General features: G+C 37.4%; 13 protein-coding genes and 2 long non-coding RNA genes across 25 annotated transcripts in view; 9 read left to right on the top strand and 6 right to left on the bottom strand.

Moving 5' to 3' along the window:
- Window positions 1–32,242: 32,242 nt before the first annotated feature.
- On the top strand, window positions 32,243–46,159 carry cdc5l (CDC5 cell division cycle 5-like (S. pombe)). The gene is made up of 16 exons (XM_083543515.1): window positions 32,243–32,473; window positions 33,921–34,024; window positions 34,518–34,679; window positions 34,767–34,894; window positions 34,996–35,095; window positions 36,625–36,843; window positions 37,140–37,284; window positions 37,372–37,560; window positions 37,668–37,816; window positions 37,909–38,071; window positions 38,161–38,325; window positions 42,179–42,259; window positions 42,482–42,724; window positions 42,846–43,043; window positions 45,341–45,553; window positions 45,655–46,159. Exons 1-16 carry the CDS (start codon window positions 32,429–32,431, stop codon window positions 45,760–45,762), a joined length of 2,412 nt encoding a protein of 803 aa, XP_083399641.1. The 5' UTR covers window positions 32,243–32,428; the 3' UTR covers window positions 45,763–46,159.
- On the top strand, window positions 38,631–41,431 carry LOC310727256. Its single transcript, XR_014533983.1, has 2 exons — window positions 38,631–41,212; window positions 41,277–41,431. It is a non-coding gene; the product is annotated as an uncharacterized lncRNA (long non-coding RNA).
- A 19,779-nt stretch (window positions 46,160–65,938) lies between the features above and the next one.
- supt3h (SPT3 homolog, SAGA and STAGA complex component) lies at window positions 65,939–152,273 on the bottom strand. 2 transcript variants are annotated; one of them, XM_083545513.1, is made up of 12 exons: window positions 151,677–152,273; window positions 145,779–145,882; window positions 107,455–107,539; window positions 93,881–93,967; window positions 93,529–93,622; window positions 89,771–89,907; window positions 85,549–85,624; window positions 83,681–83,793; window positions 83,023–83,133; window positions 81,519–81,674; window positions 78,601–78,711; window positions 65,939–66,412 (listed from the first exon to the last, which is right to left on the bottom strand). In XM_083545513.1, exons 2-12 carry the CDS (start codon window positions 145,880–145,882, stop codon window positions 66,371–66,373), a joined length of 1,116 nt encoding a protein of 371 aa, XP_083401639.1. In that variant the 5' UTR covers window positions 151,677–152,273; the 3' UTR covers window positions 65,939–66,370. The 2 variants fall into 2 exon arrangements, with proteins under 2 accessions (XP_083401639.1, XP_083401638.1); XM_083545512.1 differs by lacking the exon at window positions 151,677–152,273 and adding an exon at window positions 149,636–149,842.
- On the top strand, window positions 133,635–173,567 carry runx2a (RUNX family transcription factor 2a). The gene is made up of 8 exons (XM_083545510.1): window positions 133,635–133,823; window positions 134,055–134,183; window positions 152,268–152,536; window positions 153,609–153,765; window positions 156,900–157,004; window positions 165,832–166,008; window positions 166,523–166,684; window positions 170,062–173,567. The coding sequence occupies exons 2-8, from the start codon at window positions 134,126–134,128 to the stop codon at window positions 170,547–170,549; spliced, it is 1,416 nt and encodes a 471-aa protein (XP_083401636.1). The 5' UTR covers window positions 133,635–133,823; window positions 134,055–134,125; the 3' UTR covers window positions 170,550–173,567.
- A 10,026-nt stretch (window positions 173,568–183,593) lies between these two features.
- LOC310728288 lies at window positions 183,594–186,495 on the top strand. Its single transcript, XR_014534228.1, has 2 exons — window positions 183,594–185,372; window positions 185,444–186,495. It is a non-coding gene; the product is annotated as an uncharacterized lncRNA (long non-coding RNA).
- LOC310728283 (chloride intracellular channel protein 5-like) lies at window positions 184,289–195,644 on the bottom strand. 3 transcript variants are annotated; one of them, XM_083545523.1, is made up of 9 exons: window positions 195,394–195,644; window positions 193,785–194,666; window positions 192,855–193,025; window positions 192,535–192,755; window positions 188,041–188,150; window positions 187,824–187,949; window positions 187,620–187,726; window positions 187,325–187,506; window positions 184,289–187,228 (listed from the first exon to the last, which is right to left on the bottom strand). In XM_083545523.1, exons 2-9 carry the CDS (start codon window positions 194,629–194,631, stop codon window positions 187,064–187,066), a joined length of 1,929 nt encoding a protein of 642 aa, XP_083401649.1. In that variant the 5' UTR covers window positions 194,632–194,666; window positions 195,394–195,644; the 3' UTR covers window positions 184,289–187,063. The 3 variants fall into 3 exon arrangements, with proteins under 3 accessions (XP_083401649.1, XP_083401647.1, XP_083401648.1); XM_083545521.1 differs by lacking the exons at window positions 192,535–192,755; window positions 192,855–193,025; window positions 193,785–194,666; window positions 195,394–195,644 and adding an exon at window positions 190,139–190,434; XM_083545522.1 differs by lacking the exons at window positions 192,535–192,755; window positions 192,855–193,025; window positions 193,785–194,666; window positions 195,394–195,644 and adding an exon at window positions 189,696–189,979.
- An 11,688-nt stretch (window positions 195,645–207,332) lies between these two features.
- Window positions 207,333–217,527, top strand: fam167aa (family with sequence similarity 167 member Aa). Of its 2 annotated transcripts, none has more exons than XM_083545526.1 (3): window positions 207,333–207,571; window positions 210,091–210,493; window positions 210,726–217,527. In XM_083545526.1, exons 2-3 carry the CDS (start codon window positions 210,125–210,127, stop codon window positions 210,987–210,989), a joined length of 633 nt encoding a protein of 210 aa, XP_083401652.1. In that variant the 5' UTR covers window positions 207,333–207,571; window positions 210,091–210,124; the 3' UTR covers window positions 210,990–217,527. The 2 variants fall into 2 exon arrangements, with proteins under 2 accessions (XP_083401652.1, XP_083401653.1); XM_083545527.1 differs by lacking the exon at window positions 207,333–207,571 and adding an exon at window positions 207,657–207,821.
- A 4,490-nt stretch (window positions 217,528–222,017) lies between these two features.
- Window positions 222,018–232,197, bottom strand: xkr6a (XK, Kell blood group complex subunit-related family, member 6a). Its single transcript, XM_083545505.1, has 3 exons — window positions 231,632–232,197; window positions 223,393–223,589; window positions 222,018–223,261 (listed from the first exon to the last, which is right to left on the bottom strand). Exons 1-3 carry the CDS (start codon window positions 232,192–232,194, stop codon window positions 222,294–222,296), a joined length of 1,728 nt encoding a protein of 575 aa, XP_083401631.1. The 5' UTR covers window positions 232,195–232,197; the 3' UTR covers window positions 222,018–222,293.
- A 2,565-nt stretch (window positions 232,198–234,762) lies between these two features.
- Window positions 234,763–241,047, bottom strand: cUnh8orf74 (chromosome Un C8orf74 homolog). Of its 2 annotated transcripts, none has more exons than XM_083545520.1 (4): window positions 240,847–241,047; window positions 240,079–240,268; window positions 239,417–239,589; window positions 234,763–238,451 (listed from the first exon to the last, which is right to left on the bottom strand). In XM_083545520.1, exons 1-4 carry the CDS (start codon window positions 240,889–240,891, stop codon window positions 238,299–238,301), a joined length of 561 nt encoding a protein of 186 aa, XP_083401646.1. In that variant the 5' UTR covers window positions 240,892–241,047; the 3' UTR covers window positions 234,763–238,298. The 2 variants fall into 2 exon arrangements, with proteins under 2 accessions (XP_083401646.1, XP_083401645.1); XM_083545519.1 differs by having other exon boundaries at window positions 239,417–239,814; window positions 240,847–241,044.
- On the top strand, window positions 240,264–253,869 carry rp1l1a (rp1 like 1a). 4 transcript variants are annotated; one of them, XM_083545486.1, is made up of 5 exons: window positions 240,264–240,435; window positions 245,950–246,592; window positions 246,956–247,133; window positions 247,439–252,564; window positions 252,776–253,161. In XM_083545486.1, exons 1-5 carry the CDS (start codon window positions 240,419–240,421, stop codon window positions 252,914–252,916), a joined length of 6,105 nt encoding a protein of 2,034 aa, XP_083401612.1. In that variant the 5' UTR covers window positions 240,264–240,418; the 3' UTR covers window positions 252,917–253,161. The 4 variants fall into 4 exon arrangements, with proteins under 4 accessions (XP_083401612.1, XP_083401609.1, XP_083401611.1 ...); XM_083545485.1 differs by adding an exon at window positions 242,275–242,559 and having other exon boundaries at window positions 240,290–240,435; window positions 247,439–253,869; XM_083545483.1 differs by having other exon boundaries at window positions 247,439–253,869.
- Window positions 253,870–254,692: 823 nt separating this feature from the next.
- LOC310728275 (tyrosine-protein kinase Src42A) lies at window positions 254,693–258,139 on the bottom strand. The gene is made up of 9 exons (XM_083545509.1): window positions 257,717–258,139; window positions 257,154–257,275; window positions 256,834–257,000; window positions 256,584–256,743; window positions 256,320–256,472; window positions 256,157–256,212; window positions 255,599–255,746; window positions 255,377–255,505; window positions 254,693–255,284 (listed from the first exon to the last, which is right to left on the bottom strand). Exons 1-9 carry the CDS (start codon window positions 258,007–258,009, stop codon window positions 255,064–255,066), a joined length of 1,449 nt encoding a protein of 482 aa, XP_083401635.1. The 5' UTR covers window positions 258,010–258,139; the 3' UTR covers window positions 254,693–255,063.
- Window positions 258,140–258,281: 142 nt separating this feature from the next.
- Window positions 258,282–266,006, bottom strand: gckr (glucokinase (hexokinase 4) regulator). Its single transcript, XM_083545504.1, is given in 20 exon segments — window positions 258,282–258,636; window positions 258,840–258,974; window positions 259,274–259,423; window positions 260,004–260,084; window positions 260,175–260,272; window positions 260,360–260,456; window positions 260,742–260,818; window positions 260,924–261,021; window positions 261,321–261,419; window positions 261,519–261,637; window positions 263,455–263,560; window positions 263,667–263,761; window positions 263,866–263,919; window positions 264,124–264,190; window positions 264,292–264,365; window positions 264,480–264,503; window positions 264,507–264,548; window positions 265,238–265,306; window positions 265,401–265,556; window positions 265,864–266,006. Coding segments are annotated over 20 exon segments (1,776 nt in total). The 5' UTR covers window positions 265,879–266,006; the 3' UTR covers window positions 258,282–258,516.
- Window positions 266,007–268,323: 2,317 nt separating this feature from the next.
- On the top strand, window positions 268,324–274,686 carry fndc4b (fibronectin type III domain containing 4b). The gene is made up of 7 exons (XM_083544027.1): window positions 268,324–268,680; window positions 268,805–269,090; window positions 272,109–272,224; window positions 272,414–272,618; window positions 272,844–272,933; window positions 273,224–273,360; window positions 273,566–274,686. The coding sequence occupies exons 2-7, from the start codon at window positions 269,018–269,020 to the stop codon at window positions 273,599–273,601; spliced, it is 657 nt and encodes a 218-aa protein (XP_083400153.1). The 5' UTR covers window positions 268,324–268,680; window positions 268,805–269,017; the 3' UTR covers window positions 273,602–274,686.
- A 1,527-nt stretch (window positions 274,687–276,213) lies between these two features.
- Window positions 276,214–281,179, top strand: znf513b (zinc finger protein 513b). 2 transcript variants are annotated; one of them, XM_083545508.1, is made up of 5 exons: window positions 276,214–276,755; window positions 276,957–277,152; window positions 277,704–277,826; window positions 277,949–278,659; window positions 278,998–281,179. In XM_083545508.1, the coding sequence occupies exons 2-5, from the start codon at window positions 277,113–277,115 to the stop codon at window positions 279,759–279,761; spliced, it is 1,638 nt and encodes a 545-aa protein (XP_083401634.1). In that variant the 5' UTR covers window positions 276,214–276,755; window positions 276,957–277,112; the 3' UTR covers window positions 279,762–281,179. The 2 variants fall into 2 exon arrangements, with proteins under 2 accessions (XP_083401634.1, XP_083401633.1); XM_083545507.1 differs by having other exon boundaries at window positions 276,214–277,152.
- Window positions 281,180–287,827: 6,648 nt separating this feature from the next.
- Window positions 287,828–288,358, top strand: part of plaat1l (phospholipase A and acyltransferase 1-like) — a 3,001-nt gene continuing 2,470 nt past the window's right edge. Inside the window, exon 1 of one of the 2 annotated variants that reach the window (XM_083545533.1) lies at window positions 287,828–288,158. In XM_083545533.1, coding sequence (XP_083401659.1) covers window positions 288,150–288,158 — 9 coding nt within the window. In that variant the 5' untranslated portion in view covers window positions 287,828–288,149. The remainder of the gene's footprint in view (window positions 288,159–288,358) is intronic. The other variant, XM_083545534.1, reaches the window with a different exon arrangement.

Genomic DNA, 288,358 nt, shown 5'->3' with positions numbered 1-288,358 from the left:
ATTTTCAGTAAAATACTGATGATGCAGTTGTTAGTTGTTAGACCGCAACACTGTTGAATTTTGGAGGATTCTATTATTTCAGGTTTCTTGCTAATATGCTATAAAAAGTCAATTTCAAAAGATTCTGGAAATTACTGTTTGTTGCTGCTATAACATAACAAAAACTAATTTTAGGCAGATGTTTTGCAGATGTTCCTCCTAAATTAAATAGAACAATGAATAGTTTAAAAAAGTATGTTTTTTTTTTTTTTTTAAGATGGATAACATTGGCAAATTGCTGTGGTGCGAGAATGATAAAATGCTTTAGGATGTGCTTTTTTCTTGAAAACAACTCGACTTGTGGGTGGTAATTGTCGTCTCATCACCAACTATTTTCCTATAACACTACCAGTCATGCTTAATTCCTCACATAACCATTAAGAACAGATTACAGCATGTTATTGGTGAAATAAAACCAGAGGTATTTTAAACCTGGTTGTATTTCTATTTAATGGGCATTATTAACAGGTTTCATGCAAACCTCATTGGTATTATTCAAAAGAAAGATTTTATTTTTGACCTAATTAAAACCCAAACAAAATATCTTAAAACAACTTTTCTCCTCAAGCCATGTAGCTTAATTATAGGTTTTTCAAGCAGTTATGGAAAAATTGTTTCATCATCGACCTTAAGTAGACACATTCCTGACAAAGTTAGCCATGTCTGTCTATATTGAAGAATAACATTGCTGATCATAATTATTTCATTTCAAACAAATGGAATGGCACAAGGTCGGTTCAATAGCGATCAGGGAATACATTGATGGGAATTATGCTGTGCTGGCTGGCCCTCAAAAAGCACTTTGTTATTTGTGAAACATACCTCTGGGTCACTCCCTGCTGAGAGTGCTAGCCTGACACATTGCTTTCTATTAAAAGAAGAAAAGGGGCGAGGTGTGTGTTGGCACTTAATGAATCTCACTGATCAATAACAGCAACTCTGCTTCCATGTCATATTACTCAGTGCTGCTTGAAAGCACTGTAGCGCACTGAAAAGATATTCCACTTTCACAGATCCCTTCTTAGCCTTCATGTTCTGTTCGATACTTTGCGACTGATGTCCCATCTCTGTAGTAGGTGTTTTTTATTAGAACCAATGTGTGTTTTTGTAAAACATGAGCAATATTTGTCATATGTTAAAGGTGTAAGGAGTTTGTGTATACAGTGTTGTGTGTAAATTGGAAAAGAGAGAATGGGACATGGGGTCAAATTAGCTTTTTTGTTTAAAAATTAAATTTGACCTGAATATATTTAATATTACCTGATCAGATCCCAGGTATGAATATAATAATAATAATAATAATAATAATAATAGTAGTAGTAGTAGTAGTAGTAGTAGTAGTAATAATGATAATGATAATAATATTAATAAAGTGAGTGTACAATGTGAATGAAGGTTAGAGTAGTGTAGTCAGAGTGTACAGTGATTATAAGGAATTGTACTTAGATTGTACAGAGTTACTGAAGGGTAGAGTAGTGCACTCAGTGTGATTCAGTGTGATTATAAGGTAATGTTTCAGGATGTTCAGAGTGATTATACTGTAGAGAGAGCATACAGTATATATATATATATATATATATATATATATATATATATATATATATATATATATATATATATATATATATATATATATATGGACAATAATTTTAGCCAGTCAAATGTGTCCCAGTGGCCTGAGCTAAGAGGAGGTCACTGGAGCAGGAAGTGAAGAATGGAGTACATAATGTTTGCAAGCATGATGGGGCAGCACACCGTGAAGACAGAATGTGTGTGCAGGGCCCACTTGGAATAAAGACCCACTGAGGCTGGAGCTGCTAAACTCACAGTTGGAAGGCCAACAAGAGACAGCATGCCAAGGTGCTAATCAAACCAGGCTGACGTGATGCTCTAGCTCAAAGCCTGCAGAGCTTTGACAGTCTGAGCTGCTACAAAAAGTCTTGCTTTGTTGCTGATTCATCTATCTCCACTCATCCAGCATTTTATAAAAGAAAAGGGGAGGATAAAAGGCAGGGACAACAGATAGTGGTCCTGCAAAACACCTTAATCTGCTCCCTTTCCCCCTGAGTGGCAGTGACAGCTCAGTTTATATACTGTGAAAATATAATGTATGACTGCAGTTCCTAATTAAATAAACATTGTGACAAATTCTCACCACATTATTTAGTGAAAGATAGTATAATAGTATATAAAATAGTATAAACAGAATGAATATACAAGATAGTCAGTACTGATTTGTCCTATAAAGCCAACGACTGTTATAAAGCTACTCTTGGGCCCTAGGGCAAGACACTTACTTACTTACTTACTTAAGCTATAAAACTTACAATTTAATTATATTCTGTCTCACTTGTAAATCTGCTTGGATAAAAACACGCTAACAAATGAACAGATGTAAACAACAGCAATACAAAATTCAACAGAAACCTTATTTGTTGAGGTTAATTAGAGGAGCAAACAATCTAATAGTGAAATTTTTAAGCCTTCAGCTTCCTTTTGTTATCGCAGACTAAAAACTGGCAGGACAATGCTGGCAGCACAGCCGTGGGTAACAGAATGCTTGCAATCTGTGTCCTTTCAGGTGGAAGGGTCAGGTTTGAAGGGCAGTGCAAGTACAATCTCTGCCAGAATCTCTGCCAGCTACAATGTCTGTTATGAGTTTAAATTCAGAATAATAATTTTCTTCACTCTTGTGAACTTCTACTGCATATATGTCAGACAGGAAAGGCTGACGAGACAGAAAATAAAAGTCTTTACTGTTGAATTCCCAATTTATATAAACCTGTACTAATTTTCTCCTTTTGAGTATTTTGTCAGGTAGATGGGTATAACAAACTTAAGAGGAACTGGACTGATTTAACAGTGACACATTTGCTTTGCAAATTCTACAGGCATGTCTCAGTCTGTAAGATCCCCATACCATGTTGTCTGCCTCTATTAACTGCAGCTCATGATTGGATGACAGTGGTTCTGTGTCAACATATATCACTTGTCAAAAGAGAGATAAAACATACATGTCTAGTCAAAAAGAGAAAAGCCTCTGGAGGAAGCCTTATATTGTGACCCGCAGAATTAAAAATCTTGTGAAACATTTGCATATGTGTTTTTTTGCAGTCCATCTATACACTGAAACAAAAATACAGTATAATGACATCTGCAGAAGAGGCTAGATTGTTTACTAGAAATTTTGAATATAGATTAAATTGTCTGTCATGGGCTTGAGCTGAATTCCAGTGCTCAGGCAGTCACAACTAAAAGGTGTAAATGCAATCTCTATATCAGAGGACCAATTTCACTGATGAAACTCTAAACGTGCTCAGAGAGGAATCAGTGGAATGCCCAAATGGAGTTCATCTATTCAGTAGATGAAGAGTGCTTGATTTGTTTAATCCGTGGCTTTCCAAGTTTAACAGAAGATGTACTTACACCACATTGCGCCACGCACACAGTCCTAATTAAGAAACATGTTGGCACACTCGAAGGGTTTGATTGAGTTTTGCTGCTTTGTCGGGGCACGCACAGCCTGCATCTCAGCTGTCCAATAGTTAGATCAAAAACAAAACAACCAAATTGTCTGAAAGACAAAAAAAATCAATTATTCCTTTCTATAAATGGTTTTCAAAGGAAGACTGTCTTTGCTGTGAAGTAAACAGTCGAATGAGGGAGATGTGATTATTAGAGCAGTGTTCAGTAAAATAATTGATAACTGGAAAGTCATTACTGTCAGTAAAGTGCTCTTTGTGTTACCTAAGGAACAATATTCGAGGGCACATGAGAACCATTTTCTTACCCATAATGACTTATTCACCTTCTGATAGAGACCATTATTAGGCTGTACAGTATCTTTACTCCTCTTGTTCAAAATCTGATTTCAGGAAAGCAGCCTGACTGTTAGTGGTCTAAAATCATGTCTTCTCAGCTGGAAATGTCAACAGATATGTTAATTTGGGGAATTGGAGACATGTCTGAAAGACATGTCTGTGAGTAATACATTACTGCTGTGAAAACAGGGCTAGCTGGAATAATTGAGTTAGTAGGATTACACTCTCACCCTCTTTCAGGGAAAAAAATACATACAAATAAGTCACAATATTTATTTAATTTTTTGTTCATTTCTTTTTTTTTCTTTTTTTTTTCTTTTTTTTACTGTTAACAAATTATGTGGATAAGATTAGTTTTTTGTTTTTTTGCTTTTGTGGAACCAGGACCAACAACAGCATCAATTGTGATGAAGTGATACTTATACACAGTATGAAGTAGGCTGGGGTTGATTCTGTTGAGCCAAGATTGTAGATTTATTCAGCCTTTAGATGATAGCTATGTCAAGGGATTGCACTTGGTGACATGGATTTATGTCCATAGGGACACTTGTTCCCTAAAGAATTAATCATTTGGAGGACAAACTAGAAGTAAAAGAAAAACATTCTATCACTTCAGTACAAATTATATAAAGTGATAATGGAACTAACTGTAACTTTTATGCCTCTGAAAAAAAAAAAAGAAATTAGCCCTCAGCATTAACAGTGTAAAGAAATAACCAATAAATCTCTTAGTACTTGTTGTCATTTTACTGTATTGGACTTTCAAAGACTTTATCAAAGCATGTCAGCTGGACCATTTGCAGACTATTTTAATTAAATGATTAATTCATTAATTCATTCATTCATTTAGTTTGTCAGTCAGTCAGTCAGTCAGTCAGTCAGTCAGTCAGTCTATTTGAAACATACAATTAAATTATGTGCACTAACTGCTGTAATATTAAAGGCCACACTTAGATTTAAAAAGTAGCATTGCCCTTCTGATAGTTTTTCATTTTTCATAAAAGTAAAAACAGGAGGGGAAAGGTGGTGTTAATCTTAATATCTCTACTCACATTGCGCTGTAGGTCATTTAGCATGCACCAGAGAATTGTATATTATCATCTTGGCCTAGAATAGTCATAATGCAGGAGAGAAATCTGAGCTCATCTGCTGTTAATCAAAGCCGTGAGCTGAGGCAAGTGATCCCTGGACAGAGAAGAGCAAGTGCTGGCCATCAGCACCTCCAGCCAAACATAGCCATCCTGGGTGCTCTTTGTACATGTCAGATTGTCTATTTTTATCGTGGTATTCCCTGCTGTATACTTGAGTCTACACTACTTGTCACAAGCTACCCCATGTTTTGCTCTCCGGTTTCCAATTATCAGTGTTAAACTGACTCCTGGCATCTGGAGCCAATGAGAGCAGGGACATTCTGTGGCATGAGTGTTGAGCTTGTAGACCATGGTCATAGTGTATGCCACGCATTTAGAGTATGTCACACTCTGAGTGTCAGGCAGTATGCAATTACCCTAAAATCCATCTGCTGCAATTTAGAGTTAGATATTTCAAACATTAGGAAGGAGTATAACTTTGAAGAAAGTATGTTTTGCATATTTTATGGCTTATTAAAGCAGCATGGTGTTTTTACATTTATTTATGTATTAAACACACTTGGATAAGCCCAGCGGTTGAACAGTTTCACAGGAGACATCGTAGGTTTTTGTAACTTGTTATTACTTGGTAATTTTTTTTACATAAAAAAAAAGATCATTTAGGACATGCTGTCTGTTTGCTGTTGGTGCTACTTTGTCACATTTGGCATCTGCTACTGTAGAGGTCTGAATGTCTGAAGGTCTGAAAACATGCCCTAATCTGTTCAGGAGCCGTTTGGCTGAAGGATGGAACAATCATTTCCTGTTCAGGCTTAAAGGGGATTGTATTAGCAGAAGAAGAAAGAAGAACACGGCACAAAGTGGAATAGGGTTTATGTCCAATGGAGGGTGCTTGATCCGGTCTACAGGTCACAGCTATTCCATTAAATCTGTCCTCAGTCCAAAGGTCACAAAGTCACACTTCTACCCATGAAATACTGAATTGGAAGCCAACAACATAAAACCACCATGTACTTGCTAATATTTTAAATGTAAATGATTAAGTGAAAGCATTTGAGATCATAATTAAGTTACTAGGTTAAATGTGCAAAAATACAGATATTTGTTTCTTTGGGGACTTTCTAAAGAATACTGAAAATATCTGCCACATTATATTTCTTGAAAAAGATGTTTGTGCCCTTTTTCATTTATGCAGGAGGAATTAACAGATTCTACAGATATCTGATACTGAACTAACAGTGGTGTATTTTTCTTTTTATGAAAATGACTTGACTGCATATAACTGATGAGCATTTGTTTTTTGTACATTCTTTTTGCAGCTGTTTAATTTTTTAGGTTGCATCACAAGTGTGAATTTAGCATTCTCCACCAAGAACACAGCGGATAATGTGGGCCCTAAATCATTATAAATAGTTCTAAATCAAGTGGGAATGGGCTACACTCACAAATTACACACTGGTAGTGTTATATTATGATAGAGAGAGACCTTATATTACACAGGGACAGGGGAATACAGGGAAATTTCTGTGTTTTTTATTTTTTAAGCTTCAGCTCAGAGAGTAACCCCTTTTAAACAATTATTTAAAGGCTAGAGATCAAATGACACTATCAAAACCTTCCTTTTTGCAAAGTTCTTAAGCCCTAAAGGCAAACAGCAGGTCCTGGTGAGTCAAGTTTTATCTGATTCGATGCTTGATCCTGTTTGATTTAAAGAGCTTAAGCACATCTGACTTTCTACTGAAGAGTCTGAATTTTAATCTCTGCACAGGTCTCTTTCTGCTAAGCTTTTTAACATCTCCTACTTAAGCTTTTCAGCAGATTCACTCATCAGGTCTATTCATTTAGCATACACACATATACACACACACACACACACACACACACACACACACACACACACACATAAACACACACACATACACACATACACACACCTCTTTAAACTTGCAGATATACACACATTGACAGAAAGATCATAGAACTACAGACACGCCACCTTGTGGTAGGGTACAATCCAAATATTTCTGAGGCTGTGGAGTGTCAAAAACACTGGTATATATAACAAACACAAATTCTGATTTTACCTTTGGATTAGTGTTTTAACCACACTGATTAAGTCTTTCTACTAGTAATATAAATACAAACTAACAGATTTACTCTTTCACTTTCATGTTTACTGAAGATAGAATCATCTTTACCTGAAAACTGGAAGGTCACCATGCAGTTACTTCTTACAAAAGTGTCAATGTTTGGCCAGTTGCTTTGCACTCAGGGTTAGACAGAGGACACTTTCATAGTGGTTAATGGGCAGTGCTGGGCTCGGTGAAACAGAACCAAGACTTCATTTACAGATCCCTTAGGTAGCGCAGCACTGAGGCCGGAGTACAGGGTAGGGCAAAAGGGAGGGAGAGAGGGCAGACGGTCAGCAATAGCCTCTCTGTGGACTTGGAAAAAACTCGGCCCCAGAATACATTGTGAGAAGCAAACTGACGAGTCAGTTAAAGTTGCTTTAGGCATGAGCAATCATCAGTGCTCATGCCTAAAGCAACTCATCAGTGTAGCTCACTACTTCATTAATATCCACTCTCCTTTGTTCGCCACTTCCAGACCAGTGAATACGAGCTGTACAACTGGCTTACAGCCTCTGTGGAGCAGTGCAAATTATGAGTATGCGTCTCTGGTGATTAGGTTGTATTTTATTTATATGTTTAATATTTGTCAATAATATGTCATGTTATTAGACAAATATTGATTCTGAAATGCTCCAGATGATGTAGGTGGCACAGTTGCAGTTGTAGTGTAGAGGTTTGGAGCTTGCTTTAGTAAAATGATGTTCACCCTCCATATCTGAAATGCCTCTCTCTCTCTCTCTCTCTCTCTCTCTCTCTCTCTCTCTCTCTCTCTCTCTCTCTCTCTCTCTCTGTAATGCCACGCATTGTTATATTGCGTTTTTGTATTGTATTGATGGTTTCTATAATTCATTTAGTAAATTTTATATATGTATAGTCTAATAATTGTCTCTTTAATTGATTAATTTATATCTTCCATAATATTAAAAAATATTTAAATCTGTTTTTATCATGAAGAAAAATTTATTTTAATTATATTTCCAATCAAAATACAGACAAATGTTGAAGCAAGTGGAACAGTCAGCATCTCCAGAAGCACTATGTTCACATTTACAGAATTTAGCAGACATTTCAGCAACATAAGTCGAGAGCAACATACAGAAGTGCTCTTCTGTATTTTCAGTTTCAAGAATTTCTTTTAAAATGAATATCCTGATAATTCCACATATCAATGAAGAGAATAAATAAAAGATGAAGTAATGAAGACATTTGTACTTATTATTTAGTTAAAAATGTATTGCATTCATTTGATTTATTCTATTATAAAATATAATTTAATACATTATTTAACCAAGCAGGCCTTTGATTTAAAATTATTTTAAACATGTACACTGTTCAAATGTCAATAATAGTAATAAACTGCATTAATAAAAATGGCAAGCAATTTTATGTTTTGCATTTCTTCCCCCTAACTGTACTGAAATTGGAGCAAACTGTGACTTAAAAACCGAGGTATGTACTGAACCATGAATTTTGTGTACCGTTATTTATTATTTTATTCTTGTTACCTCTTATTTTATTCTTGTTAAAAACATGCCAGTACATGCCTTAGTTATGCTAAATTGCACCTAAGGTGTGAATGTTGAGCCATGAGCCTAATGTTCCATAAATAAACTCTGGAGCCATGTGACCAAAACTGGGATTAATTGGCTACTAAATATGAGTGAATTAATATTTATGCAGTAATTTTGAAATGCTGGCACATAGGCAACGTTTTGGTAGGGTTCAAAATAAAAAAAAATCCTAATTACTACTTTTTAAGCTACTTAAAAATATTTTAAAAAATTAATTAAAAATTATATATATACAGTGAGGAAAATAAGTATTTGAACACCCTGCTATTTTGCAAGTTCTCCCACTTAGAAATCATGGAGGGGTCTGAAATTGTCATTGTAGGTGCATGTCCACTGTGAGAGACATAATCTAAAAAAAAAAATCCAGAAATCACAATATTCATTCATTCATTTTCTCCCGCTTATCCGTAATTCGGGTCGCGGGGGCAGCAGTCTAAGCAGGCCCCCGCCTTCGACTGCTGCCCAATCCTCACAGCACCGTCCCTTACGGTCCCTCCTGCAGGTGGTGAGCCCACGGGAAGGCGGCCCCACGTCACTCCGACGTCACGGACCTTGATATTTCCCTCGTAAGGGACCAGAAATCACAATATATGATTTTTAAACTATTTATTTGTATGATACAGCTGCAAAAAAGTATTTGAACACCTGTCTATCAGCTAAAATTCTGACCCTCAAAGACCTGTTAGTCTGCCTTTAAAATGTCCACCTCCACTACATTTATTATCCTAAATTAGATGCACCTGTTTGAGGTCGTTAGCTGCATAAAGACACCTGTCCACCCCATACAATCAGTAAGAATCCAACTACTAACATGGCCAAGACCAAAGAGCTGTCCAAAAATACTAGAGACAAAATTGTACACCTTTACAAGGCTGGAAAGGGCTACGGGGAAATTGCCAAGCAGCTTGGTGAAAAAAGGTCCACTGTTGGAGCAATCATTAGAAAATGGAAGAAGCTAAACATGACTGTCAATCTCCCTCGGACTGGGGCTCCATGCAAGATCTCACCTCGTGGGGTCTCAATGATCCTAAGGAAGGTGAGAAATCAGCCCAGAACTACACGGAAGGAGCTGGTCAATGACCTAAAAAAAAATGGGACCACCGTTTCCAAGGTTACTGTTGGTAATACACTAAGACGTCATGGTTTGAAATCATGCATGGCAAGGAAGGTTCCCCTGCTTAAACCAGCACATGTCCAGGCACGTCTTAAGTTTGCCAATGATTATTTGGATGATCCAGAGGAGTCATAGGAGAAAGTCATGTGGTCAGATAAGACCAAAATAGTCTTAATTCTCATAATACTCATATTCATAATTCCACTAAACGTGTTTGGAGGAAGAAGAATGATGAGTACCATCCCAAGAACACCATCCCTACTGTGAAGCATGGGGGTGGTAGCATCATGCTTTGGGGGTGTTTTTCTGCACATGGGACAGGGCGACTGCACTGTATTAAGGAGAGGATGACCGGGGCCATGTATTGCGAGATTTTGGGGAACAACCTCCTTCCCTCAGTTAGAGCATTGGAGATGGGTCGAGGCTGGGTCTTCCAACATGACAATGACCCGAAGCACCCAGCCAGGATAACCAAGGAGTGGCTCTGTAAGAAGCATATCAAGGTTCTGGCGTGGCCTAGCCAGTTTTCAGACCTAAACCCAATAGAGAATCTTTGGAGGGAGCTCAAACTCCGTGTTTCTCAGCGACAGGCCAGAAACCTGACTGATTTAGAGAAGATCTGTGTGGAGGAGTGGGCCAAAATCCCTCCTGCAGTGTGTGCAAACCTGGTGAAAAACTACAGGAAACGTTTGACCGCTTACAGCCTCTGAGAAGCAATGCAAATTATGAGTATGCATCTCTGGTGTGTAGGTTGTATTTTATTTAAATGTTTATTGTTTTTGTCATGTTATTAGACAAATATTGATTCTGAACTGCTCCAGATGATGTAGGTGGCACAGTTGCAGTTGTAGTGTAGAGGTTTTGAGCTTGATTGAGAAAAATGGTGTTCACCCTCCATATCTGAAATGTCTCTCTCTCTCTCTCTCTCTCTCTCTCTCTCTCTCTCTCTCTCTCTCTCTCTCTCTCTCTCTCTCTCTCTGTAATGCCACGCATTGTTATATTGCGTTTTTGTATTGTATTGATGGTTTCTATAATTGCGACGTGATAGTGGTGATATTAAGAGGTGGATTCTGTAATTCTGATTCTGATTCTGATTAATTAAATCCCCACTGAAGGCCCAGGTACCAAATGCACAACTAGCCAGTGAGCCAGTGATATATATATAATATAATATATGTATATGATATATATATATATATATATATATATATATATATATATATATAATTATGCAGAAACATATATAGAAAACAACTAAATAAACCCAATATAATTGCCAAACATAAAAAAAAAATACCTTCTCTAACACCTACCACTTCTGGCATGTCTCTAACAGTGATATGTAGTGAAAATTCTGATCTCACAGACCTGCATCACAACCCTTTCTAAATAAGCCTCCAGTGTCCTTGGGCAAACTTTACACCTGCTCTTGGAGTTGTGGTCAATGTGCTATGGCCTCCTGCACACAGAAGATAATCTGCTCCAGGGGTAAAGCCACGACAATCTGTATACACAGGTACACGAATTGGCAGACAAACACACTGCACACAGGGAACAGGCATACAGCAAAGCTGCATTGCAGGGCTGATATATGCAATGCTCCACATGTTAATCAAGCAAAGTGCAAAACCTAATCATTACACTGTCAATACAGCCTTTATATTTAAATCATTATAATCATTAAAACTGAGACCCTGTGTAAAATGTAAATAAAACAAGAATGGTATCATTTGCAAATCTCATAAACCCATATTTTATTCACAATAAACGTATAGATTATAATGATAGAAATATAACAAAGCAACATAACAATAAAAACATACCATATGTTTAAACTGATAAAATGAGGAAAAACTGGACAATGTTTAAACTGACAAAAATAAATTTTGAATTTGATGGCTGCAGTATGTCTCAAATTTGGGACAGTACCGTGTTTACCACTGTGCAGCATCCCCTCTTCTTTTAACAACAGTCCATACCAGGGAACTGAGGAGATTAATTGCTGGAGTTTTAGGAAAGGAATGTTTTGCGTTTCATGTCTGATGCAGGATTTTGTCCAGCTGTTGACCAGTCCTGGGTCTTTTTTGTCAAATTTTCCATTTCATGATGTGGCAAATGTCTTCAAATGGACTCTTCTACTACAAACTCATGCTGTTGGAGTATGTGCATTAGAATTGTCTTACAGATATATGCCATCTGAATCTAAGAATTTGTTGCTGTAAAACCTGTATATACATTTCAGCATTGATGGTGACTTTCCAGATGTGCAAGCTGCCCAGGAGTGTCAGTATGGTGTGGCTGGGATTTGAACTCACAACCTACCTTTGGATCCAAAGTCCAATGTCTTAACCACTAAGCTATCACCTCCCCTTGTAAAAACTTTAAATCACTGCATTCTGTTCTTATTTATATTTTACACTGCAACCCAAAGTTTGTTGGATTTGCAGTTGTAATAATGCTTTGGTAATTATTTCATGAGAAATCATGCATAATGTCATTAACAATTAGACAGTAATACCATGTGGTGTACTGTACAACCTTTATAACCAATAATGAATAATAATTAAGCAATGTATATTATTGTATATAATGTTATATTTAGCATAATGTTCCCATGCATTAATAGTATTTCACACCAAGTACCAAGGTTTAAAAATAAAATCTAAGAGATTAATATGAGCTTAATGGTGTTAGCAAGTTTAAGATTTTTTAATGATTGTATGTTTGACAATAATCCATTTGCTACACATAAAACACAGTAATGAATACAAATTAAAAGGGGGCATTGCTGATGTTTTACATCAACCTTCTAAGCAATCTTATCCTTTGAAAATTTCCTAAAAATCACAGTAAATTACCTCTTGGGCAATGCTGGTGCTTGTGTGGACCCCACTCTGAGATGATTTTCTCAGTAATTATCGTATAAACAAAATGAATCCCCTGAAGGGAGGACTGGGGAGGATTTGAGGTTCACAGATCTGGATAAAGCTAGCAGGGGAGATTGTTTATTTCGGCACCTTAATACTCTCTAACGTGCCCAGCAGAGGCGTGGTGTAAATTAAACACATCACAGCGGCCTGTTACACGGAACAGGGACAAATAGTCTTTTATTAAAGCCTAAAAGCAGGCAATTATCATATTCAGACCGATTTTAACTCTAATTTCTCATATTACCTGACAGACATATTCTTTATTTTGCTATATTGACTGACTGTGAAAAATGTGAAAAAAATGACTTATTATTCTATTGTATGTGACAGTTTATCACTTGCTATATCAGTCCAGTCATGCAAGCCAGCACTTTTCGAACAGGCAAAATCCATTAAGAAGTCATTAGCAAAAGATCCACTTGTTAAAGTTCCTGTCAAAAGAACAGGGGCATGATCAACCTGAGAACTTGACATGCTTTCCACAAAAGAAAGATTGACAATTGCACACTGCTTATTTGGTGCAATGCAATTAGACACCATCCTCTGGGACACAGGAAAGTCAGGAAAGAGATTTTGAGTTACAGAAGAGCAAAGAGTTTAGTATGGTCAACACAAATTGAAGTTAAGCAACTGAAAGTGGAAACCAAGAACTCTGCTGGAAACCAAGAACTCTGCTGACTGAAATAAAAAAAATAAAAAATCCTGCTCTAATGCAAGTCTTAGATTTCCAATCATCGCTCCAGGATCTCATTAAACATCTGCCACACCATTACACTGGCTATTTTTGTCTTTGGCACCTTACCTTTGTCCAGTTTAATATAGGCTACTGGGGTTCAATGTTCTGCCTTCAAACTAATTTCTATTCCCAATCATCTCCAGTGTCCATGCCAATCAACAGTGAGTGACTGCTTTACTGGAATATGCACAATGACAGCTGAGAGCACAGCTGGGAAGAAATGAAAGCTGGAGTTTTATAGATCCTGATGTCTATGCTAAGTAGATCCAGGGCTCCTTTTTAGCATAAAACACAAAACAAGTATTACATTTAAAAAATAAGATGCTATTGGGTTAGTATGACAACAAGAGCGAGACAAAGGACCATCTGAGGTCTAATGTTAAATGATAGGGATTTAAGCTCACCTTTGAAAGGCTTTCTACGCTGCTCAGCAGGAGTCCTGTATGTCTAGTGTGATAAGTTCATACAGAGGACAGAGCCACACATGAGTCAGCAACCAAGCTACAAACATGGTCCACAGTGCATTATTCATTTTGGAATAAACCCTAATAAATTTTTATGAGCACTTTTCTGAATCCATCCATTCTATTTTGATCAGGCAAAAAAATAATAAAAGCCACACTGATTTGATTGTATCCATTTGACTGTGCCTGCTTATTATGCCACAGTGAAAATCCTAATAAAAACAAATAGCATTATGTTCATTATGACTAATCAAACGAATCCTAAAATCCAAACATTACAGTTAATTCGTATTTGTAATTTGTGGTAAAAGCATTCCTCAAATGTCTTTCATTGCTGATTTTCTTTCATTATTTTGTGTAGAAACCAAAGCTCATAGTCCGTTCAGTACCACATGATTTTTTGGCTGTTGTAATTCAATCACAAGCCACAGCCTTTTGCACTGCTGCACAGCTGTCTCGAAACAGAGTCTCGAAACAATCAATGTGTCCTTCCTATATCCCGGGGTGATACGGGATATTTGAAAGGTTTTTATTCGATTATTCTATTAAAGACATTAAGCTACAAATCCATAATGTTTCGAATAAGCTCTATACATTTATTTTTGTCATAAAATAGAATGTACAGCAGACAAGGACAAAGAATAATCAGCTCTCAGTCAGTGCCAAAGCTGCAATCAAGGTAATCAGAGTACCATTATATGAATAGCTTTAAAGACAAGTGTTCAGTTAATTTGAAGGACACATGCTGCAAATATTTCCAGCTTTTTATATAGTTTAATGGGCTATAGGGAAGGTGTTAGAAATAATGAAAAAAAAATGTGAAATGTGTAGATTTGCAGTAATTGACAGGAAGCATGTTTGAAGATTTCAGGAAGTTCTGGTTGGTTTTGTTTGAGCATTTAATAAGAGAATGTGACACACTGGCTGAAAGGATTCAGCTTCTATTCTAACGGCCAAGCAGAGGCAAGTAGTTCATAGTCCTGATATTTGCTGCAGAGTAATAGAATCTGATGTGTGAAACATCATTCGGCACAATGCATTTGGCCTTTATAATAATTGTTTATATAACTGCGAATGTAAAATGGTATCAGGAAAGCTTTATTTGATAGAAGTAACCCACTAGCCTGATACAGGCTTAAAGGACTAGTGGTGAGAACATGATGATTATGATGATAACAATAATAAAAAAGGAGGAGTAAGAATAAGAGGTTGATGATGATGATGATGATGATGATGATGATGATGATGATGATGATGATGACTATTTAATTAATTAAATAGTGATGATGATGATGATGACTATTTAATTAATTAAATATTTTTTTAAAAACAAATAAATAATACATTAAGTGTCAAAGCCACTACTTGTAAAACAGTAATTCATCTTATGTTCTAGGAGCACAACTAATTTGACATGGATCTGACATGACATTTCAACAGGAGGATTATTTTCATCCTAATAAGAGACCACTGGACAGGAAAGCAATATCAGCCACTTGCTACATGTCTGCCCTGTCAAGCTGAAACCAAAAGCTCTGTCATGTGGTAACAAGGCAACATGATCAATAGAGTGGTGAGAGAAAATGTATGTATTAAATTATCCTTATACACAGTACTGCTGAATGCTTGATTCTGACTGGTCAGACAGTGATTACCTTTCTGTAATAGTACAGCATATAGTAGTTCTGTGAACAAAATATATATTTGTGCCCTTATTATAATATATATTGTATCATATAATTTCTTCTCTTAATCAGGGACTACAGTGGATATACCAGATTCAAAGCTGAAAAAAACTTTATTCAATTGTTGATAAGGTGTATTCTGTGAGAAGAAGGAGTCTACAGAGTTGAAGCTGTAACATGTAATTTTATAAAAAGAAAATCTTCAGAATGACAATTTCAAGAGGAGAAAAGAAAAAAGATAGACTTGTGAGCTGAGCTGCTTGTGAGCTTCTGTTATTGGAACATAATAAACTTTGAGGTGGTACCAGCCATATGCTGTGTGATTATTTTCCTTTAACAGCACGCCCCCAAGTGTTCCAGAAATGTAAGATTTTGTTACACATGACAAGTTTAAAATGCAACCATAGACACGCTGTGAGTTCTACTAAAGAAAGCTGGCAGGAAGTTGGACATTTTTCAGCAATTTTTCTACTTTGTGGAAAGATCCTCTTGTTTCCTCACTATTATCTGTTGCAATCTGATCAGGTTGCCTGGAGGATTAAAGAATAAACAGTTTTCCCAAATGCTGTCAGCACAAGGCACCAGTCTATGTTTAACATTGCAAGCATGTAACCCAGCAGCCAGCTGTTCCAATCCCCCATAAGTCATGTCTGGAGGAAAGCAGGCAGCAGAGGCTTGTCAAACTCTAATCCTAGTAAATGCAGGATGGATTCAGGGTGACTGGCAGGTGTTGCACGTGGCTGATGAGTGTCTGTGTGTCGAAGGCAGTATCTCAGAGGAGGGACTGTCACTGTTATTGGTAGAGCATGGCACGTCTTCATGAAGCCTGGGGATTCTCCGCAATATCTGTACAGGATGCACACATGGACCTGCCGATCGGACTTTCTCCACTCTCAACAGAGACCCATGACTAAGCCAGGTTGGAAACAAGAACCTGGGCTGTGAATAAAATCTCCAGTGTTAGAGATTAAACCAACAAAGCTTTGAAATTAAACTTTGTTTAAATCCAAACTTCAACTGAAAATGAATTCTGTGTTTAAAAGACTCTTGAAGGCTCAATTTAAGAAGTGCTGGATTATAATTTCAGAAACAGCGAAGCAAGAGAGCATTTTTTTGACATAAATGATTACAGAAGGTATATGGCTATTGAAATGCAATGTATGGAAAATAGATATAACCTGTGAAAAATAGAACTGCATACAAATTACAGTCCATTGCTATATAAAGGTAAAAGAATCGCCTTTGTTTGTTTTGTTATGTGAAAGACTTTCATGTTCTTTTCATGCACTCCTTTTACGCATTTAAATTTCATAAATTCTTCTGACAGCACACATCAGTTTAGAAAATGCACAATGGAATAACAAAATCTTTCACACCTAAGAGTCTGGTATTAAAAATGGATCCCCAAATGGATTTTGTGCATAATCAGATGCTGATGGGCAAATACTGAATTCTATGATTTAAATGTTATTTCTTAGCAGTTTTCTTCTACTATCCATCATGGATATTTTGGAATCTGTATACACTACTTGAAAGAAAATATGGAAAATAATATTTGTTACATGGTTGTAGACTGAAATGCAAAGAGCAGTTGATTTAGTTTTAAACAGCAGTCACTTAAAATAAAATCAAGGCAACAAGCATTCTTAGATTCCTAGCAATTACTGCTTTATTGATTAGAAATATAATTGTCATTGGGAGGTTATTGGAGGTCAATGGGAGGTTATTACATTGTAATATTGTAGCAGATTAAGTGAAATCATCAAATATTGAATCATTGTCTTGAAGAATCTAAATTGTATTATATCATGTGGAAACCTGAGGTTTACATGCCAAGTCCGTAGATCAGTCATGACCACAAGTAAACATTTTGATAAAGAATATCATAGATGTTTTTGCTAATTTGTTGCTTTACATTTCAAATTTGAAAAAAGCAGCAAATAAAAATCTATTTATATTATATGTTTTATAACTAAAGTTTAATATGAATTAACTGCAATATAGAACAAATTGTAGCTTGGAAAATGTATCTGATTTTTTTTTCACAGTTTTAGTCTTATTTTATCGTACTAGGTGTTGGACAAACACTTTTGCGCTTTACTTAAAAATGTTTTCCAAAAGTAATGTTTTTGGCAGTAAATGAACATTTAAGAAGGAGACGTTCGCCTAAGCAGAGAAGAAAATGTGACAATATTATTGCCACAATGGTGATAGAACATATCAGACTTTTCTAAATTGATGCACAATGGGGGGGGAACACACTTGCAAATCTGTATTATTTGTGTGCAAATTAACATACAAATGGCTGACTGATTACTTTGTGGCATTTTAATTAGCCTTTCATTTTGTTTTTAGTCCTCATTATCATGATTGCGATTGTCTTGAAGAGGACAAACCCCATGGGCCCTTACAAGGGAGGAAGTGAAAGTATTTGAGCTTCTACACTGTTGTACCACAGCTTTGAAGGAAAGGTTGCTTGGATAGATTTTTCCACCGCTTAACTGTCACTATAGTGTTCATGGACTTGCTTCAAAACCGTTCCTGCCAAGGCAGAATCTCAGATCTTAATAAATCAATCAGCCTGGTAGGAGGCCTACACAGGAGAGAAAGAGTTACCATGACTACCTGGGTTGAATGTGACAATCTGTTACCTCTCTCTCTTTTTCTCTCTCTATTTGTAAACTGCAGTTTAATGGTTAATGATAAGTTTTTTAACTCAAATATAAAAAAATGACAAAAAATGCACTTCAGAAGAATAATAGATGGAGCTTTGAAGTTCAGAAAGCCCTGCAACTACATGTTAGATAACAGACGATTTAACATTTTAACTATTACTAAATGGAGAACATTTCAGATTTCAGGTACAAGAAATCTGACTTTATATGTATTTTGTTAAAATATTTTTGACTTTTGTAAAAAATTGCTTCCTTTTACTAGTGTAAGAAACTAGTTTTAATCCATTACAATGTTTGCTATCCAAACTGAAACCCGTTAATTTCTGAAACCCGTCTACATTCTTTACTTTAATAACTAATAAAAAAATATGTATTAACCTGATTGTATTTGTACATGAGTTAATAATTTATGCTTTATATTTAAGTCCAAGGTCAAGTTTAAGCTATTTCTATAGCGCTTTTCACAATGGACATTGTCTCAAAGCAGCTTTACAGAATATAATAGTTAAAGTGAATGATATGTATTCATCCCTGATGAGCAATTTTGGACAAATGGATCCCTATGTGTATTTATCTGTGATGAGCAATTATGTGTATTTATCCCTTTTCAAAAGCAAACATATTCTCTAACTTAGATACCTCATTTATACATGCTGTATGTCAAATAAAAAAATGGGAAAAATACACACATACAGATTGGTTTACTCAGTGAATCATTCATTTAAAGCTTAAAGCTTATAGATTATAGCTGCTAAATTGAGCAGCTAGATACAGACCATCCCACAGGTGGGGTTTAATACTTTGTTTAGCATCCTTCACTTACACTATTAAATCAGCTTCTATTCCCAAAACATGTCCACCTTACTCTCTACAGCCGTATGATAGAACATCTGCTGCTTCTTCTGTATGTTGTCACCTCTGACTCTTTTTGTACAGTTCCTTAGAATTGCCCAGTCCTGTTTACTACCCAGATGGATAGCTAGCTGTCCAGATGTTCACCCAAAAGTAGCTATTTTATCATCAAATCATACTGCATGGATGGTATGGAGGTCTGGTGGATGTCGCTACGGTAAATAACACTGGTAACACATTTTGTTTATGCTAAATAGATCAGACCTTACAGATGTCGAATCAACTGTAAAGTAAATCCCTCAGGACACATTAATTTAATTAGCATTCATTCTATTTATCTATATATATTCAAATTCAATTTTATTTTTATATTTTGTTTGGTTATACAATAGTTAGTTGTGATCCACTAAAAAAAACATTGGAAATATCACAGAAGTTTGAATGGTTTTCACTTTAAGTACCATTACAAAGAAATGTATGTTTTTATTATGTAGTGTGTTTGTGTACATCATTAAATTGTTATCATCAAAAATAAAAAATAAAACATTTAATCTGGGTGCTTAATTATAATCTAATAATACTTAGATACAGACATGCCTTTCATCCCTGGGATCGACTAGACATAACACGCCATCAGTAGAAGCCAAAAAAACTACCAGAAGAGACCCACAAGAACCATTACAATTTCCATTAAAAACAATAGCATTCCCATTATAACCATTAGAATTATTAAAAATGTTAGAATTATCTTATGTTATTGTTTTTTTTTTTCGAGCAGTGAAGTAACATTTCAGGTTTTGCATGGCAACATGCAAATCCATATCCAGCTGTGATTGCTTTAGGAAGTTTTTTCATCAGCAGAATAAATTGGCCATGTTTTGTTATTTACTCGCCAGTGTACTCTTAGTTAAGGTCCCATGCCCGGATAAATGGGGAGAGTTGCGTTAGAAAGGGCATCCAGCGTAATGGATGTGCCAAATCACACATGTGAGATGGAGGAGAAGAAAATATTCTGGAGTGGATGTTAGATGAAGTGGTAGAAGGTGTACCTAGGAATGACAAATTGGTGATTGGGGCAGATTTCAATGGGCATGTAGGTGAAAGGAACAGAGGTGATGAGGAGGTGATGGGTAGGTATTGCTTTAAGGAGAGGAATGTGGAAGGGCAGATGGTGTTAGAATTTGCTAAAAGGATGGAAATGGCAGTGGTGATACTTATTTTAAGAAGAAAGCGGATCATAGGGTGTTATATAAGAGTGGAGGAAAGTGCACACAGGTGGACTATGTTCTATGTAGATGCAACCTGAAGGAGATTGGAGACTGTAAGGTGTTGGCATGGGGACAGTGTAGCTCGACAGCATCGGATGGTGGTCTGTAGGCTGTGCAGTAGGAATGACAGGCTGGTTGGACTGCATCAAGGATCTTTCCTGTTTGCAGTGGTGATGGACAGATTGATAGACGAGGACAGACAGGAGTCTCTGTGGACAATAGTGTTTGAAGATGATATTGTGATATGTGCTGAAAGTAGGGAGCAGGTGGAGAAGAGCCTGAGAGGTACATGCTGCAAAAAAGTTGAATAAAAGTCAGTAGGAGTAAGACAGAGTACATGTGTGTGAATGAGAGGGAGGGCAGTGGAGTGGTGCGGTTGCAGGGAGAAGAGGTGGGGAAGGTGGAGAAGTTCAGATACCTGGGGTCAACAGTGCAAAGTAATGGAGAGTGTGTTAGAGAAGTGAAGAAAAGAGTGCAGGCAGGGTGGAGTGGGTGGAGAAGAGTAGCAGGAGTGATTTGTGATAGAAAGGTATCTGCAAGAGTGAAAGGGAAAGTTTATAGGACTGTGGTGAAACCTGCGACGTTGTATGGATTAGAGATAGTAGTGTTGAGTAAAAGACAGGAGGTGGAGCTGGAGGTAGCAGAGCAGAAGATGTTGAGGTTTTCGTTGGGAGTGATGAGGATGGACAGGATTAGAAATGAGGTTATTAGATGGACAGTGCATGTAGAACGTTTTGGAGACAAGGTGAGGAAGGCAAGATTGAAATATTTTGGACATGTGCAGAGGAGGGACATGGGGTATATCGGTAGGAGAATGCTGAGGCCACCAGGAAGAAGAAAAAGGCAAAGGAGGTGTTTTATGGATGTGGTGAGGGAAGACATGCAGGTAGTTGGGTTGAAAGCAGCAGATGTAGAGGACAGGGGGGTATGGAGACAGATGATTTGCTGTGGTGACCCCTAATGGGAGGAGCCGAAAGAAAAAGAAGAAGAAGAAGACTCTATAATTATTGCTTGTGTATAGACTCGTTCTATGCTTACAATTCTAACAATCATGCTGTAATAAGGAATATCAACTGTGCAATAGCACCCCGAACAATGACACAACACATTTGGTTAAGTTTTCATTACTTACTGACCAAATCATCTGTGCTTGTAAATCAAGAAAGATTGACCATAAATATTAAACAAGAATATATTCATAAAAAGCTTGTGTACATGTAACACAGAAAATTGCATTCATTTCTGTAATACGAAAATGTAGCAATATGTTGAAACAGTTTCGGGTTCTGGGGTCCTTCTCTGTTCACCTGTGAAAGAGTTGGGCTTCTCAGTCTGAGATCTACTTTGATCAATGTGGTGCCTCCAGTCAATTGACCTCTGCCGAACAGACAAGACCAGCACAAGCTGAGAAACTATTGATCCCACCCACAGTCAGCAGCACCACACCACCACATGCCTATTAGATTTCTATTGTTACATGCTGCGTTGAGGGTTTTTTCATCTTCCACTTTTATAATCAACACCCAGACTTCAAACTATTGACCTAGTCTGCAAAGATCTCCAATAGGAAAGAAAGTAAAGTGTGACAAAGCTAACTGTGGGTTTTGATTATGTGTGTCTTGATCCTTCATAATGTAGCATTCATTCACACATGTCCTCCTGAACTAGCCAATCAGTGCCTGTGACTAGGACTAGGAGCTGAATTCAAATAACATAATACTGAAGTTAAAGTAAATCGTTCCCACAGTTGCCTCCTCATCTTCCCGACCTCTCTCAGTGCTCTCACTTTTAAGTGTTAACTGAGAACTAACTATGGTTATATTTACCTCAGGGTTTCAGAAATAGAGTGATTTGAACACAGGTAGGGAGTTTCAGGGAAAACTGCCATCGTTGGCTTTATCACAGCTTTAGATTTAAGAATTATTAAATAGCAAGGACAGTAGTTCATGTTTAATACTAATGAAATTCCTTTTTTACGATATTTCCAACTATACTATATAAATTATCTATTTAAACTAGTAGGCTGTAAGGGAGCTAATAGACATAATAAATTGCCAGAAACTAACAAGGACTGCACTTCCTAGAACACACCATCTCCTTAAAAAGTGTCTCCCTCAGACTACAATCCAACACACTGTTTTTTTTTTGTTTTTTTTTTATATATCTTATTTACCCATGTACTAAAAAAACACTGTGGATAGTACCACTTACTGTCCACAAACAGGCTTGTCCTAATGTCTCGATCAGTGGAAAGTTTTTAACAATGTAGACTTCAGAGTAGGTTCCTTTTATGTTTTCCTCCTAATAGCATTTAATATATTAAGCAGGGGTATCTGGCTTGCTCATTACGGATTAACTTTTAAGTTATATTTATTAAATGTATATTCTTGATGTGTTTATTTTTGTAAAGCTGGTTGGTGACAATTTCAAGCTGAACAGCGCTATACAAAGAAAGTAAATTAATTGCCATTCTGTATTTTTGTAATTATGTATTATTGCCTGACTTTATGCCTGTTCCTTTTCACAAGTTTACCTGATTATTTTTGTTTGTTAGCCAGATATAAAACAAATTCCTTTTTGCATCTATCTCCAGGTTCGTCACCTGACAATAATACATCTAGGTTTTGCGTATTGAATTTTCCCTGTTTTGCTTATTTTCTTGAGGCCACAACATAAAACCAAGCCATTAGGAAGGCACAAGCCAGTGCACGCTTAGTGCCGGTCCCAAGCCCGGATAAATGGGGAGGGTTGCGTTAGGAAGGGCATTCAGCGCAAAGCATGTGCCAAATCAAATATGCGGGTCACGAATAAGAATTTCACAGGGTTAGGGTTAGGTTTCACAGGTGGACTTTGTTCTATGTAGGAGATGCAACCTGAAGAGATTGGAGACTGTAAGGTGTTGGCGGGGGAAATTGTAGCTGGACAGCATCGGATTGTGGTCTGTAGGCTGTTTTGGAGGCGAAGAAGAAGAGAAGGAGAGTGAGGACTGAAAGAAGAATAAGATGGTGGAAACTGAAGGAGAAAGACTGTAGTGTAAGGTTAAGGGAAGAGGTCAGACAGGGGCTTGGTGGTGGTAAAGAGGTGCTGGATAATTGGGAAACTACTGCAGGAGTGATGAGGGATTCAGCTAGAAAAGTACTTGGTGTGACATCTAGAAATAGAAAGGAGGACAAAGAGACGTGTTGGTGGAATGAGGAAGTGCAGGAGAGCATTAGGAGAAAGAGGTTGGCAAAACAGAAGTGGGATCGACAGAGTGATGAGATAAGTAGGCAGGAGTACAAGGTGATGCGGCAGCAGGTAAAGAGGGATGTGGTGAAAGACAAGGAAAAGGCATATGAGGAGCTGTATGAGAAGTTGGACACTAAGGAAAGAGAAAAGGATTTGTACCGATTGGCCAGGCAGAGGGACCGAGCTGGGAAGGATGTGCTGCAAGTTAGAGCAATAAAGGATGGAGATGGAAATGTGACTAGTGAGGAGAGTGTGTTGAGAAGGTGGAGGAAGTATTTTGAGCAGCTGATGAGTGAGGAAAATGAGAGAGAGAGAAGGTTGGATGATGTGGAGTTGGTAAAGCAGTAAATGGATAGGATTAGTAAGGAGGAAGTGAGAGCAGCGATTAAAAGGATGAAGAGTGGAAATTCGGTTGGACCAAATGACATACCGGTAGAAGCATGGAGATGTTTAGGAGAGATAAGCATTAAGCATAAGGGGGATGTGCAGACCTGCAGTAACTACAGGGGTATTAAGTTGATCAGTCACACCATGAAGTTATGGGAAAGAGTAGTGGAAGCCAGGCTGAGAGAAGAGGTGACCATCTGTGAGCAGCAGTATGGTTTTATGCCGAGGAAGAGCACCACAGATGCTTTATTTGCTTTGAGGATGTTGATGGAGAAGTATAGAAAAGGACAGAAGGAATTTCATTGTGTATTTGTGGATTTAGAGAAAGTGTACGAAAAAGTGCCAAAAGAAGAGTTGTGGTATTGTATGAGGTAGTCAGGTGTGTCAGAGAAGTATGTGAGGGTGGTGCAGGACATGTATGAGGGCAGTGTGACAGCAGTGAAGTGTGCAGTAGGAACGACAAATTGCTTCCACTAAGTTTAACATAACCAGTATGTGATTGATGTGAAAACCCAAAGGTATTTTTTAAAATAGAGTAATATGAAAATGAACAGAGTAAGAATTTTTTGTATTATCAACAAATAGTAAACATATTTATTATAACCAACAAGTATTCAAAGTACAAGGCTAGCAGTTTTATTTGGTTTGTTATTGCCTTGCAAATATATTGCTGTAAGCAAATGTTGGACTTCACTGAGTTCTTGTAACAGATATGAAGCAGAATCACAGATATTTTTTTATTGTAATCTCATCTCCATAGAGGAAAGCCAAAAATCTATCAAGACCTTTAACCAGAATGATCCATAAAGAATTTAACACACTGTATGCTATCGGAGATAATAATATTTTCATCTTTTCTTTTATGGGAATTTTTGCAGTTACAAAACACCTCCAGATTTCTCTATTTTGGATTCTAATAATTCAGATGTATTTGTTTGGCAGTTTTATTATGGTTTATGCTACATATTTATTCTCATAAATAATCATGCTTCTCTTTGAAGCCAGCATAGTTTCTTGGTTTTAATAAATGAGTTTTGTTCCAGCCAAGGAAACAATTACCAGTCACTAAGCTGATTATGTCTTAAAACTCTTATTTCCATTATTCATCTTGCATTAGGTACTGTTGCTCCCCAAACTCTCTCTAACTTATTAGTAGTGTGTTGAGTGGCATATATTTGACCTTTTTTTTTTTTTTTTTACTATACCTGTATCGAAGCACAATCAAAAATCTGTTAGAAATGGTATATCAGCATTTCAAACACATTCTGTCTATAATATGCAACCACCCAAAAGATCCATGTAGTGCCAAAAAATATATTGTTTTAATTTCAATGAGCCAATGAGACATGAGACAATGTCTCTAATTTTGCAGCAGAACATCAGGCTTTCTGTCTCAGACAATTACTCCTGTTAAAGACCAGAAAATATGGAAATGTCCTAGTATAAACTTTCATGATGCCTTTGAATAGCTATCCAATGATTATGTATCATCTTGTTTCATGTTCGCATTAGTGTAAAACGCATGCAATGTGATGCTTTTTGCTGAAAAGAAGCTAAAAACCAATGACAGTGAAAGCCATAAAGATCTGTAATTAAATATTTCACGGTATCAAACACTATCTCATCTGAGGTATAAATCAGGAAGAAAGATGTCTCAGAATGATTCCTTCTTGTATATTTGCTGCACTGTGGTGTGTCTGTGAACCCTGAGATAAGGTGTTCTATATCCTGTGCCAGATGATGCCTCACCTTAGCTCCTGTTCTCTCATCAGCCTGCTGTGCTGGTAACGTGCACACGGCACAATGTCCTTTATAAAGCTGCTCTGAGCCAACCACCCTGCACACAAAATCTCTTAGGCAAGATTTTTATAAGCAAAAATATTATGTAACGAAATTAAAGTTGCTATCTGTGTCCCTGTTCACATTTAAGTTTCTTCATGTAAACCTTTCTTGAAAACCTTTATTATAATGTGACTGATGAAGCTAGAGAACTGTAAAATTAGTTTCTTTCCAGAAATGAAACAGGTGTTAATAATTAAGAAACAATAACCAACATATATAAACCTCATATTGTATCAAATTTAATCTGACTGTTTTTTGAGTTGTTTTAAGAGAGTTCAAAGCTGGAGCACAGCACCATAGTTTCTATTTATTTATTTTTTAATAATAGAGAATTTATAAAAAGAAATGCATGCAAAGAATGTTCTTTTGTTATCCATTTATTTACTTATAAAAAAAAATTATTTGAAGACACAGTAGCGAAATGCACAGTGACTTGTGCACAGTGGTCTGTGTAACTAATAAGCAAGTTCTAAAAATAAAGCATATTTATGATGTGATTTTCAGGCCAGTTTATCCAGAGAAATGGAACATTTTATTGTAGGTCTAAATGAGGCAGACTTAAGGTCAGGTTACTGAAGAAACCAGTGGCATTTGTATTTGTATCTGTTTGTTGCAAATAACAAATTTATAAGTTGGGTACATCCCTATGTCATGCAAAGAAAGCAATCACGGCTCAGAGGGTTGAGCAGCCCAAAGACTGCTTAGCACAGTGGCACCAAACAGCACAAAAAACAAAGAGCAGAGCTTTTCCTGCTATTGATGAAAGCAAAACACACATCACTGACTCAGTCCACAGCTAGTGAATGTATAGACATGTAGGAAGATCAAAGATGGGGGAAAGCTACTGCTCAAGCTTGTGTTTGGAGCATCACCACAACAGTGGACAAAATTGAAAAGAAAAAAAAAAACAACTGTAGATCTGTTTGTGTTTGTATCCAAACACATATCTGTTATATCAAAATTATGTATTTGCATTAGCAAAATGTCCAATACATTGTATTCTTTATGGTTAATCAATTGTATTTTATTTTATTTTATTTTATTTTATTTTATTTATTTTGGAGGGGCTTTTTCTACAATATTATATTAATAGTCAACTCAGGCATTCTTGGCATCGTAAGCATTTTATACAGTAATTAAAATATTCCACTCAAGCATTTGGACAGCGTCTATTTAATTATGTTTTTTTGTTTAAAGAACTTGCCAACATTATTGGCACTCTTTAGAGACAGCTAAATGGTTGCCCTTGAATGTTTTCCCAACTCATTCTTCAAAAACTCTTATTTGCTAAATATCATTTTAAAAACAAATTTGTCTGGAAACTTTAAGAACTATGATAATGTAGTTTTAGCATTTTTTTATGATTTCTGGGAATGGTTTGTAACCATAATGTTCTGGGTTCTTCCTCTTCTACTATTTCTCAAGCTCCTCTTCCACCTCCACTCTGCCATGTCACAAATGATCACTTACCATTTGACTAATTTTTATCATTCATTTATCTTCAGTATTTACTTTATTTAGGTAAGGCTTCAGTGATCAAGAGGTGGGAGTACACCCTGAATCAGATGCCAATCAGCAGAGGCACTGGGGGTTATTGTATGTAGTGTATTTATTCTTGCATTTACCCCTCCTTGTTAAATGGCAAGTGTTCAGTTGCACCCCTGCCAATCAATCACAGGTCATTATATGCACACTTATTCATATTTCCAACATTGATTCATTTGAAACAATTAAGAGAAAACCCAGGAAAAGAATGGAGGAAAGAGGAAACCCATGTAGACCAGGAGAACATGCAAACATCTGTGCTCAGGCTTGAACTGTGAATCTTGTGTACAGATGTGAGGTCTGAACCACTTTGTTTCTCTAGATTTAATCAATATTGCACGAGGGTGATTATAATGAGTATCAGAACAACTGTAATTTAACAGTAAGCAGAAGTTCACACCATAAAAACACAACTGTGTCTAAATGCAGTTACAAAACAGTTTTATAAACAAGAAATAGATATTGTGTAAGTGCCATTTGGATACTTCAGGGGTTAAATGTTCTGTCTGTATTTGCTAAACCCTAAAGAGGTTACACTTTATAGCTGTCAGCTAGCTGGCTAGCCACCTCGCAATGATTCATACATTCCTATTAAAGATTCTACCAGTGAAAATGTTGCCCATTCAAGTCACGTAAAATTGGCTTTATTGTTATTTCAACCATATACATGTAGAAACAAAACAACATTCCCTCAGAACCAAGGTGCTACATTAAACAACATCATTTAACAAAGGTTACACAGAACTACACAGAACTCTAAGCTAACAACATTCATTGTTTTTTATATTTTAAAGACAGAAGAGGGACTTTATATTTGTTCACTGAAAATATCACAGGCACCACTGTTATAATAACTGTTTTGAACTAGGAAGTGGATATTTATGTGGCGAACACAGACAAGCAGAATGACATAAGGTATCAGGATATGTATATGGGAAATATAAGTACTCTTGCTGCTTGTCCAATCTGATTACTAGATAAGAAATACCTGTTGTATATATGTATTTATTTTGCACTGTAGTCTTTACTAACAGATTACATGAATTCTTGGGTTCTGTTTTGTGCATTTTGAGCCTACTTGATTTTCTCTAGAGATAACTCAAACCAAGGTCAGAGCAAAGGTAGACATAAACTAGCATATATATCTCTTTAATTGCTGGCACACACCATCACCATCATGACACTACAGCCAAATTCCATTCCATTAAAGAAGGTTTATTTTTATAAAGCAAAACTGCAGACCTTTAGGGCACAATCTGTGCTTCATGGCCAACAAAGTAAGTCACATCAGTCGCTCTATCACGAGGCTCAGAAGAGTGGGTGGCTTTGTTTCTGACTCCAATTCATTATTAATAACTCATGCTGTGCTTGAGCAAACAGTGACTCCCATAAAAGAAATCCCCAAATGGTGTATCTATATTTTATTAACTCTAAGCAATGGTAGATCGAGAATTCTTTGAAAAGGGAATACATCAAAACACAAATATATTTTTATTAACCATTAAACTAGATCACATAGATTCTTCACCCCAGATTCTGCAAATCAGATCGAGTTTATAGTCAGGGATTAGTTAGATTTGTTCATGCAGTGACTTGCATTGCCGGGGTGAAATGTGATTACGTTTACTTCAGTTTATTTTGCATGCAATTATTCTAATAGAAACCACTAGATGGCGATGTTAATTTCAGGCACCTTGTAGACTTACATAGAAAAAGAGTCGTTATGTTGCCAGATTGCGCTAAATCTTATCTTGTGGCTGGATGTGAAAGGATAAGATTTATTTTTTATTTTTATTTTTTTACACAATGTGCAATAAAAATAACAAAATTAAAAGAAAATCACAAATAGAATCATAAAGTCATACTGTAAAACCAACAGATAATAATCATTAAATACCTTCAAATTAGACATTTTGCATGTTTGCTACTCTGTAAAGTCACTTTATTCTTGTGATTTTGAGAAGGTGTGGCAGTACAGAGAGTTAATAGACTTGCATAAGGGTCTATAAGTAGCAGCTTGTTGATACCAGGCCTTGAACCCCCAATCTTCCAATGAGCAACCCAGAGCCGTTACCACTTCCCCCTTTTTTGATGGTGGACCCTTTACATAAAACATGTAGTTCTATATAATAAACAGATTAAAAACTTATTTTAGAATATGAAGGGAAAATCTAATGGTTTATTTATTTTTGTCTGAATGGAGGTAAAAGCTGCACAATCAACAACTGTTTAAAGATTCTCTAAGCCAGAAAACAATAACAGATAATAATAATAATAATAATAATAATAATAATAATAATAATAATAATAATAATAAAAATAATAATAATAATAATAATAATAATAATAATAATGTCAGAATTATGTGATGGTGGTGCAGGACATGTATGAGGACAGAGTGACAGCAGTGAAGTGTGCAGTAGGAAAGACAGACTGGTTCAATGTGGAGGTTGGACTGAATCAAGGATCGGCTCTGAGCCCTTTCCTGTTTGCAGTGGTGATGGACAGATTGACAGACGAGGACAAACAGGAGTCTCCGTGGACTATAATGTTTCCGGATTATATTGTGATTTGTGGTGAGAGTAGTGAGCAGGTTGAGAAGAGCCTGGAGAGGTGGAGTTACAAGCTGGAGAGAAGGGGAATGAAAGTCAGTAGGAGTAAGACAGAGTACATGTGTGTGAAAGAGAGGGAGGGCAGTGGAGTGGTGCGTTGCAGTGAGAAGAGGTTGTAAAAGTGGATGAGTTTAGGTACCTGGGGTCAACAGTGCAAAGTAATGGAGAGTGTGTTAGAGAAGTGAAGAAAAGGGTGCAGGCAGGGTGGAGTGGGTGGAGAAGAGTGGCAGCAGTGATTTGTGATAGAAGAGTATCTGCAAGAGTGAAAGGGAAAGCAGAGCTGAAAATGTTGAGATTTTCGCTGGGAGTGACGAGGATGGACAGGATTAGAAATGAGTTTATTAGAGGGACAGTGCATGTAGGACGTTTTTGGGACAAGGTGAGAGAGGCGCGATTGAAATGGTTTGTACATGTGCAGAGGAGGGACATGGAATATATAGGTAGGAGAATGCTGAGGATGGAGCCGCCAGGAAGGAGGTAAAGAGGAAGGCCAAGGAGGATGTTTATGGATATGGTAAGGGAAGAATTGCAGGTACAGTAAAACCCTGTTGTACGAACAACTAATAGTACGAGCAAACCAATATACAAACGACCTCGTTTGCAGTATTTTACACTATTATAATTTCAGAGGCACGAGCAAACCCACACTGCCGGTTCCCCGCTTTCGGCCAAGGGTAGCAGCAGTCGCTTAGTTGATGACGTATTGCTCGGTCACGCTCGTTGTTCAGTGCAGCAAAAACGTCATTTCTTTTAGTTTTATATTTTTATTTCACTAGAAATCTTGAAAAATGTCTCCCAAGAAAATCAGTGATGGTGCTGGAAAAAAGAAAGAAAATAGGATTACCATTGAAACCAAGAAGGTTACTAGCATGTTGTGCATCTCACACTCGCAATCAACCACTATGGGTACATACAGTAATTTCCGTTGTATTTATTTGTTAAAATAGGCTACAAATACTTTTTAAGTGCAGAAATACGAGATTAAATGAGGTCTCGGGACGGATTAAATCGCTTTTACATTTATTCTTATGGGGAAAGTTAGTTCGAACGAACGAGCAAATGGACCTTTTTTCCAACGGGTTTTTATTGTAGTTGGTTTGAAAGAGGCAGATGTAGAGAACAGGGGGAATGGAGACGGATGGTCCGCTGTGGCGACCCCTAATGGGAGCAGCCGAAAGAAGAAGAAGAAGAAGAAGAAGAAGAAGAAGAAGAAGAAAAGAGGAATGGTGGATGCGCAACATAATCTTGTTCTATGTATTAAACAGATTAAAAAGCACCTTTATGAATATGAGTCTGTGGATTTATATATTTGTATCTAAATCATTTTACAGGTACAAACTGCAGAATCAACAACTCAACTGTCTCACAGACATTTTATAACATTAAATGTGTTTATGAATAATGACATGATTTACATATTGTATTTATAAATTAAATTGTAATTGGATTTGTATTGTATTGATTATTTTATTTTTTTTATCTGTAATTATTGACTGAATCATGAATGAATCTAGGGCTGGTCATAGTGAAACACTAAAAGATAAACATTCTACTGATCTAAAAATCAGTATGATCTAAAAATCTGAAATCAGAAGGTTTATACATAATATAATAACTTATATATAATAAACATAATAAAAAATGTAATTACAATTAAAATAGCAAATTAAATATAACATATTTAAGAATATGAAGGTAAGAAAATGAGAACTCACTTGTCTTAAAGATGTAACTATAATGTTCTCCAAAATTATGAAATTTTGAATTTTGTAACATGTATTTTGAAACATGAATAACTGTACTTCTACTTAAGTAAAGGATGTTTTGCCACCTTTGCTATCAGTATATGTCATATACATACACTTAATGTATATATATATATGTGTGTGTGTGTGTGTGTGTGTGTGTGTGTGTGTGTGTGTTTATATATTTATTTATATATATATATATATATATATATATATATATATATATATATATATATATGTGTGTGTGTGTATGTGTGTGTGTGTGTGTGTGTGTGTGTGTGTGTGTGTGTGTGTGTGTGTGTGTTTATATATAGTTATACGTTTTATACTTTAGATGTTTATTTCTTTTATTTATATATATTCTATTTTCATTTTTAAATCTCACTACCTAATGTTTAAATGTTTTTTATTGCTGTATTAATCCTAGTAGGTATCCAGGTTATGAAGTCAGTTACTGGGCTGCAGTATGTCTGTTCTTTATTTTTCGCGTCGGCGATTATCTGTCGTTATCTGGCAACCTTCAGCAGGACGCCATTGGCTCTCGAGCTTCGCGCTGTGAACTGTGACTTGTTCGCGTAATTTCTGCTCACATGCGAACCGGAATATTATACTATACAGACTTTTCAGCTTTCCTCGTTTGTTGAAACGTGTATTTTCAATCGACGCGTGTGAGGACTAAACCGACAAAATGCCGCGAATTATGATTAAAGGTGGCGTTTGGCGCAACACTGAGGTAATAAACACGTAGCTGGCTAGTTAGCATAGCTGAACATGGTTACTAACTAGCCATGCTAACTCTGGATAATGTGAGGTCCTAAACATGAGCATGCGGCATGTTTATACGTGCATTAAATAATCTACTTGGAGCTTTAGTTATTTATTTTACATTATTCTAAATACGCATATAGGGAATTTAAAAGTCACACATTAAAGCTAGTGAAGTGTTAGCTTTATAGCTAGCATACTGAGCTAGCTAATCAACCACAATGTGGAACTATTCGAGATCTTTCCAGCGTTATTGTGGCTTCATTGATTCGTTTTGTGCAGTGCAACTATTATATATATAAACATATAGCTAAACTATTTGTATTCGATTTAGTGTTTTACTTTTCAGCTTCTGAACCGATTATCCTGGTAAAGATGCTTATGCAAAATGCACCCAAGATCAATCCAAGTGTTTGAGCTAGTCAGGATTATAATTAATTACTAGTTTTAGCAGGCAGTGCAGATCAATAAAACGAAAACTTAAGTCCATCTGGCTGAGCACTGTGTCCTCCAGACTCTTAGACTAGACTAGACAAATGTTTTTGGACACTTGAGCATTAGATTACACTTCATTACATATCTAGTCCCCAGGTCCTCTTCTTAATAACCTGCACTCTTTTGGGAAGATGCTTCACTAAAGTGTGGAGATTTGTCCTCATTCAGTCTCAAGTGTGTTATAAAATTAATCTACTAATGTAAGTTGAGGAGGCCTGGGGTGCAGTCAGCGTTACAACCGATCCCAAACATGTTAAATACGGTTGAGGTCAGAGCTCTATAGAAGGCACCTAAAGATCTTCCACTCCAACTCATGTAAATCATAACATCATTTGTGCAAAAAGGCATCATCATGCAGGAACTGGTTTTGGTCTCCTAGTTTAAGTGAAGGGAAAAGGTCCCCTGGTGGTCTAGTGGTTAAGATGCAGCGCTCCCACCGCTGCGACCCGGGTTCGATTCCCGGTCAGGGAACCATCCCCAGCCACTCTTAGTGCCGGTCCCAAGCCCGGATAAATTGGGGAGGGTTGCGTTAGGAAGGGCATCCAGCGTAAAAAAAACATGTGCCAAATCAAACGTGCGGAGGATCCGCTGTGGCGACCCCTAACGGGAGAAGCCGAAAAGAAACTTAGTTTAAGTGAAGGGAAAACTTAATTCTAGCACATCCAAATACATTTTATATGACTGTCTCCTACTGTGGAGGAAGCACATATGGCTAGGGAATTTGTTCTAATGCTTTTTTCCATATTGTGTAAATACACACGCATGTCTGTGTCTGAAACGTGGTTTTTGCTATAAGTAATATATAGAGTTATGCAAAGTGCATCCCCTCAAAGTGTATTTATTAAGACAGTTAACACTTTTGTTATGTAGTTAGTGATGCAAACATGTCAAACCATCTATTTTTTGCATTGTATCTACAGGATGAGATCCTTAAAGCAGCTGTAATGAAATATGGCAAAAATCAGTGGTCTCGTATCGCCTCTCTGCTGCACAGGAAGTCTGCTAAGCAGTGTAAAGCTAGATGGTGAGTCTGGCTTTTTATAAAAATAAAAGTAAATGTTAACGAAATTTTTTTTCTTAGCCGTACTTTGCTTTGTGTTGATTTTCATGCATGCATCTCTTGGTTGTTTACGGTACTACTCCCAGGTTAACAAAGATTTTTTGATCAGGAAACGTTTTTTAATGCTGAGAAAAATAATCACTGGACTAGTTGCAGATTTCTTTTCATGATTAAACTCTTCATATATTATCATGAATACAGTAAAACTGACTGTTCCCCTATTTTTCCTATCAAAACACATTTCTGGTTATCTAGACATCAAATGCATGCACACATTGTATGTATACTTGTTTTAGAGTTTTTGGGGTTTGGATTATTACAATACAAAAAATCTTATTTTGTGATTTCTACTGTGACATACTAAACTATTCCACTGGCATGGCTTTAATAGGTTATTATGAATGTACTTGCTTGTGATGCCCAAGATAATGACTTTACTTTGGTTAAACCCAACTAGGTACGAATGGCTAGATCCCAGCATTAAGAAAACAGAATGGTCACGTGAGGAGGAGGAAAAGCTCCTTCATTTAGCCAAGTTGATGCCCACCCAGTGGAGAACAATAGCTCCCATTATTGGCCGAACTGCAGCACAGTGCCTGGAGCATTATGAGTATCTTCTGTAAGTGCACTTGCTGATTGTGCTTGAGTATTATTAGTAAGTTTGACTAAATAGTTCTGTAACAGCACTGTTCATTTCTGACCCCAGAGACAAGGCTGCCCAAAGAGACAATGAAGAGGACACCAACGATGACCCTCGCAAGCTCAAGCCAGGAGAGATTGATCCAAATCCTGAAACCAAGCCGGCCAGGCCAGACCCTGTCGACATGGATGAAGGTGTTCACACTGACTTCTTAGAGCATTCTTTCTTTGGCTCACCTTGTGTACAGTACCATTTACAAAATTTGCAGTGAGTTAATCAAGTATTTCTTCTGTAGATGAGTTGGAGATGCTGTCAGAGGCCAGGGCTCGTTTAGCAAACACACAAGGTAAAAAGGCCAAGCGGAAAGCCAGGGAAAAGCAGCTAGAGGAGGCAAGGTGAGTTGACTAATGGTAGGGGGGGGGTATGTGTGTGTATGTGTATATATGTTTGTGTGTGTGTGTGTGTGTGTGTGTATGTATGTATGTATGTATGTATATATATATATATATATATATATATCTAAAAAAAAATATACATATATACATATATACATATATATATATATATATATAACAAGTAAGTATAAATAAGATGTGATGCAGAAAAGTGCTTAAATTAACCATTTAACAACACAACACAAGCCTCTCGAATCATTGAACTTGTTACCGGGTTTTGGTATCCGGGCCTACCCTAAACTACAGCTGCTTAAAGGATTCCTAACAATAAGTTATGTTTTTATTTTGACATTAGTATGTCACAAAAGTGAGTACACCACTCACATTTCAGCAAACATTTAATTATATGTTCTCAGGGGAAATTAATATAGAAATGAGAGTTGGATATTTTTTTAGAGTAGTCAATGTGCAGCTTGTATAGTAGTACAGCTTTACTGTCCTCTAAAAATAACTCAACATACAGCCATTATTGTCAAAATAGCTGCTAACACAAGTGAGTACACCCTAAGTGAACATGTCAAAACTGTGTCCAGTCCAGTGTGTCAATATTTTGTGTGAGCACCATTGTTATCTTGCACTGCCTTAACACTCCTGGGCATAGAATTCACCAGAGCTACACAGGTTGTTTCTGGGATCCTCTTCCACTCCTCCATAATGAAATCGGAGCTGCTGGATGTTAGACACCTGGTGCTTCTCCACCTTCCACACAGGTCTGGAGACTTGTCCACTCAAACACCTTCAGCTTCCTCAGCTAGGCAGTTGTCATCTTGTATTTGGGGGATGTTGTTATGTTGAGACACTGCCCTTTGGCCCACCTTCTAAAGCAGGGCATGTACACAGTACATGTTGGAATCCATGCTTCCCTCAATGAATCAAAACTCCCCAGTACCAGCAGCACTCTTGCAGACAAATCTGCCAGTTTCTTTGCCATGAGGTGCCTTGTTGAACACTGCGTTAAGTATGAGAGAATTGTACTGAAAGCACCAAATTATAACTGCTCTAATACAAGATACACAAATTTGTGTAAAGTCCTGTCAAGCAGACAAAAATATTAACATGATGAATAGGACACGTGGCTCTGCATGGTTACACAAGTAGGTTGACAACAGTACAGCTGTTATCACTTAGGTTGTACTCACTTTGTTGCCATCTATTTTGACAATTTTATATATGTATTTATGTGTATATATGTATGTATATGTGTATGTATATTACACACACACACGTGTGTGTATGTAATATTATATGCAATATATGCGTTACAAGGGAACATTGAAAAGCTGTAATAGTGCAGTTCACAGAAGTGTACTGAACTGTAATGCATTGAATTAATATATCTTTCACATTTAGTTAGTGGATTTTATCCAGACTTAAAGTATAGCTGAGCAGCTATACTGTTAGTCTGGATAAAAGTATAGCTGAGCAGCTTCTGGTAGTTTGTCGAGCACCAATCAGTTTCCCACCCTCAGGCGCCTGGCAGCTCTGCAGAAGCGCAGAGAGTTGCGTGCTGCAGGCATAGACATTCAGAAGAAGCGGAAGAAAAAGCGTGGTGTAGACTACAACGCAGAGATTCCCTTTGAAAAAAAGCCTGCTCCAGGATTTTACGATACGTCTATGGAGCAGTACGACCCACTTGAGCCCAACTTCAAAAGACTACGCCAGCAGCATCTTGATGGAGAGCTGAGAAAGTAAGTGACTGAGATTCACACTTTCATTTGTACAGATCATACACGAATGGAAGGTCTTTGTAGGGCTGCACAACATGATGGTTTATATCAATATAATTGTCACAACATTAAGATATTGCTGTCATTGTGTTTTTTGTTTTAGACATTAGACATCTTAAATGGCAAATTGCCCAGTTTTTTCACTGATGCTCCTAATAAGAAACTGTTTTAGAACATGTATATCGAATGCAAATATAAAAATTATATTAATTTGTTTTGCAACGCTTTAACCAAATTGTTTTTACTGAATGCCATAGTGATAAAGAGGAGCGTGAGCGCAAAAAGGACAAGCAGAAGATCAAGAAGAAGAAAGAGTCTGATCTCCCCTCTGCTATTTTGCAAACCAGTGGGGTGTCTGAGTTCACTAAAAAAAGAAGCAAGCTTGTATTGCCTGCACCACAGGTTAACAGTTATATATTTTACTGTGGAGGATAATGTTTTGTACATATGTGTTTACACAGATTTCTATAACTATGTTCTTTTGGGCAGATATCAGACACTGAGCTGGAGGAGGTGGTGAAGCTCGGACAGGCTAGTGAAATTGCTCGCCAAACAGCAGAGGAGTCTGGAATCACAAACTCTGCTTCCAGTGCTCTGCTTTCCGAGTACAATGTCACCAATAACAGCATGGCCCTGCGCACACCACAGACTCCGGCAGCACAGGACAAGATTATACAGGTATCTAACAATGTTTGTCAAACAAAAAATAATTCTATGTTAAAACATATTAAATAATCAATTATTGCCCACTAACTGATTTTATTTGTTGTGTTTGTACACACTAGGAAGCCCAGAATTTGATGGCGCTTACTAACGTGGACACTCCTCTTAAGGGGGGTCTAAACACACCTTTGCATGAGAGTGACTTCACTGGGGTCACTCCACAGAGGCAGGTGGTCCAGACCCCCAACACTATGCTTTCAACACCTTTCAGGTACTTGCCATAGTGAATAATTAATAAGCTAAGATAATCGACCCAGTGCAATTTTTTAGAACATGATCTTGAAAAATTAATTATTTTGGCAGAACTCCTAGTCATGGCACAGAGGGTTTGACCCCTCACAGTGGCATGACCCCAAAGCCTACAATAGGAGTGACACCAGGTCGTACGCCCCTGCGGGACAAACTCAACATCAATGCTGAGGATGGTGTGGTGGATTACACAGATCCAGCTTATGCCAAACATGTGGTAAAAAAAACAAGCCAGCCACCTGAGAAGAATCCTGTTTTTCTGGAGTATCTTCAATATATAGTGTTAACGTGATATGTATTTTCCAGCAACGGGAGTCTCGTGAGCAGCTGAAGATGGGCCTATTGTCCCTTCCACTGCCCAAGAATGACTTTGAGATTGTGCTGCCTGAGAATGCTGAGAGGGAGATGGAAGAGCCAGAGGTGGACGACAGCTTTGTGGAGGATGCATCTGATATTGAACTCTGTAAACAGGTCAGGCATTTCACTTCCTCTGCTACAAATCATGTTTTATATATAATTTTTATTACAATTAAAATTATTATTTTTTATCTTTGTTTTTATAAAACTAAAATAAACACATTTATAAGACTATATAAATTATGTACTCTGCAAATGGCATGGAATATTATTGCAATGGTTAATCTTTTATAATATAGACCTTGAATGAATTAGTTTAGACACTGTGGCAGAACATTTTATGAAAAGGTTTAGGTCAACTTTATTATCCCCGAGGGGCAATTTGTTTCACAGCCAGCAGAATCCGTACAATCCCAAAAGGTAAAGAATATCTACGTGAAGAAGGTAACAACATAAAAAGATTCTGCAAAGGATGGCTGGAATCTCTTAACATTTAACTCGGCCTTCCTCAGAGTCCTTGCTTTATACAAACTGTTTAAATCAATCAGGTTGGTGCCGACAAGCTTATCACACACTTTAACAATACCCTGAAGTCTATTTCTATTTTTCAGATTAAGCGATCCATACCAACACACAAATGTAAAAGTAATAACTGACTCAATAAAACAAGAATAAAACATTTTCTTAAAAGTGCTATCCACATTAAAACCACAGAGTTTCCGTAAAAAACTACATACGCTGGTGGGCTTTTTTACAAACAGCATCCACATGGGCCCCAAAAGTCAAATTTTCATCTATTATAGTACCAAGATATTTAAAATGATGTACAATCTCAGCAGCATGATCATTATTAGCCACAGGAGAGATGGCTGTACGATTCTTCCTAAAATCTACAATCATCTCCTTAGTTTTTAATACATTAATGTCCAAAAAGGACAGTTTACACCAATCTATAAAATCTACCAATACAGAACCGTGAACAGAATCATCATTATTAAGGAGGGAAACGATCACTGAATCATCAGCAAACTTAATGATATGACGCCTCTCAAGTTGCGTACGACACTCATTAGTATAAGGCACAAATAAAAGAGGTGAAAGAACACACCAGTAGAGGAAAAAAAGTACATCAGACAAAACACTGTTCACCTTCACACGCTGAGACCTATTGGTTAAGAAATCCATCAGCCAACTTATTAATCCGAAATCAATATTATGAACACTCTTTAACCTTTCTGCTAGGATATGAGGTTGGATACAATTAAAGGCTGATGAAAAATCTATAAAAACCAAACGTACAAAAGTTTTTGCGCCCTCAAGGTGTGCCAAAATCATGTTTAATAGAGCACATATCGCATCATCAACACCCCTGCCTGACCTATAGGCAAACTGAAGCGGATCCAGATTTGCCTGTACCATGTTCAAAAGCGCGTCCTTCACAATCCTCTCAAATGTTTTCATTATCAGAGAAGTAAGTGCTACTGGCCTGTACTCATTTAAAGATTTTGGTGCATTATTCTTAGGAACAGGTACGATAATAGACTCTTTCCAAAGACAGGGAACCTTATGGAGACTCAATGACATTTTAAAAATAAAACAAAAAATATCTGCAAGTTGTTCCGCACAATTCCTAAGAATACGGCCCCTAATACCATCCGGGCCAGGACTTTTCCTCTCTCTTACACCTCGAAAAAGTTGTAAAACCATATCCTTGTCGACATTAACCCTATTCTGTTCCGGAGCAGCATTAATAAACACCAATTCCTGACTAAAATCATGACTATTAAAACGATTATAAAAGACATTCAGATCATTAGAAAAATCAAGCTTCCCATCAAGAGAAATATTAAGTTTTTTGGAGTTCATCCCCATCATGGATTTCACCCCCTCCCATGCAGAACGTGAATTTTCGGTTTTTAGCATATCCTCCACTTTGACCTTATCATTAAGCCTTGCCATTTTAAGTTCTTTTTTTAACTTGTTTTTTTAATACCTTATACTGAGTCACATCACCTTGATTAAAACAAATATTTCCCTGAATAATTGTATTTTTTACCGATTTAGTGACCCATGGTTTATTATTCTGGTAAATAGCTATTTCTTTCCTGGGAATAACAAGATCTTCACAAAACGTAATATAAGCTGACACCGTCTCTGTAAATTCAGCTAAATCTGCACAAGCATCAGTAAACACATCCCAATCTGTGCAGCTAAAACAGTCCTGGATACAATTTATAGATTCAGCTGACCACACCGAAACTAAACGACGTTCCGGCTTAGTTTTCTTCAGGACTGATTTGTATAGTGGAACCAAGTGCACAACATTATGATCAGATGAACCCAAGGGAGCTCTACAAAGCGATTTGTATGCTCTCTTAACAGATCCGTAACAATGATCCAAACATTTCATATAGCGTGTAAAACAGGTTACATACTGATAAAAACCACACAGGGACTTCTCCATATTACAATGTTTAAAATCACCCATAATAAAATTAGGTGCGTCCGGCGAGATCCCTTGAAGCCTTTGCACAGTTTTAAAAATAATTCGGGTTGCAGAGTCAGCGTTAGCTCTCGGGTGAATGTACACGAGCGTGATAAATATCTGGGGGAACTCCCTTGGTAAGTAATAGGGTCAGAGGGAAACAGATAAGAGTTCAATGTCGGGAGTGCATAGTGTCTCCCTAACGACCACTGTATTACACCAACTTTTATTAACATAAAGGCATAATCCTCCACCAAGTGATTTACCCGTCACAGTTGGATCTCTGTCCAAATGATAGGGTTCCCCAAATCCATCGATTTCCAAGTCCGAATAAGAGTCATGTTCCTTGAGCCATGTTTCCGTGAAAGCAAGAAGACATGCTTCTCTGAACTCCTTCAGGAATTTTACATTTGCCCGAAGCTCATCCAGTTTATTTCGGAGTGACTGAACGTTAGCCAGCATAACTGTAGGGAGAGAAATACGACGATGGCCTTGTCTCTTCAATCTCTGACGCATGCCACCGCGACTCCCCCTCTTCCTTACCCCTTTCGGCTTGGATACACACTCTCGATTTGCCGAGGTAAAATCCGACTGAACAACCTCTGCTGGAAACGCTGCCAGGGGATCCACACTTCCCTCTCCAGAGTTACGTAGTAGGAGAAGAAACTCGCGGCTGTACTGCAGAGATACACGGGGCTCGCAGAAAACACTCAAAAAGTGCGGAAAAAAAAGAAACAACTTGTCATATTAAAATAAGTCATTGTTTCCAAACAATATAAAAAAATAAAAAAATAAAAAAAAAACAGCCGCAAACAAACAACAGTAAACCACACTGCACTGCACGCTTCCCAACTGCTGCTGCGTGTCGCCATGCACAGCGCCACCATGAAAGGTTTTCATGAGTGTAAATAAATAAAAATAATAAATGTAAAAATTTTCAGCTCCACAAATTGCAGATATTCTCCAGCACATTTATTTTTTTTAAATACATTTAACAAACAAATAATTAAATACTGCTGGTGCAAATAGATGTTCAAGGCCACAGAATGAAAAACTCATATAGAAAGGTCAAAGTGCTATCATTTGCTATTAAACTGAAACAGATGACTGTAGTTAGGCTTAGTTTTAAAAAAAGAAAAAAAAAAAGAGGAGAAAAAAATGTAAGGAATTGGCACTGGCAGCTCTCTGGTTTCAAGATGACCAGGTTTAACATAAAACACATTAAGTAATATTAGCTTTTAAACAGTTTGTATAAATTGTTTTAATACAGACTAATTTATAATAAAATGTAAATATATAAATGTCTATATATTTTTGTAAACAAATTTGGTTTTGTTTGTCTACTCCAATTTTTTTATGTAGTTAACTATCAAATTGCATGCATGGGGTTTACTCCTGCACTAGAGTATATATATTCTGAGTTCATGTCAGGCTGTATAGTTGTCTGTTAATGGTTGCTGTTATTACATGGTTTTATTGCAGGCAGTCAGAGATGCTGAGCGTGAGAAAGAGCTGAGGCAGAGACACATAGCAGTGCAGAGGAATTTACCCAGGCCCTCCGAGGTGAGCTCTGTCTTCTATGATCGATAAATAAATAAAAAAAGCCTGGTAGAAATCCTCATTGTGCTTCAAGGGTTTGACTAGTCTACAATTGTATTTTTTTTTGTTTTTGTTTAAACACACTTGTGCTCACTTATCTTAATGTACCCTGATGAGACACTATGCTATAGCTGGGTGTTCAACAATGAGTGTAATTGTGCTTTTTTATTTTTACCTTTTCATCAGGTAAATGAGACCATTTTGAGGCCTCAGAATGTTGAGCCACCTCTCACAGATCTGCAGCTGGCAGAGGAGCTCATAAAGAAAGAGATGATCACTATGGTCCACTATGACAGTCTTCACCACCCATACACAGACGTTCTCTCTAAGAAAGGTAAAGGAGCGGGCTCAGGTTCTACCAACGCTGAGCATGTTGCCTACCTGGAGAAAACAGCCTACGAAAAAGTGTCTGAGGAGGACCTCCTAAAGGTCAGCTTTGAATATGTTTAAAAAAAAGTTTTATTTTTGCAGAAATTGAATAGCAATTCTTTCTTGTGGCCTATTAATGATTTAAAAGATGACGATTGACGAAACGCAGTATGAATTTCAGGGTAAAGAGCTACTGCGGCAAGAGATGGAAGTGGTGAAGCATGGCATGGGTCATGGTGATCTTTCCATTGAGGCCTATAACCAAGTTTGGGAGGAGTGTTACAGTCAGGTGTTGTACCTACCTGGACAGAGCCGATACACCAGAGCCAATCTGGCCAGCAAAAAGGACAGGATTGATTCCCTGGAAAAGAAACTGGAGGTATTTGAATGCAAAATCAAACTCTTTATTTGCAGTTCCTGCACATTACAGCAGATGGCACTGGCTTCATATTATTGTCTTTATCATCTGTATTTAGTTGTCGCTGTTCAGAATTAAAATGACAAGATACTATTTTTCTTTCATTCTGTTTGCTGAGAAATAATATTTTGATAATAATTCTTAAGGTAATTTCTTCAGTTAGTCTCTGTATCAGTATATTGGAGACAGTATATTGTTAGTGCATTTAAAAGGCGCTTAGTTCTTAGTTATTTCCCATTGCCGCATCACTCGAGAGAAACAGAACGGTCCTCCAATCAGTGTTCATAATATTAAAGCTAAAAATATGAATAGATAAAAATAAATATTTTGTTTCTGTCCCAACACTGATTTTAACACAGATTAAAAGGCTGGCATAGGTGCAACGTTTCAGTTAATCAAGGCAACCACTGTCTCACAAAGGGTGCATTTGTTTCATATTTCTTGGCTAAAACATGGGTGGAAACTTGGAGCCTATTCACACAGCAGCACACTCAACAGGAGTGGGGGAGGGAGTCGAGGCCCAAGTGCCGCTGCGCTGCTTTCATTCAGAGAATGAACAGGATTTATGTTAACAGCAGCTGCATTCCACATTTATTAACAGGCTTCAGAAGTGGCTTGGAGTAGCAGGGTTTTAGAGGGGTTCAGGGTGATATCTGTGGGTAGGGTTCATAAACGGCAACACACTCACCTTACCCAATGGCTAAACCACACAGAGTAAGCAAACCCTGGTCCCTGTGTAGACTGGATGTTAACACTGGCCCTGGGTGATCAGATCCTAAGTGACAATTGAGTGTTTAGCCTTTTACACCTGGTGTTTGCCCCTATGTGTCTCGCATGCATATTCAGTGGTCAGTAGCAGACCTGTTAAATATAAAAGCAACCTGATGTCACTTTAAAACCTGACAAGCTAAATTGCCTGATATCATGTCATCTCACTATGCAGATACCTTTAATGTTTTTTTTACTATTCAAAGAAATGACAAGTGAGGAAGGTTAATTTAAAGGTGAGTTGCACTGCCTGTATAAATTCAGTCATTATGTAGCAGGGATGTGGATGTTGCTGTCTGTTTAAAAATTCACATAGTTACAGCTCTAACTTGACCACAGTGCTAAAAGCTCAAATATGCTGTCAAGCTCAAATAACAGTTTAGGTGTATTGTAGTTGTAGATTTTGTATTTCAGAAACATAGCCAGAAGACAGGACTCTTATGCTCATGGCTGAAGATTTATTTGCTTGCTTTCTTACCATTTTAGTGGTTGTTTAAAATCAGATGTAATGTTTAAAACTGTCATACAGTACATCATAAAGCAGTAATAAAACACCCCATGTTTATAAATAGCTATTTTGCCAAGGGGTTTATATTGGTTCATATTAGAGAGAATCATGTAGCAACAGTGCAGTGCTTAAAATCAGTCATATACAGGCCAGAAGCTTCATGGAATTTTCACATTAACCACTATAATGTGATTTAAATTGTGGCATGACTGTTTATCCTAGATGGGCTGCTTTGCGTATTTCTATTATTGCTCTTCTGCTGCGATTTTCACGAACAATGGCCTTCGGAGTTTCTGCGGAATTGTGCAGTAAATTGTAAACTTTGGAAAGAAAAGGCTTGTTGAGAGGTCAGCAAAGAACACACTGGTTCAAGCTGTCAGAAAGGCAACACTAACTTAGATAACCACACTATAATTATGGAGAGCAAAAAAAAAATTCTCAGAATACACAATGTTAGACCTTGAAGTGGATGAGCTACAACAGTAGATTATCATTAAGGTCCTAACTTCTGTCATCCAAAAACAGAAAGCTGAGGCAGCATTTGGCACAGGCTCATCAAACCTGTACATTTAAAGACGGAAATAGCATAGCCGGGTCTGATGTGTTTTAATTTTTGCTGATGCACACATGGTAAGGTCAGAATTTTGAACCAACAGCAAGCATCCGTAGACTCCACTTTCAACAGTCCAGGCTGCATTCCTTCGTGCCCACAAGTTACTCCTAATAATGAATCATGTCTCAAAGCAAAAATGGCCTCAGACTGGTTTCACTGGTCTTCTCATTAGTTGATCAATATAGATAGTATAAATGATTTAAAATTGGGTATATTACGGATACTTTGCCTAAACTGTAAATAAAAAATGTCAGGTAACTTCACATCAGATCGATATGTTAAAGGATTTACAAAAACTATTAATCAAGTTGAATAACTGATTTGAAAATTAACTAAAGCATTGTTTTGTCATTAATTTATGTGATCCAGGTCAACAGGGGGCACATGACAACCGAGGCAAAAAGGGCAGCCAAGATGGAGAAGAAGATGAAGATTCTTTTGGGGGGATACCAGTCTCGGGCCATGGGTCTAATAAAGCAGCTGAGTGACTTGTGGGATCAGGTAGAGCAAGCCCACATGGAGCTGCACACCTTCCAGGAACTAAAGAAGCAGGAGGACTTGGCCATTCCACGCAGAAAGGAGGTGACTGATATCTGGCTGAAGTAGAGCTTTGTACTCATAACTCCCTAGACCTAAATTAAATACAAGCATACTGACAGTCTGCTTGCATATTTTTTTTTTAGGCTTTGAGAGAAGATGTGCAAAGGCAACAGGACAGAGAGAAGGAGCTCCAGCAGAGGTTCGGTGATCTTCTTCTTGAGAAGGAAACTTTGCTTTCAGAGAAGGTGTAAATGTGATACATGACTTTAAAACTCCACCATGGCTCTGTCTGCACTGTAATCTATAAAGAAACTACAGTTAAAGCTTTGGAGTGGTTTATTTGTTCAGCAGCATTTATGTACCCATGTTAATGTTTGCTATTGTATCCTCATTTTCAGCAGTCATTTGGTCCATAGTTCTCATGCATTTGCTATTTAGCTGGTGCTTAAGATTTTAAGGACCATTAATTCAATTTTTTTAATGGTGAAAATTTGATTCATTTTGTAAATAATTTAACAAATGTTTAGCGGGATTTTCAGAATCCAGCAAAAGGAGGTCTTTCTCCTTTTTTATCGCTCTCATTGTTCAGGGAATCACATAGGCTTTGAAAGTACTGGTTATTCACGCAATAAATAATTAGCCTTAAAATCCCTGTGTGCCATTTTTTCCAAGTTTGTTCTCCGGAAGAGCTGAACTACATTACTGAATACACAAGTCCATGCCAGTATGTGTACAACCACATCTTATCAGGGATGTCTGTTTTCTCCTCTTCAGGGGTTTCTTACCTGCCCCAACTTACTGCATTAAGAGGAATCTGCTTGACAGAATACTTTGTGTGACACAATCAGATTTGCTTTGCTGTGTGATACTTAATGTAAACGTCTGCTATATTGCTGCATTTTTCCAACCTTTACTTTCCTTCACGTCGCACTTAATCATCTCCAAATCTAATAAGAACACAGCACATAATAAAGTGTAATCGTAATCAGTTTTCCACAGGTTCGAGGTTGGAGTGTGAGTTTGCAAAATTGTATACAAGACTAATAGAAATGATTTTTCTCCTTAAGGTGTAATGTTCTGCAGCATTTGGTTTGATCATTAAGAGAAATGTCTCCCAAAGTGTGTTCTCAGTGCTTAAAAAAAACAAACCTGAACATTCCCCCATTATAATTAAAATGCTACAGAAAAAGCATTTTTCATTCACAAAACAGCTTTTGTTTCATTTTGGTCTACCTTACTCATGACACATGTGCTTTGCATTTGACATTTTTCTGCTGCAATAATTGTATTTTACTGTGCTGTGCAGATCTTGCTACACTCACAGGGTTTTAAAGCTGGGATAATGGAGTTTGGCGCAATGATAACAATTGTTTTAGAACATTATTAGAAATTACCAATTATTTTTGGTAATGTCAGTCCTTGTACAGCACAAAAGAAAAAGAAATGACCGCTCTTGCTTTAGAGCTTGTTGGGAAGTACGGATGTGGTTTCAAAGGCTGTCAATGCTCTTCAGTGTTCCCTTTGCCAGTCTGCTGCAAGTTTATTCATGGACCTTCAATTATTTGGCTGATGTGATGAATCAAATATGACAGGGTGAGTGGCATCACTTGTCTTTGCACACGAGAAAAGGAAGTGATTATTTGTAAATCCATTAATGCATGACTGACTGAGTGCATGAGGCTTGGACATGAGCCAAAGACGGGGCTCAGTGCTACAATGAGCCATTTGTCAGTGTTCTTTGACTCAGAAGTGATTTACCAGAAATTTGATCAAATGGTGACACTTGACTTTCTAATTTCAGATGAATAGCTGTGATCGAGCGAGCACTGTTACCTAGTAGTCATTTTCAAGTTGATTGTGTCGCGTAGGTTGTGTAAAAAAATCTCTTTTGCCAGATACAACTCATCAGTGGAAGGGGAGTGTTACATAGTTGTGATTAACACCAGGTGTTCTAGCTGTCACACAACACTATCCACTTTCACCAGCGTGCTATATCATCTACCAAATTGTATTGTTGGATCAAGGTGTAGTATAATGATGTTTTGCAACACAGAAGCCTAAGACACGGATAGTGCTGTGCATAAGTTTTTTTTAAACGTAACCTGAGCCTATATTAGATGCAATGCAGATCTGGTTCTAGGCGACTAGCTCTTGCTTTACATAGCAAATATGAATCTCTCATACGCACACAAGAACTTGCTATTTTAATTCTCGCATGAGAGAGATGAAATGATTGTAGATACAGCAACTGCATCTGGAGTCTGTTACTGTTCGCTTTTGCACTGAGGTTTGTCAGGATTCATTTGTGGTTAAAAAACACAGTTATATTGTAAGCTTAGAAAAAATAAATGACAGGCAGGACCAGAGAATTTGATGTGCAAAAACATTTCCAAAAATGAGGAAAACTATCGAACTAACAAACAAATAGAAAAACCAAAGCGACATATACCGTTTTGGTGTTGTTTCTTTTTGCTAAATATAAGTCTGTCAATAGAAAACCTTTCTAGTAATGTTTGGAGCAAGCAAGCATTTTACTGTGCCATTGGGTCTTTTGACATCAGTTGCTCCACCCTTTTAGGCTCCATCACTTTCCTCAGGTTTTCCACTTAACAGTAATTCCTACTTCAGTGCTCCCTCTTCTTTCGGCTTCTCCCATTAGGGGAGATCATCCTTCTCCATACCCCCCTGTCCTCTACATCTGCCTCTTTCACCCCAACCACCTGCATGTCTTCCCTCACCACATCCATAAACCTCCTCCTTGGCCTTCCTCTTTTCCTCCTTCCTGACCGTTTCATCCTCAGCATTCTCCTACCGATATAACCCATGTCCCTCCTCCGCACATGTCCAAACCATCTCTTTCGAGCCTTCCTCACCTTGTCACCAAAACGTCCTACATGCACTGTCCCTCTAATAAACTCATTTCTAATCCTGTCCATCCTCGTCACTCCCAAAGAAAACCTCAACATCTTCAGCTCTGCCACCTCCAGCTCCACCTCCTGTCTTTTACTCAATGCCACTGTCTCTGAACCATACAACATCTCAGGTCTCTCCACAGTCCTTTAAACTTTCCCTTTAACTCTTACAGATACTCTTCTATCACAAATCACTCCTGCTATTATTCTCCACCCACTCCACCCTGCCTGAACTCTTTTCTTCACCTCTCTAACACACTCTTCATTACTTTGCACTGTTGACCCCAGGTACCTGAACTCCTCCACCTTCACCACCTCTTTTCCCTGCAACCGCACCACTCCACTGCCCTCCCTCTCATTCACACACACGTACTCTGTCTTTCTCCTACTGACTTTAGTTTGCTAATCTTATAGTGAACCTATGCATGTGGGTGGGCCACTGCTTTAGGAAGGGAAAGGAGTGAATGTAAAAAGTGTGTGCAGACATTTCCTATGAGTTCAGTCATTCAGAAGAAAGGGACATCATTTCATTTTTCAAGTTCCAATGTCTCACCTCACAAGTAGGGTTTCCAGATGTCTGATAGGTGCTGCTTTATTCTATAGCCAGACAGCAGGCTGTGGGGTCATGCTGTCTTTCAGTGTTTGACTTTTATGAATTCTGAAATTCACCACATTGAGAGTTGCCATCTCACAGACCCAGGGTCCTCTACCTCATCCAGTTTCCTCCCACTTCCCAAAAACAAGTAGGTAGAATTGCCTCTTGCTATGAATGAGTGTGTGAATTTGTGTATGTGTCTTGTGATGTAAGAAGACTGATTGTGGTACTGCTTATTGTATTGCAGGTTTCAACACTCTATAGCAAGAAAACAATCCAATGGCAGGATGTTACGCATTATGAAAAAAAATTTTTAATTACAACAGCGTCTCCTCCAGCAATTCTATTTTCCCTCTCCCACTCTCACAGTGTAAACAGGATGCAGACTTTCAGGACACAAGCACAAACATGTGATGGGGGAAAAAGTGGCAAAGTACACCCACTGCGACGTGCTAATGAAAACGTCCTGCAGCCAAGTAAACAGCCATAAAACACATTCTAAATCTATCCAAACAGGAAAGCGCCGAAATTCACAATTGTAGACTCTCTCTGCTGCTGTCTTTATGCCGACGCTTTACCTTTTCCCCCAGAGAAGGCCCTGGACTGTACATTCGAAACCAAGTACGTTGTCAGTCTGAGAACGAGGATCGAGCTGGAATAGAAGAGAGAGAAAACACATCAAAGAACATGAAGAGTCATCGAAAAAGAAGAACAAAGCATTCAGTGAAGGGATAATAAGCAGATTATGCGTCCAATTGTCAGCGCAACAACACGCTATGTGTTATTCAGGCTGACACTGAATTAGACGTGTTTCCTTTTCGTGTTCGAGAAGAAATAACAAGAGAAGAATAGACAGAAAAAAAAACCAGCATTTATTTTTTTGTTTGAAAAACTCCTGTTGTCTAGCCAAGTCTGGCTCCAAGCATCGGCCATGCTCTCCCTGGTGGAACTGACTATAAAGCAAAGGTCAGCATTGTTCTCTCGAATCAAATCGGAACTTTTTCCAAGTATAATAATAATCTATACCTCTATGGTCTGTGGTTCAATTGTAAATCGGAGCTGTCTTCAGAAGCTAAATTTAAACAGATTTGATCCAGTGACAGTGAAAAGCCATCAGTTCTGTTTTGACTTTCACATCAAGGGCTTCTGCTGCCTTTCTTCTGGCCAACAGCGTCGATTGTGTTCTTTACAGCTCCACTCTTGACCTGTTTACATGAGTGTGACGGACTCGACGGCGATTATAATGCGCAAGGGCAAAGGGAGGTCTCCAGTGTGTTAGCCTGTTATTATAGTCAGAATTGGAAACCCCCGAGGGAGAGGGGATTTGGTTACAAATCAAACACGAGTCCCGCTTTATATGCAGCTAAACAGCACTGGTTGGAAATCTTTTGTCAAATTCAGGCCCGTCTGTTGGAATTGAATCTGAGCATTGGTAATTACAAACGGAGTCATGGTGAATTATGCAAGATGTTTTTAATGATTTCAGTATTCCGTTCACCCAGCATGACCTCGCTGTGACTGAGCCGTGCAGAAATTTTTTTTTACCCTCTTTCGAAAACAGAGAGATGCTTTTAATGTTACAGTATTAAAATACATGATAAGTGGAAAAACATCTTTTCTTTGAGAGAGTTCAGTGAAAGGTGCTGGGCTGAGGAGCTTCAAAAACAAAATCTTTTTGCTTGTTCGATTTCATGAGATTTTTCATTATTTTTTTTTTTTAATCTTCCTGATTTTTGTCTTTTTTTGGCTACAGCTACCTGGGGGGCAATGCCTTTGGGAATCAGTGATTTAAATTATGTCATGGACAGGTTAAGCTTTTAAAAGGGACAATTTGTTCTCACGAGCTGTTCAGACAGCATGGCCCATGTTTGCTTTGGATTCCTATGAATAACCTTGGATACGGAAACAAGATTAAAAACGCAGGGTTGTAATTTACAGGGAAAGGAGTTAGATTTAAAGGCCTTCTAGCTGCTCCAGGGCCAACTTCCAAATTTATCTCAGCTAAACACGAGCAGAGCTTTTTTTTTTTATATGTTGCCATTTGATTCCAAAAAAAGAGATTTGCCTATCAGATCAAAAGTGACAGCGATGTCAGACATGTGATTTCATTTAGGCTTTATGGGGAAGGTTAAACAGTTGTGTAATTTGGTGTTTTAGAAATGCACATGCAGGGTTGCCAGGTGCTTAAAACTCTATAGTGTTTGGTAAATGAAAACCTTTGCATTATGTCAGTTAGAAAATAGAATATATTAGAGATTTTTGCCCATCTAAGAAAATAAGAACCAAACATAAACTAAATTTGACGGATGAGACAATTTCATCTGTGGAAACTTAATATTTTTAGGAATGTCTGCTTTTCTTGATGTAAAATGAAAAATGTTTTTATTCAATTAATTTCAAGTGTATGATTGTTGGTTCGATACGTTTGTTCTGTTCAGTGTCTCGTAAAACATCATCTGAAACAATCAAACTGAAACACTTTTTTATTGTGTATAACATTTCACCACATTACATGTAGATGTGACAAATCAAACAATCTTGAACCTTTGAGAGAGAAATAGCATCCTGCAATAATAAAAGTAAGTATTGAAAAAAGAACTTGTTTGTGATCTAAAATTACAGTTCATTATTCATAATTCTAAGAAGTGTAATGTAATATTACACAAACTCCACACATCAACTGTACTCTTTCCAGACTTACAAATCCACATTGGTGACATCATGCAGGGTTTAGACACAGGGTTTTTATACCACTTTCTCATGCAACAAAAAGCTACCTGTAGTACAGGTAGGAACTTGCCCCCCATTTGTGAATAACAGCGTTTCCCACACTGTGAAATAAACAGTGTTTTCAAGGTATTTTGTTAGTACCTTGCTGTGAATAGCAGGCTGAAATGTGAAGTCCCCTGCAGGGTTTTGCCCTGTTTGTGAGTCAGAGATGGAGTACTGCTAGGTGTTGTGCACCCCAGGGGAGCACGGCCTCCTTTGCTCTGTGGTCTCTGTGGTGTGTGGAGCAGCTCCAGCTCTACTGCTCTTACCTTTCAGCAGCTGGCCTCACACAAGCATCAGCAAACAGAAACATGTCAGACTAGAGAAAACACCGGCACAGAGCTTAAACAGGCTTAAAGTCAGCATTACCTTTACTGATTGAATCATTACATTTGATAGTATATCATGATATAACAAGGAAAATTCTCAAGCCCAATTTTTTATAAACCTCTGTACACTAATTAAACATGACATATTTTAAAGGGTTACAATTTAGCCCTGGACCCAACATGTACAACCATATTTCAATGTAAAATGTTTCAAAGTTCTTTAATGCAAAGTGTATTTTTCAGCATTTCTCCAGAAGGTGGTGATATTGTGCCAATCAGGACATTTCTGTGAGAAGTGAAATCATTTCTGCAGGATCCACTGCCAAGGTGTGAAGTGGATCACATTACACTCAGTTCATTCATAGAGCAAATGAATGAGAAATATCAACGACCCAAAATATCAGCCTGCCTATAAATTGTAATTTGAAACTACAATCTAAAAACAGGAAATCATAAATAGCAACCAAAGTGGTAGTTGGAATATCATAAAGCCATAGAAGTTGCGCATCTCTTTCAAGCAATCTTTGGTGTTATAGTCAAGGTCAGGAAAAAAAAAAACCTCATTTAATTAATCACATTTTTTTAAAAGATTGTAAACAAAACTAACATTTGGTCTTTAGGTTAACAAAAATGTTTTTGTAATGTATAAATAATTTGATATGTATGTATTATATTTATGTTTTAATAAAGAAAAAAAAGAAAAAAAGCTAATAAAGTTCAAGCATTGACATGGTAAACCAAAATAAATGGTTGGTGGTGCTTTACATGCACACAAGTAATAATCAGCCCTGTGAAACTAGGGCACTGAAAGAAGGAAAAAACTTCATTTCTGGAAAAGTGGTTTAAAAACTAGCTTTAAAGGAAGTGTTAGCCTCAACATTTCAGCCATTGCCTGGTGGGTTTCAGTGCTGAGGAGCTGTGTGGTCTCTCCCCTCCCCTCAGTGATGGAGGGCAACACTTAGCACAAGGCTTACTGGAGGCCTCTGTGGTGAGGACTCGGGTTTGATGGTGGTCAGAGCTGCAGAGACGCCCTGCTGATTGCTGCAGCTCTAAAGCCCACTCGCTTTGTCTCTCTGGGGCCTTATGACATGCCAAATGGTCCATAAATAAAACTAATTTATATGACTGGGTCTGTGTATTATCTTTGTCTAAGGCACCGATACCGTGAACACTTATTTTTTTTTACATCAAGTGTTAATTTTGTGGCCCTCCTGTTTTGGGAGGGCAAATGTAATCAATTTGCTTCATTAACCCAAATGAGCAAATGTTTATAATAATGTACTGTACAGCTCAAATAATTTGCTAATTTTTTCTTTGTAACATCTGAACAGTGATGAACAATGAGAAAAAGTATTCTTGCTTCGTTATCACACCAGGACGTTTTTCTTTTCTTTACAGATCAAACTATATTTAAACTATTTTTTAATCAGTGTTTTAATGTTCCATATTCCTGTACATAATAATAAGGTCCCCTGGTGGTCTAGAGGTTAAGATGCAGCGCTCTCACCGCTGCGACCCGGGTTCGATCCCCGGTCAGGGAACCATCCCCAGCCACTCTCAGTGCCGGTCCCAAGCCCGGATAAATTGGGGAGGGTTGCGTTAGGAAGGGCATCCAGCTTAAAAAACGTGCCAAATCAAACGTGCGGAGGATCCGCTGTGGCGACCCCTAACGGGAGAAGCCGAAAGAAAGTATATAGTATTCCTGTACATAATAAGGAGAGAGTTTTCTATTGTTACAGACACACAGTAAGCAAACCCTTACTCCATGCAAACTCTTACGAGAACTGTGCAGTTACAGTTGTGGTCTTGCAAAAGATTGTCACTTAACTTTGAGGGATTTTATTTCATGTTTTTTTTTTTTTTTTTTAATGTAGTGGAGTAAAAAGTGAATTTTCTGCATTAAAATGTAGCGACTAACTAGCTAACTAATGAGCCTAGAGTCTCGCTAGTTATTTGGTTAGACAGTAATTCTATTAAATATTATATTAATATAGAATATTAATTCTATTTGTATCTTTGAAAAAACATATAAAGAAATATCACTAATACTGTAGGCAATGTTTACATTTAAATTCAGGATTCAATTCTAATTGTCAAAATCTAGCTAGTTAGTTTGAGGAGATTCTTGCTAGCTCTTTGGTTAGGTAGTATCTGGAGTATGTGCACTGGCAAAAGAAACTTAATTTGATTTTATTTTGGTTTTGTCTGTCATTATATTATTCTGTTGAATTCATTTTAACTCTGAAGCCAGAGCCAAGTGTGAAGGATAAAACTGGTGAAAGCAGGCCATCAATCTAGAAAATTAAATGCTGATTGGTACAAAATTAACACCCATCACTGACTTTGATTCTTAAAATGGCCAGTGGTGAGTGGCGTTGAAAGCAGTGATTCTGACAGAAACACAAACAGCAGTTAGAAGCTACTGCAAATTTGGGTTATGAAGTTGCCTTCTGGAGCTTTTGGCATTCCACAGTGGGCTGTAAACCATCAGCATAGTGAGATTTCAGCTTGTCTCCTTCTGCGCCATCGTCTGGCAGATTCAACTCCTTTCAACACGTAAATCACCTTCATCACACAGCCACCATATGAATATGTAAAAGTAATGTGTGCACCCTAATGGATCTTCAATGTGTTCACACTGTAGCGCAGGTCAGGAATTTTTAAATGACATGCCCTCTTTTTTCATGCAAAAAGTGTCTTGATGTATTATGTACCTGAAATGAATGCAATTCATTCACAGTCCTATAAGACTACAAAATGTATAAAACATCTCACTACTCAAATGTAAAAAGGTTGAAAACATATTTATTCTGATGTGAAATATGCTGGCTTGACATGGCTTGAACTCTCACAGAGAGTATTTAAGAAAACAGCCTCTTAAAATACACGATACATCGCAGGTTCTGGTGAACTCATCATCACTGTGTAGACTTTCCTTACCTGCTATTTATAATTATAAAGTAGATGTAGGGCAATTTTATAAAATATAATCATTCTATCCGAAATTAAATGGGAAATAATCCTATTTAAAACATTCTCTATCATTTGTCATTTAGAGAATCAGATTTTCTAACTCTAGCCATTTAATCTAATCTAGTCATCTTATAAAATTAGATACTTCATCAGATTTATGATTTGAATGCATGCAATAGCAGCTGAGTGCAAAAGTTTGGTGGGTATTTACATAGAAAAGGAATTGTAAAAAACATATGTATGTAGGTTAGTTATTCAATAAGGCAACGGTCCAGAATACCAGGCAGAACTAACAAACAGTTACCAAAAAACAAAAATGTATATTTTCCCCAAAACTCAGTCAAAAGAACTGGCAGTTATTTCAGATGTGTCACAAAGAATGGGAGAAAATATTATAAATGAATTCTGAGGATAAACTACTTGAAAAAGTACTTCAAGTACTTGGATAAAGTACTTGAAGATTAGGGTTATTAAAAAGCATTTATATTGCATTTAGAAGGAGAAAACATTCCTCTAAACTTATTCACTAGATAAGTTTTATTCCACGATTTTTAAAGCTGGTAATGAAGAAAGATCTGTAAAACAAACCAAATGCCTTGTTGGAATGTATGTTGTTAACGGTATACAGCTATTTGCACTCATCTCGTGTTGCTATACATTATACAATATCAATTATAATTATTCCCATCTTTGAGTTCTGTAATAATAGTAATAATAATAATAATACCAATAATAATAATAGTTTTAAAACCAATAATAAAAGTGACAATTTTTCACCAGTCACCTTAAAATTGTGACTTCAAGGATTGTGGTTTTCTCGGTCATGGCCACAGCAATGTGTGAAGGCGTCTCCTCTGGCTTTGGATCAATCTGACTCATAGCTGAAAACTCGGCCCTCTAATCTTAAGCCCACTGAGGGGTCGGAACCCAACCGTGCATTGCAAACCAGCTCACATGGCAGCCTGTCATTACAGCAAACCATAAATACGTTACAAATGAAAGGAACGCTCTATCTATGAACAATCTCAAGAAAGGGTACTTCAAGGGGACTTTCCAAAACAAGAAAAAAAATATATATATATTTTTTTTGGTAAATATCAGGGTGAGACAATATACACTTATGGACCGTGGGATTTCTGAGCTTCAGCTTTCTTTATAAGGAACAGACTCGGTTCATGCCACGACTCACACAGGGTTCTGATCAGGAGGATTTTTTTAAAACTGAAGCATGACTGATCCCAACAGCGTGACTTTATCTAATCATTCAGTGCTGCTTGTGAATAACACTTTCACTTCTTAATCAAGAACAGTATAAAACACTGTATGGGTGTGTCTGGATAAACCGAACAGAGCCTTATTTAGGCTGAACATTAGTGTTTTTATAGTAATTATTGTGAACCAGTAAACACAACTTACCAATACAAATATTTCCTTTAAAAATTAATATGCTGTGCTTTCTGAGCCGTTTCATGTAAACATGTCATTATCTGTTGATCTTGTTGATCTGAGGTGTAACTTAAACTTCTCTATCAAATTCTCAGCCTAACTAATGATGGAAAGAACACTGATTGAAAGACTGCTTGCTCTAAGACCACCTGTTAAAAGAACGAGTGCTGCTGAGATTTTTATTTTAGCTAGTGGCCTGTTTCTTGTCAAGCATCAAGACACCCAGGTGCTCACTGGTGTATTTGTGCTCAGGTCCTTGGAAGGCAGCTACAGCTCTGTTTGGCAAACTTCTTCGAAGAGGTGTCAAATATCGAGAACCAGTTTCAAATGCCAAGCTAAGCAAAAATTTCTTTTTTTCCCCTCTTCTTTCTAAAGAAAAGGTATGCTGTTCCTTTCTGGCTGTTATTTTCGTATAATTAGTCAGGCTGTGCGTGAAAAAATATATTCTCTGCCCCATATGCTGCGGTGGTGCTGGCTAGCCGGAGGGCCCATTCATTAGAGTGAAGAATGTGGAAGCTGCAGTATCATTACGGGGTGTCCGTATTTTACTCTTTTTGCAATTAGCCATGTCCTCATGTTTGACATGTCAAAAAGTCTTTGTTTCAGTTAAACAAACATTCTGTCCAGCTGAAAAAGACAAATGTGGACAAATCATGAATTCCTGCAAGTAAAATTATGTGCTGTGTGCTTCTCCAAAAGCAGCAAAGAATGGACTGGGGAAGTGTACGAATGTTTTTATTGCAGTTGGTTAGAGGAAAACTCCAGCGGTTCATCTAAAATCCAGTACTGAATAAAATTTAGTGCTGAATAATGAAGATAAAACTGGATTGGATTGAACATATTTTAACATATGTTTTGATCCAGTCCACTAAAGTGCTTCCAAATTACATCAGTGGATAGGATCTGAAAATATATTTAAATACTGCTTATGTATAAACGATGACACCAGGAAGCTACTCAGTAAGTTATGTTGAAAACAGAATGTTAGTGAGAGGATTTAAGTATTGCATCATCATCAGAGCTCTAATACTGGTATTGGACTGACAGTTAAAAAAATGAGGCAAAAAGTTCAAATCCACATAGGATAGATTTTCTGAAAAGATAATTCAGCAATGCATTAAAGCCATGCAGTATTTCTTACCCATTAGATCTGCTCTTAAAGAGAATTATCAACATTTCATTTTGAAAGTATAGATAGTGATGTATTGTGTAAACTCACTGACCTCCAAATCATTCATTCCAGGAACAAATTAAATCTTCACGTTGGCTCAGGTTTTGACCAACTTCAGTGTAGAATAATAATAATATAAATTCAATGAATAAAGCAGAATGTTGAGGGTTTAAGCTCCACCACCACAAAGCTGCCACTGTTGGGTTTTTGAGCAAGGCCCTTAACCCTCTTTGTTCCAGGAGTGCTGTATCATGGCTGATTTCTTAAAAAGCTGGGATATGAAAAGAAAGAATTTCACTGTGTTGATATGTGACAAATTAAATATTCTTCAAAATTTCTGGAAGATGGCATAAAAGGTCTATATCAAACTCTAAAGATGCATTTATAGAACACTTTGAGGAACCCAAGAAATATCCTGAGAACATAATTAAAGACAAGTTTATAACATTGCATATGTGAACATATACCAATTGTTCTCAAAGGTAGTGAGGAAATGCTTTTGTTTAACTTTCTTTTTTTTCTTTTCTTACAACTGCTTCCTTATGAAAATCTATAAAAAATCTTTATGGGTCCTTATTGAGAACTATCCTGGAAAAGAAAGCGACAGCCCAGAGCCTAATACAATAACATAAAAAAAGACCCAAAGAGACCCATGAAAAAAGACCCATGAATAGACCCAGAGGGTCAGTTTCCCGATACTAAGGTTATCCTCAAACTGAGCTTTTTAAAAGAATTTGTACCTGATCATGTAGAAATTCTGCTACACCGCTTGAGAAGGTGCAGTTATGAACCACTTAGAGAATCCTTAGTCCTGCATGTGTTCTGTGTGAGGAACACTATAATTGTGTCTGTCTTCAAGTTACATCAGTCATGCAGCTTTCCTGTGCACAGAATATTTTTTTTTCAGTCTCTTGGTTTATTAAATACTCAGACATTGTAATTATTATAATACTCAGACATATACACTCATTTTCAACTCAAGACAATCATCTAACTTTCACAGACAGGCCCTGGTTGGATAGTGTTCTGTGTTTATATCTTGCTCTGTCAGGCCTGCTCCAGAAATCTTATCCTTCTGTATCAGAGCTTCATGAAAGACTGCTTTATTCCATCACTTCTGTCTAAACCATCTCATGATAAGTCACATTGCTTCAAAACAGAGTGAACACATTTAGATGGCAGCACTCATCTGTGATCCATTCAGAGTGCCGGACATGTTTATTAGGCTGGTTATTTAAGCCTTAGTTGCACACAGCTCCGTCTTTACTGAAGAATCCTCTGGAGGATCCTTCCCTACACTTTCCTCCTCTATGTATGCATTGTCTTTCCTCGGCTGCACCGCTCTGACAGTGCTTGCTTATCTTATGGGAAGTCATTCACAATTCAAAGAATGCAGTGTGCACTGAAGTGTCATGAACATTTTCTGGGCATTTGGTGTCAAATGGCAGATAAAATCTGATTTTAATGTATTGATACAGTTAATGTTAGATAGTCTGACTTGAAAGAATCCTGTTGAAAGAATATCTCTTAACGTATGCACATATATAATATATACACTACAGAGGAATGTTCAAAATAAATCCAGTTGTCATAATGATGAGGAAAAGACCATGGAAAGACCAAGCAGTTCTGGCTTTTTAAAGGATTTCTTTTTAGGCTGAAAACTGAAGAAGATGGCTACACATTTAGAGCTTTGTCTCAGAGCGTTTATTTGAAAACATTGCCCCAAAGTTTCAGGAGATTGCTATATTCTTGTCTGACTCACGCATGGGAAAGTTCAGCCACGTTGGGAAAAGCTGATTGGGTATAAGTGCTTGAACAGAGGCAAACATCAGCTTCAGTCACTGGGCCAGTAGGAAAAACCACCCCTTTTATACTAGTCACACATTTTATTGGCTCATAATTAATGCCTTTGCAGCCTTTTCCCAAGTGGCCTTTGACCCCCCCTTCGAGACTCCATATTAGTCAGTGCCTTAGCCCCTGATTTATGAGCCAGTTGCAGGAATCTGCTTTGTGTTTTAGACTTCACAGTGAGAGATCTTACAGTATGAAAAAGTCATTCAGAGTCAGCATGACATGCACACCTCACTCACATTATCTCAAGATCAAATAAGTCCATCTGAAATAAGAGGGTCGTTTCATCTCCTCCAAATTACCTAAACTACACTCGACACAACGTTCCAATTTAAGAATGATTTCCATTCGAGATGTGGTACCTATAAAACATATAAAACTGATACACAACCCTCAAAACAATAAGTTACAGATGCTGTCAAACCCAAGGCGCAGCCCAAGAACAATATCTGGCATGCTTTAGCATTTATAGATGTGAGAGAAGCCACTATGTGTAACTGTACATGCAGCAAGTGGTACTGTCACAGGAAGGACATGGTTGGACTTCTGTGGAACCTTGTAAAGCCTGAAACAGGATGTCCACTGTTCCTTTCTCCAGCGCTTTACTGATGGAGCACATCCAAAACTGGAATTACAACACTTCTCAAAACTTAAACTTATTAAGTGTGTAAAGACATACTTGAAAAAAATATATATTTGAAGAAGTTTTTTATAGTCACATTGTGTTTTGTATGTTTGTCTTATCAAAAATGTCATTAGAGGCATTCCTTTAAAGTTTCAAAACACAGGGAGGTGTTGGTGCAGGTTAATGAATTTTCCAACTACAATCTGATTTATTGCAGCCAACAACAAACTTTTTTTTAAAAGGTTGGTTTCACTAATAAATTTTATTCAAATGATATATTTCCCCATTTCTTTTGATATTTTTTCTGTGCTCTAATCAGAGCCTTGCTGCTATATTTAAATTAGCCATCCTATATATCCTTTTTTCTGCTTTGACTGTGTCTGAAAGCTAAATAGAGACGTTCTGCATTCCACAAAAAGAACAAGTAGATGAGTACAAAACAAAAATAAATTATACTTTTTTCTGCATGATATCATTATTTATCATTTCCTTCAATCTCTTACAGGCAATAAATCCATTTCCGCACTCGCCTTTGTTTCTATTGATGTGGCCATCTGTATTTTTAAATCCTAATGCCTTAGAACGGACATCTCTGGAAAATTTCTACAAAACATTCAACATTGTTGATTATGGGCCAAATGAAATCTCAGGCCAAGCAGATAAAATTTATGGCATACCTGGAAAGCAAGCATTAAATACTTAAATTTTGCTTTAATTGAGAATCAGAGTTTGCTCAATCCAGCGGAAAACTGGCTTACATACTGGATCAGGTCTCAGTGATGATAGTTTGAAAATCTTTCCAAAACATCAAAATGCAATCAACTGATCAGTAACTTGAGAATAGTTTTGTCGCCACTGATTATCGTAGTGTAATCAAACCCAGAACAGTGAAAAGCCGGACTGTACAGACCTACCGCTGTGAGCACATGCACATCCTGCAAACATCCAAAAGCATGATAATGCAACATCTTTTCCTGGACAGAAGTCCTAAATAGAAATGTAAACTCTTTTCTCGCACTTCATCTTTAATATTATACATAATGCACTTCAAACAGGGGAAAAAAAAAAAGAGTTGAATGGCAGCCATCAGCTCCTGCAGTTTTCTGTTCATGGTTCTAACACACATGGGCCAGAGAAAAAGAAAAGAAGCAAAATTAAAATAAAATAAAAATACTACCTGGTATGCGTTTGTTGGCAGCGAAAGAAGAGCAAAAATGTGGACTGGCAGGAGGTCTTGAGGAACTGGAATGGTAACAACATGCTCCGGCAATGACATGATACATCTTGACAACTAGAAGAACACTTAAGAAAAATCATTTTTCTATTATAATAATGTTTGGGAGATTTTTCCAGGCTACTGTAAAAATGTACTAGACAAGAACTATTCTAAATCTTCAGACAAATGAAAATCATAAGAATAGCAACAAATTTGAAGAAGATATTAAAGCGAGATGAAATGTGAGCATTAGTGTTTTTGCATAAATTGCAACTGCACTTGTGAGAATGTGGCTGTAATAGGATTAATGTAAAACGTCTCAGATCTACCTGAGGTTGCGGCAGGTTTTACAGGCCTTCGCCTGCTCTCTGTTACAGCTGTTTATTTTCACAGCTCTGCCGTGGCACTCTCAACTGTGTCACGTTGCCTCACGTCTGTCAGCCCCCATTAGAGTTCAGCTCTGGTCCCGGCGGCCCCTGAAAACCGATCGCACTCCACTTTTGCAGCCTACACCAGTGTGAACACAGGGGGAACTCTCTGCACACAAAGATCTTCTCACACTGAAGGCTTTATTTTTTTGTCTGCTACACAACAACAACCAAAAAAATAGATGGAGTGAAACACTAAGGGCTTGACACTGAGGGCTGGGATACATATATTTTTAAAAAAAAATGAAGCATTTGGATTACATGACAGGAAAAGCCAGAAAAACTTCAGAGTTTCCAAAAAAACGTTTTTTTGAAAAAAAAAAATGGGTGCTATGTGAAAAGAATCTGGCAGGAAAAATAAGAATAATAATAAGGAATAAATTATAACCAGGCATGTTGTTATAGGAAAATAATCAACAACAGAGTTGCATGATGTGATCTTCCATCAACCAGAACCTGATTAATAATTATGAAGCAATTTGGTCCTCAAATACCACAGAGCTTTCCCAAAATTAGCATTTTATTTAGTCTATTAATGAATAGCACATCATGTTTTTACAGGTTATAGTAAGATTTCAATGTTAGAGAACATCATGATGCAAACTAGCTCTGGTCATCACTTATGTTATATCTCAGCATTGGTTCTTTATTCCTTTCTTGATGCTAAAAAGCAAAAAGATAAGATAAGAGGAGAATAGATATACCTTTATGCGTCTCACAGTGGGGAAATGTATGTGTTACAGCAGCAAAGAAAAGAAATTTGCAAATATATAAAAATTAGAGACATAATACAAGTATATACATTACAGTGCATAAATAGCAAAGAAAAAGAGACCACCAATAAAGCTTTGAAACATATTGCACATAGGTAATATTGCACGGTTTAGATTAGTGTTATTGCACAGTTATTGAACGAAACTTTGTTACTGTTATTATTGCACGGTTAAAAACACAATAACAGTGGGTATTATGGTGACTGGTTCCCTTGGAGCAGCTCTGTTTGTAAAAGACACTCCAGTGGTGGAAATGTGGTCACTTGAGACTCATTCAATGAATGTTAAATAAAAGTCTCCTCACAAAACTGTTATCATCATATCATTAGATCTTTTAAAACAACTTTTTTGTTTTGTTTATTATAATGCGATTGTGATGTCAAGCATCCACCACACAAGTTTTATGAATGAGCTGTTACGATCAAGCAAATAAAAAATTACCTTGAATTTGCTTTGCAGCCGCCATTACTGTCAGAACTGCTGCTACAGAAGATGCATCAACACTTTCAGACCAACCAAAACCTGATTGTTGAACAGCAAAACGATCAAAAGCACTAATAATAATAATAATAATAATAATAATAATAATAATAATAATAATAATAATATATTTTTCAGTGCACACTATATTAAACATTGTCAAGTGCATTATGGAACTCACATTTCTAAATGTTTCACATTTTTGGATTTAAAAAAATGATTGCTTTACTTAAGGCTGATAAATGGTTGAAGGGTGCAATAACCTACTGTAAGCATGGAAGGCAGTGATGTTAAGCAGGTGCTTACGATTTCATATTGTAAAAACAAATGATACCTCATGCTGCCATGTTTTACGTCTTATTGATTTAAGTGATGTATTGATTTTAGTCAGTAATACAGCTTTAAACGCACGAGTAACCAAGATGGATTTTGCTAAACCAAAACGTGTGATGTATATGCAGGCACGAGAAAGAAAATCCTACAGGGAAAATGTGCCAGTATGTTTTTAATTTGTTTCTACTTAATCTACCAGCCTTCATTGTTTTTATTTTTTAATGGAAACCTAAATGAAACAATTGCCACAGCTAAGATTTTTCATACAAAATCTCACTTTAATGTCAATGACAAAGTTTTGCCAGTCAGTTGCCAAGCTAAAGAGTGGGCTTGTTAAGAAGAAAAAAAAGGCTTCTGATTAATGCAAATGTAATATTTCACCACACAATATTCTGAAATGCCCACATAAATGAATGAACTGGGTGTTAATCACACGAATATGAAACATGAAGAAAATAATTCATCAAAAAAAAAAAGAAAAATGAAAAAGAATCCCGTAAAAGCAAACAGACTGAGTGCTCATCACTTGAAAATAATCCTATGTGAAATATATGTGAAATCAAACATAAAACCACATGAAAATAAATAAATCACGTGAAAATTGTGAAAATAAAAAACATGAAAAAAGAGCCTCTAATCACAGTATAAAAAACATAGCAAAAATCACATGTATATATATATATATATATATATATATATATATATATATATATATATATATATATATATATATATATATATAAAACACAGCAAACAAGAAGAAAAAGAAAAGAAAAGAAAAAGAAAAAAAAAGTCCCCTGCATGAAAAAACTTGTGAAACATAACATGTAAGAAACTTAATGTTTAAAGTTCATGTGCTTGTTCTGTAAGGGACATAAGTCCCATGGTGAGCTGGAAGGAAGATCAGGGCAGAGCATTACTTTCACAGATAACTGAGCAGATTCTCTTTCCTGCCAGCGGTAGTGTGCTATAACTCATGGCCGCGATGACCTGTTAAGGCCTGTGTGCTGGCTATGAAAGCACATAGACTGTGACACAGCAGGATTGTCTTGAGATGGGCTCAAAAACCATGTGTTGAGCGTGACAGAGATCAAGCCAAACCTCACGTGCACTGAGCCACAAGAACCATAGCAGGACAGGTCACCGTGTCTGTCTGTCTGCCATACAAACAGGTTTAGTTTTTCATGCCAAGATTGTAGAAACATTAAGTATGTAAAAAGAAAAAAAAAGATAATTGCAACTCTGAAATAAAAAGGTGAGCTTAAGCACTCGTAAAACTTACTTAAGTTCCCTTGAGGGAAAGCAGGATTCTGCCTAGTCATGCGTGATCAACGTTGTAGAAGCAGATAAACTGAAATATCAGAGAATACAGAAGAGCCCTTTACAGCACACAGACAGAAAGACGAGGACAGGCATGGCACATATCTCAGGTTTGGGGCTATAGACTCATATTTATTGGACAATCCAGTTCAGTGCTCTGTAGCAGCAGAAGTTCATCCTTATGCTATGAACAGTTCAAGGATTTGTCACTTCTCTACAGGGTGCGCTGAGCATGACAGCTCCAATCCCCCAGAGGGCATCGTAATCAAACCTTAGAACACAGCTTGAGATTGAATTCCGCTTCCACATCCGCAACAGGCACACACACACACACACACACACACTCCGAACTTTGCTGTAAGACAGTGAGCGTGCACAATGACTTCATCAGGAAGAAAAAAAAAAAAAAATAAATAAATTGTAAGACACAAAAGATGTTTGTTTGCAAATAAACAATAATTAAATAAAAGTTTACAATATATATTCATAGCAAATTAATTAATTACATATTAGAATAACTTGGACTCTAATTAAATAGTATTAAATTTTTTAAAAATTTTATATCAAAAACATATCCATCCATTTTTGGGATTTTATTTCCCAATTCACACATTTCAAGCTTTCATATATATATATATATATTTTTTTGTCATTTCTTTCTGTCTTTCTGTAAAATTATTTAAATACACCTGAATTTTTCCAGCAATACGTGGTTATTTCCTAAACCCTTAGCACACAGTTGGAAGCACACAATTGTACAGGATGTCCTTGGATGCGGTAGCATTCAAATTACCCTTCACTTGAACTAGAAGTCGCAAACCGGTTGCATGAAATGAGATGAAGTGGAAGATTTTGAGTTACCTGCTATAGAGCTCTGACCTCAACCCTACTGAACACCTTTGGGAAGAGTTGAAATGGGCTGCACCCAGGCCTCCTCACCCTACATCAGTATCTGACTTTACAAAGGGCCTTGTGGGCGAATGAGCACAAATCTTAAAAAAACACACCCTGGTTGAGTCCAGTGTGGGTCCAGAGGAGTGGATGTTATTATAACAGGAAATATGGAATGATTGGTTATGAAAAAAGCACCAACAAATCTTATGGTCAGGTGTCTATAAACTTTTGTCTATGTAGTGTATAAATTGTTGCTTTTGCATCGTTGGACTGAGATCTGCACATTAACACACACTTTAAACACCGACAGAAAAGGCAGGCATCATTTATTTTATTGAAATTGACCGGGTTATAAATGATATTACTTCAAGATAAAAGACGAACACAACCTAAGTAGAAAAACAAGATCATGATGCAAACTTAATTAATGTCTTATAAAATACAAAATAAATGACTTCAAGTGTAAAGAAAATCATAAAATAATTAGGCATACATGGGAGAATATGTGAATAATGAAGGGAGTGAGGAATATGGTGGATGTAAACAGGAACCAGTTAAACGCTCTGCTGTGAGTTTTCCAACGAAAAAGAGCACCTCTAGGGTGTAGTGTTATAGAGTAGAATATATAGTGCCGCTCTCAGCCCTAAGCTTCAGCAGTGGGTGGACAGAAGAGGTGAGAAGCTCTGCAACACACATGGCACTCGTCTCTTCTGCATCCCTCCATTACACCATCGCTCCCCTTCAGCAGGCCAGGAAAGTCATGCCGCTCGGGCAGTAGGCACTCTGGCAGAGAGAGAGAGAGCGAGAGAGAGAGAGAGAGAGAGATCTGTTATGAATTAGCACTCGAGCTCCACAGAGGCAAGAGGCAGGCTCTTGTTTTCCGGTTTTGTAGACAACACTGGCTAGAACGAAAGGCTTTTCCCTTCTTTTATGTTTAATCAGAGTATTTCTGGTTGTGTGGGTTATAAGACACCATTCACGTCTCCTGGCAATTGAGTTAAGAAAAGTGTGGTTAACAAGTGGTTCATGAATCTGTTTAGGGAAATTCACAGACTTTGATAAATTAGACTCCAAATTTCAGTGAAGTGGAAGTGCTTTACAACATGTGCAGCTCTAATAGATGCAAACACAAAAAAAGCTGTTCAATATGACAATGCACTTCATTGAATACCTAAAACAGAACTACTGAATGAAAAAATTAAATCCCCCCAAAAAAAAAAAAAAAAAAAAAAAAAAGGATTATACAGCAAACCAGACCATAATATTAGACTAAACTCAATGCATTTCAATGCGTGGAATTTTGCTGTGATCATATGATAAAAAAACAAAACAAAACAAAACAAATAATTTATTTCAAAATAAATAAATATATAAATAAAGTTAAAAATAATCAAAAAAAAATTTCAAAATTACAAAATCACAAATAATTCCAATTTCAATAGCTATAATGAAGCAAAAGAAACAGAAAACCAAACTTTAATGAGAAACAAATAAAAAAAATAATAAAAAGTTGCTTTTTATTTATGTGGCATGTTTGTCTTTATTTCAATTCACTGCCAGTTTGGTCTTTAAGAACATCTCCTAATACAAAATGCAGGCTGAAACAACATGAACTGGCTGGTACACTGGAAAAGTAGTCTGGGAAAAAAAAATCAAGTGACGATGCTTAATACAGAGTTTGAGGAAGAGTGTAGATATAATAGTGAATATCTTCCACTTTTAAAAGACAGATTTCTGTACCGCAGTCCTCGATGGTTGCTTGTTGATTTGCTTGGGACTTCTGTTTAATAGTGCTCTTATCTGTGAGCAAAATTACAGGATTAGCACTTTGCAACTCCAACCAGCAAAAATGAAGCTTGCATCTGAGCCTAGTGCTCATACAGAAATGTCACAAGTACACAGCCATCAGGGCTGATAAAACACAGCACAAACACCTTTCACGAAATTACTTGGAATCCTGTTTAGGGATCAATAAATGCAGCTGGTGCATGGTGTTCTATTTACTGAGTAACAAATATAACAAAAATAATAATTGTATTGTGCTTGAGTGAATAATTGTGTCAACGCTGACTCAAGAAGTGTTATTTTGTTTAGTGTTTTTTACTCGTGGCTCTCTGTTCGAGGTCTGGGAACTCCCAAGGTTTGTTGAAGCAGAGCCAAGAGTTGTGATTTTAATGCATTTTGTCACAAATCACAACTCTATTATTGGAGATATTCTATTGATTGAGTTTATATTATGTCTGTTTAACTGGTCAATAGAAAAAGTTTAATACAAACCTCTTGCTAATTACAATTTTAATACAATGTGTTCTGTGAGTGGAAATGGAACAAAAAAAAAAAAAAAACTCTGACAGTCCACATAGTATACAGTGGGGTCCAAAAGTCTGACGGCAGACTGAAAATCTGGGATTTTGTTCCCATCTTCCCTCAACTGTTCTGTAAACTCAGATTTCCCTCATCTCTAATCTCTTCTATTGTAGTGTGTGTTCAGATGCTACGATAGTTTTCATGAGTGAAACATTTTGTGCAAAACTTAAGGAGTTCAACAGGGGACATCCCAAATACTAAGAAACAATGAAATTATTACTGAAGTAGATATTTCAATGATTCTACGCCATTTATAAAAATGTTTATTTTGCAGACAATATTATACTAAATTAGCAACAAGTGCTTTTTAATGAAAGACTTACGGTGCCCTTTAATGCAACACTAAAATGCATGTTTAACTTAACTGTGCTTCTGAGAGCAACAGAAATATCAATTTATAATGTCTTCTTTTTTTTTTTTATAACAAGTAATTGAATTATATTTCAAGGACGAGTTCCTTCCTGCATGGAATTTATTTTAAATCCGACTGTCTCACATAATACTCCTCCTTGCCATCTGTACTTCCAATCCTCCCTCAACTAATTATTTATACTGTGCAAAAAAACATGGAAATGGTTGCAAGGCTCCACTTTCCTCACAGTGTGCAAAAACTCACTGCTCTACAAAGAAAGTAAAAACTAAAAGTAATTTTCCCAAGAGTAAAAGAGGGAAATACAGCAGGAAAAAAAGGGAAGAGGTAGAATCAGACCAGTCACTCTGCTATGCTCTGCTCACTTTTCTTTGGTTTGTAATATACATACAGTCAAAAATAAAATAAAATAAACAGCTATCTTTCATGTTCTACTCTTTCTCTAAATTGCATTAATAGCACCATCAAAAGTATAGATGTTACACATAGTTTATCAAAATGAGGTCTCGCTTGATGATAAATACTACTTTCATACTTTAAAGTCGCTCTGCAAACTGTGTTTGGCAAAGCCTCCGCCTGGTCATTCATAAATCTAAATTTTGCAGTTAAATAGTGCTAAGTAAGGTCTTCTCTCTCCCCCTTATGGAAACACTCCGTGGAGGTCCTCATATCCAGGCCAGCCAACCCCCCCCCCCACACACACACACACACACACACACACGTTCCACTCATCCAGGCTCCTGGCCTTGGCAGTGGGTGGCAGGCCGCTGCCGCCGTCCACAGCTATGCCGGGGCAAATCGTGTTGACAGTGTCCAAGAAAAACCAGTGGGGTGGGAGGTGGGAGGAAAAAGCTATGTGCAAGAAGGGGCAGTGGGAGACCGCATGTGTGCAGAGAGCGGCCATAGAGCAGGCACTCTGATGAAATACCGCCTGCTGACAGAACAAGAAGGAAGAGACATTGTGTTGAACGGGAGCCATGCATTTCAGTAGCTCAGAAACTGCCCTCGGCTCATTTTATTGTCCATGCACATTATGAGCTCTGCTGAAATCACTAGCTTACAGATCAGAAATCTGGGAATGAATGGAGGTGCGAGGTCTGGAAGACGTTACTCGGAACGCACACTGTACCTTGTGCTTGTTGAGAGAATGGCCACCACATGCATGTCTGCAACATGTGGTGCATTAGTTTCGATTTGTATGTTCCAAATGAATACGTTTGTTTGAGAACACGCATGAAGAAAAATTTACACATGCTAAACTAAATATAGAAATGTTCAGAGAATTTCATTACATAATGATTTTCTACAGGGATAAACATGTTCATGTCCTCTATATCCAAACCCTTAAAACTTCTCAGACATATTCTGATGTCTTTATATGAACACTTTTATATATTAGTTAGCTCAAACTTTGCATCCCAGCTCGAATGCAATAGATAATTCAGCGTGTTTAGTGTCCAAATAAAGTCACCAGAGTCTGAAAATCCAATTATGTCTGCAAATAACAGTAATAAAGCCATGAGTCAAATGGCCGGTTTAATTCAGAGGCGCCTTCCACAGTCCTGCCCAATTGGATCTTACTAACTCGCAAGTCTTGGGAACAAGACAATGTTCATCTAGATAAAGTTTGGTGTGAAATAAAATGAACCATTTTCTATAGAAAATTACTGCCTTTTTCATTCTGTATCCTTTCCCCTTCACTTATTTATTTAGAATGTTTTTTAGTTTTTTTTTTTTTACCACAGAGAGAATTTTATTGATATTTGGCCTGTTGATTGCTTAAACATCGATACAATGTAGATGTAATATAAAACACTATATGTAATATAAAACAATGTACATGTAATATAAAACAATAAAGGTATAATTTATAATGTATGATTCAAAATAAAAAAATACAAATTAATACATTTTTATCTAATTTTAAATATCATGTACAAACATGTGTTCTCTTCAGCTTTATCTGCACTTGTCAATTTGCACAATTGCTACTATTTGCGCTTCTGGTAGATGCTAAAGTGCATTTCGTTGCCGTGTACTAATATTCATTCATTCATTCATTCATTCATTGTCAGTTATTCATTCATTCATTCATTCATTCATTCATTCATTCATTCATTCATTCATCCATTCATTCAGTCATTCATTCAATCATCCATCCATCCATTCTAGCTTTTACTATTTTAAACCCTAATAACAGGTAGTTCTTGTGTTTATTGCCCTCTTATTATAAATTGCGTGTTGTATTCCTTAACTGTATTTCTTGTCACTTTAAAAAAAAGTCTGCCAAATGAATAAATGTAAATCTCCATCAGCTGCTTACTGTCAGTTTGCTTGTTTTAAAAAAAAACAATAATAAGTTCTTAGAAAAGCTTATAGAGACCTGCACGGCTCTACCCTAATGTTCATGCTGTAGTATGCTACTATGCCTGGTTTAGGACTTATTATAAAATTTATTGACAGACTGATAAAAAAAACAATGCTCAGTATGTTCAACGGCTCCAGAGCAAGAGATTCTCAGTAAAGAAATCGTAAAAAAAAAAAAGAAAAGAAAAAAGAATGAATCAGCAGTCAGAGGAAGGTTCTTAGTTAAATAGTCATTGTATTCCTGTACATAACAGAAAACAGAAGTTGATGAAAGGAGGTACAGATCAGAACTGAAGTCACAGCTTTCTTGATGTGTGGGAATAAAAAAAGAAAAAAAAAAAAAGAGTGGAGTTAAAAGAGCGTTTCTTTCTGCTGCTCTCTGGGGCTTGTTTGCATGTGGAATGAGACTGTTTGCACACTTCTCTTCCAGTCCACACTATTGCACCAGTGCCAGGACCGAGAAAGAAAAATGGAGATGGATGACCTTGGTAAGCGGGACTTTATCTTTGATCAGATGTGCCGTGTCCTCTCGCTGGCTCCTGAGACCGGGCCAGTCATCTGAATGTGAGAGACAAGCGGCCTCTTAGGCACGGAGAGATGACGCTCGAATTATCAGCCTCAAACCGGCGGCAAAATCACACATGCAAGACATTAGTGTGAATATCACTCTGTCGTCCTCCTCTCTTGATGCACAATAAAACTGAGGCCCATCACATGCTGTTTATCTCGTGTCATAAACAATTTGCCATGTATAGTCTTTGTTGAGACTGCCTGTGTGCGCCGAGTGTGCCGTGCTCCAAATCATCGCCGTTTCACTGTACCCACGAAGAGACAACCCAAAGTCTGAGGACAAAAATCCCTTGTTTGCGGGAATAAACAAAGCAAAGCCCCAACGTGTTCCAGAAAAGGAAACAGTACACATATTTCAAGTCGAGTGCCAGCTATAGTTTAGCTTTTGTCTTTGTATTTATGTGAAGCGTGGAGGCCGGGACACAGGTCAGAAACAAGTCTCAAGCCTTTAGCACAAAACAAGACTATAAATTCTTGCTCTGGACACGGGACAAAAAAAAAGATTGAAAGCCTGGAAAAGTACAACTAAGAACCTGGAAGCCAAAATAAAGATAAGATAGGGTTAAATAGCATGAACGCGCATGTCTCTTTGCAATAATGAGCCGCCACAGGAAACGGCACTCCTGCTCCTGCATATTCATGAGTGGCATAGCACAGATGTGGGGATGTGTGTGTGTTTGAAATCTTTGTGTGTGAGAGACTGTATATGTACTGGCGCCTTGCAATTACCAAAAGGACTATGGGAAGGGCAAAACATAAGAGAGTAACAGAGACAGAGAGAGAGAGCGGTCGAGAGACACTGAGATTCTATACAAGTATGTGAACAGGACTACACGACTCTCTGACTGCCACATCTGTCTGAACAGAACAATGAGTTTCAGACTCTTCTCTTTTTAGACGTCTTCAGCTAGAAAAGAGGATATAATGGAGAAAATGTGGATAAGAGGGCATAGGTTCAAGTGTGACTGAGTTCAGCTGCTTTGGATCATCTTCTCTGTATCATTGTCTTCAATCTTCAATCTGGGCCAATTTACTGAGCTGTACTGGTATACCCAAATATGACAGGCAGAAAGTTTTCACACCCACAGAACAGGCAGTAAAAGCACTCTGTGGTTTTCAAAGGGCTGTCAAATAAAAAGCAGGGTTTCTCCCTGGTCAATTCCAAATCATGCGTGATCTGGAAAAGATGTCAAATTCTATCCGGGGCATCCCAATCATGCCGTGGCTGCTAAAAGAATATAGATGAAATACAGTCATAAACTGCATACATACGAGGGGGCAATTTATTTACTACGCCGATTATTTTTGAAGGTGCATAGGTCGTTGTAAATTGTCATCTTATTGTGCACACTCAGCCAAACATTATAAGTGTAAACTCTACGAGCCTGACCTGGAAACGAAAATGTAAACACAGGATGATTTACAGTAAAGAAGCACTGCTGAGATTTCTGGGCAAAGGATTAGAGCGGTTATAGTGCAGCGGAGCCTTGTGTTTTGGGGAGGTAAAACCCAGCCAGTGCATCTCCAGAAGCCCAGGCTTAATGGCTCGTACTGTACACCACCTCACTGTGAAGTGGGATTCTGGGGTCAGCATGTGGGAAAAGAAAAGTAAAAAAAAACAGTGTAAATCAGATGCATCTCGGAAAAGAAACGTTCTTCTAGCAGAGCCTGGAATATGAGACCGTATTCAGAAATAATAGAAGGCAAAAAAATAATAAAAAATAGTTTCATAAATGCAAGAAAAAAAAAACAACAGAAAAGGCTATTTGGAAACAAATGCTTGGCGACATGCTTTGTATGGTATAGGATTTTCATATCAACATTTCAACAAATATAAAAGGAGGGTCTGCCAACACGGGTTTGGGTTTAAAATGAAAAACAGAATATACAAAGCGCTTTCCAATGTCCGTAAACCATCCACTGTTTGAGGCGCCTCTTCTTCTCTATATTCAATAAACTTAGTTAAACAATAAATATTATTTTTTTACCCCATAGGCTCCAGAGTTGTGTTCCGGCCCAGGGAGGTTTGGATATCATTTGGATAATATACAGCCTTCTGGACAGCTACCGAATGTCTTTCCCCCCTTCCAGTTGACTTATTATGTACGGTACGATTCTGCCAGTCTTAGCTGTTCACTTGACATCCAAACGGGCAATTTCATGCTTTAATGACAAGGTATTCAAACCACAGGGAAGAATGGCTCCACTTGTAAATGTGCAATTGTTAGCAGAAGGTTTTGAATGGCCTCTGAGACACCTAGAACAGGAAGCAACGTCTAGTGCCAGCTCTAAGGATGGAACGGGAAATTCAGAGACATAAAACTGGTTCAATGGGGCATTTAGTGGAGCGTTTGTGAGGCACTGAGAAGGGCACGGCCCTATTGAAGCCCTTGGTTCTGTGCATGCCAGCAGCACAGCACGAGATGTCTGTCCTCACAGTGAGATACGGAGACGATGGGGCAATAAACAAGAGCTGAGACGCATCACTTCGACGTCTGCTGTCTTTGGCACAAATCTCTCCGTACAGTGAGACTCGAGCAAACCACAAGTAAGGTACAGAATCCTGCAGCCACGGCAACTTCTAAATAACTTCTAACAAAGGTTAAACGTCTGTGTGAAGGCTGACAATGAAGACTTTTCTGTGCAGAGTCATGCCCTTGGCCATGTGTGAAAATGTATCTGTTGTAATAACATAATCTGCTTCAGTTTTGCTTTTTACTCTTTTTTTTTCCCTTTCAATAGTCTTGAGGTATTTGTTGCTGTTACAGTTGGAGCTGGTTTGAGGTTACAGGGCAAAAACAATCAAACAAAAACCCCTAAACAACTGCTTTCCAACAGTAACTTACTTTACTAAAATAAAGTTTATTACTGAACAGGTGTGATATAATTTGGCATTGAATATTAACCAAGTATAGAGCTTTAAACCAACTTTGGTTTCTTGGGAAGAATGGAAAGCTATTAAGAAAGCTCAAGAGATGCAAAATTACCACAGAATAATAAACAAACCTGGGTGATGAAAGCAAACGCTCAAACAAAGTATGATGTTTCCATTTCTACTGATTGGGGAAGCTGGCTGCTCTGTGTATGCATGCGTACACTAGGGGGAGAATCGAATGAGCTTTGAATTTTCCTTTTATATTAGAGCCTTAATTCAATTTCAAAGTTAATTATCTCTGAATGAGTGCTGTAATAAGAGGCAGATAAAATCTTTAAATCATATTGACACACAAATACAGCTTATTATTGTTTCGTTTTTAGCTCTATGGAATCTAAAACTATTACCAGATTTTTAATGAGCCCCATAATAAAGCGATAGTTTAAAATCACACACGCTTTTAGAGTTAACACTTAAATTCACCTGGTTAGCCTACAATTCCTAATGATGAACAAAATCAAGAGTTTCAGCACAGACTCCCAAACAAGAACTTCATTTTATCTTCAAAATTTAAACACTAGACATGTGGTAAAAGGCCAGAGTGAAATTTACTTATTGGGACAATTAATCATGGTCTTAAACTGGCTCCAGTTGCAATAAAACCAAACCAATTACAAGACAACTCAGCCTCCACTCCAAGCCCAAGACACACACACACACACACACACACACACACACACACACACACACACACACACACACACACACACACACACACACACACACACACACACACACACACACACACACACACACACACACACACACACACACCCCTAATTATTTCTGTGCCATTGCTGGTGACGGACTATGCGCAACTCATCAAAGGCAAAAACCCCAATGCCACTATAAGAACATCTGGAAACCTTCACTCATCATCATAGGTTGGAAAACCTGTTTTATATATTAAACAATATAGGGGGATACTAATGCGCTTTATAGTTTCCTTTTTTTTTCTTTTTTTTTAAACATGCAACCTCAGATTTATAGTAAAGCAATCACTGAAACACTGACTACAGCTTCCTTAATTTGATCAAGCCTGAAACTTTAATATTTAACAGATCATTTATATCCAAGAAAGGTCAGCAGACTTCATACTCCATCATACTTAAGTAAATCCTGGGACTTGAACTTCCTGGGGGAAGAAAAATAAAAATAAATAAATAAATGATTAAATAAATATATAAATAAATATAAGCGAGTGACATCATGAGTTAAGAGAAACTTCATTGCTGCTGTCAACAAGAAATGACCCAGTATGCATGCTTCCCTTCTGGTGAACACAATGAAGACAAACAGCTGCTTTACTGGAAATAAGAAGTTCATTCAGATGAACTGTGATTCAGCACAATTCAGGAGTATCTGTAAAAAATATTATTACAAAGCAATTTTACTAAAATCTAAATGTAGATTTAGATCCCCAATGAGGAAGCCAGGGGTAAGAGTGGCACAGAATGTTTAAAAAAATAAAAAAAAGAAAAAGAAAAAAAGATTAAAATGAAAAGAAAGTGTATGTCCAGCCTGGTTCATTGTAACCACAAATAATTTTTTATAAAGTAAATGGACCTGATCTAAAGACTACAAATAAAAGGACAACACATGGTGAATCTAAACTCATGGATTAGCTACCGTATTTTTCGGACTATAATACTTTTTTCCCATGTTTTGATCCCCGCGGCTTAAACAACGAAGCGGCTAATTTATGGATTTTTCCTGGGTTTTTCCCGGTTTCACAAACTTCAAGCCAAAAAACTGAGCCCCATAACATTAGACCAATTAAATTTTCGAACGGAAACACCTGTGTTCTGAGCTGCAGGGCATCGGGAGAAAAACTTCCACCGGTGGCGCACGACGATGACGAAAAATAAACTCCCCAGAGAAATACAGTGATACGAGTTGAATTCGTTCCGTAGACGAGCTCGTATCTTAATTTGCTCGCACATCAAATCAGTTTTCTATATTGAAAATACTTAAAATGGCATTAATCCGTTCCAACCCTCAAAAAAAGACACCCTGTTTTTATGTTTTATGTTATTAAATTGGAAAATACATTTCTAAATAACAAATCTTGTATAAAAACATAATAGAAAGAGTATGTAAAGATATAATAAGGTTTTATTCAGTGTATTTTCCCTGGAGATGAGATGACTTGAGCTAATGAAAACGCCAGTGGTGTGTGTGTGTGTGGAGGGGGGGTAGAGGCGATAAGCAGAGGCGGAGGGAAAACTCGTTTTTTACTATCACTCCTGTACACTACGTATCCCTAAACTTAAAAAAAAAATATTTTGTTTGCTTATCTGAATTTTCGTCACAATCTTCGCTTTCTGGCTTTGCTTCACATCTAGCAGCGGCGTCTCGAGCTCGTACCTCAATTTTTTGCTCGGGTAACAAAGCAGAAAAATCGTACCTCGGAAAACTCGTACATTAATGCACTCGTAGGTCAAGGTACCACTGTAGTTGTGAAAGGAATGAGGAAGACAGTAAACAATGACTTTCTTGGTCGGTTACTGTTTAGATACAAGCCGTTGTAGCGCGTTGAGTCTGGGTGAAGAGAGAGCTCACTAACTCCAGTTGCAACAGAAATCATATAAGCACAGACAGGTTTCCAAAACTCATGCTTTTTTTTTTTGCAACAGTGTTATGGGTTAGTCAAAGAAACTTAGAAATGAGCATCAGAAAATAAAAAGGACATAATCCTCGGTCTCCACACACGCAGTAATACCGGAAGAATGCAGTGCCAATCTTTTCACAAAATACCGCTATGCTCCTATTAGAAGCGCAACATATTTCACCCGTTACACCCTGTGTAACGTGTCTTTCGTTAAAGCCTGTGTAAAGTACATTAGTGTAGACACCTGCGGCTTATAGACAGGTGAGGCTTATTTATGTTAAAAATAAAAATATTTGTCAAATTCAGTGGGTGCGCTTTATAGTCCGGAAATTACAGTATATAACGAAAATTGGTAGTGGAGGAAACGTTTCTGTCTATGTAAATGCATTCGGTTATCATGTTTATTCTGACATGAACACTTCAGCACATCTCCTGCAATTAAAATTCAGCTGTAGACTTTTATGGGATTTAAATTAAATGCTTTTAAAAACTGCATTAATTACCCAGTATAAACACCGTCTGAGTATTTTGAAAGCAAAAGTCAACTGGCAGAACATTCTAATTATTCTTATTATTAAAAGTATGATTATAGTTATAGTGTCTCTCCAACACACTTTTATTTATACTGATAGTACTATTGACCCGTTGTCTTGTCCATGTCTAGCATCACAGTGTGTATATATATAGATAGAGAAATCAAATACCGTAAGACTTCTAAATATCGTAAATGTACAATGTAATGTAATTCTATAGGACAAATACACATCATCCAGATGAGCATATTCACTAAAGCTAGAGTAGTTTAAAGCAAATCTTTAGGGTATTCAACATGGAGCCATTCATAACAGCAGAATGTGAGTCAGAAGTATCGAAGATTCAAACAGAAGCAGAGCGTCAGGATAAATAAAGCAGGAGAGGAGGGCGAGAGAAACCGCACTGGCAGAAGGGTGATACATAACGAGCATGTCAGTACCCGAAAATGATAGGAAACACAAATTCTACCAAGGATGTACTGTACAGACTTGTGTCCTAATAAGGAGTTTGGATGCTTGGATACTGCAACCAACCAGATTTAGTTTAAATGTGCTTACTATATTCCCTTATTTACTGGAAAAATACATTGGTGTATTTACCAGCCACTCATTACATTTAATCCCAAAGGAGCTCAGATTAAAAATAATAATAATCCAAAAGAAATATGAGCACTACAGTGTTTGGATTATCCCTGCATGCGTCTCTGAGGGCGGCTGGATTTAACTGGCAATGATTTTGTAATCTCAGGTCATTGCTAAACAGCTCATTACCTGTGAATTACACGCTGACCACAATAGTACACACTCCACACTGGCTGTGAGAACTCTCCCAACACCCCAGGAACCATTTCACACGGGCAAACTAGCACTTACGACACCCACACTCCTGCGCACTGTGCAAAATTATAACTCTCCAACAGTGAGCTTTAGAGCGATGTACACAAGCGAACAGAATGAGAAGGCATTTCTTTTTTAACTTTTAAGAAAGGTCATAGTAGGAAAGCAAAATGAAATAACTTGCATATCCGAAATGTATAGAAATGACACTTATTTAATTCAGCAAAATATTATGTGCCTTTTTTTTTTCTCTTTACAAGGAAAATAACACTGACCACAAATTGCGCTCAACAATTCCAATACTTTAGAGTTTGACCACTTTAAAATGGGGCTGTGCTGCGATTATAAATATAACTCTTTTACGGCTCTGTTATTACGTACTGAGAAGGGGGAGAGTGGGCCAATCTTGTGGCTGTAGCGCCTGATGGCCTCTCTGATGTGGCCGGGCTGGATGGCACTGCTCTGAGCCTCCGCGCCACACGCTGCTGCGCTCTGCAACGAAGAGGGAGAAAAAACACATACACACACACACACACACACACACACACACACACTGTATTATTACTAAATCAAAAACACAGTGGGAGACAGGCCGTTTAACACACAAACACAGCCAGAGGAGGCCGTCCAGACACGACACACACACGGAGTACATTTTTGAAGATGGTCTGGATCAGAATTAGATAACAAGCATAGCGCTCGCTCAAGCCTTCACCTCCTCAGCCGTGTAACTGCTATGCGTCAGCTAGTGCTTTATGCACTTACAGCAGAGACGCTTATTTGATATATAGAGAGCTGACAGTAAATGTTAGTTAACTATCTGCTGTAGGAAAGGACCAATAATTGTGCTCAATGCTCTGAATGTGTTTGACTTAAAGCAGAAAGAAACTCAATATATCTTACAAAAGAGAGAAAGAGAGAGAGAGAGAGAGAAAGAATGGGAAAGAGAAAGGAAAAACAGCTTCCCTGTTTTCATTCTTGCAATAAATCAGCTGTGGTTTAAAAAAAAAAAAAAAAAAAAAAAAAAAAAAAAAAAAAAAAAAAAAGACATGGCAGGACATATGAGAAAGTGTAATGCACATTTCCCTGCCAGCGTTTCCACTCTACATGCACACTTTGGGATGCTGATGACTGCATCGTGATGGCCGCTGAAATTTCCTCGTTATTTTACCATACAGTATATCTTTCCTATCCCATCCCTGGATAGCTTAAGCTCATCATTATTTTTTATTTCCAAGTTCCTGGTTTATATGTAGAATCCACAAATGCTAAATATTTATTCATGCATCAATGGCAGGAGCAAGAGTTGCTGGTAGTTACAGGCGAATGGAAAAAGTACCTTCTCTATACATTTACATATGATTCATAACAATTTCACTTTTTGAAATTAAAGCCTGACAATTACATGTACTTACTTGGAAACATGTACACCACTGCTAATTACAGCACCTCACTTGTTTCGCTGTGTCTATGCTAGAACTAAATGTACTGCATAATTTGGTGGGCACAAAACTAGATTATATTATGTATGCTATTATTATTAGGCATTGAGATGTGCAAATCTTACTTCAGTACTGTACTATAACCTCTAAATATGTTTAAGCTTTAAAACTGATTTAATGTTTTATTTACCATAGCTCAGATTTATAATTTTATCATTTATTATTGCACTTCATCATGCACTTCCTATTTAATGAAAGGTCATAATTCATCAAATTAACCAGTGAATTGAAGCCAGAACAAATGTCTTAAGTTTTATTTTTAGGTCAAATCTTACTCAATATTTCTTCCATAAATAGTCATGCCCCAATTTATTTATTCCTCTGTATTTAATTCCTTTTTTAATTCAAAGCAATTATTCAACAGTCAAATATGTTTCCAATATCTAACAATCACATACAAATTTCCCTGTTTCTTGCTGGCTACATTTTTATACTGTGGAACGTCTGTGAAACAAGAGAAAAAAAATTATACCCTCTCTTTTTGTCTATTTCTGTAAAATTATTAATAAGAAAAAAAGGAATAGAACTAATTTAATTCATATTTAAATAATATAAAAAAAAAACCTGTTATATTAAGCGAAAGCCTCAAACTTAAGACTTCCTGTTTCAGGAAAAGTAAAAGCTTTACTACAGACAGTTATGAAGCACTGCCAGTGGATACTCCATTCATAAATTCTAAATAAATGCTTTCTCATAAAAAAAAAAAAAAATTATAAATAAAAAACCTCCACCATATTTAATTACAGTTCTTGTGTATAATTTCAAATAACGATCATTAATAATCATATGCTTAATGTACCAATATCTGCATTAAAACATATTCTAGATTAAAATGAAAATGTCAACTTTAGTATATGATTATAAAATATATATACACTATATGAACAAAAGTTTGTGATCAACTGACCATAAGGGTAGAATGTGCTTTATGAACATCCTATTGCGCATTAAGTCGCTACAGTACAGTTTGCTCCACTCTTTTTTTTTTTTTTTTAGAGTGGGGTTTTGGAGATTTGTGCTCATGACACACACACACACACACACACACACACACACACACACACACACACACACACACACACACACACACACACACACACTAAACTTTTAAAGACGGTCTGGATCAGAATTAGATAATTAGATAATAGCAACATTTCTAATTATAAGCAACATGTGCTACATTTTCATAAGTCAAAATCATCTAAAATGCTCAATATAAACCTGAGAAATATTTCCAAGTGTTTTTGTGCTCCTCCAACATTTCAGACATCACTGTAATCAGCAGTATCTAGCTGTCTGCTACAGTGCAGTAGAATAAACATAGCTTAGTTAAACATAACTTATTTTTTCTTGCAGAAAAATAAGATCCAGATTTTCTTCCTTGATCAATAGTCTTTCAAGTGGGTGGCTGTTTTTCTTTTTTTTTTTTTCCCCTCCAATTCCCCCCCCCCCCGAGATCCATATTTCCCAATAAACGAGAATAATACAAGATAAATAAACCTCTGCAGCCAAATAAACATGTCTATATGCAGACATCTACAAATGATCCGTATTAATGCTTTTCACTCACACACCAAAAAACCAAAACAAAACGAATGCTTTTTTGTCCCTCTCTTTTTCCCATAAAATCATCTTATTGTCCTTTTCGTGTGTAGACTACACAAAATGATAGCGTATGACATTGATAATGAAAGAATGCTTTACTACGAATGGGTAACAGTGACCCTAAAGAAATAAAGTGAGAACTAAAGTGGGAAACAATCTGACAAAACACACCCATGAACCCATGACCCTTACTCTCTTCCTCTTGCGCTGTTTGCTCTTGCTGCTGGAGTCCTGACAGATTGAGCCGTCACCCTGGTTCACGGAGTGAAGTTTGGCCTGATGACCGGAGCTTGGGGTGGAAGGAGGTGTGTTCTCTGGTGAGTCCATCTCTCTTTTGGCAGATGCAGTCTAAAGATAAAACAGCAGAACATCTCACTATGATATTCATTTATACAGGCACTGCCGAGGTAGCATGATGCCATTAACGCCCCAAAACTGATTATATTTCCACAACAGCATGCACACAAAACAAGTTATTGTTGCCACATTAAACAGTTGTTTATTAACCAGTATCAGCCCCCTCCCCCACACTTACTTTTGAAGTAAATAAGACAAAAAAATGCAGCTTAAAAACACAAAGACTTTAGCTTTAGTACTGACACTGGAGACTCCTTCCAGAAATGCACAATAACAATTATATTGCCATTACACTGACAAGATTTATAGTGGAGCTTCCCATCTTGTACACAAAATCAATCTACTTCTTGAATTCAAGCTTATAATGAGATGTTTAAAAAGCTATACTTGAATACCTTCACCCATTATTTATTGGTAAATCTCGTGTTATACAAATGTGGTGATCTTGCTGGTCTTCTCTACTGAGACGACCACAGCTATTGTGCAATTTGGCTTTACTGTGACATTCCTCCACATGGGACACTCAAGGTTTAGGAGGTAAAAAACAACAACAATGGAATCTATAGTAGAATACAACTTGTGTTTCCAGACCAAAAGTGGCCTTGGCTGAGTCCGAATATTAGAAAGAGAGAGCGAGAGAGAACGAGAGAGCGAGAGCGAGAGAAAGAGAGAGAGCGAGAGAGAGAGAGAGAGAGAGAGAGAGAGAGAGAGCGAGAGAGAGAGAGAGAGAGAGAGAGAGAGAGAGAGAGAGAGAGAGAGAGAGAGAGAAAGAGAGAGAGAGACAGAGAGAAAGTGAGTAGAGGTTTTGTGGTTGCAGCGACAAAAAAGCCCCTCCACGGACAAGATCCCACAGTACAAAACCACCTAGCAAAAACTTGGCAGAAACAGCTGGCTGAAGGTCAAGCCCTACTTATAGGACTAGTAATAGTTTCTATTAAGCTAATACAGAATTATTAACTAGCACTACATCTAAATGCATGTAAAGTGCTTTGTTACAGCATTTATTATTAAAACTGGAATTAAAATACAGTTTATGAACTTTCCATTTTCCATTTCCAACAGAACAATCTGCAACCCTTTCACACTCTGAATCTGAGCTTTGTCTTAATTCGAAAGATTGGATCCAATATAAACGTTTAGAGACATTAACAGGACTGGGTCTGTATACACTTGCATACAATAATGACCTTCTAAGTAGTATCATTATTGCATACAGCAGCTCAGGCAAGTTTCTCTCATATTCTTCAGGTCCTCCGGGTGAATGAAGCTGATATCATGTTTACACACAATATCCAGAAAACAACTAGTGTCTAAAACAACTGAATGGTGTGTGGCTCACCTCAGCCCCGTAGCTGTGGTACTGCAGAAAAGTGGCTGATATGGCATGGATGAATGGGTCGCCTGTTTTGGGGGTCATGTCTTGTTTAACCAAAAGGGCAAGATCAACAATCTAGGAGAAATGACAACAATATCATTACGAGTAATGAGGGGAAAAAAACTATTCAGTACAGCACAAGAAATCTTCATACACTGAAAAACATTAGAGGAAATTGGAATATTCTGGGAATGGGAAATGTGGCACTAAAAGGTATACGTTTTTTTCTTTTGTATGTGAATTTTTTTTTTGTTTGTTTTACTGAAGTGAATTTGGATGCCACTACAAAATATTTAATTAATTATAATTACTATTACATATCCTTTTTTTCCCCATTAGAATTGTACCAATGCCACGATTGATCAAAACCATCCACATACTGCTTATCTAAAGCCTCAGGCCTCTGAAATATCAGTACTTGCAAGGCCAATATGACTGTAGCGACTGACAAACAATACGTTATGCAGCCGTAGCTGAGTGGCCTGTGAGTGTATTGTGAATATGCTATAAATGCTTTAAAAATAATAAGCAAAAAAGCCAATTCTAGACACTCTGATTATTTATTTACATTCTTCAGTCTCTTTCTGAATGCACATGGAGAGAAACTGAGTTAGCGGTTTACCTGGGCAACTGTTTCATAGGCAAGATACGACAGGATCTCCATGGAGACCCCATTTGGCTTCAGGTCTAGGCTGCTGCAGTCCAACCATTCACGAAATTTGGAGAGCTTCTTAGCTTAAGCAGAGTCAAAGAAACAAGGCATACATGATTAACAGCATTAAACATGATACTGTATTTTACTGTACTCTATTCAAGCACCAGAGACATACTTAGGTATGAGAAATTTTTTTTTTTATGAACATTGAAAGAGTATATGGATTTAATAATTTATCCAAAGGTATTAAAAAAAAATATAGAAAATTAAAAATTAAAGCTGGTCCTTCTGCAAGAAGAAATATCATCATTAATCATCATCATATAACAACAAAAAAAAGAAAAAAAATAGAGATGCAAATGCAAAATGTTTATTTCTGCGTCTGTGAAAACTAAAACACTGGCTGCTATAAATGAATTTGTCTTATTCACTTTGGCTTGGGGTACACAGTTATCTTCCTGACTGACACAGGAAGATAAAACATACAAGACATTTTTTTTTTTTTTTTAAAGGTCATATGCTTTTCAGGGTTTATGTCTACCCAGCATTTAAGGAGAATGTGCACTAGGGCTATTCTGATTGTGGTTTATGACTCCCGGTGCTCGTGTTTGTTCTTTCACACTTGTCTCGAGGCGAGAACTGCAGGGTTGCACACACCAATGCCAATGGAGAGAGCGGAGTTACTGGTGAAGTCTGAAGCCAGTCAACATGTTATTAGTGCTGGAATGTGGCCTTCACAAACCAGTGGTGGTGTGTTCACATCCCGCAGTCATGCTCTTAAACCTCGGAGCTCTCCAGACACACAGCTCTACACTGACTGCACCCAAATTCTATAGAATTAACACCTTTAAACAATCCTTTTTGTAGCTTAGGGGCATGCTTTATGTCCAGAAGAAACAGGGACACCTGAGATTAAAATGAAAAGAGTTATAGTTTTATAGTATGTAAGTTTTCTTGATAGGCTTTCAGATTATTTGCTGTTACCTTTTTTTTGTTTTCAACATTTTAAGAAGCAAATTTGATAAGAAAATGACAAAGATATGCCTGGTTTTCATTTCTTTATAGTTCAGACATACTTATAAGTGAGAACCTTATTAGAAGATTACACACAGTAAGATGGTATAATCTCCATAAAAAGGTTACAATTCCTCTGTTTACCACATTTGGTGTTTAACATGTAGAACCCAGTAGATCATTATGGCCAAAAAAATGGTACAACAGAAAAGCATCCACCCTGTTGGCCGGAGATTCCAACAATTCCAGACAATGCCACAGCCATCTGTGGCCAGGAGTCAAAGGAGCACATTTGGCCCTGTTGCCTGCGTAGGAGGAATTTTTTTACTTGTGCTCACCTGCCAATCACCTGATACTACCCAATTATGAGTACATGTGTGAGCACATGTATAAGGAAGACGGCAGATAGTAGTTTTTCTTAGTGTTGTGTTGAAGCGGTTTGAAAAACGGTACGACTGGTATGATGGTTGAGTGGTGTCATGTGCCTTAAAGGAATTTTACTAGGATTCACGCTCCCTGGTTGGGAACTGTATGATGGAGGGAGCTAGCTGGTGGATGTATTGCCAGTGGACCAAACTGGGGAAAATCAAGAATTCAGCTGCTTATACTATGCTTATGTGTGGTTTTGTTCCAGTTGTTGTAGTTTTGTTCCAGTTCATTCTCATTATGACATTGTAACACACATTTCTTAACATTAGTTTCATTATTATAAACTACTGATGATTTTAGTCTTCTCGTTCGAGATCACTGCCGGTCAGCCATTTAATCTTATTGTCTAAATGTATTTTATAGTATGCATTTATTATACAAGGAATACTTACAAAAACTAAGCTGTCGGCTTTCGCAAAACTCAGCATACTGTGCCGAGTCCATATTCCTCGTCTGTTTTTCAAGTCTCTGCAGATGAAAGAAATAAGATTATTTTTTTCCCCTTCAGGACAAATTCCGTTATCTCGCAGATTGGCTGACCTTTCACAGAGCAGCTCCCATATCTCTGGTAAATGTGAGAGTGACTTGCGGCTAATTACATAATGTCATGTTGTAAAACCAAAACGCACTACTGTGCACCTGGAGGCATCAAAGAGCGTGCACGTGAGTAGACTGCCGAGAACTCATGCGAAGGGAATCTCCAATCCCAGTCGGAGTCACGGTGAAAATCGTACTGAGGGTGAAAACAGTCGAAATTACAGAGTCTATGAAAAAGTTCAGCTCATCTTAGCATCATCAATCATTCAGTAGGTGTATTCAGTAGTGCGCTGAATGGAAGACCGCTTTATATGACACATAAGACTCACACACAAAAACACACATACAGAGCACTTGTTGTATAGTTAAGGCATGTAATACTACAGGAGGCAAGGGTTATTTACAAATAATACCATGGTACAAGGAGTTACATTCTTCATGTACGTCATTATGGCTTAACTGCCTGACACAATGGTGTACAATGTGGTCAACGGCACAATAGATTAATTTAGGGTGTAAGTGTTAAACCTTTAAGTGCTTATCTGTTCCTCCTGTAATAATCTCTTCCATCACCCTGCAAGGCATCTTGAAAAACCAGGTGGCAGGCTGCGTTTTTTTATTTTTAAGGCTTAAGGTTTAGTTTTTAGGCATTGATTTAAGTTTTATATCAATCTCCTAATACAAAATATCCAGCATTAGTGGGAGCCACGTGGCATAGTGAAATATCACGACAACAGATCTACTGTCTTTACAGACTTTAAGAGAGCACTGAGCTATAACTAACACGCCTAATAGCAAGCAAATAGGCCTCGCTTTGAATTTACGGCTCAACCTGTTAAATTGCAGGTCAGCACCTATAATTAGACATTTCCTTACCCTGGACCAACTTCATACATTTACGGAGCAGTCCAGCAGCATGTGTGGTGTTTAAAAAAAAAAAAAAAAAAAAAAAAAAAAAAATGGGGCAAACTCTGACTTTCAGGGTTTCGCAGGGTGTGCATTAAAAAAAAAAAAAAAAAAAAAAAAAAAAAAAAGGCTTATAGTTTATGACTCTCCCATTAAACCTGTGTCCACAGGTTCAACTTTTCCACAATTCAAGAGAGCGCTGGCTTTGTAGACCAGTCAGAGCAACTCACTGCATCTCCTCATCCAGCCGACGGACAGTCTGACATCCAGCTCGAACTCGGGGCTCGGCGCCCAAATCGAAACTGCAGAGATCACTTTCAGCCCACCCAAACCAACCGGAGCCTTTTTATTTAGTTAGCTGGCAGTCGTTAGAAATTCCATCTTCGAAAATACATATTAATGACGGCAAGTGCTGGAACTGCGATTTCTATTAGTGTCGCTAACAGGCGAGCGGAGGTCTCGTTTGCAGTGCAGAAGGGGGAATTTGCAGCAGCCTCGGCGTCTGTGTTCGGCTCCAAACTGAGCCGGGAGCGATAGACGTTGGAGCCGCTGAACTTAAATAACTCTTGTCGAGCACTCAGCCAGAGACAGGAAAATGTTATGACTGTGGCTCATTGACGGAAAAGCGTGGCAGGGGGATTTTGCATTTGAATACTATGTTTAGCCGCTGATTAAATCAAAACTTCAAAACTCACCTGGTGATAGCCAGAATATGCCCACAACTGAAGCTGAGCTGTGCGATTCGACATTGACAAATATTTGATTTGGCTCCTGTGGGCTTTCATGCTATGCCAGCGTGGTCTGGATAAAGAGAATCGCCAATTTGTACTAGAGATAGGAGTAATAGAGACTTCCATAGGTCATAACTCAAAGTGCAATTTTGGATAGCTCGCTAGTCACTAAAATATCAAATCCTCATTTTTATGTCTGGGACAACCTGGGGTGCTCTGGAGTAGAACAGAATTTCAGGCAATATTTTCATACTGCACAATCACTAGCAAAAGCCTGTATGGATACTTAAGAATTACTCAGGCACCGCGTCAGTGTTGAGAGGCTCTGGATGCTGCTGGGGGGCTGCTTTGAATCACTCTTACCAAAACACTCTTAGACTGAAGGGAATTCGAATAAGACACCTGATGCTACTTAGAGCTTGGAGAAGACCACAGAATAATATCCTAAAGCACCACAATTATCCTTTTCAGCAGGAGAAAGAAAGAGTCAACTGCACAAATCCATTACAAGTTCACATTACTGTCATAAAATAATTGTTTTTAATTTCTCAAAAGCTTAGGTAAGTTTGAAAAAAGCATACACACATTCTGATTAATCCTGAAACTTTCACTGACCCAAGTGCCATCATTAAAAAAACGTTTTCTGTAAAACGAAATAGCACAAAAAAAAGATTTTATGAAATCACACATCGAGGACAAAGAAAAAAAGGTTATAATATAACGAAGAAAGTTCAAACCCCATTGTGAAATATGAAAAATACATTTCCCTGGAGTCCCAGAATAGAATATCTCTGAAGATTGCTGTCATCATAGCATCAATGCCAAAACAATGTAGATCCCACACATGACAAAGAGATTTTTAAGCATTCCCATCTGAACGTAGCCAAGAAAATAACAGATTGTCAAAAGATCTTAGAGAGTCCATGAAAAGACTAATGGTCTGCCTAAAGAAATCCTATCCACATACCATTGACACAAACACACGCACAAAAAAAAATGAAAAGGCCATCGCAGTAGGATCAAGACTATAAGTGAGCAACCAAATTATAACCCTGTCTGACCTGATGCATGGCAGTTGTTACTGCCAGTACCGAGGCCTGGGCATTCACCAAACGCTTGGACTATAAGCTGCGGGTTTGGAAATAACGTAAAATAGCGCCCATGGTATTGACACAAGTGTTATAATATATTTACATCACCCAGAATCCTTTGGAGAGTCAATGGAGGATATAGCAGGATGCTTTAAAAAGGGGCCATTTACTGTAAATAGTAACTATATTGAAGAAATCTTGGTGAGTAGTGGAGAAATACGCCGAGCCAACCGAAGAAACTGAAAAAACTTCGAGACATTGTATTACTAGACACAGTCAAATTAAATTCCAATTGTCTGTTCCTTTTCAAGGAAATGCACATTATGTGTTCTTGACAGTGCCTAAGGAGCAGAGGGTGCACCAAGATGAAGCAGCTCGGTGCACTCAGGGTAAGCCATAAAACTGCTCCATGGGGCTTCATGAGCAGTGCAAAGTGGGAGGCCCAGAAGGATACAGTTGCTTATACCCAAAAAAGATCGTCCTGATAGCTAAAACACACCCATTAAAACACTAAGAACAAAGTTTTTGGGGAAAACCACAGGCTTTCTGGGCCACGGCCAGAACGACTCGGGCTTGGTTTTAATTGAAACAGGGTATATAAAGTCTCATTGCGATACCTCTCCCCCTTTTTTCGGAACACGTCCATGGTTCCTGCTTCAGTCAGTTAATTACGTTTCTCAGTCATGGCCCTTTATTTCAATTGGCAGTGTGAGGACAAACGGATGTTATAGAACGCTCCCTTACTTTTCCTCTAGAATAGTGCTGAGACAAGTGAGAGCGGTGGATTGGAAAAGGTTGAGGGGTTTGGCATACATGTCTCTGTGTCCAGCATTGCATCTCGTTACCATTTGTTCATACGGCCTGAAAAACGCCAACACTGTCTTTCTAACGACACTGGACACACACACGGCTAAACTTTCTCACCTCCTTCCTGAGTTCTGCTCATTTGCATGTCAGGCTCTGTGCAATGGAAAGTAGATGGATATAGCATTGCTGTGGAAAAAGTCTGCTAAAATGTTCAGTCTACGAGTGGACAAGAACAAAAAAAACCAGAAGGACCTTATGACAGGCCTTTGAGGTCTGGCTGCTTGTCTTCAGTGGAACCTGAACACTTTAACTACTCTTTCATTGCAGACAGACTATCGAGTGTTTCTGTGGTCAGAGGGCACATAGTACATGTATAAACACCTTGTTGAAGTGAGATCCGATTCCCAAATGAGAAGCCCTATGTATAATCATACAGGTACCCTACACAACTCACTTTCTCTTGACCACAAAAAGACTCTCTCTCTCTTGCTGTCTCAGCTCTGCATATATCAGGGGCTATCAGCGCTCTCCATCCCACTCACCTCCATCCGCTCCTGCTTGACTTCATCCAACTCCTCGTCCTCTAACAGTGTCAGGAACTCCCCTGTCTGGTCAATGGAGCCCAGGAAGTCCAGCACCAGCTTCTGCCTCTTGTTGGCACTACTGCTGGAGAATTTGTCTAAATGTGGACACACATAGAAACACACACACACACACACACACACACACACACACACACACACACACACACACACACACACACACACACACACACACACACACACGTATACAGATTTAATGACTCTCTGGTGTCCACATCTGCAGGCCAGCTGGCCTTGTTTACACCTGAGCTGTAACAAGACGAGCCCAAGGCGCTGCCCACTCAGCTGTCATCTCTTCTAACTCTGTATTAAAACACTGGTATTAAATGTGCACCATGAGAAACAGGCTTTTCCAATTTAAAGAGCCACTATCTATGCTGTTTCTACATCACTCTTTCACTGCCCTAATTGCTATTAGCCGTATTAGCTGTTTAATCCGTCCTGAAGAAAACCATGATGTGTAGTTATGAGGAAATTATTAGCAAATGAGAACGAGGAGGTCGAATAGCATTGGATAACAAGAGTGTAAAAAATAACCCCCGACTCCACTTTCACTAAACAATTTGATTTAAACAAACAAAACTATGGTTATTTTTAAAAGAAAATCTACGTTAAACATTATAACATTTCATTTCAAAGATTGCTCACTTCCTGGCTTAAGTTCAACAGGCATAATTAGCTCCCGAGTCCCAAAGGCTTAATACAGCCAACCAAGACAAACTGCTTTTCACTCGGTAAAATATAGAGACCCGATGCTAATTAAATCCCTGCAGCATTGCGCTGGGAAAATGACGTTAATTAAATGAGGGGAAACACAGTGATCAAATGCAACTTTGTGAAGTAATGTCTGCTTGACATGACATAAATAGCCTCAGAAAATGTTTAATCAGTGCGACAGGAATCATGACACCTTAATAACAGCACTTTTTATGGGGCTCGAATTTCTGGGTGCTGCCATGGATAGAGCCTCGAACAGAACCATAATTGTGGTCTCCTTATGTAAACAGACAATTCAATCTAAATGTTTTATATATACACACACACACACACACACACACACACACACATATATATGTAAGTGTATATATATATATATATATATATATATTATATATATATATATATATATATATATATATATATATATATATATATATGTGTATTTAGTAAACTTGCTTTCAAACATTGCAAATATGCTGATGAAGGTATTTAGAACTTTTTTTGGTTGGCTTTAATGTTCCCTAAGTGTATTCTAAATTTGCCATCTGATGCAGTGGTGTGTTTACAGGAATAAAAAAGCTTGGAAAAGCTTGGTTTGGGTGAACAGTAAACAAAAGTAATCTGCAGTGATGAAACGGAGCATTCAAATCGACCAAAATAAACAGGAGAGAAAAAACAAATGCCATCTTTGATCCACCAACAATGACCCACAAAATTCGGCACTGAAGAAAAATGTGGACTGGACTATTTAACAAACTACTGAAATTTACTCAAGCTTACATGATTTACTTTGCAAGTTGAGATGCATTACTGTAAAAAATCCCTTTCTTTCTTCGCTTTCTTGATGGCATGTCTGAATTGTCTACATTAATCTTTCTTTTTTCGCCATTTTAAGGAAAAGGATCTTGAATTCCACCTAACACCCTAAAAACACGTGAAATGTTTAATATTGAAATATTCACAATGTGATTATTAATTGTGGTGTTAATTTCTAGGTTGAATTATGGTTATTCCTAAAATATAAAATAATTTCAAATATAAATGTGACGGCAGGCCTTATAACTGTGGCAACAATTGGGTCTGAGATTCAGGCTGCCTGACCGGAGGGTGTGGCTTCACACCCTGAATCACATGAATTCTGCGCTTTAAAAGTTGAATGGTAAAAACTGGAGAAATAGAGAAACAACCTGAGTTTGGTTAGTATCTAGGATGTTGGGTTGATGACAATCATAGCCGCATCGGCGCTTACTTACAATGCACATTTTCGTTTACTGCATCTGTGTTTTTTTTGTTATTTTTTGTTCGACTGATACCATTAGCAATACATTCATTCTGCACACTGACTGACATTTGAACTTTTTTCTACAGAACATCACATTTTTGTGTTCAATAAACAGTATTATTATTCTAGAACATTTCTAGCATGTTATGTCTTCATTATTTAGCCGTAATAATGATCAGGGTTCAACTAATAATTGCTCACCATTTCCATGTTTAACATGATATTACTGAGAGGTCCTTTGCACATGCATTGAAGACAATAGATGCTGGATCTGTAGTTCTGTAATGCTATGAAGCTATACATGATTGTTGCTTTTAGCTGTGAGCGAGACTCGAGTTTGTCTAGTTAGCGAGTTACAAAATAAATTCCTTCTTGTGGTCAGCAAGAGTAATGTAAGACCAACCTGTCTATGGAAAAAAAAAAAAAAGATTGCAACAAAGCCAAAATCAAAGGTGGACTTTCATTTGAACAAATCTAAGCGTTTGCCAAAGTTTTCACGAGTGACCCTGACTACGAGTAATATTTTAATAGCGCTGTAATCACAACCTGCTGCTCTTAGAACATCTCCGGCATTGTATGATATGCTCCGTATGTGAGAGCAAAAGGCGGGAGACAAGCAGTAGCAGTGATGGGTCACAGCAAGCACACTGGTTAGACTGTGGCCATGGTTCAGACTGTAACGCTCCACGCAGTGGTTTTCATAGCCTAAAGTGCTCGGGAAATTACTGCAGGGGTCAGGATAGAGACAGTGTGGTCTGAATCAGCCTGGTTGCTTCTGCTGTGTCCCCGAATATGCCACCACACACGCGCACCACATGCACCGCAGCAGAGAGAGCAGGAACAGTCGCGCGCTTCCCTCAGGCCTCACAGCGAGGAATCGGGGCAACAGGGACTCCGGATGGTAGCAGAGCCTCTACACTCGACCGTTGCTTTTATGGAAAACAAAGTCAGAAAAAAAAACATATTTCCAAAATCCAGCTTTTCCTGACAGGACGAGGTTCATTTGGGGAAACGTCAACCTTTTTGGAGCCAATTTGAGCACAACACAAACGCTTGGGGAGCAAAAACATTAAACAGAGCAGCCCATCAGACTTTCTCGTGGAAAAAAAAGGGGGAGAAAAAAAAAAAAAAAGGTCTGAATTTACGCGCACAGACATGCAGACTCCTTCTCAATCGACTGCGTGGAGAGCTCACTCTGAACGCCACATTTAACATTATTCCATCTCTCAAGTTACAGGCCAGATGAGGAGCAAAAGTCCTAATGATACTCATCATGACATGAAACGGCGCTGCAGCGTCTTTGCCGGATGATTTTTCCCCTCTCTACGTTTTTTTTTACGTTTCACTGTGATATTGATGGAGAACTAGCAGAAGGAGAGGTGGAACGCTATGCAAAAAGACGAGGCATGCCAAAGCTTCCGCCTGCATTCTGGTAATGACTCTTGCTGATTGACTGTGGCATACAAAATTACCTTGGCTGACTCCAATCATTATGTATCCCTTCATCATTTTAAGCGCTTACTGAATGGTGAAATTCAGTTGGTGCAGGGGTTGGGTGGATTAGAGAGTTGAAGGGGGGGCCTGATTATTTAAAAAAAATTCTTCTTCTAGTCAGAATGTCATAAACATACCCTGGAGCTAAACTGTAAGTGGCCTGTATTTTGCTCTGGTAAACATGATTTATGAATTTGTGTACCTGAGTCCAGCGGCTCCTCGTCGTCAAGGGTTTTCATCAGTTTGGATTTGTAATCTCGAAACTGCATGTACTTAAGGAGTCTTCGCAGTTTTTTCTAAAAGAAAGGGGAACATGAAGAAAAAGCAATGAAGCAGAGAGAGAGAGAGAAAGAGAGTAGATTATAGTTACTTTCCCAATACAAGGGTGGAGGCCTGATTGTTCGAGTTCCAATGATTCCAATCATACCGCATACTGGAGTAATCAGCTATCATTTACTGTGATGGCCGACATTAGCATGAGCCATTGGGTGTATTTGTTTTAGCAGTGTGCTCTTGGATTCTGTGTCTGTCTTTTTTTTTTTTTTTTTTTTTACCTTGTCTTTCCTCATGAGGAAGATGAGATCCTCTGGCGATATGACCCTGGCTCCTCGCAGGAGAGCCACCTCAGCTGCCTGGTGGAGCTGCATAGAGATGAAGAGAAGAACCCATTAAGGAAAAAAAGCAAAAAAAACAAAACAAAACTTCAGCACAGAACAAAAAGCTTCAGTCAGCAGACAACAAGATCACGCTTTAAGATGTTTTTGTTCGACATTCTGCCAGTCAACGCAAGTCGGATGAATGAGTAACAGCATCTGCTGTTTAAAATCCTTGAGGGACTTGATAAGAAAACCACATATTTTTGAGAGCAGCACTTTCATAGTCACATAGGGTCTCCATAAACTTCAGACGATTTTGGCAGACGTAGCGTTTGTTTTGCTTTCTCAGCACTCAAATATGACAGCACAGCTGTCCTTGCCTTCAGGATAAACACGAAAAAAAGGAGTAATAGTTGGAAAATAAGTGTTAGTCAGCCACCTAGTCAATGCCACCTTCCAGGTGCCCACCCTGGGAACTGCAAAATAATAATAATAAGAATAAGATAAAAAAAGAGAAAAATAAGGGGGCGGGGGAAGAATTATTTTAATAACAAGCAAACTAACCTAAAATTAATCCTAATTATACAGTAACTACTATTAATATAAAACAGGCTACACTGGGAAAACTGGGCACATTATATTTACAATGCTGGTATTGTGAGCAATTTCTTATGGAATGGTTTAAAAAAATTATTAATAATTAAAAATCTCAAAACAAATTCCATGAATATCCCAGTGGCAATCAAAAAGAAACAAGTCACTGCACATGATTCACCCTCACAATGTGAGAGTTATGCTAATTAATATGTGTCAAGACCTACTGCATACACATATAATCGCCCTATTCATCTTCCTTACTAGGTTATGGCTAAAAGAAGTACACAGGGATGTTATATTCATATGGAAACAATCTTTAACAGCATGAGGAAAGGCGAAAGAGAGAGCAAGAGAGAGAGAAAAAGAGAGCACGAGCGAGCGAGAGAGAGCAAAGAGAGAGAGACTGAATGAAGCTGAGACACAGCCATTTCATATTATTGCCAAAATGAGCAGAAACACCTCATCCATCACTGTCACCTCCGCCTGAAAATGATAGCTGTCTACACAAAATCAGTAAATCAAATGAACTCTTTGGAAATAAGGAACTTTATGGAAAAACTATGGTATCGACTTACCGATATATTTAACCCTAAACTTAGAGGAAAACTGCCCATAATGGGTAAAGTTAAACCGGTCATTTAAATCCATTTAAAACCAGCAGGGTTTTGTAAGAGCTCATTAGTGCAGGTAATGATCTGCAATACGCTTAGGATTTAAGAGACAAAAATACAAACGCATATAAATAGGGAAAGAAAAGCAATGTGAATATTTTCTGATGAAAGGTGGGAGGTGTCTGAACAATAGTCAATGTTTGTTTGTTTTTTTGTATGAGACATCTGACATTTTGGAAAAAAATATGCTGCATGTCAATACAAATTCAAATGTTCTGAATTAAAAAAATGTGAGAATAAGCCTGTTTTTGTATAAATTGTTAATTATTTAAGTAATAACCAACCTATAAAATCAAACTGTAAATCAGAACAAACATGAAAGCCAAAAACACATTCTCATATGAGAATAAAAAAATAAATATTTAACCTTATGGTCTATCAGATATATTTATTCCTTCTCTGTAGTGTAATGTCTGTTTTATTCCTGGAACAAGCTATAATTGATCTTTTTTTTTTTTTATCCTGGACTTCATTAATTTAAAAAGTAGACCTTCCTGACTTGGGCTAGAGCTAGAAATACACGCAAGCAATTCTTAGAGGATTGTAAACATTTGTTGGTCATAAAAAATGTTTGCTTGCAAATGTGGATCTCAGCGTGCAGTTCGGAGGTAGAATGGGCCTCACACATGCAATCACAGGGCGAGCATTTAAAAACGCACAAACTCAGAAAGCTTCATTTAGTTCTTTCTGGCCTGGCGTCTTTCCAATGTTGACAGACTGACTGCCATATCTGTACCACCATTAAACCAGGAAATAGTTTTTAATAGACAAAAATGGCTTTAAGTACACCTCTCATCCTTCACTCTCCAAATGCACCCAAGCCCAAACACCAGCGAGTCTCTACTCAGTCTGGGTAATTCTAATTCACAAAGACTCATTCTCATAGGACTATCAAATTATTCACATCTGCACTTAGTCCTCCTTGTGAATTAAACAACGAAATCAAAAATATAAAAAGATCCTTTGAACCCTCAAGCACAGGAATAATGTTCTTAATCAGACTGCATTTTATAACTTGCAGTACAATTAAAATGCATCGATCAACACCCTATGATATAACATTTTTATTTATTTCTTAAAGACCAATTTTCTCTTTTTCCTCTCAGAGTTTCCCTAATGAGCACTTTTATTAGACTCAATCTAACTGCAAACTTCAACCACAGCAGCTCTGACCGGATTTGACCCAAATTAACAGGAAAGAGGAATGACCTGGTCCATACTTTTCCTCGGCTGCCCTTTTTCACAGCCAGTTTTTTCCATGCCATTCGAAGTCGCTGGCTCACCAAACAGATTGGGTGAAATAACAGATTAATTTTGGTAATTGCTCTAATTTTACACTCGATGAAAGCAGTCTCCTGAGCTGCGAGGCTGAATGATGTCGGCCGAGTTATTTCGTTTGGGATGGCTCGCAGGCTCGGCGAACACTGAGATCTCTGTGGTTTATTTCCAGCAGCTCAGAAGCAGGCTCTGTTGACAGTTTACTCGAGCGGCCGAAGGACTGTTTTACCATTTCTGGGATGCCTCAGTTATCGCAATGCACAGGCATTCATAAGCGGGAGAGTGTTTTTCTCCATTTTGATATTGCATGAGAAGCTGCAGCCAGACATAAGCGCAGACAGGAGCAGGAGGACAAACACTAATAGCCGCTGAAGACAACCTTTGCCCTTCAGCAAGTCAAGTGCTTCCTTTTAGGAAATGAGGGCTAGAACCCCTTCTGAATCCCCTGTTTTATGTGTGAAATAAAAGCTAATGCATTAGTGTCTGAAATAAGCCTTGACTAAAGAGTTCCCTAAATCAGTGCAATCAGTGAACAAGTGACTCCAACAAGCGAGTACAGAAGCATGGAAGTGTGCTGCGCTGGAGGGAGCGCTCGCCTTGGGCCCTAATTAGAAGGATCCATTTTAATTAGCACACATTTACAAGTGATGCTGGCCTCAGAGGACTGGTTCATGTCACGTTACAGTGTGGGAGAAAAAGGACTGGCTCTCGTGCAACAGAATGGCAGAAGTCAAATAAACAAAGCGGCTGAACGTAATTTCCTCAGTGCTGCTACTGCTCTGTTTTGAAACGAAATCCATTATTTGATTACAAGGGGAGGGTGAAAGGTAAGCGGAAAGGTAAGCGGAACCCATCGTCCTTGTGAGCAACAATTAAACCATTTCCTCTAAAAGCAGGGGGAAAAAAATACATTTCATGTTTGCACAACTAACCTCCCAGACGGACAAACTCACCTCAACTGCACAGTCTTAAAAATAAAAAAAGCTCCAAAATCAACCTTGGCAACTCAAACACGTGATTACATTTCCAGTGCAAACTTAATTAGTGTGTGTTTTGCATGTGTCAGCATCTGGATAATATCACAGGTAACCTTGTTTGATAAGCGTATATTAGATTGGTAAAGCTTAGGAGATCTGTGTAACAGGTCTTTTTATTTGCCGGAGCTGTCTGATGCTCGCCAGGCTGCTATTGGAGTCGCTGTTTGATAATATTATAAAAAGAAAAAAAAGAAGAAAAAAAAAAAAACAGGATTTTTGTCATAAACATTTATGTTTGAAATTATCAAAGCAGCCTCGTTATCAGAGGAACGGGAATTCCGAGAGCGTTTGCACTGATTAAATGTTTTGCTTGCTCTTTGTGGTTTAATGACGTTGTTTGGAAAGTGGCATTATCAATGTTTTGTAAAACTGAGAGTCCCTGAGAGCTCGCCATTTGGGTAAATAAAACAAGTGTTTCCCGTTTTCGACTCCGTGTGACAGAAAGAGAGCAACGGAGGAGGACAGGAATTACCTTGTTATATATAACGGAACATGATGAAGGCACCTGCTGCACTTGGTCTGGCACACACTGATCCTAACTGCACATATCAACACTATTAATCCTCAATATTTGGCCTATAAACCTATAAACTACACTGAGACATAACACAGCTACATTAATAAAAATTAAATAAATAAATAAAAAATAGTGGATGCAAATGCTTATAATGAGGCTTATAATGAGGATGCAGATGCTGTGTAAACTCCTATATAATTTTGACTTAGAACAGAGTTGACAGGTATACAATATACACGTGTGTGTGTGTGTGTGTGTGTGTGTATATGTGTGTATATATATATATATATATATATATATATATATATATATATATATATATATATATATATATATATATATATATATACACATATACACATACATACATACACACACACATATACACACACACACATATACACACACACACATATACACACACACACATATACACACACACACATATACACACACACACACACACACACACACACACACACACACGAGTTACAGCAAAGCAAGAGAGACCGCACAGGGAGCAAGGATGTAAAGCTCCTCTCTCCCTGTGGAAAAACGATACCAAGAACATATATTCAAGCAAAATACACCCCTCATTTATCTTGCCTTGGCAATGCAGAGACTAATTGATCTAGGCATTCGCAAAACCTCTGATGTATGTCAGTGTGAGCACCTGGACGAGAGATGACAGGCACGCTTCCACAAACCCAAACCATTTCGACTCCAAATATCCGGTGAGCGATCGCTCACGGTGGAGTGTGTCGGGCTCGGGGTGGCTCCAGCAGCACTGCGTTTCAGTCTGGGCCTGGCAGAAAACCCTCCTAACAAGAGCGACCACAGGCCACGCGCATGAATACACTTCTATTACACTCAAACCAACCTGAGGACTCAAGCAGCCCCTCCACAGTCCTTAACTGGCTCTAAAAAAAAAAAAAGTTAAATATGTCTGGATCATCATTAGCTCAGACCACCCATCAGGTTCTTAGGTGGAAAGCAGAATCCACAAGATAAACAGGCAACTGAATGTAATAAAAAAATAACCGAGTAAACAGAATTCATAAACAAAAACAGGTCTGGAGAGTTTTGCTGCTGAAAGTTCCTTTATTCCGCTTTAGAGTCCTGATCCAGAGAAATGACGCCTCAGACTTCTCATGTTTATCCTGCAAATAATGCGGATGTGAATGTGAAAGTCTGCAGACGATCTCGCTTTAGGAAACGTGGACGGCACAAGGTAAGGAGTTTTTTTTTTTTTTTCAAATAATTTTTCAAATTATGAATTCAAATCTGTAATAATATAAACAAGCCATTATATTCCCTATAGATAAAGAGAATTTAAAGTTACTGTGTTCAGATTTCAAATGAGCGGTTAATAGCTATTAATAACTATCCCATGCCTCCTGGTAATAAAAAGGATAATGTACAATAGACTCATAATTTGATTCGTTCGCTACACAGGCGCAGGACATTTTCACACGGTCCAATCAAATTTACAACAGCAGACCTTGCTGATATAGTTATATAACCAAATTGCCTCAGAGCAAAAAATAAATAAATAAAACATTTTAATAAATAAAAAATTGTAATTAAAAAAAATTAAATAAAAGGCCAAGGGAATTGATAGAACCTCGGGTAGCAGAGAGCGTCCAGAGAAATAAATGCCTATGAAAGCAGCGCCTGCCAACTTTTGCACCTGGTGTTATAGGATGCAGCCAAGTGAACTCTGTTTCACATGCAGGCAAAATGTGAAGTCTTTTCACGCTGCTGTTTGGGTTTCTGGGTGAAATCAGACGACTACAGACGTCTGGGGGAGGAAACGTGCTGAATTAACTGCCCCCTCCCTGCACACATTACAAGAATGAATTACTCATATTCTGTCCATTTTCTTTAAGCATTAATCGGCCTGTGGAAGTGTGCCTGCAGAAACAGCGTCTTCTTACAGGAGTACGAGCGCTAGATCATGTCATGCATAAATATAAAACAGCGGATATTTCCGCGTGTTAATCTTGAACCCGACACTAAATATCACGAGTAGAATTTCATTGTGAAGATGCGTGGTTGTACAAAGCTCACAGTGTAGTAGGAGTCATCACTCACTCAGAAATGTGTTTCTGAAAGGCACTAGGGGTCAGTGTAAGGATCCCACTGACAATCCATGGAAAATATGCAAAACTACTTTAATCATTAGCCTTCGACTGTCAGTGTGAACATGCTGAAGAGTACTTTTTAGACTTGAGACCAAGCATAGCAGTGGCCAAAAAAAACTTCACTCACCAACTTATTAAGAACTGGATAATGCTGGAGAAAACACAAGGCTAGGGAAAGGTTGGAGAACATTCCTGCATACACACAGTACAAACTTTAATGACTTGTGATGAAGAAATCAGAAATAGTCATGCTATAAATATATACGCAGATGTAAAAAAAAAAATAATAAGTACGAACCATCCTGATACAATTGCTAACTAATATATATCGCACAGTCCAATCTGAAATAAATAAAAAAATGCCAGAGAAATTTGTTATTGACTGACGGGAGAAAATACTGACATCATACTGTGTTCAAAAACAAATCTTTATATCGATGTAACTGGATTATCAGGACGTATTTATTGCTCGACACCTAAAAGCGATTCAGAACGTCGCTCAAGCGAAGGGTGTCTACCTAACTCAATAAATGTAAACATAAAAGGGATGACATATACTTGTGTATATATACACACACACACACACACACACACACACACACACACACACACACACACACACACACACACACACACACACACACACACACACAAGAACGCATTTGCATGTATATGAAATGCATGAGCTGCTGCAAACACCATATGCACGCAAGTCTGTGAAGTGCACATGACTACAGGACAAATTCTCGCATGCTCACTTCTGTGCTCTTGTATGCTTATGTATTGCACTGCAGTTCTGGATAAATGACATTTTGTTCCGATGTTTATCAAAGAATGGCAATGGCATGTCTTAATACTAAACTCAAATGTTAGACCTTTTAAATAAAATACAAGCATATTGACTTATTCATACATTAAACATCATGACATCTTGAAAATAAATATTGTTGTAGCTCCTTTAATGGTATTAAAAGCTGCCTTTAAGTGATGTTTTTCAGAAAATGTGAAAGTGTAAGAAGATACTTTGTCACACAAAAACAAAAAAAGCCCTAAATTGTACATGTTCATGCTTTTCCACTACACAGTAATGAAGTTTCATAGGAAAGTCTTGAGTCAGCATTTGTGATTTCTCCTGTACAGTTACAGTACTTCCAGAGAAAAGTGAACGGCTGCGATACAGGAAGTCTGTATGCCAGGTCAACTCTCCACACAGCCTTCTCAAGTGAAGTGTCAGAGCTTTAGATAAGAACTAGAGGTACAGAATGTATTGTGAAATGGTTCGTCCCAGAATTGCTGCTATGTTCTATTTTGATCTCTTTATCTTTAAACTCTCTAGACCAACTCACGGTCACGCCGTGTTATTGCTATAAATGATCATAGAAATTTAAATAAAACTCCATGACTGATAAAAATGTAGGTCTTTTTTAAACCTTAACTTAAGAATGTTCAGTGAGGAAGCCATGAGAAAACACGCAAGGTGTTCCAGCGATAAGCCACGCGCGTATGTGGGCAGACCACGCTCGGCGCTCAGAGTCAGTCGCCACCAAGGCAGTGTGAAATGTTTTGCAGGCCATCTGGGAAGGATTTATTGTGTAATTTGGTTTATTACCACTGCGGTCTTCGTCTAAGTAGCATGAACACAATTACGGTCCACTCGGCACGGCTACACCTGGCCTCTCCAAACAATAATAAATCCAGGAGAGAGAGAGGAAACAGGGAATTAATTGAGGGTTATCGCCATCATGCCCTGTTTAGTGCTTACCACTGAGAGCCGCGAGATATTTATAGTGCTGCACAAATAAATATCCAATAGAGTTATATTACATGCGTGCACCCACTGAAATAGGTGGTCTTTCCTGAAGAGGTACAATAAAGTGAAGAGAGTTTATTAACAAGTGTGCATGAGGAGAAAACACAGACGATGAGAGAGTAGCTGTATCACACAAGCTACAGTGTGATGAGGTGAAAAAAAAAATTCTAATAAAGAACTAAAGTATATATAATAAAAAATTACTGCATGCCTGTTGTTCTATTGAGTTTCTATTGATAAACTTGATAAATACATAAGAATTATTTTTTTGTATTGATTTTTTTTTATTATTATTATTATTATTATTATTATTATTATTATTTTATTATTTGAATGATAGCAAGTGTCATAACAATGGTCACACCTGCACCTTGCTTTGGCAATACAAATAGTCCCCGAGTTACGATGGCTTGACTTACAATATTTCGATCTTACAATGACAATAGTGATACTATTGTAAAAAATATTCGTGTCCCATTAAAATTTTCATATGATACGTTGGGACGCTTCAAGGATGTGCGCATTACCCATCTTGTGAGATGCCTTACTCTCGTGTGTGTTAGTGGTGTTTCAAAGCCCAATTGTAGCTCCTCTCTCTCCTTTTTAGTGGCGTCACCGGACAATAAAACAGAGGGCATCGCCCTCCAATCGTAAACTGGAGCTCATCCATGCGCCTGCTGCTATATACATATACACTGTAAAGTTTATACTTTAAATATTTTTATATTTAAAAATATGTATATATAAAAAGTTTTAACTATTAAATATCTGTTATCAACTATTATTATTATCAACTGTAATTTAATACATTTCTATATACTACCCATACTGATCACCTCTCTTTAAGACGCCTGGGTAGGATAGGCCATGTCTCGACTTTTCAAGTTATGATGGAGTCATTGGAACGAATTTCCATCAGAAGTCAGGGACTACCTGTTTATCACTGAGTGGTCTAATATAAAATTTTATGAGACTGATTAATAAAGAGAATGTCTGTGACACTCCCACTGTGCTGTTGATGTGGACAGTTGATGTGGACATTTTCAGAACTGTTCCTTGATTTATGTAAACAGGCACAATTTTCTCTGATTAGTTCTTTAATACTCCCAATATTCATTAATAACAGAGTGCATTTGGCCACTTGTTTATATACTTGGTCGATTGTGTCAAAAATTTTTTTTTATAAAAAATAAAAATTAATAATAAACAAAATAAATTATTTTTGTTTTATTTTTATTTTTTTGTATTTCAATAAATAGGCGAAAGTATGTTGACATTCAACCCTCATACCTATATATGGTTTTCCCAGGAAAATGTTAATTAACTATGTCTAAACTGACAACACCAAATGCACCCCAGACCAAAAGCATTGTCTGCTTTGATTAATACTCCTGAAGGTGAAGATAGGTGATTTTTACTTTACATGTACTTTACAGCACAGAGAACTACTTTTTTCCCCCCGCTTAACCCAGCGATAATAGGAAGCTGAAGTCAGAGGGCAAGGCTATGATATAGACTCCCTGCAGCAGAAAGGGTTAAGGGCCTTGCTCAAGGGCCGAAGAGTCACAGCTTCACAATACTGGGGCATAAATCCCCGACCTTCCAATCAGTAACCCACATCCTTAACCACAGAGCTACCACCTTCCTCCCTTGAGGCTAAATGAACACAAATCGCTACAGCGACGCTCTGAAAATCTAGTTAAAGTCCTTAAGATGGTTATCACAACAGCAAAGGAGGACTAAATCAAGAATCTGATTTTTAGTAGATGGTCAGGTGTCCATAAACTTTATTAACATAGAATTACCAAAATAGAACAAGTAAGGAACTGACGCCAGCTAAAATGCTACTTTTTTGTAAAGTAGTAAAAATATAGAAAATGTGACAAAAATGGAAAGACAGCAATACTTGTTAAGTATCATTTAATCAAACTCTAGAAATAAGCCTCCCTTTGGCTTTTAGAACCTTTCTGGTAACCTGTTCACAAACAGACTAATACTGAATTTGCTGTCTGTATCTGTTCAGTGTCTATGACCTGATTCACATCAAGCACATCTGTCTTTAAACAACTAATGCTTCACAAATACACATGTCCTAACCAATGATAAAGCTTTGGGGTACAAAATAAAAAAATGCTCATCAGTGATAAATCTTTCTTTAAATATCAATGACCTCAAATTTAATGTATGCCATGATATAGGTAATAAAAATGAAGATCAGTTTCATTTTCCAGCGCATCACTAGTTACAGCTTTATCATGCTTGTCTCTATCATGCTGTGAGCTCTGTGTATCTTTGGACCTACAGAACAGAGTTATATGTCCTCAGGGAGAAGTCTGTAAATTACTTGAGCCTGTCCTGGCTTTTTTATGTTTGGCAAGTAAACCTCCACAAGAGTTTTTAAGTGCAGTGATTTATAATATGCAAGATACTCCGCGCATCTGATAGAAAGCCAAAGCGTCTATAAATCTGTCTGGCACTGGCCGCTGTCAGAAAGTATGGACAGAGCAGATGACAGTTAACATTAATGCATTACCTGAACAAGACAAAAGTGCATGTGTACTGATGTGAGGTAAAAGAAGGCAGCTTCATCCGTGGCCTGTGTGGCATCTGCTTTTTACAGCAAAACAGATGCGAACAGCTTTACAGCTTAAACACATGACTTTTATATCATCTGTTAACAAAACTTGGACTTATCAGGATTTATGTATTTTTTTTTAAAAATGGGTTACTGTCATAAAGGTTATTTTTTTGCATCTGAGCATATTTTACCACCTTAAATGTACATTGATAAAACTCAATTTAGAGATCCATTTCTATTAAAATGATTAGTATGAAACAAACTGCAGTGTGATGTGCTGTTACAGATGGATTTTAGTGAAAGATAAATGATAAAAAAAAACCCTGATGTTAATGTCGATTGTCCTCATAAAGATGTACAACTGCTCAGAAAAGGTCTCAATCAAGACAAAAGGTCAGTAAAGACATAAACCATTACTGTAAAGTGGAGTTATTGTAAGAACCTCAAAGTGGACTATTTAAATATAAACACAAATCCAGAAGTGTTTCAGACCTCTTTTACCCTCTAAAACCACAGCAAATTGTCAATTTCTTTTTGCATTTATAGTTATATTTTGTATTTGATTTTCAAACAGTCATGCCCTCATCAGGCTCTGTTTTATAAAAGTTAATAAGGAGGAAAAAAACAACAAAAAAACCCACTGCAACAGGCAATGTTGTTTGAAAAATGAGAAAGCCTACTGTTCCAAAGACTCTCCTGTGGTGAAAAATTCACTTACTGTTACAAACCACTGACACTGCAGACTCTTTAAAATGTTAAACAAACATCTCCTTACAGAACACATTGTTAAATCCCATCAACAATACACATCCATGTGAACATGCTGTTACTATAGAAATGATAACATCGAACAAACACATTGATTTGTTATTTGAGTTCGAATTTTCTGTTGCTGAAATTTTTCTGACCGATCCAATAAGAGAATTCAGCAAGTGGTTGTATATAAATAATTGCAAGAAAGCTTGCGAGATTGTACAGTAATAAATCAAACTGAAGCTTAATTCTCATTACAGAGCTCTTGACTTCAACAAAATAAACTATATAGACAACATTTTTATTTGCTTTTTGAACATCCCATTCCACATATTTCCACATTTTCTGTGATAATAACCTCTACTCTTCTGGGAAGATGTTCTACTAGATTTTGAAATGTTTTTGTGGAGATTTGTGCTCATTAACCAAGTTCAGGTGTAAGATGCAGCGTGAGACGGCCTGGAGTCCAGTCAGCATTTCAATTCCTGCCATTCAGGTGTTCAATATGGTCGAGGTCAGAGCTCTATAGCACACCACACAAGATCTTCTTACTCCAACCCATATAAACTATTTTCATGGAGTGAAAGAATAAAATTGATATCCTACACAACTGTGTACCTCCAATAATTTGGTAACGGTTTGGAAAAGAACCAGAAATGCTGGAAAAGTCAGGTGTCCCTATACATTTGCCCACATAGTGTATATTTAGATTATATTTATATTTCATACAATTTCTCAAACAACTACAAAGAATTGATTTGTTTCAGCTAAAAAAAAAAAAAAAAAAAAGAAAAAAAAAAAGTAAAAAAAAAAGAAAAAAAGTATGAACTGCGTAGAAGTTTGCATTATGTTTCATATCTGGAATAAGACAGTTCTTGGCAATAGACACAGACTTTTGGGCCCTACTTAATCTCAGGAGAAATACACAAAAGGAGCTGAAATCAAATCCACAAGCCAAGTGTGATCACTCTAGTCGAGTTTGCCATCCTGTTGATGCCATGATGTCCCAGAATTCTCCACGGTGCAGCACTAAGACAACAGCTTGATGAATAAACATGATGTTTGATTTGACATGGGCTTGGAGGCTTGAAAACACTTTCATATTAAAAACTCTTGCTTTTCCACTGCGATTTTAGAAACTGTAGCGTGGTTTGGCTCAGAGAGGAAAAACAGAAATGCACAAAAAAAAAAACCATACAATAGCAAAAAACAGCTACTGTGTAACAACTGGAAGAGCGTAAAGAAACGCGGACACTGAAGACAGGGTTGTGCAGCTGCATGATGGAGGGGCTGTATTGTCTTTTTTCCCCAGCAGTGCACAAACACACACGGAGGCCTGATTTAAGAGCCCTGTGACTCGATGGGTTAAAGGTCAAAGCAATGAATGTTAAGAGCTACTTCTCTCCTCGTAGAAAGGCAGGGTGCCGTGGAGTTATGGGGTGAAAGGTTAAAACTACAGCGCGTGTCACAGCTGCCTTCGGACATAACTCTTTTTGGGTGTACTAACTTCGGAATGCGTGCATGTTTCTCTTCTGACAATGCGGACAGCCCCGATCCCACCATTACGAAGGGTAATATACCGAAGGTTAATCATTTCTGGCCGAGATTCCCTACATAAACAGCAGAGCTGTTGCTTCACATGAGGTTTCTTTGATGAGGGAGGCTATAGGCCACTACAGTCAGCGTTTTCATGTGCTTGCGGTAAACGCATGACAAGGTGCAAGTACAGGCATAACGCTGTTTATCTAAGCAATGAAAGCAGTTAGCTATGAAAAGCAGAAGTTATTTACTTCATTTTGTCCATTTCTTTTTTTTTTTCCGGTATCCCGGATTGACCATGAGCACCATTTCACATGGGCAGGGCTGCTGGGAAAGTTTGGGAGGCGGCTGACATTTCTGAACACTAGCTGTAGCACTGAGGAGAAAAAAAGAAGGTTGCCTGCTCCCGTACTATTTATATTTAATTACAGAGCACGCTTAAACCATTTCCCAGATGCAAAAATGTAAAAACGACTTTGTAATGCAGCGCAACAGCTCTAGAGTGTCACGTCAGTTGTTCTCATAAAATGCATTCTTTAACGAAAATCACGAGGGCAAAAAATATTTTAGAAATTATCGCATGATCCGTGCCGTTCGAATAAGCTTACCATATTGATGAGCTGTGTGTGCACTATGTCTTCGACGAGGGCGGCGGTTTCATGTAGGGGTCTCCGAGAATCCCCCAGTGCAAACCTGCAACACAAAAAACACACACTGTTAAAGATGCCAAAATACTTTTACAATGGGGTTTGATTGCTATAAAGCTAAAGGTCAGGAATATTTCAGAGGGCAGCTTCATTGAAAGGCAGTTTTTTGTAAATATGCCATTCAAAAATAATTCAATTACATTTTAAATTCAGCATTTTTAACAATAAACATTATCTTAAAGCAGCTGTACAGAGATAAAGTGGGTATAAAGTTCTTTACAAGAGTAACTTTAGTGCCTACAAGTTTCTTCCTTATAATTATAGGTTAATCACTAATGATCGAGCCAGTGGCGACTGTGGCAAGGAAAAACTACCTGATAGCATTAGGAAAAAACCTTGAGAGGACTCAAAAAGGAAACCCATCCTGTGAAAGGTGCTTAAATGTAAAACTGTTCATGCAACCTGGGGTCCTGTAGTAGACTGCTGATATTAATAATTTATATAAATATAAAAATTTTTATGGAGTTTATGGACCTTTTAAATTGTTCTTAAAATGCGGTGGAGTTGGAAAGGTGATGTATCTTAATGAAGAAAAGAGATCATGTATTAATGTAAAGTCCTGAGTTTTTCTTGTTCTCTCTGTTACATTGAATTTATATGTATAGTTGAAATGCAATAAAAATATATATAAAAAAAAAAAAATATTGATATTATAAATATTAATTTCTTTCAATGCTTTAAATAGCTACGTGGATGCCCCATCAACCCCCCTGAACCTATTCGATTTTTTCACCCTCAATTTATCCAAAGTCAATCAAAACTCAAGCGTGTGTCATTGGACAGGGAGGCTCCATTCTAACAGTATAAACGATACAATATGTAGGGGGTGAACAGATATTTAACTGCAATCTGCAGAAAAGTTTGGATTCATAAGCAACCAGCAGAGAGGAACTGATTTTATACAATTATTACAGAATTAAAGAAGCACATATTTCACCACAAGTCACGTCCACATCCATATTAGATTACACATAAAAATGAAAAGATATAATGCTATAAAAAGATTTCACTTTTGTACTTTTATTACTGACAAGAAAGAAAGCCATCAAGCGAGCATGAATGCCAAACTGTTCAATAATTAAACAGATGTGATATATACTGGAGAAAAAGACTGCATGGCAGCAGGCCTTGTATTTTCACCCTGCTATTTTCTTATTGAACAATTTGCTTATTCAGACAGAAATGCAAAATATTTGGTTTTGTTCTCTACTGGCTCACAAGACCGAGGTTTGCAAATTTCACCTAGGAATTTCACCTGCAATTTCATCAAAGTTCACCTAGGTAAACTAGGAGCGAAGCTAAAGTGATTGCAAATCATTTTCACATCTTTTACGTCACACGTCCTTTCCCCTTCAGTGAATTTTCCACCGGATGAATTTTTATCACGCTCGGTCTGAACTCTACTTCAAACTGCAAAGCCAAAACATAGACATACTGAGGGGTCAAATAATGATAACTGGCATGGTTAAGTCTTAAACATTGGAATGAATTCTTTATACATAAACCTAAAATATCTCAAATATAGGTTGTCTGGTTTTCAGGAAACACTTCTGAAATGAAATAAAATAAAAAACTAAAGCAAGTAAGTAAAGCATCACAGGGTAGTGTCTATATATGCACCAAGTAACACAAAGAGGTCAGAGGTGACTGCAGTATCACACTTCTGCTTGTAAAATATGTTCAGAGTAGAGCTCTAACTACCTGCCTGTGGTCAGTTGAGGGTTGATGGCCTTGCTCAAGGTGCTGGGATTTGAAATTGATCAGATCGAGTTCAACTTCTTCCACTAGTGTATCTCTACTCAACAAAGAATAGAGAAAAGTCATGCTTTATTCATACCCTCAGTGGCACAGAGCTCTGTGCATTCATGACGATAATACAAACACACACCAACACACACCGACACACACACCGACACACACACCGACACACACACCAACACACACACCAACACACACACCAACACACACACTAACAGCTCCTTATCATGCCATTGGTTTGCACTGTTTTATACAAACCTAGGGTTGCAAAGAGGTGGAAGATTTATAATAAATTTCCTGAAACTTTCCATGGGAAATTCATCAAGGGAATCTTGGAAATATGCCAAGTTGAAAACTTACCAGGAAAATGTATATAAACTGTTTGCATATGCAAGCATGAATATAACCATTTTGTTTGGTCATAAGCAGAAATACATGCAAAATAATACATATTTTCAACTGATTTAACTGTATAATTTTGTTGCACAATAGCTTACACACAGCACAAGGAAGTTGTAAATATGAATTTATTTACTATACAAGTGTAAGCATAAATGGAAACTCGCCAAGATGGACATTTCTTGATCTTATGTTGTGTGCAGAATTCAAGAAATTATCTGTTATTTAGGAATGCACAGTGCATGTAGGGGGTATGGCCTCAATTGCCCTGCAGTAAGTGTGCTGAAATCTGGATGTTTTAACCAGGATTTTTTTTTTCCCTCTTTCTCAACTACATCTCTGATACAGGCTACAGGCTGATACAGGCTAACCTGCAAGTTTGCTGATTCACTTTAATTCCCATAAATTCCTGTTAATCCCCATGTTTCAATGTTTTCTTGGAGACACCTAGAATTTTACAACCCTATACAAACCTACATCAAACTTAAGCTCCAGGTGTTGACGTGGCTAATTCCTGAATTGTTTTTTTCACCCGAACACTAAATGCCTAACCCAGATTATGAAGAGGTTGATAACAAGCTGATGAGTGTGTTAAACATCTACAAGGCAGTGAATATTAACAAATGCACCTGAAAATCTCTCACAACCATTTAGGAGGTGGGATGGAAGTGCTGTCAGCGAAGTTGTTTTCATTACAACGGCACCTTCATGCCTGTCAGGAGCCATTAGGATCCGGTTTTCAGTAGCAATTAGGCTCCAGCGTTGTTAAAGCGCTACAGCGAGTATGACTTTGAAGAAAGATCTAAAGATTATTCTCGCTATTACATGACATCCTGTTCCAAAAAATTAAATGACAGCAAATTTTTTAACGTGAGGTCAAGAGCTAAGAGCTGTTACAGCACCAGTTATGCTCGAGTCACGTGCCACTAATGAAAAGCAACGTCACATCAATTAGCGGCTAGGCTAGGCAGCTATGTTCATACCACGTCACTAAAGCTACTCGGCGTACCCTGTTTACAAATTCTACACCCCTTTATTCGCGAGTTTCCCACATCGTTGCTGCCAACGTTTCCCACATTCAGTGCGCTTAATATCGACACAGCGGTTTCGTCCGATGAAAGTGCAAACCGCTAAACAGCCACAGACTCGCTGCAGTTCTAAGAGACTACCATGAGAAACCCAATATTTCAACCAGGAGAATAAATTCACTAATAGACTAAAATGCTGACGAATCCAATGCTCCCGCACAGACATCACTTGCTTCCAAAACAATATCCTCATATTAGTAATTATCCCTCAATCTACATGTGCAAATATTCAAATCCCTTATTTTGTGAAGCTGTACAATAACAACAGTTGTAACAGATTGGTCCTATAAACGTGCAGCTACTTTTTTGGCAACACAAGAAACTTTGTTGAAGACCACCAACTCATTATTATTTTTTTTAATTTCTTTTATGGTTCAAAGACAATTCAAAGAACACACACCTACCCTTTTGAAAAAAAATACATCTGGATATTGAATATCCCAACCATAACGCTGTCAATTAACTTTTATTACAAACCCCCGTTTCATTTCTCTGCTTCACATAAATACATTTGAATTCAAATGGCTTCCAGAAAAAAAAAAAAAATCAGTAATTTACTCCAGTTGTGTAATTTATTCCATTTGTTTAGTCACAAAGCAGTTTAGTTTTGCTCAGGAAACCAGCGAGACAACAGTCGCCATTATAGGAAGTTTGCAGACTGAATTCGGAAAAGAAAAAAATGTGCTTTAAATAAACGTTGCCTCAACATTGCGACTCGAAAATAAAATATATATTTTTTTTTTCCCTTTTTTTTTTTTTTTTTTTTTTTTTTTTTTAAATACAATGTCACACAAAAAGCAGAGTGGATAAAGGCAAGGAGGAAAAAGAACTCGGAAGAGTAACAAACAGGCTCATAATTGTGAACATGCAGCGAGTCTGACATGCTGTTTTTCCTCTTCCTGTCACAGTAGTAGACATACATGAGTGTAGTGCAGACGTTCATAATCCCTTGCATGTTGATCTGAGCTCGACAGGATCATTGGTTTGGCCTGTGGCCCCCTGTGTGTTTACATCGACTGGGCAGCACGAATCGGTCTGCACAAACGATGCTAAACAAAAGCTTGAGAGAGAACGCGGCTAGTCTGTTAAAAAGGGCTGGATGTTTGGGTCCGGGCTTTGTGTTCAAAGTGAGTGCAGCACAGTGGACGCTGATGTTTATGAGCTTGTGGTGCAGCAACAGCCTCCTTTTGCCTTCCTGCATGTCACCATCCGCCTTAGAAACAGGGTAAACACAGTCATCTAAGGTTTCTGATAGCAGAAAACAATCAATCCAAATACATTCAAAGGTCTGCACTAATGTTAGTTTAAACTGCAAACAAGTTTTTTGGGGAACCAGTGGGAAAGATTTATCCTGGCTTTAATCTTCTGCAACCCAAAAACAAAGCTTAGAAAAACACCAAGTTATACAGTAAATAGAGAGGAAAAAAATATTGGAACGACCTGAGTTTTCCAGCCATATGTGGTTCTCCCCCACACTATCAGCGCTGCTACAGAGCTCTGACCTCAACCCTATTGGACACCTTTTGGATGAACTGGAACACTGACTGCACCCCAGACCTCCTCACCCTACATACCTGGTTTTAACACCCTAGTGCCTGAATGAGCAAAATCTAGTGAAGCATGTTATGATCAGGTGTCCATACAGTGTATATACATTATTTATATAATATACACCGATCAGGCATAACATTATGACTACCTGCCTAATACTGACTGGTCTGTGGCTTAGCAGGCCCAAACACAACAAACTGTGAGGCACTGTGTATTCTGACACCTTTCTATCAAAGCCAGCATTAACTTCAACAATTTGAGCTACAGGAGCTCATCTGTTGGATCGAATCACACGGGCCAGCCTTCGCTCCATACGTGCATCAATGATCCTCGGCCGCCCATGACCCTGTCCCCGGTTCACCACTGTTCATTCCTTGGACAACTATTGATAGATACTGACCACTGCAGACCGGGAACAGCCCACAAGAGCTGCAGTTTTGGAGATGCTCTGACTCAGTCGTTTAGTCATCACAATTTAGCCCTTGTCAAACTCACTCAAATACTTACTCTTGCCCATTTTTTATGCTTCTAATACATCAAAATCGCAGACAAAATGCTCACTTGCTGCCCAATATATCCCACCCACTAACAGGTGCCATGATGGAGATAATCAATGCTATTCAGTTCACCGCTCATAATGGTATAATCTCATAATGCCTGATCAGCGTATATAACATAATACAAGAGAATGGTATTTCCATTTACTAGCATGTTCTAGTCAGAAAACTCAAACATGCACACACACACAGATAGATGGCCATGATGCATCTGAAATGTTCATCTGCACCACTAGAAATGAGGTTTTTGTTAATACACCCATTTATTTTGTGGAACTGGTTAATTAAAGACTCCGGGAGTTTAACTTTGCAGCTTAATTATTCTTAATTTTAAGAAGCTCAGAATCCTCAGGATTATGGTTTTAGGGTTAACCAGAAGGAATTATGATTCAATTGGTTCAGCAGACTCTGCTCCATAATTTAATTAGCAGCATAACCAGAGGAGCAGGGCAATACTTGTTTTGTTTAAGAAAAAAAAAGCCTAAAACATGTGAGGTTTAAAGGTGACACATTGTCACCTATGAATCATTCATGTGGGCAGAGTTTAAAGAATATATTTTTTATTTTAAGGAAAAAAATAAATAGTGCATGTGAAACTACAAACTTGCTTAGTTAGATAAAGGCAGCAGCGTTATCCTGTATCCATCAGCGAGCACAGAAACGAGGAAGTGAGGCAGTTTTAAGCCCAAAATAAACCTGGGTAAGGTAAGCTGTGTTCTTTTTTTACGGACACTGTCGCAGGTCGGTGAGCAGTCTTGTGTTGGCACACAGGCTTGTGAGAGAGAGAGAGAGAGAGAGAGAGAGAGAGAGAGAGAGAGAGAGAGAGAGAGAGAGAGAGAGAGAGAGAGAGAGAGAGAGAAAGAGACATAATGACAGGCTTCTGACATCACAACCTTGGAGTCAAACATCAGCCTTCCCGGAACTTTTTTTTTTTTCTTTTCCCAGGTTGTTAGTGGAATTTTTTTGGTTGTGTTGTTTTTCCCAATAATGACAGCTGATACTCAAGCTGCTTATTATATTCATTTTTTTTTACTGTTAATAAATCCATGCAACTCATTTTAATCTGTAGAAATGAAGACCTGCGCATCATGTAGATACGAATACGATATCAATTATTTTACAATTTAGTGTTGGAGTAGTTGTTAATACTTTCTGCAGGTTTTTTCCATTTATGAGTGGATTTACGGTGTGTGTGTGTGTGTGTGTGTGTGTGTGTGTGTGTGTGTGTGTGTGTGTGTGTGTGTGTGTGTGTGTGTCTGTGCTTAAAGCAGCTTTGGAGTTTTCCAGGCTCAGAGGCGTTTATAGCCATAGGGTGGGGTTCGACTGGGCTGGACTTGCACTATTTTGGGACAGTTGAAGCTGGTTTCTCCAGTCTGGAAAACACACTTGGGTCCTGATATGGGGAAATGAGCTTTCAGAGAAAAAAAGAAAAAAAGATCCACATGGGTGTAAGAGGAAACTCTGTTATGAAAATATGAATCTTCAGAAGAAGCTTATGTGCTAGTAATAAAGGCAACAGGTAACTAGATTGCTACAGAGGTTTAAAAAAAAAAAAAAAAAAAAAAAAAAAAAATCCTCATTATTAAAATAAAGAATTTTATACAGTTACATTGTCGTTGTTTTGTTTGAAACCGTCTTTATCTACAGTGTATACAAACTTAAACATCACAAAATAAATCATGGGGCATGATGGTGAAAACTGAAAGCGTTAAACTTAAATTTTTGAAAACTACAATTTAGTCATAGTTACACATAGGTAATTGTTTGTCTCTTTAGTTCTATTATATACAATTATAGATTGTAGTCGAATTGTGTTATACAATGTTATTTATAACACACAAAGTATTTTATAGTCAACTTATTGTCATCATGAAGCTAAAGCAATTCTGGAACATTTAATGAAATGTTTTTTTTAAAGAGATAGAGAGCAAGAAAAAAAATTGGTGCCAGCGCCTCAAAGTATGCATTTAGGATTTAAATCCGTAATGTTATAGGCAGAGGCTGTCCAGGAAAATAAACAGCTGTAGCAGCTCCCGTCATAACTGAAGGCAGAGTTTGTTATTTTGTTCGATGCACTGGCAGGCGATACGGAGACCTTCAGCACTTATTACACTCCGCTTATTTGACTTTGTCTGCTCAAACACAGCGGAGGTGAGAGCGGTACAGTATTCAGAGCTCGGAATATTAACGACACACATTACGCTCCGACACAGAATCACATCGAAATATTCACTGTTTATACTACAGAAGGTTTGAATTTATGAATCTGATAGGTCAGACCGTGTTGATTACATATATTTCTTAATTACTGAACAGGACAGATGTATGTTAATGGTCTGGATGTAATGTTAGTGTTTCTTCAGTTACAACTCAACTTAAGCGGAGGCTCTTTTACATGGGGAGCTGGACATGCCGCGTAATCAAAATCAGATTGTATGGTGTATGAAAGATTTTTTTTACTAAGAAAATGGTTAATGGTTAATATAGATCTTTTTTTTTCTTTTCAGGAAGATGATTTAATTTAGGAAAAAGATCCCAACCGTAGCAAACTCTAAAGACAGACTTTTTGTGGTGTTACTGTAACATGTCAGGCTGTAAATAAGAGAAGCGTGCTATGTTATAAGAAAAATGAAACACTCAGGGATGTTCCATTGTATAAAAAATTAAAAAATAACATCAACCCATTTATTATTTTTCCTTTAAAGCTCACCTTGTCATGTTTTTATTCCTTGCTGATTAATTTCTTTATGGATCATTAAAACTTTTCAACAAAGCACAAATACTTCTAAGCAAAAAACATAATTGCTTAGTTTTTTTTTTCATATTTACTAAATCAATTTATAAATAATTTAAAACAGCATGCCATTAGTAGTTCAGCATGTGACTTTTAATGGGGTTGAAACAGCAGCACACCAGAAAAATAGGGGGGGGGAATTCAAACCAACTGTACAAAAACCAAAACAAAGGAAAAACAGATTATGTAATTAACCCTTTTTAAATCAGGACACTCCCATATGGAGTTAAAAAAAAAAAAATACAAAAACAAAAAAAAAAAACCCACTGAGAAGCAGCTGGACCTGGGTGCTGGACAACATGTCACCCCCACTGTCCTGCCTGGCAAAGCCCTGGAGGACAGACTGATCATGAACACATGCTACCTGCAGATCAGCGGCTCGCTCAACACCACATAATGAAGATAAATAGCTATTACTGACGTGTGCTTTCTCCCTTTCTCCTAATCATATTAAAGCGTCTTGTGTTTGTAGAGAGTTTGTAAAGAGGCTTTTGCTGTGTTAAAAACGCATTAGAGTTAAACCTGAGAGGGTGTCCAGTTATTTTCCAGTCGTCCTCTTTTTATTTTCAAAAGATTAGTTAAATCTTATAACATCCTGGCTCAGTCCATCAACACCAAAGCTGCAAAAGACTGGTCTAAACTGTACAGTACAGTATGTTTGCTTTACAGTAGAAATTAGTGTCTAGATTATTAAATTGGTAATAGCTGGAACAACACATCCTGAAAGAGTCTATTTGGTCTAAATACACCTGACTCAATGTTTTGGAGTAGAGTGGTATATTTCTCCATTGAAAGTCTGTGAAGTTTAAGATCATTTTAGATGTCTAGAAATAGTTAGTCAAGGTAACAATTATTGTTGAAACATTTCACAATTCAGCTTAGTTTCTGTAATTCTAATAAAGACTGATTAGACTAGAGTGAACTAGTCATTCACATTAATAAAATCTGGTCAGATAGAGGCCCAGAGTTTTGGGGAGGGGGGGGGGGTGTTAATAAACATCAGTCCAACTTAAAACCTGCAATTACGCTTAAACACTTTGCAATACATCTCAGGATACAAAAACCAAACCCATCTAAGTGCCAGAGAGGTGTCTCCTGATTGCTTGGAGGGTTTGGGCATCAAGGAATATTCAAGAATGGTCATTCATCCTGCAATCTTTCTCTCAGGCACTTTGTGTATGCCATGTACACGCTCAACTCAATGTCATTCTTTAATCACCACAAACCGCCTTATTCTGGGGAGGGCACACACTTATTTACACCTAGGGCAAATGCAATTTTGTCAATCCAGCAGGATTTTGGAATGAAACTTGAGAGCCGAAAAGAAAAACATGCATAAAAAAATACTGTACACAGGAACTCCTCACAAGTTGTGAGAAGACAAATATTGACAATAATAATGATCCTAGGATAATCAATTTCTTGTTTAGATCAAGAAATTTTTTTTTTGTATTCCACTAGCATCTATTTTTGACAAAAGTATTAGTATAAATATCAATACCTTAATTGTGTTGAAGCATCATGCATTTCTATATTCTGATCTAGAAAACCAATATGTTATTTAGCTTTCAGCTTTGAGCCATATGTAAATGTTTTGTTGAAAATATTTTCCATTCTAGTAATCTGTGCTGGGTGTTTTATCTTCACTCTGCATAGAGTGCTGAATTTATAGTCCGTAAATCAAAATTTATTTTGTGTTTTGCTCAAATCTCATGCATGTTTTGCGTGCTGAAATTTACAAGAAAAGGCAATGAAGCATTTAGTGCGCAGGCCTGTTCAAAAAAACCAAGCACCACAAGTTCCAAAACCATAGACCAACACAAGACCACAGCAAATAGCAAGATTAGGGCGCAAGCAACACCCTCACGACCACCGCCTCACTATTCAATACCACTAATAAGGTGACACACACTGTCCGTGGCTCAGGATCAAGCCTAATCATGTTCCTTGGGTGACATACATTTAAATCAGGGTCAGGAAAAAGGAAATCTACATTTCACTCCTATCAGTCACACTCCAATAAAAATGCCATTACTGCAATAACAGGATATGGTTGGTATTGCTAGTCTAAAGGAAAACGCAAAAACAGCATTTAAACTCGACCACAGCTTCTGTCGATGGTATATTTCGAGAGTCTGGTTAAACCGCCTTGTTCATGGGGATTTTTTTTTTTTCTTTTTTTTTTAGTTAACTAAATTTTTCCTGTTATGGAGTCTGGTTTTGTGAAATTGTCCTTGTAAATCTCAAGAAAGTGCTAGATAAATGAGTGAGCTATAATAATGTGCACTTATGGGGTTCATGAAAACAATTTCACATGCAAAATGTCCACAGCTAGAGCGACACTGAAAGCTCTTCCCCAATCATATTAGTCATTAAGCATTTAAAAAGTGGATTAAAATCACAATTCTGCAACCACACCCTTAGAGAGAAGAAACTCGCTCTGGCCATCTGCTAAAGTAGACACTGAACAACAGTCACTGTAGGCTGCTCTGTTAATTGTGGGGTTAAAAAACTAAAACAAGAAAATAAAGAAAATTATTAATAATATAAACAAGCATAAACAAAATGGACCTAATAGTGAACTCTGATGCCCTGAAAAGAAAGCCACAGTTTTCCCAGAAATGCAAATTATTTAATAGCAAAGCATTATTAATTTGGTTTTTAAATACTATGAGAGACAAAACCAGAAACCAATTCTATTAGGAGCAAGCTGACCTTTATGGCATTTTTCAACCTCATATACTGAACACATGCGACAAGCGTTGTTTCCTTTTTCATGGGCGACCTGTTTCTCTTGTTTAGAACAATTGGCCCAAGAGAAAGCCACATCCTGAGGGACAAATGTTCAAGCACCTGCTGAGGCCTTGCGTCGGGTTGGGTGCCTTTCTGATCCCATAGACCATTAGGCTCCCACCCCATTTCATTTGAGTACAGCATTTTACCTAACAAAAAAATTGGAGTCAGGGCAGCACAATATGAGGGATGTTGGGATAACGTCAGATTCTTTCAGGTTATGTACACTCTGCTGTCCCCAACAGCATTCAATGCAAATGCAGATCCTATGAGATGAAAAGCCAATGGAACACATTCTGCTCTGAATAAAATAAGGACCTAGCATTAACTAGTGTCAGGGCTCCCCCCCCCCCCCCCCCCCTCCAAACAAATCAAATAGCATTGTAATGGCAACCCTGAAGGAAAAAAAAAATAGATGAGGCACACTGTGTTCTGCAAATATTTTTTTCCCCTCCGCTAATTATATATTGCAGCCCGTGCAACATGACAACAGCAGAAAGCTGATCCCAAATATCCCAACTCTGGCCGAGGCCTGTTTAAGAAGCTTCTGTCTAAGACTGGCAGTCTTTATCCTCTCAGCCTGCAGAGTGCTTCCATATGTGAGAAGCGCAAGCAGCGTTCCCCCTGAAAAACGTTTGCTCCAATCACATCCTCGCCTGGGCTGCCCTCGGTGCGACACCCGAAACGTCCTGAGGCTCCCCCAAACCCTTCCCATCTCATATTAAACTGACTGGGACAGGCATCAGGCAGCCAGGAAGCTGAATCATTATCCAAATTAGAAAACGAGGAGAGACGAGTCACTCTGAGTGTTGCACGGGAATTTTCTTTTGAACTGAGTGGTTATGACAGAGTCACAGTCATTTATGAGACTCAAAAAAAAAAAAAAAACAAAGGAAAAAAAAAAGGCACGCTAGGGCCACACAAGACAGCTGTGCTCTGTTTTCTTATAATACAACTTACTCTCAGTGCACACGATAAAAAAAAAAAAAAAAGAGTAACGGCTCTATTGCTGCATGTTTTTTAAAACCTGTTTCTTCAGATTAGATATGAATAGTAACCTACAATTATGCAGTGCAGAACCGGAACACGGGGGACACACTGTGAAACACAGTGTCTGACATCTAACGTGGCGCTCAAACAAAATAAGCATCTTGCGGTGCCTAAAAGCAAATCTAAAAATACTATAGCACAGCTGGTTGACATTTATTTTCTAGGCCTTAGCAACAACATTCGGTTGTTTCCCGGTTTTGAGAAATAGTAAAAAGTTCAGAATACGGCAAATGTAAATATCAAACACATACGCCTCATAATTTTTGCGTGTAAACAGTTGACCAATCAAAATCCAAAAATAATCCTACTCAGATTTTTTCATTGTTTTAAATAAAAGTTGATAATTAAGCTAAATGCATTTAAACTGTTTAATAAACCAAACAACAAAAATTGAGTTTTACTGCGTTACAATGCAATCTTAAAAATCTGTAGACTTTGGCTAAAATATACTGATGCTTATTTACCACAATTGATTGTGTACTATTCAGTATTAAACCAAAAATTGTAGTTTAGCTGACTTTTATTTTGTCAATAGTGTTAAGATAATAAGGTTTGGTGTGAGGATTTTGGGAACTGCAAGACATTCTCCTGCAAGTAGGTTTTATTTGATACTGCATAAAAAAGATTTTTCTCCTAAAAAGAAAGCTATTTTCAAAATGATATAGCTTTGAAAATGTCTTTACGAATATTACAACCCTTAAATACTTAAAGAATCACTAAGGAACTATTTTGAGTGTATAGCTTTCAAATAGAAATCTGTGGTTTCCAGAAGAACCACATTAGAACCCATGAGAAAGTAGTTTATAAGAATTAAACTAAAAATGAACTATAAACAAACTAAAAAAAAGAGAGAAAAAAAAACTGATTTTCACAAGAATGTAATTTTATTTTTTATTTTTTTTTTATTTTTTTTTTTTTTAAAAGTAGAACCACTTTATGAATCTAATGAACCCATTAGGAACCAGTTTCATGTGTGCAAAAGTGTGTGCTTCTTTATCACAAACAAAATTGTTTACAAAAGAAGATCTTTATGGATCTGAGAAGAAACTCTTAAAGGAAGTCATTTCGAAGAGTAAGACTGCTTTCTAGCAAATCCTTAACAATGTCTGTTTTTTCCATTAAAAACACTGAGTGTTATCTCCTTATAAATGTGAGAATCCTTTTATCTAAAGAATGCTTGTAATTTCAAAACATTTTTGTCCATTAAAAAAGATTAAGTGTGACTCTAAGGACCATTAACTATCCAAAGAACCTTTTGGGAACTCGTTTTTTAGGAGCCTATGGCTATTCAGTGCTAAAAGTAAATATTAGACTGTATTCTCCAAGTGCAAACCCTCTGGATAAGATTGTCTGCCAAATAAATAAATGTAATGGCTTACATCTTTGTAAATCCCTTCGGGAATTGCCATAAAAAGTCTCACTACTCCCACATACACAAATCGCAAATACACAAATCACAGTGTTGGGATTTTGTTCTTGTATTTGACATTTTGCGTATGAAAACAATTCTTCGAATACAAATGAAATACAAATGGAAGCAAAGGGAGACATATGTGAGAATATTCAGAACATGATCCACATTTCCTGAATGTAAACTCTCTGTTTCCTCTGCCTTACTGAAATAACTTCAGAAAACTGATTACTTTGATTCATTTAGGTCATAAGTGAATTTAGTTGCGTAAACCATCTTAATAAATGTTGCCTTTTTCCTAATTTAATAGTGCAGTTGTGTATTTTTTAGTGTAGGGGACACAGCCTCTTAGCCCACCCACCCTCTCACACACACACACACACACACACACACACACACACACACACACACACACACACACACACAGCTACGTTTTAGTGCATGTCTCTAGTTCCTAGAAAGCTATGACCTAAAACACATTGGATCACCAGTTTAAGTGGGAAAAGGTGCTATGGTTTTGACTGATAATTTGCCAGGGACCAAAGGTCTTAAAAGCAAACCTGCGAGATTTCCATTTAATACTGACCTTTATAATCATGCAGCACTCTGAAGGCAGAAACCACAAGGGCAGAAGCAGAAAGAAATGGCTGATGGTAGAAGCGTGCTTTGGGGATAATCTGACAGCTCAGTGACCATTGGGAGGGGAGGGGAGAGAAGGGGGGGGGGGGGGGGTTGAGAGGAGATTTACTTGAAAAGATGACAGGAAACCACAGGGCCACAGAGGCGGCCAGGGAAACGTGCCTTCTTTCAGCATGGAGGACGACTCTCTGTTCCCCCAGCCCCAGCCTCAGCCTTATTACTGCAATTAGCCCATGTCTTAAGGGGCTTATGATTATATTGCTCCTTTTCATCAGCCGAGGGCCTTAGCGGCAGCGCTCCAAAGAGGGGCTTGTCATCAGAAAGTCTCTAGAAACATGTGTGCAGTGGCTAATAGCCATAGAAACACGGTTTATGAAGAACACTTAGGGGGAAGAATTGTCCACGATTCTCGTAAGCTGCTTTTCTTCCGAACAGATCCCAATCAAAATCCATAAGCATTTTACTGAGAGAGGGAAAAAAACTACAAACACTTAAACCACACATCATCCTAACTCTAAACATTTGTGACCGTTCTGAGAAATCATCTCCTGCAAATTCCTACAATTTTCCCAGCCATGAGAGCACGATGTTTCCTTGTGTCCTATCAACTTCAGACTTGATGTACGAGCGGACTAAATGTTACACAACCCAAAAATAAAAGGGAGGGAAAAATGATAAATTATTTACTTGTTTATTAATGAAAATGTCCAGTTTGGTTTGCCAAAGAAAAGAACAGTCACTTCCAGAAAAACATAAGGGGACTGGTGTTAAAAGGCACTGGAGAGTGTGTGGTGAGGTCATTCAGCAGCACAGCCAGACTGTCATTACCATCTCACCATGATCAATCATACCCACATCATCTCCAATGTTCTAAATGTTACATGTAGACAGTTAAAGACTACTGACTTGCTCAATACATTACAACTACAGATTTAAAATTTAAATTTAAAATTCATTCGTAAAAATGTAATAAAAACTTAATAGGAAAATTTGTTTAAAAGCAAAAAAACCATGAAGGCAATCACATTAACATAAATGGATCCTGCACTAACAAGTCTACTCCTTGTTAAGCATTTGTAGTTCACAAATACCCTTTAAATATACTTAAAGAAAGGATATAAAGGAAGGAAGCTATTAAAGATATAAGTTGCTACACTATATGGATAAAAGTATTGAGACACCAGACTTTTCCAGTCTTATATGGTTCATGCCCAAACTGTTACCACAAAGTTAGAGGTACACAATTGTATAAAATATCTTTGGATATCGTAGCATTTAATTTTCCCTTCAATTAAACTAGGAGACCCAAACCTGTTCCAGCATTACAATGCCCCTGAGCACAAAGAGAGCTCCATGAAGATATGGTTTACTTGTGTGGCCTGCTATAGAGCTCTGACCTCAACCCTATTAAACACCTTTGGGATGAAATAGAACGCTGAGTGCACCCCAGGCCTCCTCACCCTTCATTATTTCCTGACCCTGTCTAATGCCGTTGTGGTTGATTGAGCACAAATCTCCACAAGCACAGTGGAGGTTATTATAATAGTAAATGGGGACTAATTGTAAAATGGGATTTAAAAAAAAAAAAAAAAAGGACATATGAATCTATTGGTCAGGTGTCCACAAACATTTGTACATATAGTGTACCCAGTTTGATTTTATTTGATTCTACTCGCACATTAAGATATCGTTTGGCCATCTCTGCATTTCAGTATATTTCTGCATTCAGTATATTAAAATACAAAAATAATCTTTTTAGGAATACAATAGCTGCGCAGGCTGAAATAAAATCTTCCAGGAATAAAAAGGATAAATCTTTATTTCTACACAAGAACTAAACTCTAAACTCGTCTATATTTTTCCCCCTATACTTATATAGCGGTGTTAAAATGTTAAATGGCACCAAAGCCACTAATGAGGAGACACTTTTCCAGAGATTAAACTCAGTAGAGTTCACTAAAGAGCTGGGATCCTTTTGACCACATGCTTCGTGTAGTCGCTGCTGCAGACATGGGGATAAATATTACCAGACTCAATTCATTAGGAGCTGTATACATTACTCCTCCTTTGAAATTCTAACTTGGAGTAATCATGTGAGGCTCGAGCTCCGGCTCTTCACTCTGGCTTCTGTGTCTCGGACTCGGAGGACATGATCAAGGCGTTTATATTCTACGACAATTATTATCACAGCATCGTGAAAATAAATATGCTTCCCCATACAAAGCATACAAAACTCAGTTCATCATGGTGCGAGCTTTGACAAATACTGACATGTTGATATCTTTGGGGTTATCCTGCACACAGCCTGAACCATTACTGCAGATAACGCAAGATAAAATAGACATTAGTGTGTGTATGTTTGTCAAATGATCGAGTTCACAGTGAAGTCACTTGGTGTGGAATCTGGCTAGCCATCACACGTGGGATAAAACTAACTGACTGACTGACAGTGCATAGCAGTACGATCAGTCAATCACTGCGTGAGTGACATTTGGGCACACACTGTGTACAATGCGTCAGGGGAACATTTCCTCACTTCCTTTTACTTTAAGACGGATTCCAGATTGCAGTCTGCTGGTGAAGGCTGCACAGGTCTGGCAATATAAACGCCAGGAAAATCAAGGTTACACTAAAACACTGTTATATCACAGGGTAAATGATTTCATTTTCTAATACTTGCCTACTATAAGATTTATTTGTAGACAGTTGCAAAAGTTTGCAGCCCCCTATTGTTTTCTAGCACATTAAACACAATATTCTCCTTCTCTCATATATATATATATATATATATATATATATATATATATATATATATATATATATATATATATATATATATATATATATACACACACACATACATATATACACACACACACACACACACAACTATATATATTCATATAAATGCACTATGGACAAAAGCTTGTTGACAGCTTTTGAATATGCCATTCCACATTGAGACATTGCTGTTATAATAATAATATCCACTATTCTGAGAAAATGTTCAACTAGATTTTGGAGTGTATTTTTGCTCATTCAGCAACAAGGTTGTTTATTAAAATCATGTACTGATGTAGGGTGTGAAGGCAGTCAGCGATAAAATTCATCCTGAAAGAGTTCAGTAGGACTGAGATCAGAGCTCTATAGCACCACACACAAGATGTTCTACTCAAACACATGTGAACCATATCTTCATGGAGCTGACCAGTACATTTGTCCATTAAAAAATAATGAACATATTTTAATAATTAAAAAGTATTAAAAACTACTCACAGTCATAATCAATTATGATAAACAAATCGTGTATCATACTTTATCATATTACCTCAGCTACCACTTTTTTTATGCGAATGAATTAGGATTCCAGACACCTAAAACACGGGGCTATGCAACAAACTAGAGTGTATACTACCCTGGTGGGCTAAATTAATCATTTATCCACTCCTGTATCATAGAATAAATACTGCACATAACACAAAATAATTGTGTGGGAAACATTAACTGAAAATTGTTAAAAAAAATTTTTAATCATCAATTCTTGATGGCCAAAAAAAATAAAATGCAGACCAAATCTGCTTGTGAAATGATGAAATTATATATATACACAGTACTATAATGGTTTCAACATGGCCTGTTTAAAACTACTATAACCCTGTATATAATTTCAAGCAATAATAAAAAGAAACAAACGTACGAAACCGTTTTCGTTTTCTCCAACTGAAAAAATGCAAGAAAAATAAAATTATTAATATCTTTTTTAAATTTTAAATTCAAGCAAAAAGAAAACTTTGCCACACATTATACACAAACGTGTGTATAGAAACACAAGTGAAAATATCTTAAATGTAGTCAAATGTATCTAGTACACTAGATCTGCAAAAGTATTGTGTCATCAGATTTGTTCCAGCCATAAGTGGTTATTCCCCAAGGTGTTACAAACCTGTTCCAGCATGACAATGCTCCTATACACAAAGCAAGCTCTGTGAAGACGAGGTGTACAAGGGTTGGATTGGAAGATCTTGAGTGGCCTGCTGTAGAGCTCTGACCTTAACAATATTTAACATGTTTGGGATAAATTGTAATCTTACACTAGTATCTGGCATTACTAATGCCCTTGTGGGTATATAAGCACCACCAAACACATGAAACTACTGAAACATCTACCCAGAAGAGTGGTGGTTATTATAAAAGCAGATTAGGATCTAAATATGAAATGGGATGTTAAAAAAGCACAAACGAATTGTATGGTCAGGTGTCCACAATCTATTGTCCATAGAGTTCCTGTTATAAGATTATTCAACCTCTTCCTATATATTATTTTTCAATTGACAAATCACTTATTTCCTAAAAGAAGCAAAATTCTAATTCTATCCGTAGAATAAGAAAACTACAACCTTAAAATTAGTAAAAAAGAGTAAAGATTTCTTAAAATAAGAAAATAATACATAAATTTAGACTGTATTTAAGTTATTTTTTTTTTTTTTTTTTTTTACATGCTAAGACCACTTTTGTTTTGCAGTGCAAGAGATTTAAGGACGATGGTTTAAGGGATTTAAAGGAGGTTTATAAGTAGAAGAAAGCTTCCAATCAGACAAGTATTCACTTCCAAACAGCTCCACCTGTACAGCTTTAGACTCTGTATTTGTTCAGCAGACTCTTCATTTTTGATTGATTATGTGTTACATGACAGGATGCATGTGTGCATTAGTTATGTCGCTGCATGTAGCTAATTTGCAAAGTCAAACTACTCTGTGTACTCTGTACAATTGGCAAACAGATTCTTCTATTTCCATGTGCTATTATTTATGTACGCCGTGACAGAGCAGCTCTCAAAGTGCCATTTAACGCCTGTCTCCTGTGTAGTTTACATTGGCGTCAAGTTACATAGATTTTGAATGGGAGTTTGAATATAATCCAAATTAAATTTTGCTGTGAAAGGTGACCAGTTGCACCTCTTATTTGAATACTGCTAACCACTCAGAATATGCAAAAAACAATGCCTCGCAAAGGTAAATCCCGAACTTCACACAGAAATATAGCTTGGGTATTGCGTAGCTTTTTTTTATGACCTACTTACCTTTATTAAACCTATATAACTAATAAGCATTTATTATAGAAATGAATCAAGGATATATAAAGTAAATACTTTATACTTCCTGTAAATGTATGTTTGGTGTGTTTTTTAAATAAAATTAATTTATTATATTTTTATATAGGAGTTTCATAAAAAAATTATTTTGTTTAGTGGATTTATTTCACCCATAAAGAAGTCTAAATTCTTATATTTAATAAAGGATTTTTAGCAGGGTTTGGTTTTTGTAGATTTTCTTTTTGTATGTTTTCATACAAAATTCTAAATTATTATATTTAATAAATAGGGTTTATAAGGATTTTTTCTGGATTTTCTCTATAAATAAATCTTATTATATTGTGAAACATTTTATACAGGTATTTAGCTATTTTTTTCTTTTATAAAAATTTTTTAAAAGTGAAACCATTTATGAAAAGTTTTTATAAGGGACTGTTTGGTTTTCTGGATTTATTTTTTTTATTTTCCCCATAAATAAATTCGAATGATTATATTTTTCCACAAAGAATTCAGAAAGAGTTATGCTAAATTTTTTATAAGTAAATCTAAATCATTCAATATTTTATCAATTATAAATATTGGTAACTTGTAGACTGCTATACCTGCGGATTACGTAGCTCGTATTTCTTTTAGAAGGTCGCTCTGTTACTCATTCGTGCACGTTTTTTACATCATACATTCGAGATGAGCTGCCAGAAATGTAGCTTCTGAAAACTAGAGGAAAAGCTGCCAAAACCTCGAAGTGCTCCCAGATCCTGCAGTTAGGAAGAAGACGGACCTGAATTACACTGAAGTGTGCTCCCTCTGAACGCTACCACATGTTAACACAGGCCTCTGCACCATATTAGCTAAAGCCACTGGTTTAAAGACATGGCAAATAGAGCAGAGCCCCTGTGAGCTCATGGGCTTTCTGTTAAGTGTGCACGCACACACACAGACACACACAAAGACACACACAGAGACACACACACACACCAAAAGCTAAGCAACATCCAAAAGATTTCACATGACTAAACACACCATAATGTCAGTGGCTTTATAAAGAACAGCTCCTAAATATCGAGTATCAGAACGTTTCAAAGCGATGCAGTGATAGCGATATACTTCACATCATAGTAAATATCCATACACACAATCTGCCCCGGTACCTCGTCTCTGGAGGCAATAAGGCCTCAAAGAAATACAAACACTCAGGGCCATAATACAGTGTATAAAAAAAAGAAATAAATCATGGGATATATATTATTTGACTTGCGTCCCTGTTTCAAATTTTTTTTTACTTAGGAAACCTGCATGTGACTTTTATTTGTAAGTAAACATACGATTCACGTTAAGACTATTGTGAATACATGTCACAAAGGATTTCCTGAAAGGGAGGGTAAAAAGTCATGACTAAATTAATTACAATGTCCTCTTCCATTTCCTTTCATCCTTCTTAAATCCGTTACCAAAGCTGAGGCGTGGAAAAGCCAGCAATTAGACATCAAAAAGCAGGTTTTATTTGCGCTAAACATGTGTTTGTTTCCATGGTAATTACTAAAACAGGGCTAGAAAATGGAGAAACAGAAACATACGAGAGAGAGAGAGAGAGCGAGAGAGAGAGAGCGAGAGAGTGAAGCTGAAGCCTTTTGTATACTTGAGGTAAAAATAAACCATTACTAAAAATTTTTGAAAGAATCGTTAATTTCAGTTCATTACAGAAATGCTGTAAATGGAAGTTCCCTTTTTGGTAATACAAGACCACAAGCCAGAAGACAACACAATGCATTCGAGACGCCAGAAAAAAGCCAGAATTTTTCCTCCTCAGTACAAATTCTAACGAATGTAAGTAGAGAAAATAAGCGCAGGCTCGAGTCTGAGGGAAAGCGCAAGACGCCCAGACATTCTTTGGAAACTCGCAACAGAAAGAAACACGAGTAAAGAGCGACGTATCGCCTTCACTCGCAGTAATATAATTTAAATCCCTGCGTTTTGATTACCGGAGAATCCTGATGTTGTTCATTACACAAAAATGTATGCGACGCGCTAGAGAATGTGACAGAAGCGTCGCTCCGCTGCGCGTCGGATATTTTGAACAAACTCATTTGACGGAATTAGCCAGAAAAGGGAAACGCAGAACACGCAGTGAATGGTTTGATTTGTTTGTTGTAGTTATTTTTAATATAACAACCTTAAAGAGAATTATATTTAGAAATTTATGTGGCAGAAACAAAGTGTGTGATTGTGTTGAATAAATCATCAAAGCTTCATGTAGATTATATAACTCATAAATTAAAAACAAAAGAAAAGAAAAAAGAAAATCCTGCCTCCTGAATCGTCTACAAGTATCCTAGATTAAAAGTAATGCGTTCCAAAATGCATTATTGCCATTTCCAGTAGAGTGTGATCCGTAAACGCTTTTTCAGCTAATATTGCCCACAGCTCCTCGTATGAGGGAGGAGGAGTTTTGTGACTGAACACTAAAAGATCTCTTTGTGACTAAAGGAAAGGTGGAAAAAAAAATTGATGAATTGATGAATTAACATATACAGAAGAAAATTATATAAAGGAATATTGATGAAATGCAGCATGATGCTTTTTTGCATGTGTAAGCAGGCAACAAGGTTCTCTCCTGTCATGTTAATAAGCTCCAGGACTTGTGCATGCTCTTGCTACACAGACAAAAAGTCCTACACGGGTAAATGAAAAAATCAAACAAACATGGGTTTACTGATATATTACAAAACATATTTCGTACAGACAGGTGGTAATCTACACTATGATCTCTGCATTTAGGACAAATTTGCATTAATGCTGGTGGTGTGTTAAAGAGGCCCGTGGATAACCTCTGCCTCGACTTAACACGACATTGTAAGATCTTGCGCTCGAGCTGACATCACTGTGAGCGTCACTGTGCGTGAGCGCCAGTTTTGCTAGGCAACTGGACTTGTGATAATTGTCAAAAATGACAGGCTCTCCTCCTTAATTGCCGTTCTGAAGAAGTGCCCTTGCCGCAAGAAAAGCCACTGGAGTTGACAAAATCTGCCAAGTATGACCAAGCTCTTAGAGGTAGCAGAGTGTGTGTGTGTGTGTGTGTGTGTGTGTGTGTGTGTGTGTGTGTGTGTGTGTGTGTGTGTGTGTTTCTTCACATGACTGACATGACTTCCTTTAATATTTAATTTAAGCCTGTACCTTAAAACATTTTCACTTCCGCCAACCTAATATACAATATTTAAACATCATTAGCTGGGTATAGTGATATGTGAATTTGATGGTCTTTTTTCTTCAAAACCCTAAACTAAATGCAAGAAGAAAGTGCAGACAAAAGAGGCAGCTCTGAAAATCTGATTCAAATAAGGTCTAAACACAACCATCAGACACATGGCATGAATTTATAGGACTTGTTGTATTTTTAAGCTTGAGTGTAGGCAGTGGTGTTTGTATTGGATAAAACCCCTGATTACACCAGAAATGAACACAGTAGACTCACAGTAATTCTTAATTTTCAGCCACCTACCTCACAACAACATGTTTTGTAAGCAAATAAACTTGTGTTTGCCTAATAAACACTAATTTTGCATGCTAATTTAGATTTCACAGATTTGGATCCAACGGAACTTATTTCTGGGTTTGACTTTTTGTTTGTTGAGAACCTTTTTCAGTATCTTTAACAACAACAACAACAAAAAAAGATATATATATATATATATATATATATATATATATATATATATATATATATATATATATATATATATATATATATATATAAAAACACATTTCAGCCTATTAAAAAGGTGTAAAAGTATAAGCGTATAGAGTTGCAAAACATTATTAAGATGAATGAACTTATCATTGCAATGTAAAAACATCACATTGGGTTATACATTTAACAATAAAAAAATAACATTATAAAACCGAATTAATCAAAAAACACATCAGAAAGAGGCCTATAAAGAAAAGAAATTCGAATTTATTCCATGCTGGTGCCAGTTCATCTTCGACAAAGTAAAGTGATCTTTGTGTGGTCATCGGAACGCTTTTTGACCCCCCAACACTGCCGCAGCGTCAAATCCAAATCCAACAACGCTGCTCATTTGTGTAATCTTTCAGATCACCTAGTGGGAGACTAATGTCTCCTAGAGGCATTAGTGCGGGTTTTTTGCACAAGCCAGGAATAATGTTCTACCATCTAAAGCCCTGTTTATGCCTGTGTGGTCCATGGTGACGCTCGCCAAGCTAAAACCCGGCCTGCAACGGGCACCGCACATTCCGGTTTCTCCTTACACACTGGCCACGGAAACGGCGCGCCTGCATGGGGACCACCGCGGCTCACCTAAAACAGAACCGACACCCTGACTGCAGCACAGACACATGCGAAGTAGAAAATGATACATGTGAAATATCATTAAATAAATGATGAGGTGCCTAGAATCCGGCATGGCAGTGAGGTCTGATGTGGGTTATGTATATATGGATGTACACTCATTATTATATATATATATATATATATATATATATATATATATATATATATATATATATATATATATAAAATAGATGTGATTTACACAAAGAAGGAAAGTACAATAGCACGGCGCTGAATGTGATGGATGCTTAATGCGCTGCTGAAGGAATATCACTTCACATCACCTCGGAGCCTTAAGAGGCAGTTGTGGCTGAAGCGTTTCCTGTTATAGCCTGGCCACATCCTGTAGAGCAATAAGAGATGAGATTTTTTTTTTTTAAATATATTTTTATATTCACAAGCTCACAGTAACGGAATCTTAGCGACTACGGACGAAAGAAAAGGGGGAAAGCAGAATGTTCTAATTCGAAACGTTTGGTCCAGAAAAGTAGAGCACTATGCTTACACAGCTGATAAGGGGCTTCTGTCAGAGACTTCCTGTCTCTCTAGAACATTTGCATACTAGGCAATTTCTTTATCAATTTACACTGAAAATTAAGTAAATTGCTAAAATATAAGACATATATGCATATAAAACCTATAGAAATGTAACCCTGCTGCTGCAAACCAATGTATATATATATACTACAATCTATATACCTACACAAAAAGCTGGACAATATGATATAATATAATAAATAATATATAAATATTTAGCAATGCAACATTGGGAGAATACTTACATTATCTAGTATTCTTATTACAAGATAATTAACCCAATATAAGTAGATAAAGATGTTTTGGGACATTAATTCAAACGTAGTTTTTTCCTCCATTTTATTGGCAGAATCTACAGAAATCAATGCTCAAAATGTGCAGAAGGATCTGCCAATAGGATATATAGTATATATAGTATATAAGTATAAGGATATAAGTATATTAATAAGAATATTAATAAAAATAAGAATATTAGGAAAAGTCTTGAAATATTTTTCTGTCATTTTAGACTTAGTTAATTGTAATAATATAAGAATAAATAATAGATAGCTGTAATCTTATAACAGGAGATGATGGGGAGCTCTGACGATATTCAAGATTTATTTTACTTTACATCTTGTGTTTTTGCAGTGGGCAGTAAAAATTATCTCAATTAACTCTGAGATATCATAGACATCATCTTTTTAATTGTTTATTTAGCATGAGCAGCAAATTTGGTAGGCATCTATCTAATCTGTGTTTGTAGGCCATTGCTGGCAGAAAAAAAAAATATAGATAAAATTTATTTATTCTCTCATGGTGCATTATAGACCTGACATGATGAGTTGTGGTAGAACTTTTTCTTGCTATATGATGTTTTTTTGCATAGTCATCTGGCTGTGTGTGTGGATTGCTGTTGACTTAGGTGCTAACAGCCAATACTATATTATATTCCTTAATCATCAACTGTGCATTCACATTGCATACAAATGCTACATATATATATATACACACACACACAGACACACACACATACATACATATATACACACACACACGCACACACGCACACACGCACACACACACGCGCGCGCGCACGCACAGAGACACACACAGTTGACAAAAATATCCGTCTCACTGTGCTTATTCAAGAAATAGCAACCAAGTCTGCTTTCCTCGCAACAAATCATAAATCCGCTCTGACTGATTAATTAAACACATTCACGACAGGCACCCAGCGTGACCCTGACCCCGAAAATAAAGCAGGGACATGAGTTACTTCAGCACATTTTTCACCTGAGCTAAAGACTGTGGAGGAAGCTATGAGCTGGTTGCCAAAGCTCCAGCCTGTGAGGTGTGTGAGACACACTGATGAATCACTGCCGCTAATTCCCAGTGTGGAGAGCGCGGCAGGAGAGACAGACGTGATTCAACACTGAACCTACACCGGTCTCAACGCTGCCAGTGCGCATAGGGTCAATTAGGCAGTACACACTCTCTCCTCTCTCTCTTTCTCCTCTCTCTCCTGTGCGCGCGCGCGCGCGCACACACACACACACACACACACACACACACACACACACTTATTTGAAGCCTACTGAAGCAATCCAGACAAGATGAATACAAATAAATATAAAGTGATTCAGTGATTGAGGAATATCAGTCACAAGTCTGAGCTGCAATTAGAATCAAAGGAGCAGCTTTCTGATTTAATTTACTGTTAATCATCATCAGAGTGCATCAGGATTCTGTAAACTCTAGCTAAATGAGGGAGAGAAAGAGCGAGAGGGAGCGAGAGAAAAAAAAAAAAAAGAAACTCTCCATGTGTTCAGTGCTGCAAATGAGATGAAGCACTGTTGAAAAGGCAAGCGCTCGTGTCCCTTCCTCACAGAGCCGGAGCTCATTCTTCCCTGTGGATGTGTGGAGGAAATGTTAAGCTGCTGACGGGACGAGGGGGTGGGGGGGGGCGGGGGGGGACAGACAGCACGAGTGAAAGGAGGACGATAGAGGCTGTCTCTACTCTACTTTTGTGCTCTGATGTCACAAAACACATGACCCAGCCTCTCCAGTAACAGCCCACAAGGAGGGGGAAAAAAGTGTGTTTGAAAGCATACACGTTTTTTGGATGGTGAGAATGTTTCATTCCCCTCACAAACAACCACAGAACCACAAGTGCGGTGCGAGCGCTTTGCCCAGGACGAGTGCAGGGAGCCACTGGGGCGTAAATGGTTAATCGGCGTGGGTCAACCCCACTCTCAGAGACCCGACAAGTCAGTAAGTACGCTCTAACCACACTCGTATCGGCTTCATTCTGCTCCATCCAACATTTGTGCTGTGTGCGCTTTATACTCTCTCTCTCTCTCACTCTCTCTCTCTCTCTCTCTCTCACATGTGGCAATACACAAAGAAGTGTGCAGTGTATTGACCGCTTCATTAATGACATGTATGGCTTGCTGAACGCTTTAGATTTTTCCTCATACGCCCTGATATGGTTTGTGCTCTCAGTTTAGCACGTCAAGGGTCACGGCGCCCTCGAAAGGAGACGTTATCTGGCGAGGATATATCCAAGTGTGGCGATGGCATCTAACAGCCTTTTCAGCTCGGTCCCTCCGTGTCAGCAAAACTTCTTCTGGGGTGAGTGCTGTGCAAAAAAAATTATTTTCATCCGAGCGTGCCGTGGTTCAGGTGTGGGGTCATTCGGAAAGCCACCTCGAGCAAAATGCACCGGCTCTGGGTCAATGGCAGTCACGCACAAACACACACACACTTGACCAGATGAGGCGTAGGGCAAGGCGCAGGAGAAGCCACTTTATGGCAGCAAATAGGTGCAGTGTTTACTTTTGTGAGCATGCTAAAAAGCTGACATGTTTGTGGAACTTAAATCTATATTTGTGGAATGATGACTGAGAGGGGGAAAAAGAAAAACCTTAGGACATAAACAGCGACTCCGTTTCAATTGACAGGCCGGCATTAAAACAAGATGTTGAAGGATCGGTTTGGGACTTCAGGAGCGCGTCGTACACACGTGTGTTTTGGTCTTTACACAGGCTGAAACTTTGATTTGGACCCCGAAACGCTTTTCAGATAGAAAAGTGCGTAGGAATGAATTTCTATAGGGTCCTACGAAACATTTTTGTTTCCTCCACCTCTCAGGAGCGTAGTCAGGACTTTAAACACGAACAGGAAGCTGACTTCAGAAATAAAAACTGCCTTTAAATAGAGCTTTTTGTTAAAAGACTAGAGAAACGTGTGTGTGTGTGTGTATATATATATATATATATATATATATATATATATATATATATATATATATATATATATATATATATATAAATAAAAAGCTTCTGTAGACGTTTTTTTATTTATTTAAAGAGGCCAGAGAGACCGGACGGCATTAACACGTGAAGGTGACGGATAAAAAACCACACGCAAAAACAAAGCGTATGCAAAGCGCATTTGAATACCACAACATTTTAAAATATACAAATTTAGGCAAAATGTCGAACAAACTAAATGAAGCAAATAAGGTGACGTTTCATACCCAGGAAGGTTATAAAAAAAAGTTACAAAAAATTCGGTATACATATTAAAGTCAATTATAACAATGATAAAATTCAGAATAAAACTGTGTACTTACAGCATTTTTAGCAGAAGGTTTCTCATAATTGGAAAATGATAGGCTTCTCCAGCAGGAACACTGACTCTGAGACGCACGGTGGGTTTGTCGTCACTGTCTGCGTACAGAGACGCTATAAACGTTGTGTCTCCAAAACACGAGACGTGCTGCGAAAGCTGGCGTTGAATTTGTTTCATGGTTGTATGCATATAATGTACGTGTATGATACTTTTTCAGTAAGTACATCATTTCAGTCAGTGTTGTCCATTTGCTAGTTTATCATAGCTGTTAATTATAATTATATAATAGGATACCGACTTTAACTGATATAATTCCCCTTTCCAATAAGAAGGCAAGCTCTGTCACTCACATGATCCAAGCAGGTTGTGCTAAACTCTTCAGGCATTACTAATCAATTACAATTGGGTTACACCACTCTGAGCATAGTAGTCCTGAGGGCTGAGCAGCAAAGGTTAATGGCGTTAATTAATTAACACAACTTTGCACTGAGAAACAATATTTAAAGACTGTGCAAGAGAAAGTGGTGGTGGTTAAAAATAAGTGAAACTGAGCTTCACAAGTCACAATGCATACAATTCTTCAGCACTAAAATTACTTAATTCTGCCTCATGCGAGTTTATTGCGACTACTAGGTTGAAGCAATGTCCCGGGACTAATTAAGGGTCTTTAGCACACTATTATTTCGAAGTGTGTTACATCTGCTCGCTGACGTTTCGCCCAAAACCTCAATCATACGTGTCGAACACCGCGTGTGTGTTTACTCGGCTTCACTGTGTATCAACAAGTTTAATTTCACATGGTCAGGACAAATACCTCATCGTGTACCAGTTACTTCAGAGCGCACAGTGAGTCAGTGAAATCTCTAAATACAGTTGATATTGTTATGGAAGTTTTGAAATGTTATTATACTTTTAGAACTGCAGCGAAATAAATTGAGAGAATGGAGACAAATCAGAGCATGTGAATTTTCCCCAAATAAAGAGGTCCAACATGTGTAATTATTGAGACGTGTCAGTCAGACAATTTCAGTCAAACGAAGGAGAAGTGGAAGACAGAGTTCAAGTCTGAGAGCCTTAAAAAAACCAAAAAGAAACCAACAACAACAAAAGTGGCTCGATGGCTTGCAAACCACATGGCAAATAGGAAGGCTCTAAGAAAAATGAGAGAGCTCTTCAAAGGACTGGGAAGTAATGTGATATGGACAGTGTTGGATAAGGAACCTTTTTTAGACTGATACACAGCCAGATGACTTCAAAGTGCCACGACTCGCCAGTAAGACATGAAGGCAATGCAGAAAGATGGATCGTCTTATCCAAAAAAAAAAAAACAGGCTCAGTTTAAAAATGCAAACAATTAGAACTGACAAATAAACGACCATAAAAAAAATACAAAAAAACATTAATCCTTTAAGAAAACCGAAAGCTTTTGTTTGGGTCTGGTGGTTTGGGTCAATTGATTCCCTTTCTGACCATCAGCATTATTATAAAGTCAGAATCTTCTCATTCTCTAAAACAATAGACACCCTTTTTTGCTGTAATCATTCTCAATATGTACATCTTTACACACCTGACCTTAACAATTAAACCATCATCTTTAATACTTTTTTTAATCTAATAATAAACACCAAACAAAAAAACTCTTACATCTCATTTGTAATGAATATCGTAAGGTCATAGTGCTAAACATTTCTTCTGTGGATAGCACACACTGCTGAGTGGGTCTGTCCTCCTTCTCCTCGCCTGTCAAAAAGGGGCATTGAGGTCTTCTAAGAGCTTCTGAGAAAATAATCAAACACTTAACCATAGACTCGGGTTCTACCAAACACAACACTAAAACCGGGAAACAATAAATAGTCCCATAACACACACACACACACACACACACACACACACACACACACACACACACACACACACACACACACACAAAAACCTTCTGTTACATAGGAACCCAGTCAACAAACCATCCAAATGGCCACAAAGCCACAAAGCTTGCTCGCTCTGACGCAGAGATGTGTAATAAGTACACGGACAGCAAGACTGCGCTGAGAGAAGATCTCCTAACAGGATGTTGATGGAAATGCGTTTTAGAAGAAGCAGCTTAGAGTTAAGAGTGCATGCAGCTTAGGCAAATTTCTTCCATTAACTAATTGCTGTTGAAGCCATATGGCACGATAGCATCTGCAAAAATGAATCATAGAGACATCACATCAGAGCTGGAGTGTAAAAAAAAAAATTTTTAAAAGCATGTCTTCATTCAGAAACGTTTTCATTCACAAACTTAATGTTTTCCATCTGCGGAGAAAATGATCTCGGCGCAAATCATAATGTAAAAATAAATATTATTTTTGATTCTTCACTGAACAAACAGTCCAAAAAAACTGAGTAGGGTTTGATTTGAGAGACTTCAGGAGTCTTAAGTCAATTACCTCATCTCATATTTCTTTTCAAGGGACCATTTAGAAGAAGGAAAGGATACAGCTAAAGAAACATATATACTGCATAAACAGGGTAATTGAAAGGCCAACGTGCGTTCTTGAATGTACCTTGGTACGGCTTCAATTACCAGCCCCTTCTAGTGTGCGGAGGCTTCGGGGCAGCTTTCGAGAGGAAAACGTTGAAAATCTTCAGATAAGTGGACTTTGACTCCGGATGGCTGTTTTGACTCTACCATAATGAAGCGAGTCCAGGACTACAGAGGCTCTACACTTAACAAGGCTCTACCTGTTCTACCCAACACCGGCAACAGCCAAAGCCAGCGTGCAATATTGATTTAACCTCAGTTGGAATGCAGGGCTTTTCTTTGACTTGGGCACTACTTTAAAATATTTATAATTCGATACACACAAGGGCTATAAGGAAAAACAGAATGTAAAAATGCGAGGCATGAGTCGGGCCGCTAGAGGAGAAGAGAGAAGAGGAGAAGAGAGGATGTGTTGGCAACCACTCTCATCCTTGGTTTCTTCTTCTAGCCGTGGCTCCGAAATGCACCACAAGGGAAAACTAGTGTTTTAAAATGGGCCGTTGCAGTGCTTTATTTCCTCCCCAAAAATTTAAATTTTTCATATCTGAACAATGGGAGAAAACGGCGAGACGGAATCCCAAGCATACCGCTCGCTTTTGAGTGGAAAAAGTGCATTTAAACGCTGTTTTCGTTAGAGATTCATATCTGAACATCGAAACCAGTAAAGATGAAGAAAGTTTCTCAGAATGAATTTGAAGCACATCATTTCTTCCGTATCCATTCAGAAAAAGAGAAGAGGATGAAAGGCAATAGCGTGAATGAGACAATGTCAAAGATAATCTTTCATTGCAATCTGCCATGCAACACAACACCCATACCTTCTCAGTGCACATGTAAAACAAACCATTAGCACTAAATAACAATACATCCCCTCTCAACCTGCCATGGTAATCTGACCACAGCCATTAACCTATGCAAGCACTACACAGAGAGCAAGACACACACCTGTGAGAATCGCATTACAGATACATACAGGTATGACACACGCAGTGTGCCTGTTTCAGCGGTATCCGATTCCAGTCTTGTGTTTCGGATGCTTTCATGCCAGAATGGCATCACTTTAGCTTGCTACAGGGCGAAATCTCGGAGGATTTGATCGTTTTTGGCTGGATGTGTGCTGTATTACTTGACTAAGAGGCTTGAAATTATATAAATTATGACATTTTCACATATAAATTGCAACAAATTGAATATACATATACACATATGTACATAAACATAAATACATACAAAAATACACACACAATTTGAATACAGAATCCATTGATGAACCCAGTGTTAAAGCCCCAAGCAGGAAAACAGCGGCATTGTCTGTGCTATTAAGTATTAACTCAAGCTCTGCATCTGGCTCTGTTGTCAACAATGCTGTTTTTCTGATTCTGAACGTTTGTTGACTCATCCTGTGACGGCATTCAGGAGGGTGCTATAGTTACTCCAGCTCCTGTTTCATTGTCTGGTGTGTTTACTGTAAGCCCAAGCTGCCTGTAAAAAGTCGTTTCGGGATGTCGCTGGATTCTTTGGGGGAAGCGACAGCTCATCGTCAGGGTCATGTAAAATTTATCAGTCAGACCCTCACAGAAAGGTTGACAACTTCTATTAAAACGATCCTCAGTGCCTTTAAATATGCATTCACATGTCCAAAGGCAAAAATCCTCTAAAATGTTGTTTTCCCCAGCAAAATGAAGGGAAGTATTTGAATTTACTCGGAGGAAGCAATTTTGAAGAAAACAAGGGGGAACCAAAAAAATGCCTGAGACACGTTTACACTTCACAATTTAGGATGTCATTTTGCTGACAAAGGTAACTGAACACAGTCAGTTCTTCTGACTTGTTCCTCTACTTCTAAATATTAACAATGTTGCCTATTAATAAACATGATTTCCTCAAACAAGATATGAAGCCTGCACCCAATTAGACGAGCTGCAACCTGAGCGATAAGCAAGCAAGCGTTCGCAAAGTCTAGACATGGAGAGAGCAAGATTTCTGTTATTAAGATCGTTTTGATTTTTTTTAAATATATATATATTTATGTGCTAGGGTTCACAGAGTTGTTAGTGCAAAATATTCCTATACTAATATTCAAAAACAACCTTTGTGTGTCAGTTCACTCACAGCAATTTATTTTTAGATGAAAAGGTCATAGAAACCAAAATCCTCAGTATAGGTGTATAATGATCCACAAGCAGAACAAGTGACTATACCTTTATCTTTATAATTTTTAAATCAGCAACACCCCCACACCACCCCAGACACATCCTGAGCGAGGATTCTTGAAGTGAACAATAAAACTTTCCACACGTGCTTCACATGGCTTACTCTGAATTCAAAATCGGCTATTAACCAATCTCAGGATTGGCTCAGGATGGATAATCAGCACATGTCGAAGCTTTATAATAAGCTTAATAATATTTCTAATAATAATGCTAAAGGAAACTCTCTGGAACACTTTTTTTTTTTTTTTTTTTTTTTTAAGGTCAAACATAACTTAAAACCAGGATCAGCACAAATCTATATATAAGTGTGTATATGTAAACTAGAGAACATAAAAAAAAACTATTTCCCTGTCTAATTAGATCTCTTATTCCTTTCACATTAATAATTTAAATGATCATCATATGCAGAAGAAAAAAAAAAAAAATCACAGTCTCTTATTGTTGAATGATTCTAAGATGAGTGATTTTTTTTGTTTGTTACATTGCTGTGTACAACGTTGTGAAATATACTGAATATACTGGTCTGACTGCAGCACACATTCAGCCAAAGCTCAAGCTGGTAATGAGTTCATATTTAGCCAACCACAAAATTGGGTGCTGGCGTTGGAGTTAAGGTTTATTGTGGCACCAAGATTTTTACTACCCAATTCGATAGGAAACAAAGCCACATTACACATTACAGTAGTCTAAATAGGTATGCTTTAACTCTGTCCCTAAAATATATCTTAAATAATAATAAAGCTTTCTTGTAAAAACCTTTGCATCCAGAGTCCCACACAAATGTTGAGAAGTTTCTCAAAAAAAGAAAACGAACATAAGAAATCAGAGTAGTGTGTGTTTGTCACTGCGGATTTCACAGCAGAGACACTGAAGTAAACAAATAATAGTGATGAGAGGTTCTATTCAGTCCCTAAATTACAGTCTGGTTAAGTGGAGACGGCGTGTGTGCCAACTCATTATTGCTGCTCACTTCCAAAAGGGACTCATCTCCATCCCTCTTTGGGGAAAACATTCGAGGGGACTTAGTAGTAAAGGAGGCTTTATGAGGGTAGAAGCGAAGGAGAGTTAAGCACATGCCCACAGGGTGCCAAATCTTGTGTGGGATGTGGGAGGGCGATGGCTAGGACAGGCTGAGAAATGGACTGTGAATGTTCAGTGATGTTCGAGGATTGCTTTTTAATTGCACCCATAGGCTGCCTGGGTATTATGATAATTATGATAAAGAGCATGACCTTATAAATAGTTGTTTTTTAATGGTAATTATACTACTTTTTGTGTATAATTAAATTTTATCACATAAGTGAAACATGAAATATAAGTGCTACAAATATAAAATGTCTTCAATCAAATTATTCCAATAGCAACAGTGCTGACTTATTCCTGTCACGGTGGAGAATTCATATATTACAGTTCAGAGGGGTGTGTGTGTGTGTGTGTGTGTGTGTGTGTGTCATTGTGCTACATACAGCGTGTCCACCTGAGGTGTAAGTGTGTGTGTGTGTGTTCAGGAAAGGGCCCGGCTCTGGCCTCATTTAACACACAGGCTTTCTAAACAGCCTATGGGTGTAGTGACAGCTGGGCTCTGCCTATAGCCACTAGTCACAGATATGCAAACACAAACACTTTTGTACTTTACTAAACAGAATACACAATTATGCAGAGAAAATAAGCTTAGCAGAAACGTTAGTTTTCCTTGGCGACACAGCGAAATACATATGAGCAAAACTTGCAATTTCACCTTTATATAATATACAGTATGAGTATATGCCTTAGTAGACATTACTCCGGTCATTGCAAAGTAAAAGATAAAATAATCAATAAACAAGGATCTCTGTAGAAAAATAAAAATAAAAAAAGGTTGTATATAACTGGTTATAAAAAGGGGTGAATGATTTAAATTTAAAAGCAATAACGTAAAGAGAACCATGCTGCCATTTCAGCATCTCGTCTCCCTTATAGTTCAGTTACCGCAGTGTTTATCTAAAAGTCCTGGTAGCTTTTTTCAGCTCGAAGCATTTCAGATATGAACGAGCAACAGAACACAGAAAGAAACGCTAGACAACCTCAAGCCCACAAAAATGCTGTTGTGGGTTTGGGCAGAGATTCCAAATACCATAGTATTAACACCGTGCCACAAATAAATATAGCAAAATAAATATTTGTACCAAGTTTGCCTATTGCATGATTGTGCATGAGCTTAAAAAAAAATGGGATAGTTTCAGGTATTTTAGTTTCTGTCGTAACCTAAGGTTTGCATGGGGGGAAAATAAAAAAATAAAAAAATAAAAATACAGCTAAATTGACAATATGCAGAGCTGTGTCCATCGGTGTTAGAGACCTGAAGCCACAAAAATGCCATTTCACTGTTTTACAGAACTGGCACTGCACTGATGAACTACTGAGCTTATAATAAGCTTTCTCAGAGAGCCACTTAGACTGGGGGAAGAGGTAATGATATGCTGCTGGTCTTATATATTGGCTAAAAACAAGAAATGTCCATCGGAACAAATTCCCTTTTTTCCCCTTCGAAAAACTGGCAGAAGTGAAATGTCTTAATTTTGACGTAAATAATCATTAGGAACATTATCCCTTTGTTTTTTTTTGTCACTGATAAATATTTTACAAATCGCCATAAATAATTATTTCCTCTTGTAATAAAAATTACTACAATGTTGCATGCTATTAAGGGAAATTAATCAAAAGCACAATGCAGACCGCATTGGTGTTAATTTTCCAATAACGACACACCCTGAGCTCCCATTACATCACAGCAGTACCCCGTTGCCAACTTAATAAATAAGTATTAAAAATAACAAGTATTAAGTATAAATTAAATAAGTATTAATTTATTGATTTTTTTTAAATAAACTTTTAATGTCTTTATAGTTACAGTTCAAGATGTGGGCATCTATGAAACACTTCCTATTTCTTATATTATAGCAGCTATAAACAGTTGTTCCCTGACCAGCCTTTGTTTTATCCTTCATGACATTAAAAACACAAACAAAATGCATTTTCATTTTAAGAAACCACAAAGCCCTTTATACTGAACCGCACGTGTGGAGAAACAAAGTTAGAGCTTTACCTCTGACTGTTACAGAGCACTGTTTTTCCATACAAGTCCCAGTATAGGCTATTACTATTGAAATGATAATATATTACAATGAGTGCACTAATATAAAGCAGATCTGTTTTGCAGTCTACAGCGACTGTCCAAGCTGCTGTTCTAAACGATTAAACACTTTCCAACTAGTTAGAATTGAGAATCCAGCATTGCTGTGGTACACGATTTTTGGAAATTGACAAAATCAGCAAAACTTGTACAAGTCTTTTTTAAATGGCACATGAGCATCTTTTGTTTAACCCACAATACACTAATCTGCCATTATATAAAACTAACAAAGTCATCAATCATGCAAGCCACTGCTTACTTTATTGGGGTACAATAAATGTATTTAAACAGAGCGAGTAATTCAGGGGGAGAAGAAAAAAAAAAGATGTAGGCGAGTTGAATCCAACAAAGGAAAAAAGCTGAACGTTGGCCATATTCAACTGTCTGTGTTATGCTTAGCACCTTATGCGTGTAGTATGGAATTTTACGGTTCCAAAGCAAGCACTTTTTAGTGGGGATCAGAGTATTAAATGTCAAGATGATTAGGATGGAAGGAAAGGCAAGTTTTTGAATCTGTGAATGTGACGTGAACGGCCCCAAGGTTTAAATGCAGACACTGGGACAAATCGAGAGGCAAAACAGAGAGAGTTATTTCATACATGAACGACAAAAGTGATCACTGGCGTGCTTCCTAAAAAAACACAACTCGACTCTGAGCTCCTTTAGCTTTGACTGTCAAATTATCAACACGTAAAACAGCACTTAACTGAGCATTAATGGTGCTGCTTTTACTACTCGACCCATTTCGTGACACCTAAACGCAAGCAGGACTGAACCCCCAGGATAAATCCAGGCTGATGTATAATTTACAGTATCCTACATAGCATAAGATTTGCAGCCATGCAGCAGAATACATTTCATCTCTCTCTATTCAACCCAGCTATAGACTTAATGCATCAGGATGCTCGAGATGGACGGCATCGCCCTCTTAATCTGCTAAACAACACTGATAATTACCACGGAAAGAGGGGGGGGGGGGGGAAGTGACAAAAACCTTCCGGAGGCTTGGTTAGACGACTGGGACAGTAGCCTCTGCTTTCTTTTAAGGGCCATGTTGCAGTTCCATTTCTTCTCACATGAACCACAGCACTTCCTGCCATTTAGAAGTACAAGTGATCTCAATTAAGGACCTCCATGAAGGCAGGAGGCGGCAGACAGTCATGGCAGCGAGAGCCAGAGGAAACCGTCTTTACATTTTCCTCCCTTGGCGCTCCAGACACGGTCGAGGATAAAAAAATTTAAAAAAACATATGCTCTGAAAAACGTGCCTGTTTTACAGTACGCAGACATAAATGTCAGAATCAGGCAGTTTACTAGCGTCACTCTGACTGACTCTCGTTCAGAAAGAAGCGCCAGTGCAGAGTTATTAGTGAGCAGTGGAACAAAAACATGATGAATACAGAAAAGAGAGCAATCGCTGCGCCAGGGAAAAACCACCACAATACATTGTTAAGGAAACTATATGAGACACAATAACCGTATTTGCTGAATGGATTCTTTTTTTTTTTAATTGTTTTGCAATTGAGGATTGGAAATGGGATTTCAAGAGGGTGACATCACAAACTCATTCAGTACACATGCTATCTGAATCCTTTCTTGTGAACAATGTAAACCTAAACTTAAGGAGTTTGGATTAAAAGCCAGTCTAGTATCAACGATATAAAATTCTTTACATTAATTATATTTAATGACATGGTCGACTAACTAAACCTAATTGACTAAGATGCATAATGTATGCTTGGATGTATAATGACATTACCATGATGAAGTTACAAAGAAAAAAACCACTTTTATATGTTGGAATAAACTTTAACTTTGGCATTCATAGTAGAACAAGCCTTGACACTGGCTAAAATAAGGTGTATTTTCCTTACAGAAAACACACAAGAAATTGATTTAAAAATCTGTTTCCGTTTTAAGTGTAATGTTTTTGTTTATGTGCCATTTCCAAAAACGTTCCTCGGGTCTCCCCCAGGTGAGGCTCGCTGGCAACACGGCAAGATAAATTTTACTCACCAACCACAATCGCTCTCGTGGAAAAATATTTGGTTGACAGCAGATTTTGAGGCTCTTCTTTTTTTTATATGTTAAACTGGCATATTTAAAGACTGGCCTCGTGTGACTTTAAGTTCAACTTGAATTCTCGCACGAAGGCTCGAAGGACCTATTTATCGCCTCGCGAACATAAATCAGTTAGCGTTAAGTGATATTTGCAAAACATCGATAATTCAGTGTGAATAATAGCAAGTCGGGGCCTGTTCGTATTCCTGTCACTGAATGGGAGCTTTGTGTGCGTACTCTTTATTACAGCAGTGATGAACAGAAATGTCAGAGGCTAATTGAATTCTCGATGGTGCAGAAAGTGGGACGCATCCGAGACACTGAGGTTTGGTGGATTGTTTGAGATTTTCTCACATCCAGACATATCTTCAAATGCGCCTGCGTATGAACTAGCGATCATCGTGATGACGAGTGACATCAGTATACACATCAGAAAGAGCGAGTGAAAGGATGCGTAACGCGTGCGTGTTTGAAGAGAGGAAGCCGCTGATGTGTTTATGTTGCGCTGTGCAGGCCAGCTCAGTTTTGATAACTGTAAAATGAGACGTTCCTCGGCAGACGGGTGAACGCGAGTGCAAAACGGGGTAGATGGGTCAAAAATAATAATAATCCGATCTACTCACATCATGCTCTGCAGCTCTGGGATGAAACTGATCGGTTTTCCGGATCCTCTTGCTGCCATTGAGGTGCTGCTGGCTGCCATTGGGCTCGCAGCACTGTTGCTCATCTGTTACACACACACAAAATGCAGGGCTCATTTGACCGTGTGCTCCATCAAAGCCTCAGGCAATTAGAAACCCACTTCACAAGAAAACGTTTCCGGATGATCAGACAGGAGAAGGGAGGAAAAAAAAAATAATAATAAAAACACGCCACATGAGATGGAACCTGGATCATAGAACGTGTAACAAGTTTTATAACGGAAAGAACGGCCGAGTGTCACAGTGAGAACAGATCTGCGGAGCTAATTGTTAAAATATAGTAATGAATTCATAATATGCATTTCAAAGTAGCTTTTAGCACAAACAATATCAGTAAGGATGAACTTGGGCCTCTTTTTGTGCAAATTCAGCACAGAGGGCAAAATTGCGCTGCTGTCGACTGTGTAACTACTATGAGTGTATTAAGTTTTGAACATCTGGTTCAACTTAATGACATGCCAATAACATTTTTCCAGCGTTGATCCCTATTTAAAAAAAAAAAAAAACTAAAATCACTTAACCACAGATACCAAAATTACTAATTCAATTTGAGCAGTTCTTCTGTGACTGTTGGGTGTGTAGGAGTAGCAGATTTACCCAAAAAAATATATTTCTTTTTATTGTCACCATGAGGATTAAGGACTAGATTACACCCTACAAATGTAAGGCCATAATATGAAAATAACAGAAATAACAAAAGAAATTATCAAAAAAGACACGAAAGAGAAATGATGTGCAGTTGATCGGTGTTTAAAAGGTAGTTAAAAATGCCATGTGGTAGCATTTATCAATAATAATATTCTTAATGTTCTGTTGCTCATGGTGATATAAAGGATAATGTCCTTTATATCGGCCAACATTTTCAAGCGTACATAAGACTAAATCAATACATTCTTTAAGTTCAATCAAATATTATCACGACTAAGTGTCTTATATCTGCACCAGGATCGTGAGTACAGGTTCATTGAACTGTAATTCATGAATGAATATTTGGTCCAACCAAATGAGGTTCCCTTCGAGACTGGTTCTTCTGAAGGTTTCTTTATTATACCCTCTCAGGGAGTTTTTCCTTGCCATAGTCGCCACTGGCTTGCTCATAAGAGATAAGCTTACAATTATAAGGAACAAAGTTATAGGCTCTAAATCTATACTTTCTTTAATACAACTTTATAACCACTTTATCTCTTTATCTCTGTTCATTGTTAAAAGCACTATACAAACTTTAATTATTTGAACAGAGACGTGCAGTTCTAATTTTTCTACCATGTAACGATATACCACACAGTCCAAATATTGTCCTCATAAAAAAAAAAAATAATAATAATAAATAATAATAATAAAATCATCACTGGATAATAAAAATTTAAAAACCTCACTAGATTAAGGAAGTGTGAACATATCATGTGCTGCATATCAGTTAACATTCAGCACACAGCTATACACACATTTTGCAGTTAGGCCTCGCCAAACACCCCCTTGCTTAATAAAACAAATTAACAGGATGCTGATATTTACCTGGAAATGGACCTTGTCAAATTTAAATGTTTCATTGTTGAGTGTGGAAACATTTACATTGGGAAGCATAGCCAGGTGAGTTCTGATGGCGTACCAGATTTATTTCAACAAAAATCACCTGATGCACAGCTGCTGGCTCGACTGAATTCAAAACCACAGCCTTCCTTTTGCCAGCCAAGTCATCAGACTCGCAAATCACACAGGTGGATTGCCTTTTTTTCTGAACAGATGAGAACAAAGCACCGAGGACAAAAAAAAAAATTGCTTGCTCTATTGTTAGGAACAATTCTCAGAACAAATAAATGGTGTCCACCCCCCAACCGTACATCAAAGCAGGCAAAACACAATAAGGCGAAACATAAAACTGCTAGTTTACACTCGGAGAAAGCGAAGTGTTTCAAGGCGTCCCGAGAGCAGAAGCACAGACAGCACTCACTTCCCCAATAAATACATCCGAGCATAACATTTCAAATCCTTCTGTTTTCGCCCCCTCTGTTGGATGAAAGCAAGAGGCTTTTTTTTCCATTTTTTTTTTTTTTGCTTTGGCTTGTGAAGGCAGATGGTCGCCATACTCGGCAAAATGAATTCAGATGTGGCAAATGAATCAAGATTACTTCAACATGCAAAGGTCTGAAAGAGTGCCTCGCCTTGAATGAGAGCAGGGGAGCCTAGTCTATTTATTGCATTTCCCTCTCTATAATTAACTAGATCTTTATATAGCTTTGCTTCGAAATTTCTTTTTCAACAGATGCCTAGTTTATTTACCTAGTTTTTATTTTAATCTTGTGCACGCAATTTATTGTTCAGAAGTTAAAACACTGTTTGGTATAAGTGAGCAAAAAGCTATTGTGTTCGAAATGTATCTTAACTCCTACGAGCTGAAAAGGCAGAGAGCTAAAATAATGCAACTCTGTGTGCTGCCATTTAAACCAATACCATACCATCTGATTCAATTATTTTACACATTACATCAATTTAAATGGCTGTAATGTCCATTAATAAGTCACATTCTAAAGCACAGATCCCAAGGGAAAGAAAATTATAGTTTATAGGGAACAAAACCATTAAAAAAGTCAGACTGACAGACTTAGTGTTTTAACAATCAATTAAACCTGTCCAGAAATGTTAGAAAAATATAAAAATTTAAAATATTAAAATAATAAAATGGTTTGAAGACAATCATCTCAATTTAGCCATCACAAAATTTACAGTCTGGAGCTATAAAATATTAGTGGGGATAAGAAACAAATTTGGGAACTGCTGAATCGGGAGAAGTAATTTAAGACCGGGCCGTTCTGGAGGTTATAATGAAGAGGCGAAAAAAAAAAAAGTGATTTAATGCTGTTCAAAGTTTTATTTCACTCCCACATCCTCGACCCAGCAGCCCACACATCCCTGTGCCATGGCCTCCACCTCCCCATGTTTGCATAAGAAAGTGAAATCATGCAAAATCTATTTCCCTCTATCCAAAAGTGCGGAGCAAAGACTCTTGGAGGTCTATTCAAATGAGAATGCGGTGGGATAAGGCTCTGGTTAAACGAGCGAGTGTAGTAAAATCACACTCAGTCTGAGCTCCATCCCCCCCCCTCCGATTCCACGCTGAAGTGTGGCGCCTCATCTGCTTGCCTGCCCTCCACATACACATATATACAGATTTAACAAACAATAGGCATGTGGAAAAGTAAGCTATCAGCCACCACTCAACTACAGCTTTTATATCCACAATTATCCCAAAACCACACAACCCACCCGCCTTAATAGGCATTAACTTCACTCCAGCATCCCTCACTGCAGAGCAGAGTCTCAGGGGCATCAAACACCAGACTGTGATGTCCTCTTTTCTTTTCCTTTTTTTTTGTTTTTCTGTCTAGCCTGCAGATGGAACTAGTGTGAAACAATCACAGGAGTGAAACAAGAAAGTTAAAAGGCACTTTCTGCTTCTTATTCTTCTCCACTCACTGACTTTGTTCCTGATGCCAAGTATTAAAAAGTTTTTTAAAAAGCAGCACTGTACGCTGGAGCTCGAGCCTCTACAGAGCACAAAACACCCGCATGCATGATGCAGGATGCTTAGAAACAGTTGCAGCAGTAGAGACGGATCTATAACGACTAATCAATAATAAGACCTGTGCATGATGTTCGTGCTGAGTTCCGGGTGCAGGCTAAACACGGAGAGCAAAACAGGCATTCAATTCGTGTGCAAAGAGTTCACAACAAACAAATGCACGCTCATCTCTACGACTGAGCAAATGTCACCCGGTTACCTCTCAGTGGCTTCTAGACCACAGTGTCCTCGGTGTTCACTCTCACACTCGCCTCTTTATCACACCGCTCGCGCGACTTTCCGGGTGAGGGTTTTGGACGTCACCCCGGTGAAGTGCACACTGTGCTTTATGGGTATTGTAGTTGTACGCTGTGCGCGCCGCTATAGAGTGCTGGTAAGCCGGAGGCGCTGCTGTAGTTCCCAGCGGTGTGGTGGAGTCGCACAGTAATAGACGAAATCAAAAAAAAAAAAAAAAAAAAAAAAATTCAACAGCGCCACCTACAGACCACACATCAGTCCTCAAACCACGCGCGTTCAACATAAAAAGGGGAATCAATATCATATCATCGAATGACCCAATGAAGAAAAACATAGAGGTGATTTAATTAAATATAATGAAATATAATTTAGACATTTTTATTTACAAATATGTCAAATAAAGCATCATTTAGCTAAAACAGTAGAAAAACAGTTGAACAGCTTAAAGATACTGAGCAACTCAAGAACTTTGAGGATGAATTTTTATTTTCATTGAATATAAATAGTCTGTTGAATGGCAAATTGCAGTTTGCATGAACAGTTCTACATGTAAGAGCTCATCACTAAACACACACCTCAACCATGATTAAAACTATAATGAATGGGCACCTCAGGGAGCTTTTTCTCTTCTCCTGCCACCACTGGCTTGCTCATTAGAGATACACTTATAAGAAATAAACGTATAGGCACTAACATATAATTCATAGGTTTTAACCTATTTAATTTTGTAAAGCAGCTTTGAAATAATGTCCATTGTTCAAAGTGATATTGAATTGAATAAAATTAAAAAGGTTTTGGAATACAAACAAAGGCATATGTAATATTGTATTATTATTATTAATATTATTATTATTATTATTATCATTATTATTATTATCATTATTATTATTATTATCATTATTATTATTTTCATTATTATTATTTTCATTATTGTTGTTGTAAGTGTTATTATTATCATAATCACTGCAAACTTAATTTTATTTTACTGAATTTCCAATCACTGATTCAGCATGAAAACATTTGTCATTTGCTGTAACTGTTTATTATTATTATTATTATTATTATTATTATTATTATTATTATTATTATTGATAATAATTATATACATATATATAGGCTCCCGTTTTATGCTCCTATAAAAATGTGTTTCAAAACTGTTACATCTATAAATGAGCTCATGAACGTAAACAAAACGTAAACGATTTGCCTATGTTTTGCAGTTGTTGACTCATTTCCTTACTTACTTACTTACACGCTTTAATAAGAATGAAAACTGAAAGCTGTAGTGCTGAACTCTGTGTATAACAGCACAGGATTCATGGTTACAGTGTTATTCGTGTTCATGTGCACCAGCTACATTATAGATTTAGAAGTAAATGCAGTACTGTAGAAATTCCTTCAGCATTGAGAGGATGTCATTTCACGGGCAGATCCATCCAGTGATGCATTTTATTTATTTCCATTTTTTTTTTTTTTTTTTTTTTTGTGGATGCAGTAAATGTGTAAAGAAGGATTTTGATGAGTTGTGTTCTGTAATGGAGGTTGTGATCTAAACACAATCTGTACCTGGTACAGTATCAGTATTATGGAGCAGTGAGATGATGTGAGTCATTAATTCAGTGTGTTTGGATTGAAGGAGATGTCCGGTCCGGTACACCACGTGCTCGAGCCTCATCAGCATAATAATCATCCCGCGCATGCACACGTGTATATAAACCACAAAACCTGAGCTCGCCAAAGCGCCTGCCTCCCAAACACAAACCGCACAACGAGACCTAAAAGCTGCGGCTTCTCCAATCTCTCCTCCATCTTCAACCGCAACGTTTTTTGGAGACTTTTTTTTTTTTTCCCGTGCCATCTTGTAAAAGGTGGAAAAGAAAAAAAAAGCTGAATATTTTACCGCATCTTTGAATTAAAAGCTATTAAGCACAACTATTCGCCTTTTTTTCTCTCCTCCCGGCGTGCCATCTGTGTAAACGATCCGGGTTTATAACAAGACTGACCTCATTCGACTTTTCCTCCGGGCGAGTCGGGATGCGCGGAGACTCGCGTTTCTCTCGGACGTCTCTGTGAACTTCACGCCGCGGACGCAAAAAGAGACCTGTGCAAAAGAACGCGAGCGATGCCTCTGACTGTTTTATGCTGAAAAAAGAAAAAAAAAAGAAAACAAGAACAACTACTACTACTACTACTACAACTACGGCTACAGAAAAGGACGATTTGTGTGCGCGCGCGCGCAGGGGCGTGTGCGCTCGGCTTCGAAGCGGACTGAAGTCCGGACGCAGAGCGCGCGATTTCGGTTTTAAGTCCGTTGTGGCGCGCGCGCACTTTCGTCCGAAAGTGAGGCGCGCGTGCGAGCCAGCCGGGAACTGCTGCAGTTTTTTCCCCCCTACTTTCCCTCACTATGATACACTAAAAGCACCGTTAACGTGTCACCGTCAACGAGCGCGATCGCCGAGTGATCAAGAAGAAGAAAAAAAAAAAAAAAAGACTGGCGATATTGATCGCGAATCCGTTTCACGGTTTCGTTTGTGCGCGCGTTGCGTGTGAGTGAGTGTGTGTTTTATTCCTGTGTGTAATGCGCATTCCGATAGATCCGAGCAGCAGCCGGAGGTTCAGCCCGCCGTCCAACGGAGTGCAGGCTCTGCCCGGGAAAGCGGCGGATGCGAGCGCGGCGGGAGCGACGCAGCACGAGGCGAACACGGCGGCGGTGCCGAGACTGCGCGCGCACGACAACCGCACCATGGTGGAGATCATCGCCGACCATCCCGCCGAGCTCGTGCGCACCGACAGCCCGAACTTTCTCTGCTCGGTGCTGCCGTCTCACTGGAGATGCAACAAAACCCTACCGGTCGCATTCAAGGTGAGTCCAAGAGCCTGCTACTGCATGTCGGAATAACCAGCTGAGACTCTCACTAACCACAGTCCATCTGTTTTAATGCTCACTTAGTGCATGTATATTTTTATTATGTGTAAAGTTCAGAGCACAGACAAACACAAACGTGTAGAAAACCTGAAATGTTTCTTTTTTTCCACTCATACTAGAATAAAGATGATGGAAAGTGCAGCAACAATCGCGCTACTGTTTTTTCCTTTACTACTCATCAAGCAGAGTCATTTTAGCATTTAATAAACCCCAGTAAAAATAGATCAGGGGTAAACCTATCCCCCTGATCCCCTTCAGCTCGTCTCTACATCCATGTTGATGTTATTTTAAACCCAATGCTGTAGTAGTCTTTATGCCTTCTGCAACCGGAGCTGTGAAAACGAAATGAAAAATAGAATTGTTAGAAGAAAAAAAAAAGCATATGGGTCTGATTTGTCTCAATCTGTCCTGGATATTCAGTACTTAATTCTGAGTGTATTTGGTAGGGCTTTCTCTATGTGTGAGCCAGGGCTGTTAGAGTTTTATGGGGTACATAGTTTTTCCCAACCCATTGTTTCTGTGGGATTTGTGATTTTTATTATTATTATTTTATTTTATTATTTTTTTTTTTTTTTCGAAAAAAATGAAATCAAATAAGCTTGTGTGGATTTCTAAACCCCTAATCTGGACCCAACTTTGGCTTTTTCTGTATTTTTGTATGAAATCTTTTATTCATTGTTGACATCATTATGTATTTTTTTTTTAATCTTTAGGCCACATGAATATTTAAATATAAAAGTAGTCATTTAAATATTTTGCTTGACAAGTTGTTTCTCCTATTCCTTGCATTTATGGCTGATCATTCATTCATTTTATGATGATCATATCATATTTATTTCTTTAAAAACTATATGTTTATTATTGTTTTTTTAGTCAGTATATTACTTTGCTAACTATTATTAAGTGCGTGTGCTCACAGATCACCTTATGACAATTACATATGCAGAACATTAATAATAAAAAACGAAGGAATGGAATGACATGGAGTTTGTTCTCGGTCACGGCCTAGGTGGTCGCACTGGGGGACGTTCCTGATGGAACAGTGGTAACAGTTATGGCAGGTAACGATGAGAACTACTCGGCAGAGCTGCGGAACGCCTCCGCCGTCATGAAGAATCAAGTGGCACGCTTTAATGACCTGAGGTTCGTCGGGAGGAGTGGGCGAGGTCAGTGTCTTCCTTGGATTTTCAGTGATCTCTTATAACCCTCTGAAATAGCATGTATTTTTTCCTTGCGCGAATCACATGATGCAGCAAAACCACATGTAGCTCCTGTTTACAAGACAAGAACCCAAGCGTAGTAGTGAAACCTCTGCATGTGGTAGATTATCCATTGAGATACTAAACCACACGTTTAACGTGAATACCCAACACGGGTTAGCAAACAGTTCATGAGAGGAGTTCATGAATATGTACCACGCAAAAATACCCACGTCCACGATTGATTACCAGAGTCTTCTGAAGTCGTATCATTTGAAAGCAAATGTAAACATGCTACTTAACGATGTTATATGTCACAGAATGTAACTTGAGAACTTCCTTGCTTTAAGGACAAAAACTAGCATTGGGCGTGTTTAAACAGCTCTGCCTTTAAAGTTCGAGCTTGTGATTTGTTTGGTAATTATTTATAATAATATTTAACAAATATTTTATTTATTCACTTTGCATCGTGGTAATGTGATTTACATGCAGACAGTTGTTATATATTTCAGTGCGAGCCTAAAGTGCTCTGGGATATGTGTAGATGAATACTGCTTTTGATATGGGCGTCATTATGGCAAAAAAAAAAAAAAAGAAAGCTGGGCCTTGTGATCATTTGGAAAGACCCTTGTTCAGAAAGCAGGCCTTTGAAGAAGACAGTACAGGCAGATGGATCAGAAGAGCAAGCAGTCTGATGCTGGAGGCAGGCGAGCCTCCCTGAGTGTAGTCTAGACTTGCCTTCTTAATCTTTTCAGTCCCTTAGAGTTAAGCTCTCAGGTGTTCATTTAAGGAGCCTTGAAAAGGCCTCATTTCAAAGCCTTACAGACTGAAATGTGTTTATAAACATTCAATTAAAGGTCCCATGGAGTCCAAACTGTAAGGTTATAATATAGTGGAATTATAACAGCCGTAAACATTCTCTCTCTTGAAGCAGGGCAGGCCTGTCAGTCAATTTTAAAAATGAACAGTGTTTGATGCATTGACAGACATCTGACTTCCTTCCAGCCACTGGCCTAGGTGTTTTATTTATTTTTTCTTTAATGAGACACATATCCCTAGACACACTCCTTAGCATATGTGTGTATATGTGAAACAGAGAGAGTGTGTTATCTCCTTGCAGCTGTCACAGAGAAGAGGGCTTTGGCCCGCACGGAAACCTACACCTTACCAAGCTTGGGTTTCTCCTATCTCTGATACGAGATCTGCAGGCGGAAGTCACAGGGGAAGGTAGCAGAGCATAAGGAAATTAAATAAGGGAAACAATCCTGCATGCAACAGATGAGAATTAGATATGAACCACCAAAATCAACACGGCTGAAAACAAAAAAGCGATAGCCTTTCAAACCCTTTCAAATGCTGTCTTATACACTGAGCCAATTTAAGTATCCAGCAGACTGATAGTAAATCAATCAGGACTCATAATCAGCGAACAGGCGTGACAAGGTTTTGCTGTTTTATTTATTTTTTTATGTTGATACTGTCAGAGAAATTAAAGTCTGCATTTAGGAAACTATTGTGAACTCAGAAACCTGAGCAAAAGGAGAGGGTGGTATTGGGGGTATTTTTAGTTGGTGGTGTGTAGTTGTTGGATGCAGGGGAGAGGCGGGCATTGGTCTGGTGGCTGGGCACAGTGTTAGGCTGCGGTGTGGCTTCGGGATCTGGTTACTGGGAAGGGCTGGGTTGGGTTTGATTGTTGGACACAAACTTGCATTTTGGGGGCTTAAGGACAGATTCCTGAGAGAGAAAGAATGAGAACGAATATAGCGGCGGCACACTCAGCAAGAGACACAATTTACAGTAATAGCCCCAGTGAAGTAGTCAAGGTCAGAGCTTATATACAAGCATGGGAAGTGCCTCCAGAGTGGTCTTTTTATGATCATAGGTTCCACATGTATACATATATATATATATATATATATATATATATATATATATATATATATATATATATATATATATATATATATATATATAGAGGGAGAGAGAGAGAGAGAGAGAGAGAGAGAGAGAGAGAGAGAGAGAGAGATAGGAATTTTTTTGCATAGATAGATAGATAGATAGATAGATAGATAGATAGATAGATAGATAGATAGATAGATAGATAGATAGATAGATAGATAGATAGATCCACGTTTTATATATATCACTGTAAATTTCAGGATTTTGTTTTCTTGGTTTCATACAACAGATTTAAGGATTAAGAGAAATTGGAAAAAAAACCCAAAAAAAACATGCAAGCCCAGTCAACAAAGTTTTAAGCTAGCCACGCATCCTGATACACATGCAAAGTTGAGTGGAGCTGGCCGCTTCACTGAGTCATTTTCCGCCCACCTCTTCCTGTCTCAGCAGCAGATTGCAGCTCAGAGAAATGTGTCATGCCTGACTTCACAGCATACTTTGCACATTACTCTTGCTGCTGAGTTTGTTGAAGCCACTTTGCGCTTCCTGTGTTGTGCTCACAGAGTGACATTTATTATTTCTGCTGCGTGACAACATCCACATAGCTAACAGCAACTCAGAAGTATAGAGACAAATTTTCTCTACAGACATTAAAAGCGATATAATTTGTAATTGCATCTAGGATTCAGGAAAGTAAAGGTTTATTGGATGCTTAAGTGTTTAAACAGTCTCCATTAAATGAAATGTGAGGATAAAAGAAGGCACCATGGAGCTGTCTTTGGATTTGTCTTTACATTAAATGCCTTCAGTCCATTTATTTTATAGCATCAGTCTGAGCATGATGGAGAATGACTCCATGTTGGGGAGCAGGTTATAAATAAAAAAGAATTGCAATAGAAATAAAGCCACGTTAGTGCTAAATGCATATGAAATGACAGGCAGTGTTTATTCAAAGTGCTATCTTCAATAAAAGCTGACACAGCTGACTCGAAATGGGTATTTTGCTCAGGTTTTTTTTCCCTTTTGACATTGCTATCTATTGTTTCCTCAGTGTTTCAAACGTTATGTACTCCCATGGCAGTTAAAATCCCACAATCACCGTCATCACCAGCAGCAAAGAAAATGCAAATGCACAGCGTGTAGTGAATGTGGCACATTGTGCTGGGTACTAACGGGCTATGAACCTTTTTTGTGTCTTGCAGGGAAGAGCTTCACTCTGACAATCACAGTATTCACCAACCCTCCTCAAGTGGCCACTTACCACCGAGCCATAAAGGTCACAGTGGACGGACCACGAGAACCAAGGAGTAAGTAGCCCCCAAATATCAACCGTCATGTGATAACGATTAAAAAAAAAAGCGCACAAAGAGGTGCATGCATGCATGTAAAACCACTCGGGAGAGATGAATGGCGCGGTTGGACCACGTGTCGCCCCAGCTGGCATTTTGCCCCTTTTCTCAGCCCAGAGGTGGGAAGTAGGGCCAGAGTCTGTGGGCTGGCTGGAGAAAGATGATGGATGAATGGATGCATGGATCGTGTTAGGGCACTGTTTTAAAAAATGGATCCAACATGCCTGAAAGCACAAAGGCGGCCTTTGAGCAGCAACAGGCATGCTAAGTGAGAGGCAAACACAAACACGTGCTGTGGAGCCGTTCGCCTTACGCAAATGTTTACTGTATCTGCCTCTTGTCTGCGTCCTTCAATGCGTAATGCCAGCCGCTTGACCTTTAACCTGAAGCCCACTCTTTAGCATGCGTGCACACACGCGCGCGCACGCACGCACACACTTAGACACAAGAGTTGTCTGGAGGCTATATGAAAATAAGATTTGGCTGCTAATTCAAGGTTGCTGGGAAAGGGGAAAAAAAAAATTCTTGTTTTTCAGCATAGCACGGGTCACTTCACACAGTTTGAATCCCGTGTAAATGCTGTCTAGTACGAGGAACACTGTCTGGCAAAAATGCTTCAGTTACTGTCCAGCACTGAAAATGGATCTTTCATCAGAGTATATTTCTTGACTTGCACAAAGCAAAGAAGCTTTATGCACTTCATGCTTTAGCACAGAACACAAGTGTTCTTTTTACCTGGAGAGGAAAAAAAAAAAATGAACGCTGCTGAATTTCAATTTTCACACGAGGCCCCTGAAGCTGTAAATACACACAAGCTGTCATGAATGACTTTCATGTGGCTCAGAAACAGAACGAGAGCCTCGCATGGCTGACTGAGTGTTTAGGTTAGAGTCTGTTGCAGATTGACATTATGGTCAAAAGTCTACAAAACACAACCTTTTTGTGGCAAGGCTGATCATATAATCAGGCTTGGATTGCAGTGCCTGTTAATCCAGATCGACAGCCTGTAAACATCTCCTGTCATCATTTTTGCATCATTTATTTTAGAAAGCTCCTTTTTTATTTTCGTATTTTTCTATGACGCGACATGGCCGTTACAATAATTTGACTAATATTCCCCTTTACAAATCGAGGAGGTCCTTAGCAACTGTCTGACATCACAGGCTTTTTGGTAAGCGATTGTGTTAGACTGTGCACTTCCTTTTTTCTTTTTTTTTCTCACTGCAGATAATCCATTTGCATTCATTTATAAGCGCAACACTTCTCTTTAAGTTTATTTTAATACCGTCCTCTTCCCTAACCATCTGCTCGTCTGCTGTCACAAGCGTTCAGTACTTCTGCGAATCACCCGTTCGGCAGTACACTATGTGCCGTACGCCTATAATAGTGTGTTTGTATTTTAAAAAGGAGAAATAGCAATATGTTAGCCAAGCAGCCTGGCACACAGCTGTTCCTACCACAATTTTATTCTTACACACATAGATATATTCCTGACAGATTAACTATATTTCTGGCTGCAAATTCAGTACTACCACTTCAACAGTGTGCATTTTTCTTCTTCTTCTTCTTCTTCTTCTTCTTCTTCTTCTTCTTCTTCTTCTTCTTCAGCCTTTAATCTCACACACCGCTGATTCATCTTTATTTTGTTGCAGTTTTGTTCTCAAGGCAAACAGAAGTCAATGTCTGCCAGACATGGCCTCTGTTGATGTAAACAAAAAGGGTTTAGTAAAGTGTGCATTTGTGTGTGTGTGTGTGTGTGTGTGTGTGTGTGTGTGTGTGTGTGTGTGTGTGTGTGTGTGTGTGTGTAAGACTGTATATAGTTTGACAGTGGTTACAGTGATCGATTAAAGGATTAAATGCGCACACCCAGATCAAATAGTTGTATTTAAATGTTTTGTTAGTTAATAGTTTACTGTTATTGGCAGAGGGTAGCATTGCCACCCCACAGCCCCATGCTCCCTGGGTCGTTCCTGTCTGTGCATGTGTTCACATGGGTTTCCTCAAAGTTCTCAGGTTTCCTTCCAACTCCTAAAACCCACTCATAGACATTCTGGCTATGACAAAATGATAAGAGTGGATAAGTGTGTATGTGTGAGCAGTTAGGCCCTATACACCATTATGGGTGTATTCCTAGTCCTCAAGTCCAGTGTTCTCGAGGGTCCACCATGACCTTGTCCAGAATAACAGTGTTACTGAAAGGTGAGTTCAGTAAATTCAGTTATAAATTTGGAAGATTAGTTTTGGATAGTACAGCTTTGATATTGAAAGTGTGTCAGATTTAGCCAATGCCCTAATTACTGTCTTGTCCCTCTGTACCCTGGCATACTGTAAATAAAGCTGGATTATGTAGTGAATAAGAGCAAACAGTTTAGCATTTGATTAGGTGCTGATCATTGTTCTGTTTTTTTAACCCACAGTCACAATGCCTCTGCATTTAAACAAATAAAAACAGCTTCTCTAACCCACCTGTCTTTAACATGTTTAAAGCTTTAAATCTTTGTGTTCCTTTTTTAAAAAAAAACTTCTAAACTGTACCCTCTGACTCGCTCACTCTCATATTTTCTTTCTTTCTTTCTCTTTCTTGTTCTTTCTCAACCGTGAGCTCTTGCTAAGCATCAGGCAGGTGGCCAGGCAGGAAATGACACATGCAGAGGCATCTTGAGTTGAGCAACCTCCGGTGGGTGTGAAGCTGCCTCTGTCTGCATGTTTACGAATTCGTCTATGTATATCACACACAGAGCTAGCGGGGGCGAAAAACTGTAAACATTCCTAGACATACTCAGGGAATTCACATTGCACTTATGTAAAATCACCTAAAAGAGCCTGATACGACCTGTGTTGATTTGCAGTGCAGATTTTCTTCGTAGAACTTAGTTAGTTACTGCCGTGCTAAATGAGTCTTTCAATTATATGAGGACAGAAGATTGAATTTATTTTTTAAATAAAGAAACAAACAGTTAAATATCGAAGTCCATATTTACTTAGAGAGCATCGGCTTATAGAGTTGCATCTATCTTTAGAGAAAAATACAGTTCCACTGACTTGGCTGCTATAATTAGCAGTTCAATTTAAATGGTTAAAATGGCATTCGTGTAAAATTGTGAACAAAATTAACTAAAACAGGCCCATACAGCGCAGGAATCAGCCCAAGAACTCAGCAGCTAACCAGAAGGTAATAATGGATACAGTCTAACATTAATGACACCAAAATATTCTTGAGAAATATAAGGGAAGTTGTCTAGAGAGACTGTACCATTTTAACAGTTTGTAATCAATTGCTTTTAAAAAAGCTTTTAATTGTTATCAAAACACATATTGGCAATATTCATGACTTTTCTCGTAATTATACGATCACAATGTTCATCACTGGATTAAATTGAGTTGAACCCTTCATAGGTAACAAATCTAACAAAAACCAGTGAATCGCAAATAAAACCATTCGATTTTAGTCATTCGTATTCGAAAGTAAATAGAATTTAATTAGGCGTGTCCAGTAATGACTCATAGCATTTGACCTACTGTCTTTTATCTCAATCCTTCTCAAAAGCTATTTCCTTATGCCGAGTTACAAACAAAATAACAATTTCGGTTTTTAAGCACAAGGCCTTATCTGAGTGTGAACTCAACAGTGCAGTAATTATGTAGCAGGACTGGTGTAGTGCTGGTTATTAAGAGTAATTTCAGCTAATGGATTGGGAGGGGCTGGTCAGATCTTTAATAGAGGGCTCTGTGTTACTTCATGCCACCAGGGCCTGCAGACCACCAGAGCACAAGCATTCTTACGCACTAGACGCATATTTGTCTCTGATTTGTCGGTAATACATCAGATAATCTGTTTTAACGGGGGGTGAGGATAAAGACGTGACAGTGCTCAAGTCCAAAATCAATACAAGTCAGTGTTATGTATGAAATGAAATATGTTTGTGTAGGGGGAAAGATTTGCTCTTGGAAGTAGGGACATTTACAGTATGATACCACAGAAGGTACTATTAGTGTCAAGCATATGGAGTTCGCTTTTTTTTTTTTTTTTTTTTTTTTGTGGAATTTTGCCGTTGCGCATTTGGTTTCTGAAAAAGAATGTCCATGAGTGCAGCAATAATCATGCCCTGTGTTTGGTTTAGGTACAGATGGATGTCTTTAGGGAAGTATGAATTTGCAGAATGTTGTGGAATCTTAATAAGGTTGTATGATGCAATTACAGTATGCAGAATACAGTTTTTTATCACCTAAAACCTTTTTGTGTGTTTAAGAAATTAAAACTTCTGATTTGAGATTATCGACTTCTTATGCTCATCAGACTGGGGTTATTGCCAGCAGTGTATAATAAACTAATTTTGGTTAGATGTTATTGTTCCTGATGGCTGTATCACTGAGATATTACAGCTCAGCCAGAGTGTTCATTCTCTCCAGGTTCGAATGATGAATTCATGTAACATTTGTTGAGTCAAACGGAATCATTTAGAGCGGAAAGCCGGTCTGGCGTGTGTATTAGCGGCGTATTGCGTTAGCAAGATGGAAAACATACTGTCTGTTTTATGAAAAGGTCCTGTATTTTCTGAGCTTCTCCATGAGCCTGTGTGTTTTGACTGCCATGCAGACGACTGGAAAAGAGCTATTGTCTCATTGAGGAATCCAATAAAGCGGTAGCCAGAAAGACTTCAAAGCTTTACCTTCATGTTTGTCAGTTTCAGAGAGATGGTAAATGACGTTGTTGTTGTTCCCTTGGATTAGTCCGCCTCGTAATTTCTCCTTTTTTTTTTTTTTTTTTTTTTTGTCACGCTTTGCTTGATCATTATGCTTCATTATGCTAAAACTCTTCAAACTATTGTCTATTAACATACCATACTTTTAAGGTTATTTTAATTTGTGTTGTATTGTTCCCATGCTTGCTAACAATACAGAGCGATGTTAGCACTAGCGCTGACAATAATATTGCTACTAATGTTGAACTGTTTACGTTGTGGTTTGTGTGTGGAGCCACTCTAATTACCAGAGCCAGAAATAAGCATTAGTGGTAAATTTGTGAAGTTCCTCGAGGCTTTGAACGTACAGCGCATGTCTCGACAGGTAGGCCCCCACAACAAAACACTCACAGTAGGCCTCTCAGACAAAAGGCTGCACGGTCCATTGAAAACAAACCGATTCCGGCTTGACTTGCATGAGAAATAATCCTGATTTACTTTCTCTAAGAACATTTCCAATTGTGCAGTGAACTTGAGATGTTACTTGTTGCTGTTGGCCAAGGTGAAAAACTTTGGACCTCGTGTGAGCGACAGCAAGCTGACAGCTTGGGTAAAATCTGCTCGTGTTTTTTCCCCCCTGCACACAGCTCCAGTGTATTAAACCACTCCACCCCCCCAACAACGGTGAAAGTCGCCGGTACAATGTGAGAAAGGAACGGTGCGTTCACATTACCATAACCGTTTCCCTGCACAGACATGTTTAAAGAGGTTTCAGGGACTATAGCTAACAGTTTCTCCAACAGCATCCAACTCTCTGGGTACATCCATCTTCATTTAGAGCTCTTAGCCAATTTTCTAGCAGTATAGTTCTCTATAAAATATGCAAGGTAAGCCTTAATCCATCTCATTTTTTATGTCTCAGCCACTGAGTCAATTGGGCAATAATAAATATATAGTTTTTATTTGTTTTTTAACAAACTGTTTTTGTTGTGAAGTTGCACAGTGTCCACTTGCTGAGGCCAGCCTGATGATTTATAAAACTCTGGTAGTATTTGTGCCCTTTTTTGGCGCGCTTCGTTTCCTGAATCCTGGAACACACAGACCACACAAGCGACTGGCAAAACTCCAGCACTGCTTGGCTGCCTTGTTCTCTCTTTTCTCTTCTCGCTCGCTCTCGCTCTCGCTCTCACTCCCTCCCACCCACTGCCCTCCTCTCTGATCCTGCGAGCAGACAGGCGTTTGGCCTTGTCCCGTCTTTCGCTGCTGTTTTTTTCCCCCCACTTGCTAATTTCACAGGCTCCTCACACGGAGCTGCCATATGAAATAATCCATTGTTTTGCTCTTCAGAGGAGTCAAGCCTCCCCATAGCACAGCAATTAAAGAAATGAAATCTAGACGAATGTATGTTTCCCTTTCTTCTTCCATCCGTTTTATTCCCTGTGTCGCCACTGGATGATTGATGTACCCTGACGGCTTGAGCTGATATTTGATGTTGATGAGTGTGCTGGTGTTTAACGAGTTAAGGGTGTTTTTGCAGGTCCGAACGCTATCAGATGGCGAATTTCACATGCAAGCAGGCAACTTTCCTGAAATACACCCTTAGTATTTATTCGTTCAAATTACTTACTGTCCATGCCATTTTCTTTTTTCCTTTAAAGCCAGTCTTCACACTTATTCATGTGCCAAGGGTCTGGAGTCAGCATGTGCTTTGAATAAGCCTATTTAATGTATTTCTTTTTTTTTTTTATTCCTGGTAGAGAATAGTTTCATAGTCTAATTAGTAAAGTCAGGCCACGTATGACTTGCACAAGGTCATCATTTGGGATAGGAGCTGTTGTTTGTTATAACTGATGTCCTCAATTATGACTCTAACCGTTGACCTGCTGGATATAATTATGACACTAGCGTAAACCTTTCTTTTTTTTTTTTTTTTTTTAAGCGGATGTGAGCATTGTGGAATTTCCTTTGTTGAAGCCGAATCATTCACATTAATGTTTTTTGTTCTTCAGCTTCTGGATTTTGTCAGACTTATGGCCAGGATTTCACTTTGTTTAGCTATTTAAAATGTTTATATTGATTCAAAAGATTTACCTACTGGATTATTTGTATAATATAAACTTCATGTGACATATTAATGTCATTCTAGCAATATATAAGCGTACACTCCAGGACCAGTATTTTACAGGAACTCCTGTACACCTGCTCATTCATCCAATTATGCGATCAGTCAATCACTTGGCAACAATGCAGTGCAGAAGATTGTGCATTCAGAATGGGGTGGGGTCAGGTATGGTGTCCTTTTTGTATTTTAACCCTGTACCCACTGTAGCCAAAGTCCTGTTTCCAGGTAACCACAGATGTGCTCTTCTGCTGATTTAGCCCATCAGGTTTGACATCTGGGGATGTTGTTCTGCTTGCTACAGTGTAGCCTTTGTGCAAGCAGAACAGAACAGCATTTCTCCCTGTTCATCAGAATGTTTTTGTTTGTTTGTTTCGGTTCTCTGTAAACTGAAGAGACTGTTAGTTTTGTGTCTAAAATATGTTTCTGTTGAAGGTTTCTAAAATACTCAGACCAGTCTGGCTCCAACAAACTATGCCATAGCCAAGTTAGTAACATCACATATTCCCACGTTTGCTGCCCCCCAATGATTGGATACTTGGGTAATTGCATGAATGAGCAGCGATGCAGGTGTTCTCATTAAAGTGGCCGGTGAATGCAATGTAAAACTAAATAGTGTTCTTCAAGGCTTTCAATAAAACCAATACATTAGAGGACAGTGTGGTACAAGATGTCACAGCAGAGTAAATGCAGATTTTAAAAATAATGAGGTCATTTGGATAGTTTGACAGTTAGCTTGCATATGAAAACTCTTATTATTTATACATTGCAGTTTTTAGGCAGGAATTGCCTGGTGTACATGATTTGGCATTGCCATACGGTTACATTAGGAGCTGGCTGATGGCAGTGAGGAATAACTGTCCTATTCACTAACACACTGGCAGAATTGTCTGATGCATCCAGCCTTGATATTTATGGAACAAGAAGCATGACACCCTCAGTGATTTTATGCCTCTAATAAAATTCAATATGGTGAGTATATTGGCAGATAATATTTCACATTGCATGTAAACCCTCGTGTAATTTGTGACAAGCTTGGTTCCATATAGACACAGAAGTGTATTCATTCACCAAATCAGCCCGGTTAAATGAAATTATACTGCTTGCCCTTTCCAGCAACGGCAGCAGCAGAGAGGGCACATATTTCCTATGTTTCTCCTCAGTGCTTACACACACGGACGAATGCTCCTAGGGATTACTCGCGCCCGAGATCCTTACGTGTGGCAGACATTAACCTCTGGACGAGGACTCCTTCTCACAAAGTGCTGTTTGCTCAGCTTAACTTCAGGACACAATCAGGTTTTGCAGGATTGGAGGTAGCTGAAGCTTTCTGAGCCAGCTGGAGCGCTGCCAAGCTTCGGCAGAAGTTTCTCTTTTCTTCTGTTTGATATTTACTTTAGAGCCATTCAGCGGAGCCGAGCGGGGCTAGACAGACAGGCACATTCTGACTAAAGAGAGAAAAAAGTCTTTAGAAGTCTCTCTTTAAGCCATATTATCCTCCTGTATTGACAGAAAGCATGGGCTCCATTAAAACTGCCGTTTTTACAGACGCGATATAGGCTCCCATATGTTGCATCAATACTTTCATGTATACTCAGTAGAATAGATATGAATGATCTGGGCCAGGGGGGAGTGCTTATGACGTGACTGGTTCTCTTTATGAGATGATGACTGTTTTTTGAAGGTCGTTTTCCTCCCATGACACATAGATATACTCACATTTATGATAAGAGGAAAAATTCAGTCACTGAGCAATCTAACTGTGAGTGTTCTGGTGGATAACTACTGCCTCATGCTGAGCCACAAGAACGTATCTACAAAAATCAATATGTAGCCACTATATAGTATTTGACAGCCTTCTTGATTTCTTCCATTGATGCAAATTCTGATGCAAATTTGGCAAGTTTAAAATGCTGGCATGTTTTCCAAAACCTCCAGCTGTTATTCTGGTGAAGTAACATTTCAGATCTACTTGTTGTTTTAGGACACAGGCAGAAGCTGGAAGACCCTCCAAAGCCAGGCTTGTTCTCAGAGCGCCTGAGTGAACTAGAACGCTTGCGCCACAGCACCATGAGGGTCGGTGTGCCCACGCAGAGCCCCCGGCCATCTCTCAACACCGCCGCAAACTCTTTCAGCCCACAGGGACAAACGCAGATCTCAGGTATAAGAGCAGCCAGAGCGAACTACCCTTTTAGACAAACATCACTGTAATTAAATTCAATATGTTTGAACATTTAATTTCATAGCTGCCTTCCTCCAATCCTGATGAAGAGCTGAATGCAAATGTTTGCTATTAGGCTTTCTGTATAGACTGTGTAGACAGCAGGTTTACCCAATGAATGTGGAAAGCAAACAAGAATACATTCTTGTCTTGCTCTGCATATTGTTGCCATTGATTGTAACAGAGCAAATACTTATAGAACACTAAGTGAGTAATAATGGTTTCCAGCACATTGTTTTTTGTAATATTTCGTTTTATAATCCGTTGTTGAAATCGCTTCAACATTTTATCCAGTTCCTGTCACTAAAATAAAAATTGGATTACATGCAAAGGCTTCAAATCACCGTTATCGGCACACACCGTTATCGGCACACACATTTTTTTTTTTTTGTAAACTACTCTGATTAGATGAGTGGACACAGTCAGTGAAAATCTTCATTTTTGCGATTTTCAGACCCGCGGCAGTCACAGTCATCTCCGCCGTGGTCTTATGAGCAGCCATACACGCCCTATCTGAGCCAGATGACTTCTCCTTCCATCCACTCCACCACTCCGCTCTCTTCCACCCGAGCCACAGGCCTGCCTGCGATCAGTGATGTACCAAGACGTCTCTCAGGTACAAAACATACAAGCGCCAAACTTCTATGTCGCCCACATCACACATTCGGTCTGATCTTTTTTTACTTTTATCCAGATGTGAAAAAAAAAGATGATCTACTTTGTATGTCTATCTTTGTTTGTTGTGTGTAAGTGTTTTATTACTTAATTGATCCCATTAGAGGTTTTGTCATACGTGTTATCTGCTCCCTGTTTGAAGTTAAATCAAAGGCAGATTTCTTTCAGCCTCCTCTTTTTCCTTTTAAGCATCTACTGCAAGTATAGAATTCGCCCAATGACAGATATCTTCTTAGCGATGTCACATTTAAAAAATACAAAGAATGACAAAATCTCTCCTTGCCCCATCCATTCCATTTGCATCTTTGAACTTGTAAAGAATTTCTTTTGAACATGCTTGAAAAGGAATAATAAAATAGAATAGAGTTAATGACTCATCCACCTCAATATGCCATGGCTGTAAAAGGCTCAGCACTGAGTGGAAAAGATCTGTTATGTCCGTGCCTTTATTAATTGAACAAGAGAGTATGTTATACAGCCTGCTAGAAACAAACACGAAGTTCCTTCTTCAGTACACCTGTTTGACTCACTGCCAGGTTGTTTTTGAACTTCTTTCCCCTGCGGCGCTCCACCCTAACTATGTTTCTTTGAGCACCGGGCAAACGTGAAAGTTGAAATGGCTCTGCGTGGCTGTTCATTGCCTGTGTTTTGAACCGAGGCCAGCTGCCTAGTTGGGTTTGATTAGTTTAGATTTCCCCCCCTTTTCATCTCCGCAATGTCAGCCTTTGTTCTTTCCTCAAAGAGACACATGCACCTCTTGGTCCTAATGCCGCTATTCTTTCTTTGATTGGCCATGAACGCCCCTGTGTCAGGAGGGGACGTCCCATATCAGCTCATTTGGAGCAGCTGTCATACTGCATCATCATCCTGTTTTTTATATTGTTCTTAACCACCAGTTCTTTACACAGTGTCTTAGATCCAGGGACTGATGAGATAAAGACTACAAACATGGATGAATCTGACATTTCTGAGCTATTCAGCTAGACAAGTGAAAAGTCCTGTGTTGTTTTTCCAGACTAAATTTTTACTAAGATTATTTAGTTTAGAGCGATTTAACCCAAGAATGTGGCAAACAAGTGTGTTAGTTCAGTAAATGCTAATAAGCATACAAGGTCTTAGAAATTGAAAAACTGAATGTAGGTACAACATTTATATCAGTTTGATCAAAACCATGAATTTTGAAGCCCTATTTTAAAATTAAATATTTATCATTGTTGTGCATTTTATCAGCAGATATAGTTTCAGGTTACAACTGGTATTGTATGGTACTTAAAATGGCATCTTGCCTAGTTCAAATATAGTTTGTCTCCATAATTTAATTTCTTAATAAATCCCGAACATGATAATGTATAGGATGTTTTGTTCTTTGGGTTTCCCAGTCTATAGTAATGTCTTAGAACTAGCATTTCCTGTTCAATCTGAAATGGCAGCAAGCTGATAACGTGAGCACCCGATGTGCCTATAATTCACCACACATGTTCTCTTAAGTGTGCCGATTCATCACGGAAGAGATGCATGTACACTATAGCAGGCCTGCAGCTTTCTATCAGCACAATGACACTAAGGATGGTGTGGAGCTGAACTGCACTGAACTGCAGCCTAGCATCAGGGTTACGTAGCGGTCAGTAAAAGGATCTGATAAGGAAAACATGTGAAAGATGAGATTAGTGGATGATGAGTGAGAGTGTGCCTGGGGTGGGAGGGTGGGATTGGGAGGATTGGGGAGGGGGGGGGGGGGTAATAGTGTGGTTAATAGTGGAGTTTGGTGATGAGAATGAAGAGGATTAGGGAGGTCTTTTTCTCCATTTGCACTCTTTTTTGGCCCGGTGCTGTGGTAGCCGCAGACCATTAGTGGTTTATAATTTTTAGAAAAGCCAAACGAGGGTCTGAAAGAGCAGATCTGCCCCTTCTCTCTGGCTAATCGCAGACGTGCAGCCACATCTAAGGCTGCTCATTATGCATCCCATGGAAACTGTTTTCCCCTCAAACTGCTTCCATATGGGTTCCTGCTTTATCCTGCTCCTATCCTGCTTTGATATTTGTTACAAATATGCTTGTGTATGCAGGAATAAATAAAAACAACACAAGACTACTAAAACAACTAACAATAGAAGATACAAGAGAGATCCCGCTACAAAAATGGAGAAATAAATAGGTGTTAATGAGATTGATTACTGTGCTATTTCAGCGTGACTGTAGTAACAGCATGTGCCTGAGGGCGGTAATGTGTGGTTTGAAAGTGGTTTGAAAACTGGAAGGTAAAGCGAGCACTTATCTGTGTACAAGTTTTTTCACCCTTCACAAACTCAAAATGACTGATTATTGTCAATTAGGTAGCTTATGTACCATGTTTGCTTTGACATTTGGTGTTAGGAAATTCAGATTGCATCACTCAGCGATAAAACAGCCACCGTTTGGAGAGTGTGATAAACATTTACAGCGTGTGGATAAAAAGTAATGCGTTACAGCGCCCTATTTTGTGTGAGACCTATTGCTTTTATCATAGATACAGGAAATGTAGATGTACTTGATAGAAAATGTAATTGTAGACCTACATTTGCTGCTTTCTTAAAATAATTTTACGCTTTACTGCCATTACTATAGGACAAGAATTCCTGTTAAGCCAGTGCATGTCTAAACAGTGGTGCAACACTTTCCTGTTTTCAGCATGAATGCTAAAAAAATGTTTGGGAAAATAACCAAGTTAATGTAAATGTACAGAGGAACTGAAATCAACCTAAAGCTGCTAACCCACTTTAAGAACAATTATTACATTATCTTTATAGCATGACACCATATGACTATATTTTTTTCATTTATTTACGGTAAAAAAAAATCAGTAAGTATAAGCTGAGGTAAAAAATAGAGTACATTTTTATTCAAAATAAATTGTACAATATGTTAAAATAATTTTAGCTGTTGAATAGCTGAGTAATATCATGGTACTCACAGTCTACCTGATTATGTCAACCGCAATCAATCACAAATCTAACATTTACTACCAAACATGAGTTCAAGTTAAAGAGAATCTAAATTGTGTTTTATAGTTATAAACTATAATCTTGCATTACCAGCCTTAACACCTGTATTATGTCCCTAATAAAATACAAACACACAATTTTCTTGTGTTTTCTCTTGTAAAAAATTAATGCTCTATAGTAATGCTTACTCTAAAGTGAGTTTTACATCCAAATGCTGTACAGTATGCCAAGATTTTTATTTTTATATCAGTTGAGCTCCATATGGGACAATCTGCAAGCAAAGCCTGCACTGCTGATGTAGGATTGCAGCCTTAATGCCTATTTTTCTCTCTTTCAGGTACATCAGATCTGAGTCCTTTTGCAGCCGACCCACGCCAGTTCGAGCGCCAGTTTCCCAGCCTGTCCTCTCTCACTGAGACACGCTTCTCTAGTCCCAGGATGCACTACCCTGCCACATTCACCTACACACCAACCCCTGTGACATCAGGCATGTCTCTAGGCATGTCCAGCACCACCCACTACCACACCTACCTGCCACCTCCATATCCAGGTTCCACTCAGAACCAGAGTGGGCCATTCCAGACCAGCAGCACGCCATATCTGTACTATGGAGCTTCGTCCGGCTCATACCAGTTCTCCATGGTGCCAGGTGGGGAACGCTCCCCAACACGGATGCTGCCACCATGCACCAGCGCCTCAACAGGCATTAACCCCAACTTGCCTGCTCAGACTGAAGGCACCGAGGCCGACGGCAGCCACAGCAGCTCACCCACTGCTCTCAACTCCAGCGGCAGGATGGACGAGTCCGTGTGGAGGCCATATTAATAGAGATCAGCCATATATGGAAGGATACACAGGTCAACATAGCAATGCTCACAAGCTACGCAAGTCTCGTAGTAATAGTCCTTATGAAATTGGTTTCTAAGCACAAATGCTACAAATTGTGCAGGTTAGAGAATAATGAAACTTTAGTACTTTAGTTTACAAGTCCAGGCATTACTGCGAGCTATCTAACGATCCACTGCAGTACCGGTGCAGAACCGGCAAGCACTCTGTTGCTGAACTGAACTGGTAGAAGAACTCTTATTGTATTAGGTACACATTTCCCAGACTATTGACTGAGACTGTTTTCATACTAACTCAGTGTATTTTAGAATTTTCTTTTTGACACTGAACATGTTTGTTTTTTATTTATGAGTGAAAAGTCATATATATTAGACGGTACCTGATCATGTATATGCCCTCAGATTTTCTTAATTTATGTAAAATTGTAGCAAATATGGTACTAAAAAGCAATATAAGCCATATAAACCGTAAATTATGCAAAGTGGTTAGAGGGACAACATTTTTGACGCTTGAATAATATGTAGGGAATGATTAATAACTTAATTTTATATTTACTCCTTAGTAATTTAAATGGTAATGCAAACACATATCCAATATGTAAACAATGAAGGAAAGATGTCTCAGATAAAAACATTTTTTCTTTTTTCTTTTATGTTCTTGGGTTGTTGCTTTCCTCCTTAGAATACTGTGTCCATAGGGAGGGGCAGTACGCTTAAATAATGAGGGGCACTTGCAAAGGTAACAAGACCCAAGTCTTGATCTGAGTGATGCATTTATTTACACATATGTGACATATTCCGCTCTCAGTTCTTATTCTGACTTTTGTTTATTCAATGTTTTATCAAGTTAATTTATTTTTTTTTATTAATTTTTCTTTTATTTAATAATAACGAGTGACTACGAGCAAGACCAATAGCATTGTCTCACTCTTTCCAGGCTGCCTCTATTTCTTTCCGTTTACAGCACCCTTAGAATAACAATACGTGTTGCAATTGTGAGCTCTGAATAGATGTACAATGTACACAATCAATACAAGGAATCGGCCTTTAATCCTTAACCGGACTGTTAACTGTGCATGTGTGAGGTCAGGTGAACTCTATGCAAAAAAAAAAATAATTATGTATAAAAATATTTTTACATTTGCATTTTGCTTATGTGCATGCATACATCCCAGAAATAATACTTCATGACAAGCAGAAAAAAAGTTTGTCAGATATTCCAGGTCATTTCCTAAAAGTCTGAACTGAACTTAAGATGTTATATTTCATGATGCAAATTTTGTAAGCAGATATTCCAGCATAGAGACAATCGGCCACTTTTACCCATCGAAATTACTTAATTAATACTGTTTGCATTTATTGTTTATAATTGTAATTCTGAACTTATTTATTGCGTTGGTGAACCATGTGTCAAGAACGATTTCTTACTGACAGAGATCTGCAAAAAAAATTCACCGAATTTATATTTGTAATGGTGTAATTTTTTATGAGATTTATTCACGGTCTTTGAATATGTGTGTGTGAGTGTATGTATGTATGTATGAGTGTTTGTTTTTTTGGATTCACACAACACGTGATACTTCATTTGTATATTGTAACTTAAGAGGCTGCAGGCAGCACCCTGGGAAACCAATGTAAGGTTTTTTGTTTTTTTTTTTTGTTTTTTTTTTTCATCTGGATCAAAGCACTTCTTTTTTTGGTTTTAAATAAAGCCTTGATGCCATGGGAGAAAGGGAACAGCTAAAGAGCCAGGTCATGAGAGTCATCACTTAGGTACAGGGCTCGAGCCAGATTGAGTTTACAACTAATATCTAAACGCACACAGTACAGTCAACATAGAGTCCCAGAGATTAAGTATGCAATATTTGATTTTTTTTGTATCTGTGTCTGTGTGTGTGTTACAGTACTGCTACAATATTAATCAGGGTTTTAACTTGGGTATAAACTGGACTGACTGTTGGTGAGAGCACAAAAATGTCACTCTGGCTCAAAGTGATGATACAGTTTTTCCGGCATCTCCTTTTTAAATCTGATTCCTCAGTTTCTTTCTCATTTTCTTCTTGTCTTTTGGCTGTGAGAAGAGCGAACATGTTTACAATACTGCAAAAGACTTAAAGAACCTCTGCACTGTTACCGTGATTGAAATATATATTTCGTAGAACTGCTTTATGCCAGTGATAAATAATACCAAATAGTTGACTTGTTCTGTTCAAATAATGTTATATTGACATCGCACAGTCTCGCAAGCAATTTTGGCTTTTCATCCAATAGCTGACAAACGTGTGGCTCGCGTCAGAGCCCTGAGCTTTATGAACGGCCTAGCGAGTAATGTTAATCAGAAGCTGTGGTCAGCAAATCTGCTGATGGAGTCAGTTCCAGGATTTTTCATCTCCATGTGAAATCCAGCACACTCGGAGTTGACTGATTGGCCGCGTTCACAGCTCTGAGGTCTTCGGGGGTCACTTGGGTTTCATAACTAACCAAAAATGAATTTCCCCCTCTAAATAAGTGGCCTAGCAAATGCTAAGGCCTGCAAGCTGAGAACCGGAAAAATTCACAAAGCGAGTAGATTCAGCTTGGCCTGTCAACGGCAGCAAATGCATAATTCAGCACCGTACGTTAGAACATGTCTCTCAGATACAGTGTTTTGCATGTAATGTTCTGGAAATCAACCCTTTTATACATAAATATGCATTGTTTTGAATAACCTTTGTAGACGTTTCATTTGTAAACTGCTGCAAAACATTTTGTTTACTTTTATCATTGCTTTCCATGCACATACTGTACAGAATTTTTTTTATGTCTAGTTGGTCAGTCAACCTGGTTTTCTGTCTTGCATCTTTTCATTGGATGAACTCATTTATTTGTAAAATTTTCAGCAGTTTCTGTAGGACTTACAGGTCCTGTAAAAAAAAAAAATAGTGAGATTGTTAAACATTTCTAATGATTGTATCATTGGTCTTGGAGAATAAAAAGAAAGATTTTGTTACAAAAAAAAGGAGCTTGCTTGGGCGTTATTTTTCACAGTACGATGAAAAGGTAATCTTTTACATTTAAGTGCCCATAACAGCACACTTCAAAAATAATCAAAATATGATATGAGGATGGGTTTCCTTTTTAGTCTGGTTTCTCTTAGGGTTTTTTTTTCCCTCATGCCATCTCAGGGAGTGTTTTCTTGCCACAGGCGCCACTTGCTCATTATGGATAAACTTATAGGAACTAAAATTATAGGCAGTAACATATAATTCCAAACTTAATAATCTGTTTATCTGTGTAAAGCTGCTTTTGAGACAATGTTCAGTGTTAAAAGTGCTTTACAAATCAAAGTGAATTGAACTGAATATATGACATCCAATGTTTTTATTTATTTATTCATATATATATATATATATATATATAATCCTAATTTTAAAACTCTACTTCAGTAAAAGTGATTGTACAGCAGGTGCTTCCTAAGAAAAACGAACAAGCGCTGGAATGGTCAAGGGAAGTGCAAAAAACCTTTTTTAACTTCCTTTTACTGAGTGACAGTTATAATAACATCGCCTTGGGCACCACCCAGTTTGTATGCAGCAGGTACTACTGCTCTGGAAAACCCCTGTGCGATCAATGAAAAAGGCAAACTCTGGGGCGCAGACTTCTGTCTTCAGTTTGAGCTGTCTCATAGATCATTATTTGTGACTGTTAGAGTCACAACCTCCTGCACAGACAGCTTGGAAAAGCCACACATGATCACATGAAAAAAAGGGAAAGATGGGCATCACACTGCAGTCATTATCTCTATATCTCATGAGACATTATTAGTTTTGGCTGCACTGGTAGTATTGTCACCTAACATTTTACAGCATAGTGAAGTCTCTGCCATTCTGCTAATATTAGGGCTTTTTGTTATTTTAGGAGTGGTGTATATATTTTGCAAGACCTCTTTGTAAGGGTCAGGAGTGCAACAGGTCTGTATTTTGGATTACCAAATCTAACCTGAATATATATATGTATAATATCTAATACACACACACAAACACACACACACACACACACACACACACACACACACACACACACACACACACACACAGATTTTATATATATATATATATATATATATATATATATATATATATATATATATATATATATATATATATATATAAAATGTTTTTTATTATTTTATATAGATTTTTTTCACATCTCTGATTCCAATCTCAGATCTAGCCCTAAATGTTGGGTCTCCTCTACAGTCAAGCACTTAACTCAGATTTTATTTTTGGTAAAATGAGAAGACAGCTATGTTGATGTTCGCTGAGTCTGTTTATTGAAGGAGGCTTATCTGGATATGTCTCGCTAATAATGAGTTCAGACTCAAACCTCCGTAAGATTCTTTAAGATTTCCTGTCACTCGGCCAGACTTTACCATTTATAGGATTTTTGCCCAAGACTTTCAAAACATACTGGATGTGAAGTACAAATGTCCCATTGTAAGTCATATGATTAATGCAAACTGATTTGTTGCACGCAAAGAATCGGTTAAGGCAGTGTGATCTTTAAACACATCACACACTGTTTGCCTAGAGCTGCACCAAAAGCCCATTAAACAATCATATCAGTGAATACAAACATCCTAAAGTTCAGCTTCGCTTCGTGTTTGGGTTGGATCACATCAGCAAGGAATCTCAATGGGCTTTTCTAGTGCCATGTGCAAATACTTTTGATACATTTATAGTTAGGTTGTTTTTTCACAGACATGCAAGAGTTTATGTGAATTCTGGACTTTCTCTATGTCTTCTGCCTTGTAAAATGAAAAATATGATGGTCACTGAAAGAAAAAAAGAAACTAAACTTTGTCCAGTGTTTGATCTCTATTACAGTGGTCAACTTCTTCAATTGACACAGAAGTGTGTATCATACAGTATTTGTGGTAACACAGAGCAAAAGTTGGAAGGACTAGAAAAGCCTTATTCACAAGAGAAGTTTTCCGGTGACGAAATTCTCATTACATCACTAAATAAAACCCAAACTGGTATGTTTTCTGTGTGCTTTGTTTCATGTACAGTCTGAAATATATGGATTCATATATTTAAAAAGTACACTCATTATCAGGGTACATGTACATTTTTTTTCAAAGGTTATTTGGATTAATGCTTCTTAACATTCTAAAATAAATCTAATTGCATTCACATCTTCTAGCAGATGCCAGAGCAACTAACAATTGACCTATTTATACAACAGAAAGAAAAAACAAGGACCCCCAAAGAGTCTAGAAGTTTCCAGATTTTAAGTCTGTCAGTATTGTTATCCTATATCATTATCATTTACTATCTTTATAACAAAATATTGAATGTACAATTAGGTCTATGGATTTACATTTTACTAATAAATGATATTTAATTTTACGTCAATTAGTGTATTTTCTATAGAAATATTAAATTTTCATATAAGAATTTATAAACGAGTAACTTCACAGACACCAAATCCTTTTTTTGTGGCATGGAACCGAAACCTTTATACTGTATTTAAATAAGTCTGTGGAAGAAAAAACTTTAGCTCCCCATGTGCTCTTGATCATCCTTATTGTTTTGACCATGGCACACTGGAAAAGGTTCAAAAAGACCTTCTTTTTTTGTTTTTGTTTTAAAGGGTTTATTTTATTTGGGCAGCAACACTGACATAAACCTGAGAGACATGCAGTTTCCATTAACTAATAAAATTTCATTAAAATTAAATATATACTGTTACGCATAGATTATTGTTGCACATGGTTTTATAGTGTGTGCAAAATAAATAATAATTATAACTGTGTAGCAGACTTTGTACCAAAATCAATAGATAATGCTTTAGTGTACAGTACATAATGCACTCTTAAAAAATGAAGGTGTCAGGAATAACCAAAAAAGGATTTTCACAGCAGTGCCATAGTAGAACCATTTTTGGTTCCTCAACAAACCTTTCAGTAACTTTTTCTGTGCAATAGAGAAACTTTTCTGGTACTACAAGGAGCTTTTTTATACAGAAGTCTGTATGATCCAGTTATATATGTATATTTAGTGATTGCTAATATATTATTCGCTGTCACCAAAACAAATTCCCTTGTAATTAAACCTGATAATAAAAAGTTCTGAGAATTCCTTTATATTAAAATTTTTTGCAGGTTTTGCATTTAAAGTATTAAAAGTATTTTGTATTAATCATTCAAAATATTTATTATTAACAATAAATATTAAACTAATCAAACTGTTGTATGATTATTTCTATTCCAACCTATATTCAGTCCAATTTAGTGAACTGCGTTTTTTAATTTTAATTAAATATAAGAGCATTTAGTCTGAATATCCTTTTCATTATTGAGCTCACAATTCACTGACGCCTCTTCTAACACACTTTAATTATCAAATCAGCCAGTAGGTGGCTTTTGACGTGTCACCTGTATTCCTAATGATAGAAAGATTCTTTTATATGTCACATATGCATTATAGCAATATCAAATTATTTCTTTGCATATCCCAGATTATTAAGAAGCTGGTATCAAAGTGATACAGCCCCCATGGAGGCAAGAGGCCTTGCTCAGGGCCCAACTGTGGCAACTTGCCAGTGCAGGGGCTTGAACTCCCAACATTTCAAACACTAACCCAAAGTCTTAACAATTGAGCTACCACTTCATTTATGAACCTGATCGCTTACAATCATGTCAGCTCTTGATTGTTAACAGTCCAGAAGAGTTGGAAATGACATGCCCAGATGAAGCCATGATGATTTTGAAAGGACTTCATCGCGGGCCTGCACGGGTCACGACTGGAAAAAGTGAAAAAGTCTATATGAGTAATGAATCCGAATTCTTCTAGCTGATGTCCGCTGTAAGATCCGAAGCAACCCACAGAACCCCTGTGTTTCTTTCTCACGTCTCCGTCTTTATTTTAGTGACTCTGATTTACGCGTCATTTCCCATATTTCTTTGCGTGTGAAATACGAGGGCTCCGGTTTCACTGCGTGTCGTGAGGAGGCCTGCTCATTTCTCACGGACATAAAAACAACCCGATGGCCCCAGAATCATTTCACAAGCAATCTCGATCCACGAGTTTTAACGATGGCACCTTGCCACAGAGAGCAGCCCAGACGCCCGTGCTTTCCATGTGAAAACAGAGCCACTCGGTGTCCCTGTGCTGTCTCAGCCATACACACACAGTTGTGATTTACACCGGCAGCCGAGCGGCCGGTGTCGGTGAAATATTTGCTGCCACCGGTAGGGAGATCCGGACAAATGAAGTGTGAAGCTCCTGGGAGCAGGAGGAGAAGGAGGAGGTGAAGGGCGGCGTAGACACAGAATGCGCACAGCAGAGCTTCACATGAGACTAAAGCAACGTAGGAATAGAGAGCAGTTTGGCTGTTTGATGAGGAACAAAAGAGTGTGTCTAAAATGATGCTGCATTACCACCTGCAAGAATTGCATCCTATGCCTACTCCTCAGCATTTGCTGTTAGGATTTGTCTTCAAAAAGAAAAAAAGAATGCATTAACTGAGAGACCAGTAAAACCAAACTGATGTACAGTGAACGTTGGTGGCAAAATGCACAAAAGTCACAGTCACATGATGAAGCTCACAAGTTTTCAGGACAACCGCAAGAAATGCTGCCCTCATGTGGCTATAGAAACATATGGCGATGGAAACACTTTGCCAAAAGAGCAAGCGCAAAACTCAAATTGATACAATGAGCCATGCTAATGTGGCACGCTCAGGAAAATGGAAAACCTCAAGGACAGTGGGTTCAGTTACTCTCAATATATCTCAAATAATTCAAGAAAAGGAAAGTAGGATTTCACACAGAACACTTGTACCTTTAGTCCTGCCAGTTCTGCTCAGGAGAAAGTAGCTTAATACATGCTTTAAAAAAGTGCTTGAATTTCACCAGATGACGTAACAGAGTAAAGATATGGTGCAACAGTCAATAAATGTGGCTTGTATGTCAAAATGATTTAAATGAAGAAAAAAATAATCTTTGGAAGACATCTAAATAGAATAGAATAGAATAGAATAGAATAGAATAGAATAGAATAGAATAGAATAGAATAGAATAGAATAGAGAACTTAATAAAACTAGAGATGTAATTGAATGTGAATGCATTGCATCAGAATGAAGATATAAGATATTCTAAAACCAATACAGATACAAATAGGGAGCAACACTTCATGAAAAATTCATTTACTTTATTTACTTTGTATAGTATTCATGAAACAGTACGTGTAGTGAGGGCATTTTATCTCTGGCTGTTTTAACATTAGTGGTATGGTGTGTAGATTTAAACCCACTTTGGGGTTAAATTCAAATACAGATATAGATACGAATATTTAGAGCACTAAACAAATCCAGATGTAAATAGTAACATTGTGCTACAAACATAGACACGTTCAAGAACAACCTCAACCTCTCAACTTACACATATGAAGTTCAAAATGTAGATTTGTGTGATAGAAGGGGGTCTTGTGTGCTAAAGTGGTCTTAAGCAACTTTTATTCAATGTAGCATTGTAGCAGCAATACAAAATCTCTTTCTATCTAGCAGCAGCAACCAGGGAAATCGTCTAGTCCAGCTTCGTATTTTTGTGGACATCTAGAAGAATGTCTATTTCCAAATTGTAATGTCAATTACAAAACTAAAACTGAATCTTCTCCATAAATGTTTTTTCCCCCTGTAGTGTAGCCAGTTTAGAGACAGGTACAGCTTTTTCATAGCAGTGAAAATCTTTATTGAACAATTGTGGGACCAACTCTGGTGTATTCATAGCATATTATTCCATAGCAACATGGGCTTTAACCTGTCACATCTACTGCGGTATCAATGTTAGTTTTGGATCTGAAATTTTGTCAGAGTCTACTTACATCCAAAAGAAAAGAGTTTACAGCTGAGACTTGGTTTTATTGGTATCTATACACACTTTCATGTTCATATTGCTTTTATATTGTGATCAAAATTCCTCACAATAAGCAGTTGAAAGCATGAGTTTAACATCATGTCAGGCAGATACATCAGATCAGTTATAAAACCATAACAGTATAAATTCCATTGTTTACACCCCACATCCACAGAGGCCGAATGAAATCTCAGTGTATAAAAACAACTGGACAAACAAGAAAATATAAGAGGGAATAGATCAGTGCTTTTAACAGATGAGCTATGACTATATTTACATTTGTCGGACAGCTTATGTGAACTGGGTTCTAAACATTGAGATTTGTTCGAGAAAAGGGAAAGAGTGAGTGATGAAAGAAGCCAGTCGTGTCCTCAGAGCTTTCTCCTTCATGGCAGACTACCATAGACCTGGCATGGCCCACAGCCAGCGGGCAGACCAGAGCAGCCGACAGCAGAAGGGAGAATGCCAGGCGTATAAACGGAAACTCAGTCATATCCGCAAACGTTGTTCTGAGTCAGAGAGAGTGGGTGGCAGTGGCCCATGGAAACCATGGCAAGACAGCATTTTGATGCACAAGCAGAAATCTTAATCGGAGCGTTGTGCCATGTATATATATGCAATCAGTCTCTTCATGCTGGGTGGTTGGTTTTAGATTCTATAAATAATGCTCTCCGGATTCTTTTTTTTTTTTTTTATGTTTTGGATGATGTCAAACTACTATGTGGTGCATATGCAGCCTCTGTTGTGGAAGGCATTTGGCTTGGGTCTCAGTGTGCTCTTAAATATAGAATGATCATTAGCGTGCTTTTTTTAAGCAGGACAACCAGGGAACTGAGCTCTGCTTTAAGCTGATTGGATTGCTGCATGACCTGGAAAGACGGTATCATCTTAACGCCCATCAACTTATTGATACAAAATGCCTCCCTGCTTGCAGATCCCAGCACATCATTACTTTCCTTTTTCTCTCAGAAAGAAAGTTAGATTTGAAAGCAGAGGGAGAAAAAAGATGTGCAAAACAGAAGAAAGGCCCTGTTCTGACACCTCAGTGGAAGCAATGGAGTGCCAAAAGTTAAACAAATGCATGTGTCAGAGAGTGACAATTTTGCAGAATGTCGGACTCACTCTCTCAATCTGCCACGGTCCAGTGCACTCTATGGCCAGCCTGACATCAACACTGGCCCTTTCCTCAAAGCATGTCATGGTACAGTCATGAAAGAGCCATTCCTCAGCTTACAGAGCGCATATGTGATTTAGTGTGAGTTAGTGGAAGACTTGGTGCATTCATTTCATGTAGCCTTGTTTGATTTACTGTATGTGTGATATTTTCAAGTGACTCGAGATTATAACATTCTACAGACAAAGTATGCCTTTTGGCATTATGTTGCCATTGCAGCAACTCTGACAAACACATTCTTTGCTGTTGATCAACAAACAAATTCAGGAGGTCCAGTTAGAAATTTTATTGAAATCTGCAACTCAATTCGGAATCAAGTTAAACAGAGTATGTTGAAATAAGTGCACTGTAGGATGGAGAGTTAATGTTCTGTACGTGGAGTAAATCTATATGCCACTCCTGAACGTTCCAAACAGTTAACTTGGCCCAGAACAAAGAGTATTCTTACCAAAGCAAACAATGCTGAATGCCATCACACACCCTCGGCATGAACACATCTAATTTTCCACCATAAAACGTGGAACCGCTTGGATCTTTTCATGAGGTGCAGACGGACGGCACTGAAGTTTAAATCGGGATCTGACCAATCTATACCCACAATTACCCCGCTGTTTGAAATAGGGACGAGCTGAAACATTTGGTATTATTTAGTGTGTAGGCAATGTCAGTGATGCACAACCAGTTCTCAGTAACAAATCCAGCAAGATCTCAGAAGATATTACTGTGCTGCGCTGCTCAAATCCAGCTCTGTGTATTAACCTATAATTATAAGGATGAAGCAAGCGCTTGTTTTTAAAAAACCTTAACTGAACTGCAGGTTCTTTCGATCAAGGACCGACTCAACTGTCCAAAAAGCCTCTGATGTTGGGGACTTGAGCCTGCTTGTGGTGAACTAGCATGCCTCGTGCAAGGCCCTTTGGCACTGTCTGTGGCTTGGGCTCTGCTTTACATTACCATGCATTTGGATTGGTTTTAGAGCTATGAAAATGTAATTGCCACTTCAGTATAAGTTAAATCATGTGGGAAGTGAGAACTTCTAGTCAGTGACCTTTTTTATTTTCACACCATACAAGCTGATGGAAAGATCTACAATAAATACAGATGCACAGATGTCTAGGAATTCATGGTAATAATGTTCATCATTTCACAATGCCCAATAGATTTTGCTCAAGCGAGCATATAGTGTTATGAAGTGGTTCATTTGTAATGGAAGACCTGGAAGTCACTGGTCAGGTTTATTTGTATACTGAAGCCATTAATTTCCCATGACACAATGACAGCCTCCACTTAAGTGCAGCTGGTTTGAAAACTAAACAAAGGATCCTGTGTTTTTCAGGTCAGAGATGAGTTCTCTGTGTTTTAAGGTTCAATGAGAACTAAAGGATTAGCACTTACTGGAGACAATTGTTTGATCCCTTAGTAATTAAGACAACTAATCACGACTAAAAAAAAATATACACACACATACAAGGCTGATTTCTGTGTAGCCCAGACGATAGATTCATATGTACACCGATCAGGCAAAACATTATGACCACTGGCCAATAAAGTAAATAACACTGATTATCTCTTCATCATTGCACCTGCTAGTGGGTGGGATATATTAAGAAGCATATTAACATTTTGTTTTTAAAGTCGATGTGTTAGAAGACAAGAGGACAAGAGTATTTGAGTGAGTTTGACAAGAGCCAAATTGTGATGGCTAGATGACTGGGTCAGCTCTTCTGGGCTGTTCACGATCTGCAGTGGTCAGTATCTATCAAAAGTTGTCCAAGGAAGGAACAGTAGTGATCAGGCGACAGGGTAATGAGCAGCCAAGTCTCATTGATACATGTGGCAAGCGACAATAGCCACGATATTATGTGGCCATAATGTTATGCCTGTTTGGTGTATTATCAGTGACAGCCTAAAAATAAAGAAAGAAATTGGTGCCTCTTAATTTCTGTGCACTGAGGAGAAGACAGATTCACTGACACATCCAGTACACATTGTCAATAGTGTTTGATAAGGTGCATATGACATACCACGTACAAAGCCAAAGAAGAGATTAAGCACACATTATCCCTTCAAAGTATAAATTATTGAAAGGGACAAATGGCAGAACTGTGTGTTCTGTGCGGTTTGAACAGCAGAGTTGACTGAGCAGTATAACTTTTTAATGCTGCCCTTCAAATATAATGACAATTTACTCACCATGAAGCAGGAACTGCTTGGATCTATGATAAGAATGATGAATGAAACAAAGACCTGGGAAACAGTGAGCAATAGTCATTTGTCTAGTTCATGTTACTCTAATGTCACTTTTACTCGTTACATATCACATATAAACTTTTCGGCTTACATTCATAAATATACTTTGGTCTATATATTTGACATTGTTTTGGAAATCCCCAGCTGCCTTTAACCAGACCAGTGGTGTAACTGTTTCTTGAACATATGACCAATGTGTGACCTAATACTTTTACTTTGCTACAGATATGTTGCTGTTGTTAGCTAGGTGTAAAAATGTGCCTACCCAATTTGTTCTTAAAATGTTGTTGTTGTTAAAATGGGCATTGTATTGCACTGTCAGTATTATTAATAGCATGGAAACTAATGTTATGTGGGTACTTGTTTTTAGGTAATGGTAAGTCTGCATAATTCCTTTATATTTTGTCTTTTCTTGATGTACTTTTACTTTAATATTTTAAGTAGCTATAAGATTTGTACATATGGACTTTTTTGTTTGTTTGTTTTTGTTGAGTATATGTAATAACTTGAGTAAGGTGATCATGCCTGCCACCTTTTTTTTTTTTTTTTTTTTTTTACCACTTCTGGTTCAAGGGCAGTCCTCTGTTGTTACTGTACACCAAGTAATGAATAGAAGAAATACAAGACATCATATGCACCACAAATGTATTACTGAAGTGTCTCTCCTTATTGGGTTCCATGGAGAGCCTGAAGGGACATGATGATATGTGTGGTGTAACAAACTGAATGCCTGGACCCCTGTGCTCAAGGCAAGACATTTTATCATTCTGAATGCCGCAAAGCTTGCTTAAGCAATCAAGGAAGGAGTGAGGTGCATGTCTGACAGCAGCCCTCCCCCTCCTCCCGACTCACTCCTAATACCACCAGTGACCAAAAAAAGATTTCAGACGTAAATGCAGATGGTTTGAATTTACAGTGAAAGAAACTCGGTGGACAGGCCTAAGCTGGTGAAAGGGCTTCCTCCACAGGAAGTACAATAATTAAGGCCCAGGAGGCCGAGTAGCCCCCAGGCCACTGCAGCCATAGCTGTGGAACACCTCTCCAGTTTCACTCAGAGCTCCACCAGTGTGATCTCCATACACATGTTACACTGCAGCATATGTTGTTCTGCTGTCAAGCGAGTCTGAAAAGGTGGTGTGGCAGGGAATTTTCATACACTTTTTTTTCCCTGAGGACATCCCCCCCCCCCCCCAACATTTTAGTTATTTAATAAATTGATGTTAGCACTTCATGTTCATACATACTCTATAACGGAAAATAATGAAATCCATGAAAACCAAAATAATGCACTGCTACAGTATTAATCTTCTGGCAAGTGCAGTGTGTTCGAAAGATTTGCATTGCACAAAATAATATTTTTTGCATCTAATGTAATAAATTTGATAATTCACAACAGCATTTGAAAAACTAGATTTATTTTCCATTAGAAGAGATTTCAGTACAACCACTGTGGCATATAGCAGAGGACAGAATTATGCAAAATCTTTCCAAACAAATACATTGGGACATTTTACAATATATAAAGAGTTATATCATCATTAATAAGACTACCAATAATGCACTAACATGTCGATATGTTAGCTGACAATCATGCAATGTGCAATCCATAGCTTACAGCAGCTTAGGTGATTTAAATAGACTGTTGGGGGGAAAAACCTGGTACATATGAGTGATTTACAGAAGTTTAATACCATGTTTATTCGTAGTGATAATCAAGAAATGTTTAAGTAATCATGCCATTTCTTTGTGTACCATTGTTGAAAAAATATACTGCTTTATCACAAGATGGCGCTGTTCGCTTAACTAGGGCCTGTGACAACTTTTTCCACTAACTAAGGAGTGTGGGAAATGAATATGGGTTAGGACTCCATTACTGTCCTCAAATAAACATAAAATAACACTACATACGTACAGTTACTGTAATCATACAGTTAAGAGGAGAAAAATTTTTCACAAAATAAGCCTGAAATCAACATGTTTCATGTCATGCATTTACAGGGGCGAATCTACCGGGTTAGCACGGGGTGGCAAATGCCATGCTAAGTGCCACCAAATCTTTGTAACCAAATGAATAAAATATACATTTAACCAGTTTCCTCGAACGATTTACAGCAGTGGGCGCTTCAATTTACTTATATACTAAAACTTATAGCCATAAATAATGGCAAGAAATCTCTACTAAAGCGTAGTCCGAGTAAACGACTCTTTTGAACTACTGAATAGTGAATCAAACACATTCACTGCAACCAGCCTGATCACTGATAACAAACAAACGACTCCAGTTCTTTTAGCGAATGGAATAATTTGTATAAATGTACATGTAAGTGGCCCCCCGGAACTCACTGGGGTCAATTTTGGACGCACTCCCGCAGCCCCTATGGTACCTTAGTGAATTCATCTAGACATTATGTGACTTTAAGACAATAATGTGTTTTGGAAATTTGTTAGTGAAAACATAAATAAAAATGTTATTCCTAACGTTCCTGAACATTCGGTCCCGCTGCGGATTCCCGCAAATTGTAAAATAATCCGCAACATGCTGTTAATTAGGTTCCAAATAATCGGGGTTGACTATAAATGTAAATGCACATGTAATATTATATATTAATATAGTTACGTTTGATTATATCTTTGCGTGTATTAATGACTAACAGTTCTAAACTAATAACCCTAAACTATCTTCAAAAGTAGGTTGTTCAGTGGCTTGCAGCTCCAGGATTGTCTGAGTTTTTGACAAATGAATGACGTAATATGACAACAACGTATTTGGCGGTTTATGTTGCACTGAATACTGTAATTTTTTTAAAATTATTTATTACATTTTTTTAAGATATTTGTTGGTGATTTAAATGTGGTAAAACAGAAACAGAATTTAAATATACCTTACCATCTCATTTATTCTTTGTCGTTCCAGTTTAAGTAAAGTCGGACCCAAATATCAGTTTTTATTAGATTTTTATAGATCAATATAAAATGTGCACCCCAGTGTATACACTGAATATGTATATTATTCCTTGAATATACAAAAACTATGCAATGGTGCTTACTTCAGTGTTGCCACCCTAATAATTTTCATGCCACCCCCTTTCCACCCAATAAATTATTTTTTCTAGATCCACCCCTGGATGCATAATAACAGGTTCACAGAATACAGAAGGAACCAAACTGCACAAAGGTAACCCTCTTAAAGGGAAAACAAAGACAAAGGTCATAAAAGTAATAGATTCACTGAAAAATTGATTTTTTTTTTTGGATTGTGCAGATTTAAACAGAATCCTAGATAGCACTGCAGGTGTATTGATCTCTGCATTATGCAATGCAATACAGTGAAAGCAAATGCTGCCTTGTGCATTACAAGAGACAGAAACTGCAGAGAATGCATTAGAACTATTTAAGTGGCACAGTCTTTTCTCAAGCCCATTACAGAATTGCTGATGGGACAGATCCATGCCATTTGCACCCAGGGAGCAAAAATGGCAATGACATGTAAAATGTACCCAGACAGCATCAGACAAGGCAACAGTCTATCTCGGGCATATAAAGGACAAATCCAATATGGTGTCCTCGAGGCAGCACACAATAAAATTGCTAAGTCAAAAAAGTCCCTCTGACAAAAAAAAAAATGAATGTTATGCATTATTTATCAAATGTACAAATCAGCACTTGGTTAAAAAATCTCGGATGCTATTGGAGTGGATTAGTGCCTGTGGAATGGCCAACCTACGCATTTGGACAGGCTTTATCAATGCTGAAATGTATATACAGTTTAAGAGCAAAAAATGCTTCCATCAAGAAAACATCCATTTTTAGGGAACGGCCCAAATAGTAGAAAGACCGAAAGAGTCTGGGTGCTTAACTGGCCTGCCTGTAGTCTAGACCTTGCACCATTTGAAAACATTTGTGCATCACAAAATAAAAAGTACAACAAAGCACAACCCACAGCATTGCTCTCCCAAAACATCAGCAACCTGTCTCACAGCTGACGTGATGCTACACAATGGTAAGCATGACACGTTCCCAACTTTTTTGAGACCTGCTGCAGCCATTAAATTCCAAATAACTTTTTTAAATGGTATATTCTACGTTTAAACATTTTGGATGTTGTTCTTTTAATTTTGAGTAAAATATGGATTTATGAAATTTGCAAATCATTCTGCATTCTGCCAGGTTTCACTTGCCCAGTCTCCTGGCTACATCTTGGTAAGCAAGTTCGATCTCTCTATCAGCTGCACACGTGTTGGTAAACTCATCCCGTGCATATGCATTCTGCAGATAGCGCCACACTCCGCTGTAGTCCGACGGTATTTCAAAGTGACGATATTTCTTAGAAACAACCTTGAAATAAAAATGACTTCGTTAGAAAAATATCTCTAGTAGATTTACATAAACCAAGTGGAAAAAAAATCTTTGTCTGATGGTCTGATGGTTTACCTTGACAACATGAAGTTTGGGTAGAAGGTTGCAATCTGCTAGTGTTAATTCATTTCCATCCAGGTATTTACGATTAGAACACTTCTCCTCCTCCATACTGTCTGCATCAATCTCCTCGGGTAGGGGAGAGTTAAGGAAGTCATCTAGTTTCTTCAGAGCCTTTAGTAACCCTTTCTGTAGACCTGCAAGGTAAAAAGATTTGTATTGGTTTAAGAGAGGACTGACTGAACAGAGAGAATGAGAGTGTTTTTTGTTGTTGTTGCTTTTGGGACACATTATAAAATGTGTCACTCACTTGGGTTTGCCTCCGGTTTTGTGTTCTTTATGTATGAAGAAAACTTAGCAAAGATGTCATTTCCTGCAGTATTAGATTCCCTGTTTTTTGCTGCTAGCTTTGGGTACCTTAGGAGAAAGGCGATAGTCGGGAAGTTCTGCTAAAATTGCACAGGCATAAACATACAAATAATACATATATAATATAAATTGGATGACCTCGTACTTTGGAGGAGGTAGCTTCTCCTCTAGGAACTCCTCGATCTTGTTGACATCCGTTCGCACCTCTCCATTGAAGGTGAGAAAAGGTGGGTGTGTTCCAGGTGCCAGATTATGTAAATCTGGTGGCTTCCTAAGCAGCAGTGCCAAACAACAACAGAAAAGACATGAACACAAGAATTACACCACTCAAAATATATCCATGACTAGGATCATATTAATACCTTTTCAGATCAACAGTGGTGACATTGAATACCACCCCTTTCAGCCATAGGATCATAAAGAGTCTTTGGGAAAAGGGGCAGTTCCCAATGCTCTCCCCATCACTGCCTGCCTGAAGTAAAACAATACATTGCAAAAAGTATCAACCATTCTAATAACTTTACTCAATATTTGTAGCTTATAGCAACTGCTGTGGAAAAAGGGAAACTCATTTGTTTGGCACAAATAAAACCTAAAAAACATACTCTTAGTGAAGACAATTATTCACAACATGCTCATGTTAATACCGGATCTTCTTTCAATGCTTAGTTAAACAAACACTTAGTTCTGTTTGAATTTCATAGTATACACATGAAGAAGTGTAATGACTTATAATCACACTATCCAGTGTCACTTATGGAAAGGATGACGTTTCCTTTTGAGCTTCCTCTTTGTTTTTCTTGCCACTGCCACAAATAGCTTATTCATGATATATCAAAATTAAATATATAGATAATACCAATAAGTTAAACTAAACAGTAATACACACTATATATAGATAATACAGATAAATTGAACTAAACAGTAATACACATTATATATAGATGAGTGGCAAATAAAAGGAAAAAAAACAACGTGAAGTTGCTTAGAAAGGTACCACCATGAGCCACCATAACAGCTCCACTATAACACAATCTATACAACCCTGGAACTGTACTGGAATTATAAACACCATTAGATTTTTATCTTAACTTTGTAACAATTTACAGTAACCGTCATTTCTTTATGAAGTCAAGTGGATCCAAATTCAGCCAGCAAAACTGTGACCCATCTGCTTAGACTGGCTCAGTCTTTATATTTATAATTTATAATATTTATATGGATGACATTTACAATTCCCTCATTTATTTCTTCATTGCTTTTCCACAATGTGTTGTGGAAACATTGCTACTCTTTAAAACTATTAAGTGTGAACCAAAAACAAAACAGCTCCGTATGTGTGTCAGTGTCATGGGGCCAACCTCAGAATTATTACACACTTGAGTGACATGCACAGTTGCATGAATCATGTGGGGCTTTTTCATCCTAGCAGTTAATCCTGATATCAAGACAATCATATCAGCCGCACAAAGGTGCAATCACAATCCATATCTGAAATGAAGCGCCGGTGCTATCCAATAGCTGCATTGAACTGGGATGGAAAACTGAGCCAGTCATAGAAACCCAACTGGTGCTAAATTATTGATGGAAATTCCATTACCTGCCTCATTAGCCCTCGACCCAAAGAGTTCGTTTCTTACTTGTCAACAGAAGCTTTAGCTTGACTTCATCCTAACCCCTTTCAATTGATTCTGTTTTATCACCTCGGCACTGCGAATGTAGTGCTCTTAGATTTCAAAGGGCTGCAGCAGAGATTCAAAGTTTCTTCTTTTGACTATTTTTGAAGAAAAAAAAATGCATATTCATTAAATAGTTTTGCAAACTATCAGATATGCATATATGTTTTTACCATTAGGTTACATTTTCATTCCCAAACGCTTTCCTAAGACAGTTGGCTGTATGAGATTGTACTGCAGATGTGACCCAATATTTGTATGCTATTTAATACAGCAGTGACATTATAAATACTAATAAGCTAAGATATGGAGCAATTACAAAGAAAAGTGGCATAACTTACAGTATTTCAGCTGATGATGCAACTGCTCTGATCTTTCAAAAGATACTGCAGTAGTCATATAAATTCCACCATTTTTAACTATATCATGTGCTCGATCAAACCTCATAGAACAAGCCACACACACTAGCACTGATCTGATTTAGCCTTGTGTAGAACTCCCACTGAGGAATTAGAGCATTGCAGTGTTGATAGGAAAGTAGAAATAATTCAGGAGGGAGTGTGCCTCCTGGGCAGAGAGAGTGCTACTGAGACACCTGTCTATTTCAGCTCAGCACTTCAGTACTTCTGCTTCACTGACCAAGTGCAGCTGACCAAACCCTAAAACGCACACCTACACAATATGTCAAAAATATTGTATCACATAGTAAATGTGCACAGACCTTTTTCATGATATCTAAAAAGAAATGACTATAGGTTGATACAAGCATGCCATCCATTCTTACCTTTACAAACAACTCAATGTCAGGATCCTTATCCTCTTCATTTGAAGAGACCAAGTCAGTCATTTTGATCCTTTATTAATGTTCCCTCAGCCCACTGAGCTCAGGGTGGTATGGCTCATAAGTAGGAGAAAGTTTTTTCAGGTTAGAATCTTTTTTACTGTCCTTACTGTACCTCCAGCTGGCTGTAGTGATGGTCTTGTTCATGCAACAAGTGCATGAGGTGCAGCCTTGTTTTGATTTGGCCCCTGGGCCCAGCTGTCAGGGGTACAGCATGCTCTCACTGTCACACACTCAGGCCAAAAATAGCCAGCCAAGAGGAGAGGGAGGAGTTCTGAATGCCTGCTCCTGTGTCACCTCCACTCCCTCCACACACACACTCTAGCGCTCTGGCCTTTATGTCCTGCCAGCAATCAATCACATTTCAGACTCTCCTGTAAAAAATGTCAGTAACTGAGTCCTACTTCAGAGTGTGTAAAAATCCAGATGGAGGTCCAGGAGGATGAATTGCTTAAGCACTAAACAATGAGATATACCAGTAACAAATAATGATTAAGAGAGTATGATGCTAGAATCATACACTGTTAAAATTAGATACAGTGAAACAAACTGCAAACTGATATGCGCACATATATATATATATATATATATTTTATTTATTTATTTTTTATTTACACACACACACACACACACACACAGTATATATGTATGTATTTTATTTTATTTTTTATGTGAAAAGTGTATTAGATACATAGAGAGTCAGAGGTGGAGAGCTGGACATTCCACTCACCAAATATAGAAGCTTGCTCAACTCCAACCTCACACCACACACAAACACCTCACACCCGGGGATATTTTCTTTTCTTTATACAGGTCTTATGATTTAAAAAACCCTAAAACACTAATGATTACTATCTGAACAAGGATAAAGTAAGTGCATGACTGATCATTTTGTTTAATGAACAGCAGCAGCACAATAACTTAATGAAGGAGATTTTATTACGAGTAAGACTCTCAACTTAAAGCTTTAACTGCAACTTCATCCACATACAGAAGCAAATTTATATACTCTCACAACTATTAGGAATTTGAAATGTAACATTCACTCTTTTTTTTTTTTTCCAATGTTAGACAAAAGATGATTCCATGAACCTTTGAGATATTTACACATCATATTGAGCCTTACATATTCGAGAGTGACCTCTAGTGGATTAGATTTAACATTACAACATTGTCAATAGATATTACCACAAAATACTATGCAAGAATTAAATTATTTCACAATCAGGTTTAAACACGCTCAAAAGTCCACAAAAGCTCCTACAATACAGAACAGTACCTATTTACATATACAGAATATCTTTCCATTGCACAGTTATGCAATATCATTACAGGAAGACTTTAAGAAAACAGTGACCCAGCCCTTAAACCCCTTTTACCTCAAACATCTAAGTGCAAAAAGCTCACATTTATTTATTTATTTAAAAAATTTTTTTTAATTAAATAATCATTAAAAGCATATTATTCTCATTTTACTGACTAGCCTACACCTATACACCCTCAGAATAGAAAAATAGATTTTTTAATTATCTAAATATAAAGCTCAATATTCACAGACCACACAGATTAAATAAACATTCATATGCCCTTAATAAAGCATAAAAACACAAAGAAATAAATATACAGTGTAGTTAACTCAGCAACTTGATTGTTTTGGTTCCTGGTACTTTGCTGAAAATCAGAAAATCGGTAAAAGCTCAAACAGCAAAATAAAATTATGAATATCCTTCAGGGCCTTTTCCATTAAAGTTAAATGAGCATTGCACTTGAGTTGTCACTATTACCTGATAACACCTATGCCTGTTTAAATTATGCCATTATACTGGACCTGATATTTATTTGCAAATTAATGAAAATAAAATGACATCACTGTTAACATCACTATGTTCTTATCTCTGACACCTTATTCTAATCCGATTCCTCATTCTAGTCATAAACCAGAAGAAAATGTGTGAGCTAGAATTTGTTGTAATTTGATAGAAAACAAATGTGTGTTGCTTTTTTACCCTTCTGAGTAATTAAATTGCAGCTAAATTATTTAGTGGGTTAAACAATAATAAGCAAAGTTTTGCTACACAATTCCCATATCAGGATTATTATAATTTTTTTAAAGCCGATTTGTGCATTTTTTTGTTTATTTTCTACTTTAGCAAGAATAGAGCATGTACTTTAAACTGCAGGTTCTATGCTCATTCAAGCAAAGGTTCGTCATCGTCGTCCTCCTCCAGCTCTAAGCGGGCAAACGGCCTTGGCAAAGAGTGCTCCCTGTTTTTCAGCAGTCTGAAGAGGAGGGTGATGGTGGTGAGTACTATTAGGGCGCCAATAACGATACCGATTACTGCTGCCAGGTCTGAGCACTTCTCTCTGAGGAGCACACAGCGCACGTTGCTGAAGCTGCCATTATTGGGCATCTCAGGGATGCCCAGAAGGTTGCACATGAGGGGGTAAAGATCCACACTGTTGATGGTGTTCATCCGATAACCCTTCCGAAAGGCTGGGCCCTGGGCTGCTAGGAAGGGGTGCATGCTGGCGAGGGAGTTATCATAGCCATGATCACCCACTTTAAAACAAAACAATACAGGATCAATGCCAATATAACGCAAGAACAATATGTGCAAGCAGTCATCTGTTAACTGTAACTTGATTAGACAGCACTCACATCGTGGGAGGTTGCCTTTCTGGACAATTGTCCAACCTTCATCAGCCATCAGGAGGATGGGCTGAATGCGTTTATTGTTTCTGTAGTGCAGCCTGTCAGGTATTGCAGCTTTCATGTAAGCCTTCATGTGCACGTTGCAGGTACTAAGTTTTTTATACAGATCTAAGGAATCTGTAAAAAATAGAAATAAAAATAAAAAATAAAGGAAAATTACATAAGGATTCAGGTGCCAACTTCTAAAAAGAAAAACCAAAATGACCACAAAAAAAACACTGTGATGAATGTGATGTCATACAGCATAAGTGATGAACCAGCATTTAGTGGCTGATCTAATATCAATATAACCTACACAAAATGTTTACAATTAAGCGACTGTATGAGTTCATTATTCTACTACTACAAATGTCCAGATTGCAGTCGATTCCATGTCAGATGCACATAGTAAAAGAATAAAATATATATTTGTAATCTAACAAGTACATTTATTAGATATTAAGTAGACTAATAATAAGTACACATACTAGATTAGTTTAAAAAGCACGTTTTTTTATTTGCATTACTGACAATGCAAGGCAATGTGTTATTACTGAGCAAATAACTAGAATAACTAGAATAAAGTCTAGTTATTTGAAGTCAACACAAAGCAAGAATAACTGCAAATGTGAACCACTTCAGCGGTCCTTTCCCCTTAAGTGAATTTCCTTATACACTGACTGTATTTTCTCTTTTAGCTCTGACTTTGGGTTTAGCTGAAAAAAGCAAAAAGGCATAGTTTACAGGTGTCTCTTGTATGGACATTATCAAGTGACCAAAATTGTAGTTTTAGATCATTAATGTTGGCACCACTTGTAGGATAATAAACACAGTTGTTAAATACTTTAGTGAATACTACATAGGGTGTAGCAAACATATGTAAGGGTTAATACCCACCATTGACTGGTATGATGGCAGCCACTGGAGTAGTGTCCACCAAGACATAGCTATTCCGATCGACACAGTCATCAAGCCTAATTAGTCGGTCCTGGGAGCACTGCACCATGCCATGATCACTAGTAATAATCACATTTATCTTCCCCCATAGTCCTGTCTGGTTGAGACGATCCATCAAAAGCCCCACATTGTCATCCACTTCTTTCAGTGCCTTGGCCATCATTGTGGTGTTTTCAGGTCCATAGGTGTGTCCAGTACTATCCGGTTCTTCCCAGTACAGTGCAGCGAACTTGACCAATTTTTCTTCAGTGAGCCGTTTTATTAAGCTGTCCAGTCTTTCATTGAATGGAACCTTCGGGTTATATTTTAAAAAGTACGATGAGGTACGGTTTTGAATCATCAGATCTGTTCCGGGCCACATTGCAGCTGCAGATTTATAATTCCAGTTCTGCACCGACACCCAGAGCGGTGTTGCTTCGTCCCACCAGAAAGGATCGCTAGAATTACGAATAGTAAAAGTTTTATTTGTCTCTGAGTCATACATGCGACTTGCCAGAATTCCATGACTTTCCGCATACAGTCCAGTGACGAGGCTGTAATGGTTAGGAAAGGTTTTAGTAGTAAAGACGTTGCTGAGGTGATCAATAAAAACGCCAGCAGAGATGAATTTCTGTAGATTGGGTAATGGGTATTTTTCCAGATAGTCAGACCGGAAACCATCAAAAGATACAAGCAATAGTGGGATCACATCTTTTCCATCACCTTTCTGTTCATTGCTGCTTGCATTCAGAGACAAGGCTGATTCATAATACGTGGCCAGAACGCACAGAATAGCGTGGAGATGCATCTTGTCACCAGGAACGAGAAACGTATTACTTCTTACTGTGAGAAAGAAGAAGAAAAAGTGCATCAGTTGATTTGTTAGGTGTAATTTGTTTTACTTAAAGGCTTTTACTGAATAAAGCTCAGGATGAAAAATTGCCTACATGACGTCTTCTCCTGGAAGTCCTGTACTATGACTATGACCTCAGATCAATCTTAACTGATGGATTTATCAGAGAATTCATTCAACATTTTCTAGGTTTCTAGGTGTATAGAAAAATAGTGCAGATTTAATGATTTGATCATTATGTGCGTGGCAAGATAGCTGAATATTTAAATAGGGTCTGAATATCTGGTAAACTGAGCCAGGTTCTTTATTTTGGTGTCACACTTCGAAACTAGAAATACTTGGCCTACCGCTTCCTAAAAACAACTACAAGAAGTTTTTTTTTTTTAAAAACAAATTAGATTCCACTAGGGTTATTCATCGCTAGGGTGGACTCTAGAACAATGCCAACGCATGAACTGATGCTACAGAGAGAGGTATTGAGCTCGAGAGCCAGACAGAGAGAGAGAGAGAGAGAGAGAGAGAGAGAGAGAGAGAGCGCGCGCGCTCAATTACATTTTGAGGAACTGAACACAGCTAACCATGTGTGGAAAAACGTTTGACAACCACACGAGAAGTCCTACATGCCGCTAAACTCTAAACACTGCTGCCGTCTACATTATTCGCCCAAACTGCTTTACATGACACTATTTTCCATTACATTACAATTTAGTGACATACCAATGAGGAAGCTGGTCCAAACACAGCTGGTCGAAGAGCTCCAATCAACTTTCCGCCAACTCACAAACACCAGTTTAAAATATTTCTTGTTCTACCATAGTGGCTAATTGTGAATATACTCATCCATGATAAATCGACATTACAAAACGCTAAGGATTTGTACAAAAACGCACCAGAAACTCTCAGGCGTTATCGTGTTGCATTACCGGTTGGCTCACTTCCTCGAAGAGCTCCTCTGCTGACAGACTGCTCAGGCAGCCAATTGCAGGCTTCAGCTCTGCAGTAATCCCGCCTTCTGACAGCAGGTGGCGGGGCCACAATTTACAGAAGAAAAAAAAGACGTGTTGGAAAACAGGCAGCCGCAACGGATAATACAAATGCGGGTTATGATTAGTTTAAGAGAAGCCTTTGTGCCTGTTGTTTCAATTACTGCTTTATTAGAGTGTGTGCATTTAATACCCACATTAAAACAAACCTTATGAGAACATTTATAAATGATTAAAGATTAAGCTTGTAAACCGCTTCATGTTGCTTTCTCCTTTTTGCTGAGATTTTTCTCCTTTCATTTGAACCAGAACTTCTTCATAAATTGTATTGCCTATATAACTATTATTTGAATGAAATTAGGGTACAGAACCTTTTTTGCGCTGTGTGTGTGTGTGTGTGTGTGTACGGTGTGTTCTTGTTCTTGTTCTCCTATCCCGGTGGGGACTTCGACCTGAATGCACACTGACTCTTGGGGACCAATGTCCGGCAATACAAGCACCTCCCAAACAGTGTCTAGACTGTCTAGCCCAGTGAGCTTTTTTCTAAAGGCCCCATGGGGTCCATTTTCAAGACAAAATCTTTGTGACTGTGTAATCTTTGCGCCACCAGAGGTCACACACGGTGTTGTTAAAATGTTCTGGAAGTTTGTGTCATGTCCTTCCCACTGTCTAGTGCCATCTATCGGTCAATAATAAAATATAAATGTAATGTATATTACAGAATAGATTATTAAACTATTTACTTATAAATGTATATTAATTTATAAAATTAACAAAATTAAGTACATTTACTGTTGATGCACCAGGATGAAACTTCTGGGTACACTGAGCCACAAATGATGTTATTACTAAGCAAATTATTTTTGTTAGATTACATTAAAACTGAAGCCCTCAATGTAATTTATTGTGGATCTGTTTATATTCAAACACTCATTATTAATGGCAATAGGAAATTAATCAAAAAGAGGTTGGCCAACTCCAGGTTTTTTAATTCTAATTTTGCATGGACTGTTGTATGCCAGGGGAATCTACATTCATTAATTGTTAATTTAGGTAAAAAAAATACTTTAATGTAATGAATTAAATTAAATTAAAGCTCTGTGCTCTTTCAAGGCCTTAAAAGTGAACTACCAACACACTATTTTCATATAAATGTTTCATGACTTTATTATAAATATATACATTTATTGTAATTGCTAACCACTTAGATAACAGAGCTTCTCATCTTACCCTCAGTCCATATATGACAGTCTCTGGCTAGTAGTGATGCCATGATATAGCTTTGGCATGACCTAATAAAGAAAGGGAGAATGGGGCCAGAGACATATCTCTTTATAAAGCTAAATAGGTGAATAGTACAGATATAATCCAATCGGGATCCAAATTTTCAAAATCTACTGATACAGCATCAAGATGTTAGTGCTCCATGAAGTAAAGGGGCAATGGTTTGCTTACAACATGGCTAAAGCCTCTGTAAGGTGCACACAGGTGGACAATATTCTATGCACAGGATGCAACTTTAAAGAGATTAAAGACTGTAAAGTGTGGGGAGGGGACAGTGTAGCTAGACAACATCAGATGGTGGTCTGAAGAATGGCCCTGGGGCTGAAAAAGAAGAGGAGGAGAGTGAAGACTGAAAGAAGAATAAGATGGTGGAAACTGAAGGAGGAAGACTGTAGTGTGAGACAGTCAGACAGTGGCTCGGTGGTGGTAAGGAGGTGCTGGATGATTGGGCAACTACTGCAGAAGTGATAAGGGAGACAGCTAGGAAGGCACTTGGTGTTACATCTAGAAATAGAAAGGAAGATAAAGAGGCGTAGTGGTGGAATAAGGAAGTGAAGGAAAGCATAAGGAGAAAGAGGTTGGCAAAACAGAATTGGGATTGACAAAGTGATGAGAAAAGTAGACAGGAGTACAAGGAGATGCGGCAGCAGATAAAGAGGGATGTGGCGAAAGCCAAGGAAAAGGCATATGAGGAGCTGTATGAGAAGTTGGACACTAAGGAAGGAGAAAAGGATTTGTACAGCTTGGCCAGGCAAAGGGACCGAGCTGGGAAAGATGTGCTGCAAGTTAGAGCAATAAAGGATGGAGATGTAAATGAGTTGACTAGTGAGGAGAGTGTGTTGGGAAGATAGAGGGAGTATTTTGATAAATTAGGAAAATAAGAGAGAGAGAGAAGGTTGGATGGTGTAGATTTGGTGAAGCGGGAAGTGGATAGGATTAGTTAGGAGGAAGTGAGAGCAGCAATTAAGAGGATGAAGAGTGGAAAGTCAGTTGGACCAGATGACATACCGGTAGAAACATGAAGATGTTTAGGTGAGATGGCAGTGGATCTTTTAACAAGGTCGTTTAACAGGATTTTGGAAAGTGAAAGGATGCCTGAGGAATGGAGCAGGAGTGTGCTGATACCGATCTTTAAGAACAAGGGGAATGTGCAGACCTGCAGTAACTACAAAGGAATTAAGTTGATCAGTCACAACATGAAGTTATGGGAAAGACTAGTGGAAGCCAGGCTGATGGAAGAGGTGACCATCTGTGAGCAGCAGTATATTTTTATGCCGAGAAAGAGCACCACAGATGCATTATTTGCTTTAAGAATATTAATCGAGAAGTATAGAGAAATTTCGAAGAAGTTGCATTGTGTGTTTGTGGATTTAGAGAAAGCGTACAACAGGGTGCCAAGAGAGGAGTTGTGGTAATGAATGAGGAAGTCAGGTGTGTGTTGAGGTTTTCATTGGGAGTGACGAGGATAGACAGGATTAGGAATGAGTTTATTAGAGGGACAGCGCGTAGGACGTTTTGGAGACAAGGTGAGGATAGCGCGATTGAGATGGTTTGGACATGTGCAGAGGAGGGACATGGGGTATATCGGTTGGAGAATGCTGAGGATGAAGCTGCCAGGAAGGAGAAAAAGAGGAAGCCCAAGGAGGCGGTTTATGGATGTGGTGAGGGAAGACATGCAGGTAGTTGGGTTAAAAGAGGCAGATGTAGAGGAGAGGGGGGTATGGAGACGAATGATCCGCTGTGGCGACCCCTAATGGGAGAAGCCAAAAGAAGAAGAAGACATGTTGTTGAAGTATGGAAAAGAAGCCATGTTGGTTCATTAGGCCGATTTACTGCTTGAAAAAGTAGGGAGTAGTAGCTCAATAGTTAAGGCGTTAATTTACCAAATAGCAGGTCCCCACAAAGTTTGAGGTTCACAGCCAAAGTATCATTTTTATTTCTCTTTTGAAATCTAATAGTTTGTCTACTTTGTTACATTAAACTGTAAATCTATGTGTTAATTAAAGAAATCTGTTTAAAAGATGCTTAATTTCTTTGTCTTTTTTGAAACACTTGATTGGCCTACTTTTAATATGAGTTACATGGTGTTGAAGTATGGAAAAGGAGCCATGTTGTTTCATTAGGCTCATTGACTGATAGCACGAACAGGAATTGATAGCTCAGTGGGTAAGATGTTGGTTTACTGATCAGCAGGTCACCACCAGGTTGTGGGTTCAAGCCTTGCTGTCACCATAGTAAAAGTTTTATTTCTCTTTTAAAATCTAATGGTTTGTCTACTTTGTGACATTAAACTGTAAATCTATTTGTTAATTAAAGAGACCTGTTTAAAAGAATGCTTTATTTCTTTGTCTTTTTTGAAAGACTTGTTTGTCCTACTTTTAATATGTTACATGGTGTTGAAGTCTGGAAATGGAGCCATGTTGTTTCATTAGGCTTATTGAGTTCTTGCACCAGAAGAAGCTGATAGCTCAGTGGGCAAGGTGTTGGTTTACCAATCAGCAGGTCCCCACAAGGTTGTGGGAGCACAACCAAGGCAAGATTTTTATTTCTCTTTTGAAATCTAATGGTTTGTCTACTTTGTGACATTAAACTGTAAATCTAATTGTTAATTGAAGAAACCTGTTTAAAAGAACGCTTTATTTTTTTGTTTTTTTTGAAAGACTTGATTGGCCTACTTTTAATGAGTTATAGCTCAGTGATAGCTTTGACTTGATTGGCCTACTTTTAATGAGTGATAGCTCAGTGGGTAAGGTGTTGGTTTACCAATCAGCAGGTCCCCACAAAGTTGTAGGTTCAAACCCCTGCACAACCAAGGCAAGATTTTTATTTCTCTTTTGAAATCTAATGGTTTGTCTACTTTGTGACATTAAACTGTAAATCTAATTGTTAATTAAAGATACCTGTTTAAAAGATTGCTTTATTTCTTTGTCTTTTTTGAAAGACTTGATTCGCCTACTTTTAATCAGTTACATGGTGTTGAAGTATGGAAATGGAGCCATGTTGGTTTATTAGGCTTATTGACTGATGCATGCATAGGAACTGATAGCTCAGTGGGTATGGTGTTGGTTTACTGATCAGCAGGTCCCAACAAGGTTGTGGGTTCAATCCCCAGCACATACAAGGTAACATTTTTATTTCTCTTTTGAAATCTAACAGTTTGTCTACTTTGTGACATTAAACTGTAAATCTAATTGTTAATTAAAGAAACCTGTGTAAAATAACGCTTTATTTTTTTGTCTTTTTTAAAAGACTTAATTGGCCTACTTTTAGTGAGTTTCATGGTGTTGAAGTATGGAAATGGATCCTTGTTGGTTCATTAGGCTAATTAACTGCTTGCACAAACACAAACTGATAGCTCGGTCGCTAAGGTGTTGGTTTATCAATTAGCAGGTCACCACAAGGTTGGGGGGTTCAAACCCCAGCACAGCCAAGGCAAACTTTTTATTTCTCTTTTGAAATCTAACAGTGTGTCTACTTTGTGAAATTAAACGGTAAATCTAATTGTTAATTAAAGAAACCTGTTTGAAAGAACGCTTTATTTTTTTGTATTTTTTGAAATACTTGATTGGCCTACTTTTAATGAGTTACATAATGTTGAAGTATGAAAATGGAGCCTTGTTGGTTTATTAGGCTTATTGACTGCTTGATCAAATAGGAACTAATAGCTCAGTGGGCAAGGTGTTGGTTTACCAATCAGCACGTCACCACCAGGTTGTAGGTTCAAGCCCCGGTGTCACCATAGTAAAAGTTTTATTTATCTTACAAAATCTTATTGTTTGTCCTACGTTTAATGAGTTACATGGTGTTGAAGTATGGAAATGGAGCCTTGTTGGTTCATTAGGCTTATTGACTGCTTTCACAACTAGGAACTGATAGCTCAGTCGGTAAGATGTTGGTTTACCAATCAGCAGGTCCCCACAAAGTTTTGGGTTCAAACCCCAGCACAACCAAGGCAAAATTATTATTATTATTTTTTATCTAATCGTTTGCCTACTTTGTGACATTAAACTGTAGATCTATTTGTTAATTAAAGAAACCTGTTTAAAAGAAGGTTTTTTTTTTTTTTTTTTTTTTGAAAGACTTGTTTGTCCTACTTTTAATGAGTTACATGGTGTTGAAGTTTGGAAATGGAGCCTTGTTGGTTCATTAGGCTTATTGACTGATGCTCAAACAGGAACTGATAGCTCAGTGGGTAAGGTGTTGGTTTACCGATCAGCAGGTCTCCACAAGTTTGTGGGTGCAAACCCCAGCACAGCCAAGGCAAGCTTTTTATTTCTCTTTTGAAATCTAATAGTTCGTCTACTTTGTGACATTAAACTGTAAATCTATTTGGTAATTAAAGAGACCTGTTTAAAAGAATGCTTTATTTGTTTCTCTTTTGTGAAAGACTTGTTTGTCCTACTTTTAATATGAGTTACATGGTGTTGAAGCCTGGACATGGAGCCATGTTGTTTCATTAGGCTTATTGACTGAGGCGCGAACAAGAACTGATAGCTTAGTAGGTAAGGTGTAGGTTTACCGATAAGTAGGTCCCCACAAGGTTGTGGGTTCAAACCCCAACACAGCCAAGGCAAGCTTTTTTTTTTCTCTTTTGAAATCTAATTGTTTGTTTACTTTGTGACATTAAACTGTAAATCTAATTGTTTGTCCTACTTTTAACGAGTTACATGTTGTTGAAGTATGGAAATGGAGCCTTGTTGGTTCATTAGGCTTATTGACTGCTTGCACTGATAGGAACTGATAGCTCAGTGGTTAAGATGTTGGCTTACCCATCAGCAGGTCACCACCAATTTGTGGGTCCAAACCCTGGCATCACCATAGCAAATTGTTTTTTTTATCTTTTAAAATCTAATGGTTTGTCTACTTGTGACATTAAACGATAAATCTATTTGGAAATTAAAGAGACCGGTTTAAAAGAATGCTTTATTTCTTTGTCTTTTTTGAAAGTCTTGTTTGTCCTACTTTTATTATGAGTTACATGGTGTTGAAGTCTGGAAATAGAGCCATGTTGTTTCATTAGGCTTATTGACTGCTTTCCGAAATAGGACCTCATACCTCAGTGGGTAAGGTGTTGATTTACTAATCAGCAGGTCACCACAAGTTTGTTGGTTCAAGCCCCCTGTGTCACCATAGTAGAAGTTTTTTTTAACTTTAAAAATCTAATGTTTTGTCTACTTTGTGACATTAAACTGTAAATCTATTTGTTAATTAAAGAGACCTGTTTAAAATAATGCTTTATTTCTTTGTCTTTTTTGAAAGACTTGTTTGTCCTACTTTTAATATGAGTTACATGGTGTTGAAGTCTGGAAATAGAGCCATGTTTTTTCATTAGGCTTATTGACTGGTCAGACAGATGGGAACTGATAGCTCAGTGGTTAAGGTGTTCCTTTACCGATCAGCAGGTCCCTACAAGGTTGTGGGTTCAATCCCCAGCACAGCCAAGGCAAGCTTTTTATTTCTCTTTTGAAATCTAATAGTTTGTCTACTTTGGGAAATTAAACTGTAAATCTAATTGTTAATAAAAGAAACCTGTTTAAAAGGTTGCTTTATTTCTTTGTCTTATTTGAAAGACTTGATTGGCCTACTTCTAATCAGTTATATGGTGTTGAGGTATGGAATTGGAGCCTTGTTGGTTCATTAGGCTTATTGACTGCTTGCACAAATAGGAACTTATAGCTCAGTGGTAAGGTGTTGGTTTACCAATCAGCAGGTCACCACCAGGTTGTGGGTTCAAGCCTTGCTGTCACCATAGTAAAAGTTTTATTTATCTTTTAAAATCTAATTGTTTGTCCTACTTTTAATGAGTTACATGCTGTTAAGGTATGGAAAATGAGACATGTTGTTTCATTAGGCTTATTGATTTCTTGCACCTATAGCAACTGATAGCTCAGTGGTTAAGGTGTTGGTTTACCAATCAGCAGGTCACCTCCAGGTTGTTGGTTCAAGCCAAGATGTCACTATAGCAGAAGTTTTTTTTTTCTATCTTTTAAAATCTAATGGTTTGTCTACTTTGTGACATTAAACTGTAAATCTATTTGTTAATTAAAGAGACCTGTTTAAAAGAATGCTGTATTTCTTTGTATTTTTTGAAAGACTTGTTTGTCCTACTTTTAATATGAGTTACATGGTGTTGAAGTCTGGAAATGAAGCCATGTTGTTTCATTAGGCTTATTGACTGGTTGCACGAACAGGCTGTGATAGCTCAGTGGGTGAGTTGTTGATTTACCAATCAGCAGGTCCCCACAAGGTTGTAGGTTCAAACCCCAGCACAACCAAGGCAACACTTTTATTTATCTTTTGAAATCTAATAGTTTGTCTACTTTGTGACATTAATCTGTAAATCTAATTGTTAATTAAAAATTCCTGTGTATTAGATTGCTTTATTTCTTTGTCTCTTTTGAAAGACTTGATTGGCCTACGTTTAATGAGTTACATGGTGTTGAAGTATGGAAAAGAAGCCATGTTGGTTCTTTTAATGAGTTACATGGTGTTAAAGAATGGAAATGGATCCATGTTGGTTCATTAGGCTTATTGACTGCTTGTACAAATAGGAACTGATAGCTAAGTGGGTAAGGTGTTGGTTTACCGATCAGCAGGTCCCCACAAAGTTGTGGGTTCAAAGCACAGCCAAGGCAAGTTTTTTATTTCTCTTTTGAAATCTAATAGTTTGTCCTCTTTGTGAAATTAAACTGTAAATCTAATTGTAATTAAAGAAACCTGTTTAATAGAATGCTTAATTTTTTTGTCTTTTTTTTTGAAAGACTTGATTGGCCTACTTTTAACGAGTTACATGGTGTTGAAGTATGGAAATGGAGCCTTGTTGGTTCTTTAGGCTTATTGACTGCTTGCATAAATAGGAACTGATAACTCAGTGGGTAAGGTGTTGATTTACCAATCAGCTGGTCACCACCAGGTTGTGCGTTCAAGCCCTGGTGTCACCATAGTCTGAGTTTTTTTATCTTTTAAAATCTAATGGTTTGTCTACTTTGTGAAATTAAACTGTAAATCTATTTGTTAATTTAAAAGACCTGTTCAAAAAAATGCTTTATTTCTTTGTCTTTTTTGAAAGACCTGTTTGTCCTACTTTTAATATGAGTTACATGGTGTTACGGTATGGAAAAGAAGCCATGTTGGTTCATTAGGCTTAATGACTGCTTGCACAAATAGGAGCTGATAGCTCAGTTGGTAAGGTGTTGGTTTACCGCTCAGCAGGTCACCACCAGGTTGTGGGTTCAAGCTTTAGTGTCACCATAGTAGAAGTTTTTTTAATCTTTTAAAATCTATTCGTAAGGTGTTGGTTTACCGATCAGCAGGTCCCCACAAGGTTGTGGGTTCAAACCCCAGCACAGCCAAGGCAACATTTTTATTTCTCTTTTGAAATCTAATAGTTTGTCTACTTTATGACATTAAACTGTAAATCTAATTGTTAATAAAAGAAACCTGTTTATAATAATGCTTTATTTTTTTTGTCTTTTTTAACAGACTTGATTGGCCTACTTTTAATGAGTTACATGATGTTGAAGTCTGGAAAAAGAGCCATGTTGTTTCATTAGGCTTATTGACTTCTTGCACAAATAGGAACTGATAGCTCGGTGGGTAAGATGTTGGTTTACCGATCAGCAGGTCAACACCAGGTTGTAGGTTCAAGCCCCGGTGTCGCCGTAGTAAAACTTTTATTTATCTTTTAAAATCTAATCGTTTGTCTACTTTGTGACATTAAACTGTAAATCTATTTGTTAATTAAAGAAACCTGTTTCAAACATTGCTTTATTTCTTTGTCTTTTTTGAAAGACTTGTTTGTCCTACTTTTAATATGAGTTACATGGTGTTGAAGTCTGGAAAAGGAGCCATGTTGTTTCATTAAGCTTATTGACTGCTTGCACAAATCGGATCTAATAACTCAGTGGGTAAGGTGTTAGTTTACCCATCAGCAGGTCACCACAAAATTGTGGGTTCAAGCCCCTGCATCGCCATATAAAAGTTTTATTTATTTTTTAAAATCTAATAGTTTGTCTACTTTGTGACATTAAACTGTAAATCTATTTGTTAATTAAAGAAACCTGTTCAAAAGAATGCTTTATTTTTTTTGTCTTTTCTGAAAGACTTGTTTGTCCTACTTTTAATATGAGTAACATGGTGTTAAGGTATGGAAAAGAAGCCATGTTGGTTAATTAGGCTTATTGACTGCTTGCACAAATAGGAGCTGATAGCTCTGTTGGTAAGGTGTTGGTTTACCGATCAGCAGGTCCCCACAAGGTTGGGGTTTAAGTTTCTAGATCATTTGTCATAGACAATGGACAGTCTTCTACATCTGACAAACATGACAGCAGAGAATCATCTTCACCTGTTAATTCAAATGTGAAGGTCATGATGCTGTAGAAGAAAACGGACGGTGGAAGCAAATCACAGTGTGGCTGGCTTATATGAGGAGACAAGAAATTAAAAAACACCATCTTTAGCACTGAAGCTTGGAGAATTAAGCACTTCCAGAGAATTTAAATAAAAGGCAAATGTGGAAGAAAAGTCCCTGTTGTTCTCACTCCTGATATGGTGACCTCACTGGAGTTACTTGTAAAGACTCGCCATAACTGTGATGTGCCTGATGAGAACGTGTTCATGTTTGGACGACCACAAGCACTGAGACACTTTAGATAATCAGCCATTATTCACCAGAAGCTGTGGAGCAGAACACTGTGATGCGTTATCCTCCACTAGACTGAGAAAGACTGTCCAAGGTCTTTAATTTGAAATACAATGAAACGGATGACCTTGCTGACTTTTTAGGACACGACATCAGGGTGCATCAGCAGTACTACAGGCTACCTGAAGGTACATTACAGCTGGTGAAGATAAGTAAAGTTCTTCTAGCCATTTAGAGAGGACAACTACGTATCTCAATTCAAAGGAAGGAATCTAGATGAGATCCAGATTAATCCATTAAGTAAAACAGGCCTGAGTAAATAAAGATGTTTTAAAAATCTCAAATTCCATGTTATGATTAACAGAAACACCACCGTTGGTTATAGATTATTTGATGGATGTAGCAGTTGAAAAAATATTTTTCCACTTATTTAGCTATAATAATTTTCTCTGTTGTTGCTGTGTTTACTAGAGATAGTACTGATGAACAGTGAAGGATCAGACTCTGAAAACAATGCTTCACCTCCACCCTCAAATTCTGCAGGTATGTAGTCAGCTAATGTATGGAATTATGGGAAAGCTAGAGGCAAAATTATATGATATGTTATGAGTCACTTTTATCACAATTACTAATTACTTTTATTTTATTCAGGATCTTCACAAAACCCATGGAGAAAGTGGTCTACAGAGGAGATCCAGGCTGTAGAAAAGACTCTAATGGACTACATCAGGTCTGGCAAGGTTTCTGGTAAAGGCCAGTGCATGGAGTGCATTGAAAAATCCCCAGCAGCACTTCAAAGGAGAGGTTGGGAGGCAGTGAAATTTTCTGTAAAAAAAAAATCTAATTTTATTTAAAAAAAAAAGAATTTAATGGATGTTTTTTTAAAAAATTTTATGTTTGTTAAAGGCAAAATGTTCAGAAACATTTTGGTTCAAGTTGCTGACAAATAAATGTTAAAGACAATTAAGATGTCAAAGATTCTTGTTTTTGTGGAATTGCCCAAATGTCCAAACTTTTCAGGTTGTTGTTAATCATGGTTGTACATATAATAATACAAATATCTTCTACTTATACCTAATATTTATATAGATGTATTATCTAGCAATATATCCTGCAACACGGTTGATCACATGCATGTTCTGTTTTAATTTAAGTAGATTCCAGTGTGCACAGATCATTATTTATTTTAGACCATTATGGTGTAAATAAACATGAACATTTCCTGCTTGTCATATAACATAAGTGTTGTAGATACTAAAATGTGGAACTTTTCAGACTCTCAGAATTGAAGAGAATTGAATGTGTTAAACAGAAGGTGAGGTAAGGCTTTTTTACTGTTTACTTTCTTAGAAATTGTCTATTCAAATACAAATAAAAAAATAAAGAAACAAAAACAGTTAAATTCTCCCTTTTAAACAACACTTTAGTTATGGTGTGAACTTAATCTTCATCTTCGTTAAAGTTATACAAAGTTATAATTGCATATAAATTGGATAATCTGCAGATAATTTATAATAGTGACACCTAGAGGTGGTTGGTGGTAAGACGAAATAGGGACATCCCCACTAGAATAGAAAAAACAGACAAAAATTTAGCTCTCTAAACTTGTGTATTTCTGAAAATAAATCCAAAAGAGACGTCTGACTTAAAATTGTGGCCTTAATGTATTTAGAAATCGGTGTCCCCACGAGTAACCACCCAGGCAGGAGTCCCCACCATGTAGCAAAAACATGTGTGTGTGTATGTGTGTGTGTGTGTGTGTGTGTGTGTGTGTGTGTGTGTGTGTGTGTTTTTGTGTCTGTGTGTGTGTGTGTGTGTGTGTGTGTGTGTGTGTGTGTGTGTTTGTGTGTGTGTGTGTGCGTGCGTGTGCGTGTGTGCTTGTGCCCCCACCCGCATGTATGAGTCTCTCAGTCTGGCGGCTGCGGGGGAGTGATGAGCCACGCAGCTTGAGAAAACGCACCCACAATCATGCCTACCGACACATGAGGTAGGTGTTATTTATTGCATGCATATCAGATCACTCCACAGCTGCTGTATAAAGGGTTATTATGTTATTGCTGCATTCACTACCCATTGCTGCACAGCCCTGGTGGACTGCACGTCATGCAGTCTTGTGCTGGAGAGATGGCGCATTAGGAGTATACATAAGATTACAGCAGTGGCGTCTATAGTTATTTTAGGTGCGTGTGCATGAGTCGAGATACCTGCCAGATTCAGCCTGCTATCATCCTGAAGTGGTTCGTTCACACCCTGCTTTTATTCCAATTTATCTGTAATGTAGCTGAGAGTGATCCAAGTATTTAATGTTTGAACATTTCAGGTGCATCATGGAACCATCATTCCTGCAAGGATAGCAAAATCTATCAGTTTTAACCATATGGTCCCTATGAGCTGCGTTTTTTTTTCCCTATGGACTACTGAGTTCAAGGTTGGGATTAGGTTTAAATATAGGCATAGCATTAATAATAATAATAATAATAATAATAACAATAATAATAATAATAATAATACAAAGCATCAATAATTTGTCACTCAAAGTCCTCACAAGGATAGCGAGACAGAACTAATATAGATCTGTGAGGGGCCGTGTCTTAAACATTTTCATACAATGTGCATTTTATTTGATATTCCATCATTATTACTTTGCAAGTGACTGAATACAAATATCCTGACTGTGATAAGGTACTGTACAGTAATTGGCTGCAGGTGCAAAAGCTGCTCAGCTCATCAAATCATGGGGACACTGTCCTGCTGGTCTACAGTCTACTGTGTTTTGTAATGATATTAAGTAAACAATCTATATGAAAGCAAAGACTGTTGTGTTTGTTATATATATTTTGTTTGTTGAAAATACATTTCATTTCCTGTATTTGTATTATTAGTTGTGACTAAAATTAGTAAATGTGACTATGTAAAGTGTTAACAAGTCAGAACTCATTACTATTTAAAATGTTCAACACTATTAAGTCTTATTATTTTTAAGACCTCTTAACCAGTTTCAAATACATACTGTGAAAGTCACCAGTTCTTAAAACAAAAAGCTTATTGGTTAAATTCATATTTTGAAATAAATCTATGTAATTCCACTGTTTATAAGCCTTAAGCATTTAAAAATTTGTAGACGTGTATAATAGTCAGTAACAACTTCTTTAACCATGCAAGCTTTAAATATTTAATGTCATTTTACAAATTAAATGATTAACATTGATCGGATCATTTTATAAATAAGAAAACAACCCTATCTCTATACACACTGCCACCTAGTATCCTGCTACATGCACAAATTCCTAGAAATGAGTTTAGGTGTAATGGCCCATTTCCTAGTGATGACTATCACTATGTTCACTCAAGCACATAATCCAAAACCCGTTCCTAAGGCATTTCCATGTCACTGCAATTTATTGTTTATTGACACAAGAATGTGCTAGCGTTTTTGTAGAAGACAGGGCCTCCTAAAAAGTCTTTCTAAAATTAGTTGAAGACTACAGCCCTGTTGATTAAACCTGTCCTAAGGGACTGACAGATGCCCTCTGATCAGAATCGGCCCAGATGAAACAAAAACTGAAGAGATGCAGAGTCTGGCTGGACTCTAGGGGTTCCCAGTTTAGCAGGCAGCTGCTGTGTCCTACTTCCCTGTTAATTTTTCAGGAGCCAGTAAACTTGAGCCAAAGATTCTAGGAAACAGGTCCTGCTTATATAGCAGTGAAATTAAAATGTGTTCTTATGTGTAATTATTAGAATTATTAATACATCATTATATTGCAGCACCTGGGCAAAATATTACTTTAATTAAAAAAAAACCTAAAAAGTTCATATGATGTCATATGAAATTGTAAATTAATAAATGTATTTATTTCAAATAAGTAAATTTTTTTTTGTTGTGAAAACACCAGATAAGAAAACCACAAACATTACTGGAAGAAGAGTTAGTGCAGCCTCCATTTTTAGCCTTAGCCTGAACATGGGCCTGATTTCCACAATAGAACAATTCATTCCTGATTTGTGGCACAGACTTATACCATGGTCATGAGACTTTTTTGTTTATACAAAAATCTGTTTCATTCAATAACCAGAGTGTACATTGGTTCGTAACTTCCTCATTCCACAGGTGGTTGTTCATTTTAAAACAGAACTCATTCCTAAAGTATTCTCTTTTAGGATTTGAATGTTTAATTCAGTGTTTAATATTTTAATTTAATTTATAATAAGTTTTTTTTTAATAATGTTTTTTTTTTGGTTTTTTTATTATTTTTTTTTGCGTATAGTTACTTGATGTGTTTGTTTCCAGGTTTAATGGTTTATAATGATCTTACCATGAATTATTAATGCATAAATTCTTTCATATGCCATTGACAGTGTAGGAATGAATGATTTTTCCATTTTGTTATTACTAAAACAACCAAAGTCAAATTAAAACCAAAGTAAAGTTCTAAATAGCATTTTTTTCACATGCTTTTAAAAACCAAGCTAATAACGAGTTACCACCTTTCTCACTTTATCTTTCAGCATATGTGAACATTTCAGTAAGCATTAAGCTAGAATGTCCATAAAGACGATGTCAATCCCACAGACCCTAAGGGTAACCCTAAAAAATCCAGATGAGAACAGTAGTGGTTCAGTGATTCAAGATGACCATCTCTCCAGTTTGAAGGCTTTGACTGAGAAGCTACATCTTGAGACAAAGAGGCCTTCACATATGCAATGGCGGTTTCAACTAGAGAGCAAAAGACCCAAAGCTCTGGAGACCTCAGTGGCTGTTAAAGAAGCACAGATACGATCCTGGAGTTCTCTGAAGTGGACAAAATTATCAGTGGACTTTCCTATAAACAAGCTCCAAAGACATCCATCTGAGAGGCTGAAAGGTTTTGGAAGTGTGACTGAAGCACTGGAGTGGCTTAGAAAAGAGTTGGTGAGCTCTGCACATTGTTTTGTTTAAATTCAAACTGTTGGTTTACATATGCAAATGAATTTAAGACAAGTCTGCTTTGAATTAAAAATGTAGAAGAATGACCATGGTCTTTGCAGGGTATAACAGTATATCTGTTGTTTTTCTGTTTTAGCTTGACATTAAAATTAAGTATGTTAGTTGTTTCATTTGCTATTGTTTTTACTTGTAATGCAGTTTGCATTATTTCCTACAGAGGGAGATGCGTGTACAGGACCAGCACCTAGCTCTTCAGCTTATTCATCTGCATGGTGATCTTAACAAGGTAAAAATTGAGCAGGCTTGTAAACAGCATCGCAAGATGTTAAATGATGCTACGTTTGAGCTGGAGGAGCGCTATGAGATGTTGGACCTGCTTTGTGATGTTCCTGTCACATCTGGATTTGGCCTCTCTGCACCACTCAAGCTCATCGGCATCACAAAGATGAACATCAGTTCCCGTCGCTTCTCCCTGTGTTAATCACACTGTATTTACTGAGTATAGAACTATAGCAGCTTGAATTGCAAGATAAAAATGTTTGCTTTGATGATAGAATGGGCAGCATTGCTGTCTTACAGATTTAGAGGTCAATTGTGAGGTCATCAAGTGTATGTGTGGAGTTTTGCATGTTAATTACATATTTGCCAAGGTTTTCTCCCAGGTTTCCATCAGCTGGGCAATGAGAATTGTGGGTAATTAAAGCTCGTACAGGCTTCATTGCCTCTAAGTCTTGAATAAGTGTGTGTGCATGGTTTTCTTCAATGGACTAATATATCAAACTGGGTACTTTTGCCTTGCACCCAATGCCAACAAGACATTGTGTGTATATGTGTGAGAGAGAGAGAGAGAGAGAGAGAGAGAGAGAGAGAGAAAGAGAGAAAGAGAGATATGACTTTATTTAACATTTTTCTCTCCACTTAACATTATTGCACATTTAACCAGTAGAAAATCAAGTAGTTCTAAAACATTTATGTTCGTCCTTCTTTTAGCCCTCATTGCAATGAGTTAGAATTGACTAATTTGTATCCCAGGTGGCAGATTGCACATAGACAAACACTACTAAAGACACTGTGCCGGCCAATCCATCCGAGCATATCCATCATGGATCAATATGCAAACTGCACACGAGGGCAGATTTCTTGAACCCGCTACAGACCTTTCATTTAGAGTGCACAATGGACTTGGATCAGAAGGTAAAACTACATGTCATAAAAATTATCCAATATTTTTCATGGTCTTTAGAGATTTATGGGCATACTTGGAGAATAGTATATTAAATTATACAAGTATAAGCTTTGCTGCTACAAGTTACAACCTTTGTAGGATCTTGGAGATAAAAATGGTCTTTTCAAAGTTGACATCGGTCGAGTTTTATAGAAATTGCTAGTGTAACAGGTGTAGGTGCCTAGGGAATACAGGCTTTTTAAGATGCTTGATGGCTTCTGTTTGTAGCACTCAATGTTAAGTAAAACATACAGTCTAAGTATCACTAGCTGGACAGACAAGCTGCAAACTTTCACCTCACAATACATGACGAAACAGGGTCAATCAAGGGTTAAATCCCTCAGAGAGTTGCAGTAAAAAAAATTTAATATTCATTTTAAACACAATACAGGAATGGATGATAAACTGGAGCTATAATTGTCAACAGGAATGGCCTGGGACATGGTTCCATTCTTATTTAGCTTACTCTTATTTACTCTTCATGAGTCTCTACCAGTCAGTAGAATAGGAAAATGGAACAGAAATGCATGATTACTATTTACAGAAAACTGAGATTTAAGTATCAATGCCCTTTTTTTTTTTCGTTTTCATTATAATTTGTTTTGTTTGTAAATATCGATAAGTGCATTTCAAAAAGTAACACGATGGCACCATCTAATGGCCACAAAAGGTAACTGCTGATTTAAAAACAAGGGTTTTAACACTACATCTGAGCGAAATAATAAAACGGTAACACTTGTAAAGGAAAACTTTTATCATTACAAATGATTTAAACACGTCTCTAACATTCATAGGAAAATGAAATGTTTATTATTTTTTGTCACATTTTCATGTATTAAAAGACAGACACAAAAGTATTCTTCGTGTGCACATTTGTATTTTGTTGAACCAAGGAATCTGTACAGTTCATTTAAACATTTTTGATTATTAAAATTTCAGATAATGTAAAAAAACTGTAAACTCAAAGGACATTTCAACTTAAAAACAGTTCAGTTGTTATATCCAGTGTTACAAATCAATGTATGAGAATCTATCAAACCTTTATACATTTCAAAGAGGACAGTTAATTGAGGGCACAAGACAAGGTGGCAAATGATATAATCAAAATGAAGATAAACAAAGTTCTGCTATAAGAAACATTTTTATAAGTGGTCACAAACATATAGCAATTATTACTGTATGTGTAGAGTAATTTTTTGTCAAAGTTTTATCAGTTGGAAAAGCTCTGGCTTTATGTAATTAAGGAGGGACACAATCCATTGCATTGATGGCTACATACAACACCTGATTTAATCCATAAAATGAAGGTAACTGAGTCACAAACTATCACCGTATATAATCAACTTGAAAATAAATTACCATGTACATCTCTATCAGGTAGTTGGTTTGTATACAGTGAAGTTCAGTGGTAGGTTGCATTTGAAAAATTGTGCGCAAAAAGAAAAAAAAAGAAAAAAACAATATAAACAAAGAAAAAAAATATAGAAATAGCATATACTGATCATCCTAATCTCTATTTAAGATCCTAATCTCTTGTATGTAATATAGCCTTTAGATTCAAAATAGATTCAGCAGTTTTGAGTTCTTGCTGGTAAGAACTTCAGAGACGCCTCACAACATTAGACAATTACGTTCATGCAACATACATCTTTCCTTGAGGAATCAGAACAAGAGCCTCACAGTTAAAGGTACCAAAGGACCATAAAATATGGTAATATGACACTTATATGACAGTCACACAAAACTAACATATATATTAGATAGTCTACACATTCCTGTTAAAACAACTGAATTGTGGTGTAAAAAATAATGCAATCATAACAAATCATGTCAGAGATTTTCCACCCCAGTGTATAATTACATATTTAAAAATTAAAGTGAAAACAATCAGAAATCCTTTAGGAAAAAATGCAATAATCTGGCTGCAAAAGTGTGCACAGCCCTTTTATAATTAAGGATATGGCTGTGTTCAGAATGAACTTATCACATTCAATCTCATGTTCAAAAGTAAATTTCAGACAGCTGTTATCAATGAAATTATTCTGATTACCTTCAGGCAAAGATCAGCTGTTTCTGTAGGATTTCCTTCATTCTTGGTATTAAACGACGGCTGAAGCTATTAGCCAGTTTACAACACGTACATTATCGCACTTATTAAAAGGTATGAATCAGGAGAGGGGTATAAAAAATGTGCAAAACATTAAATATACCATGGAACACCATAAAAAATATTATCAGTGAACAGACAACACAGAGCACCAGAGGAATAAGACCGATGAAACTCCCCACCAATAACAATAAAGGGTCAAGACAAAAACTTACCTGGGAGGCTGTCAAGAGACCTACAGCAACATTAATGGAGCTATATCTGGCACGTACGGTTCACTCCCTGCAAGGGACACATCTCATCCTCCTCACATCTGGGTTATGGGTTATAGTGGATAGACGAAAACTCTTTATCACAAGAAACAGCCAAGCTCAAATCAATAACCTTAAACCATGTAGCAAAATGTGTTATGATCCGATAAGAACTATTCCAAAAGGTATAATAATTCCATCATTCCAAATTGTATACTTAAATAAATAACAAAATAAATATTTACTGAAAAAACACCATACCAATGGTGCAGAATGGTGGTGGAAGCACTATGCTCTAGGGCTGCTTATCTTTTTTTCCGAAGTGGAAGGAATCATGAATAACTAGAAATGATTTTTAAAGTGGATTTCAAAGCAAAACCTTCAAGTTTCACATAATTTAGGACAATGGCATAAGCATGCATCCAAGTCAACAAACAAACAGCTTAACCAAAAGAAGTTCAAACGTTTTAGATGACTGAGCCAAAACTAGAGCTAGAGCCCAGAGCTGAATCCAACAAAAAAAAATCTGTGAGGTGACCTGAAGAAAACTGTTCACGGGAGAGAATTTTGTGACTCTACAACGATTAAAGAAAGAGCAGTAAAATACTTCCATGTCATAATGGGTCACACTGATGGAGTGACTGAGTGATGTAATAAAATCAAAAGTAGTAGTTCAACAATGTCGGTATTGAGATGTGCACAATTATGCAAATATTAATGTTAGTTCTTTATTTTTACTGTTTTCCCCACTACATTTCTGATTATTTTTCCCTACATTTTTAGATCCTGTAATTTTACATTGAGAGTGGCAAAAGTTCCGACATGACAAATTAGTTTAAAAATTTAATGGCAACAAAACCCCTGAATATCAACCTTTAGTTTTCTTCAGTGTGACATTTACATTACATACCCATGCAAAACTAACACAGATATTTTTCTTCTTCTTTTTTTTCCAGATTTCAAAAGCTACCAAAAACATACAATTCATTGTAAACCAACATACATCTGAACTAAGTTGTCAGATTGCTAACACAAAACATACATTCAGATTTTTCTGTTTCACAGCACATTACATCCTCTTAAAGTCATTTATATTTGTATTTATACATTTATACCTTGGTTACAAACCATTCAATAAAAACAGTCAATACATTAAAAAGAACATAAAATACAACAAAAAAAACCCTCAACAGATTCCAAAAAAAAAGCTCAGAAATAAATCCACATGATTCTAAAACTCAAGAACATATGAATGTTTTTTTTATCTCCATATAAATTAATTAATCTGTTACCTTGATAAAAAAAAAAGACCAAACACATCTCATACATAACACTGTTCAGATTTTAGCTAATGTTACATTTTCCCTCCCCCATACTTTTCCCTAAAGAGAATCTAAGGTTCAGAATTGGTCACAGAAACCAGATCAGTCACAATTAACTGGCCCTAAAATCTTCTATTTAAAACAACATTTCTTTATCGTTCTATTATCTGCTTTGGATGATTGCTTTTAAACCCAAAATACTGAATCTCTTCTGTAGCCAACAGAACTCACCTCAAACACTTATATTTCCTGATTTAATAGATTTAAATATTCTCAAAGTGGAAACAAAATTTAATATCTTTAATTAGTCAATTAGTATACAGAATTGTAATATAGAAAATAAATATAGAAATATGTGAAAAGAATAAATATATAACCAAGATTGCCTGCTGGTTAAGTAATGATAAGAATAACTTTTTTGGCCTCAAGAAAAAGACAAGAGGAACACACTTGTTCTAATCACAAAATCCTAAAATGGATTATAAAATGAATACAAAACCTATATCAGATGGAGAAACATTTTCGAAACTGTCGGATATGTTCAACTCCACCAACGAGAAGAAAAATCGCCATTTATTTAAGTTAGACACCCCCCACCCCCCAACAAATGCCTCTGGGTCCTAACTATGGGGAAAACAATGTTAAAACATATCTTTTATAACCTGCTCACTACAGAACTGCATTTAATCTGAACTCCCACAAAACCATTAAACCATAACCCTTACATCACTATGCTAATTGTTATTAGTAGAACATCATGACAATAAACAAACAAAGACATTAGCAGATTAAAAGTGCTGTGAATGCAAGGGGCAATCACCTTGTTCTGTCACTAATAGGTGATGTTGCTCCACAAGAGCAAATTTCTGTAGACTGTACTTTTTGATGCCTTTAAAAATATACTTAAATATGTAGTCTAGCTATGCGACAGCCCTTAAAAAACCATGACTTGGTCTGTTATTGTTTTTGTATCATTACTTGATAATCACTGAGCATTAGAAAGAACCATGACTTCATCATTGACTGTTCTGTTTGACAAAAATAAAAAAATCTGCACCCCAACCCTGATCAGCTGATCCACTTAGAGCTATTACACAATCCAGGCATGTTATGTTCACAATGTTAAGATGCTGAGCAACAATGACATCCAAACCGTGATGTCATCATGTCTCACCATTGTTCAAACACTACAGAAATATTAGTTTGCTTCACAGTATATCATAAATATAAGCTATTGAATGTACAATATGTTAGTTATCAAAAGTACTGTGTAACTCCACCACTGTTAAAATATATACTGAGTATTTTGTCAGAGAATAGGAAATATACATTTTGTGTACATCATACTTCATACATTCTGTACAGAATTTTCTACCTACATGCAGAAAAAAATAAGAAGGAAATTGGTGTAACATTCCTTTCCAAAGTGACTGGTTTCAAGACCAGAATAGAGAACGTGATCATATTGCATTGTTTGGATACCAAAGACAATGTTCTCGTGCTTTGATTAAAAAACTCAATTACATCCAACAAGGTGATGTCCCCTTATGCAACACAGACTAATGAAGACAGAAAAAAAAATTTCACAAACGTTTCAGAGACTTCCAAAACAACTTTGGTTAAGCCATCATTCTGCATTACATTTTGGACCAGTTTTACTGAATCACAAAATAAATGTTGAAATCTGGACTTTCATGTCGAAGCAATACGCTATATATTGTCGAACAGGACACTGAGCATTAATGGCTTAAAGCAAAAACAAAGGCTTATGCACAACAAACATAAAAATCTGTATATATACTTCCATAAGTATTTTGCTCCTGTATACCACCAAAAATAGATTTTAAATGAAACAATCAAGATGTGAATGAAATGTTGACTTTTAGCTTTAATGGGTTGGGCAATTTTTTTTTTTCTATAAATCATTGCAGACTTTTTTTTTTACATTCTTCTTTTTTCCTCTTGCTCCAGTTAGAGGAGTCGGCAAATATTAATGGTTTGTGTTGATGATGTGACTGCTGATAAAAGTTGTAGGATAAATTCTAAAACGTATAGAACTGCACATTAAAGTGGCTGCAGTAAAGGTTTGGTAAAGCATCTAAATAGAAAAATCGCAGCATTTAGATGAACATGGGTTCTGAAATTCAGATGATATTTAAATGCACATTTTGCATCTAAGCTTAAGAAATCATTCCTATAATTGTTATATTGTCCAGTTACTTTGCCTGTTAAAATGTAGGGACTAATATTATTTTGCCTGTTAGAAAGAGACTATACTAAAGGCTGTAATACCTAAATGATGATGAAATATGATTTTGTTAAATACACCGAATTAAACATAAAAGTCTACAATTCAACAGCATCTTGATTGCTTTGCCCCGAATCCATTTTAAGATGAGATATAGTTTTGCAAAACGTGTCACGTTTTGCAAGTGTAAACAAACACTTATATAGAAATTGTGCAGAGGTTATATGAACAGTAAAAGCTCAGAAATAAAACCCCTTAGGACTGAATGCACACAATATCACATAACTGAGGTGACCCCCCCCCCCCCGTTCACAGTTGCAAATCCATGTGCTTGTATCACTGAAGAACTGCATGCTGGGTATTCTGAGGCAGTTTAAACATTCTGTCTGCTGGAGTGAATGTATATTTTGCAGATTACATAACAATTTTGAAATGTAAAACAAGCTTAATCTTTTAATGGATAGTTTTAAAATTCTTTATAATGACCAATTCCCTGCTCCAGTAGAGCAACACTGGACATTAAATGCAGACATTAAACTGTCGGTTTTTACATAATCACTCGCTGTATTATGATTAATAATGATTCAAATAAATTTGCAGTTCTGCTAATCGAGTTGTGCAGCACTTGACGTTACTCATTTACACGGGATGCCAATATGACCTCGCAAAAAAGTCCATTGATTCCATTATAACGGCCCATGCTGACTACAAGAATGAAATCTTGAATTATATCTGTGATACTCCTCAGTACATGTGAAATGGAGGGAAAACATGCATACATCACATCTGATTACTGGCGTCTGCTAAACAAAAAGACAAACCAACATAGTGAATGCTACACTGTAGCTTTAGCATTCGGTTCCTTTAGCATTTAGTACATAATGTTCATTCACAATGGCATTTAGAAAAGGAACACAATGTATAACAAAAAAAAAGCATTATAAAGTGTCTTTAAATAACAGAATCTACATTTGTATTTTACAATGTACAAGACATTTCTGTTCATTAGTGTTTTTTAATAAACAATCTATTACAGTTAATATACAGTAAGGCTTTATATGAAAATCTTTTTACATTTTCATAAACCAGTATATACAAAGGCGGTTCAGCTTTAGCACCTTCATGACAATGTTCCCAAAAGTCTACCAAGTACAGCAAAACTGGACAACACATTTTCGATTTGTCTGTAATGTGCCAATAGCGTATTTTTTTTTTTCAAACAAATAATAATAAGTAAAAAAGAAATTCGCAATGCCACTTAGTTGTTAAGTTGTGCTTTGTGACAGAAAGGCTGCGAATTTAAGTTCCAGAATCGCCACGGATCCGACCACAACTATAAGTCGCTTTTAGATGAAACTGTCTTCCAAATGAAAAGATATAATAAAATATCTAGTATTGCTGTATCTGTAACACTTTAAGAACAGTTATATTGGGCTGTGCACAAGACTGACTTTTCCTGTGCAGGTGCACCATCGAATCTTCCATTTCTGCAATATTAAAATTAGACTGGAATGTATATATAACTCTATGCGGCAATGTCATGTTCCACACGCATCATGTTCGGTTTCGACATGTAAAAAACAAACAAATAACTATAATTAAAAAATGTGCACTTTGGCATTGTTGTTTGCTGAAAGGTTTGACTTGGCAGCATTAAGCACCAGCAATATGAAAGCACCACGGATTCAAATAAAGCGGCCATAATGACAGACATGCCTAAGGGATTGTTATTAAGATCAAGCATCTGCTTAGAATTGTTATAGAGTCTGAGCTAAGCACTGGTGTGCATGATGATCATTTTCACCGCATTTTTCAGTAATCAGTTTATAGTATTCTCTACAAATTGACATGATAGAAATACTGTAAAAACAGGACAAAAGAAAAAAACAGGTATCTGTGAGCACCCCAAAAGTTCTAACAATCATTAAACAGTGTCCCAATGCAGGAGCAGTGGCAGCAAGTGAGACTACTGCTTTTTTTCCCCCAGTGTTTAAGTGAACTGAATTTTCTGCTGAGCAATGCTTTACCGATATAAAACAATTCAAATGAAGCTGCTAATGAGACTAAACAAAACAATCACAGTGTTTTAGCACCTGGAGGATTGGGATTCCCCGCGGGACATACCTAGCAACTATTTTCACCTGGAGTAGGTTTTGGCAAAAGCGATATTACAAGATAAAACCTGCAGCAAACAACAAAACCAGAACTGTGGACTGAAGTGGCCTAAAAACAAGTCCTGCGTTTAACTATTCATATGCAGAGGTACCGTGTTGTGAACGCTTTCACTTAACGTACAACATCTGAAAGAAAACCCAAACAAGCTAATTTGTAATATCTGTCATCTGTAGAATATCTGCAATAGAATATACCTGAGCCATACACTATTATTAAGGGAAGGGCTAGCAGCAACCAGGGAAGGAGCCGTGTTCAGAGGCACGCATACAAGAGTTCAAACCACAGCATTACATCCTCACTGAATGTTTATTTTAGTCACAAACAGTAATTATTTATTTACCACCGGTGAATTTGTCATTTCAACCCTAATATGCTGTCTCTCAAGCTCATTTCCAACCCTGGCAAGAACCCTTCACCTGCATGGCATCTGATTTTAGGATCACAGCAGGCACAATGGAGCCACAGCAGTGTACTTCTAACCAAACCTGAAGTGTGTTGATGTTCATAACAGAAGTAACGCATATTTAAATGGAAATAAAGATGAGATTAAGTAAGATAAAACAACTCTCTGTCTAATGATTCCTTCTAAAGAAGGCATCAACTAGATGTATAACCTCTCTGGTTTGTTAGTTCCAGCTTCCTTGACTTAACTACAATTAGATATTTATATGGTCTGGATGACTGGTTTTTATCATTGGTTGTTGTTTTTTTTTTGTATATAAATATATCCTTTTAATGCAAAAGGTGCAGCTATGCACCCTAACAAACACATCAACTGAGCCGTTTTACCAATCATTCCAAGTCCAAGTATTTTCACGAAAGTACATGATCTGTGTAAGAATGTAGCACCATACCCAACAATAAGCTGTTTGCTCAGGAAAAATTGTATTGTTGTAAGCACCTATCCAGAGTAATAAGGTTGTTGACAAGTGGTTAGGTTACAGTAGAGTATGCGATTTAGGAAGGCATTCTCAAGAGACACTGCAATGTTTTTTTTAGATTTTGGGAATAAAACAGGTATATTCAGGCAAATATAACTATTTAGCTCTTTAGGTTCAGCTTTTTTGGACAAAATTAAAGATGAAAATAAAGATAAAATACAAACAAAAAAAAATGTATGCAGATGATTCCTTGAGGAATCACTGACAAGCACTGCACCTTTTAATTTATTACTTGGTTTAATGTCCAAATGGGGAATTGGACTAAAAACCATGATAATGAGCACCAACAGAAAGATGCTTGTGGGGGACCTGGATAAATGGAGGAGAAATGCCTGACCATTCCTACAATAATGCAGCAGGGCAGATGGACAGCTAAGAAGGTATAAGCGCGATGCTTTAAAAAAGTCTTGTCGGGTCACCTCGATGCCCACCTATCCAAAGATTAGTACAGCATTTTCCCCTTTTAAACCCCACACACAGATTTGAAGAAGTAGTAAAACACAGTTTGACTAATTGGTCTCATATTATCACAGATATTATTATATAATAATAGCTATGAGACCAATTCACCAGTAATACATTGCAGACTAAATTAAATCAGCGGGAAAGCAGTAGACCTGGCTTCACTGTCATGTAAATAATTTTGGAGTGCTTTTCATAAGTCAAACGACGCTTGAACTGTACATTACATATATACTTATTAAAACTCTACAACTTTCACTTTGTGCCTGCTAAAAATAACATTATTCATGCCCTGCAAATGTACTTATGAGATTTTAATGAAAGCTGTGCCATTATGAGTAAATGAGGTATGTCATAACCACATTTCTAGAAAGTACTTCTTATTAAAGAATCTTTAAGGCAATCAGTCAATGAATGCCACTGAATAATCTGTCAATTTTAAGATTTTGCCTGCAGAGGTCAGTGTAAGTGCAAAGTAAGCCAGAAGCCTAACTCAGAAGTCAGAACACTGACCAACTATTTACAACAGAATACAAATGGGAAAACAACTAAAAATAAGCAAAATGGGAACTGAATAGAATTGAAAAGTAGCATGGACAGGACCAATTTACCTCCATTTTTCCAATGGGATGGTTTTAGCTAGCTGTAAACACACTGACAGAAGATATATAAATATTTTATATATATATATATATATATATATATATATATATATATATATATATATATATATATATATATATATATATATATCCTCTTAAAGGAAATTCATATTTTTTCTTTTAAATAGACTATATAAAAAAAGAAAATGCATATGTACAAATAAATATACACTCACAGTTTGCATAAGAAAATGTACAATGACTAAGATCAAGTTTTGTTTTTCACATTTTACGTATTCATTTATAATAAATAATTACAAAACATTTTTTGTTGCAAAAAACTTTAAACCCTTTTGATTGAAATGAAAGGTAAAAAAATAAAAAGAACAGATAATGGCTAATGGTAAAAAACTAAAGAAAAATTTGAAGGGTGTAGAGAAGAGAAAACATGGTCACAGAGAAGACTCATACTGCAGGAGCTCATAGAGAAGTGGCCCATCCCTGTACCTGATGCCTACAGCCGAGGGGCTGATAAACTGCAGGATGTTAATTGTCCTTCTTAGGCGCCGGTCCACAAAGTGAGCATCCCAGGCTGGGTAACGTTTGCGGGGCATATCAATCTTGATGAGCGGCCCTTCTGGTCGATGACGACCCAATGGTGTGGTGTGTTCAGGGGACCGTACCTGAAACACTGGTAGACAGGTCTCTGCCGTGGACTCATCCTGAAGCCCATAACCTGTTGTTGATGCCCTGCTCGGGGTTGTTTGTGTGGCATAAGGACCGGGGGTTGGTGCCATTGGCTCGGCCTCAGGGGGTAAAGGGAGACCCCACAGTAGATCGGCACAGCAGGAGCTGGCTAGCACCCTCATCCTTGGGCCCATGGGGTGAAGGACTCCATAGTAGATGCCCATGAAGACCACTCCTGAGGCAAAGCTTACATAAACGCCACACAGGACTGGCACTGCGTAAGAGTCTGTGGTGGCTGGGTCTCTGTAGGTATACCACAGACAGGTTAGCACCGTGTTCTCAGCCAGCACCACAAAGTAGTAGATCATCATCCGGTAGCGTGTCTGGCCTTCCTTCACGTTAAACCAGCAGAATATGTAGACAATGCCAACCACCATGTTGAATAGCACCTCCTCCCACTTAGACATGCAGAAATCAGTGCCTCCATGCACAATCCAGAAGGCCATGGCACACCAGTGCATAACCACAAAAATGCCAAAGTAGATGTGGAAGATTGATGCAAAGAGAGCAAAGGAAAGCACCCTTGAAGAAATGGTGAAGAGCCTCCAGAAGATGTGAATCAGTGCCCCTCGATAGCTCATGCTCTTCTTATCATCTCTGGAGTCCCTCAGGAGCTTATGGTAGGAAGCTAACACCCAGGACAGAGACATCAGTGATCCCAATAAAGAGACACCTGAAGGAAATAAAGCAGAAATGTATCGGTTTGCCTAAGAAATACATCCCGTGACAGGGATACCCAGTCTTTTTCTAAATTACTGACAGTAAAATTAAGGAAGACTGGAGCTAAATAGATTCATTACTTACACTGCAAAGTCTCAGCCCGGTTCTTCTGGATCATAATGCAAAGTTGTAGCACCAGTTGGGGAGCACTCTCCAAAAATGTCTCCAGCAGCCGAAGCATGTTGACATCAGCATATTCATACATCATGGCCCAATAGAATCTCCGTCTGTGTTTGGTCTGACGTCGGCTCTGGATGCCCAGGTACATAGTCCGAATGTATCTGTTTGGAAAAGTGAAAACATACTTACATAATTTGCTGCAGAGAAACGTATCATGTGTAGTAGTGCAAATGACGACTACATTTTACAGTATGGCACTGAAAAAACAGACATTACCCCTTTCTCATTCCATGGACAGACTTCATTGAAACTTAGGAGCTCACTGAATTTTATTACACTCCTCCACATTCATTAATGTTTCACAAGGACAAGCAGTAGTACACTGAAACAATAACAAACCACTGAATAATGTTCCTAACACAAGACCTACATTTAATAGATAGTAAAATTTTTATAGTGCGACTCTTATTTATGGATACACACATATAATCTGTATTTAATTTCCAAATTATTGATTTTATTCTTGATGTGGATCATGTGTAGGTTGCTATCAAAATACAGTCTTGGGCTTTTCCTTAATCTTTTAAACTTGTTTCTAGTAGCAGGGATGTCGATGTACATTCCTCTCTATTGCAGCTACTTTCAGCTAATTTTCTTCCTGTGTTATTCTGCTGTCTGTATTAACCTTTATGGAGGTCTCATGAATTATACTTATTTATATTTTGGAATTGTTTGGGCAGATTCACTCCTAGCCAATTTAGTGAAGTTTTCCTGTGTGCTCGTTTCCAAAGTGGGTACTAACAGCAAAGACAACTACCTCATGACTGTGACCGTGACATAGTGTATCGCCTATAAAAAGCCCTTCATTACCTCATATTTGCCCTATATCCTAATTTCATCTTGCTGAAGACAAGAAGTAGCAAGTGCATAATAATAATAATGACCCAAAAATTTCTTGATTAAGATTGCATAAAATTATTCTAATAAAAAGTGCACCATCAAAAAGGGTTCCATTTTACTATCAATTTATTAATATGCACCACCTGTTCTCAGATAGCAGACATTCTGCCTATTGTATGTGTTGTCTCCCTGCTGAAAACAGTCATTTATAACAGAATTCTCTTGTTTATCCTGGTCACCTATACATGTTAACAACTACTGCTATTTAGCAACCTAAACCAATGATTCAGGATTGCGAAGAACACGAAAGAATCAACCAAAGTAGCTGCAAGCCCCAGTAGGAAAAGGAAGACAAGGTCCTCTGTGGAAAAGAGAAAATGGACACCCTAGCTGTGTTGGCATTCGGAGTAGAAAAGATGCCAACAAGCATCGGACAAACGCAACAGCTGTGAGAGGAATTGCTACATCGTTGTAAAGTGGAGCTTTGTATGCGTGCTTCACATGAAGAGACAGAAAACTCTCCAGCACCTACCAATAGTTCCTGTGCAGGTCTTTGATGCACAGATTCAGGAGTTCTTGAACGATCACACCTCTGGTTTAAATGTGAACTAACCATATGGGGCAGCAACACAATGATAGGATGAAAGTGGACAAGATCACAATTAGGGGTTCAAGTGTAAACAAATAATGACCAAAGCAGGATTCACCAGAAGCACTACAGAATTCTGACAGCAAATCCTCAGTCTGTAATAATCTGCCATTAAAGCATTGGAGGTCGAGATTTATTGTATTGAAGTATGCTACAGCCGTCCCCTGTTTATCACGGTAGTTACGTGCCAAAACCGACCGTGAAAAAGGAATTTGCGCGACAAATGGATGCTATCCCAAAAATGCTTTTTTAATTGTTTAAGCCATAACTCATCCTCACACACACTTTAAACACACACAGAAAACATTTGCAAGAATATAGCGAGATGAATTTTGTTTAAATTTGTAGAAATATTAAATTTTTTGTGAGTACTGTAGTACAGTACAGTACAGTACTGTAGCGTAGCCTATGAATAGTTTCTCTGCTTGTTTATTGGTTGAAGTGTCCTATGATGTCAAAAAAGAGGCTGAGTTAAAGATACAGGTCACTGCATTCCTTATTTTCATTGGCTAAATCTGGTGACGTATGTCTTCAACTCTGCCCTTTTGTTTTTTTTTATGTCAGAGGATACTACAACAAATAAATGAGTGGAAACCTACGGTTTCTTGTAATGCTACTTGTTTCTTATGATAATCTGAAATTGGGACCGTTCGCGAAACAAAATAGTTATTTGCCAAACTGAAAATCGCAATAAAGTGGGACTGCGAAATTCGAACCGCGATAAATTGAGGGACGACTGTATAACCTATAGATTGAGTAATTCTCATCATCAGCAAAGTACAATACTAAAGAACTGAGCAATTTTCATTATCAATAGAGAGCATTATCAGTACATGTATGACTCTTTTCTGCAAAAGACAGAGTATCAAGACTGAAGTGATTTTTATTCTCAAATAAGAGTCTCCCCCTCACTAAAGATCAGCATCAAACTTGAGTGACTACACTCGTCAAGAGCTAATATCAATGCTTTGATCGATCATGATTCCCCATAGAAAAAGATAGCAGTAATTTATATGAAAGCTGAATATGTAGCTGTGGTTCTATGAGTAACTGGAATACTGCCAGGCCATTTGAGTCATTTGGGTTAATGAGAATGGCCAGAGAACAAATGTGTCATAGATGAGGACATTCGTGCTCAGCTGGAAAACAAATACATAAGAAAATGACTACATGGTTGCTGTATTTAAGGAATGAAAGTTCTTTATATGCTGCTGCTCTGGTCCTGCTGCATACTGAGCTCAAATGCCTCCTTTTTCATGATTAATTGAAATTATATAGTTTTGCAATAACAATGAGTACAGAACATTGTGCTAAGAACATTATTGCAGAAAAAAGAGGAGAAAACACAAACAAACAAAAAACCCCACTAACATTAGGCATAAGGGTATTAAAAAATATTTAGCATGTATGCATAATTCTTTAAAGAACACAGTGTCCTATGTACTTCAGCACTCACACCAAATTGGCAAGTCATCTAACAGCTTGGCAAGGATATGTGCAGGATAGTTTATGAGGAGCTTCAATTAAGCTTGGCAGCACTTTCAGTGAGTCATGCTGCTTATGACTGACTGTAGAGAAATTAGCCCTGACAATCTGAGCTTGAGTTTTGATTGCCCACACATTTGCCACACTCCAACAGGGACCGTTAATGATCGTCAATCATTTGTACCTGCAGCCATGTTGGACCACTGCACAAGGCTCAGTAAGGATTCAGAATTCACATTACACACTCAGGCATTTAAAAGCTAATTTTTGGAAGGGGAAGACTAATCATAAATGCCAAGAAAGTAGCTAATCAACAAATTTATTAAATGGCAATAATCATGCAAAAACTTAAACTTCAGTTTTTCAGTAAACTTCAACAAAAGGATCTTTCACAAGATATTAGCAATGTAAATCCCAAGGACAAGACAAGATCCCAAGGATCAAGTCAAGTCAAGAGGCTTTTATTGTCATTTCTACTTTACACAGTGGTACACAGTAAAAATGAGACAACATTCCTCCAGAACCCTGGTGCTACACCAAACAACATAGAGCTACAACACACAACATAAAGCTACATAACATAAAGCTAAATGGATGTCAATTCTATTGTAAATTTTCTGAGCAGGTCTTTGTGTCTTTCATTAATGAACTTTTAGAAGACAGCAGAGGAAATTAACCAGCATGTAGACTATAGTTGAATAAAAAGAATCTGATCATTCCATTCATTTTGGATTTGAGGGTTATATCCTGGTACTGATCATTTCACATAAAATGCGAGTTTAAATGTGCTAATAACAAATTTAATCAAGATGCTATGAATAAATATACAGTCCAAATACATTGTGATCATGATTATTAATTACAGCTTCATTTGTTTTTCACAAAGGAATTAAAAATATTTAATTATGTTTGAATACCCATATCACATTCACCATATGGCAGAAAGCTTTTGAAGAGAATGCTCCTATTTTGATGTACTTTGCTGTAGATGTCTCCATGTTACAGCTCGGATGAAAGGCAATGCTACATCTGTGTAATCCCACAAGAGCCTCAAGCGTTTTCCTGCAAAGAGCTTCCTGGGGAGAGTGTTCAAACGGGCTCTCCTCTTCAATTAAATTCACTGAACAAATACACAAGAAGAGAAAAGGCCTTTCTCAGCAAAATACTCTCTAGCTTAGACAGTGGATTTAAACCAATGTGCTGAAATCTCTTGACAAGAAACATACCTTTGTGGAAAAGAGAAAATCAGGGTCATACTTTAGACCAAATTATTAAGTGTTTGGGTATCATTGAATAACTGGAAGATTCGAATCTAACACAGAAATTGAGGAGATTAAATACATATAAAATACTCTAAAACTGTGTATAAAGACAAAGAAAATGTGGCTAAATGGAGAGATGGACTTACAAGCACCTTGCTCCATTTCCCACTTTTTCTATTTAACACCCCCCATAGCCCCCACCAACACACACACACACACACACACACCCCAAACCCAAGAGCTTCTTTTAGGAGCATCAGTTCATGGGGGCAACTTAAGCAAAACCAACAGAAAAGAATAGAGTCATGAGAAGAGAATGAGACATAAACTTAAACCAAACTGACAAAATCATAGTAAAAAGACTGAAGTGGAGAGAAATTAATAAAGTCAAAGCAAATGAAAAGTTATAGCAAAAAGACCTCAGCTGTCAGTGAAACTGCGGGTCTAATTCGAAATAATGGAAAATCCAACTTCAGTATAATGCAGCTGTATATTTTAAATAGTTCAATGCAAATTCACATGGAGGCGCAAAACAGAAATATGCCTTTAAATATATCTATTAATCAAAATCAATGTGAAGAACATGGTGTATAGCATTACTTCCACTGCACAAAAGCATATTCTAATAACAAATCTCTAAAAATATAAGAAGTCTCTTACAAATTTTGAAAAATGTTCATGTAATATCATATTTTTTCTGCTCTGCAGCTTGTTACCGGACTGTAATAGAAATTACTTCTTACTATGTTGTTTCTTATAAATTTGCTGCATGCAAAACATTAAGCCAAGTATTAAGAACAGATCTGACACTGGTTAGGTGTTTTGACCTGTACAATTATTCAAAGATCACCCACACGTGCCTGGTGTCTGAGGACAGAAAGTCCCATTGCATTTAGAATAATTACACCAAGCCATTATTATTGATTCTCCAACTGCTGTCATACAAAAGTAGTGAATCATCAAACAGTCACAGTGAAAAGGGTAGGACTGGAGTCAGCATCTCCTCTTCCTGGAATATGAACCACTTTATCTCCTTCAGTTGTTTGTCTTCTTGTTTCTTTGCATTATCACTGCAAATCCACTATATTTTGCACCGCCCTGGTTTTATATAGAGAGGTTAATAGACTCAGGAGGATCTAATGGCTTGCTCAAGTGTGAAATACTGCATCACTGCTTTCCTCCAGCCCATCTCAAGGTGACTGGGTTTTCCACCTATAGCTGTGTGAATCAGTTCGTTCATACTGATGACAGTTTGGTGTAATTATTGGAGGCAGAAGAAGAATACATTTAGTGCATGCTGATGAAAGAGGAATCTGAGATGACTGACTGCAGCAAAGGAGGTTCCATGGCAGCCGCTGTCACACTGCAGCTGAGTGGAAAATGGAAAATTGTGTGATGAGTGAGTGTAGGGTACTAATGGGGAGCAAGGAGAGCAGTGGGAAATAAGGTCAGCATGCCAAGACTACCATCTGGGTATGGCCCATCTCCTATTGCTCGTCTACAGTGTGCTCTGAAGAAAACCTTTAATAAAGCACTTGTAAAAAGTATTGCTATATACTCTCTTATTGCTGATATTTAAAAAAAAAAAAAATAAAAAATATATATATATATATATATATATATATATATATATATATATATATATATATATATATATATATATACATACATACATATATATATTGAAATGATTTCAAATAATAATAGGTTCCTTGATATACTGAGGTTTTGTTATTGATCCGATTCTGCATTTTTACAGTGTTACAATAATCCCAGTTCAGGATGAAATAAGAAGACTGCAAGTCTGGGCTACTGACCCCATCAAAAATCTTTTGTTTTCAGTTGACTTAAGGGGGATTTTCAATTTTCTAGCAGCCAAACTCTGTATCAAGATTTCACTCTTAACACTCCAATCGAACCTCTTCACAGTTAGCTTTGCCAAGGGCAGCATATGCGCGTATCCACTGAGCTTAAATGATGCTAATGGGAAGCAAACGTTTTGCTTGAGTCTGCCAGATTTGTGCTCCATGTGTTTGGACAACCACAGGGAAACACAACAACAGAACCACAGTCAGTTCACTAGTTCTGCAGAAGGTAGTAATAATATCTCGCACATCTCGGCTGATGATGATCCCTGAACCCCAGACTTAATTCTAGTCCATTTGTCTCAGAATTGGCACTAGCACTGAAAAATATTAATCATTATTTGCGCTTATATATAACTTACAGTATATCTGCACATATCTTTAGGGGTTTTTTTTGTGATGAATTCATGCAAATTAGAGCAATTTAACTTCATTATAATTCATTAAATCTACTACTCCTGGCCATACGGCTTCTCCGGATTACTTTGGTCAAAGATATGTTTTAAAGAAATAATCATTACATCTGGGTGTGTTTATAGAAGTAAAATGTAATAAATCATATAACTGCAGAGCAGAGGCAGAGATTCCTTTCTAATAAGTGCATCAGTGCAAACTGAAATCATATTGGCCTCTAACCCTGATAAAGTTCTAAATATTCCAATCTTCCAAAATGAAACCACAGATCTGTTACAAGAGTAAAAATACATTAAAAAAAATCTGCGTATTTATAAGTAACGATTTCTGAACCTGTTTCAGCTACTGATATAGCACAGAGAGTGCAACAATCTGATTTGAACTGATTTGCATTATCATTTATTTTCAATTCTAATGCAACACCGTTTGGCAGCTTCTTTACTCCCAGTCACTAATTATAAATAAAATTTTCTAAATGTCAGCAGTGTTGTTCTGTGGCTTCAGTGGTTGCTGACCTTGAAAAAGCAAAAGTGGTTTTATGTTAGTGGTTATAATGCAGAACCTGCAGCTTTTTTAAAAAAAGCACACTGGTGAGCTTTACCTCCTCAGCACACAACACAAGATCAATTTGACTTCATAAATGTTTTAGAATGCACTTATAAAAGTTTTACGTTATATATAGACATCCATGAATGCTAGGGGTTCACAAAAAACTTTAAAATTTACTAGAATCTCCTTAATATCACAGCATTGTTTCTAACATTAGGCACAACAGAACAAAGGTGTAACATTGTATTCTTTTGAACCAATGAAACTTTTTATTCTTAAAATTCTGTGCCAGCCAAATGTCGATTTGCAACACTGAGGATAATATCAACAGCCCTTGAGATTTAACTCAAGTGACCAGGCAAGTAGATTTACACATATGACACTTAACTAATTGTTTATACGTGGGTCCCTTCAAATGTAATCCTATTTTTAGTCTGTAATCAGTGACTCAGCCTTCTTGTGGAGGCAGAATATAATGAATAATTATTATGCTTATTCGTACATTTCATTTTTAGTTCAACAAAAACAACACACCTACTATGCTCTGGCATTTAAAAAAATGCCAAACAGATTGGATAAACTAAATCAATAAATGACATAATAGTTAGTGATTGTGCAGCGAATGAGAAGTCTTGCATGTGTGGCGAAGGTCCTTGAGATAAAATTACCAGTAGGGTCATTTTCACTCTCCTACACATTCCTTTGACTGAGAATACTGAAAATCTTCACAGACTTCATCCATACAGAAACAGAGCAAACTCAGGTACTCAGTGTACACACTGGCATGATGGCATGCAGTACAGATGTGCTATTGATACCATGGAGTTCCCCCACCAGCACATCAGCCTATTCCTACGTTCAAGCATGACTCCAGATATATATTCACCTGAAGAAAGTCAGTGCACAGGGAGATGACTACATAAAAGACACTGATGCTTTTGTATGTAATTGCATATATCATTATTTTTATTGCTTTATATGGGTGAAAGGGGAATATATTAGATATCACAAAGTGTGAGACAGCATGCGAGGGGGGGAAAAAAAAAGGAGATGGAGCACATCATAGAGTCCAGTCTTACCTCCACACTTGGCCAAGTTGCAGGAGATGCACCAGCACTTGCCATGTCCAGATGGAGATGTGGCAGCACGTACGCCGGCCGTACTTGCCTGCGCTCAGTCCAGCGGTGGCTCTCTTGCTCAGACCCTGCACCAGACCGAGGCCTCCGCCCGTGTAGTCCTGCACGAACCACCTGAAGCTGAGGATCTGCACGAGCACGGAGGGAGCGAGCACGAAAAAGAGCGTGAGCCCGAACCACGCGTAGTCCTGTTTCAAATAGTAATCCACGGCCAACAGCACATCGGTGCCCACGTCCCAAAAGAACACGAGCATGGCCAGCACGATCCACAGACAGTCCAGCCATAAGCGCTCCTCCGCTCCTCTTCCTCTTCTCCGGTTCCCCTTGGCCGTGAAGGAGCGCAGGCACGCGCTCCGGCAGCCCCAGTAACACGACGACGACTTGCAGCAGTGGCAGATGTGAATGGCCGCGCTGTCCAGGTCGTCGTCGTTGGCCGCCGCATCGTCCTGCTCATCCAGATGCGCGAACCCGGTAACGACCCCCACGCCATCGGATTTCGCTGCCATCTTGCTCGCCGAAACGTTTCGTCCCCCCTTCCTCCGTTTCGGGGCTGCTGACGTCACTTCCCAAATACCTGTGCTCGGCAGCCTTAAACCAAGAACGTGAGAACTTCATTAATCTGGCGAAATTCTGAATAAGAGTGTCTAAAGCTCAGAGAACTGTAAATGCACTGTTTCTCTCCAACCAGCAGTGGATTTAAACACTCAGGGTGTTACTCATGATGCATCAACATAGTGATGCATCGAAACACTCTAAGGCTAATTTAACACTTTAGACGTGGCTGTGTCAAAGATGAATGACAGTCAGGCCTCCTACCATAAGAGTACAGACTTTTGTCTCCGAGTTTTCCGTGACAAGCAAGATTATACCACGAGGTGACCTGGAAATACAATATAGATTGCATGAAATCCTAACTATTTTAACTATGAGAATCCTAAATGCACATTTCTGAAATTATTAATATCGTCTTCTTCTTCTTCTTCTTGACTATGACTTCTATCAAGAAAGTTGTCAACTGTCAATCACCATAGTATCCTACCTGAACAGGTCTCTATTTAATTTCCAGCAAATATATGTGATCTCTATCAAGAAGAACTTCCATCAAAATCTGTAATTGATGTTGCAAATGTACAGGTTCAGTGGAAAAATATAGCATACAACATGCACGTTCTAACAAACTTAAAACTGACAGTACAGGCGTGGTTGTGCTCCTTTTAGTTATGATAGCAGTAAAGGAAACCTCATGGCCATTTAATATTAGCCTATACTACTAAATGAACCATTTGTGTGCATATGTGTTTCTCCAGCACTCAAGGGCATGCAATTTTTATGAAATCAAACGCTGGAGTAATATTCTCCAGGGGAAGCCAAGTGAATTCTGTATGAGAGTGGGTTGAATAATGCAATGCACATAATTGCCTGCTGATCTCTGGAGAAGAATATTACTTTCATGTGCGTGTAACCAGAGCAGGCATGCAATAATATATCCATGTATGTCTAGCATCACTATTATAGATTCACATTTTAGTAAATAGTTTAATGCTTTGCATGTGAGTTGACAAACCACACAGTTGTCAGTGTAGACAATAAAAAAAATTATATATATTCTTTATTTGGACTACTTTATGCAATGGAAAAGAAAATAGAAATAGCATGATTTCATTAGTCATTCGTCAGTAATTACTATACATTATTTAGTATTATTGTAAAAGATTTACATTTACATTTATCCCATCTTTTAGTGTAAAAAATAGGAACGATATGAAGTTACAGGAGTGAGGAGTGTACATCTTTAACCATTATTTTAATAAAAATCAAATATCAGTTTAACCTATTTATTCAAACTTATGCTGAAAACATCCTGGCTACTGAGCAGATTATATATCTATTAGTATCTATGATGATCGCAAATGTTGAGCTATTTTATGAGTTTCTCAGTAGCTCCTGGTTCCACAATCTCAAATGACTGTATAAGACTGTAGGAAGGACATTACTCATAATCACACATTCCAGTGCTCATGAAATTAGTTCTCACTCTCCAGTGTTCTGTATTGTTTAAAGATTTATGATCACACTCTTGATGTCACCCAAATGAGGATGGGTTCCCCTTTTGAGTCTGGTTCCTCTTAAGGTTTCTTCCCCATAACATCTAAGGGAGTTTTTCCTTGCCACAGTCACCATGGCTACTCATTAGGGATAAATACACATCGTTTATCTTAACTCTTAAATTCTGTAAAGCTGCTTTGAGACAATGTCTGTTGTGAAACTTGACTTGACTTGACTTGACTTAATTTAATTAAAGGTGTACATGCAGATGTATGTGCCTAAGGCACACTAATCAGCATGCTGATGGGTAACTTGTCTGTGCACAAACTACTGCGTGATCGTATTAAGCAGACTGGTGCAAGGGACTTTTTCAGTTTAACGGGTGTATCTTGAATGTGTGCTTCTGCTGTTTCGTAGAGTTTATTCCAGCAACTAGCTCACTGATATCTAGAGCCAGAACACTGGTGACAGTCATAGTAATATTATAAGGCTAGGAAGCCTTGAAATTATCCTTGTATTGTTCCTACTTAATAAAAGTTGACCATGTACCATGTAAAATTGTTAAGTGTATAACAAAGATAAGGTCAAAAACATACTACCATGTACATAATTAAATGCTGTTCTTGATTTTTCTGACTTACCAACTACTCATGTCTGTAGTAATGGTTTTGTGGAGTATATATAATTCGGATTTTGTTGAGAAGTTCCTATGTGATAAAAGCCTCATCCAGAAGGTGGCAGTATAGCCATGCATCCTTGAGATTGAAGTAGCAGACTAATTAACATATCCAACTCTCAGTTTGGTCGATGCCTCTACCCAATATAATTTCCTTCTGTTTTTAATATAGATGATCAGATCAGTGAGGTAAAGCAGCACGACAGCTCTTCCTGACTCCAGAATGTATGGTGTGAAGCGCTTTCTTTCTCCGTGAGGAACACCAACGACCTAAGACGCCAAGTGACATCACCTAGTGCCTGTTTTCACTTTATCTTTTTTTTCAGGAATTGACTGAGTATCCAAGATTATAATAACAGGTATGAAACCATTACCGCAATGATCACTCGTATCACCTCTTTTTGTATGTGCCATGCTTTCAAACCTAGGAGCACTTGTTGTAACCGAACCTCAGCGATAAATTAAAAAGCACTATGCCTTTTTTGTATTATTGGTTACCTTGGTAACTAGATGGATTCTCTAAACCAAAGTGTTGTTTCCATAGCAACAGTGGGACCATGTCACTGATGACCTCTAACATGTGTTTTGTTTTTTCTCTGTGCTTTATATACTTGCTCCAGGTGGACTGGGACAACTGGGGGTGGGCCTCGCTACACTGCTTAGGTATAAACGGATGTGAAATATAAGTGTTATAGCTGACAGGAGGAAATTTTAAGTGTATTACATATGAATTTAATGCATGTCACAATTGTATGTGGATTAAAATAACATTTCTTAAATAAGATGAAATTTAATGCTCTATAGAAAAAAGTATGTAATTCTGTCTGACATTAAGATTCCCCCAAATCAAGTTTACTGCAGTTCTAAGTGTGCAGCATTTTGTATTCCTTAACCTTGTTTCTCCTTATGCATCTAATACTGGTATAGTGCTATTTCCCATGTTAAAATGTGTGATCCCTATGTTGATATTCTGGACTACAAGAATTGATAGGAGATTGTTGAACAGTTGTAACACATGGCTGGTCCAATACAGTGCCAATCTGCATGCAGCCGGCGAGGCAAATGTGACTCTTGCTAGTGACGCCAACAGGAATGGTAAATGTCAACCACAGAGTCTAAGGAGAGATTTTTCACAGCTGAGGAAAATTGAACAATTGATTTTTTTCTCTTCGTTAACATTTGTGTGGAACATGAGGTTCACCTGTTTGTTCGTAGCACAATTAGAGCTTTTGGACCCAAGCCCCTCATAACCCCACTCCAGACCTGTGCATTCAGCACCTAAAAAACATTTATTGAGTGTCCAAGGTCCATGCGGAACTGATAGGAGAGGTATTCACTATGTTGGGTTGGGCTAAATATAGCACTGCCTCAGTTGGAGCTTAGCCTTTAAGATTTGGCGAGGTGAAACAGATGTCCAGGTGTACAATGTCCACCATTAAAAAACTTCTGAAGTCTAAGGTCCCCGGCCATCATCGCAGTAGACTCTCAACCTGGAGGAGGAATGGCCGATAATTTTTTCATTTATTACCCCCCACCCCCCTTCAATATTCTGTATTTTACTGGAAATCTATTTTCACTTTATTTTTTTACAATTTTCCTTTTTTTCTCCAGACTATGCTGTCCAGATCTTTTATGATGCTGATAAAAATGGATTTCCAATTAAAATTGTGTGTAACTTGAAGGCTGAAACACGCCTCCATGTGATGTTCATTATTGATTGCCTGAGCATGCACACCTACCAACAAGCTTCACTCCTGAAGAGCTGTTTCAGGAGGCACAGTAGCAGCTGCCTAACCTGCATGTCATTTATGATGTTCATGCAATTATACAGCAATTTGTAGGAGCCTTAATATATTTGGCATTTAATTATTTTTAATTTTTTTTGTTGACAAATCACATCTAATATTGTGTAATCTAAAAGGACAGTAAACCCTCTTTAGTTACCGCAAGCCACATGGTTTCAGGATAGATTAGAATTATGTCAGTCGATTTGGAAACCGATATAAATTAAATCGAAAAAGAGTTGGTGTGGCTTGCATCTGAGATTTAACGTAAATCATCTTACCATGCTTTCAGCCTGATCATTCTTTTTATTGATTTCTGTCTAGCTGAATACTGAAGACAGCAATGCAAGGACCTACAAGAAATACCTCATTTGGATGTTGTTCAACTTAATCAGCCATGACTTCAAACTTATACATGCTTACTGAACATTAGGATTCAATTAGTGCATTGTGTATACCCAGATATGCTGGACAAGTAAAAATACTGTACAGTACACCATATCCAACCAGAGAAAAAGTCTGTTTTGCAATACTGTGACTAAAGTAACAATGGGTGTTGCATTACATGACAGTGTCCTGAATCTTGCTGAGCCACAGTACCACAATTTGGTGCCAGTAAGTCAACTGAAAATAGAATCTAGTTACTTGGAATGCAGATCTGCAGGCAGGTAGGGCAAATGTAAACGCACTGGGACAAACAAGCTTTATATTAGTGGTGTATGAGATGATAAAAGATGATAAAGGAAGATACTATTCAAACAGTTTTGACCATTTTAAACACTCCTTTACACCACATTAGTATGCTTTCAGATATTTTGTAGTAATGTTTTGTTTGATATTATTTAAATTCAGTCTTTCTTTTCTTATGCTTAGTGTACACACACGTTTAAATGATTGTGTAATAAGCCTTTTCTAGGTGTGGTGATGAGATATAAGGAAGTAAACTGGGTTTCAAAATAACAGACATTCCTAGTCTGGATGTATGGGGTTAAAAGGAAAGAAATGTTAATGTCTGTTTTCTCATGTTCATTATCTATTTCTGCTACTAAGTTCATGTGGTGAGTTTTGTTTAAAAACCTGTAACAGGAATTTCTAAAATTGCCTTTACTTTTTTGTAAAAAATAGTTTTACCCAAAAATCCTTGAAAACTCCATTACTTGATATTTTTGCAGATCATTTAGGTACTAGCCTTAATGTACTTTTTTGTTATTGCAATGCCAGTAGATGTTTTTTTATTTGATCAGATGTACTTTCATGCCAAAAATAGTGATGTATAGAAGACAAGAAAGTATATTTTCTGTATTGTAGTTAATATTACAGTTAATGACTTCAGCATCTCCATTGCTCTTTTCACCATTATCCACAAACAAAGCAAACTGTGTTATAAATATATTATTGGTACAATATTATGGATAGTTTCCTCTTTTTGAGGATTATTTGTTTTAGGTTTTCAGATCTTAATGCACATTCCACTTTTGTTTAGTTCTCTTTAATCTAGCACCTTTAAAGGGTTCTTCAATTGTGAATCAATTTAAAATCTCGGTATAAAGCAAGAATCTTCAACCAACAACAAAAAACCCCCAGTGAGGAACCAATTTTTATCAGAGCACACTTGTGTAAAATAAAGCACTGTACAAAGACAATTCTGTGTAATTAAACTGTGATTTATTGTCACTATGGGTGCAGGGAATAGAGTCACTGATTTAGAGCTCCAGGCTTCCTGATTTTGTTCCTGATCTATGATTATTCTCTGTGGCATTTCTGAACATATTCTCCCAGGGCTTTGAGGGTTTCCTTTACAGCCCCTACCTACCCCAAATATTACTGTAAGACAGTCAACTATGCTTATTACTCCTAGGTGTAAATGATTGTGTGGTGCGCTGCAAAGTGCCTTATCTACATTGAATTCCCTCCTCACACCACTGTTTCTACTATTGATGTGCTCTGGATCCACAGTGATCCCGATCAGGATAATGTGGTTATTGAAGATGAATGAATGAATGCGGCCCATTTTAATTTTGTTTATTTTTGACCATTTTGTTACCCTCATTTCTTTTTTATTTTTTTTTTATGGAACCAGATGTAGAGCCTTTTTCAACATGGCTTATACACCTGAAGAGTGTCCAACTCCATGCAGAGCAGTTTGACTCAGTCTTATTTCCAGCAGCTCTTGTGTAGCTCTGATTTCCTTTATTAAAATCTCTTTTACATCCTCTACTTCTGCCTGCAGAATGGAGCGAACCATGCTTTCCAGGGTCTAGAGTCAAATAACATGGTTAAGAAAGTGGATTAAATACACTTAGTTCTCATCTGTAGATAGAATCCAGTATAAATGTTACTAGTATATAAAGTCTGAATCTCTTAAAAGCACATGTTCCTAGGTTTTTGTATAAGACCATTTATAAATGAGACATGTTGATTTCCATCCAAACATTTTATAACCTCATTAGGTTTCCTACACTTTAACACAAATTCAGCTTTCAGTAGGAGTAAAACAAATGCATTAATTTAAACCGGTTTATGGAAACTGCTGCTGATGTATGGGTGTTTAAAGGTGAAGTGCTTTTAACTGATTACAGGATAGCATCTGGCCTTCTTGCTGTTGTGATATAGAGTTGGTGAGTCACATACTGATAGTTTGTCTAAATATACTCACATCTAAGATACAGACAGAGAAAGATAATCTCTTATTGAAGTCCTGTGCTACCACAAGCCACTGTGTGTGGTGTTTGTGTTGGTAGCTTGGGGGATATCTTTTTGGTGTTTAGATCTTTTGGAATTTGATGACATTAAAGGAGACAGCATATAATTCACATAATTTTCATACTTGTGAGTAAGGATGGGGTCATTCTGAATAGATAGAATGGATAGAAATTATACATTAGCTTGACCAATTACCACTTATTTAACTGATAATAAATCTTTCCTTGTGGTTTCTTTTCTTGAAGTACTAACTGTCTTTTCGACTACTGAGACCACAAAGCACTGCTGTAAGTCACCCTGGATAAGGTCGTCTTTTATATGCTGGTTTGATTAATTGTAAATGTTTCACCATGATTAAAAAATAACTAATACATTAATTCACAGTGTTCTTTCTGTCTGAGGAACAAGGTGGACCAAATGTGGCTTTTTTCCTTTCATTGTTTAAGTGTCAAAAGACTTGTTAATATGTGCTATCAAAAAGAATGGTAATATCAGTCATAAATTAAGAAACTCTAGTACCTGTTTCTCTAGTCTGTCCTCCAGTGAAAGGTCACTTAGTCTGACTTGCGGCTTTGACAATATCTGGGCCTCAGCCTGTTGTTTGAGTCTATGGATTTCTTCAAGCTTTACTGTCTCAGCTGCCATTAGTTCTTTTAAAGCCTTCTGCTTCTCCCAGACTCCCAGATCGGTTCCTTCAGATAGTGGTAAGGGATGTGGTGGTACGTGAATCTCAAGGTGGGAGTGCATGCACTGACGGTTCACCTCTTTTCTTAAAAAAGCTTGATAGAGGCACTGATGATGGATGTAGGTCTGCACCATAAAGTCATACATGGTGGTGTGATGATAGGGAGTACGTAGGTGATCACACTGTGTTAGCCATGTCTGGATCAAAGACATCGCTTCAGATCTTTTCATACCTGATGCAGTGGATTATAGAGGACCAGACATCAATTCAGTCAGGTAACTGACAAATCCATAGGATTTTATGAGTATAATGTTTGATTTCATGTTTTTGCAGTGCTAGAACATGGTCTGCCATACTTACAGGTGATCACAGACACAAGCCATCTTTGTCCAGCTGTTACTCAGCTGTTTGTTAAACTGTATATGATATGGATTTATATTTATAAGTGAAACATACAAATGATTTGTGAAGCATGTATTCAAGAGCCCTGACTCACCTCTAAGCTCAGGGAGGAGCTCTTTACTCAGATTTGCTATTTGGGCCACTGCAGCCCATGGAAGCCCACGCTGTACTGAGAACATCACATTCTCATACACAAATTCTTGGTGTATATACTGCCTCTGGTCGTCGCCTTCAAATTCTCTCCACTGAAAACAGCTGCTCAGGTGCACTATGCCTTCATCTCTCTGAAACATAAAGGAGAACTGTGGCAGTAAGGCAGAAGTGACAGTACGTGCTCCTGATGATGAGGAAAGAGGCGTGATTATATGAACGCCCACATGCTTTGGCACCCGTACCTATAATCGCTCTCGACTGGTCTACTGCACCATTATTTAATGAAATGGTACTGGAGGTAAGCTTCTGCATTGATCACACTAGCTGCAATCCATTACGCAATGCATTTTATGTGTATGATGGAAATTGTAGCAGGCATGTATGATGTGGGACTTGTTGCATCTGCAAATGCAGATACTAGAGTTAGTCAGGAAAAGAATGGAGTTAGGCCAGCCGGATAGTAATTTTGCTTTCAGTGTAATGTTAAATAAGTAGTACACGATAAAACAAAAAAACCAAATGCAAACATCACCTTAAATCTAGCGACTGTGATATGTAATGTCTGCTCCCTGAGCTGCGCATGCACTCGTTTCTGACGGTGTGTGACCGGCCTTGGGGATGGATTTCAATCTAAAATCTAGCTGTATGTGTATGCAGTACTTAGTAAACACTACATGCGATAAAAACGTGTACAGTGAACAGCTGTTACCTTGAGCCTCGCTGCCTTCTGTATCACCGACTTTAAAGCTTCCATTGCGGCGACTGCTGCTGTTAGGAGAAAGGTTGTTACTAGGGAGACACGCGCAGCCGTTGTCTGGTCACGTGACCCGTTCGACAATAATACTGCATAGGCGTCGTGTTTACTGAGCACTAAGCACACCAGTTACACATTTACCATCTGAGATCTCAGTGTTACTGATAATCAGAGATCCTCTGCATTTTCTAAACATAATAATAATAATAATAATAATAATAATAATAATAATAATAATAATAATAATAATAATCTATCTTATAATAAGTACATTACCGATTATAAACTCCTATAAAACTCAATCCTATTTTATCTATGTAGGAAATATGTATTTTATTTAAATTTAAATAATGATTATTTAATATAATAATAATAATAATAATAATAATAATAATAATAATAATAATAATAATAATAATAATAATAATAATAATAATTATAACAATCTATCCTATACATTTCGTAATTTCAGCAACTTTTTGCCATCTCCTATAAAGCTATCCTTTATTATTATGTGTTAGAAATATTTAATTGATGATTAAATTAAATATAAATAATAATTTTATATTATTATTATTATTATTATTATTATTATTATTATTATTATTATTATTATTATTATTATTAAGTAGATGAAGATGACAATGATGAAGCCTTACAGCTATGTTAACAACCTATATACAACCTATGTTAACATTTAAAAGAGTCAAGTGACAAATAAAATAATTCTAAATGCAGCACAACAACAGCTTCAGTTTTGCTTGACAATGCCATAAGAGGAAAGTCAAGTTTATTTCTATAGTGCTTTTTACAACACACATTGTCTTAAAGCAGCTTTACAGAATTTTAAGAGTTAAGGTGAATGGTGTGTATTTATCCCTGATGAGCAGCCATGGCGACTGTGGCAAGGAAAAAACCCCTTAGATGTTATGAGGAAGAAACCTTGAGAGGAACCAGACTCAAAAGGGGAACCCATCCTTCAAACTGTGTTTGAAGAAAACAAAACTGTGAAATATGTCATAATGGTGTTGTCAATTGATTGTCATGAATCAAGACAAATAATGTATTAATTAACAATAACCCTTTCATTTGTTCTCTTTCATGCAGTGAATCGGCTAACACGATTTTACTAGAGTGAAAGGTAACTGACAGAAAATAAATGAAACCCTAAATATCAAAATTGGCAGCATGGTAGGTTGGGCAAGTAATATTGTGTTATGTTATATTCCACTGGTATATTTGCCAGACCTAAATTATTCTTTGCTTACATTTAAAACTAAAACTACGTTATGGGATCTTGCCATACACTGTTACTGTTGGAGAAGTAAGAGTTAAAATGTACTGGCACAGATGGTTGAACAGAATAATCCTCTTTTATTGGAGTCACTCCTCCCTGCATGGAGGTCTGCATGTAGCTGATAATTAGCCTAATGGAATGAATGAAGACAAAGTGAAGAAAGCAACATACAGATGTGCCATCGTTGTAGTGGGTCACTGTGGCTGCTGAATGACACGCCACCATGCTGGATCGGATACTATTTCATCTTTATAGACATTTTCAGTGTTTCAGGGCCTGCTGAAGTAGCTTCCTGAAATAATGAATAGCCAGCAAAAGAGTTTGGATGTTTTTGGCACAGCCTTTTGAAACGATGAATCCATCACTAAAGGGTAAGCTGCTGATCTGTGCAATGCAGTGTAAAATTAGTGCAATAGACAAAATAGCTGTGATTCAGAAAGGGTTATCAGAAAGGGCCTAGATCTAATATACATGTGAATAAAACATAATTTTATAAAATGATTGGTAGAATAATGAGAAATACATTGCTATGTGTATAATGCAGTCTATAATAATTTTATGTTGTCAAATCCAATAATTATAACCAGAGTGGAATAAAAGCTTTGCTGTCATTAAATCCTGTGACCTAATTAGGCTTTATGCTGACTTATCAGGTTGTGGACTAAAGAAGCACACTCGAAACACTGTAGGCTGTATAGGGTGATTACTGCTCTTTTGTCACTCAGTTGTGATGTTTAATTACAGTCAAATTTTCATGTTGATTATTTTATATTGTTTATGCAACACATTAACTCAGGAGTTAATTTATGATTTTGTGTACACAACTGTTATATATATGAAAATAAAGTCAATTTTAAATTTAAAGACTCATTAGTTTCAGCTACCGACCCGTGGCACCTGTTTGCAAATCAGTGTCACACAGATTTGCAAAACATCTATCAAATGAGCAAATAACAAACTCCGGTCTGTTTTGGTTGTTTGTCTTCATGAATAGGCATTTTTTGTCAATTCTACTTAAAGTGCCAAAGTGTCTGTTGTCTGTGCAATACAATGATTTTAGCATCTTTTGCATCTTTTGCACCTTTGGCACCTTTTCAAAGCCGTAATCCTCTGAATTGTAATCTTCTTTTGCCTATTTATTACAGACTTTCAGACTTTAAGAAGTGGGCAAATTAATACATCCAGAATATTAAGGCCTAAGTAAGCTTTTGGAAGCCTGTTTCTGTCAGACAAAATAGCAGTTATATTATATATCAAGTCTTAAAAGGGTTAGAACACTTAGAAGGTATATCTCAAGTGCCTATCTATGCCATACAAAAAATAGTCCCTCCTATTGATTACTAAATAGGCTATTATAGTTGGTAAACTAACTAACACATTAGTTAATCCAACTTATTGCACACATCAGTTATTTTGGATTTTGGATCTTAATAAATCAGAGCTTTTTGTATTATGCATGTGATGTTGAATCCCTTGAGAAGCTGTTATGCCATTCCCTTGGATTTCAGCATACAGCCCTTGGGCTCTAAACATTTCTTTAACAGATTAGTGAAAAGAGTGCCTGACAGGGCTTCACAGCATTTGTTCCCACGAGTCTCGCAAGTGCGTGCTTAAGTTTGTAATGCTGTGTGGAAGAGTGGAGGATAACTAATGAAGTCTGAAAAAGGATCTCTTCTTATTGTTACACGAAAGTATTTTATACTGCAAGTGGTCATTTCCTGTTGTGTCCTTTTTAATTCTATGTTTTCTTTATGGCTTTATGGATCTGAAGAAATAGCCTGTGATACACTTTAATATTACCACTGATTGTGTTTGTCTTCTAGCACTACTGCTGAACATGTCAGAGGTATTTTAGGTTCAAGAATGCAAAATCTTGACATTATAAAACACGTCTGAAATGTTGTTCTGAAGATTAATTATGAACACTGTGGATGTGTTAGACGGAAGTAACGGGGGGTCACTTTACTTTAAGGTGCTCAGGCTGTGCCAGCTTTACAAGAGCTTACATTAAGCCACTTTCTGTCAGTGTAGGAGTGACTTAACAGTAGCACATGTTTTGCAAAACAGAAAGTAATAATGTAAAAATACAAACAAATGCAATTATGTGATGTATGATTGTGAATGTTAAATATTACTGTATTAAGATATTAAATATTACTGAGATAACTAAGAATATGTCTGATAAGGTCTGTAGGTATATTCTAACATAATCCTTCACTATTGTGTGAAAAAAAAATCATATACACATTGCACACTTCTCTATGGAAACAGGAGCATGTAATGCTGTGCACAAAGCTCATAGTGAATATTAGAAGATGTTAATGCCAGTTACATTTCTTCTCTTCAAATTGCAGTAATGTCACAGTGTTTTTTCTTAAGCGTGTGCACATTTGAGACAGTGGGTGTATGTTTATAGAGCCAGTGTCTGTCCTGGCAGCCAGCTGCACTTAATATCCATTATAATGAATATGCTATAAAAAAAAAAAGAACATGCAGTTCCAGACACTAGAGAATGTTTTTTCTTTTTCTCATGGTTTTTTCCTTACTTGTATATCTTTACACAATGTGAGCTTTCTTGGCATGTATCTAATACTTGCCTTGACTTCAAATGATTAAAGAAGCTTTGCAGTCTATCCTTCCAAAGGACATACTTAATGGCTGCATCTTTAGTAGCAGGTTTTCTAACATATGTTACCGTGATGTTTGGTGCACTTCACGCAGCTGGATGCTAAATAAAACATGCTACTTTTATTGATTCTCTAAATTTGTTTTAATTTTTCTAAATATTCAAATTATAATATTGAATTGGATCATGTGTCATCTAAATATAAGTATATTTTTTAGTTTTTACCTTAATAGTATGAATATAGTTTTTATTTCAGGTGATGAATTAGAAGTATTTATATCTACTAGACATTAAAAAGTTAGAGTTGGTGTGGATTTGTGGATTAGTGTTAGAAAAATGTGCTATTCTGATTTTACTCTGATAGACCACAAACATCAGGTGTCGACATTTCGAGTTGGTTAAGGTTTGATTCATTTTGCAATATTACGATGATAATACTAACAATATGATATTATATATTTACCCACATTAACATGAAGCTAAAAAACACAAAATCATATCAAACTCATTTATAAAGGCAAATCATTACTCATTAATATCTTCATGGCTTATATTTTATGGGCTGAAATAAATTTTTATCACATTCATAATAATGCAATATACTCTAGTGTAATAAAGTTATTAAGTGTTTCTTATTATAAATAAATTAATATCAACTTTTAAGATTGAACTGCATAAGTAACACCCAAATCCTATTTCAATTATTATTGACAATTACTGTATGTAATCTTGTATTTATTTTATTTTTTTTAATAATAGAGGTTTATGTTTATGTCTTATGTCATATAAACTAAAGATAGCATAAATAAATTGGGCTCATGTGGCCATAATGCAGAACCTTTAGAAGTTACAGCAGTTGCAATGTTGTTTGTTTGTGATCTATTATTAATCCAGTATCGATAGAATTATCTAACCATGCAGAATTTACAGATACTCTTTAATATATTTGTCTATTTTATTATTTTGTTCTATGATAATGCAACCTGTTTTTATTCAATAGAGTATGTCTATTGAAGGATATCTCTGCAAATGAAACAACATAATTTAAAACATTTTAATGATGATTGTGCTATTAACTTATCCTTTAATAGGAAGCATTTGGCAGTGTTAATGATACAGACTTTGTCTCCAACAGCAACCAGGAAGTCAACCAACTAGGAAGAATGCAGAGTGCAGGCTTCTCCAATTCAAGCTCACAGATTAGGAATGATTCTTTGTCTCGTCTCTCAAATGTGACCACTGCCACCCCAGCCAAAAAAATAACTTTCTACAAGAGTGGAGATAACCAATTCAGTGGAATCAGAATGCCCATTCATAAGCGAAGCTTCAAATGTTTTGGTGCCTTGCTGGACGACCTTTCACAGAAAATGCCTTTGCCATTTGGTGTTCGTACGATCACTACGCCCAGAGGAACTCATGCTATTCAGAGTCTGGAGCAATTACAGGATGGAGCCTGCTACCTGTGCTCTGATCGCCACTATGTTAAGCCAATCGATATGGAGGTTGCAGGGAAACGGCCTGCTGTATGGCACCACAGCTACCCACTAAATCACCGGAGGAAGCCGCCCCGACCTGAGGAGCCACCTACAGAATATTCTGCCCATCACTACTATAGACAACCAAAGAAGATTGTGCTGGTGAAGAACAGTGACCCTGCAGTGAGAAGGTCCATCATTTTGAACAGAAAGAGAGCTCGCAGCCTTCGTGTCTTTATGGATGAGATCTCTGAACTCATGCAGTGCCATGTCAGGAAGCTGTACACCTTGGAAGGACGGAAGGTCAGCCATTATTTCTGCTTTTAAGCTTTTGTGGAGACATCATGGAGTTTCTTGTTACATTTAAAGGCAGTGTTGTAACCAAAATTGCAACCTCTATTCTAATATTATGTGATGCTCTACTAATCTAAAAATCCTAATTAAGTGTGCACATATATATATATATATATATATATATATATATATATATATATATATATATATATATATATATATATATATATATTCATACAGTACAGACCAAAAGTTTGGACACACAATGTGATTAGATTTTAACCAAATTTAAAATATATTTTCCCCTTACTGTTAATTACCCATCAGTTTTGTTAAAAACTTCTACATTTTGTTATATTTGTACTTCTACAGATTGATAGTACACAGAGCTTGATGCAATGTCCCAGTGTGCTGGTATGTGTAGGCAGAGAGCCCTTCAAGCCGCAACTTCTGGAGAATCTGAGAAAGAACTCAGAAGAGAAGTTGCCTGGGATAGGTGCAAGGTCACCCTTCAGCATCTACAGCGATGGGCATGACAGCAAGAAAAATGGTATTGTCTTAAGATATGAATTAGAATGTTTTTTTTGTTTAAAGAGGGAGAGATGACAGTGTTTATTTATTTGATAAGTTGTTCTATTTTGGAGACCAAATGTTTCTATAGTACACTACAGTAATATAAAAACAGCAATATAAAAACTAATAAAACATGCTTAATCAAGTATTAATATGATTTCCATTAATATATAAACAATTTAATTATGCTTAATATGTAGATCAGTGGTAAGAATTGAGACAGTAGATTGTTTCTTTTAAAAAAAAAATTGCTTAATCTGATTTTTCATACTGTATTTACAGTAAACTTTGGACTTGAGGCGAAGAAGAGTGTCATCCATCCAAGGTCAGATTCAAGTAACAAATCTACAAGGTACTCCCTTTCATCAGGTAAATCCTACGCAAATGGATCAGGCATGACATCAGGGCAGCCGGGATGTGTTACAAAAGAAGTTGTAATGAAAGATGATGTTGAAAAAAGGGTTCTCATTAACAAAGATGGCAGTTTGTCTGTAGAAATGAAAGTTCGGTTCCGCCTTGTCAATGATGAAACTCTTCAGTGGTCCACTGAAATCAAGAAATTGCCAACATCTAAAAATGAATGTAATCCTTTAGAGGAGACAGACCCTCACTCTCACTGTCTTCAAAATAAAGCTGTATATTCTGAACCAGAGTCGAATGCTGAATGTGGGGCTGAGGAGGCATGTTCATCAAAATGTCACCAAATGGACTGTATGGAATCCTACTGTCAAAATTGTTGCAACCATAGTCAAGGGTATGACATTTGGAAAAACCCCTTACACAAGGATAATGGAACCTGTGGAACCAGGAGCTGCTCTAATTCTGCTGAATCATCTGATAAAATTATGCACCAAAAGGCATCTGTTGACAGTGTGTATACAGTTTCCAGATCCAGTGAAGAATATACTGAACATGTGGTAGAAACATCTTGCTTTCAGCAGACTATTGAGGAGAGGGATAAAAGGATTAAGTATTGCTCAACAAGTCGTTGTTGCAGTCAGAGTGAGGTGTCAACCAGCACCACAAAGTGTAATATACCCATTGACAATTGTGAGAGTAACACTAAGCGAATATGTCACCATAATGGTCATACGAAAACAGATAATGCACAATCTGATCATTTGTACAAAGCCAAAAATGTAAAGGAACATTTGAATACTTCTACCTGCAATTCATTCATCATCGAGTCATTCATAAAGAAAAAGGACGATGATTATGATGACCTTTTCCCAAGCATTTCAAGAGCATCTCAGCAGTGTTCTGAACAGTACAAACAATTTGCATGTGTACACTGCTATGGCAGACAACAGTCACAAAATGTACAATCATCCTTTATACCACCTAAAGCCTCAAGCTGTACTGCTGATGCATTAAAATCCAAAAGCATGTATGCAACACCAGAACTCAACCAGGGGCTTCATGCAGACACTAATAGTATGGACTGTGCCATGTCTTCAGTTTCAAATGTGTCTTCAATGTTTCAATGCTGCTGCAGCCAATGCAGAGAAGCAGCATCAAGCATCTTGGAATCTGATCTGCAGAGAGGTTTAAAGAAAGAGGGTCAGAATTCAATGTCTGATGAGAGCAATGTGTCTAATAAATTTCAATCGAGAACAAATTCTGCATGGAAAGTGACATCAGAGAATGATGCTCAGAAAGCATGCAAAGAGAAAAGAAATAGTGGAAATAGATCTGTCTTGTCAACAAACACATGTTCCTCTGTAAAGTCCACAGTATGCCCTTGTTGTGGTGGTTGTGGAAGATTAATATCAACACTACCATCAAATATACAAGATAAACCAGTCCAAGAAGCTGAGGAAGTTGGTGAAGTTAAGCCATCTTGTCAGAGATTATCAACAGGGTCAGAGAGATCTAACAAATGTAGACATTGTGCACCACAAAGTGAATCTGCAATGTCAAACATACTTGAGAATATTGAACCTGATCAAAATAATATAGCAGAGGTAGGGGTCAGGCATGCTTGCTCCCAAAGTGCATTGTTTGATTTATCAGATCGTTTCACTGATTCAGAACAATGCATTAAATCAAACCAGCATGTATGTGAGAGGTCATCTATTGCAGAAGTGATTTCTGAAAATGCTGGATTGGATGATGGCAGGACTGAAAGTGACATGACAATGAAATCAATCGTGAATGCAAAGACAAACAGTGACATCCTAGATAAATTAACAGCATCAGAAACAGAGAATCAAATTGCTGAGGAAATTGGGAATTTGTATATAGCCCAGAAAAACAAAATAAAAGCAGAGAATGTGATGCAAGACTTTGATATTGGCACTAAAGAAAGAATCCCCAGTGTAATGTCACTTAGAACACACTCTTCTAAAGATTCTGACAAGTCCCACAAATCAAGCATTCAAGACACAGAAACTGCCTTACCACCAGTCACTGCAAGATCCATTACAGGCACTCCACATGTAAAAACTAATTCGGAGAGGTCAAAAATTGTACTGTGCAAGAGTGACAGAGTTACGGTGAAATCAAATGCATGCTCAGAGAGAGCTTTTGAGTCAGTTTTAAATCCCACTGACATGTCAACAGGGCAGAAAACAACACAAAAAACAAATGATGCAAAATGTAGTCTACGGAATTCCCCACCAGCCTCCCTATCACCAAAGCCACCGATTACAATCGAAAATAATAATCAAGCATTAAATGTAAAACTTATTCATTCGAAAACATCTATAAAATCAAGAGGTGACAAATGTCACTGCTCTTCGAACAGATGTGTTGAAAAAGCTTCAAATAGTCACTCAGGAGAATCCAAATCTCCAGCTTTACACGGCATAATAAATGAACCATTAAGTCCAACAACGACAACGTCTATCTCCCTTGGATTTGGTGAAGAACAGAGGTCTGAGGACTTCAATGGACAATCAATGGGCAACATATCACAAATCTTTAATGAGCCTGTATGTTCATCAGAGAAATATACCATGGAACCGTATGCATTAGATGCTATTAACAATTCTGCAATAACAGAAACCAAAGAGAGGGTCAAAACAGCTTTGTCTACAAGTTCTATGGTGTCAGATAAAACAAAAGGATCTAATTTCATGCCAGAATCATGCAAGACTCCTGAAGTTATCTTCAGGGCTATATCCGGAAGTATCATATCAACCAAATTAAAAACAGAAAGCAAGTTAGAGAGCCAACTTTTACAGAATGATGACGATCAAAAAATTTCAATCATATCTGCAAGTTCTTCAAAATCTAGTCAAAATAAAATAACCTTCAGAAAGGATACCTCCCATGGAGCTGCTACATCTAAAGATCAATGTACTGCAAAGAGCAAAGAAAGATCGTCTTCAAACCTGGGAATAAAAGAAGCCAGGATACCTGACTCCAACAGTGCCAGGAGTGTGATTTCTTCCAAAACATCCAAATCAGGCAAGAAACTTACACCCAAGAATAAATATGTCACTAAGTCTCAAGTCTCACAAAAATGCATCGCACCTGATTCTCATGGTGATAGTGTTCTGTCTCCCAGTCCAGATCTACTAAAGGACAAGGATACTGATGCTAAAACAGGCAGTAAAAGAGCAGGATCAAGCACATCAAACAAAAACTATGTCCTTGAACAGTTGCAGGATACAGACAGTAATTGTAAATGCAGCAGGGGCTATAAACAAAGAACAATTTGTGATACATCACAGAACAAAACTGAGAATCATTGTAAGGAATCCCTAATGCCATCTTGTTTACCTAATGCATCACCTACAGATGTTATAAATGACTGGCTTAAAAATATACCGAATGATGGTCCTATGTATGAACTGGAGGATGTCTTCATTAAGGAACTTGATAAAAACCCCCTTCACATTACTGCTGTGGAAGAAGAAGGATGTTTTCGAAATGAATTCGGAGAACTCTCTTTAAAGCCAGTGAAAGTGAAAGAATATCAAGAAACAGGTGGACATGAAAGTGCAGATACTGGAACAGAGGATAAAAATACCACCTGTAATGCAAAACTGCCACATATGGCATTTCAAACTCTTGCAGACAACAGCGACTGTAGTCATCTCAGTCAGAAAATAACTAACAGAGAGAATTTAAAAAAGAATTGCCAGTCCTCGATACAAGTCATGAAGGTCCTTTTAAGCCCAAAACTGGACAGATGCAATAGTTTGCCTGAAGTTTCGCCAACATACGGGAAAAAGTTAAGCACATCTGCCAAAGGTCTGCTAGACTGCCTTGCTAATTTAAAAATGATTGACCCAGATCCAAAAATATATGACAAATATAGTGAAATAATAAGCACTCTCCAGGTACTTTGGATTAACAACCCCTCTGAAACAATGCAAGACAATCGTAAAATGCAGGTTCGTTCAGCAGAGGATGAGGTTAACCTGAGGTCTTCATCCGGGGTTGATTTAAGCAGTGGTTCCATAGGGTCTGGCAAAGGAAGCATCACTGGTAGGCTTGAAAAATCTGAATCAGCACAAGGTAGAGCATCAGAAATAGCTGAACAGAAGGTCTTCCCACAGATTCAAAGAGCAGGTGAAAACATAAATACTTCAATTGTCTCTTCAGATCCTATAACTCCAGACATTGCTGAGAGAGTGCGATGCAGCCCAGAACATGAAAACCTAATTGAGGAAGTACAAAAAGATGAAGGCATTAAAGTCACAGATAATGTCCTTAAGACTGATGAACAAATGATAGCTCTAAAGGATATAGTGGGAATCTCGACAGGGACCTCTGAGAATAGTGGAAATATTAAATCAGTAGCTGTAGCTGATAAAGAAACAATTCCATCAGAATATTACAACTTAAGAACACTACCATCAGATCAAAAAGGTAAACTGACTAAGATCATTTCACAAGACCCAGATCCAGTGTGGGTTCTGAGCTTGTTAAGGAAACTGGAAAAGCAATTTATGTCTCACTATGTAAATGCAATAGCAGAGTTCAAAGTTCGATGGGATTTAAATGATAACGAAACACTTAATCTAATGATCAGTGAACTGAAAGAAGAGGTTCATAAAAGGATTCAGTGCACTATAAATCGAGAGCTCCAGAAGATCCAAAGTCGAGCTGGTAGAACACCAAGGCCACCAGCAAGCATGCTTTCTAGAGATTCTACTGTTCAAACTGAGCAACGGCGAAGACGTCTCAAAGTTATGCAGAATAAACTTATTAATGCTTCAAAATGTGAAGACATGAACACTGCTTCAGGTACTGAGTTCAGTGATCAGCACAGTGAAGAAGAATACTGTCCGTGTGAGACATGTGTAAAAAAGAAGGTGGTATCTCGAGTTGCCCAGTGTGCTGAAGCTTTGAGCGTGGCTCCAGTTCTTAAGGATTTTGATCTTAAGAAAATTTTGCAAACAAAGAAACATCCCCTTGTTTGTACGCCAGTCCAGTCCAAGCTGGATGAACAAAAAGTTCAGAAAGAGGGTTATGACAGCAGCAGTTTACAAGATAAAAACAATTTTGAAGTGGTTTATGAGGACAACAAAGTAGATATTATAACAAAACAGATAGGCAAGGATTATATATTTATTAAAGGGGAGACTAAGGATGAAATTATTACAGAGTCTGGAATTCAGGCTTGTGAAACTCACGAAGGATGGAAGACCGGGAAGGACGAACCAGTGGATCAGGAAGATGATGGGCAGACTGCAAAAATATTTTATAATGATACTGATGAAGCAGACAGCAAAACAAAGAGAGAAAAATATGAAGTTGGAGAGAATTTGGAGGACAAAAGCACAGTTAAGAAGGACAATAAAGTAATGAATAGAGACTGTGACGAGGCTGAAGAGGCAACAGAGGGAAATACAACAGCAGATGAAGAGCTATCAATGGAAAAAGATTCATCTAATGAAGTAGCTGCAGAAAAGAAAGAAACACAAAGCAGTGGAATGGAAAAGCAAGAAGAAAATACATTGAAGGAAAACAAATCGAATGATGAAAGAGCTGAAGAGGAGGTGTCTGAAGGGGAAACAAATAAAGAGGGTGAATTTGGGGAAGATGAAAAAGAGGAAAGAGATGCGACAGAATAGAGGGCAGAGATACCAGCAGAGAGTGAAGGAACAGCATATAGAACAGGAGAGGAAACACAATCAGCCAAAGAAGGCAAGATATCCAGGGACGAATAAGAAGAAGCTGAGAATAGTAATGCGACAAGCAATGAGCGAACACAAGATGATGTGCCTGCTGCTGCTAAGCCTGGAAGGAATGAACAAGCTGAAATAATTGGAGGTGAAAAAACCACAAGGCAATATAAGGCTAAGATGGCCACTGAAAATAGCACAGATGAAAATCAGAGTGAATCTAGCGAGGTAGAAAATGAGTTTGGAGAGGAGTAACTTGAGTGCAAGGGTGTGACATATATTCAGAAGCCAAGCAAAAAGAAAGATAGTATATCTGTAGCAGGACAGCTGGCATCTGAGGAGGAGGCTGGTGAACAGGCAGACACAGATTATTGTGGAACTGATAAAAAGCATGAAGCTGACATGAGAGCAGAGAATATTGAGATCCAAGGTGAGGGTCCTGAACAAATCTGTTGTGACAATGATTGTAAACTTATTACACATATAACAAAAACATCAACTGAATCCCAAACTGGATCATTTGAATTCTTTTAGTTTTTATGGAAAGTTTGAATGATCAAGATTCATAGTTATTCCTGGAATGTTTTCTAGAAATCTAGGGTCACTAAACAAAGACATTTTTAAGAAAATCCATGTTAAAGTGAAATAACTGGAGTTTTAAGTCTCTCACTTGACTTTAATTGATGCACTTTATTTTTCTGGGAAATTTCTGATTTGAGACGTTTTAAGGTATTCTGAAATCTTAAAATGAAAATAATCGCTGAAACATATGCATCCTCGTTTTGTATACATTTTAATGTTATGTACACAGTTACAGTGGTCATTATGACTGTTTAAAGGAAGTGTTCAGAATTGAACCATTATAAAAATACAAACATACATCAATTCACAACAGATCCAAGCAGAGCATGGAATATTAATATAAATCAAATTTCATAGACTTCATAGGCTGTACTGCAAATATTTTTGTGGCACACTTGTCCTGTCACATTTTCTAGGGTTTTTTAAAACTTTGATATGTTTAAAGATTTACCTGAATATATTCACTTAAATATGTGTGTATAGTGTAATATAGTGAAAAAAATAAGGTAAGATGCATAATTAAATACATACAAATGATTATGGTTGTCATTATTGTTAATAATGATGTAATGGCAAGGAGAACCAATGAAGGACTCTAAATGACACTTTACACAGAGAGGTTTAAGTACAAAAGAGCAACATTAATGTGTAAAATGTAATTATGCTATGTTTTATTTGTGGTTTTCTGATCTATTTCATAGTTTGCTTGGTATTGCATCTTCCACCCTTTGACCTCTTTTAATGTATGGTACTTTAAGCACTTTGATATTTCTAGAATATTGTTACTGTATGTTTAATAAAAGACAAACATTAAAACAAAGATCTATCTTTGTGGCAAAAACCTTAAACCAAAGCAAATACTTTGTACCCCATAAATTTCTACTAATGTTTTGTGTGATGTGCATATATTTTATAAACTTGTGGTGCGAAGTGAAGATTATTTTTCGTTTATTTGGCCCAGCTACTAGCTTGAATATCAAATGTGCTTGATCAATAAAAAAGTTTTTGCAGTGAAAACTAACACAGACATCACTCCAGATATATATGTCATTCTTGATACTCAGCTTTTTCAACATGAACTCAGTCAAAATATTGATTAAAACATTTTTTTTAAGAGAAAAGCACATCTTGCTTTTTGGGGTTTTTGTGCATTTTAAATACGATGCTGCAGATGAAAAAGACTGTACAATTACATTAGCATCACAACAGAAAAATAAATGCAGCAGACCAGGAATTAAAAGTATCTCAGTTTGAATCTACATCAGGAAAGTTCTCATCAAGCATCACAGCGGATTCAGGGAACAGAGTATTTAACCTTTTATGGAGCTCCATGAATGTGGGCCTTTTGTCAGGGTTAGAATGCCAGCATTGCAGAATGACATCATACAATATCACAGGGCAGTCTGCTGGACATGGCATCCTGTAACCTTGCTGAATGGACTCAATACAAGTCTTTTTGTCTAGGTCTGAATTCAGAAAATAGATACAGCGAAATAACACATTAATAATACTTAATTAACTTTCCTTAATGCATTGTAATTCATTCCTTCCTGTTTACCTGGGTATGGATCATTTCCGTATGTGATAATTTCAGTCAAGAGAATCCCAAAAGACCAGATATCACATTTTATTGTGTATTCCTTTCCAGTAAAGATCTCAGGTGCCATCCATTTCACTGGGATTTTAACTATGATTCAATAAATATAAAAAAAAAAAAATTCTACAATCCATTAATAGTAATTATTAAATAAATAAGTTTTTTGATAGTCATATGGCTTACCTGAATTTTGATCTTTGGAGAAAGTATATTGGGCTAGTCCAAAATCTGCTATCTTGCATATCAGCATTTCAGTGAGTAGAATGTTATCAGCTCTCAAGTCTCTGTGAACTATGTTTTTACTCTCCAAGTATAACATCCCTTCTGCAATCTTATCACATGAGTAAAAAGAGCATACAGGGTTTCTCAAAAGTCTAAATAAATAGTGAAAATGCCATCCAAAATTTTTCATACTTGGTATATGTTATATATTTTTTTTTTAGCCATTAGAAACATTCCTAAATATTGAAATCATTCTCAAGGCTGGATTGAAAAGCAGTAACACAGATGCAGTGGACATGCAATTACTTGCATAATATAAGATGTGTTAACACAAGCTTATCATAAATGGGAGAGATGACACTGTGTTTTTACAAATAAATTGCCTTCATGTAGAGAATGTTTTGCAAATGAAAAGCTACAGTTAAAAAAATGATTTATTCCCCAAATGTATAGAGACTTTTGGAAAACCCTGTATATCACAGAAAATCTTATAATTATGATCTAAGGTAATCAATATACCTGCACTGAAAAGTCCATCATGAGTGTAAACTCAATATCTCTCAACTCTTTGTGATCTAAAAGATAATAAAATGTAGGTAAATAACATTGATGCATTGGAGCATTTAATTTTTCATCATCTTGTTAACTGAAATCAACAGCATTGGAACATTATTGCACTTACTGATGAGATATTTCTTCAAGCTTCCATTTTTCATGAGCTCTGTGATAATACAGAAGGGCTCATTAACAGTACACACAGCGTACAGTCTTAGCAGGTGCTTATGATGAAGTTCCTTCATTATCTTTATCTCTGTTTGAATATCTGGGCTGAGGACTGAGGTGCAGAGTGACATATGATAAAAGAGTACTTCAGGTGCAGATATATCGCAAACACACACTTTTCTGGATTAAACAGAAAATTGTCAATCTGTGATATGTCAATTACCTCGAAACTCCTTAATAGCCACATTAATCATATTGTTCCACAGCCCATGCCACACTTCTCCAAATTCCCCACTGCCAAGCTTCTTCACTATGGTCAGAGAGCTTCGGTCAATTTCCCATTGTTGCTCATATGACAGGCTCGGAAGGGAAGGACTGTCCAGCTAAAAGTAAAATATCATGTTAGCACATGGCATTGATTTACTCTATTAAATGTCAAAGATAGCACTTCGATATATAATTTAAATACATACCATAACACACGGGAGTTTAAGCCGTGTACAAAGGCCATCCTGATGCTTAGAATATGATTGCACTAACTCAGGAAGGGTCTGAAATGTTTTCCGATCAACAAGGTAAAACCATTTGTCAGATTCTCTTTCCTTAATTCTGTAATGTCGTGCATATGGGCCATTCTTTACTGAAAATTAGACAAAGAGTTAGACAAAGAAGTTTAAATGTTACAAAGGTTTTATTTATTTATTTATTTATTTATTTATTTATTTATTTATTTATTTATTTAGCTATTTATATATTTGTTTCATTTTAAATGACCAAAAAACACTGTGGTTACCTGAAAGGTAGAAGAAATTATTCTCTTTATTTTTCCAAACTAGAAATGCACCTTCACTGTTTTCTGTTCTCATCAGACATCTTTTGGCCTCAGTGCGCTTTGTGATGTTTTCAAAATACCATCTGCGAATAAAATTCTTTTAGTTTTGACCTAGATCTATTATCTGTACACCTAGACTTCCTTAAACACATGAAACACATCCCAGGAACAGTAGAACAGCTACAAAATTCGTAAAACAAGATTATTGGCTAAATAGACTCCATTTTTTTTTCGCAAGGCATTTAGACCTATTCAAGCTTCATTTTTAATTACAGATTGAATTGGAACAGAATTCACGTCTGTAACATGAGTTAGTACAGGAACAGGAACATACAAATGCCTGCTGCACTCCAATTAAAATATTTTAGCAATACATTCACTAATAGTGTTGTACAAAGTTTTTCAAGTACAAAAACTTGTACTTGAAACTTGTACTAAATTGTAATATAAAGAAGAAATGTAATTGAATCATGCATTATGGAATTTATAGTATTTCTTCTCTTTAATCAGCGTAAAATACTCACGGCTGTGCTTCCAAACTATCCACTGGTCTGAGAAAATCTTTTGGTACATAGATCTGTTCTTCAGTAAATCCTTTCTGGTCACAATTTATTGTGATTTTCTTGACATGCACCCAGTGATCCTTTTCCTCAATCACTATTAATTTATCTCCTTTTATGAGTTTCCTTGCAGCTAGATCATTACTGGGGTAATTGTAGATCGACGTGTACATTCGCTTTTTGGTAGGTTTTACTTCTTCCTTATCCTCTGAACACAGCAAACAGCAACACTTACAGGAACAGGCACAGTTTCCCATTTTTACCTGCTGTATCTGAGGACAGCATCCCCGCTGTTGTCAAATGCTGAATGAAAGTCTAAGGGACATACACAGCATGCTTGTAGCAGCCAAACTGGTTTATGTAGGTAATGAAGCTGTCAAAAGGCAAGTAATCTTCATAATCACACGTGGCTAAAATTCATCTGATGACATATATTTAGTACAGGTAAATCAACCTATGGCAAGTGTGAGGGCTGTTCTTTTATTATTATTTTATTTTTTTTTTATTTATTTTTTTTATAGTTAAAGTCACAATACAACATACAGCTAACATATTCTGTGGTTTAGGCAAAGTGATTCATCATGGCATACAGAAAAATCTAAATCAGGAAATGAATAGAAAAGGAACAGATATGTGTTGTTTATTGCGGTCAATCAAGAAATAATCAAGATGGCATTCTCCAAGGAATGGAGATCTAAGTAAATCTCTTTAGGAACCAGTTGAGAGTCAAGAAGCAGGTTGCTGCAGTCTTAAGTGCTCCTATATTAATGCAACCTCTGGCAAGCAGCCACTGCATCCCGAATCAGAGAATACGCATATAAGTAGGACTTGGCCTCAGAGATGGTGCGGCTAGACTGTAGCATCACCAATGCAATGGGAACAACCTATCAAAACAACAAATATATTGTACAATATTCATCTGTTTTAGTGTAGTTGATAATGGAGTGTGTTTTGGCACCATATGACAGTGATTATAACAAATACCTCTTCAGACACACACACATGCAGACACACTCACACACTGATACAGATATATTAGTGTGCCACATTTGCATGTATCCATATGCAGTAATCAACAAGGTCTTACGCTGCCCCTTTCGTTGGCCACCAATGTGTGTTGTGTTACATCACTCGATCTCATCTCATCACTCAGCTCTTCTACGTCATAAATAGCTCTTAGCAGGGCTGTCTCACACTGTGCATGGGTGCATCCTGTGAACCTCTGAAGGTAAAAACATTGAATAAATTATACATTGAATTCATAATTTTATCTGAGGCTGCACCCATAAAGCCTTTGCAGTGCAATTACCCCGAACCACTGATGAATCAGATGTCTTATGAATTGCTTAGGGGCCAATTCTGAACAGCATAGAGCTGTTTACAAACATCACTTATTATAATACAGTTTCTTTAGTGTGCTTACTAAATTATAACAAGGGCAAGTAATATACAGGCTTTACTCAGACCTCTGCATGTATCTCTTGGCTAAACATGTTGTTTGCATAATGCAGTGTAAATTACCTGTAATATGTGGATGGCTCTTCTGTAGAGTTTGCTGTTGGTTACTCTAAGGTCTATCATGTAATTCATGTACACTTTTCCAATAAGGACATGAGCCCCTGTGCTGATCGTATTGAGGCACCATTTAGTGGAAAGCTCCCAGTGTTGTTTCTGTGTTAGAAAGAAAATAATGTTGCTTATATAAGATCACTCACTTTATTAGGAACTGTGTGATACCACTGGATGAGATTAGATAGAGTTTTCTATACCTGCTCTCATTAGCAATATTTTCTACTGTTAAATATGTTCTGTTGTTGTTTTGACACTATTCTGTATAAATTATAGATAATAAATTATATACATTCCAGAAACTCATTTATATAAATCTGGCAGGAGATTAGTAGTATCAAAAATAGTCAATGTTGTATATATTCTGAGGTGCTTTTCTGCTCACCGCAGTAGTGAGTTCCTTTTACTTCTATCATCAACAAGGATTTCATAAACATTTCTGTTATTTTAAAACCACCTCATATTGTACCAACACGAATGGTACAGTTTAAATCACTGAAATCATATTTTTTCAGCGTGTGTTTAATATATATACAACTCAGTACATTTATCTGCATGATTTTATGCATTGCGCTGTTACCAAATGTTTGGCTGATAGGATAATTTTATGAATTCTCCAGGGCATATAAATTGAATGTAAAAAGTCTGGTTAGTGTATATTTGTATAAATGTCTTAGCTTACCATTAGAATAAGGTTGTGCTTGTATAGTGATGATGGCCACTTAATAGTAAGAACCGTCATAAATTGGCTTTTCATTCTTTCCTGAAAGGTAGATGTTTTCACATCATTTTTTAAAAAGCTCTAACATTAATATATGTTTTCAAATAAGATACAATGACTCATTTCACTCACAAGATCACTAAGCCCCTTAAGCTCATGGACAATAGCATGGATGTTTGATGTGCATTGTCTCACACTCTTGGCCAATACTGAAACCTTGTTCAGGTCATCTGTGAAGGCATTTCAGCATCATGCACAATGACACAGTGAAAGTGGCAACACTATAGTGATCAGATTTGGTTCTTAATACAGCTTACCATTCTCGCTGTAGAGAAATACCACTGTGTCATTGTCATTCAGATCGGGTAAAATGGTGTTCACAAACTCCTCGTGTCCAATAATGACGTGTGGTCCCTAGACATCCCATAGAATGTGGATAATGAGGATAAAAGTACAGAGAAAGTAATACATAGATATAGATAGAGATATAGAAAGATATATATATATATATATATATATATATATATATATATATATATATATATATATATATATATATATATATATATAGAGAGAGAGAGAGAGAGAGAGAGAGAGAGAGAGAGTAGGGAAACAAAAGAGTAAGATACGCACACAAGCACTCTGTTTTATAGATGCTACTATTCATTATTCTAGTCGAATGCAAAGCCTTTCACCCACTAGAGATGACAGATCACCCTCTTTGTTGCTCATCTCACTGAAGCCATTGCTAGCAAAGCCTCTGATATCTTCAAAGCCTGGAAAAATTTTAAATGCAGCTTTGGGTGAGTTTATATTATTAATATTACTATAGGCTGAATGATTATCACACTTTTGAATGTACTCCTAATTTAGCATTTTACCTGCTCCAAATGTTGGAATGCATTCACTTGCATCAATAATCCCAATAATGCCAAGAGTCTGCCATCCAAGGTAATACACATGTCCTTTCCTTCGGAGGCTATTTTTTTACACATCATATATTATCCTTGCTTTAAATGATTGCATCAATTCTGAGAAGCCTTGGTTAATCTGGCTCATTGCAGTATGTGCACAGTATTAGCAGGGTAAAAATAACAATAAAAGTAATGGTCTGGACTTTATTCCTTATTGCCTTTATTGTCTTTAATGTAATCTACAGAATATAGAATATAGGTGATAAAAGTAGGTGCTTTGTTCATCTGAAAGCTGAACACAATGGGCACTACTCAATCAGTTCTTATAAAACTTTCAAAATGTTAAGATTAATCAGCAGCCTACCTTAATGCAGCATTTTGAACTAGGGCTGCTAGCTCTTTAGTCCGTGAGTAAGTAATCTGATGAACTTTTTTATACATATTGAGCGAATGCAGTATATCACTGGTAGAAGCAAAACAGTCATGTTAATATAAGTGATGTACAAAAGGAAAGCTAGCATGTATTCACAAACGGAAAAAAAAACATGCTTTGAAGACATACTTAAGAGTTACTGCTTTTTTGTTCCTTTCAGCTTCATGGCCTGCCAAAAGTAAAGTTTCCAGGATTATTTTTGTGGCACTTCCTCCTTTCATCCTTGAAGATCCACTGATAGCTTCTGGCTTTGAAAACAAAATTTTAATTTGCATTTACATATATTCATGTACAGTGAGGAAAATAAGTATTTGAACACCCTGCTATTTTGCAAGTTCTCCCACTTAGAAACCATGGAGGGGTCTGAAATTGTCATCGTAGGTGCATGTCCACTGTGAGAGACATAATCTTAAAAAAAAATCCAGAAATCACAATATATGATTTTTAAACTATTTATTTGTATGATACAGCTGCAAATAAGTATTTGAACACCTGTCTATCAGCTAGAATTCTGACCCTCAAAGACCTGTTATTATTATTATTATCCTAAATTAGATGCACCTGTATGAGGTCATTAGCTGCATAAAGACACCTGTCCACCCCATACAATCAGTAAGAATCCAACTACTAACATGGCCAAGACCAAAGAGCTGTCCAAAGACACTAGAGACAAAATTGTACACCTCCACAAGGCTGGAAAGGGCTACGGGGAAATTGCCAAGCAGCTTGGTGAAAAAAGATTGCTCCACTGTTGGAGCAATCATTAGAAAATGGAAGAAGCTAAACATGACTGTCAATCTCCCTCGGACTGGGGCTCCATGCAAGATCTCATCTCATGGAGTCTCAATGATCCTAAGGAAGGTGAGAAATCCACCCTGAACTACACGGGAGGAGCTGGTCAATGACCTGAAAAGAGCTGGGACCAACGTTTCCAAGGTTACTGTTGGTAATACACTAAGACGTCATGGTTTGATATCATGCATGGCACGGAAGGTTCCCCTGCTTAAACCAGCACATGTCCAGGCACGTCTTAAGTTTGCCAATGACCATTTGGATAATCCAGAGGAGTCATGGGAGAAAGTCATGTGGTCAGATGAGACCAAAATAGAACTTTTGGGTCATAATTCTACTAAACGTGTTTGGAGGAAGAAGAATGATGAGTACCATCCCAAGAACACCATCCCTACTGTGAAGCATGGATGTGGTAGCATCATGCTTTGGGGTGTTTTTCTGCACATAGGACAGGGCGACTGCACTGTATTAAGGAGAGAATGACCGGGGCCATGTATTGCGAGATTTTGGGGAACAACCTCCTTCCCTCAGTTAGAGCATTGAAGATAGGTCGAGGCTGGGTCTTCCAACATGACAATGACCCGAAGCACACAGCCAGGATAACCAAGGAGTGGCTCTGCAAGAAGCATATCAAGGTTCTGGCGTGGCCTAGCCAGTCTCCAGACCTAAACCCAATAGAGAATCTTTGGAGGGAGCTCAAACTCCGTGTTTCTCAGCGACAGGCCAGAAACCTGACTGATCTAGAGAAGATCTATGTAGAGGAGTGGGCCAAAATCCCCCCTGCAGTGTGTGCAAACCTGGTGAAAAACTACAGGAAACGTTTAACCTCTGTAATTGCAAACAAAGGCTACTGTACCAAATATTAACATTGACTTTCTCAGGTGTTCAAATACTTATTTGCAGCTGTATCATACAAATAAATAGTAAAAAAATCATACATTGTGATTTCTGGAGGGTTTTTTTTTAGATTATGTCTCTCACAGTGGACATGTACCTACGATGACAATTTCAGACCCCTCCATGATTTCTAAGTGAGAGAACTTGCAAAATAGCAGGGTGTTCAAATACTTATTTTCCTCACTGTATGTGCATATATGTATGATGAAAGAAAAATATTTTATATGCCATAGGAATTCAGGTCCTCAGTGATATTTACTTTAGTAATATTTAGTTATATTTAACTATGCAACTGGTGTTTACTAACAATTTAGTGACTTTACTAACAATTTAATGACAAAGCACATTTTATGCAGATAAAAAAATAGCTTTATACCCCTACAGCTGGATTGATCACAAAAGCCTTTTGCAGTTTGTTCATTTCATTCATTTTTTCTGCAATTTCCTTGAAGTGAAATGCACAGTTCTGAAGTGGTTCAGTCCTATCATCATAACAGCAGAATGTTAAGATATACTATTCTAATAATAAATATTTATTTTTAATATTAATTGAAAAGTCCTTTAATTGTTTTTTTTTTTCTTTTGTACCGTGCCATTTCAACAGGATTAAATCCAATCAGCACTGGAGTAAAGATTTCCAGATTCCTTAGACAAAAGTCTAGTTGGCCAGCAACAAATGGTGCCTCAGAATGAACAGATATCATATCAGAGTTGTCATGGAATATGAATAATGAATGTAAAGAAATCATACCCATAGCAAATAATGAAACTACTAAATTGTTCATACAGACAAGCCACAGGATATGCCAATGAAGAGGACATGCTTCTTTCCTGCACAAGCCTGTTAATGAAAACAAAACAAAACAAAAGGGTGGGTGTGTGTGTGCAGGGTGGCATGGTTGGATTACTACAGGTACATACTACAGTATCATTTCCTTGTTCATTGTTTCGGCCTTACGTCACTAGAATGAGAGCTATTTACTGCAACAGGAAGCAAATTCTTGTTCTTTGCTTTAATATTTCCCTTTTCTGCTTTAGCATTCACCTTGTTTAGTGTGAGAGCCCCCAGCAAGGGATCATCCTCAGAAGTTTCCTGAGATGTCAGCAGGGCTCTTTAAAAAAAAAAAGGAAAGAAAAAAAAAACAGCTGAAATACTGCAGTCATTTTTCTAGTGTCATCCAGTGTAACAACTGAACAGCCAGTGTTTACTCACTTGTCACCTCCAGCAATGATGTATGAATAAATTTGCTTTTGATGATGAGAAGCAAGCCACCTATTAAGAGATGTCTACAGGCCAGTCAATGATCAAAAATAAACAATTATATTAACTGAAATCAGTGATGAAAACTCATGACACCATAAGTGAGGTAATAATATGAACAAATCCAGGAGTTTTTTTACCGCCAAGAGAAATGCAACACGACCTCATGTCCCACAGCCACTCAGAACAATTAGAGATTCTTCTGGATCCTAATGCAATAAAGCATTTCAAATGTTTTTTCATTCTTCAGTAGCTTTTATACAACATACAGTATACTCATTACATTATTAAGAATATATGTATTAAGAATATATGTAGTTTTATGTAGTTTTTCATTATTTCTGGAACTCTCCTGGGGTTTCAAGCATTCAAGCAGTTACAGAAGTTTACATATAATAGGAGAAAAAACACCCAGGGAGTGGCAGTTATGCAGTTGGAAATGCCTTGTTAATGAGTGAGGGCAAATTAGAATGCCAAGACTGATTTGAGATAACAGGTAGGCTAAGACAACTTTATGTAAACATTGAGTGAAAAGCATGAAAAGCATGTCATAATGCACTTTACAAAATGTAAATGAGCTACAAGTACAGAAGACCAAGTCAAGCTCAACTCCTGTCAACCAGCAACAAATATCTGTGGCTACAGACTCAATGGAACCGGACAAATTTAAAATAAATAAAGTGGTTGGTAAATGTATTTGTATTATACTTTTTCAGATACTTCCAATGCAAAATCATTTATTGTGTCTATATATTTGTACATACATACATATATATATATATATATATATATATATATATATATATATATATATATATATATATATATATATATATATATATATATATATATATATATATATATATATATACCATTCTGTTATCTATGATCAACATACCTTAAGAATCACTTCAACCCTCTTTGACACCTCCACAATTGTCTGAACCACGGGCAAACTATTCAATGTCTATAAACATTAACATAAACATTAATACTTGTAAACATCATTTTTACATACACTGAATTTTGAACAAATATAATACAGTAGTTTAAATACAAACCTGATACATGGGATTTTCATGTGATATATTTTCAAAGATTTCTGCATCACATTTTTGCAGCATTTGTACTATTTCTCTGGGGTTTGCTCTATCAATGTCTCTGGTGATTGGATTCGATTTCTCTGTGACCGGTAAGTGGGGCTCATAACTGGATTGCTATTGGGGAAAAACAGAAAAAACAAAAACTCTAAACAACAAAGGCATTATAGTATAGGTATCTCATTCATTCATTCATTTTCTCCCGCTTATCCGTAATTTGGGTCGCGGGAGCAGCAGTCTAAGCAGGCCCCCGCCTTCGACTGCTGCCCAATCCTCACAGCACCGTCCCTTACGGTCCCTCCTGCAGGTGGTGAGCCCACGGGAAGAGTATAGGTATCTGATTAAGCTAAAGAAAAACCAAGTAGGCTGTTAAAATCATAACTGATTATCTTGTTCCTACCACAGATACACTTTATCCTCTTACCTGCCAGTGTTGCATTTCCTTTGTCCTGTAATCAGACCGAGGCCCTCTTGACTTTTATATTGCAATCTGTCTTTTTGAATGTGTTTTATGCATGACACTGTTATGCACTCAGAGCCTTACAGTTTGTAGTGCAAGTCACACTAGGCAGACGGTAAAACCAAGACTTATATAAATGGACTTTGACATTGGCTGTAAAGTCTTTAGTTACAGAACACGCCTGCTACATAAAACAATTCAGATTCATTAAAAGCTTTTTATTGTTATGCTCAAAAGTTATGCATGTTAGTTCTATACATTTGTTATATGCAATAACAACATATTAAACTAATGGGTATCTAAAGGGCAAAAGCATTAGCCTGGTGGCAGCTGCCTGTGGTGGCCAGCTATTGTTTTTCTCATAAGCAATAAAGCAATCCACTTCAAATTTGCTGCTTTATTTAACCTATGGTTCTGGGTTGTTCCAAGACTATCATGTGGTTAATGCCAGCTACCTGCTGTCCTCAGTTCATAATTGTTATGGACTAGCTGAAAGTACCCGTGCTTCGCTACGGAAGGCAGAACGCTAAGCAATATGGCAATAAGCAGTAAGCACTGAGCAGGACTGGATGATCAGAGATCAGAATGTAACGTCAACAAATAACGTACTACCCCTTTGTAGTACGGATACAGGGCGAACTACTTTGAAAATCATTTTTATCGTGCATCTAACATCTAATAAGAAACAATGTACTAAGTTTCATTAGGATCCGTTATGTTATTTCGAATAAATGTTTCGAATTTTTCAAAACCCTTTCTTATTGAGCACCTAAGACCCAAGAGGAAGGTATGTTCCAAATTTCATTGCAATCCGTTCAGTGATTTTTGAGATTTCGTGATGAGTGAGTGAGTCAGTCAGTGGTATTTGAGCTTTATATATATAGATTTGTTCTATAAGCAATTTTTGCATACTTATGCAGTACTTATTATTAACACAGATCTCCTTTTGGAGTGTTGCCTTTGGGCAATTAAACAATTAAGCAAATAAATAAACAAATAAATGAATACACTTGTTATTAACATGGCTCTATTTAGTACCATATTTAACTTGCACCCTATTTAGCCATTTCCTGGCAAACAATATAACATACAACTATTAGGTTGAAAGGTAAAAAATATTTATAAAACAAATATCCTACAGTTTTGCTTCATTACCAAGATGATAGGAAGTTTTCTAAACTGGAATTTAATCTGGAAAATGTATTAACTCTGTCAGTTAGAGTAGACCCATACTGTTTTATGCCAAGTTGCCTTTTAAGTGCCAAACCAGTTGAATGTTGGCATTGGAATGGGCTGTTATCAACCAAATGAAAATTTTTATCTTAGTCATAAAACATGATTTATAGGTTACTGAGGAATAAAGCTTAATTACTTGACTGATACTCATATTGGATTTGATGTAAGAGTGTAACTGCACAGGTGAAACACATGTCTTATGTGACAAATGCAACATGTGTTGAAGCAGAAAAGGCTTTAAAGCAATTCATGGAAATGAGTAAATACAGAGCAGTACACACACACATATTATTTGATACTTCAATAATACCGGCATATACTGTATACACACATACCCAGACTTATAAACTGTAATCGAGACTTCATGTTAAGAATAAATCTTAACTGTTTTCTACTTATTGCTTTATTAATTTTTAGGGTATGTATGATTTTTTTCAAAATCTGTTAGACTAGTTCATATATGTAAATCTTTCAACTCTAGATAACTGTATGGTTAAATTATGTGGATTCATCTCAGAGACTTCTTTCGCTTTTTTTTTTTTGCTTCAGTGTACTCAATTTAAATGTATTTTATTTGTATATTATTTTTAACAATAGACATTGTACCAAAACAACTTTACAGAAATGAAGAGGTTTCAAAGTTGGAATGCATAAGTTTAGGTCCTATAGGTTTATTCCATATACATGTATTCCAAATGAGTGAGCCAGTGGTGACTGTGGCAGGGACTCCCTGAGATGGTATGATGAAGAAATCTTGAGAGGAATCAGACTGAAAAGGGAGCTCATCTTCATCCGGTGTGGCACTGAATGTCCATTAATTACAGTTCCATGATTGTTGAGATGTGTGTATCATTATGGGTGCTTAAATGCAGAACTGTTCATGCAAACTGCAGTTCTGAGCCATTGTAGCAAACTGTTGTTATTAATTACAGTCCAAATCCATTCGTGTAGTTCTTCAGTTGCTTGGTAACTTTATTGATCTTCATGTGGAACTGTCCTCAGCTGCACAGAGTGGCCTCCAATTAAAGAGAACCACATCCAGAGGTAGGGTCGTTGAGATGAACATTGATTTTATGGGACCTGAATGGAAATCTAGTGAAAGTATAAACAGTTTTTGAATCATTTCTACAGTGGAGAAGAGCAAATATATGTTTCATCATCTTCATCTTCATCATCATCATCATCATCATCATCATCATCATCATCATGATATAGAGTAAATATTGGAGAAGTGAGTAAGCATTGTTGTCCAGTGAGAAAATAAAAACAGCGGAGAAAGGGTTAAACAGCTGGATTTGAAAGAGTCGAATCAGGTTTCTCAGTGGTTATCACTATTCAGAAGGCGAGAGCACATAGACAGCCCACCACCACCTGTAGGTCATGCGCTTCTGTCGCAGCAGCGCACATTTATTGGTATTCTTAAAGCGTAGAGACAAAGTGAAGACAGAAACATGAGCGATCTCTGCACTGGACGCGTTTGTTCCTTTCTGGACACTGATGTATATTTCCTTTACCATCCATCTGCGTTATGAGTTCGACGAACTGGTGAGATTTAACAGGGTTTGATATATACTTATAAATATTCCGCTAATGGCACACGGATTTCGCGTAATTACGCGTTTTAGCGCATCGCTTATAATTAAAGCCTGTTTTCTGTCTAACCTACTAGTGTTATCTGGTGTTATATACACGGCTTTCTGATACTGGAGTGTAAAAGAAATCGGTCTACGGATTGTATGCTGAAGGCGATGGTGTTGGGTGAAAATGGTGGCGAGTTAAGTTAAATCGGTGACCGCAGACGGAGGAGTTCGGTACTGACTGAAGTTTGCGAGTTTGTGAACTTGATGGGATTTTTACCATTTGGGGCAACTTCAAGGAAGATATGAGTGCTCTCCTCCCTGCTCTCAGCTCTTTCCTGCTCCTCTTTTCCTGCCAGATCTGCCTTATTCAAGCCAGTAAGTGGATAGAGCTTTTCATCACTGAGGTCTCATCATCATCATCATCATCATCATCATCATCATCATCTTCAACATAAACATCATGTCAGGGTTTTATTTTATGGACCTGTTCTCTGTGACAGATTTATTCCCAACAGACTTTGCTTCAGAAGCAGTGTTGTGTTTAATGGGTCAGCGGAATGGATTGAAAAGCCAGCAAAAGCTTGCATTAGGGAAATTGTGTTTGCCCCGGTAGATTTAATCAGGACCTGGTGGAGATCTCGGAACTAAGGGGCAAAAGAAAGGAAAAGGAAAGAATGGTGCCTTATCCGAATGTGTTAAAGGTGTAAGTAAGCCTGTGGCTACACTATATATATTATTTACAGATGACTGCAGTTACTTGAAAAGTACTGATTTTTCAGACTGGAGTAAATTCTCTAAACATTGACACATTTTTTTTCATTGTGTGCATGATGAACAATGACAGACGACTTTAGATGTTTCAGTAGATCCACTACAGTTCATTATACAATTAAACAATTCTTAATAAATTAAAATGGTCAAACAATTCTTCAAGAATTAAGCATTCCTTCACTTATTTATCGGTTTGTTTTCTATACTGTTTTTCAAATAACAGTAAGCCCCATTTTAGTCTGTACAGTAAAAAAATATGTTGGCTTGGCTATTCAAAAGAGGATTTGTTTTGCTAAATCATATAATTATATTGTAATTTAGATCCTATAATAAAAGTGTTGTTATAATAAAATAATTAATCTTTAAATTCAATTATAATTTTTTTTTTCTGCCATCAAGATTTAACTTGCAGAGTTCTTTGGCTCAGAAAGGATGATATGCTTCAGGTTCAGAGTGTGTCGGCAAGTATCTGTATGATAAATGAGAAAGATCATCTGGTCTATACATGAAATTCAAGCAGTAACTCATAATTAATTAGCCTTAGAGCTGTTATTCAATTTCTCAATTCATGGAAATCATGGAACCATGCTGGTATTGACTTCCAGCAATTAAATTTTTGCAGAGCATGACATAATAATTAATAATGCTTTTAAGCTTCTGCCTTTTTTTTGCTGTGTAATGGCATTATGACTCTGCAGTGCTGGCAGTTAATCAGATGTATCTTCTAGTTTACAATCTGACTCCATTTACTATTCTCATTTATTTAAACTGAATTAAAAAATGTGATTTTTTATTTTTTTTTTTTATGAGCCAAGGGATAAGCCAAGTTTACTGATTAGAATGATGACGGGTTTTAGCACCCTTTGTCTACTATAGCCTCTCATATTCCAACTGTAGAAAGGAATTAAACTTGGAGTCAGAATTCATTATCATAAACCTAGAACAACTATATACAGTAACTAACATTCATTTTTTCATTTATTCATCTTCAATAACTGCTTTGTCCTGGTCAGTTTCCCAATGTCTTCACACACACATTTACACACACTTATTTACACCTATGGGCAGCTTAAAGTCCACCAACTGGCTTGTTTTGTGGAGGTGGGATAATGTGCACAGAAGCTCCAGAGAGATAGTAAGTACAGCAGTACAGCAGAACCATAATCCATAAAAACATTTTACAGCATTCAAAATCACTTCTAAATGTTATGATTTTATAATTAAATTGCTGTAAATCTATATGTTTACTTTGTATGTTTTTTTTTATCCCACAAGGTTTAGACACCATACCATCATACATCATACAATATTGTAACGTCCCCGATTCACAAGAAGACTTTTTACTAGATTTTAGTGTGTGACTGTGCATAATTTGTCCCAGTTCAGCCATAAGAGCATTAGTGAGGTTAGACACTGATGTCAGGAGATGAGGCCTGTGTGATACAGTCAGCATTCCAGTTCACCCCAAAGGTGCTAAATAAGGCTGAGGTCAAGATTTTTTTAACTCACCATATTTTTTATAGCTACTATCTTGTGCACTCAATTCATTGGGTGTAATTTAAACTCCAATAACTCAAATACAAGTAGACATATGAATAATATGACAAGCCTAATAATTTCAAGAGTGGGATTGTGTTCGTAAATTAAATAAATGCTTCTTAAGCATCCTTTATGAAACTTGAACATGGTTTTGCATTTTGTATTTACACTTAAACAATAGATACTGTATAACATTTAAATGATGTAATATGTTTTATACAAGTAAATGTGTTTAGAAATTAAATTTTTATATTAAATGTCTATTGTGGATGATGCCTTCATAAAAAAAAGGTGAGCTGTTTAATAATCTCAAGGCTAAAGAACAGCTTCTATTCTCAAGCTGTCAGGCTGCCTGCTACCACCCACTCCACCACAGTGTGAGTGCTAACCTGAATACTGCACTGCCATGTACAGCACAAAACACAGAATTATTCATGCATAGTGTACATACTGTACTAACGCATCATCTCAATGGCATATCTGCACAGTTACACTTGAACATAGTCTGTTTGAATTTTCCTCTGGGAGGAATGTAGTGAAGTATCTATCTCTTGGTCTGTCCACCTACCTACCTTCCTATTTATCTGTCCATTCATCCATTTAATGCAGCTAGCACTTAAAGCCTGGCATGTAATAAGAAAATGACCAAAGAGGCCTGGGAACATTTAACCACATGTTAAAATATACTATATCCATAAGCTTCATTTATTTTTAACATTCATTCAATTATTACTTTATAAAGTTACACAACCTGCATCTTTTCTGCTTGATTACATCATTCAGCAAACCCAGAGCACTGCAGTCTTATGTACATTGTGTATTTTTATACTTGTTTAGCAGATAATCAAATTTTTATTTTCAGAATTTTTTGTTGAAAAATATTTAATGTGGAAATCAATCAGATAAACTACAAACGTTTTTCTGTAATTATTAAAATAGAATTTATAATTATTGTTTGTATAATGTTGATTCAGTAATCGTGTATGGCTAAAGTTTTATACTGTAAATATTTGTAGCAATTGGGGTGCAATGACATAAAAAAAAAAAATCTTATATATGATTTGTATTCCTGACCGTCCACAGACCGTCCTGCTGCTCCTGTCAATGTCTCTGTCACTCACCTGAGAGCAAACTCAGCCACCGTGTCCTGGAACGTCCCAGAGGGGGAGGCTGTAATTGGCTACGCCATCTCCCAGCAGGTTCCACAAAGTTATTAAAATGATGTATAGCCCTAATGGAATCCATCATCTCAGTTGAGAAATCTGCGCAGTTTATAGCTTTATTCACATTAATGCAACTACTCTACTTGAATAAACCCTCGACTTAGGCTATGTGTAAATAAGCTACATGCATTTGTCTATGTTTATCCTGTGTGTTTTTTCTGGTAGAGGCAGGATGGCCTCATGCAGCGGTTCATCAGGGAAATTAACACCACCAGTCGCGCTTGTGTGCTATGGGACCTAGATGAAAACACTGACTACATTATTCAGGTGCAGTCTATTGGGCTTCATGGGGATAGCCAAGCCAGCAAAAGCGTTCATTTTCGAACCCTGGACAAAACAGACCATTACCAGTCTAATATGGTGGCTCAAGGTACTCACAGATTATTCAATTTTATTACTGTGCCAAAGACACTTTCTTTTTTGCATCAATTACAGAGAAAAAGAAAACTATTTTTCAACCATTGAAAAACCTGTGATTTTTTGGTCATTGGTGTTGCCCACTAATGCGTGTGTGTGTGTGTGTGTGTGTGTGTGTGTGTGTGTGTGTGTGTGTGTGTGTGTGTGTGTGTGTGTGTGTGTGTGTGTGTGTGTCAAGGTGACCCCTCAGTGGAAGGTCTTGATATTTCCAGGCACCTTCAAACTGGAGAGATGTTAATCATCACTACTGTTCTATTAATGTGGGCAGGTGACGATTCAAAAACAGCACATGGAAAAATACATAACTTTGCACACTAGGCATAAGTATAAGATATGATTTACATGATTATGATTTATAAGATATACTTTTTTAGTACTTTATTAGTGTTGAGGTTTCAATTCTTTAAAGAAAATTAAATTGCCATGCTGGGATTAAGAGCACTTTTAGAGCATTTTAGAGTGTGGGTTTAAATATAGCTCTTTTGGCCGGATCCCAGTGTTTGACGTCAAGGGGATCTGATCCTCTTTCTAATCGGTTGTGTATTTGTCTTTGTGCAGCGGTGATTGCTCTTTTCTGTAGGCAGTATGAAATCATCAAAGACAATGACTCAAACAATCACAGTAAGGAGAAGACCAAACCCCTCTCTGTGCACACTACTCCAGATTACCATAATGGAGGACTTCTGGGGAGCAAGGTGAGCTCAATACTGCTGACACAGATGGCTATAATATAATCACTGCAGGATACGGACTAAATCATGGAGTCAAAAACACTAGGTTTCCTGTTGTCAGTCACAGTTATATCATATGCAGCACTTGTAACAAAAAAAGATATATATATATAGTGTTTCCCCCACAACTGAGTTTTTATTTTGCACATTTTGTTTCCCCTATTTCCAGAGGACGCCATCAGCAGTTAGCATCATTAAGGTCTGAGCATTACATCAATGCAGACACTGGTTGAATTGTTCCAAGAGGGATCCTCAAACTCATCGTTCAATAGTAATTACACCCTGCTCAGTGTAATACACTGTATTTCTCTACTACAGTACAGTGTGAAACAACTGGTAGGACAATGTAAATGTAGGAGCATAACAATAGAAGCAGATTAATTAGATTAACCAATTAAAGATTAATTACAGTTTGTTAAATCATAAAGGAGCTAAACTGTATTATTATTGACCAGCTTTATCTTATCCATGAATAAGGCATCACTTAATCAGTGTTATGTCCTGAAATACATAATGAAATCTGTTCATAATGAACAAATATAAAATGTGTCTTTAACTTCTGGTAACACTCTTCTATGCATATAATACCTGAATATAATTGTAACTTTATCGAGCAGAAATTAACTGATTTCCATTGCATTCTGAATAGGTTTAAATATTGATACATTACACTTTTAATGCATTTCTGAACTGCCAACAACAAAAAAAGGCATTCTTCTGATAAAGTATCACCTACCACTAATATATCTCTATATTATGAATCATTATCTAAAGCAATCTCCATTTTTACAGATATAACTTGATTTCATTTTTCAGCTTGACTCACGCTACACTGTTTATCATATTAATCTAGGACAGGAATAAATCTAGAAAGCCCACCTCCTAATGTTTCGCTGCATTAAAAATAGCATTGTATTTTTGTTACTTCCTGTAGTGTTGTGCAACAATAATCCCTATATTACAAAATGTGTTATATCTAACGACTCAACATGTTGTAAGATAATGAGCTCAAAGTGGAAATGGAGATATGGACTGTAGAGATATTGTTTAAATTGTATATGTTTTGTCAATTGGAAAGTAATATTACATGTAACATTTTGAGAATGTTATAGACAGTGGAATATTGTAGAATCATGTGTAAACTGTTACAGTAGGTCAGAATTATAAGACATAAGAGAATTCTGTCAACGGAAGATTTGCCATATTGTTTCTTTTTACATAGAAACTGTTATCACTTCACATGTTTCACATTTGGATTGCATTCAAATAAACTTATCATAACCCTATCAACACTGATATCTGCCTGCCTGTTTGATTGTGTGCCGAATAAAAGACAGATATGTCTAATGGTATCCAACTAGTAATTTAGATGCATACACAAACATCACTTATGATAACTAATGTAATTATTATGAAATGCTAATTACAAAAAAAGCCTTTCTGTGCAGAAAGGACTACATGGGTTAAACTGATGAGAGACTGTCTAATAGTTTCAAGACTTCAATTGTAATTTTTACAAGTAGACTGAATTTGGGATAGATTTTAAGAAATGCTGCTGAAACTACAGATTTACAGATTACATGTTTACTGCATTTTACTATAGCGGTCCTAACTTTATGGTTTAAAATGGCATCTGGGAAATCATTTGCCACACAAGCAGAAACCATAAAAACTTGAATAAAGACACTTTATTTTACTGTGTAAATACAATTGGCAAGTACAACATATTTTTGTACTGTGGAGCACTAAAAAAAAGTTGTTTTTTTTTGTTGTGGCTAAAAAACAAATAGATAGGATACTGAAATAGTCAGAATGAAAATTCTATTCTATTCATATTTTACTTGTGTAATTTCACAGCGATTATGTATGCATTTATATAAATGTACATTTCAATTTGGATTTATTCCCCAGCAAGCTGGAGATGTCTGTGAAAAAACAATACTCTCTGAGAGGACATCCTCAGAAAGAAACCTTGAGAGAAGTCAATGAAAATCCCATTATCTTATAAGTGACACCAGATGGAGGAATTATAAATCATTACACAACACCAATTTAATACTGCATATTTGGAAAGGATAAGCACATGTAGCACACTGAAACAGTGGTGAGAATTGGGCATAAACCTTTCGATTCATAGAGAGATTCATAGATACTATTTACAGGAATCAATAACAAATTAAAAAGAGCAACATATATATATATATATATATATATATATATATATATATATATATATATATATATATATATATATATATATATATATATATATATATATATATAAAATAGGCCTTTTACTTGTTTTTTTATTTGTCACAAACATAGTTCTATACAAAATACAACTTGCAGTGAGATGTAAAATATATACATATGCATTGCAGCACAGTCAAATTATTTTTTTATTCCAGCAATGTTAGGAAGCAGGGGTCATAGCACAGGGTCAGCCTTGGAGCACAGAGGGTACTGGGGCTTGAACCCCTGACCAGTAACCCATAGTTTTAATAAATGCTACCACTTTCCCCATAGATTTATATTTAATTTAATTTAAATGTATAAAGGATAAATAAAGATACATGAAATATCAAATTCGGTTTGAAAAAAAGAATGTTACAGTGTTATGGTTATTATTATTTTCATTATTATTATATATTTAGGGGAAGATTAAAAATATATAATTAATTATTTTATATTAAATATATAAATAAATAAAAAACAGCTTGTCAAAATGACAAGGTTTGATATTGCCGTTAATTATAATGCCCTCGTCCGCTAGAGGGCGCCTGCGCGGCGGGCTTAATGTTAACGCATGCGCGCAAAGCGAATCACTTCCTGTAGTGGATACGCTTTGCAATGCATTGTTGTTAACGTGAACTCTTTCCAAATAGTGCTTTGTAGCGAGGCTAGCCGCTTGTCAAGCAATAAGCTAACGGAAACCATTCTCAGCCTGACTTGCCAGCCAGTGGACAGGATTACTAACACCGAGTGTCTTGTATTTCTCTGACATTTTAAATAGTGCAGTCATCAACCGTCGTTTGGGACGTTGAAAAGCTGAGCTAATGCTATTGAGGTAGCTACCAAGTTACAAGGCTACAGGCTATTTACTTGCCTCTTTTTTTTGTATGCTAGCTGGTTAGCTCTTCTAGCTGCTCAGTATCTAGTGGAGTAGTGTAGAGAAATAGATTTTTCTTGTGCTGGTGCAGGACGCAGTGTGGTGGCTTCTTCTGGCCTGGATTAGCCGGTTAGCGGTTGTGTCAGAAAAGTTTGCTCGCTTCAAATATAAGGCTTTCTAAACGTGGTCCACTCTGATACTTATATAGTTTTAGTTTTCAGGTGGCCAGCGCATGATGACAGTTGAATAAGTAAGTAGATGAGTAAACGTGTTTCCTTTTTTTTATTCTTAGTAGCACGAAGTCGTTCAGCATTAGCCTTTAAGAACTCCCTGTTCAGAAAGTGCGAATCTACGTTTACTTTGGTGGCCTTCAAAAAAATGACCAGCGATATCCTTTAGTTTCCTGTCCATCTGTTTCACACCCAGCATGCTTTATTTATCCCTGATGAAGATCGACTAAGTGACTCGGTGAAGTTCAGAAGGAAAGATGAGTGAGCTGATCACACGGTTACTCTTGGCTTTGTGTGGCTCTGGAAGAGGAAGATGACAGTGCAGCGATGAGCTGATTGAGAGTGGACCAGAAGAATCCGTGGAGACTGTTAGAAAAATGCCCAGAAGAAAACAATCAAACCCACAGCCTGTCAAATGTAAGTATTATGCGTAAGCTCAGCCTAAGAGCGTTTATTATCTGCAGGACAAAGTTCTGTGTAAAGTGTGACTATATATACACACACACACACACACACACACACACACACACACACACACACAGTATGTCTCTCTGAGCTCGTTACGTTTGTTAAACTATCTGTAATATATGTCCTCCTTGTTTTCATCTAAATGCTCTCCTGAAATGCTGGCTGTTTCTTCTTCTGTTGTGATTCTTTCCTTGGTTCATTTCCTTTCAAAATCTCTGCCATGAGCAGGGATCTGTACCCCTCCCTGTCTTTATCTTTGTCTTTTTTTTCTGGTTCCTTCCTCAGTTTCTTACTCCCTTTTCCTCTGTCTGTTCACTGTGCTGATATGTGCCATTATTGCCAGCGTTTTACTTTCTGCCACCTATTTTTTTGCAACAAATTAATCAAAGCAGACTGATACGCCTTTTCCTCGTTGATTTCCTGGCTCTGATTCACTTAACATTTCATGCGCCGTGTTATCATTAACGTAGCTCTGTTGGTAATTTGTTTTGGTATCTTAGTGGGGCCCGAAGATGCTGTTGGTGTTGGAAATCCAGGGAGTTTGGTTCTGGAGAGTGATTTCCTTCTTGAACAGGATTTTGGGGAGAATGACTACAAGATCATAGGATTTGAGAGAGACTCTGGTTAGTCATTTTTTTTTAAATGCCACGGTATTTTTTGAATACTACAGTCTAAAAACACACACACTAGTTTCCATGTTTTTTTCAAAGGCTCATGAAACACATGTTCCGGGGTTTCTTTACAGATTCGGTAACTGCTGACATGGGAATTCCAGCATACGCCTTCAGTGACGAGGACTGCTCCAGTTACAACCGCCTCAGCATGGAAAGTGACTTTGAGGACCCGCGAGACACTGAGAGCGAACGGGAAGAGATAGGTGGAGACTCATCCTTTGCCCCATACCTCTCCTGTAGGCAGTGTGGCCAGCTCCTTGGTGATCCCCTTAGTGGGGCCCTCGACGTGGCAGGACTCTACTGCCTTCAGTGTGGTGGTGAAGAGAAGGGAACAGAACAGAATCACGAACAGGGAAAGGAGGCAGTGTTTGCTCAGGGCTCTCGGCAGAAAGGACACAGAGCGAAATCTAGCCCCAACTCCTACAAAACCCACTCATGTAAACTGTGCAGCTTTACATCGCGCTACTCAAACCACCTGAAGCGGCACATGAAAACACACAATGGCGAGAAGCCATACCAGTGCCAGCACTGCACATACGCTTCAGCTCAGCTGGTTAACTTACAGAGACATGTGCGGACACACACTGGGGAGAAGCCATACAAATGTGACTATTGTGCATTCGCCTGCAACTCCCTTGGAAACTTAAAGAGGCACCGGCGCATGCACACTCAGGAGAAGCCCAACAAGTGTAGCCAGTGTGAATACCGAGCAAGTAGCAGCCACACCCTGAAACGGCATATGATGGTACATGAAACAGATGAGTCCACAGCCATGGTGGAAGGTACATTTTTATATTTATATTTAAGTATGTCCAGACTATGTAAATGAAAAGATAAGTAGGAAGGATTTGCAAATGAATGATTGTAGTTGGTTCGGTATTTTTTAGTTTAAGTTATTGCATGTTTTTGGTTAGACAAGTTCTTGCAGCTTTGTTAGCCAAAGAGGAACCACACATTGCACAGCATGCATTTAAACAGTAAGCACTTAAAGTGTAAAGGGAAGTAAGAACAATCAAGTTCCTTAAACTGAACTTCCCTACTGAGAGGATGAGGTTTATTCTGCCTGTGCTTCTTTAAAAAGAAAAACGTAACTTTATTTTGTGTGTGTGTGTGTGTGCAGAGAATGTAGGACCCGATCTGAGTGTGCACATTAGTGCTGATCCAGACTTCCTGCAGAGTATTGGGAGCCTGCATGCTGATCATCATCCTCCCAGTCTTTTAGAGGCAGAGGCACTTGGCCCGGAGTCAGAGCCCATTGCCGAGCTGCTTTTCCCCATCACTTGTCGCGTGTGTGGCTTGGCACTGGAGGACGAGGACGGTGAGGACATGCACATCTGTAACAAGTGCACTCTGGACATGCTGGCTAAGAGCTCTCTAACTAGTCCTGAGAAAGAAGACAAGCTTTTCTCTTGCACTTCATGCCCCTTCATCACACAGTACCCCAACCACCTTGTGCGGCACATGAAGACTCACAGCGGGGAAAAGCCTTACAAATGCCCGCAGTGCAATTACGCCTCAGCCCACTTCGACAACCTGAAAAGGCACCACCGTGTGCACACAGGTGAGAAGCCCTACAAGTGCCACCTTTGCGACTACGCGTGTGGGAACCTGGCTAACCTAAAGCGACACGAGCGCATCCACTCGGGTGCCAAACCCTTTCAATGTACCGTGTGCAACTACAGCTGTAACCAGAGCATGAATCTAAAGCGCCACATGCTGCGGCACACTGGTGAGAAACCATTTAAGTGTCAGGAGTGTGCCTACACTACAGGCCACTGGGACAACTACAAACGGCACCAAAAAAAGCACGGCCACTCCCCTGAAGGCTGGATGAAGATACCATTGCCAGAGAAGGAGGAAGAGGAGGAGGAAGGCGAGATGTAGCCTTTGGTTGTTTTTTTTTTTTTTTTTGTTAGTTTTTTCCTTTTTTTTTTTTTTTTTAAATGGAGCCCTTCTCACATGCTCTTAATACCTAGCAGAAGTTGCCTTACTGTTTTTATATCGCAAAGGTGCAAGGTGCATATGGCAAGAGTGTGACCCTCTAATTCATAATTTGTTCCTCTTCGAATGTTGACAGTAGTAAGACTACTGTGAAATCGTTCTATCAGCATGCTGAACAAATTCAACAGAGAAGCGAGTATATCACCACAAGCATGCATGGGAGTTGACATTAAAATTGAAGTTTTATTTAATCTGTAGCACAAACCATTCATGTCCGGTTTGAAAAATGTTAGACTTTGAAATTTAGACTGAGAACAAATGTGGTTATACATCTGTTACCTTAAAGCTGGTCTGATTAAGCTGACTTATAGGCTAAACCTTTAATAACACCTCCATTCTTATTCTTTTCATATCATTTACTGAGGGAAAGTGTGTTGCAATAAAGCCAATGAGTCGTACTTTTCTAGGTTAATACTATATTTCTTTTAAATTCTTTATCGTGGATTTGATTACACTGAAAACCTCTGGTTGCTGCTAAATTATATGAGATGTACAAATATGTAGGTGCTTTTTCTGGATTTTACTGTAAAACAATTGTCAGCTGCCCCTGCACCAATGCTGCACTGATGTGTGTGTGTGTGTGTGTGTGTGTGTGTGTGTGTGTGTGTGTGTGTGTGTGTGTGTGTGTGTGTGTGTGTGTGTGTGTGTGTGTGTGTGTGTGTACAATAACTGGGGTCTTTTAGGCCCCTGGCACTCGCCTTATTTCCCAAGGAAATGTGGTGTGTGTCTGTAAGTGTGCTTGTGTGTTTGAGACTTTTTGTAAGTGACTTTCAAACAGTTTTTGTAATTAAGTTGTGTGACGCCTACTGTGAAATTTCATTTTTCATGAAATTTAAGCCCATTAACGGGATAAGGTTGGAAATATGATTTTTTTTTTTTTTTTTTTTAGGAAAGACCTCATGAGGAAAAAAGGGAGAAAGACCACATTTGCTATTATTATTTTATTGAAATAGTCACAGACAGCACATTTCTATGATTGTAGGTGTCTTAATGGTTTTCACTCTATGCTTTTTGTACAATATATTTTTTTTGGAAAGAAATAGTAAAAATATATTTTGTACAGAAAGAGCACAAGATTTATTTAAAAAAATGGCCAAGATTATTAGTCATTCAATGAAATCAGGGACAAAGTCAACATATTTTATGCAGAATTATGAACTTGTAATGTTGTCATATATTGTCAAAATGATTATTTAAGTACTGTATATTATTTTTGTGGTTTTTCATTTGCTTTATTGTTGCAGGGACTTGTTAAATGACCCTTGGCTTTATAATAAAACAAGAGATTAATTTTTTTTAAATACATGTCTTGTATTTAATTCCACTGACTATAAAGAAGGCATGTTAGTTTTTTTTCTAAGCATTTGAGACCGCTTGCCTCTAGAGATCAGTATAGAGCTTGTTAAAAATTATTACCAGGCAGTTCTCATTTTTAGAGAACTGAAAGGGGTGTGAGCAGGTCACGCTGTGAACACACTATACTCTGTATAGTGTGGATAAGAACGTATATTTCTTACAGAGAGTTGTGTTGCTGGCTGAAATCACGGCGCAGTAGCTGGTTGAAGGGGACCAAACCTCACTGAGACTCCTGACTTGGTTCCGGTTTACCAGCCACTAAGACGTGCTGCCCAGCAAGACGTGTAAGATGTTTTATATTTAATGTATGGAGAACCACATTCCACTTTAGTACACATCCAAAGAACAACTAAACACTTCTATAAAATACATATCTACTTATATTAAGCTATTAGATATTTGATCATTTGGTTGAAATAAAAAAATAAATAATAATATTGTACATTATATTGGAAAATCTGTTGGATTTTTATCCTAAAGTTAGAGCTCCATCTGCTGTACAGAAGATTGGTTATCCTCTTTATACTTTCTTGGCATGCCCCCCACCTTTAAAAAAAAAAAAAAAAAAAAAAAAAAAATTTTGTTTTGTCAAACCGTTCTTTTTTTTTTTTCTCTCCTCTCTTTTCATTTGCTACCAAGACATTGATAGTGTAAATAGATGTGCCATTATGTCCTTATGGAAACAGCCCATCCAAATTAGCTTCTTTGCACCTGTTCCTCTATTTATAAGAGTGAGCACTTTACGGCACCTGTGTTCTGTCAATCAGCCTGCACCATCACTAGCTGAATGGGATGCTAGTCTATAAGTGCAACATGCATGTCATGGGGAGAACATATAAGCATATGATCTCCACGCGATGTCGTCTCTGACTTTGACATATTCTTTATATTCAGTAATATGTCTCCATAATTTTAAATATGTATAAAAGGAGAACATGATTATACACTAAATAATAATTTATTATAATAATTTACTCACTTTCAGGTTTCAAATCCTTTTTTCCCCCCTTGTAACCTTGACACTCTGATTTGTAAGGATGTATATGATGATGATGAAGATGATGATGGCAAAGTCCCCCTGAAACCACACACTTCCTTACATTCCATAGCTGAATGCAGTATATGGGGATATAAGGAAGTATGTTATCTCAAAGAGTAAATAGGGATTCCTTGATCTGCTGCAATGACTCATAATTATGGTGGAAAATATAAAATACAGATGTGTGCTAGAACACTCAGAAAATGTATCATACAATTCCAAACTCCACTGCTATCATTTATTGTGTTTCTTCTTCTACTACCTTTAACATTTTAAAGAGAATTTAACATTTTGTGGACAAAACTTCAACCCTTCCCAGTTAAAGTTAACTGAACAGACTAAAACAGTTTACTTCTGTTTCAAACTCTAGAATATAAACACATTGTAAAAGCAAATGTGCTGCTTTTCCTATTCTCACCACCCAAAGAAAACAAGGAATATTTTCTAGACTGAGCTGAAACTGCGTCTCTCATTATGCAGCCGTTATGAATCCCAACTTCATGGATTCCTGGAAAAGCATTAAGACAAGCGTAAGGCTCTTCACATTACTTGCCCAACCCTTGAAAACTGTTCCTTCACTCGTAGTGGAGTTTGTCCACCTTGGCCTTTCCCTCTGTCCCCTGTGCAGCTCTCTTGTCCATATCCTCCTCCTCTGCAGTCGTGCTCTGGACTGTATCCAGGACAGGCTTGGCTTCTTAGCCTTTTCTATGAGCAGCCCTCCCCCTTGCTGTCGGCCTTCCACCTGTCAGTGTCCTTTAGAGGCCTGGGGCTCTCCTGCGCCTCCTGTTCCCAGGCCTCAGCACTGTGACAGGGCCAGGCAGCCTGTGAAATCACACCTCTCAGCTGTTCGCACTACACATGAGACACCCTATACCCACTGCTCACTCTTCCACTGAATGTCAATGGCTCCTTAAAAAAGGAGTACTTTTGGGGGTAGGGTTGACTGGGAGACAACTGCGAGGAGTTTTTTTATTGGGACAGTAGAGCAGAAAATGGTTCCAGCACCACAGCTGACTGTGGAGTTTGTAATTTTAGGTATTTCATATACGGGGATACATCCTCCAATGCTTTGTTCTTTGTTCCTTCACCAGAAATGATGACACATTTTTTATCACAAGTGCATAAAGAGTCTGCAGTGAATGAATCACTTTTGGTAATGGCCACTGGTTTGTGACATCAGTCATATAAAGCATATAGTAATGTAAAGCATCTATAGTATTCACCACTGTGGCAAAATCTGTCATGGTTAACAGACCAGCACTGGGTCCATGGTTTGGATTATGTTTCTGTCTGAGTGATGAACTGCATACAAGCATGATAACAGAATGCACCATATGAGCTCATATACATTTCCCTTTTTCCATTTTAACTTTCCATCCAGTGGCTGCGGGATCACAAATCGGGATCCCTTCCATGGCTGAAGCTGGAAACAGGAGAGCGCAGGGAAATGTGAACGGGGAAGCAAACACTTCATGGCCACTAAGGTCAACACCTGTGTTCTAAACTCAGCCTGGGAGTCAGGGTAATTATAAAACAAGCTCATGCATATAAACACTGATGCACTGAAGGACAACGATTAACACTATGCAAAGTTCTACACAGGGGTTGACAATCGGTCTGTTTTACTTTGTGGGTGCTGTTGTTTGGCAGAGTGCCAAACACGCGGCCTAAAAATATCCGATCTGATTATAGCACTGAACTACGGCACTGATACATCCCTCATTAAAGCACTATTCCATAACAATCTTCATCTTCCTTAGTCAATACATGTAACAGATACATTTAAAAAATATATGTAAAACTTAGAACATTCAGCTGCATAATAGTTTGTTAGAATAAAACTATGACCAATTTTACTAGGAACATTATACAAATTCTTGAATATATTCACAATACAACCCAATCAATCTGATCAGTGTTTAAATGGCATACTACAGAATATGTCATAATAGGGTTAGCCATAATAGGGTTATTTTTAGATTGCTAAACACACTACCGGTGGTTTAATAACTTTTTCCTCCATTCAAGTACTCGTTTATCTCAGTCATTAAAAGTACCACATGACTTTTGTTCATATTTATTTAGTTTAGCCTCTAATGGTGTGCCTGCATAAATACAAATGTTACAAAACTTGGATCAAATTCCCAGCATGGCTTTTTGTGTTTGGGATAATTTTGTGCATGGATATAAAAACCTATCGCTTTCAAATTACAAAATGACTGAGTGATAGAAAATGATTGTTGTTTTTAAAATCAAGACAAGATAAGACAAGGCATGATAAAGAAGACTTTATTGTCTTTGTCATGTGCTGCTGAGCAAAAGAACAAGATTATAATGATAATAATCCTTAGTTCTTCAGACAACATAATGTAACAATATGTACTGATATTCTGTAAAAAATAATGTAAGCTTGAGTTTAGGTAAATAATCACGGTCTAAAAAACAACCTCTTATGCAAACGATGTCTATTTAATTGCTTAATTGTGTGCGTATGCCCACTCAGAAATATATCAGGCCTTTGGCACAGAAAAGACCGATTTACAACCCCGTGTTGACTCATAAGGTCCTCAACATTAAAAGAGGTGATGTGCTAGTGTGTGCTAACCAGTTGCCAGCCTTGAGGTGGATACAGCTGTTCAGTAAGGGCCACACGACCAGTCTCTTAAAGGCCTGCCATTGTGTATCTTCCTATCCAAGAGGTCAAAGGTACTATAATCAACAGCTTAAAAACAGGTGGTGATTTTGACTGAATGAAGCATGTGCTGGTTTTTCTCTTAGCTGGGCAGCATTTTACAGTAATTTGGAAACTAGACTGGATGTACTCATCTCCTTGTGTGGTTGGCTTGGTGAAAATTGTAATCAATATTTTCTCACACTAAGGATATTGTATGGAATCTTTTGTACTATTTACCATTAGTAAAATGGCATTACTATCATATATTCATTAATGTTAAGCCATGTAGCATCACATGATAATCCTATTATGTATACAAAGGATCACACTCATTAAAAGACACTCGAGTGTTATTTTTTAATAGGTTTCTCAGTTCAGTAATCATGCCATATCAATACAATATTGTTTGTGTGAATCTACAGTCTGGCCTTTAATTAAAATAGCCACAGCATTTACTTACTAATATTCTCCAATTGTTATTTCTCGTTTTTTTATTTTATTTCTGTTTTTGTTAATGTTGACCTTTTTTTTTTTTTTTTTTTAACACAATCTACTGTAGGTCATCAACAGCAATTCAGATTATTTAAATCTCCGAAAGGAAGAAGTATTATTTAACATATATTTTCATTTTGGAAGAAAATATATTACCCAACCACAAATTATCCTGAATGATCTTTAATAAGCTGTACTAAAAGATTTACTACCTTTAGTCTTAACTAAATAATATGAGGTCCTCACAGGGTTCAGCAAAATAGGGCATTTACAGTATGTTCCCCGAAACTTATTTTGCCCCAATTTGCTTTCAGCATAAAGGAAAATTTTGACAAATAGGTTTATAACACACACAGTGACTTGAGGATTGGCAAAGTTCTAGAGGTGTTTCGAAGCAAAAGTGAATTGACAGCTGACAGTTATCTCTGGAGACATGAGCACTTAACAGATGAAACTTTTCATAGATAGTCATGTATGCAAGAGAGGGCGTCTACTCCAGGGATTCAGCTAAGAACAGAGTGCTTGGAGAACTTGGTGACACCAGTTTTTGAAGTTATTGATTAGTAGTTGACAGGGTATAACAAAACCCCATTGCTAAGTCGCCACCGTTGCTTGCTCCCTCTCCCCATGCCACAGTTGAAAAAGCAGCTGGAGGTCTATTGCTCACTCTCTTTCTTTGTCTCTCTTTTCTGCTCTCTGTCTCTCTCTCTCACACACCACACACACACACACACACACACACACACACACACACACACACACCCAGGACATACACATGGTCCACACAGCAGGTGGAGTATGACCTGAGAACTCGCCTCCTCCAGCAATGTCACCTCTCTTCAAGGCCAGGCTTTTCAGCTGGGATAATGCCCATGTCTCATGTGCCTCATCGTTTAAGTTCCTGCGAGTTTGGCAGGGCAGGGAAGCAGCTATGCACATTTAGCACATTATCCAAATCTCTGGCATGCCATTCAAGGCCCACTGTGGTCTTCCCTGAATGTTTGATGACAGTTGTGAAGGCATTTGCTTTAAAACTCACATGCATGTCTTTGTGTGTCTGTTGAGAGATTGCAGGAGAAAGTGTATGTAATCTATATATATATATAAAGCTCAAAAACCACTGACTGACTCACTCACTCATCACGAAATCTCAAAAACCACTGAACGGATTGCAATGAAATTTGGAACATACCTTCCTCTTGGGTCTTAGGTGCTCACTAAGAAAGGGTTTTGAAAAATTCGCCCTGGATCGCGGCTAACTCGCGAAAAACGCGATTTCTCACGCATTGTAAATTCTTCGAAATAACATAACGGATCCTAATGAAACTTAGTACATTGTTTCTTATTACATGTTAGATGCACAATAAAAATTAATTTCAAAGTAGTTCGCCCTGTATCCGTACTACAAAGGGGTAGTACGTTATTTGTTGACGTTACATTCTGATCTCTGATCATCCAGTCCTGCTCAGTGCTTACTGCTTATTGCCATATTGCTTAGCGTTCTGCCTTCCGTAGCGAAGCACGGGTACTTTCAGCTAGTAGTGTATATATAAACGTTAAAGCAATACAAATCAAAATAGTCAATGAATGTAGAAAGTGTCCAATAATTCTTCTTTCTCTGAGAACAGAAAGAAATCCTCTCTGTCTTTGAGTGAATCTGTTTATACAATTTCTATTGTCTTTTTTAATAGAGAGCAATTTAGTTCTATGTAATATATATATATATATATATATATATATATATATATATATATATATATATATACTTTTTTTTTTTTTTGCATTACAGAAATTTGGATATAGTTATAAAATTAACAGCTACTACTGCTAACCAAGCCAATGTATTATTGCAACAACTTCAGGATGTTAGGCAACAAACTGCATCGCTCCAATGTGCTCAATGTTTGTCATCTTCATCGTACCCTGTTTAGTCACTTTTGCTTTGTAGACTGTTCTCTCTAATGTGTGGTCAAGAGAATGTTCCTAATGATTGCAAAATATTAAGCTTGTTAGCTTAGCACATTCATCTTTGTGAAGTGAATGTCATGTTTTGATATTGCCTGTCCGGTTTTAAGACCTGTGAGTCACCAGTTTTAGCAAATAGAGAGTGAACTTTGTCCAGTGTTTCATTTCACCTTATCTTCTAAAAGCCTCGTGGATGATTTGCATAGAGGGTTTTGCCCACACGTATGTTACAAACAGATGTTTCCTGATGAAATGAGAAGTTTAAAAAGAGATACATAATTACGGTCACTGGTTTCATGTGCCCTTGTTTAGCTTTGCTACTCATGACCTTTCTTAGGCAAATGTCTAGACTATCTATGTTTTTTTAATTATTTTTATGTCTTAAACTCTTAAAAATACATGTATGCCACCTACATGTGAGCCATTCCTCATTTCAGCTGCCAACCAACAATTTGTATGTGATGCCTTCAAATGTAATCAGTGATGCATTCATAAAACAGTTTAAGGTCATTATGCCGTATCTCCTGAGTGTGCCTCTACAGAATTTTGTTTGCTGTGTGCTTTAAAAAGTTTTATTACATCAAGGATTCACATGAACGATCACTGATGTTCAGTATTAGACAGTGAGTAGTGGGAAACACCCTTTTGGTTTCTTAAGAGCTTTCTTTTATGCTTCGGTACCTAAGGACACCACATAAGTTCTTCACTTCATCAGCAGCATTTGCGTCTGTAAAGAATTTCTCCAATGGGTCTGGTAAGCTAAATGTTCAATATTAATATAATGTGGTTTCCATTTCCTGAAAAGCATCTCTAAATGAGCGTGATGTGAAGCCCAATGAATTGTGTATATATTTTAGAATCCAAAACTATATAATGATGGCAGGGTAGGTTTCATTCTTGTAAAGGTATATCTTATTCATTCTAACAGCTTGTTCTAAATGTATTGGTACAATT

This window comes from Silurus aristotelis (genome assembly GCF_946808225.1).
Source record: "Silurus aristotelis genome assembly, chromosome: 6".
NCBI lineage: Eukaryota > Metazoa > Chordata > Actinopteri > Siluriformes > Siluridae > Silurus > Silurus aristotelis.
The sequence above is the reverse complement of the archived record's forward strand: the minus strand, read 5'-3'. Positions and strand labels throughout refer to the sequence as shown.

Bases quoted from the DNA above. Each gene is read 5' to 3' on its own strand.
- rp1l1a (XM_083545483.1), top strand. The intron at 246,593-246,955 runs GTCAGCCATTAT...GTACTTCTACAG, and splicing joins ACACCTTGGAAGGACGGAAG to ATTGATAGTACACAGAGCTT. The intron at 247,134-247,438 runs GTATTGTCTTAA...CTGTATTTACAG, and splicing joins GCATGACAGCAAGAAAAATG to TAAACTTTGGACTTGAGGCG.
- cUnh8orf74 (XM_083545519.1), bottom strand. From the start codon at position 240,891: ATGGAAGCTTTAAAGTCGGTGATACAGAAGGCAGCGAGGCTCAAG. The intron at 239,815-240,078 runs GTGAGTCAGGGC...CCACTGCATCAG, and splicing joins GCTCCTCCCTGAGCTTAGAG to GTATGAAAAGATCTGAAGCG. The intron at 238,452-239,416 runs GTACTAGAGTTT...ATTTGACTCTAG, and splicing joins AGGACAGACTAGAGAAACAG to ACCCTGGAAAGCATGGTTCG.
- LOC310728275 (XM_083545509.1), bottom strand. From the start codon at position 258,009: ATGGGAAACTGTGCCTGTTCCTGTAAGTGTTGCTGTTTGCTGTGTTCA. The intron at 256,744-256,833 runs GTATGTATTTAA...TTTTACTTTTAG, and splicing joins TTAAACTCCCGTGTGTTATG to CTGGACAGTCCTTCCCTTCC. The intron at 256,213-256,319 runs GTAAGTGCAATA...ATTATCTTTTAG, and splicing joins CTTGAAGAAATATCTCATCA to ATCACAAAGAGTTGAGAGAT.
- fam167aa (XM_083545526.1), top strand. From the start codon at position 210,125: ATGTCCATAAAGACGATGTCAATCCCACAGACCCTAAGGGTAACCCTA. The intron at 210,494-210,725 runs GTGAGCTCTGCA...TATTTCCTACAG, and splicing joins AGTGGCTTAGAAAAGAGTTG to AGGGAGATGCGTGTACAGGA.
- fndc4b (XM_083544027.1), top strand. From the start codon at position 269,018: ATGAGTGCTCTCCTCCCTGCTCTCAGCTCTTTCCTGCTCCTCTTTTCC. The intron at 272,619-272,843 runs GTACTCACAGAT...GTGTGTGTCAAG, and splicing joins GTCTAATATGGTGGCTCAAG to GTGACCCCTCAGTGGAAGGT. The intron at 273,361-273,565 runs GTGAGCTCAATA...CCCTATTTCCAG, and splicing joins GAGGACTTCTGGGGAGCAAG to AGGACGCCATCAGCAGTTAG.
- cdc5l (XM_083543515.1), top strand. From the start codon at position 32,429: ATGCCGCGAATTATGATTAAAGGTGGCGTTTGGCGCAACACTGAG. The intron at 34,680-34,766 runs GTAAGTGCACTT...TTCTGACCCCAG, and splicing joins GAGCATTATGAGTATCTTCT to AGACAAGGCTGCCCAAAGAG. The intron at 37,817-37,908 runs GTACTTGCCATA...TTATTTTGGCAG, and splicing joins ATGCTTTCAACACCTTTCAG to AACTCCTAGTCATGGCACAG.
- supt3h (XM_083545513.1), bottom strand. From the start codon at position 145,882: ATGAGCAACAGTGCTGCGAGCCCAATGGCAGCCAGCAGCACCTCAATG. The intron at 89,908-93,528 runs GTACACAAATTC...GTCCACATTTAG, and splicing joins CGAGGAGCCGCTGGACTCAG to ACAAATTCTCCAGCAGTAGT. The intron at 66,413-78,600 runs GTACGTAATAAC...TCTCTCTGCCAG, and splicing joins GCCCACTCTCCCCCTTCTCA to AGTGCCTACTGCCCGAGCGG.
- xkr6a (XM_083545505.1), bottom strand. From the start codon at position 232,194: ATGGCAGCGAAATCCGATGGCGTGGGGGTCGTTACCGGGTTCGCGCAT. The intron at 223,590-231,631 runs GTAAGACTGGAC...TTTTCCAAACAG, and splicing joins CAACTTGGCCAAGTGTGGAG to ATACATTCGGACTATGTACC. The intron at 223,262-223,392 runs GTAAGTAATGAA...TATTTCCTTCAG, and splicing joins CCGGGCTGAGACTTTGCAGT to GTGTCTCTTTATTGGGATCA.
- znf513b (XM_083545508.1), top strand. From the start codon at position 277,113: ATGCCCAGAAGAAAACAATCAAACCCACAGCCTGTCAAAT. The intron at 277,827-277,948 runs GTTAGTCATTTT...GTTTCTTTACAG, and splicing joins AGGATTTGAGAGAGACTCTG to ATTCGGTAACTGCTGACATG. The intron at 278,660-278,997 runs GTACATTTTTAT...GTGTGTGTGCAG, and splicing joins GTCCACAGCCATGGTGGAAG to AGAATGTAGGACCCGATCTG.
- runx2a (XM_083545510.1), top strand. From the start codon at position 134,126: ATGGCATCTAACAGCCTTTTCAGCTCGGTCCCTCCGTGTCAGCAAAAC. The intron at 153,766-156,899 runs GTCAGTGTCTTC...TGTGTCTTGCAG, and splicing joins CGTCGGGAGGAGTGGGCGAG to GGAAGAGCTTCACTCTGACA. The intron at 166,009-166,522 runs GTATAAGAGCAG...TGCGATTTTCAG, and splicing joins GGGACAAACGCAGATCTCAG to ACCCGCGGCAGTCACAGTCA.
- LOC310728283 (XM_083545523.1), bottom strand. From the start codon at position 194,631: ATGCATCTCCACGCTATTCTGTGCGTTCTGGCCACGTATTATGAATCA. The intron at 187,950-188,040 runs GTATTAATATGA...ACTGCTGCTTAG, and splicing joins ACCACTGTTGATCTGAAAAG to GAAGCCACCAGATTTACATA. The intron at 187,727-187,823 runs GTACGAGGTCAT...CTTTCTCCTAAG, and splicing joins GAGAAGCTACCTCCTCCAAA to GTACCCAAAGCTAGCAGCAA.